The sequence below is a fragment of the Ictidomys tridecemlineatus genome, chromosome 9 (assembly GCF_052094955.1).
Source record: "Ictidomys tridecemlineatus isolate mIctTri1 chromosome 9, mIctTri1.hap1, whole genome shotgun sequence".
NCBI lineage: Eukaryota > Metazoa > Chordata > Mammalia > Rodentia > Sciuridae > Ictidomys > Ictidomys tridecemlineatus.
In genome coordinates, this window is record NC_135485.1 from 19708514 (window position 1) to 19996871 (window position 288358).

Sequence of the window (288358 nt, forward strand, 5' to 3'; positions counted from 1 at the left end):
AATTTATTACATGTAAATTATACCTCCATAATGTTTATTTTCAAGCTCAAAAAAGAGTGAGGTTGAAATAAGATAACTCAAACCTAGAAATAATACAAATATCCATGAACATTAGAATAGATTAAAAAACAATTATGGCATATACACTTGATGGAATTCTATAGATGAATCAGAGGTCAGCAAACTATAGTCAGAGGATCAAATCAGGCACAGGACCTGCTTTTATAGTTTTACTGGGACACAGCCTTGGCCATTTGCTTAAGGGTGTTATCTATGGGTGTTTTGTGGACTATAGCAACAGAGTTGAGGGATTGTGACCTAAGTTATAATTTTTGAAGGGAAAAGTGTTAACACGATACTTTTTAAAGCTTCATACTTATTTAGTTAAGGTGTACCCAGGGAGAAAAAAATAGCAGTGCTCTGTCCAAGCAAATCTGTCTCCCAAACTTTTCAGTTACCTCATACATTTGATTGAGACTCTTCTATGTTGACTTAATGCTTTCCCCAGTGCCTTACAAATAACCTAGGTTCCATGCATGTGTCAGATGTTGAAATTAAACTTCTCCAGGAGTCAGATAAGATGGTGCTGTAGCTCCCTGGTGAGAACACTCTGATATAATGTTGTGCTGGCATGATAGCATTTACTACATATATTTTTCAACAACATTAACTATGAAATCAAAGATAAAGTTGTTAACCTAAACATTATTTAAAATTGTACTAATAGCAGAGCAAGAGATCTTTAAAGTTAAAAACAGAATCATAGCAAACAGTATTGCGATTCCTCAAAACACCAGGGATAGAACCAGCATATGACCCAGCTATTCTACTCCTTGATATTTTCCCCCCGGAGATCTCAAATCAGCATACTACAGTGATACAGTCACCTCAATGTTTATAGCAGCACAATTCACAATAGCTGAACTATGGGATCAGCTCAGGTGCCTGTAAATAGATGAATAGGTTAAGAAATTATGATACACGTGCGCGCGCGCACACACACACACACACACACACACACACACACACACACACACAGGATTTCTACTCAGCCATAAAAATAAAGACTGAAATTATGGCATTTTCCAGTAAATGGATTTTCTAGTAAATGGAAATGGAGAATATCATGCTCAGTGAAATTAGCCAAACTCAGAAACTCAAAGTCTAATATTTTCTTTCTTAGGTGGTAGCTAGAGTAAAATAAAGGAAGGGGGGGTAGAATAATATAAAGAACTGATCAAACAGAAATAAACAGATAAGTGAAAGGAAGTCAAGAAAGTAGAGGAGGAGAATGGGAAAGGAGAGGGAAAAGGACGTGAGCAGAAATAGATGTCCATGCATGCATGATTTTTGTTGGGATGAACCCAACTACTATATATAAGACATTAATAAAACAAAAAAAAAAGGTAAAAAATAAAGGACCCAGAGTGGAAAATAAAGAAGGAGTTATTACTTAAAAACAAAACAAAAATTTAAAAAAAAAACAGGAATAAAACCAGAATCATCGAATTTTACTAAGGTCAGGACTGGTATGATTTCCAACTCTCCTGAAAGTGTGGTGACTTATTCCAGGTCAGCCGGTATTTGCCTTTATCTAAGAGGTGAGTCTGGCTCTCTAGACACTTGGTAAAGGGAGACCTCTCTAGCAATTCAGTTCCTAAATTAAGTCTTCATGGTTCCATTCGGCTTCAGAACAACTAGATCAATTCTGGGGTGTTTGTTAACCATGCCAAAGTTCTGGGGGTGTAGCTCATTGGCAGAATACCTGCCTGGGCTTGGCTTTGATCCCCAGCACGAGAAAAACAAAACACAATGGCAGTTCTTAAGTCCCATTCCAGACTGACTAAATGAAAATCTCTGGAAGTAGGGCTGAGGAAACTGCATCTCAAGTAAGCTCTGTACTCCCATCCAAGGTGATCTGCTCTGCATTCCAGAGCTTAGAAAATCCCTATTTTCAATATAAGTGCAATAATTTTAGATTTGCCAAATAAAATAACTTTTCATTTGTCTTTAACATTATTGAGAAAATGAGGAGTTTGTAGTTAAATGAATTTTCCAGAATTTCAGTTTACCCCCTAAGTCCTAAAGCTTAAATATTTTAAACCTTTTAATGAAAATCCTCCCAAAACTGTATTATATAATGTACCATCTATTTAAACAGAATATAACATAAACTGAGATTTTTTTTAATTTTGTGATACAGGATCATTATTATAAATACCCATTATTATAAGAAGAGCTTAAAAAGTCATTTAAGTATGTAAAACTGATTCTACACTAAATGATTCTGGGAAACTGTGTTTTATGGTGTTACATTTGCATTTTTGTATATTGTTTAAATAATTTTCCTGTTTTTTCCCCTGTTAGGTGGTTTTCATTAATGCTACCACTACTTTCCCCCGCCTTTTACTTTTCTGTCTTTTTCTCCTCACTAAGCTCTAGGATGGCACGAGATGTTCTTTATTAGGGAAGTTCTTGTGTGGGTGGAAGCCTCCATTAGGATGCTTTTCAGGTGCAATAAGCCACAATTCAGATTAGCTTAAACAATAGGGAATTCATTATTTTACCTAATGAGAACCTTTGTTTTATACAGTTGAAGTCAAATTGTATATACATGTTTTATCCTGTTTTTTTTTTTACTTATTGTATCAAACCATTTTTCTATGTAATTAAAATCCTTTATAAATATACATGTACATTGCATTTCACCATATCAATTAATTAATAAGTATCCGTTGAGAGTCTTCTAGGTGCCAGGCACAGGAAGGCGGTGGAGATAAAATAGAGAGCAAGAAGAAACAAGGTCCTGGTATCGTAGAGCTGCCAGTTCTGTGGGAGTGCACTATCTTTATTTGACCATTATTTTCTTTGCACAAGATGTTTTGCAATTATAAATAACATTTTGATAAACATCTTTGCTTAAATTTTGGCTTAATTCCACAGAGTAATTTCTGAAAGTAGAATTTTCAGGTCACTTAAAACCATATTTTTCTTTATTGTGCTAAAATATATAACATAGTTTTAACTCCATTTAAGTAAAAAATTAGCTATATTGGTGTTAGATACATTACAGATGTGACATCATCACTATTATCCATCTCCAGAACTTTTTCATCATCCCAAATGGAAATTCTACCCACTAAGAAGAACTACTCATTCTTCCCCACTCCAGATTTGGAGATTTAATTCTACTTTTTTGTCTAAAAAATGGACTGTTCTGGGTACCTCATGTAAATGGAATGGTAAAGTATTTGGCCTTTCACATCTAGGTATTTCCCTTAGCATAATGTTCTCAAAGTTCACCAGAATTTCATTCCTTTTTAAAGTTGAATAATATTCTATTGTATGTATACACTATATTTTGTTTATTCATTCATCTCTTGACAGCCATTTGGATGGTTTCTATCTTTTGGCCATTGTAAATGTCTATTTTTGAATAATTTTCTAAAATTCGATGTAGTTGTTTAGGTCTACTGATAGCATATGTAATTCTGCTTCATTCAGTTGTTGTATTTATATTTTTTAAACTTGCTAATTACTAGGAGGGGAAAATGTTACATTGCTTTAATTAGTATTCTTCATTTATTAATCAAGTAGATTATTTTTCAACTGTTGACATTTCTACTTTTGTAAAATGTTTCTATATTTTCATTATTTTATATATTAGAATCTTAAGACTTTTATTACTATAAGAATTTTTTAATATTAAAATTCTTTTCATTGTTAAATTTATTGCATATTTTTCTCCAGTTTATTTCAGTGTTTTAATTTTGGTTGAGGTTTATTTTATTCTGGGGGGAGTGGGGCACTGGGGATTGAACCCAGGGGCACTTTACCATTAAGCTACATCTCTAACCTTTTTTATTTCTCTATTTTGAGACAGAGTCTAAGTTGCTTAGTGTCATGCTAAGTAACTGAGGAAGTCCTTGAACTTATAATTCTCCTGCTTCAGCCTCCTGAGTTGCTGAGATGACAGGTTCACCACCATATCCAACTAAGCTTCTTTCTGATATAAAGAATACTTTTCCATTTAATGGAGTCAGATTTTTCAGTACTTTTGTAAATTATGTAATTTAAGCTTAGAAAAAAAATTCCCATAAAAGGATGTTTCTTTGCTGAATTTCTGCATTCAACACTGTACCCATCTGGAGTTGTATATGTGGTGTAGGGTGATTTACATTTATTTATTTATTTCCAACCAATTAAGCTATATCTATGGATACTTTTAAGTGCTAGTCTTAACCTTTCTGCTACATTTGACACTTCTACTTATTCCTTTTGAAAGTACAGCTGTACTTCAGTATTGATAGGGGATTGGTTCCATGATGGCCTTTGGAAGCCAAAATTTGCAGATGCTCAAGCCTCTTGTGTAAAATGGAACCTGCACACTGTATACTTTAAATCATCTCTGCACTACTTATAATAAATAATACAATGTAGATGCTATGTAAATAATTGTATTATTTAAGAGAATATTGACAAGAAAAAAAAAAGCCTGTACATGTTCATTACATATGCATTGCTTTCCCTGCATATTTTTGGTCTGCAGTTGGTTGAATGTGGAACCCATAGATCTGCCACTCACAGAGGTGGAAGGCTGACTCTCTGTCTACATTTTGTATTTTAAAAACTTATTCATTTTGGCTTTTGTTTGCTCATTCTCTCATGGCTCTTCTTCTACATTCTTGTTATTGATTTTCTGGCTCCTCCCTGTACTCTTTCTCTGCCTGCTCTTAAGATTGCTTTACATTCTCTCTCAGTAATCTGGCCCTTGATCACAGTTCAGCTTCTACCCACATTTGAATAGCAGCTGTCAGGAACTGGTATAATTAAATATTTGTCTGAATGCTTTAATATTTACACAGAGGTGTTCCAAAATGTGTCCATGATGGGGAAGTAGAATAATTAAAGTAGAGTTTGAGGCTAAGCCTTCTGACATAGAACGGAAGGAAAACAAAGCATACACGAATGAATGTTCAAATTTTGGAGGCATACATTGCCATAGCATTATTGCAAATCTAGAAGGAAAAATAATTTCGAATTTAAGGTTTTAAATTCTCTCCAATTGGGAAAAAGTGCTATTTAGTCAAATATTATTAGGCAACAGGGAAAGAAAACACTTGCTCTCATTGAATTTTCATCCTAGTCGGGGAAGCTGAAAATATATGGGATAAGTAAGTAAAGTAAGTTGCATATTAGATGGTGATAAGTGCTATGGGCTGGAGCAAGAAGATAAGAAGTTCTTTTTCTTTTTTTGAGGGAAAAGCTAAATAACTTGGGATAATCATACAGGTATCTAGGGAGAGAGGATTCCAGCAACCAGAGAGATTTTGGGGAAAGAGTGTGTGTGGCTTATTCAAGAATATCAGGGAGGTAATGCTAGAGCATTCAAGAGAGAAAATAATGGATGACATCAGAAAAGTAACAGGGTCCAGAACATGCAGGTTCTCAGGTAGTAGTCGGACTTTTAGTTTTTTCCTTTGAATGAGTTTGGAAACCATTGGAAGGTTTTGAATAGAGTGATGTGAAGTATTTAAATTGAATCACTCTAGTTGCTTCACAGCAGGAGCAGAAATGTCAGGAGACTACAAGACAATCCAGACAACAGATCGTGACAGTTGGACCAGATTAGTGGCAGAAAGGATGATGAAAAGTGGTACAATTCTTGGTGAATTTTGAAGAAAGAATTAACAAAGCATATAAATTCCACTGAATACAATATATGAAGAGGAAAGTAAAACACAACACTGAAATTCTTGCTTTAAGAAATTGGAAAAATGGAGTTACCATCAACTTAAGTGGGGAAGACTTTGAAAAGAAGAGGCTGGGAGCAGTGTTTGGGTGGTGGCAGAGAAACACTGGAAACTCAGTTTGGGATATGTGCAATTTGAGATGTTTAGTAGGCATCCAGGGGATGGGGGACACTAGTGAATTATTAAATCAATGGGCTTTATATTCAGAGGAAGAGCCCTGGCTGCAGATTTAAAATTAGGAATTTTAGCATATAACTTATATTTAAAGCCATGAGATTATTTATACTTACTCCAAACACATCCTTCATGTCTTGTTCTGTACTAAACAGGTGCAAATAAAACAAACGGTTCTTACCCTAGCAAGGAGCAAATTTATAGACTTCACTACTCATAGAAGTAGCATAAGATAAATATTTAAATAAACAGCAGAGAAAGTTTAGTTAATTTAATGGCAAAAAAAGTCCAGATTGAATTTACAAGGGACATTCAGTAGCTTGGATTTATATCCCTTGCACCCCCACCCCCATCCAAAGTGTGAGATGTTAAGGCAAAACATCTCACAATAAAAGGAAAAGTCTTTGGAATCAGACAACCCTGGGACGCAGTCCACTTTCTGACATTGAGAAAGTAAATTACATGCCTTTATTAGTTTGTTAGGGCTATCTATTAGTTAGAGTTTTCAAGGAAAAAGAAATACATGATAGCTAGATGAGATAGATGATAGATAGACCGACAAGAGGGGATTTATTAGAATTGTCTCACATAATTATGGGGGCTAAGAAGTCCCAGTGATGGGTCCTCTGCAAGACAGAGACCCAGGAAACCAGTAGTGTGGCCCAGTCCAAGCCTGATGCCTCAAAGCCAAGGAAGCTGATGGTATAAATGTCAATCTCAGGCCAAGTGCCCAAGAAACTGGGGGACCACTGGAGCAAGTCCTGGAGTCTGAAGTTTAGAGAACCTGGAGTTCTGATGTCTGAGGCATCCCAGACTCCAGAAGGGATAGCACAGGTTCTCCTTTCCTCTACCTTTTAGTCTGTCCATGTTCCAAATGGATGTGTCTCACCCACATGAAGTAAACCTTCCCCAATAGTACACTGAGTCACATGCCAGTCTCTTCCTGAAACACCCAGAAAAGATGGTTTACCAACTATCTAGTTATGCCTTAATCCAGTCAAGCCAACACCTAAAATTAACCATTAGAGGCTGCCATAAAAGTACCTCAGATTGGGTGGCTTTAACCACAGAAATGCTTAGTCTTACAGTTCTGGAAGCTACAAGCCCCAAATCAAAAAGTCAACAGAGTTGGTTCCTTCTGAGGGCTCTGATAGACAATCTGTCCCAGGCCTCTCACCTAGACTTGTAGATAAACATCTTCTCCCTGTATCTCTTCACATCATCTTCACCCTACACATGTCTGTCTCCAAATTTCCCCTTCCTATAATGACACCAATCATGTTGGATTAAGAGTCATTAGAATAACCTCATTTTAACTTAATAACCACTGAAAATAACCATCTCCAAATAAGGTCACATTCTGAGGTAGTGGGGTTAGGACTTCAACATATGAATCTGGAGGGAACACAGTTTAACCCATAACAATGCCCATGTAAAATAATAAACTCCCATTTCTTTATGTAGCAAATAGTAGGCAATAAAATTGTATAGTGACAGTGAATATGGTTTGACAAACAATAGTAATCTAGTATAAATCCTGAGAAAAAAAATTTACTAACATGAACTGGCTATAAAAACTAATGAAAATGTCACTCTCCCTAAAAGCTAACCAAATATTGCAGGTGTAAGTGTGAATGACTAAAACCCAGAAAATAATTTAATATTTAAAGTTGACACAACATGAATTTGTAAGTGGCAACAAAAGAATCTAAATTTGTCTGGATGGTAATCAAATCATTTTTGAAGAACATTAATTCTTTCACATATATCTATCAATGTGCTGCTTGCAGGGCATCAGAAGCTAAAGATCACCTGCTCCCAAGAAAATTTCCATCTAGTGATGGAGACAGATTAGCATGTATTTACTGTAAAAAGTGATAACAGTGGTAAAAATAGAATGAGACATTACCACAGTCCACTGGAGTGCTGAGGAAGACTTTTTAGAGGAGATAACAAGTTCACATGACTTAAAAGGACAAGAAATGGTTGCCAAATTAAAGGTTAAAGGGAAGGCATTTTAATTAGAAGTGATATCACCAGGTAAGAAGTTTCTTGTAAAATAACAAATATTCAGTTTTTGAAGAGCTATCATATTTTGCTCAACATTAGCATCTACATAATTGAATAATAGATCTTGGCATCACGAAGACCCCTTCTCACGAGGTGTGTGTATGTGTGTGTGTATGTGTGTGTGTGTGTGTGTGTGTTATAATTGACCCACTTGGAAAGTACTTGGTACACTGTATTATAATTTGAAATAGCTAAACCTAAAAAACTCATTTCCACTTAATGAGCAAATATGTCAATAAATGGAAGAAAACCACATTGAGGCATACTCATAGGAACAGAAATGAGTGGGAGAGAATCTTTGAGACAGTCAATGACTTCTTGATTTATTGTAAAGTAGAAGGTAAGAAATAATGATGGCAACAAGGCTTTTTGAGAAGTGGCATTCATTCTTTGGCTGCCAGGGAGCTCAAAACTAAATTTGCTGTGTATTTTTAATAATCATATAGTAAATTAAGCCCATGTAAGATTACTCTGTCCTCTCAGTTTTGATTCCTCTGTTATATAAAAATGGTGGTTCAATTCATACAAGAAAAAAGTAAAAGAAGAGAGACAATTGATTTTGGCACATGTTTAGTTTGACATGACTTTGAATTTGACAGGCAAATACAAAAGTAAAGTAAACATTTTAATATGTGATGGGGTCCCAGAACCCAAGTTGTATATCTCTTTTCTAGTTATATTTGTGCCTTGGCAATTTCATCCAATTCCATGGCATCTATTAATAAGGGTTTGCCAGAGACACAGAATCAATGAATATTTACAATAACCAATAGGCTACCTATGTCCAATAAACAACAGAATATACATCTATCTATGTGTATCTATAGAAGGAGGGTAGACTTGAGGTAAGAAATATTTAGTGTAAGGAACTGGTTCATGAGATTCTGGAAGCTAAGAATCCTAATGACCTACAGTCTGCAAGCTGGAGACCTAGGAGAGCCACTGACATAGTTCTTGTCTGGGGGAAGGAGAAGCCTAAAGTCTCATCTCAAGGATCATACGGAGAGAGCGATTTCTCCCTTTTTTTCAATTTTTGTTCTTTTTAGGCCCTCAACAGATTGGATTATGTCAATAAACTTTGGGGAGAACAATCTGTTTTACTCAAACTACCAATTTGAAAACTAAACTCATTCAGACATATCCATAAATGTTCAACCCAATATCTAGACATCCCAGTCAAGCTGACACAGAGTGAACCATTATAATACCACCTCTTAATGACTCCCAGATTCAAATCTCCAGCTTGAAGAAATCTTGTGAACTCCAGACGCATACTGATAGCTCTATTTAGGTTTCTAATTCACATCTGCAACAGTTTGGGATGATGACTGTCCCCCCCAAAATCCATGTGTTAAAGCTGGGTCCTACGGTTGGTGCTATTGGGAGTTGGTGGAACTCTGAGGTGGTGATTCCTAGTGGGAGGTCCTTAAGTCAAGGCTCCTTTCTCATCCTTTGCTTCCTGATCATGAGGTGAGTGGTTTTGCTCCACAATGTGCTCCTGCCATGATGTGCTACCTCAGCACAGGCCCAAAGAATTGGGACCAGCCAATTATGGACTGGAACCTCCAAAACTGGGAACCAAAATAACCTTTTTCTCTTTATAAGTTGGTTATCTCAGGTACTTGTTATAGTAATAGAAAGCTGATTAATACAACCTCCCAAATGCACGTGTTCAAAATTCATGCTCCCCGTATTCTCCCACAATCTACTTCTCTCTATAGTCCCCATCTCAGTCAATGAACACTTCATATTTCCTCACATTTCCACACCTAATCACCCAACAAATCCTGTGAGTCTGCCTTCAAAACAGAAGAATAATCTTGGCTTTACTTACTACCTTAGAGCTCCCACTCTGGCATAAGCAACCATTGTCTCTTGCCTGGATGATGGCTGTTTTCTCTTAATTAGTTTCCCTGTTTTCCAGTGCCCTCCAACGTTGATTCTTGACATCCCTGCCAGAGATCATGTCATTTCTCTCTGTAAAGCCTTCCAATAGCTTGGACTAAAAATAATAAACTGGTCCTTGGCTTCCCGCATGATCCAGCCCTCAATGACCTCACTACCTCCTGCTCCTCATTCTCCTCCTCATTCAGTCTGCTGGAGTCACTCAGTCTCCTCACGAGGCAAAACCTTGCTTCAGGGCCTTTTCACTTGCTTTCCCTTCTGGAATATTTGTCCAGAAAATCCACAAAGGTTGTTTCCTCATCCTTCTGGTTCAGTTCTTTACACAGATGCCTCCCTTCGGGGGGGGGGGTCTCTCTGATGGCACAATATACAATTGCAACCTTCACATCCACCCACACTCTTTAACTTCTTTGCCTGAATTCATTTTCTCACAACTCTTATCACCACCTGAAACATTACAGGTTCTCTATACTTACATTATTGTCATCTTAGCCACAGAATTTAAGTTCCAAGAGTGCAGGTATTGGATTCCTCGAACCTCAAAACATACCTAGGAGAGTAGGTGCTCAATTAATATTAAATGGACAATGAATTAATCAATGACCGAACATACAGGTCTGGAATGCAAGTACGAGTATCTACCCGAGATTTTTTTTTTAACTTTATTTTTAGAACTACAAACGCCAAACAAAACCGCTCCAGGGAAAAACCCTCAGAGCCCAACTGCCACCACCGGCTTCCACAAGCCTCTCTCTCCCACACCAGCCTCTCAACCTCCCCCAATCCTCCTCCTCTTGAGGCCGATTGGCTGGGTTGCGTGGGCAGAGCCAAAGAAGTCACCCAATGAGCAGCTTCGTGGAGGAGCCAATCAGCTAGATGTTGCTGGGGCAGCTGTGAGCCAATCATCAGCTGGCAGTCTGAAGGGCAGGGAAACAGCCCAATGAACATCACCGCAGAGGAGCCAATCAGCTAGATGTTGCTGGGGCAGTCTGAAGCTTGCTGGCAGCTGGAAGTTTGCTGGGGCCCCTTTGGCTGTGGCTCTCAACATCTCCCCCTCTCTGTTTAAACAACAAGCATGTGGCTTATGGACCGTGCCTGCCTTAGGTTGTCCAATACATATGGTCCTTACCCGTCTTCGGATGAGCTGACCTCAGGGCGTCAGCCTCCTGTCTTAGGTTGGTACCATTGTAATTGGATCTTACCCGTCATTGACTACCGGTCCAGTATACAGCCACACCTGTGGAGAGGTCTCAGCAGGGGGGGGGGTGAGGTTCTTTGCCTCAACTCTGTTGACCCTCAAATTTTAGCTGAATGATCATGACAAGCAGAAGGGAGGAAGATATACCAAGTCAATTGACGGCTCCTTTTGGGAAAATTGTACCACCGATGATATCATCAGCAAAAATACCCCAACACTACCACAAGTCGCTGCACCAACAGATAGTTCACAATGCATATAAGTGACACATAGTTCTGTAAGCAGTTCAGTGCAAGTCCTGTAAGCAGTTCAGTGATGGCTATTGCAGAAACTGTAGATTAGTTTTATCTTTGTCTTCACTGGCACAGGGATGAAGATAGGAATTCTGGCAATAATGACTAAAGAAAAAATTAGGTAACATTCCAGAAGATACTAAAAGAAAACAATTTTCTTAACAATTTATATTATCTTCATCTGAAGATAGAAATTCTGGCAATAATGGCTAAAGAAAAAATTAGGTAACATTTCAGAAGGCACTAAAAGAAAACAATTTTCTTAACAATTTACATTATAGTGAAGAGAATTATTAAATATAATGAAAATGAAAGGTGACAGTAAACAAACAGATCTGTTAACCTCCTTTTTTGTTTACATATTAAAACAATTCTTAACAGTTATTTACCCAATTTAAATTAAACCATTTAAATCACGTGAATAAAAAAAAAATATTTGGATCCATCTTTTCATGAGCGCTCATCATATATGATATATGGAAATACGTACATTGGACATACGTACATTCAAACATATAACACAAAACACAAGTGTGCACACATAATATAATACATACAACACATAACATAATAGTAAAGGCCTTATAACTTTTTACAGGTAAAATCTCTATTGCAATGTTTAAAAACTCTATAGTCAAAAAAAAATAGAACTGATCAGCAAAACATTAACCTAGGTCTGTATGAGCTCAAAAAAATAAAATAGAACTTCATGATATGGGAAAGGGCAATAATAAAATAGATATTGAAAAAAGCATCCTGGTTCTGTTGCAGATGTAAGGATAGCCAAATTGGAGTTTTGGATATCAGCTATTATGGATTTGAGCTAAATCATCTTCTTTTTGGTCTGTAGAAATCGCTTTAGTTAATCTCTCTGGAATCCAAATCAGCTGCTGTTCTCCCTGTGGAAACACAAAAACAGACCCCCGACTCCAGACAATCACTGGGTCAGGATTTTAGTTAATCTCTCCGGAATCCAAATCAGCTGCTGTTCTGGGTCAGAACCTTGGTTAATCTCTCTGGAATCCAAATCGGCTGCTGTTCTTCCTGTGGAAACACACAAACAGACCCCCGATTCCAGACAATTACTGGGTCAGGACCTTTCCATTGACCTGTTAGAATATCTTTCCAAAGTACCTTGGGCTTATGTACATTTTTTGGACACATATGCCTTTCTGCAGCACTAAGTCCTGATGAATCCAAATTTAAAAAGTTTAGAGTAAAAAGGGTTATTTTAAGTTTATCTTTGGGGAATATATACCCCTTCCCAATTCCATCTTTTTGCTTTAATAAGTACATTTTAATAGTTTGATGAGCTCTTTCAACTATGCCTTGTCCCTGTGGATTGTATGGGATTCCTGTTATATGAGTAATGCCAAATGATGAGCAAAATTGTTTAAAAGAAGTAGACGTATAACCAGGGGCATTATCTGTTTTTAACTGTTTTGGAATGCCCACAGTGGCAAAATTTTGTAAGCAATGAGCTATAACATCTTTAGTTTTTTCGCCGGCATGAAGGGAGCCCATCAAAAATCCAGAAGAAGTATCAACTGTAACATGCAAATATTTTAATTTTCCAAATTCTGGCAAGTGTGTGACGTCCATCTGCCAAATATGGTTAGGCATCAATCCTCTAGGATTGACTCCAAGATTAACTTGTGGTAAAAAGGTCACACAATTTTGACATTGTTTTATTATTTGTCTAGCTTGTTCCTTAGTTATTTTAAAACGCTTTTGTAAAGTATTAGCATTGACATGGAATCTTTCATGAAAATTTATAGCTTCTTCTAGTACAGAGAAAATATGTATGTCACGTGTAGTTTTATCTGCTAAATCATTGCCTAAACTAAGGGCTCCAGGCAATCCTGTATGTGCCCTGATATGTCCTATAAAGAATGGATCTTTTCTGTCCCAGATTAAACTTTGTATAGTGGAAAACAAAGAGAAAACAGTAGAAGAAGGGGAAATTCTACCAGCATCTTCAAGGGATACTATAGCATTAACTATATACTGGCTATCAGAAAATAAATTAAATACAGAATCTTTAAACATCACAAAAGTTTGTAATACTGCATTAAGCTCTACCTTTTGAGCTGATTGTTTGGGTACTAAAAATGTAAAAGTTTGATCAGGTGTAACTATTGCTGCTGTACCATTATTTGACCCATCAGTGAATATATTTGGAGCATTCATGATAGGTGTTTTTCTTGTCATTTTTGGAAAAATTACAGGATGCAATGACCAAAAAGACAATAAAGGATTAGATGGTAAGTGGTTATCAAATGAAACATTAGATTTGCACATTATTATTGCCCAAGTATTTAACTCATTAGCTAATTCATCAATTTGATTCATAGTATATGGAGTAATAATTTTATGGGGAGAAATTCCAAACACTGCCTTTGCTGTTTTTATTCCTTTGAGTATTAATTGTCCTACAGCCTCAGGATATCTAGTAAGAATAGTGTTAGGAGAATAAGATAAATGTATCCATAATAATGGACCTTCTTGCCAAAATACTCCTGTAGGAATATTTTTTGTTGGTAGTACAATAAATAATAAAGGCAAACTTATATCAATTCTATCCAAATGCATATTTTCCATATATGTTTCAATGATTTTTAATGCCTTTCTTGCTTCAGGCGTTAACATTCGGGGTGAATTTGGATCTGATGGACCTTTTAGGATATCAAATAAAGGTCCCAATTCTCCTGTTGGAATACCTAGATAAGGCCTTATCCAATTTATGTCTCCTAATAACTTTTGAAAGTCATTAAGTGATTTGAGTTGATCTACTCGTATTTGAATTTTTGGTGGACGGACCATGGTTGAGGATAATAGAACTCCTAAATAATTAATTGGAAAATTTAATTGTACTTTATCTATTGCTATCTCTAGATTATAATTTTTTAATAAGTTTGTAAGTGTGGCATAACATTCTAGCAATGTGTTTTTAGCTTTGTGTGCCAATAACACATCATCCATATAGTGAAATATTTGTAGTTCAGGATTTTGATTTCTAAGTGGCTGGATTACTTTGTTAACATAAATTTGACACATAGTTGGGCTGTTAGCCATCCCTTGAGGGAGTACTTTCCATTCATATCTCTGATCAGGACCTTCATGATTTAGTGCAGGGATAGTAAATGCAAAACGTGGACTATCCTCAGGATGAATTGGAATTGAAAAAAAACAATCTTTAATATCTATAACTAAAACATACCAAGTTTTTGGCAAAGCAGACAATTGAGGAATCCCCGATTGAGCAGGTCCCATAATGACCATTTCATTGTTAATGGCTCTTAAATCTTGCAGTAGTCTCCATTTACCAGATTTCTTTTTGATGACAAAAATGGGAGTATTATGGGGAGATACAGAAGGTTGTATATGTCCTTCCGCTAATTGTTGTTTGACCAGATCATGGGCTACTTGTGTCTTTTCTTTAGTCAAGGGCCACTGAGGAACCCATACTGGTCTTTCTGATTTCCATGTAATTTTTATTGTCTCAGTGGCCCTTTGTGAAAATCCAACCCATGTCTGTCTGTTCTTTGATCTATTTGTATTGGTGCTGCTATACATTGTTCTTGTCTTTCTAATCTTTTTCCTTTCCTAAAACCTTGTCTAGCCATAATAGTGGGTGCATTTTGATTGATATTATTTGTTAATGTCAAACCTAATTGATCTAAGACATCTCGTCCCCATAAATTTACGGGAAGATGATCCAATACATATGGCTGTATAGTTCCTTCACATCCTTCAGGATCCTTCCAATCTAATAGCATTGCACTTCTATCGGGATTAGTCGCCACTCCTAGGCCTCGAAGCGATTGAGTGGCTTGTTGTAATGGCCAATGTTTTGGCCATTCTTGACGAGAGATGATGCTAAGATCTGCACCTGTATCCAGTAGCCCATTAAATTCATGTCCTTGAATATTTAGTTTTAGCATGGGGCGAGAATCTAAATTTAAAGAAAGCATAGCCCAATCTACACCTGTGGAGCCTAATCCCTTGGAACCTCTTTCTACAACATGACTGGAAAATTTATCATGTAGGCTTGGTATTATTAGTAACTGTGCTATTCTATCTCCTGGTGAAATTACTGATATACCCTTTGGAGAACTGGCTATAATTTTTATTTCACCTTCATAATTGGAATCAATTACCCCAGGACTTATCAAAAGTCCTTTTAGAGTAGAAGAGCTGCGTCCCAATAATAAGCCTACTGTTCCTTTGGGAAGAGGTCCTTTTACCCCTGTGGGAATGATTTGAACTCCCATCTCTGGAGTTAGTACTGATTTGGTGGAGGCGCAGATGTCCAACCCTGCGCTCCCTCTGGTTTGTCTGATGAGGGATCTGATGTGCTGGGCACTACCCTGATGGGGTTGCTGGGGTTGCTGGGTTCCTCCAGTGCTCCGTATATTTGTGGTTTGGGGCCCCGGAGCATTGGGGCCCCCTGTCCATTTTTTGGCAACGGAGCCCGAATTTATTTTTATAATTTATAACTGAATTATACCAGTTCCTGACAGAATGTTATATGCTAAGTTATATGCTAAAATTCCTAATTTTAAATCTGCAGCCAGGGCTCTTCCTCTGAATATAAAGCCCATTGATTTAATAATTCACTAGTGTCCCCCATCCCCTGGATGCCTACTAAACATCTCAAATTGCACATATCCCAAACTGAGTTTCCAGTGTTTCTCTGCCACCACCCAAACACTGCTCCCAGCCTCTTCTTTTCAAAGTCTTCCCCACTTAAGTTGATGGTAACTCCATTTTTCCAATTTCTTAAAGCAAGAATTTCAGTGTTGTGTTTTACTTTCCTCTTCATATATTGTATTCAGTGGAATTTATATGCTTTGTTAATTCTTTCTTCAAAATTCACCAAGAATTGTACCACTTTTCATCATCCTTTCTGCCACTAATCTGGTCCAACTGTCACGATCTGTTGTCTGGATTGTCTTGTAGTCTCCTGACATTTCTGCTCCTGCTGTGAAGCAACTAGAGTGATTCAATTTAAATACTTCACATCACTCTATTCAAAACCTTCCAATGGTTTCCAAACTCATTCAAAGGAAAAAACTAAAAGTCCGACTACTACCTGAGAACCTGCATGTTCTGGACCCTGTTACTTTTCTGATGTCATCCATTATTTTCTCTCTTGAATGCTCTAGCATTACCTCCCTGATATTCTTGAATAAGCCACACACACTCTTTCCCCAAAATCTCTCTGGTTGCTGGAATCCTCTCTCCCTAGATACCTGTATGATTATCCCAAGTTATTTAGCTTTTCCCTCAAAAAAAGAAAAAGAACTTCTTATCTTCTTGCTCCAGCCCATAGCACTTATCACCATCTAATATGCAACTTACTTTACTTACTTATCCCATATATTTTCAGCTTCCCCGACTAGGATGAAAATTCAATGAGAGCAAGTGTTTTCTTTCCCTGTTGCCTAATAATATTTGACTAAATAGCACTTTTTCCCAATTGGAGAGAATTTAAAACCTTAAATTCGAAATTATTTTTCCTTCTAGATTTGCAATAATGCTATGGCAATGTATGCCTCCAAAATTTGAACATTCATCAGAAGGCTTAGCCTCAAACTCTACTTTAATTATTCTACTTCCCCATCATGGACACATTTTGGAACACCTCTGTGTAAATATTAAAGCATTCAGACAAATATTTAATTATACCAGTTCCTGACAGCTGCATTATGTGAGATATGAGATTGTCTTGGTCCATTTTCTGTGGCTAATAATATAATACTACAGACTGGGTAAGTTGTAAAAAAGAGAAGTTTATTTTGACTCATGGTTCTGGTCCAAGATTGAAGGGCCACATATGGTAATTGCCTTCTTGCTGGCAAAGTTCTGAGGGTGAGAGGGAGAACTAGAGAGAGCTATCAACTTGGCTTTTATAAGAGACCACTGTGTTAGTGACCAGAATACCTGACAAGAACAACTTAGAGGAAAAAAATACTTTGGCTCAGTCCATGGTACGTTGACTCCAATTATCTGGGTGCCAGTGGGCTGAACATCATGGTAGAAGGGGAGGGAGGAGAAAAACTGCTAACCTCACGGTAACTGGGAAGGAGGGAGAAGGAGAGAGGGAGAAGAGAGAGAAAGAAAGAGAGACAGGAGGAATAAATAAAATCACCAAAGGCATGCTTGCAGTGACCTAACCTCCTCCAGCTATGCCCCACCTGCCTACAGCTACCACCCAGTTAATATATTCAAATTATTAATTAATCAAATGGACTAATTAATTCCCTTATTAGATGTAGCCCTCATAATCTAGTCATTGACAGAAACTTTGGAGGACACCACATATCCAGACCATAACACCCACTCTCAAGATAACCCATTAATTCATTAATTACAGAATGGATTATTCCATCCATGAGGGCAGAGCCTTAATCACCTCTTAAAAGTCACACCTGGTTTTTCCTGCTTAATGTCTCATAGTGGGAATTAAATTTCCATCTGAGTTTGAGGAAGGAAATCTTACTTAAATCCTAGCTGAGATCATTCATAAATTCTCTTGATATCCATTTTTTTTAGGAAAGAACGTTTTGAAGTTGGTTTCTTGTAATGATTTCACCATACCAGGATTGTAGAACTAGTATCTAAGAGTGACAAATATATATTGTTATTGACAAAACATGTATAAATGAATGAAATAAATACTTTTGAATTGCTATTATGTGACCGTGACTCCTTAGATCTTGAACTAGGTATTATTTTATTCACCCTTGAGCTTACCACCTAATATAGTTCCTGATCTCTAAAACACATACAGTATTTGATGCATGAATCACAAAGAGCTTCTTTTAGTTCCCAAGGTCTTTTAAGCCTTAGTTCTCCTATTTTCCTGCAATTATCATTATGTTCAGTCCAGATTATGTGACTCCCTGATTTGCTTGGTCATAGTATTCTGATAATACTATTGTTCAGGAACATTAGACCACAATAACATCCTTACAGGGGGCATAAGGGATGTTTTAATCTTCCTCAGAGAGAAACTGTTGAGCCTGTGGCTGCCCTGACAGTAGCAGCCAAGATGTCGTGCTGTTCCACTTGTTCCAGGTCCCCCATGCTGCTGTTGGGCATCACTTAGTAATGCCTTTCCTAGTGTCTTGAATCTCTACCCTTTTTATCCCCTTGGACTTTCCTGTTGTTACAGAGGTGGTGACTCTGCTGGGAAGCTGCAGGCTGCAGGTTGGGGAGTGCAACTGGCTTTCATTCACGTGCTGGCTCAGCCTGTGCATTGATAATGCCTCTGCTGTTCAGGGATCTGGCTTCCCTAGCAGCTGCCTGGAGAGGCAGGTGGCATGATTAAAAAATGTGGGGGAGTTCATGTCTCCTGGAGGAACCTTTGGCTGATGCGAGCCAAGAGCTCCATTTCTCTCCCTTCTCCTCATAACACAGTGGTCCCCCAAGTTCTCTCTGAGGACATAGTGTGAGATGCAGCAGCCAGCTATCTTTGTTGCAAAGTTGCGGATAGCTCAGTGATTCATCTCCTTGATTTTCTTCCTCCTTCCCTGCCTCATATCTCTTTTCTCTTTTCTTTTGCTTCTCTGGGGTTGTATTCTCTAAGGAATTGTTCTTATATAAGTGTTTGCATTAGGTCCCATTTTCCAGGGAACCTAGACTAAAATATCATCTTTGTCCCTTTAGGGAAGTTGCTAATGATTTGGATTTTAAATGTGCCCCCAAAGGCCCATGTGCTAAAATTGTGGTTGCCAGTCTATGGCACTATTGGGAGGAGATGGAAACCTCAGGACGTGGGGTCTCATGGAATTAAGGTAAGTGACGGGGGGGTTGTGCCCTTGAAAGGGTTATTAGGACCCAGTCCCCACCTCTACTTCCTAGCTGCCATGAGATGAACAATCTTTTGCTATGTGTTCCTGACACCATGATGCACTCTGCTGCCATCAGCCCAAATCAATTGGGTCAGTGACCAGGGACTGAAACCTCTGAAACCACAAGACAAAATAAACCTTTCCTCCTTTAAATGTTAGTCAGCATTTTGTTACTATGACCAAGATAACTGAGACGACAAATAAAAGGAGGAAAGACTCATTTTGGCTCATGATTTCAGAGCTTTCAGTTATATGGTCGGCTGGCTCCTTTGCTCTGGGTCTGAGGTGAGGCAGAATATCATGGCAGAAAGGTGTGATAAGGAAACTTCAGCTCATGGCAGCTGGGCAACATCAGAGGGGTGTGGAAGGGACTTGGGATAAGATATAATCTCAAGGGTACACACCCAGCAAACACTGCTATACTGGGGACCAAGCCTTCAAAACATGAGTCTTTGAGGCCACTTCATATCCAAACCCTAACATTGATTTTCTCAGGCAATTTGTCATATTAATGTACAACCAACACACTGCCTTGAAAAGATTTTTATGTACTTTGGTTGCATGTGCTCTCATATGTTTTCTTGTGTTCTTTCTTTCCACTTTTCTCTTTTGCACAATTTAACTTAAACCCTTAAAGGACTTCGATAATAATAGCTCACTGTGTTCTAGGTACCTTACATAATTTTCACCTCACAACAACCCTATGTGCTGCTGTTCTTACCTTTTTACTGAAGGGGAAACTGAGGTTAAGATTTTTAACATCTTGACCTTACAGTTAACAAATGACTGTTTAAACTCCAAAATTCATGTTCTTAAAGACAGCATGCTTTAAACAGGCCCCAGCAAGAACATGGCTTCCCTGGAATTAAAAGGTTAAGAGCTCCTCTCTTTATGAAAGGTATGGGTTCCAAATGACTTTACTTATGACCATTTTAAAAAATATATCCAAACTCAACAAGAATGGGTTTAAATTTGTAGCTTCGGAGTGGATTTTCTACAAAAGAAGAGGGAGGTGGGCAGCCATTTGACATTTTAAAACAGACTCACTTTTCTCCTCCCTGCTGATGTTATATTCTATGGCATTTCCCCCCCCCCCTAAAATAGATGTTTTGTATACTTCAAGACTGAAAGTAGGTAACTGCCTTTAAGATAGCCTCTCAAGAGTTTCAGGAAACCCCTTAGTGTCTCCCTGTCTCATAATTCATAGATGTTATGGACATCCTTAAAATGAAGATTAATTGGGAAACAATAATTGTGTGTACTTGTAGGGTTCAATGTTTTCATTTATGTAAACAATGCAGATACATTCAGATGAGCTAATTAACATATCCATCACCTTACTATCATTTTTTTTTTGTGTGTAATGTGAATGTTAAAAATACTCATTTTTAGGTTTGGAGGTGCAGTTTACTGGTAGAGCACTTGTCTATGATTGAGGATTGGATTCCTAGCACTGACAAAAAAATCTATAATACAATATTAGCAAATCATATACAACAATATATTAAGAAGATTGTATGTACATCATGACCAAGTTGGTTTCATTCCAGAGATGCAAGGAATAGTTTAACATAACTAATCAATAAAGGTAATTCATCACAAAAATAAAATTAAGGATAAAAATCACATACTCATCTCAATAGATGCAGAGAAAGTCTTCTACAAAATTCAGCATTTTTCATGAAAAGACTAAGGATAGAAGGAATTTACAACAATTCCATTCACAATAGGAAAAAAAAAACCTCTCAGCTTAGGGAAGACCTTTCATGTTCATGCATAGGCAGAATTAATATTGTTAAAATGGCCATATTACCAAAAATGATGTATAGGTTCAGTGCAATCCCCATCAAAATGCCAATACCAATGACATTCTTCACAGAATTAAGAAAAAAGGTCCTAAAATTCATTTATAAGAATAAATAAAAGACCCAAAATAGCCAAAGCAATTTTAAGCACCCCCCCCCCAAAAAAAAGAAAAAGGAAAAAAAGCAATGCTGGAGACATCATGATACTTGACTTTAAATTATACTGTGGAGATATACTAACAAAATCTGCACTGTACTGGCAGAAAAACAGACATATAGACCAATGGAACAGAATAGAAAACACAAAGACAATTGCACATAGACACAGTCATATGATATTTGATAAAGGCACCAAAAATATTCTTGGAGGAAAAGATAGCCTTTTAAACAAATGATGCTAGGAAAACTGGTTATCCATAGGTAGAAGAATGAGACTAGATCCCTCCCTCTAACCTGCACAAAAGTCAACTCAAAATGGATCAAAGACACAGGAATTAGAACAGAAATTTTGCAATTTGTAGAAGAAAGTGTAAGGACAACAACCCAACACATAGGCATAGGCAATGACTTCCCCAACAGAACCTAAAGCTCAAGAAATAATACCAGGAATTAATAAATGGGATGGCATCAAATTAAAATCTTCTGCACAGAAAACAATTAGTAGGAACAGAGAGCCTACAGAATATAAGAAAATCTTAGCTAGCTCCCCTTCTGACAGAGGATTAATACCCAGAATATATAAAGATCTCAAAAATATTACCAGAAAAGACCCAACTAATCAATAGATGGGTAAATGAACTAAAGAGACACTTCTCTAAAGAAGAAATATATATGGCCAACAATATACGAAAAAGTGTTCAACATCTTTAGCAATTATGGAAACGCAACCACAGTGAGATTCCATCTCATTCCAGTTAGAATGGCAGCCATTAAGAAGGTAATAAATGCTTGAAAGAATTTAGTGTAAAAAGGATAGTTTTTAATTTTGTGGTTGAACATTCATTTATGAAAAGATGTGAATGTCCAACAGATTAAAAAATGCCGACTGAGCAACACCCTCATTCCTTTTAACTTTGAGAAAGGGTCTACCTAAGTTGCTGAGATCTCACCAAATTTCTGAGGCTGACCTTGAACATGGAAACCCCACCCTCACTAAACCCCTTTTGAAGAGTGTCTTGCTAATGAGCTACCTAAACCATCACTTTTTAGTTCATTCCACAATTTCAGGAACATTTATACGCGGAAGCATCATCGTTTGAACACGGGAACCATCATATTAGCAGCATCACTTTAGAAAGTGATACAGCTTCTCAGGACCTCAATTCTCTTTGCAAACTTGTGTAAGGAATGGGCAGGAAAGCAGAATACGTGGCCTGTGCACAACAGAATTTCCAGAGGCAAAGACTGCTCTTTTGATTTCCCCAAGGGGCTGAACCAAGAAGAGCAAGTGGACTTTTCGATGGTGCTCGATCCGCACCTACATTCCAGGGACACTCAGTTGACGCCCAGAAATTTTAGTCGCAACCCGCCCCCGGTGTCAAAGCGTGGTGGGAGAAGCTCCGAAGGAGGAGGAGACGCCTGAGGAAGCCCCTCCCGGTGAACCTCCAGCCGGAATTCCCCGCGGCTCATCTCCACCCAGAGTGGGGCTCCACGCCCACTGTACTCCCCACGGACCGCTGCCTCACCGCCCACGCGGTGACGTCATCGCGCGGCGGCTGGGCGTCCGGACCCGCCGCCCCAGGAGTGGGAGCGGAAACCCGGGGATCGGCCGCGCGCACAGCCCCGGGAGCTCGAGCTCGCGCACCTGGGAAAAGCCGGCCCGAGGCAGTGGGCATGCGCAAGGCTGCCGGGTGGCGCAGGCGCCCTGCCTCACTCACTCGCGGAGATCCGGTTCTTCAAGGTGGAGCCTGCGGCGAGTCTTGGGCTGTCCTGGCCGCTTGGGATCTTCGGGACCAGAAGATGCGGAGCCAGCCCGACTCTGGCTAAGGGCGGGTTTGCCTCCTGTGTAGGGAGAGGACGGGTGCTCGGATCCTGCTGTGCATCTATGCTGGGCACGCCCCAAGAGTTTGGGGGTTATTTACAGGAAGGTGAAATCAGACAGCATCGGTGTATTGCAATTCGTTTATCCTAAACCAAGAGCACTCTTAGGACACACGGCCAGGGCCCGGGGGCCAGTTCTCCCGGAAAATGACAAGATAACTGTGTGTGGACACCGAGCAAAAGCTTTCCCTATTCTCTCTTCTTCCGCCAGCCAGTGTGTCGGGTACTCCTGGGTCCCCAACTTACAGTGGGAGAGACTGTAACAATTTACAGTTTAAGTGGGGAAACTGAGGATCTAACAGCTGAAAAGTGTTGGAGTTGCGTTTTCTACCAGTTTTTCTATCGACTAGAAAAAAATCAGGGCTGACCATCAGAATACTGAAGTCACGAGTGGGTGAAAATGAAACAGTAATGAATAGTAAATCTTAAGTTTGGACGTTAAGAAGTAGAAGCAGTCGACAAGGCAAAGGGTCTCCAGATATATTTCGAGTGGGATTTGTCAAGAGGAAGGGAGAGAAGAAAGCTTTTGGGTGGCAAGAAAAGGGAAAGGTAAAGGAAACCTGAGAAGAAAGGGAAGCTATTGCTGCAGCTGGAGCCTTGTGTTTATGTTTGGCTTGCAAATAGAAACGTCTATAATTCTAAGGATGGGCTTTTATTCCAAAGCAATGAACTTTCTCTTTTCTGTACCTAGGTTTATTCTTTGATGCACAGTGACACTACACCTCTGTTCAACAATAAGTCACATTATGGTTATTCATTTAATAGTCAGAAACTTCTGTATCTATGAAAAAGATAGTATATAGATAGGTTTATTCCTGGCCCATGCTAGGCTAACAGGTCTTTTCAGTGATTGCTGGTTCCCTATCCTGGCTCCAGTCATGCGAATAATAAACATTTCTAATTCCAAATCCAGTAGCTTTTCAATGCCAATACCTTGTCCCTATCTTTAAAAGAAGAAGAAAAAATGCTACATCATCTTTGTTTAAAGAATCTTGGCCCCAGTGATTTGCTAATTGTTCGTGGTTTTATACTGTTATTACTATAACACAGTCTGCACTGCCCAATTTAGAAACTGATTACTACCTTGTGTTAGCCTCTAATTGTTTAATGGTTGTAAATTTTATCTGCTAGGCAAGACCAAAATTCCCTAGTCAGGGACTGCAGCTATCTCATATCTGAAAGCTCATCTAATTGACTTTCCAAGTCTCTCTCTCTCTTAATTCTCTGTGGAATTCCCAATGCCCAGTTCCTTGCCTGCCACATACTAGGTGCTTGGTAAATCCTAAATAAATGAAATGATGCTTTTTGAAGAAGAGGTAACAAGTCTGTTATTTTCTCTTTTCCTGTTCTCCTAACCAAAGTATCTCTTTGTTGGCAGTCAGCAAATGTATGATTTCATTTCTGTGCCTTAATCTTTCTGTTGCTCTATAAAGAATTGCCATTGAACACCATGCTTGCAAGAAGTCTCTCATAAAATGATTGTTGATAGATTAACCTCAAAGATATTCCTGATTCTTTCTTTTTGAGTGGGCCTTGGTCTGCCCACAATGAACAATATTCATGGTTATTTTAGGCTGCCTAAGAAATTCTTCAGAAGATTGTGCAATGTGAGTATCTTCTTGACTTTGGGAAGTAACCAAACCAATAGAAGAAGCCCAAAGCCAATAGCAAAAACCAATAATAAATGGGACCTATGTGCTTAAGAGTGCTGTTTTCAAAGTCTTAGATAACCTTGTGCTCCTGGGATAGAGAAAGCCTCTATGTGTATTGACATCTTATATTTTGGGGTCTATAGGTGTAGCTTAGCAATAGGGTGTTTAGCATGCTTAAGCTTTGGGTTCCATTCTGAGAGTTATCACCACTACCCCTCGCACAACCCATCCCATACATATTCTGGTTCTTTTTTCGTGAAACCATTCAAGTCCATTATGAACAGAATCTACTAGAGAAACCTGATCTTGGATGCATAAGAACGTAGTTGCATTCCAGGTTTACTCTACTCTATAGTTGTTCTGGCAACCAATTCAATTGACAGGGAAGACTGGGACTGGGTCAGGTTCAGGTAGCGTCTAAAATGGGCAAGTAAGAAGCTAGAGTGAATTCTTTTAGTATTTCCATTCAGTAGCTGGGATCTTGGGAGAAAGCTATTTAACATTTCCGGGCCTTAGTTACCTCATTTGCAGTATGGCGATGATAATTAAAGTTACTATATGCAATTTGTACAGGCTTAGAGCAATGCCCCGCAAGCTGGCACCTGGCATTTCTTTTTTTTTGCTCAATGTTTGACAAGTAAATATAAAACTAGCATATAATAACTTCCACTCTACACAACTGGTCACTTGTAAACCCCACCTACATTGAAGTCAGGGGGACTCCGCTGTTTTTCAGATATGAGCGTTTCTTGAGCCATGCAATTATTTTTTCTGCCTTCCAATCTGCTGTAACTCATCCAAGCGACTTTGGACGTCGGTACTCTTCTCTAGGTTTGCGGCCGCCCCAACTTTGAATCGTGGAGGAGGTGTGGATGGGGGAGGGGGACAGACCGCCTCCTTCCCCGCCCCCTATCCTTTTGCCTAGCTGCGGAGTTAGGAACCACCCAGCCTCACTCACAGCTGTCCGGGAACGCCTCTAGGGGCCGGGCTGGGCACTGCGCACGCGCAATACAGTAGCACCGCGCCTGCGCTGTGGAAGGGCTGAGGGAGGCGGGGGATTGGTATGCGAGCTAATGTGTGAGGGGAGGGAGGCGTCCCGGCCGAGCGTGGTACTACGACGAGCGCGGGCCGGAGGGGGCGGGGGGATGCGCCGCGGCGGCGGCGCGGGCACTGGGGCTGGTGTTTGGCCGCGCCAGAGCAGCGGATCCCGGTGTCGCCGCGGCAGCAGCGCTGGTTCCGCACCGGGCCCCAAGACGCCGTACCTTTCAGCCCCCTACTTTTTTTTTTTTTTTTTAAATAACCGGAACCAATGAACACAGCTGGCACCCGAGCTCTGGAGGCCGCCGGTGCCGAGGGGACCAGGCTGGCGCCCGGCGGGAACCCAAGTCTGAGGCGGCGGGGGCGGCCCGCGGTGTCACCCGCGGCGGCGGCGCCTTGCGAAGCGGGCGGGTGGCCGGCGGCCGGGTCGCCGCCGCGCTTTCCCTTCGCTTCTCATCCCGCCGCGACTCTCGGCCCGGCCTCGGGCTGGTTGCAGCGGCAGCGCTGGGCTGCAGTGCTGGTGTTCGGGCTGCTGGTAGCCGGAGCGGCGGACGGATGCGAGCTTGTGCCAAGGCACCTCCGCGCGCGGCGGGCGGCGGGTTCTGCCGGGGCAGCCGCCTCTTCTCCCGCTGCGGCGGCGGGCGGCAGCTCGGCGCTTCTGACAGGTGAGGGCCAGGGGGCGACTGGCGGGGCGCGGCGGGCTGCGGCGGGACCCCCATCCTCTGGAGCGTCCCGCGTCCCGGCGGGCGCCGGTTACTCGACGGTCCGGGCCATTGGGTGATGCCGAGCTGGGCGCTCAGACGCTGGCTCCCTGGCGGCTGCTCCGTCGCGGTCCCTTACACTTCGGTCGCCTTCCTTTTCTCACCCCGCCCTCGACTGAGCCTCTCGACGGCATTCGCTTCCCCGCCCTTCTTTTGGGTTCCCTGCTCTCCCAAGCTAAGCAATGCGGTAGTTTCTCTTTCGTGCTACAAAAGAGCCACCAGGGTCTGCAGGGTACTGGGCTATTTTTTTTTTTTTTAAAGCTGCTAGAAAATAAGTCGGCAGCAGCAGCAATGCGGTATGATTCCGTGCTGCTGCTTTTGCAAAGGCAGCTGGCAGGGAGACTCACCAGTTGAAACCCCGTTGAGCACAGCGTCCCAGGGGAAGCTGCTAAAGAGGATTCTTTGAGAGCCATAATACCTAGTGGTATTAGTGGTTCCGTATTAGTCATAAAGAAACGTCTAAGTCGAATGCATATTTTTTGAGGGGGGGGAAGGTGGCCCTTTTAAAGGATGGAAAGTTATTTGCTAGTGGTGGTAGCATCGCTGGGTAACAGAGGGTGCAGAAATCTCAGCAGGTTACCAGAAAGACACCTGAAAATTTACTAAGTGCCGGATATTTGGGACTTGTATTTGAGAAGCACAGTTCTGGTAGGTTGCAGCAGCATCTTTTTAATTGGAATGTTCTAGCAGTTATTGACAACTTTGAAATATGTTTGGTAAGGCTAAGTCGAAATTTGTATCACTTTAAAGCCTTTCATTGTCTTGTGTAACTAATCTGTGGTGGTTTAAGTAATAATATAAAGATCCTGAAATGATTTCTTTAGGAAAAGTAGTGGCGCAAAAGAGTAATGTTTATATTTATTAATACTTTATTTATTTTAATAGCTCTGTATAGGTTTTCTGCACTAATTGCCAGGTTAAAGAGGAAAAAGTAAACTGGAACAATATGACCCATTAGTATTTAACCGAAGTGATAGTCCAACAGGTATCTAGAAGTTACTAACAGCTGCTCTGAGAAGTACTCATGAGCTATATTCTTTAGAAGTAAGCAGCTATTTTCTGGGATATATGACAGGATATTTACTCTTTGAGTGAGAAAAAGGATGTTGGTAAACTTTGTTAAGCACTTTAAAAATTGTAGGGCATAGAACATAATGATCAGCTTATTTAATTTACTCGAAACATGTCAAGCTCTATTAAATGAAACTTGAAACAGCAAATCTATCAGTGATTTATTTGGATGAAAGATTACAGATAATAATATGAGGAGCAACGTGTCTTTGAGTTAGAGGATAGATTGATAGTTATATGCTTCAATAGTTTTTACTCTTCAAATAAAAACATGGTAAGTATCATAGTGAAGAACAGTGATTCCCAAAAAAGTGGCTAGATAAGACTGTAATTTGAAGATTTAATGCTTCATGTGGGAAGGGGAGGATAATTTTTTGGCTTCTAGAAGGTATAGGAGTGTGATTCTTGCTTTCTCAAGCAGAAAAATTTGATCAATAAATAATTGAATAATACTTTATTAAAAAGTAATTGGCAGAAAGATGACCAATTCACAATTTGAGCATTTACTGACTACTAGTAAGTATATATGTCCATCATATCAAGAAAATTACTTCAGATGGAATTTTATTTTAATAAGCTGTTTATAATCCTTCTTTGTAAGATTTATGTTTCTGTAGTTGTTTATGACATTTTGAAAAAGGCAGTTCTTATTGGGAAAAAATGTGACAATAACAAAAAGAATTTGTGCTGTAGTGTTTTAAAGTAAATTTACTAAAATAATGTCAACCTAGGAATTATTTCTAATGTTCTTAATCTTTCCTTTTGTTGCAATATTGATTTTAACAAGTTAATAATTTCCATTTAAAGTTTAAGGTTATAAAACTACACAGTATACAAGATGAATTGTGGTAATTTTATTAAGTTTATGTAAATATAGTCAGTAGCATTTGTATCTTGGAAAAGGTAAATTGAAAAACTGATGAAATCAGAACATATGGAAAATTGCCTTGAACCCTGTGGACTCTCTAGAACTCCTTTCCATTCTTAAGAGTGTATGAGAAGTGCTTTCATCTCGGGTTCCATTTGTAAATGTTGTGCTAAGCCCAGAGTATAATTTATTAGTGCTATTGTACACTTCAGGAAGTAGAGCTATAGACCAAACTTATAAAATACTGCTATGTCACACTCTAGGCAGTGTTGATGGATAGAAATGGAGTAGAATATCTATAATAAATCTAAATTTCATTTTGAAAATTGAAAATTCTTGAAAGAATTGTGAAAGAATTGTTCTCTCTGGCTCCTGATTAAAAACTGTCAATATTCTTAATATCTCTGTAAAATGACAGCCAGAGTCACTTTTCTGTTTTCCTCTCCAGATTGATACTTCTTAGGAGCTGCTGATAACATGTAGAAAATATTCTTTTCCACTGAAGTTTGCCTCCCTAGGGTTTTACTTTAGTGTATTTTAAGAAGAAATTGCCTTTATGTCATCTGTTTTGTGCTTAATTTTGAGCAAAGTGTTTTTTGTAAAGAGACAGGTGATAACACATCATCAAAATAAATATCCATTAGCATAATTAGAAAAGGTTCATATCTTTTCCTTTTTTATATTACAATGTCAGAGTTCAGTGTGGAAATGTTTGATAATGTGGGACCACTATTTATAATGTTACATAGTAAATATTTTAAATCTTATGTGTTTGTATATTTGTCATTTGTTATTTTTATTTTTATTTTTTTTAGGGCTCTTACTTTGAAAGAGTGATTGAAACATAAAGGGAGTTAGGGACTGGTGACTTTTAGCTTGGTGATTATATTCTAAAGCAGTACTTTAATAACTTAAAACATTACTTTTCTATCTTTTTGCCTAACAGACATAGAATCAGGTAGTGATCTCCTTGGAAAGTGATTGATCTTATCCAGATATGGTTCCTGAGACATAGTTTATGAAAGAATAAAAACTGTATATGTATAAACCACATTATTATTATTATTATTATTATTATTATTATTATTATTATATACATTTTTTGGTTTGTGGTGGTAGGGATTGAATCTAAGGGATCCTGCATGCCAGGCAAGTGCTTTAGCACTGAGCTACATCCCCAGTGCCACATTCTTTATTCTGTCAAAATATATAGAATAATTAAAACATTAATTTTTTCTTATGCATAGTTGTTTCAGAGTTATTTAAACAAAACTTAACTTTAAGATATTTTATTCTATACTTCTTTCCTAATGAATTAAAGTAAAATTTTTTGGTACTTATGTAAAGGTTTTATCCTAACTCATACCATTTCACTAATTTGATATTGTATTTAAAATTTCAGTGAAAATTTAAAATAGTCGTAGTTCAAAGTCTTTAGAAGAGCTACTCTAACCAGACAACTATGTTGTGGGATAACACAGCTGTGTTGTGGGGCCTTCATTGATTTAGATGGAAATATCTCAAGCTAGCATGCCTTTGGAAAAATCTTAAGCCAAACTTTTAGTTATTTCACCTGCATTTTTAATAATTCCCAAGTAAATGTTGTTCCCTTATTTATTTTCTTTATTTAGTAGTTGACTCAAGTGTGGTATATGTATTTTGCCTTGAGTGATATTTATGGTAGACATGTTAATGTTCATATTATGGCATAGTTAAACTTGAGTATAGCTTGCATAGTACTAGTTATTAGAAACCTTTCTTTCTGAATTGAGCTTATGATTTCCTAAAGCCTTCTTCTCCTTCTCCTTCTTCCCTTTCTTTCTTTTTTTTTTTTTTCCAGTGCTAGGGGGTCCAACTCAGGGCTTGTCAATGTGAGGCAAAAACTCTACTATTGACTGAGCTACATCCCTAGCCCTGAAGCTTTTTTTTTTGATGTCCTTCTCCTGTATCCTTTCCCCCCTTCCCCTTCCTTATCATTACCTGTCCTTTTATTTACTAGTCTTTGGAGGGTCATTACTATACTTGTATTGCTAACTGCAGAATTGAAGAATCGGCTTTTATCCATTTGATCTAGTCTATTCTGAATACTTAAGAATAGTAGTAGTTATTGGTTTGGAAACATTGCATCCCTTGATATTCTCCTTGAGAATACCAAGAATCTTTGTTCTCTGTTGGGGATTTCATAGCACAGGAATAACTCAAAGGCCCAGTTGGAAACTTGCCTTTTTTTTTTTGCTTAATTTTATGCAAAAGAAGGTCCCACAAGGGAATTCTTTAATTTGCTAAGGTCTTGATTTGTGATTGCATACATAACAATTTTTCTAGATTAATTTTCTTTTGAGTAGCTATCAAGCATTTTGGATATTGGTTTAGTCATTGGTAGTGGTGTGAAATCTTTCAAAATAATTCTTGGAGATTTACATTTATGTACGTGATGAGTAAAGTATAAACTGACTAAAGTTAAAATTAACAACTAGTATGATGAATAGAACATTTTTGATATTCTCTAGAGTTTGGACCTTGTTATGAACTAACTATGAGATTATTTTTGAATCAATCAAGTTTCATCAATCAAGCGATTATTAAAACATAGACTAACACTAGGAATGAAAAAGAATACAAAAAAGTGCAAGGCATAGGTTGCCCATTGGGAACTCAGGCTAATATGGATTAGGTAACAACAGGTACATTTATTAAACTATTACTTGGTGTCAGTGTTGTGCTGAGTGCTTAATATACATCATTTTTTAAAAATTCTTAGTCTAATCTTGTTAGATAACTGCTCTTATTGTCATACAAGAGATGATCCCGCACTTGTCACACCTAGTAAGTAACAGAATTAGCTGTTGACCTAGGTTCTTCTTTGATTTTTAACTGGTATGTGGTATGACGCTTTACACACACACACACACACACACACACACACACACACACACACAGCTAAACATTATACAAGACAAACTTTGTTTAGCACAATAATGGACTGCAAACTGTTGGGAAAAGGAATACTACAAAGGAATACTACAATCAAATACTACACTTGGATTGTAGTATTTGAGGTTGACCTTGGAAGATAAGACTTCAGGTAGAGGTGAATGAAAGGGCTTTCTAAGAGGAGACATATATAAGAATAAGTAGTAAGTTAATAATATTCTTTACTTTTGCATAGGATGTATGTAGAACAGTGCGAAAGGAGAAGGAAGGTTGGGGTCCAGATTGTCAAGTGCTTTAATATTCTCAAGCATATTCAACATGTGTGGAAATCTCAGTAGATCTAAAATTGGGGTACCTAGCCATGTCCTGGGGAGTATGGCAAACCATAGGAAAAACATTGTGCCTTTTCTTGACATACCTATTTTACTAGATTATTTGGGAAACATCAAATATTTAATTACTAGTAACTTAAAAATTAAAAAATATACCAAACATATATGTTAAGGGGAATATAAATTTACTTTTAATATTTAAGATAAAACAAAAGACATTTTGAATGTCCAGAGAGTTCTATTCATAAACTTGGCATTGTGATCTATTGTTCTATCATTAGGGATTGAGAGACTTGGTAGTGTTTAAACATGAGGGATCTCCATGTTTGAGAACACTAACTCTCTTTGATAGAAGTGAGGAGATGATAGAGACGCGGAGGCCAGCCAGGGAACAGTATAGGAGTGCAGGTCTTAAGCATTTATGCATTGTCCTTGAAACTGTTTAGAGGAAGTTTTTAGAAAATTGCTTTATTTTTAGCTTAATAAAGAAATCTGGCCTTTAATGGAAGTCTAAGAAATAAAAAATTACCTTTTAATTTTAAACACTTTGACTTTCTAGAATTATTTAAGTTAGTATATGCCCTTGAAAAATCCAAGGAACACATCATCATCTTATTTCAAATGTGCCTATTTATTAATATGAAAATTAGTTACATTAGTATGTGATTGTACTTGTGCTGATTTCTAAAATTAATAATTATATTTGCCAGTTCTTTAGCAGATAAAATAAAAAACTTGATAGCCAAAGATAATATATTTGTATGTGATGCTTATATAAAGCCTTTAGTAATCCATATTTAAAAATATGTGTTTTATTCCTTCATATAGAATAACTATGGGTCTGGGTTCAATCCCCAGTACTAGAAAAAAAAAAAAAAAGAAACCCAAACAAACAAACAAACAAAAAACAAAAAAACCTGTTTCCAGTTTGAACTAAAGTTATATTAATTAGAGTTGGCCTCCCTCTTCCATGAATAATTGTGAGTACTAAATACTAGCATATTATTTCTTTCAGAATTAACTTTTGAATTAATTATTTGAATTCTTTCAGAATTTTGAAATTTTGAATTTAGAATGTGTGAATTTTAAGCTTGATCTGTAGATGATGATTTGTAATGCCAAATCTAAATGGTTTCATCTTTTCCTTATCCTCCTGCATCTTTATATTAGTAGGTATTGTGTATTTAATCTTTCTTGATAATTTCTAATCCTACCTTTAGTAACCATTTCCTTGACTGGTTTCTTTGTTGCTGATTTTAAGGGTAGATCTATCCAAAGTCTCTGTTCTTGGTCTTGTGTTGCTTTAGCTGAACATTTCCTCCTCAGAGAACTTCATTACTAGGAAAATTCTAAATTGGGGTGGGGAACCTTAAGCCAATGATTGATTGGACTTTTGGCGTTACTTCATTTGGCCCTTGAAGTGATACTGCACAACCATGGCTACAGTCCTGAGAGTCATTTCCTTTCTGCTAGGCTATGCAAACCTTATCATTTAAAGTGAAACAACTTTAAGATTAAGGCTAATAGCAGTTCTAGGATGTTTAATTGTGGCCATTCAGTGTTTTTTAAAGATAGTGGTAACTGTTAGTTCCACTTTTATCCCAGCTTCCCCCATGGGCTCAGGGAACTTCCAACCTTGGTAAGAACCGTTTACTTGGAATAACATTCAAAGAACTCAAGTGCTTGGATCTGAGTGTTTCTTCTTGCATTCAAGTTTATGTGTCCTTATGAATCTTGCCCTCTGTGCATCCTACTGTTTTTACTTTAGTTGTTTTCACTTTTTTTCGCTCTCTTCATGGTCTTCCTCAACTTGCTATTATATGGAAGTGAAACTTCTGAAACTTCAGAAACTATTTTACCCAGTTAATGCTGAGTTTTTAATTTTGAAAATACTTGTTTTGAATATTCTATTTATATGATTACAAAATACTAAACAACCTCATCAAAAATACCTAGAGTAATGAAAGTGTTTATAGTTGTTTATTAAATGATTCTCAGTAAGTAAAAATGTTTTTAAAATAACCCTTACTTGATTTTTTTATGTGCTTCTTGACACATTACACATTTCAGAGCCATGTTTTATTTCTACAGCTTTTTCTCTCTTTTTTTAAAATCTAATGTTGCATAACTAGATAATCTTTTTCTTCTCTATTCCTATTCTTCAGCAAAAAACTTCTGACGTGTACATTAATGACATACATAATTTTTCTTCCATTTCCCCACTTTTTTTGAAACATTGTCATCTTAAGTTCTTTCTAATCTGCCACATGTATTCAGACTGAGTTAATCCTTGCTGTGTCTTTATTGTGGGTTCCAGCTTAAAAACAACAACAACAATAACAACAACAACAAAAACAAAACCAAAACCCCAAAATCCAAAAACCAGAACACTGGCCAGACAAGATGGCACATGCCTGTTATCCCAATGGCTTGGGAGGCTGAGGTGGGAGGATTACAAGTTCAAGACCAGCCTCAGCAGTTTAGTGAGGCCCTATGTAATTTAGTGAGACCCTGCCTCAAAATAAAAATAAAAAAGGCTGGGGATGTGGCTCAGTGATAAAGCACCCCTGAGTTCAATCCCCGGTACCCAAACCAAGCAGAACAAACCAACTGAAAAACCCAAACCTTTGTACAACTGCAAAAATAGCACAAGATACTATAGGTATAGATACTTTGTGCTATTTTTGAATTTGTTATTTTAAATTTATTCTCTGATGTGCATTTATGTTTGGTTCTAGGACTGTTAAAAAGGGATTCAAAAAAGAACTAAAGGTTAGAGTGAGAAGGTCAGTTATTGACTGTATGTGCATAAAATATAAAACATATATTTTTTAAATCAGGTCCATTTTTTTATTAAAAACTTTATTTTATTTATTTATTTATTTATTTTATGTGGTGCTGAGGATGTAACCCAGGGCCTTGTACATGCGAGGCGAGTGATCTACCGCTGAGCCATAATCCCAGCCCCTAAAACATATATTTAATTAGTGTTTTCTGCCAACCATGATGTAATTGGGGACATAAAGATGCCGCAGTTGATCAGTTTTATCATTGCAGGGACAATGTAAATCTGAAAATTGCCTGAGAGTAGATGTGCATAGTGCTAAAAAGCTACAGAAATATTTTGTAGCTCAACTATTTGTATTGTTATATTTACTGAAAATATCTTTAAGAGCTATCTGCACTTTCATGTACTTTTCAGCATTATTCACAGTAGCCAAGATGTGGAAGCAACTTAAATGTCTGTCAGTGAATGAATGGATAGAGAAAATGTGACACACATACATACATACACACACACACACACAGAGAGAGAGAGTGAGAGAGAGAGAGAGAGAGAGAGAGAGAGAGAGAGAGAGAGAGAGAGAGTGTGTGTGTGTGTGTAGGGAATGATATTCAGTCTCAAAGGAACTCTTGCCATTTGTGAGAACGTAGTGAACCTGGAGGACATTATATTAAGTGAAATAACCCATAACCCATACATATACTGGATTAAAGAAAATACTGCATAATCTCACTTTTATGTAGGATCTAAAAGTGTCAAACTTAGAGTAGAATGGTGATTACCAGGGGCAGGGAAGAGGGGAGTATGAAGAAATGTTGATAAAGGGGTGCATGTTTCAGTTATGCAAGAAAAATAAACTCTGGAGTTGTAATATACAACACTATGACTATATTTGTCAGTATTATATAGTTGAAATTTGCTAAGAGACTAGATCTTAAGTGTTTTCACCACCAAAAAAAAAAGAAAAAAAGAATAATTAATGTTTAATTATAGTGACTATTTCACAGTGTGTGTATGTATGTGTATATATAATATATATCAGATTGTGAAATTGTACATCTTAAATACTTTTTTTAAATTTTTTTTTAATATGGACACAATATCTTTTCTTTGTTTTTATGTATTGCTGAGGATCGAACCCAGTACCTCACACGTGCAAGGCAAGCACACTACCGCTGAGCTCTAACCCCAGCCCCGTTAAATATATTCTTTTTAATTGTCAATTATACCTCACTGAAATTAGAAAAATTGAATATTTATTAAAAGTTTTTTTGTTACACATATGAAGTATTAAAATGTCTCTCTCCTCCTCCTTTGAAACAAAGTGTGATATAAATAAATGGAGTTCTTTTTTTTAACTATTAATCTTCTTCAGTAAGCGTTCTTAGCTGTTTTGCTGCTGTGTCTAAAAGATCTGATTAGAACAAGAGGAAAAGCTTATTTAGGGGCTCACAGTTTCAGGGGTCTCAATCTATAGAAGGCTGGCTTCATTCCTTGGGACTCAAGATGAGGCAGGACATCATGGCAGAAAAATGTGGCAGACGGAAGTGGCTCATATGATGGTCTAGAAGCAAAGAGAGAGACTCCACTTGCCAGATACAAATATGTACCCTAAAGCTGCTCCTCCAATTCCTACCTCATCCAGCCACACCCTACCACTTCAGTTATTACTCAGTTAATCCCTATCAGAGTATTAGTTCACTGATTGGGTTTAGGCTCTCACAATAATTTCTCTTCTGAATCTACTTGCATTGTCTCACACATGAGCTTTTGGGGGGAAGCTTGCATCCAAACCATAACATTAAGTGAACAAAAACTTCAGTGGGTGCTGTGTGCTAGAGACCAGTTGGGTGTTTGGAATTTCAAGATCAGTAAGATATTCAGCCTGCCCTTGGTCTACTGGAAGCTGTGCCCTCTTAAAGGTTGATGATACATTCTGATGAGGGTATAAGGGCATAAGGGTATGTGCTGTGTTTTCCTGAATTACAAAGATGAGGTCTCTTCAGTTCCCTGTCCCAGAGTGGAGGTGTTTGCTAAGAAGGTATAAGAGTTTGTTAGATAGGGAAGGGCATAGTGTGAAAGTAGGAAGCATAGGGGATGACATTTATCATAGATACTAACATTTGAGAATATTAGATGTGATTGAGAATGGCAAATACTGGATGACAGAGTCAATGGTGAGCCTGCTTACAGTGTACCAGCAACCATATTTGTATGTGGGGTTCAAATTATGCCAGAAAATTTTATCTTTTTTATTCCGTAGAAGATTCCTTTTACCACATAATAAGTTTTTAGATATAATGGAAATTTAGGTTTGTTGTCAAGTAGTTTGTACATTAAAAATCCTTTAGTGCCATAGATCTGTATATTAAAGTATAGTGTATGATTAAAGTTCTATCAGGAACTGAGAAGCAGAAGAATTAGAAATTCTTTGTAGTGTAAGTTTCGCAGTCTATACATACGTCAGATCATGCAGTGTATTTTTAAATATGTACACTTTTAAATTCTCAAGTAAACCTCACTAAAATTAGAAAAAATAGACTATTTTTGAGATCTTTATTGCTCAAGGGTAGTATGAATGTGTTCTTTATCACTGGTAAATAACTACATTTTGCTATTAAATATTCTGACACTTAAAAACTACGACAAAATATGTGATTTCTGAGGCCCAGTGATTTATGTTAAAGTATGATTTTAAAAAACAATCAGTGTCCTCAATAATTATTTTATATTTGCCTTTATGTTCATGAATATTTCTTAAGGATGGAATGTGGTTTTTAAATGCATAGTATCTTATATCTAGAAATTTAATCTGAGCCCTAAGCGTGTTTCCACTTTTGTATAGTTGATTAAGAACATAGTCTCTAGATTACAGTGGGATTTCCTGGATTTGAATACCAGAGTGGTTTGTAATTATGGGTAACTGATTTAATCTGTTAGTGCCTAGATTCTCATTCTCTAAAAGGTGGTTTGAAGAACAAATGAGTTAATATATAGAGTACTTCAAATTGAGCCTGGCAAGTATAAGTGTTCAGTTATTATTAACTGTTTTTCTTTTTATCCATAGTTACAGGTGTAGTATAGTTATAGAAATGTGCTGTGATCTAGAAAGCATTAAGATGTTTTCTCTGGCATTAATTTTTCAATTCTGAGTTTGGAACTCAGGGCCTCACAACATGCTAGGCAAATGCAGTACCACTGAGCTATACTCACAGTCCTTTCTATCATACTTAAAAAAGTATGGCGATATCATTTGTGGCACTAAACTGTGATTAAATAAACAGATCATTAATTTTCTGAGATTCATAAATCATCATAGAAATACGAAGCTAAATGGGGCTGGAGTTGTAGCTCAGTGGTAGAGCATTTTCCTAGCATGTTTGAGGCCCTGGGTTTGATTCTCAGCACTGCATATAAATAAATGAATAAAATAAAGGTCCATCAACATCTAAAAAAATATTAGAAAATATATAGACAGTGATGGTTAAGGAGTATTATAGTACTTTTAAAAAAGTTGATTATATTATTTGTGTAAGTCATGTTGTATCTTTGCCAACTGAGAAATTTAAAGCATTTGGAATTGATGTGAGGCTTAAAGACTTTAATTTCTGTTTAAAGTTTATAATAGAAAATACAGAAAATTCAGAAAGGTAAAAGTAGAAAATACATCTACTTCAACAACTAGTGATAATAATTGTACTGTCAAAATTTTCTTTGTTTTTTTAACCCTTTACTTCATTTATTTATATGTGGTGCTGAGGACTGAACCCAGTGCCCCACACATGCTAGGCAAGTGCTGTACCACTGAGCTACGACCCCACTCCCCAAACTTTATTTCTTGTATAGTTTTTTAAAGATGTGCATATAATATTCACATGTACTTCATAGGCTCATAATCTTCCCTCCCCCATGCTTGTCTATGCTAAAGCACAGTCTTATAAAGTAATATTTAAATGTGAAATCAGTAAATATTTGAATGCCAAATATTATTACAGGTGTATGATAAGTATTGAGAACATTGATGAATAAGACCAATGAGGCCGTTGTTCTCATGGAGCTTGCATTTCATTTGGGAAGATAGAAAACCAGTGTTTTAGAGTTTGCGAGAAATACTATTAAGGAACAAAATATAAAATAGTGTGAATGATGGGGGGTACTACTAATTAAGGTAGGGTGCTTAGGAAAGGCTTCTGAGAAGGTCACATTTTAGGTGGCTTCTAGTAAGATACAAGGATCTAAGTCCCTGAAGAGTTGGGGAATAGCGTTCTACACAGGGAATAGCTTGGATGAAGTCCTTTAAGCAAGAAGGGATTTGAATTATCTGGAGAAGTAAAAGAGTGTCATTTAAATGAGCATCTTGAGAGAGGGGAAGAGTGGGTCTGGCTGAGAAGAGGGTAAGGCCAGATGGCACAGAGCCTCCTGGACCTTGTTACCTTGTTTGGTGTATTCAGAGAGTGATAGCAAGCAATTGAAGCATTTTAAGAAGGGAGGTGAAATGATATGATTTATGGCTTTTTAATTAGTTTGACTTGCATGATTTTCTAAAACAAAACTAATTTTAAGTGTACAGTTCAGTAGTGTTAACTATATTGACATTGTTGAGAAACAGACCTCAAGAATTTTTTTGTCTTGTAAAACTGAAACTACTCATACAAATCCATTTCTCCTGGTGAGCACCATTTTATTTTTTTTGTTTCTATGAATTTGACTACTTTAGATACTCTGAATAAGTGGAATCATGAAGTATTTGTTTTATTGTGACTAGCTTATTTTAGCTAGCATAATATCCCCAAGATTCTTCCGTGTTGTAGCTTGCAGCAGGATTTCCTTCCTAAGACTGAATAACTTTCGATTTTATGTGTGTATGCTATTTTTTCTTTACCCATTCATTTATCACTATACGCGCTTGGGTTACTTCTGCTTTTTGTCTAGTTGTGAATAATCATTAATGTTGCTGTGAATATACATGTGTAAGATTCTTTCTGAGACACTGCTTTCAGTTCTATTGGTTGGAATGAGATTGCTGTAGTGCATACTGGTTCAATTTTTCATTTTTGAGGTACCTCCATAGTGTTTTTTAATAGTGTTTATGCCATTTTACAATCTCACTAACAGTGTACAATAGTTCCAATTTCTACATGATTTACATTTTAAAGATCGCTTGCTTGCTGTTTTTGGGGAATGAATTGTTGGGATCAAGAGTAGTTGGAGGGAGATTTGTCTAGGAGGGTGGTTATGAGGCCACTTGAGAGCTGATGATGGCTTGGATTCGATGGTAGCTGTAGAGTTTGAGTGAAGAGGAAGAGTTTATCAAGATACAGAAGACAATTAGAAATTATTTTGAAAACCTATATTCCAATAAAATAGAAGATAGTGAAGACATCGATAAATTTCTTAAGACATATGATTTGCCCAGACTGAGTCAGGAGGACACACACGATTTGAACAGACCAATATCAATGGATGAAATTGAAGAGGTAATTAAAAGACTACCAACCAAGAAAAGCCCAGGACCGGATGGGTATACAGCGGAGTTTTACAAAACCTTTAAAGAAGAATTAATACCAATACTTTTCAAGTTATTCCAGGAAATAGAAAAAGAGGGAGTCCTTCCAAATTCATTCTATGAGGCCAACATCACATTGATTCCGAAACCAGACAAAGACACATCAAAGAAAGAAAACTACAGACCAATAGCTCTGATGAACCTAGATGCAAAAATCCTCAATAAAATTCTGGCGAATCGGATACAAAGACACATCAAAAAAATTGTGCACCATGATCAAGTAGGATTCATCCCTGGGATGCAGGGATGGTTCAATATACGGAAATCAATAAATGTTATTCACCATATCAGTAGACTTAAAGATAAGAACCATATGATCATCTTGATAGACGCAGAAAAAGCATTCGACAAAGTACAGCATCCCTTTATGTTCAAAACATTAGAAAAACTAGGGATAACAGGAACTTACCTTGATATTGTAAAAGCTATCTACGCTAAGCCCCAGGCTAGCATCATTCTGAATGGAGAAAAATTGAAGGCATTCCCCTTAAAATCAGGAACAAGACAGGGATGCCCTCTATCACCGCTTCTATTCAATATAGTTCTCGAAACACTGGCCAGAGCAATTAGACAAACGAAAGAAATTAAAGGCATAAAAATTGGAAAGGAAGAACTTAAATTATCACTATTTGCAGATGACATGATTCTATACCTAGAAGACCCAAAAGGGTCTACAAAGAAACTACTGGAACTAATAAATGAATTCAGCAAAGTGGCAGGATATAAAATCAACACGCACAAATCAAAGGCATTTCTGTATATCAGCAACAAAACCTCTGAAATGGAAATAAGGAAACCACTCCATTCACAATATCCTCAAAAAAAATAAAATACTTGGGAATCAACCTAACAAAAGAGGTGAAAGATTTATACAATGAAAACTACAGAACCCTAAAAAGAGAAGTAGAATAAGATCTTAGAAGATGGAAAGATATACCCTGTTCATGGATAGGCAGAACTAACATCACCAAAATGGCGATATTACCAAAAGTCCTCTATAGGTTTAATGCAATGCCAATCAAAATTCCAATGGCATTGCTTGTAGAAATAGATAAAGCAATCATGAAATTCATATGGAAAAATAAAAGACCCAGAATAGCAAAAGCAATTCTAAGCAGGAAGTGTGAATCAGGTGGTATAGCAATACCAGATTTCAAACTATACTACAGAGCAATAGTAACAAAAACAGCATGGTACTGGTACCAAAACAGGTGGGTGGACCAATGGTACAGAATAGAGGATACAGAGACTAATCCACAAAGTTACAACTATCTTATATTCGATAAAGGGGCTAAAAGCATGCAATGGAGGAAGGATAGCATCTTCAACAAATGGTGTTGGGAAAACTGGAAATCCATATGCAACAAAATGAAACTGAATCCCCTCCTCTCACCATGCACAAAAATTAGCTCAAAATGGATCAAGGACCTTGATATCAAATCAGAGACTCTGCGTATGATAGAATAAAAAGTTGGCTATGATCTACATATTGTGGGATCAGGCTCCAAATTCCTTAACAGGACACCCATAGCACAAGAGTTAATAGCAAGAATCAACAACTGGGACTTACTTAAACTAAAAAGTTTTTTCACAGCAAGAGAAACAATAAGAGAAGTAAATCGGGAGCCTACATCATGGGAACAAATTTTTACCCCTCACACTTCAGATAGAGCCTTAATATCCAGAGTTTACAAAGAACTCAAAAAATTAGACAATAAGACAACAAATAACCCAATCAACAAATGGGCCAAGGACCTGAACAGACACTTCTCAGAGGAGGACATACAATCAATCAACAAGTACATGAAAAAATGCTCACCATCTCTAGCAGTCAGAGAAATGCAAATCAAAACTACCCTAAGATACCATCTCACTCCAGTAAGATTGGCAGCCATTATGAAGTCAAACAATAACAAGTGCTGGAGAGGATGTGGGGAAAAGGGTACTCTTGTACATTGCTGGTGGGACTGCAAATTGGTTCGGCCAATTTGGAAAGCAGTATGGAGATTCCTGGGAAAACTAGGAGTGGAACCACCATTTGACCCAGTTATTGCCCTTCTTGGTCTATTCCCTGAAGACCTTAAAAGAGCATACTACAGGGATACTGCCACATCGATATTCACAGCAGCACAATTCACAATAGCTAGACTGTGGAACCAACCTAGATGCCCTTCAATGGATGAATGGATTAAAAAAATGTGGCATTTATACACTATGGAGTATTACGCAGCACTAAAAAATGACAAAATCATGGAATTTGCAGGGAAATGGATGGCACTAGAGCGGATTATGCTTAGTGAAGCTAGCCAATCCCTAAAAAACAAATACCAAATGTCTTCTTTGATATAATGAGAGCAACTAAGAATAGAGCATGGAGGAAGAGCAGGAAGAAAAGATTGACATTAAACAGAGGCACGAGATGGGAGGGAAAGAGAGAGAAAAGGGGAATTGTATGGAAATGGAAAGAGACCCTCATTGTTATAAAAAGACTACATAAAAGAGGTTGTGAGGGGAATTGGAAGAAAAAATAAGGAGAGAAATGAATTACAGTAGATGGGATAGAAAGAGAAGATGGGGGGAGGGGGGATAGTAGAGGATAGGAAAGGTAGCAGAATGCAACAGTTACTAGTATGGCATTATGTAAAAATGTGAATGTGTAACCGATGTGATTCTGCAATCTGTATTTGGGGTAAAAATGGGAGTTCATAACTCACTTGAAACTAATGTTTGAAATATGATATGTCAAGAGCTTTGTAAGGTTTTGAACAACCAATAAAAAAAAAACTAAAAAAAAAAGATACTTTGGAATTAGAATTGGTTTGTCTTTCTGTTAGTTTTGGAAATAGGAATGAAAGTAGGAAGGAATCAAGGACTACTCCTAAATTGCTCTCTTAAGGGTAGGGTAGGGGTGGGTTCTTAATGACTTAATTACAAAGGTGATGCTGGTAGGAAAATCTTTCTCTAGTCTCCAGCCTATTCTTTTCATGTCCTTTGGGTCATGCCAATGGACATAGTTCCAGTTTTTTAGAACAAAGATGTTTCAACCCTTAGGACTGGGGAAAGGGGCTCACCTTTCAGAGCACTTTGCTGCCTCATATTTGAATTACTTGGAGTTTCTTTTGGAAGGAAAAAGGGAGGAAATAATGCTTTTGTAATTAGTTTTGTGAGGTTAGGGAGAGTATACTGATCTTTTTTTTGCTTCATGTTTAAAATAGGAGTATAACTGTATCATAGGGTTGTTGTGAAGATCATTTAAGATAATGTTATTTGAAGTACTTAGCAAAGAATGCTCAATAAACATCATTTTCTTTACCTGACTTCTTCACTGAACTATCAGTTTTTTTTGACTTTGTTTCTTTTAAAGTTACTGATTTTTCCCCCCAATTTGTAAACCCAAATTCTTGGTGTTCCATTTAACCCTTTCCTCAGTTCTTTGCATTCTCCTTGCTACTGTATTAGTTCTGAACTAAATCATTTGGGTTAGATGAGGCAGTGATTTTATAATCTACCTTGTACTTTTGTATACACTACTTTCATTTACTAATGAAACCTATAGTGTTTCCTGCAAATACCAATTAACTCTAAATGTGTTAACTTCATAGTGGAGACAAACTCCTGCTTATATTCTGTATATCATATAATATACTCTAGCAAAATTAGGCTACTTTTTGTCCTGCTTTTCTCCTTCATTCCTTTCTTTCATGTTTCTTTCATTCTAGAATGTCTTCTGTCTTTCAGGGTTTGTTTCAAAAGTTTTTTCATTCAGTAAATAGTTATTGAGAATGTTCTGTGTTTATTGCCCTGTTGTTCAAGTTGGAGATATACTGATGGTCACATTTAACGTGGCTTCTTGCACCTTGGAGTTTTCTTAACACATACTGTATACCCTTTTTAATGCAATTCTAACTGGCAATAACTGTCTACTTAGTAGAAACACACTATTTCTTTTTTCTTTTTTTACCCACTTAAGATATCTATTATAACATTTTTCTTTTAAAAGTTGTCATGTAGCTTTATAAATGCTTTTTGACCTGAAAGGTTTGTCTTTTTAATCTGTTGTCATTTTTGGTAACTTTCATCTTATAATGATTATTGGTTGACAAATATTACTTTGACACAGTGTCCAACATTTAAAAATAGATAGTCTGCAATATAATATGATTTTATTATTGACATCTGTTGTTATTTAATGTCTTTATTGGCACATGAAAAAAATTTTTGTGTTACTTTTAGGAATAACTGTGGCCCGTCTTTCTTTGTGACTACTAAGTTCTAAGGCAAAAATGATATATGGTCATCTTTCAGTTATTTATTTACGTATACTGAGGATTAATATAGTATTCATGTGGCTTAAATCATGAATTTTCTACTTAGATAATTTCACATCTTTTAATGAGTTTAGAGTAATTTAAATGATGTTATTATTTAAAACTCTGGAATTTTATTCAGCTTGTAGTCTCAGACTTTAAAATAATTTTTAAAAGTGAAATTAGGAGTTGTATTAGACATCAATGGTGAGATTACAAAATGCTTCTTTGTTTGGGAATATGTTTATTTAACAAATGTTTGAATGCCTACTATGTCCTGGATACTTTCTAGGTGATGGAAAGATGGTACAAAACTAATGGTGTCTGTTTTTAAATTTTTACTTTTAATACTCTGGTTATTTGTTGTTCAGTTGTGGTTGTACTATCTCCAGTGATGTGATCTTGGAACAAATTGGCAACTTCCTCATTTATGAGTGCCTCAGATCTCAGTTCACTAATTTCCAAACTCCTTTAATTGAAGCTGAATGGCATATTGGTTTTATATATTAATCTTTTTACTTATAATATCAGCCGTACAGGTCATGATGATAAATCCGTGAGTTTTCTGTAAAGTATATAAATTTAAACTGAAAAAGCATGTTAAAATGTTTTTCATCAATTGGTAACAAAGAAAACCAATATCAAAAACTGTAAATATAGGTAAATCAGTACCTAGAGGAAAATTTTTAGCATTAAGTATTTGTTCCACACTAAAGATCAATTTCAACTATAATAAACCTGGAATTAGAGTCTCAATTTATTAACTATTAGTCTCACATTATTTTTGCCATTTATTTGCAATTCTTTTAAAATTTAAAAAGAATTTTAATTAATTTTTTGAGATAAGGTTTTGTTATGTGACCCAGGTTGGCCTCACATTTCTGGGCTTAAATGATTTTGCTGCCCCAGCCTTTTAAGTAGCAGTGTGTGCCATTCTGCCCAGCTACAATATTATTTAATGGGATGTATGTTAAAATCTTGTAGGAACATGCAAATATGTTGGTCATCTGAATTTATTTAATTGTACTTTGAATAATGTATGGTAGCTTGTTTATGTCTGTTTATAAAGTTATCTGATAGCTTTGATAGTATACTGAAATTTTAGTTTTACACACTAAGTCTTTAAAAGTTTATTTTCAGGCAGGTGGGTGGTTGTCATGATAAGAATCATCACAAAACCTGACTATTGAACTGTAATAATTAAGATTTTTTCCTTCATTTTCTAGATTAGTAAAGGAGTAGACATTATGATGTTCTAGAACCTCTAATTTACAATGAAAATAGACTCTGCTCAAGAATGAACAACTTGTAAGTCTTTGTCTTCAGTCAGTCTCCAAGATTTCTAGATAAATAGCAGCTGTTTTTAGTTAAATACAAAGTTTAAAGCAAGTCATGATAGTTTCTTTCTAATCATGATGGAAGTATTCCTGAGTAATTTTATTCTAGCACAATTTGAAATTGAAAAACTAGGATATTTTGGAAAAAGGCTTCAGTGTGAGGATTTATAGTCCCTTTGTTAAAATATCTAGTAAAAATCATTTACATGTTCTGAATAAGTAATTCAGGAGAGTTTACTACTAATTTATTATCTTTTTATAACAAGGAAAATTTTAGAATTTCTTTTTGTAGGTTTATGATATGCTTTAAAACTATTTTTAAGTTGTGCATAGTGTGTACACTAAGGAGTACATTACTATGCCACTTAGCATCTAATCTATTGAAACGTCAGGTTGTCTTTTCAGATAGTTCTTTTGTCCTGTTTTCTCTCTTCTCCCTTTGGGACTCTCTTTAAGTGTATGTTAGAATATTTGATATTGCCCCACAACTGTGTTCTCCTCATTTTGTTTTAACTCTTTTTTTGCGGGGGGCGGGTAGTGGTGGTGTTGACTGTTAAACCTAGGGCCTCATGCATGCTAAGCAAGTGCTCTACCAATGAGCCACACTCCAAGCCCAGCACACATTTTATTTCATCTTTGCATCCGTTCTGATACAAGAGGTATAAATTGTGTAAAGACTTTAAGAGTTTGAAAGTTCTAATTTATTCTGTGTATTGTTTTGTGAATTTGACTTCTCAAAAGTGTATTCTTACAATCTTGTCTTTGTTGTCATCACAGTTGCTATTCCAGTGTTGTACCTGTCCTAAAAATGTTGAAAATCCCTCAGTCTATGTAGAGATGTCCTTTTTGTACGTCTTCATTTGTCAAAGATAAAAAAGTTTTGAGATCTTGCTCTGGGCTACTATATATGTAGTGGTGACCCATCGTGGCTTTTGATAGGTCTTGTCAAAACAGACTATTTGTCATGCTATTTTAGATGATAGCAGTTATAAAGCTGGTCACACACATTTACCAACCATAGATATGTATTTATACATTTTGCTTTTTGAGTATTTTTTAATATAAGTAGTTTTCTTGTAACTGTTACACTTGTGCAACTGTTGACAGTATACCTGAGTACTTATGCTTGCAAAATGTATATATTTTATTGTATAAAGTGGCTAATGAGCTGTACTGTCATGTTTTTATAGGTTTCTTAAACAAATTCCCTTTTTAAAGTATAAATGTCTTTGAAAGTATTAAAACAATTTTTTTCCAGAATTATATTTTTGGGGTTTTGATCTTCTAGCATTTTAGATGTTAAGGATTTTAGACTTTAGGAATTATGGTCTTTTGGAATTTCAGCATTTGGGAATATGACATTTGGGGTTATGTCTTTCATGATTATGGTTCAAAACAAAGTTTCTTACTCCTACATCAGAGTTGTTAATTACCTACTTCTCTTGGTCTGTGCTTCTCTTGCACACTGACTAATCCTGGTTTTTGGAATATGTCCTTGTGTACTGGTTTAAGATTCTGTTCACTTACTGTGGCACTTACTTGTCTTTCCCATCTAGCTCTTGACTTCCTTTCTTCTTGGTCTCTTTTGGTTGTTTCTCTTCTAGTCATATGCTTTCTTTGCATTCATTCAGGTTGACTCATCAACCTCTGAGTAGGTCAATAAGCTCTTCCAATTATTTTTACAAGTCAGAAATTATTCTAGATAATGTACTTGACTCTCTATACTCTCTATACTGGACCCTCTATACTTTTTATTGCTGTGTTAATTTGTATCAAAAGTCTATTACTTTTTCTTAGTTGATTTAATTATCTGTTAAAAAACACTTTTTAATCAAAAAACTTTTTTTTTTAATCTTTGCTTATCTGTGATGAAGAGTGCATAGTTTTGAGGAAGAATTATAGAAAGACATGGCCTGCTGTACCATTTCTTTTATCTGCCTATTTGTTCATCCACAAAACATTTATTGAATATTTTATTCTGAATGCTGAGATATTATTACTAGGACTTTTGGCAACTTTAATTTATTGAGTGCAGTCACTATGTTGTTTGTAGGATCACTTTTAATCCTCTAAGTAACTCTGTGAGAGCAGTAGGTATTACCTGTAGTAATTATTTGAGTAAACTGAAGGCCTAAATAGTTAAGTAGCTCTGCCCATTACCTCTCAGATGGGTGGGAGAAACAATGTTCTACAGACATTAGTAATATTCCACCTGAGGGCTACTTCATAATATACTTAACCTTTCTTCTATTATTAGAAAAAGAGTTTAACTTTTAGCTGGTAAACAGTAGTGATTCAGCCAGAATCATAAGGTCTATACTTGATTATTCTCGGTTCTCATGTCCCACATTTTGACCATCTGTCAGTAAATACTGTGATTTCTAACCACCACATAAATTTTGTGTTTCTCTACCTGCTTCTATTGCCATTACTGTAATCCAGGACATCATTACCTCTTCCCACAGGGATTCTTGCAGTAGCTTCCTCTTTGTTACCACTTAACCTTCTACAGTCCAGTCTTTCAAAAGCCTGTAAAAATGTGCCGAAGATAATTTACTTCCCCTTTTTAGTAGCTTCCTTGTGTAATTATGACAGTTTAGAAATGTAATACCCTGTGCTGCAAATTCCCTATGATCTGGCCCCCTGTCTCCATCTCTACTTTCATTCCTTTTTATGTTCTTCACCCATTTGGCTTGACATACTGCTGCTAGAATATGTCAAATTCTTCCATTTCTGAGTCTTGGTACCTGAGGTTTCCTATGTGTGTCTTGATTTTTTTTCTTCAGCTTTTTATATGGCTGGCTATCATTATTTTCATTTTGTTTTTTTATTTTCTCAGGATGTTTTTTGGAGTCCTTCTGTAGGAGCAAGCTCATTCCTTGTGGCCATTAGTAAATACACCAAGCATTTTGTTACTTTCCTTTATAATACTTAAAACCAGAAATTATATTTCAATTTATTTATTAAACTCTTATCCCTACTTATTCACAGAAATGTAAGCTGTGAAAGAATTGGGCCCTTGTCTGGCTTGCTCATGAAGTACTTTTATAGTGCCCAGTTTATCATAGGTCTTCCAGAAGCAACTTATAAACATCTATGTTTATAAATCTTTTTGGCCTTTTGGATTTTAAGAGTATATTCCCTTTTGGCTAATAAATGTCTTGATTCATACTTTTGTGCATAAGCTTTTTTCTTAATATTTTCTCTTAAGGATAGAATGTCAATGTAGAATTAAAGAATATTTAATGCATTTTAATCACATATAAATTTAAACATTTTAGAAATGATTTTTTAAATAGTTCTGATGATTCTTAAAATGAGTGGTATATTTTCTCAATTTTCATTCTGCTTTGATATAAATAGACTTTTAAAATTATGAGCTTGAAAAGTATAGACCAGTGTAGTAAAGAGAATAAAATGAATTGTACTTTTCAGGAAGAACATTTTGTATTATCTTTTTTATATATATACAGTGAATATTTTTTTGTAATTATGCTATGGTCTGAATGTACAAATTTCCCCAGAATTAATATTTGAAACCTACCCCACCAGATGATGCTATTAAAAGGTGCTTGTTTGGGAGGTGGTTAGGACTTCCTCATAAATGAAATGGGTTCCTTTATTAAAACGGTGCTCTAGGGAGCTTTTTAGCCTTTTTGCTCCTTCCTTCCTCTATGTGAGGACATAGCAACAGGGTGTTATCTCTAAGACACAAAAATCCTCAGCAGACATTAAATCTATTGGCATCTGATTTTGGATTTCCCAATCTCTAAATGGTGACCAAAAATTTATATTGTGTATAAATAACTCAGTCTAAGGTATTTTGTTATAGCAGCCTGAATGTGCTAAGACAAGTTAAAGTCCTCTTGGATACAATTTTGAGTCTTTTAAAAATCTAACATATCCCATACTCTTTTTTTTCTTTATATATGACAGCAGAATGTATTACAATTCTTATTACACAATTTTTTATATCTCTGGTTGTATACACAGTATATTCACATCAATTAGTGTCTTCATACCTGTACTTTGAACAATAATGATCATCACATTCCACCATCATTAATAACAACATGCCCCCTCTCTTCCCCTCCAACCCCTCTGCCCAATCTAGAATTCATCTATTCTTCCCATGCTCCTTCTCCCATCCCACTATGAATCAGCCTCCTTATATCAAAGAAAACATTTGGCATTTGTTTTTTAGGGATTGGCTAACTTCACTTAGCATTATCTTCTCTAACTCCACCCATTTACCTGCTAATGCCACGATTTTATTCTCTTTTATTGCTGAGTAATATTCCATTGTGTATATATGCCACATTTTTAAATCCATTCATCTGTTGAAGGGCATCTAGGTTGGTTATTGTGAATTGTGCTGCTGTAAACATTGATGTGGCTGTGTTCCTGTAGTATGCTGTTTTTAAGTCCTTTGGTTATAGACCGAGGAGATAGCTGGGTTAGTTGGTTCTATTCCCAATTTTTCAAGAAATCTCCATACTGCTTTCTATATTGACCACACCAATTTGCAGTCCCACCAGCAGTGTATGAATGTACGTGTTTCCCCACATCCTCGCCAACACTTATTATTGTTTGTCTTCATAACAGCTGCCATTCTGACTGGAGTGAGATGAAACCTTAGAGTGGTTTTGATTTGCATTTCTCCAATTGCTAGTGATGATGAACATTTTTACCTGTAGTTGTTGATTGATTGTACATCATCTTCTGAGAAGTGTCTCTTTAGGTTCTTGGCCCACTTATTGATTGGGTTATTTGTGTTTTTGGTGTTTAGCTTTTTGAGTTCTTTATATACTCTAGATGTGTAAGGGGTAAAGGTTTGCTCCCAAGATGTAGGCTCTCTATTCCCCTTACAGATTGTTTCTTTTGTTGAGAAGAAACTTTGTAGTTTGAGTCTATCCCATTCATTGATTCTTGATTTTAATTCTTGTGCCACAGAAATCTTATTAAGAAAGTAGGGCCTAATCCCACATGATGGAGATTAGGGCCTACTTTTTCTTCTATTAGATGCAGGGTCTCTGGTTGTATTCCTAAGTCCTTGATCCATTTTGAGTTGAGTTTTGTGTATGGTGAGAGGGGTTTAATTTCATTTTGTTGCATATGGATTTCCAGTTTTCCCAGCACCACTTGTTGAAGAGGCTTTTTTCCTCCAATGCATGTTCTTGGCACCTTTGTCTAATATGAGATAATTGTAGTTTTGTAGGTTAGTCTCTGTGTCCTCTATTCTGTAACATTGGTCCATACTGTTTCTTAACTATTAAATGGAATGGAACATATAAATTGTTTATTCATTCTTACTGCTGGACAGATTGTTATTGTCAGATAGATTGTTTCCAGTTTTTCTTTAAAAAATATTGTTATAAACATCTGTGTTTATAAATCTTTTCGGCCTTTTGGATTTTAAGGGCACATTCCCAGAAACATACTATTAGGTAAGTATGTTTTAAGACGTAAGAAATATACATTTTTATTTTTTTCTTTACTGCCAGATTACTTTCTGGAAGGATTGTGTTTGAATGGCCAATGGTATTTTCATTGAAAAAGAATGTTTGCTATTTTTTGTGTCATATGTTTTCATTTCTTTGATGTTAAGAGAGTTAGAATGCCTTCTCCTTTGTCTTATTAAACACACTCTCCTTTGTGGTTTTTTAATATTATTTTAAAAATTTGTTTTAATTAGATATACATGACAGTACAATGATCTTGATATATCATACATTTGAATCAGATGGGTATAATTTGCCTTTATGATTAAGAGGTAAGTTTGAGCACAAAATTTCTTCTTTTAAGAAACTAATGAGAGGATGAAGGCCTGATTTTTTTCCTGACATTCTTTGAAAATATGATTTCATTAAAAATGTTGACCTTTCCAGTAGGTTAATTGTGCTTCATTTCTTCCAGTTTTGTTTAAAGCGATTGGTAGTTTTTTCCCCCCCCCTTTTTGTAATTCTAGTGTTATTCTAGTGTAAGTCTAGTGTTATTCAGAAACCTAGTTTCTTGAATTTATTAATTTTGCAACTCAGATTTCTGAGGAGTAACTGTAAGTTTCCACAAATATTATAAATGTTGGTTGCTTTTGTTTTCTGTTGCCAGTTCTTGACTGTGACCCTTTTCTCAACATGATGAGGTCTGTCATGTCTAGTTGCATGGTTGGTCTGCAGTTTGCCCTTACTCTCTTCTTATGACTTGAATATGCAAACCCAGGGATTACCCCTGTGTCTTATACCATAGAGGCTGGCAAGCACAGAAAACTGCTGTGTGGAATGAGAAGGGAGGGTGGGGATAGAAATAGATGTGGAATAAAGGATTGAACCAGGCTTTACAGTAACAAAACCCCTGCATTTAAATTCTGTATTGGTTACCAACTCCAGGTGTCTATGCTGCAGTTTCTCCTCAGTGTGGGGGATCATCCTCTCTTTCAAGTCATAGTAAAGATTAAGTTGCACACACACACACAACCAACACACACACATACATGTGTACCTGTACTATATGGTATATAATTTGGTATTCAGTAAGTTAACTGTTCTTTTTCTTTGGAAAATAGAGGAATCTTCCCAGTATTTGGGAAGACTGTATTACATAACCACAGAAATGAAGTGTGCTGTTGTATGTCAGGACATTGCCTGAGGTGCTGAAAATATACAGTAAGTTATACTGTGGTGGGCAAAGCAGTTTTCACAGATTTATTCTCTGTGGTGGAAGTAGAATTGTACAGTTAAAATGTAAGATATGAAAAGACTTTGATAGTTTTAAAATGCGAATTTCCTGATACATTTATTGATTTCTTTGAAGGAAAGTTAATGCTGTATCAAATAATGTTCCTTTTCTAGTGGATAGGAGAAAAGCAGCATGTAAGGTATGTGTGTTGGTGCAATGCTGAGTGAATCATGTAAACCTGCAGGGTTGTGTGTTTGGAATCCATTGATGATTTCATGCAACATAGCTGTCAAATTGATCCTTAGTATTTATTCTCTGAAAAGTTGCCGTTAACAATAGGATTATTAAATTGTTACCTGTATTAACATCTAGTGTTTTAGTCAGCTTTTTTGCTGCTATGGTTAAAAGACCCAACCAGAACAACTTTAGAGTAGGGAAAGTTTATTTGAGGGCTCACTGTTTCAGAGGTCTCAGTCCATTGACAGCCGGCTTTATTTTTCAAGTCTCCAGGTAAGGCAGAACAATATTGTGGAAGAATTTGGCAGAGGGAAGCAACTCATATGATAATCAGAAAGCAGAGAGAGATTTCATTGCCAGGGAGAAAATATGTACCCGAAATCTATTCCTCCAAAGTCCCAACTCGTCCAGCTACACCTTACCTGCCTCCAATTACCACTCAGTCCTACCAGGGGATTAATTCACTGATTGGGTTAAGACTCTCACAACCCAATGATTTCCCCTCTGAACCCTCTTGCACTGTCTCACATGTGAGCTTTTGGGGAACACCTCACACCCAAATCATAACGTTCTGCCCCTTGCCCCCAAAAGCTCATACTCGTCTCACAATGCAAATACATTTTGTCCATTCCCAAGAGTCCTCATAGTCTCAACAGTTCAAGATTGCTCAAAAGTTCAGTCCAAAGTCTTCTCTGTGGTTCAAGGCGATCTTGCATTGTGAACTCCTATAAACTTAAAAACACTTTGCAAGTGTCTAGTATGTAACAGTGGTACAGAGTAAACATTTCCATTCACAAAATTAGGGGCATAGAAAGACAGGATAGGACCAAAGCAAGACTGAAATCCAACTGGGCAAACAAATCCTGTAGTTCCACATCTGACATCTGGAGCATATGGCATGGTGACGGTCTCTTCAAAGGCTTGTATAACTCTACTTCTGTGGTCTTATTGGTTGCAGCCCAAGTGGCCTTTCTGTTTGCTTGTCAATTTTTTTTTTTTTTTTTTTGTGGTGCCAGAGACTGAAGCCAGGGCCTTGTGCATATGAGGCAAGCACTCTACCAACTGAGCTATGTCCCCAGCCCTGTTTGCTGGTCTATGTTCAATTCTTGCAGCTTTCTTCAGCAAATATTCCTTAATCTCAGGGTCTCCATTGTGCTTTGGCTTCCTCCCCTAATCTCCACACATCACCCTCTCAAAGGGGAGCCCTTAGGGATTCTGACCCTGTTGCACTTTGCCTGGCTTCCCAGGCCTTCCTTTGAAATCTTGGTGGAAGCCCCAATAATCTCCTAACTTCAGTGTCCTGCAGTATTGTAGAATTGGCACCATGTGGTTGATGCCAAGGTCTGCTACCATCTCAGGCACTAACCCCCAAGCCTCCAGGGACCCTGGCTTCACCGGCTTCTGAGTGTCAAAGGCTAAGCATATTGGAAAAACTTCCTAGGCCCCCTTGTGCAAGAAGGATTCCCCACTGGTCTCTTTTCAAGAGAATTTTCACTTTTACTCCCTGGAGTCTGAGATGAATGTGGTCTTGGCAATTCCTGAGATGCCTACAAGCCACCTTTCTTACTGTCTTTGGGGGCAAAGTCTTCAGCATTTCTTTAGTGGCAGTAATGTTTTTAACAATTGCAACTTCTTTGACCTCATTTTTACTGCCTTCATGTCCAAGTTTTTCAAATCTTTCTGCTCTGCTTTCTGCTCCTGAATATCACAATAATTTGACTGAAAGCTACCAGCAATATCCATGACACCACCTGAATGCTGTGCTGTCTAGAAATTTCTTTGGCCACTTTAAGAAGTCAGTCATTTTTAAAATCAGCCTCACAGAAAGTCTCGGGATATGGGCAAAATGCAGACAACTTCTCAGTCAGATCATAACATGAATGGTTTCCAATTAATGATAATGTCTTCCTTTTCCTCTAAATCCTCTTGAGCCCTGTGTTTGCTGTTCACAGTTCTGTTGGCATTCTGATCTTCTGGGCTCCCACCAGATTAGTCATTAGGCTCTGCTTACAAGAGTCTAAAGCATTTCCAGCTTAACCTGCTAAATATCTCAAAATTTCTCCAGCCAATTCCAAAATGCTCCAAAAACTTCTGAACAATGTGGTCAGGTTATTCATAGCAACAACTCCACTTCTTGGTTCAATTTTTGTTTTAGTCAGCTTCCCCCCCCCCACACTGCTATGACTGTAAGATCTGACCAGAACAACTGTAGAGGAGGAAAAGTTTGAGGGCTCATGCTTTCAGAGGTCTCAGTCCAAGTAAGACAGAACAGTATGGCAGAGGTAAGCAGCTCACTTGATGGTCAGGAAGCAAAGAAAGAGACTCCACTTTCCAGATAAAAAATAAATACTCCAAAGCCAAATCCCCAGTACTCTACCTGTTATGGCCACACCCCACCTGCTTCCAGTTACCACTCTGTTAATCCCATTAGGGGATTAATTCACTGATTGGGTTAAGGCTCTTACAACCCAATCATTTCCCCCCTGAATCCTCTTGTGTTGTCTCACATGTGAGTTTTTGGGGGATACTCACACTCAAACCATAACACCCGTCAAATGGGTAAAAAGTCTAGAAAGTTTTTCCTCAAGTGGGATTGAAATAATGGGTTTAGTAGCTGAGTTCTCTGTTCTCTGGAAGGGAATGTATTTTCTCTAGAATGCCCTAAAATGGGAGTTAGTCTGAGGACTTACAACCTGCCATCTTTATCAGAACTTGTTTCTGCAAATGGTCCCTATCCCCTCTTGTGTGGGAGATTCTTTGAAGGAAATTAAAATAAATAAAATGTGATCTCCAGTAAAATAGATTTATGCCATTTGTGTTAAGATGAACCTTTATATCTACCTAATAGGGTTGATGTAAACAACAGATGAGATTAGTATAGGAAGAACATTCAGCATTGTGTTTACCATATATTAACTCTTATAAAGTGTTAGCTGTTAAAATTATTTTAAAATCCTATAGTTCCTTTCTGTGGTGCTGCAGTGCTCTAAATGATTACTTAATTCTTAAAGCTATTTGTAATAAAGAATGAACAATGAACCAGGATGGGGCTGGAGTATGATTATTATTTTTTACTATGGCAGCTGCTTTGAGAAATTCAAACACAAAATTAACAGTTAATGATATTTCTTTATAGATACGGTAAGGTGCAAGTTATTTTAAGAAGAGGCACTTTGTTGAATTTCAGTGTTCTTCTGTCAGTTGGCTATAATAGAATCACTATGAAATTTAGCATTATTGGGGAATTGAATATCCCATATTGAGTGAAGAGCCAATGTACAGTTATCATCCTATGATTTGAGTACAGTTATCAGCCTATGATTATATCAGTGTTTATTGGACAGTGTATATTTTTAAATTTTTTTGGAGTCTTCACATGGCTGGAAAATATGTATGAAGGTTTCATATTGGCAGTATGAAAGAAAGAGACTCCACTTTCCAGATAAAAAATAAATACTCCAAAATGTAAAATGTAGGGTTTTAGCATATGATGTTTGTGACGTAGTTTTCATTTATGAAGGTTTATTTTTTTTCATATTTATCTGTCTTCATTAGGTGAAGTCAGAAGGTAATATTCAGATAAATAAATTGTATACTCTGCTTATCAGATCCAGGAGTTTAGGAGCAGTGAAACTGGGGTCCAGTGCTATTTGTATTATGAAATGAAGCTAAAATTAACACGTAAGATTATAGTATAGGTAGGGTGTGTATTTTTTTCACATACTCATATGCTCATGTATATACAAGGTTGATTTAATCTAGGTACTGTGAAATACTATGGTGATTTATTGGAAGTTTTATATAATTTGCTTCATACCTGATTTTTAGAAGATTTTTAAGAAGCTGATCACCATGAACAGTTCTTTTTATTTGACAAACAAGGAAGTTGGGAGTATGCAGGTCATAATTTGTGGTTAAGTGAAAAAGAATAGATAGGGGACATTTACTTTCCTTTTATATTTACTATAAAACCAAATCAGACAAATGGAAGCAGAACTGGGTAATATGTGAAAATTTCCTGCTTAAAGTTTTTGCTATTTAATAGCATACTTATATTATTGGAAAGATGGTTTGAAATTTTAATATAAGGCCAACATGTTTTTCCATACATGCTTGTTGGGCACATTTAGACATTAGTCATTGGAACAGTGAATGAAAGAAAACAATAAGCTTACACTTAAGTGATGCTACAACAGTAAGCAGGTAACTGGGTGTGTATATATGTCAGAGAAGGTCAGTGTTATGGAGGAAAATTATCAATGATGTGGGGAGGTGGATAGAGCATGCCAGTGAAAAGTGTATGTGTATATGTGCTATTTCATATACAGCAGTGTAGGAGTGTTTCAGAGGTGACATTTGAGAAGAGAGAAGGGAGGGACAGTGATGTGGGTACCCTTTAGTGGGGGTAATGAAAAGTGCATGGGCCCTGACAGCATAGTTGAATTTTGGAGAAACTCTGGAGACCCCTAGGCTGGTGGGGAGAAGCAAAGGAGAGAGGAGTAGAACAGGTTAGAGAAGTAGTTAAGACCAGAACATGCAGGGTCTTGTTGATTGATGGAATGACACTGGCATTTACTCTGAATGAGAAGCCACTACAGGGTTTTTGAGAAGAGATGATATGATCTGTGTTTTAAAAGGATCATTTTTGCTATTTTATTGAACTTAGACTTTAGAAGGGCTAGTCTCCAGGAGTAGGGAGACTGCTCTCTCCAGGAAGGAGAGAGCAGTGGAGCATCCTTGCTGGCTGTGGCCTTGATACTGGTGATGCTGTATGTAGATACCAGATACAATAAAAAGTGAAAGCCTTTCTCCTCTATTGTCCTGACAATCAAGTACTTTGTAATATGGACTTCATTGTAATGTAGAAACATAAAAGCTTATGCTATGTTAATGATTTAAAGAGTTAAGATAAACTTATTGTAGTATCCAAATGCAGAATATTATAGGATTGCACAACATCAAACCAAATAGTTAAACCTTTTATGTCTCTCCCTAATGTCCCTGATTCCTTTAAAGTATAGAATTTATTTTAAATTTTTTTCCTTTGGCTGATATTGCTTTCATTTCTTTTAACTTCTTTTGTTCTCTCTTTTTAAAAAAATATTTATTTTTTTTTAGTTGCAGTTGGACACAATACCTTTATTTATTTCTTTTTATGTGGTGATGAGGTTCGAACCCAGGGTCTTCCGTGTGTGAGACAAGCATGCAAGCACTCTACCACTGAGCCATAACCCCAGCCCCTTCTTTTGTTCTCTTTAATCTTCTTAATATGGTGATCAATTACAAATAAATAATTGGTCTGCTTTGTTCATATGTTAAAAAGTTTTCCTTAAGTAATTTATTTTGACTTTTCTTTCCTTATTATAAGGCATTCTTTATAATGCCTTAAATTCTCTTAAACATTTCATTGTTTGCTATGTAAATTCAATTTCATTTGCTTGATTACATATCTAGAGCTTATTTCCTTTTAAATGCTGAGAATGAATTATTACATTTCCACATAAATTTACTTAGTAAATACTTAATTTCTTTTGCTGTATTCACTTTAGGTTAATTTTTTTAAACTATCAGAGACACAATATATAGAAGTATTTCTTTGAATTTTCTTTTTTCTTTGCCTTCTTTACCTTCCTCTTCTCTTTGGAAAAAAAGAGAGAGAACCAAATGTAGACTTATTTGGACCTGTGACGCACCAAATAATGAAATTTAGGAACTTTTGCAAAGTGAGCAAAAGCTTATCTTTGTTTTAATAAATGAAACTAGGGAAGACAGTTAATTTACAATCTTGGAATAGTACTTCTTAAAGTAATAAGAAATCTTTGTAGGATGAATTATATACTAGAAAATTTGTGGTGTGAGGAAAAATGGGGCTGAAAATGTGTTTACTTTATATGTTCATACAGAATAGGAATGTTTAAAATGTCTAAAACACAGAGAGATGCAATAGGCAGGTGGTCTCTGCATCCTCTTCTGGGGGATGATCTGTACAGTTGTCCCTTGGTATTCATGAGGGATTGATTCCAGGACCCTTGCAGATGCTAAACTCTGCAGATACTGAGGTTCCTCCTATAAAATGGCATAGTTATTTACATAGAACCTAAGCATACCCTCTGTACACCTTAAATCATTTTCTAGTATTTATTATACCTAATGCAATTTAAATAGCTGCTAAAAAATGTTGTTTTGCGAATAATGACAAAAAAAGGTCTGTATATGTTCAATACAGATATAGGGCCTCCCCCCCAATATTTTCTGTTGAAAGTTGGTTGATTCCAAGAATGCAGAACCTGGGGGATATGGAGTACTGACTAGTTTCTGCTTGGGTTAGATTTGTTTATCTTGATAAATCAAAACCAGAGCTTGTGGTTCTGGTATTATAGACTCTGAATGGGAAGAGATGGACAAAGCTTCCAAAGCTTCAAGCTTAAACTGCGCTTGTTTCTGTGCAGCTTTCTTCATTAGTAGATGACTGTGTTTTATACACAGATCTGGCTTGTAAAAAGTTCTTTGTGATGTTGAACTATATAATCTTTCAGTACATTTTATGTGTTCTAACTCTGTCTTTGAAGCAAAAAAAGTGACTGCTTTTTCTCTTCAATATTTTGAAAGATCCTATATTAGTCATGATTATCCACAGAAACTAAAATTAGCTTGACTAGGATATAGAAGGGTCCTGGGTTTAATCCCTAGCAGTGCAAAAAAAAAAAAAAAAAGAAAGAAAGGAGAAAAATGTAATTTTTATTTATTACATGTACATAATATATTAATATATAATTATAACTTACATTTAAAATATTTACACATGTAACTTAATTATTGTTAATTGATATATAATTATAACATAATTGATACGTAATAATAGCTCTCAATCTATATAGCTAGTATAAAGAGATTTATTTCAAGGAGATGGCTTAGATGATTGTAGGGACTGGCAAATCCAAAAAACTGTAGGAAAGCTGGCAGATTAGAAACTCTTGGGTGGGATATGATGCTACAGTCTTGAGGAAGAACTTTTCTCAGAGCAACCTCAGTTTTGCTTTTAAGGTCCTCTGACTAAATAGATTAGGCCCTTGCACATTATCAAAAATAATTTTCTTTGCTCAGAGTAAACTGACTGAGATGTCTATAAATCCTACCACAGTAACATCTATGTTTGAATAGCCCACTGTAGACAAGTTGACATAAAAAACTAACCATCGCAATCTACCCTTGTCAACTTTGCAACCATGCATCTCTCTTTGAACACACTTAATCTGGAAATAAAGATAATAATAAATACATACTTATACTAAAAATGATATAAGAATTCCGTGAATAACCAAAAATATGCCAAAACTTTTCTTGGTGGAGGATGTAAAGTCCTTAGGTAATGTTCGCTTTTCTTCTTCATAACCTGTAACTTAAAAGCTATGATGTGTATTTAACTATTTTTAATATATCTTACATTAGATGATGAGATAACTTGCTTATTATGTAAGTGTATACATGCTTGGGTCAAAGTAGTATGGGTCAAAGTAGTCCTTCTTTAATTGGATGCTTGATGTTTTCCTCTAACTTTTACGGATCTTCTGAATTTTATAATTATTCTTCCTTACTTGTATGGTATACTAGCAATTCCCTTGGAATCAGAATCAACAACCCCAATTAGTATAGGAGCTCCCTTTGCCTGTTGATTAACAAGCATAAAGAGTCCAAAGTGGCCAGGAGGCAGTCTTTACCTTCACTTTATTGGAATCATGTCTCCCAGTAGAAGCATTCCTTACACTACATCTAAAACCTCTAGACCAGCAGAGCATAAAGCTGTTAGGGACAGAGCAAACATTTTTTTCTAGTGGATCACTAGGAGTAAGAGTGAGTGGTACAACTCTTGTTCCTACCCCTTCATGAAACTTGGCTATGGGAGAAATAGTTCCATGTATTGGATGCTGATATAGAGTATACATAGCCTCATGGATATTATTACCTTAGACTTACAAAGTGTTGTTGCTTAGCTGATGGTATAACTGAGTCTTCCAAAGTCCATTCCACTATTTAAGCCAGTTGCTTAAGGATGATGGGAGGACATGGTTAAGATAGTAAATTCCATGAGCCTGGGTCAGTTGTCACACTTCATGTACTGTGAAGTGCATTTCTTTTCTTTTTTTTTTTTTTTAAATATGTTCTAGTTGTTTATGGACCTTTAATTAATTTATTTATATGTGGTGCTGAGAATCATCCAGTGCCTCACAAACATGTGCTCTACCATTGAGCTACAATCCCAGTCCTGAAGTGCATTTCTTGATCAGAAGCAATGCTGTATAAAATAACTAGATGGTAGAAGAAGCGTTTTACAAGTCTATGGATGGAAGATTTGATAGAAGCATTGCATGTAGGGAAGGCAAGTCATATCCAGAGTGTTCTAATAAGAACAAAATGCTGTCCCTTTCACCATGGAAGTGGTCTAGTATAATTTCATGGGACCTTAGTGGCAAAATTTGAAGCATTCAGCATCTGAGAAAGCTCAGTTGAGTGGGCCAAAATCTGTTTCTCAAAAGAAGAGTCATTTTCCACAGAGTTTGACAGTGAAACTTAATGAAACTTGCAGAACATCAAAGTCTTGGGTTCAGACAAATTTTGAATTAGTTTGAAAAATTAAGTGGACATATTTTTTGTCATATTCACTACCCTAAAGTCATTCTTATTGTAAGCATGTTTCAGGAATAATGATCAAACTTGGTATATTAGTTTTCTAGCAGCATAGTATATTACCACACAACATCTTAAAACAACATGTATTTATTATCTTAGAGTTGCTGCTAGTATGGTTTCACTGGGCTGAAATTAAAGTGTTGGATGAGCTGTGTTTTCATCTTGACTGGAGACATCTTTCCAAGCTCATTCAGATTCAGATTGCTGGTGTAATTCAGTTTTTGTTTTTTTTTTTTTTTTTGTGATTGTAGTACTGAGGTCTTCAATTTCTTGACACTTTTGACCAATTGTTTTTAATGGTAATGGCCTGCTTGTTTCTTGCCATGGGACTCTCAATAACATGGCAGTTTGTTCTCTCCAGGCCAGCTTATGAATCTTTGTCACGCTCATCTTTTGACTTCTTTTAGATACTGATACAGGATAAATCTCCTTTAAAGTGAACTCAGAGCCACCTGATTAGGACCTTCAATTATGTTATAAAATCCTTTTTACCTTGTAATGTAACAATTATAGTGGTCTCATTATGTTTACAAGTCTTGCTCACTTAAAGAGAAATGAATTACATAAGGGTGTATGCAACAGGGGATAGGAACCTTTGGAACAGACCTAAATTTCTACTTTCTCCACTCTGATCCATGCATTTAAATTTTAGTACCTCAGATGGAATGCTGCTTTGACTTTTTTTTTAATCTGTATTTTAAAATTGACTTTTAAGAAAATGTTTTTATTTTGTAGTAACTATAGAATCACAATAATTTATAAAAATTTTACAAAGAGGTCCTGTGAACCCATCATGATATTGAGTCTTCCAACTAAAAATTGAATGTTTTCTCTAGAGGTGACATCTTACATAAATAGAGTTTATTATCAAAACTGGAGAAAATTGATATTAGCATATTAAAACTAAATAGATTATATTTTACTTCAGTCTCATATTTGCATGCATTAATATATAAATTTTGATATGTCTCTGTAATTCTCCATGTAGATTTTTATAAACATCACCACATTCAAGACATAGATTGCTTCATCACCACAAAGGAGTTCTACAGTGCTCCCTTTTATAATCACACTCTGCTCTTGAATCCCTATTCTCTAATACTGTTGTCTCTGAAAATGCTTTATAAGTGGATATTGATATTGACCTTTTTCAGTCACCATAGTACCCTTAAGGTCTGTTCAAATTATTGAGTGCATTAATAATATTTTTTTCTTTTTTTATTGCAAAGTAGTATTTCATTATATGAATGTACCACAGTTTGTTTATTCATTGAAGGCCATTGGATTGTTTTCAGCTTGGATATATTACCAATGAGATTCCTATAAACACTTAGAATCAGGATCTTGTGTGAATATACTTCTATTTCTCTAGAACAATTGTCTAAGAATGCATTTAGTGGGTCGTACAGTAAGTGTATGTAAGTGTATGTTTAATAAATTGCCAGAGTAGCTGTGCCATTTTACACTCTCAACAGAAAAATATGGGAGATGGTTTCTCTGGGTCTTCACCAGCATTTGATACTATTTATATTTTTACTTATCTGTTTTATAGATGTGTAATGTTATCTCATTGTGGTGTTTTTTTTTTTTTTTTGCTACTGGGGATTGAACCTAGGGCACTTAATCACTGAACCACATCCCCAGCCCTTTTTTTATATTTTATTTAGAGACAGGGTCTCAACTCAGTTACTTAGGGCCTCATTAAATTGCTGAGAGCTGTCTTTGAACTAGCAATCCTCCTGCCTCAGTCTCTCAAGCTTTTGGGATTATAGGTGTGTACCACTGTGCCCGGCTCATTGTTATTTTAATTTATGTTTCTCTAATGACTAGCAATGTTGAACATTTTTTCTTGTATTTGTCATCTCTTTGTATTCTCCTTCATATCTTTTGTTCATTTTTAATTGAGTTTTGATTGGCTTTACCATAAACATTTTCAAGTAAATATAAAAGTCGATATTTTCAAGTTTCAACAGTTACCATATTTGCCTCTTTTTCAAGTTTCAACAGTTACCATATTTGCCCTTTTATTTGACTGTTCAAAGAAGATCAGATACAAGGATATCCTAACAGTTTTCCTGGAAATACTTCACTATTCATTGCCGCCTTTCTAAGGGCTTTTGAAAAATATAACCATCAAGGATATCATCATATATAATTCAACAATATTTCTTTTAAATAAAAATCATTTTAATTTGTATGAAGAACAAATATAGTATTAATCTGACTCTTATTATAAGCATGTAATCTTTAATCCCTCTTAAATTCAAATCTTTTAAAAAAATTTTTAAAAAATTTATTCTAATTTGTTATGTGACAGCAGAATGCATTACAGTTCATATTACACATATAGAGCACATTTTTTCATGTCTCTATACACAAAGTAGAGTCACACTATTTGTGTCTTTATACATATACATAGGGTAATGATGTACATTCCACCATCTTTCCTACCCTCATACCCCCCCCTTCCTTCCCACCCTTTTGCCCTATTAGTCTAATTCTTCAATGCTCTCCCCACCCTCAAACCCCATCATGAATCAACATCCTTATATCAAGAGAAAACATTCATTGTTTGGTTTTTTGGAATTGGCTAACTTAGCATTATATTTTCCAACTCCATCCATTTACTTCGAAAGGCCATGATTTTATTCTTTTTTAATGCTGAATAATATTCCATTGTGTATATATATATATATCCACATTTTCTTTATCCATTCATCTATTTATCCATTCATCTAGGTTGGTTCTTCAGTTTAGCTATTGTGAATTGTGCTGCTATAAACATTGATGTGGCTGTGTCCCTGTAGTATGCTGTTTTTAAGTCCTTTGGGTATAGACCAAGGAGTGGGATAGCTGGGTCAAATGGTAGTTCCATTCCCAATTTGCCAAGGAATCTCCATACTGCTTTCCATATTGGCTGCACCAATTTGCAGTCTCACCAGCAATGTATCAGTGTATCTTTTTCCCCACATCTTCACCAACACTTATTGTTTCTTTTTTTTTTTAACATTTATTTGCTTATTTGTTTTTAGTTGTAGTTAGACACAATACCTTTTTATTTTATTTTTGAGGTTAGGCTGAGGATCTAACCCAGTTCTTCATGCATGCTAGGTGAGAGCTCTACCCTTGAGCCACAACCTCAGCCCAATAATTATTGTTGTTTGTATTTTTGATAGCTGCCATTCGGATTAGAGTGAGATGAAATCTTAGAGTAGTTTTGATTTGCATTGCTCTAATTGCTAGAGATGTTGAACATTTTCTCATATATTTGTTGATTGATTATATCATCTTCTGAAAAGTGTCTGTTTAGTTTCTTGACCCATTTATTGATTGGGTTATTTGTTGTTTTTGGTGTTAAGATTTTTGAATTCTTTATGTATCCTAGAGATTAGTGCTCTATCTGATGTACATGTGGTAAAAATTTGCTCCCATTCTATGGGCTCTCTATTTACCTCATTGATTGTTTCTTTTGCCAAGAAAAAGCTTTTTAGTTTGAATCCATCCCATTTATTGTTTCTTGATTTTAATTCTTGCACTATAGGAATCTTATTAAGGAAGTCGGGTCCTAATCTGACATGGTGGAGATTTGGGCCTACTTTTTTTTTTTTTCTATTAGACGCAGGGTCTCTGGTTGTATTCCTAAGTCCTTGATCCATTTTGAGTTGAGTTTTGTGTATGGTGAGAGATAGGGGTTCAGTTTCATTTTGTTGCATATGGATTTCCAGTTTTCCCAGCACCATTTTTTGAAGAGGCTATCTTTTCTCCAGTGTATGTTTTTGGTGCCTTTGTCTAATATAAGATAACTGTAATTATGTGGGTTTGTCTCTGTGCCCTCTATCTGTACCATTGGTTTACCTGTCTGTTTTGGTGTCAATACCATGCTGTTTTTGTTACTCTTGCTCAGTAGTACAGTTTAAGGTATGGCATAGTGATGCCACCTTGCTGAGGATTGCTTTAGCTATTCTGGGTCTCATTTTTCCAGATGAATTTCATTGACTGCTTTTCTGTTTCTATGAGGAATGCCTTTGGGATTTTGATTGGAATTGCATTAAAACTGTATAGTGCTTTTGGGAGTATAGTCTTTTTGACAATATTAATCTTTTCTATCTAAGGGCAAGGTAGATCTTTCCATCTTCTAAGGTCTTCTTTGATTTCTTTCTTTAGCATTCCATAGTTTTTGTTGTAGAGGTCTTTTACCTCTTATGTTAAATTGATTCTCAAGTATTTTATTTTTTTTTGGAGGCTATTGTAAATGGAGTAGTTATCCTCATTTCCTTTTCAGAAGATTTGTCACTGATGTATAGGATTGTCTGATTTATGGGTATTGATTTTATATCCTACTACTTTGCTGAATTCATTTACTAGTTCTAGAAGTTTCTGGTGGAATGTTTTGGGTCTTCTAGGCATCGAATCATATTGTCAGCAAATAATGCTAATTTGAGTTCTTCTTTTCCTATCCATATCCCTTTAATTTCTTTCATCTGTCTAATTGGCCAATGTTTCAAGAACTATGTTAAATAGAAGTGGTGAAAGAGGGCATCCTGTCTTGTTTATAAGATATTCTTGAGCTTGTCTTGTTCTAGTTTTTAAAGGAAATGCTTTCAGTTTTTCACCATTTAGAATGATGTTGGCCTGGGGCTTAACATACATAGTTTCTACGTTGTTGAGAAATGTTTTTGTTATACCTAGTTTTTCTAGTGATTTGAACATTAAGCGGTGCTGTATTTTGTTGAATGCCTTGTGATGAATTAGATTTATTGATTTCTGTATGTTGAATCAATCTTGCATCCCTGGGATGGATCCCACTTGACCGTGGTGTACTACCTTTTTGATATGTTTTTGTATTCGATTTGCCAGATTTTATTTAATTTTTTTTGCATTCATCTTCATTAGAGAGATTGGTCTGAAGTTTTCTTTCTTTGATTTGTCTTTGCCTGGTTTTGGAATCAGGGTAATTTTGGCCTCATAGAATGAGTTTGGAAGTGCTTCCTCTTTTTCTATTTCCTGAAATAAATTGAAGAGTATTGGTATTAGTTTTTATTGGAGTGAAAGTTTTCAAAATAATTTCTAATTATCTTCTGTATTTCTGTAATGTCTGTTTTGATATTTCCTTTTTTATCACATATGTTAGTAATTTGAGTTTTCTCTATTCTTCTCTTTGTTAGCATGGCTAAGGGTTTGTCAATTTTATTTATTTTTTCAAAGAACTGACTTTTTGTTTTGTCAATTTTTTCAGTTGTTTCTTTTGTTTCAATTTTATGGCTTCAGGTCTGATTTTAATTATTTCCTATCTTCTACTGCTTTTGGTGTTGGTTTGTTCTTTTCCTAGGGATTCGAGATGTAATGTTAGGTCATTTGTTGACTTTTTCTTCTTGTAAGGAAAGAACTGCATGCTATGAACTTTCCTCTTGGAACTGCCTTCAGAGTATCCCAGAGATTTCGATATGTTGTATCAGTGTTCTCATTTATGCCTAGGAATTTTTAAATCTCCTCCTTGATGTCTTTTGCAATCCATTGTTCATTCAGTAGGGTATTATTTAGTCTCCAGGTGTTGGAGTAGCTTTTATTTTTTATTTTATCATTGATTTCTAATTTCATTCCATTATGATCTGGTACAATTCATGGTCGTATCATTACATTTTGTATATACCAAGAGCTGTTTTGTGACATAACATATGGTCTGTTTTATAGAAGAATCCATTGCTGGTGAGAAGAAAGTGTATTCGCTTGTTGAAGGATAAAATATTCTATATATGTCAGTTAAGTCTAAGTTATTGATTGTATTATTGAATTCTATAGTTTTTTTTGCTCGCCTTTTGTTTGGAAGATCTATGCAGCAGTGAAAGAGGTTTGTTAAAATCACCTAGAATTATTGTGTTATGGTATATTTGACTCTTGAACTTAAGAAGAGTTTGGTTGATAAACATAGATGCTCCATTGTTTGGGGCATATATATTTAATTATTATATCTTCTTTGGATGGTTTCCTTGAGTAGTATGAAATCTCTTTTGATTAACTTTAGCTTGAAATCTACTTTATTTGATATGAGGAGGGACTTGCTTCCACAGTCAATGTGAGTGGTGTGATTTTTCCTAACCTTTCACCTTCAGTTTTTAGCAGTCTTTTCCTGTGAGATGAGTCTCTTGGAGGCAACATATTGTTGGATCTTTTTTTTTTTTTTAATTTAATCTGCTAGTCTTTGTCTTTTGATTATTGAGTTTAGGCCATTAACTTTCAGGTTTATTATTGAGACATGATTTGTATTCCTAGCCATTTTTGTTTGTTTTTGGTATTTAACTTGACTTGGTTTTTCCTTTGATTAGTTTTTCCTTTAGTGTAACACCTCCCTCTGCTGATTTTCATTGTTGTTTTTCATTTCCTCTTTGTGGAATATTTTGCTGAGGATATTCTGTACTGTGTGCTTTCAAGTTGTAAATTCTTTTAATTTTTGTTTATCATGGCAGATTTTTATTTTGTCATCAAATCAAAGCTTAATTTTTCTGGATATAAGATTCTTGGTTGACATTCATTTTCTTTCAGAGCTTGGTATATGTTGTTCCAGCTTTCAGGGTCTGTGTTGAAAAATCTGCACATGACCTGATTGGTTTCCCCCTATATATAATCTGATTCCTTTCTCTCGTGGCTTTTAAAATTCTCTTCTTATTGTCTGTGCTAGGCATTTTTCATTATAATGTGGATCTGTGGTGATTTTGTACATTTGGTGTCTTGTAAGCCTCTTGTATTTAGTTTTCCAGTTTATTCTTCATGTTTGGGAAATTTTCTGATATTATTTCATTGAATAGATTGTTCATTCCTTTGGTTTAGAACTCTGTTCCTTCCTGTATCCCAATAAGTCTTAAATTTGGTCTTTTTATGCTGTCCCATATTTCTTGAATGTTCTGCTCAGGGTTTCTTACCATCTTCACTGTGTGTCTATATTCTTTTCAAGATTATTATTATTTTTAAAGAGAGAGAGAGAGAGTTTTTAATATTTATTTTTTAGTTTTCAGTGGACACAACATCTTTATTTTATTTGTATGTGGTCCTGAGGATTGAACACAGCGTCCCGTGCCTGCCAGGCGAGCGTGCTACTGCTTGAGCCACATCCCCAGCCCAACATTATTTGTTTTGTCTTCATTGTCTCAGGTTCTATCTTTCAGGTGGTCTAATCTGTTGGTGATGCTTTCAGTTGAACTTTTAATTTGTTCATTGGTTTTTCTTTCATTTCAAAGATTTCCGTTTTTTTTTTTAAGAACCCTGTCTCCTTATTGAAGTAATCTTTTGCTTCCTGTATTTGCTTATGTAGCTCATTCTTTTGCGGCCTGTATTTGCTCTCTTATATCATCCTTTAAATCACAGAACATATTAAATATGTACATCCTGAACTCTTTCTCTATTATTTCTTCTGCTGTGCTGGCCATGGATTCTAATAATGTAGTATCTTGATTTGTTTTGGTTACTTTCTTCCCTTGTCTTTTCATGTTGTTTGTGTGTCTTCTCTTCTAGCACTGTGGATCCAGGGTGTTACTGTTTTACCTGATAGGCTTATAGGGCCCCTGTAGGGTTCTGATACCTCTCCTGGCAATTTGGTGTTCCAAACTGGTAGTTGCCCTTACTAAAGATGGTGATGGAGGTAACCCAAGATGGAGGCAGCTGCTTTCAGCATTGGGGTGTTGGGTCAGGTTGGGGGAGCCTGGCGATGGCATTGTTGTTCAATGTGTTCAGAGTTGAGCTCTATAGTGGCAGTGTTGCAGTTGTTGGCTGTCTTCACAGCCTGTGGGATGTCCTCAGGTGCGTATAGGGGACTCAACGGTAATTCTTAATATCACCTAATAACTCAGTCTAGGTTTATATTTCTCTTGTTCTCAAGTATGTGTATTTTAAAAAAAATGGTTGGTCTGAGTCAGAATTTGCACAAAAACTATTTAATTTTGTCCCCTTCCCCCCACAACCTAATCCCCCTGTGTTGCATGGTAGGCAAATGCTCTACTACTGAGCTACAATCCAGCCTCTATGTCTGCTGTTTTGAAAGCACTTGTTTCTCTCTTCCCTCAGGCAGTTGACCTGTTGGAGAAATTGGATCATTTGTCTCTGGACTAAATTAGATTTGGCTGGTTCTTTCCTTACTTGTTTTTCTTTCTTCATTTACTTGTTTTTCTAATTCTAGTTCTTCTAAATTTGTTGTTAAACTTATAGGCTTGGTTAGATTTAGTTTTCAGTTTTTACACAAGAAACCTTCAGAGTATACTTTCAAGTTGTATCACATCATAAATCCCTTTAGGCATTCCACTTTTCTAGTACTCAGTTTGATGAATGGTTTGTGTATTGTCAGCCCCATCCATACCTTGCAGAATTTTTCATTAATCTTTCACCTAATCATAACCATTGATAATTGTTACTTAGATCTACTATTACATTTGGGATTGTAAAATATTGATTTTCTAATTTAGTTATTCTGTGTCTATCAGCTGGACTATCAAGAACTTTCATTATTTTTGGTTCTCATGAAATACAATTCATACCAGAGGGGTAGGAAAATGTTCATTCTTTTTCTCCCGTATTTACCCATTTTTTTTCTCCCTTATTTACTAATTTTTGAGAGTAATGACTTGGTAATCTATATTTACAGGACAACAGTGAGAGAGGTATTTTGTTTTGTTTTGTTTTCCTTCATCGTTTTTGTTTATAATTTTGAATTTTAAAAAGTATCTGATCCTTTATTTTTTATTTTTTTATTGATGGATATATTGTTACATATTTTTATCTGCACACAATATAATATAATTTGGTTGATATCATTCCCCAATATTTCCGTGTTTGATATTTTTCAATGACATTTTCTTTAATGTTTTATTTTTTTTATTTGTGAGTATTTAGAAATATAATTGATTTTTATACATTTAAAAAAATCTTACTAATCTTGCTAAATCCTTGGTTAGTTTTTTTAAGATTATCATCTATAAATGGAATTTTATTCTGCTATTCAGCTGTGTTTTTCTTTCCTTAATGTATGTAGTAATACAGGATTCCAATACTATTTGAGTAGAAATGAAGGTAATGCTTCTCTTGTTCCTCACCAGTAAGAATGTGGTTTGCTATAGATTTTATGTCAGATTAAGGATATTCCCTTATAGTCCTATACTTTTTAACTTTCGTTAATGCTTAGTTTTATGGAATATTTTTCTGTATCTGTTTCCATAATCTTATGTATTTTCTACCTTTAACGTCTTAGTGTGTATTATATTGATTGATTTTTCTAATGAACTTAACTTTGTCATGAAGTAGCATTATCCTTTTTGTTGTTCAGTTTAATTTACTAATATTTTTTAGAATTTTACATTTATGTATGAATGAGACTGGCTTAATAGTTTTCTTTTCTAGTATTGTTTTCTTGGTTTTGACTCAGTGTTTCTCTTATCCTCGTGAGGAAGTTTCTTTTTTCACTTGTATGAAAAAGTTAGTCTGAAGAATAGACTTCCTTTCCTTCTGATTATAGATAGAACTCATTCATGAAACCATCTGTGCTTGGAAACTTTGTGGGAAGAATTTTCACATGGTTTATTATTTAGTTGCTTGACAAATATAGGTAAGTGAATCTTCTCACTATAACTAGTTGTTGTAAGTGAAAATTCAATCATTGATTTAATACTTTTTACTGAATAGTTTGAATACATCTATTTTGTTTTTATTTGTTGAGATACATACTACTTTGTAAACAATTATGTAGCATATTGAATACATTTACATTTAAAAAATAGGCTATGTACTATATTACTTTGATATAGTTATTCATATTGTATTTTAAACTTTAAATTTTATAAGATTTTTAAGTAATGTATCTTTTGAGAGTCATTGAAGGACTTTGAACTAGGTTCTACTTCCGACTCTTTTCAGTTAACTATTTTGGATATATCTTTATTTTCTGGCTTCACATTACTCATTAGTAATACAAATATCTATTTTAGTTTTCATAAGGACAAAATGAGAAATGCTTATAAAGCTACTCTAAGCTAATGAACATAGGTAAAATGCTTAAAAAAAAAAAGAGAGAGAAGGCACCTTTGGAATCTGTTTGAGTCTCTGGTTATAGAAAATAGAAACTTAAGAAGCCAGAGAAATGCTTGAGGTTATCTGTGAGTATCAAGTGTACAGAGCTGACTGTATAACCTGGGCTTCCTGCTTCCCAAATCATTAGATGTTTCCTATTTTTGCCTTTCTTTAAGTGGACTATTAAGAAATAGAGGCTTTGACTTCTTCAGTTACATAGTTGAATGTATCATTTCCATGAGTTTAATAGAAAAGTACATGTGACGTTAGGGGGGAAAAGGAATTTTAAGACTTTAGTTTCTTAAGTTACCAGTAATTAAAACTGCTGTCAAAGTAGTTATTGAATTTCTCTCCACCCCCAGAATCTACACAAAGAGAGCCTTGTTAAATTTTTCAGGGATTAACATTGATCTAATACAGTAAAAAGTAAGGTCCTGTGGGTCTGATGCATAACTTTGTGCTAGAAACTCAGCTGAAATTTTATTTTAAAAATCACTACTTCAGTGTAATTTTAGTAAAATATTAATTTGTAACTGGCATGAAAACTTAAGAGACTAATCGTTTGGGAAAGGTAGTTCCTTGAAATTCATTTTTTTAAATACTTAATTCTTTATCCTGTCTAAATATACTCTGGAAAATTAATGTTTCCTTCAGTTTCTTAAAGGTGAAAAGTTTGTTATTATTTGAGCTATGAAGATTCAATATGTTACCCTATATTTGTGGATTCTTATCCCCCAGAGAACCTGCTCCCACCCTGCTCTGTTCTACTATATTATATACTGAAGTGAGGTACAGGGCAAGGAAATCACAGCCTGCATTCTTTCCTTGCCTCCAGCACATCCCCTCTTGATAAAGAACAGCACATATTTCAGTTGGTAATCCTTACCACAGTTGTGTTCTCTGATCTCAGTTAAAAATTTTTTCTTTCCTGTCTTTTTTACCCTTTTCCTCCCAGGAAGTTTGCTGTCTATGAAATGATGAGATAACTAGGGTCATGTTTAAAGGTTTGCTGTGGCAATTTTGAAATCTCAGACATTCTTGGCTATGTGGCTTTGTAGAAAATATGTGTAACATACTTCAAATAAGTTCTTAAAAATTTTACTTGTCATTTTGATCACATGTACCTTTTTTTAAAATAGATAAAGCCATCATATGCTGGATTTGTTAATAACTTGAATAAAGTTTCTAGGAATTGAGGCTGCGTCCTTTATGTTTAAATACTGATTTCTATCAGGAGTCAGTCAGCATTTGTGAAAAATTATTTATCATTTTATTGCCTTAAAAGTTGAAGGACAGATTGCTAGTTTAGTTGTTGTATAGGCTGTGTCTATTTTATTCCTCTGAAAATTAAAACATTTTCTTTTGAAAAATGGGTTATATACGTCTTCAACACAAAGTTGTAATTTGTGATTGCCATAAAGAAGAGTTAGTCCTTTGGATTTTTATGAATGTTAGTTTCATTACAATTCTACAGGTTTTCTAGAGCTAGCTGTTGTTATACACACACACACACACATATACATATTTTCATTGTTCATAGGAACCCATCAACGTGAATATTTTATTCTAATTTTTCAGTTGAGAAGATTAAGATCTAAAGATGTTAGGAGGTTTGATGATTATATTCTTAGTAAATTGAGATTTGAGCTCAGTTCTGACAGAGTTGGTAGACTTCATTGTGAAATTTTGCTTATTTCTTTGAGAAATGGTTTTAAAATCCTACACATCTTGTCTATGCAACTTTGTAGAAAATACATGTGGCATATTTTAAGTAAGTTTTTAAAAAATTCAATTAATGGAGGATGCGGATTGGTAGGTAAAAAGTTATTTGAGTTACTCGCAACTATAGTAGTTATGTATAAATGCTGTAAGAGTGGAGAAGAGGGAATATCTATTAGGAAGGTCAGTACAGTTTTATGGGTGAATCACTGGTGAAATGAAATGATTCATTTCAGGGATCTGCTTGTGCTTTGTATTTCATGCTGTGGAGTTTAGATTTTATCCTTTTGGGCACTGGAAGGTGGTGAAGGATTTCAAGTGAAGTGACTAGATTCATATTCTAAAAAGGGGGCTGCGTTTGTAGTGTGGTGGTGCTAGAGCCAGGGAGGGAGTCCATTTCAGGAAGGCTGTGGGAGAGGCCATGAGGTTGTCTCTCAGAGGAATGGTGGAGAAATGGAGAGGATAGAATTAGAGTTGAACTTGCGATAATCAGACAGTATACAAACACTTATGTTAATTTATTCCACTTTCTGTCAGAAAATAGTGGGAACTAAATGTTTTAGAAAACAGATGCATATTCCATTCATCTTCAGACTGCTGATTCTTACAAAGAACTTTGCTTTTAATTTTCTAAGAGGATAGATACATTTAGGATAGAAATCATATCGTTTAGTAAGAAAGTTGTTTATTTAGTTGGAAGCTAAATTTGTGCTTGGATTATGGTAATAATGGAAGTAAGATTTTCAATATAGGACTCAGTAACAGCTGTTGAGGAAGCAGAGCTACTATTACTTAAAATGGTCAGCACTGCTTTATGAATTACTTCTTTCACCTCATTCTGAATCAATTCAAAATCATTTCTTAGAAACTTCTGAGTTCTGCAGGCAGGAAGAATGCAGTAATTGTCAGTCTTTTGACAACATGTCCTCCTAGGCCAACTTCTACCTATTTGATGCCACCTTGCATCTTGTCCTTTTCTCACATCCTGAGCTGGAAAGGAGTTGTTTCAGTGTTCCAATCTGTTATATGGTAAGTGTTTCTCAGATTATCTGTAAGCAAAGTCTTCCTTGTTAATGGGGCCCAAAATAAACGTTTATGATAGTATGAGTATTAGTTTTTAGTATCTTATCATTTGAAAATTTAGAAAAATTGAGATGTGTATTTTTCTAAAATTAGAAAATAAAATAGTAGTTATCTGTATACTTGATAATGAATAAGGTGTTTTCTTGGTGGCATCTTCATATTGTGAAGGTTGCATATTGTCATGAAACTGTAGAGAGTTCTATGACTTAGTAAAATTTGCCTAAAATTTTTTTCTGTCTCATTCTGTTAGCACAGCCTTTAGTTTAGGCTTTCTTGCTTGAGATAATGAGACAACATTTTTTTCCTGCTTGTAATTTTTTACCTTCAAATTCCCATTTTGAAACTGCCTGAATATTATATACAAAACAGAAACTGACACTGTCTCACATATTTCTCCACGAGTCTCTTATTTCTCATGAATTCTGTTAAGTGCTTAGAGTTGTGGCATAAGCAGAGGGGGGGGGTCCTTGTATGATTGATTTCCATGAAGTCTGCTACCTCAGCAATTTTGTGTATAAACGTGTGCCCCCCACACTAAGTAAGCTTGGTTTTTATAAAGTGTTTTAATAAAATATTTCTTATATGCTTTAAGTACTATTTTATTTATTTCCTTATTTCTGAATAGTATTTATTGAAAGAGCTGATACAAGTGGATGTTAATTGAGACAGGGCATAAATTATAAAAAGAGAAAATAGGATACATAACTGATAATAAATTAGATAGTGGCATATATTTCTGACAATTTTCTTTATGATAGTGAAGGCCAAACTTAGCTGAGGCTTACAGAGTGCTAAGAATTATAAAAGGCATTTTCATATGTTAGGTTTGGAGGAAAAGCAAAGAAGCACAGGTTATTTCTGATACTGTAATGATGGGTACATGTCAAAAAGAATGTCAAATTCTACACCACCCATTTGATTCTTTTTTGTTAGGGAAGTAATTGTTTAATTGAAATGGTAGATCCAAGTTATTGTGAGAGAATTGAATGGGAAAGGAACTAATTGTTCTCAGTCAGGACTTTTTTCATTCTAAGGTTTTAAAACAACTTCCTATTTATTCTTGTTTTCCTGATCTCTGAGTAGTCTTGGAGAGTAGGAATTGTATGTGAAGATTGACAGTTTTTTTTTTTAATTTTGAAGCATAATTGGCATATCACAAATGGTTCATATTTAAAATGCACAGTTTGATAAATACTGTGTATACCTATGAAACTATCACCATAGTCAACAAGATGGTGAACTTAACCATTATTCTAGACGTTTCCTCATGCCTTTTGTAAGAGGAGACTGAGAAGGAGAATAAAGATGTTGTGTTGTCCAGGAAACTAATCAAAGAAGAAAATAATCATATAGATAGGCAAAGTAACATGAGAAATGAGATGGCCTTCAGATTTAGTAATGCAGAGGTAACCGGATTTTGATCAAGGCAGTTTGGGTGGAGTGCTGACTAAAAACCTGATGGGAGTGTATATTAAAAAAGAAAGGGAGGAGAGAAATTGGGAGATTGTCAGGAATGGTTTCAGTATATTTTCTGCCAACGGGAGCAAAGAAGTGGAACAGTATTAAAGTGGGATTAAGAGTCTTTCCTCTGGAGCTGTAAGGTCAGTAGCAGAGCACTTGCCTAGCTTGTATGAGGCACTGGATTTCATCCTTAGCACCGCATATAAAAACAAAGAAAGAAAGAAACAAATAAATAAAGGAGCCCCCCCCCCTTTTGGTAAGAAGTGAGAAAATAGAGCATGTTTGTATGCTAATATCAATGATTTTTTTTTCAGATAAATTAATCTATTTTTTTTTTAATTTTTTATTTTTTTATTGGTTGTTCACAACATTACAAAGCTCTTGACATATCATATTTCATACATTAGATTCAACTGGGTTATGAACTCCCAATTTTACCCCAAATGCAGATTGCAGAATCACGTCGGTTATACATCCACAATTTTACATAATGCCCAATTAGTAATTGTTGTATTCTGCTACCTTTCCTATCCCCTACTATCCCCCCTCCCCTCCCCTCCCTTCTTCTCTCTCTACCCCATCTACTGTAATTCATTACTCTCCTTGTTTATTTTCCCATTCCCCTCACAACCTCTTATATGTAATTTTGTATAGCAATGAGGGTCTCCCTTCATTTCCATGCAATTTCCCTTTTCTCTCCCTTTCCCTCCCATCTCATGACTCTGTTAAATGTTAGTCTTTTCTTCCTGCTCTTCCTCCTTGCTCTGTTCATAGTTGCTGTCATTATATCAAAGAAGACATTTGGTATTTGTTTTTTAGGGATTGACTAGCTTCACTAAGCATAATCTGCTCTAGTGCCATCCATTTCCCTGCAAATTCTATGATTTTGTCATATTGAGAGCAATATGTTAAGGATAAATTTCTCTAGTGATGCTGTTGAAGGGATAAATGGGATGAGATTTAGTTTACAAATGTAGGAATTTGTATTATATAAAAACTTGGATAATTCATCTGTGGCAGTAGGACAGAGACAAAGTATGAAGATGCAGACCCTGGGATGTGGTTTGATATATTGTGGGAGCTTAAGGATAATCTCTTCAGCTAGCTTCACTGAATTTCTTTTTCTTTTCCTTTCAGCAAAGTGTAGGAAACAATATCATGCTCTCAATAAGGATGAGAAGGAGGCTTTTGGGGTTGAGGATCAAGAAGGTGTGAAATAGAGTGGGAGTGTGAATAAACCAGGAGTTATAATACGCTTTGCTGGTAGCATTAAGGGTGCAGTTGAGGCCTGTGGTTACGAGTTGAAAGTGTGATCATTATGTTTACATGCATGGTTTAAGTGCAGAGTTGGTGGAGAATTATACTGAACAAGGATATAACTTTGCTAAGTATGATGAAATGAGAGAAGGACAAGGAAGTTGAGGGTGTTTGTAGGGAAGTGACTATATGAGTGCATCTGTGTAAGGAGGGCAGGAGGACTGCAAAGGCTGAGGAACAGTAATCTGTGTGAGTGATGATGGTGGCAGAAAGGGCAGAGTAGAGCCTACAGATTTCCTAATGTTGGAAGGGATTGTCTGTGAGGAGTGACTTCATAGTTTCTGGCCTGAGGAAAATTGTAAGGTTGGGGTTGCTGTCAGTTGAAGTGTTTGGTACTTTGTCATAGTCTATGGTTTGGTTATGTTTTATTGATTGTTACATATAAAATAGTATTTCTAGTACAGTTAATCCAGCCAAATATAAATATAAAACCTAGATCTATGAGCACATATTAAATTTTTATATTGATTCATTAATTCAGTAAATGCTCGTTTAGTGCTTGCTATTTTCTAGGTGGTATTATAGGCGATGGAAATGTAATGCTGAATAAAATATATCAATCAATAATTTGCATTGGTTTTAGTTTATATTGAGAAAACAATATTTTAGAAAATGTATACATAAAAGTTTACTGTATCAAGTAGTTGTTTCAATTTGGCTGTGTATGTGTGCACGTGTGTGTATAAATGAATTTATGTCAGTTTTATGTCTTTAAAACTGTTTCTCTAGAAACTAACATTGTTGTTTTTTACAGCATAGTTAAATATTTAAGGCTTTAGTAAATTTAATTTAGTAAATTCAAAAAATATAAAACAAAAATATTGAGGACTGAAGAAATAGAATTTATATTATACTTTATAGACAATGTGAACTTTTTTTAAAAAAACTAGAACCTAATTCCTCTTTGGACTAGAAATGATATTCTGCAGACTGATTACCTGAGCAGTCTCCAAAGCTTATATCCTAAATGGAAGAAATTATGCTTTTACTAAGAATACTCAGAAAACATTATACATCCTTTGGGGTAATTCTTTTGGGTTATACATTAACATCCTGAGTTTTGGACAGTGTCTGAGTTGTTGGAATAATATGTACCTTCTTAAGGAGAATTTGAATACGAAGGGCAATATTATATGCCTATATATTGATTAAATCATTTTATAACCTTTAGTGTTATTTTTCATAAAACTTGTGATAGCATGAGTCAGAGCACTACCACCCCTAAATCATTACCATGAGAGTTGAAATCAACACTTTCAGAGAAAAATGTTAGTTTACATGCTGGTTATGAATAAAGTTTACTATATATGTGCAATCTCATAAAATGTCTACCTACTATTTTAGAACAAAAATGGATGCTAGAATTATATTCTATAAAAATTATGTGAAAAAGTGTAAGTAGAAAAAATTGCTTTGGAGAATGAAGTTAATCTTGAGTTAGGTGTGAATTCTCTCAAACTATTAAACAGATGCTTTGATACGATGTTCAGGCTGCTAACTATATGGACGTCTTCCATTTCTCTCTGTTGCTTTTGGATGTCTTAAAGAGGCAATTTAAGAAAAATCCTAGGAATGCATTTTTAAAATTCACACATACCATCATAATATTTCTACTTTGGTGCTTTTAATTATCAATAAGAATTTCAATAAACTTTGTAACTATATGTTACTTTAGAGTCCTGTATGATGGAAGCTTAATTTGCCAACCTTCAGTGTGGAGGGTCTTGTGAGACTTTCCTCTCACATTACGACAGGACAGGACAGGACAAGACAAAACAAAAACAGTGGCTGTTTTTTGAGGTCTTTTTCATGAGAAAAGGGATTGATTGGTTTTTAAAATATACATTATATAAGCATTTCCAACTTGGAGGTATGTGATTTACAAATATCATTGTAAACACCAAGTGTCTAGCCAATAGCACATTGTAAGTATGGCTGACCCTTTCCTCTTTGATTATGATGGTACTGTAGCTTCTGTATGGAACACTAAGAGGAATGGCCACCCATTTTTATTGCTGAGACCAAATTAGTGCTGTATTGGACTGTTTCTGGGTTGGAAATTTGGATTTGTTTTCATTTCAAAATGTAAGAACTTCCTAAAATAATCACTTGAACAAGCAAAAATCTAAAGAGCACATAGTGATACTTTTATATAGATGAGCACTGTATTTTTTTTTGTTTCTATTAAGTGATACTTTCAATGAGTGTGCGTTTAGAATCCCTGTTTTAGAATTTGCTTCGAGAATATTCCTTTTGAGATTTTTAAATTGAGAAACTTTTTTTTTTTTGATTGGTTGTGGGATATAAGGAAAGATAAAGTTCTTTGAATTTGGACAGATGTGGGTTGAATAGCAACAAAACAAGTTAACTAGCTGTTTGACCTTGGGGAAATTACTTTAAAAATCTTGCTTTATTCATCATGAGAAGTATGATACTGGCAGTGTTATTGAGAATATTTGAATTAGATGGTCAAGTCAACTCCCAGTTAAAAATCACATAATAAATACTGTATTCTCTCTGTATCTTCTCTCTTTGTAGTAGTTTAGGGTATATTTGGGTTTGAAATGAGCTGGAAGGTATTTAGAATCAAGTCTACTTAAGAAAATTTGGGCTGGGGACATAGCTTAGTGGTGGAGCACTTGCCTGAATGTGTGACTCTGGGTTTGATCCTCTGCACAGGAAAAAAAAAATTGGTAATTGTAATGGCAGTATAACAGAAAGACTAGACCGGTTTCAGGAGATTTAGCATGGTGCCATTTATGAGCTACTCACTGCAATACCTTGTCATTCTAGATGGTAGTAATACCTTTTGAGTACTGTTTGTTTTTTCCATGCCAAGGTGGAGCCTATGGTCTTCCCTGGGATAGGCCATCCCTCTACTACTGAGTTACAATCCCAGCTCTTGAGTGTTGTTTATCAAATTCCAAATACGTACCACACACTGTTAAGTGTATTTTATATCTATTTTAATTCTAACAGCTGCCTTATAAGGTTGCTGTTATTGTCATTCTGCACTTGAGGAAATTAAGGCAAAGAGGTTAGATAACTTTCCTGAAGATATAAAGTAAGTGGCAGTGTGAGAGTGGATTGAATGTTTCTTTTTCACCTTAGAGTGTCCAACCTTCACCTTCTGTAAAGTTCTGGTGCTAATTTTATTTTACCTGAAGTTAAATTTGTGTACTAAGAGAAGTAAATGTTTTGCTCTTGAATCTGTGCTTGGCGGTAACAACAGTGTTCTCTTTATTTCTCTAGTGGTGATATTGGTAGGCTAGTATTAATGGTCTTTGTTCACTATGGCTTGTATTTTGGTTACAGATCTTAAAAATTACTATTGAGGTAAAATATGTATAAAATAAATTTCACCATTTTAACCATTTTTAAATGTAGAATTTATTGGCACTGAGTTAATTCATAGTGGTGTTGTAGCTGTGAATTATCCTTACCTCTCAAACAACACAAAATAAATAAAAATATTTAAAGTTCTACACCGTATATAACATTGTTAATCAAAATGTTCATGGCCTGAGATATGGTCTTGAAGGAGCCCATACTTACTGTAATCCTAATGCCCAGCTATTTTGGTTATGTTGCTTTCAGTCAATGAGATTTTTCTGATTTTTGGAGAGAAGTTTTGAATTTAATTCTATGATTCTGTGTGTTTGTACCCAAGCCCTCTTTTGCTTAAAATGTTTTGGCTAAAGTTTTTATAGTATCCTGGGAAATCAGGATTCAATAAATAAGGATATGCATGCACCTCATCAACATTGTTTTCCCACGACAGATGCTACAGTACTATAGACAAATGTTTTATTGCTTTCTAGGAGTGTATGGCATTATAGAAAAATGGAAAATCTAGGTAGCTTTCAGTGCACATATAGACAAATAGAGTTGTGAAGCTTCTTGCTCCTTTATTTACATACACTGAAGGAAGATGTAATTAGCCATTAGTATAAGCATAGATACATTTTTTTTTTTGATAGAAGAGAGCTTTGGGAAATGAGTATATTAGAAAGGTTTGATGCAGATGCATTTCTTCTGACCTCTACCTCTACATAGGCTCTAAAAAAGATGAGCAGGAACTTAAGTTGCTTTGTGATGGTGGTGGGCAGTTAGGGGAATAAATGGATGTGAAATAAATAATCAGGAGATCAGAAATGGTAAAATTTAAAATGCCTCTGGAAAGGGGGAAGGAACCTAAGAAACAGAGTCTATCCAAGATAACTCTATTTAAAAGCAGTAGGGAGATACAGCAATTGAATTTAGCAATTTTTAGGGGATTTTATTATTATTTTTTCTTTTTGATAATAGGAAACTTCTTTCTTTTTGCTGGGGTTCAGGTTAATTAACAGGCACTTTTTATACATAGTGATTGTAGAGATTCTGAGTTCTAAGAAGCAGTAATCAGTGAGAAGAAGTTTTCAGCAAATGGCCATTAATTTTCTGTTTTTTTTTTTTAACTTAATGCATCTGCAGTGGATTCTTAGTCCTCCATTGGTAAGATTTGTCTCCTTCAATTGTTGAACTTTTCAGAAGTCTGAGTACATATTAGAGATTCTGAAATCCTCTGTGTTTTTTGTAGCATCCTGGTGTAGCATCGGATGCACTTAACCATTTACAACTTTCCTTTTCTTATTTGTTGTTCTGGCATGTAATATGCTTTCAATAAATGCTAGCAGATTTATTTTTTATTTTTTTTTTTGGGGGGGACTGGGGCTATTACCCAGGGGAACTGTACCACAAAGCCATCTCCAGTCTTTTTATTTTTTGAGACATGGTCCTACTAAGTTGCTTTAGGGTCTTGCTAAATTGATAAGGTCAACCTCAAACTTGCAATCCTTCTTTCTCAGGCTCCTGAGTTGCTGGGATAATAGGCATGTGCTACCACAGTTGGCTAAATGCTAGTATACTTTGGATGCTTATCATATGCCAGATAATAGACTAATAGATTGAAATTTGCTTCTTTCTAAAAAATAGTATGCAGCAGCCTTTATTATTTTATTTTTTGAGAAATATCTATTAATTCTACTATTTGCTAGGAATTTGTAGTATGATAGATAACTCTCATGTAGTAAGAGAGTAATGGGGATATTAGACACACTATGCCTTAAGAGGGGTATTTCAAAGAGAAGTAAGATATCATTCACACTCTTTTGACTTTGAATCAGGTGTTTGGTATATTGAAAAATTACACTTAATAATTGTCCCTGAAGAGAACATTTGTTTTAAAAGTATTCAGATTGAATATTTGATTTGATAAATGCTTAAAGTGGTAGTAATAAATACAGACTTTGTTGTTGTTGTTGTTGGGGGTGGGTACTGGGTATTGAAACCAGGGATGCTTAATCACTGAGCCACATCCCCAGCCCTTATTTAAAATATTTATTTAGGAACAGGGTCTTGCTGAGAATACAAACTATTTCTTTAAAATATTTCTTTCAGTGGTAGTAATTAAAATAATCTGAATCATGAGATTTGTAAGTAGTTGCCAAGACAGTAAGCCAAGTTCTTGGCAGCCGATGATTTGTATGCAGTAATCGGCCATAGTTATTGGTTTGTGCCTAAGGGTCACCTGGCTCCACTTCTTAGTTTTTTTTTCTGCATGAAACATACCAACTTAAAGAAAATTATAGGAGAGAAATTAGCTCTAGGGACTACGTTTACTTTTTTCAGCTTCACTTTTTTTTTCTTTTTGGTAGAGTTATTATTAGGTTTCTAAACTGTATTCCCTACATATATTAAAAAGACAAAATAGAAAATATGGCATATTTATTCCTATAGTGGAGGCTTCATGGAATTACATTTGCTGTATTTTGCAACTCTTGTGTTGTTTGGATTGGCTCCATCAAATAGAAGAGAAATATGCCTTTCTTTTACCTAGATGGCTGTTAGGCCTGAAATGTCAGTTTCCTTTCTGTCACTACATTCAGTTATTTTACTGTTACATTTTCTTTTTGTTCTTACTGCCATCGCTGTAATTTGTATTTTATAATTTCCTGCTTGACTATTGTAATAGACATTCTTTGATAGCAAACGTATATCTCCAAATTAAATTAAAATTGACACATTTTACCAAAAGAGATATGCTAATAGCAAATAATCATATGAGGAAATGCTGCACATCATATATTATCAGGGAAATGCAAACTAAAAAATGAGATACATACATCTATTAGTATGGCTAAAATTCAGAACACTGATAATACCAAATACTGGAGCGGCTGTGGAGCAATGGAAACTTATTTGTTGCTGACTGGAATACAAAATGATACGGCTACTTTAAAAGACAGTTACAGTTTCTTGTAGAACTGAACATAGCCTACTTATACAATCCAGCTATTAACTTTTTTGGGTATTTATGCAGAGGAGCTGGAAAATTGTATTCGCACAACACCTGCACATAGATGTGTATACCAGGTTTATTTTAATTGCAAAACTCAGAAGCAACCAAGATGTCCTTCAGTAGGTGAATGTAGAAATGAACTCTTGTGTATTCAGACAATGAAATATTATTTAGTGTAAAAAGAAATAAGTTGTCAAGCCATGAAAAAATGTGGAGGAATGTTGATGTCTTTTGTGAATTGAAAGAAGCCAAAATGAAAAGACTCCATACGACAATTCAAATATCCTGGAGAAGTCATAGCTAAGGAGGCAAGGGAAAGATAAAAGAATACCAAGTGCCAGAGCTTAGTGGAGAGCAAGGGGAGAATAAGTGGACCGCAGAGGATTTGGTGGGTAAAACTGATGTGTATGTTGCTATAAAGGGTAGATACACATTATTATAAATTTGCCTAAACTCATAAAATATATAATATTAAGAATGATTCTTAATGTAAAGTGAAGCTTTTGGGTGATAAAGATGTATCAATATAATTTCAATAATTATAAAAAATTTGTAAAACATAAGTAAAACAATACATACTAAACCATTTGCACACACAAAATATAAGTTGTGACTTTAAAATTTTTTGTGACATCTTTTATTATGGGTCATTCCTATGTTTTTTAAGTCAGCTTTTTTTTTTTTTTTTTTTTTTGCCACTGTGACTAAAGGACCCAACCAGCACAATTGTATAAAAGGAAAAGTTTATTTGGGGGCTCATGGTTTCAAGGGTCTCAGTCCATAGACAGCTGGCTCCATTCCTTGGGACTCCAGATGAGGCAGAACATCATAGTGGAAGAGTATGGTAGAGGGAAGCAGTTCACATGGTAGAGAGACAGACAGATCTCCACTTGCCAAATACAAATGTATACCACAAACCATGTCCCCTGTGCCCTACTTCTTCCACCCACACCTGCCTTCAATTACCACTCAATCCCATCAGGTGATTAATTCTCTGATTGGGTTAAGGCTCTCATAACCCAATAATTTCTCCTCTAAACCTTACATTGTCTTACACATGAGCTTTTAGGGGGCACCTCACATCCAAACCGTAACACCTACTTAACCATTCATTGATGACTTTTAGAATCCTCTTACTGATGTTCATTGTGTTTTACTGATAGCCTGATTATCTTTACAGATGCACATCCTATTACTACAGTGCACACACTTACTAGTGTTTTCTTTCTTTCCTTGAGGAGTGCTGTTGGCACAGCAGAGGACAATTCTTTGTTGTGTGAGACTGTCCTGTGTGTTGTAGTTACTTAACATCCTTGCCGCACTCCTCGTCCACTGTCTGCCAGTAGCAGTTGAGATGGGGAAGAAGAAAGGAGGAGGTTGGAGCATTCTTAGTTGAGAATCAGACTATAAGCCAAATGGTACTATTTGTGGGTTCCAGAGCTCATCTTATTACCTGTTTGATTGTGGTGCTAGGGATTGAACCTACGACCTCAAAGCATGCTAGGCAAACACTCTACCACTGATCCCTCCTATTTGAGTTTGTTTTTAGTGAACTTACTAAAATCCAGTTGCTCTTTCATAAGGCCATGAGATATAAATTGGTTACACGTAAAAATCAGGCTAAGTATTTATTAGATATAATGATAATATATAATACATATGTTAATAATAATGTATGTGTAGTGATATCACATAGAATATATAATAATCAGTAAAACAGGCATAGTTATTGACCTTGTGGAGTTTCATTATTAGAACTTCATTACTGGAGTTTAAGAGCCTTGATGATGACTATTTTAAAGTTTATGTTTATATTTGCAGAATGTGCTGAATATTTCAGTCAATAAGTTTTTAAACAATAATATTTAAAAATGAATAGATTTTATACATTAGAGGGGAACATCAAATAGTTGAAGCAGAAGTGTAATGTTACTAAATTTATACTAACTAATTAGATTTAACTTTAGCATTGTAAAGAGGTGAGAATTTTTATTGTCAGTTTCTACATTTTAGTTTTCTAATTAGCCAAGTAATTTCTTGAAAGCCTTTTCAAATATTTACATTTAAAAACCAATTTGGTAAGTAATTCAGTAAACAAATATTTTTTGAGTACTTACTGTGTGCCAGATACTGCTCTAGGTACTGGGGAAAGAGGAATGGTTAAAACAAAGCCTGTGATTGCATGCTTGCATTGTGGTGTGGGAGTTAGTAAGCACATCAAGAAATAAACAATGTTATGTACCATGTTAAAGTTATTTGAGGAATAGAAAGCAAGCAGAGAGTAAAGGGGAGGGCTCTTTTAGGTAGGGAAATAAGGCGGTCTCTGAGGAACATTTGAATTGGAATGAAAGTAGTTAATTAACCATGGATATATTTGGGAGAAAAAGTTCTTTTTCTTTTTCTTTCTTTCTTTTTTTTTTTTAAGGAAGAGTAAACTGCAAGTAGGCGTATTCAGTCAGTGAGTAACCTATTAATATTTTTCCCTTTATTGTTACTTTAGAATATTCTGTAGAGTCCTCCTTAATCTAGCCTTCCTTGTTGTTTCTCTTAATTATCTAACTAAATGAGAATAATGCATATTTTTTAGGAAACATGAAATGTGTAATATTTAATTTTTTATATAAATGTGTGTTAGCTTTTCATTGCTGTGACAAGTACTTGAGGCAAGCAACTTAGAAGAGGAGAGATTTTTTTTTTTTTTCTGTTTCAGAAGTTTCTGGCTCCAAATCTCAAACATCATAGTGATAGGGTATGGCAGAGGAAAGCTATTCAGTCATGGCAGCCAAGAAGCAGAGAGACAGGGGAAGGGGCCAGGGAGAAGATATAGACCCCAAGGGCATGCCCTCACTTATCTCCTTCTCCAGTCATGCTCCAACTCCCTACAGTTTTCTACTGCCTCACAATAATCCATTCAGATTAGTAGCCCACCAAATAGATTAATCTCCAATGAGATTAAAGCCCTCATGATCCAATCTTTTCCCAAAAATCTCCACCTCTGGAGATTGCTGAATTGGGGACCAAGCATTCAATACATGAGTTTTTCGGGGCTATTTTCAGATCTAACCTATAGCTATATTATCATGATATATAATTGATGGTCCATAGTTGGTAGTCATTATAAACCTAGTAGAAGCTTATGGTCTTCCCTGTACATCTTCCCAAAGAAGACTTGTTCATCTTTTAAACACCAATGTAAAGGGCATTTTCTTCCTGATCCTTCTTACTGTGCATGTAATCATGTCTTCCTTTGTTTTGTTATCCTTGAATATTTATTACATTGCTATTGTATCTGCCAGAGTTAGCTTTATTTATTTGTTTATTTTTGCCTTTTGTATACTTAGCTTCTAACCTAGATTGTAATATATATTTGCTAAGCAAATGACTTGTAGTTAGGAATTAATTTATTTGGCTTCTAGTATTTATATGTATTTGAACCATTCAACAAACATGTCAGTCATTGTGATGAGCATTGAGAATAAAAAAAATGTTAACAGTAAAAATTAAGGTAAAATTATGATGTAATGTGTGTATCATAATGTTCAGGGGAAGTGTGAATTGAAGTGGAGATACGTTTTCAAAAGGAAAAGAGGTAGAAAGTACAGGTATGAATTCTAGATTGTGAATGTTATTCAAAGTATCTAGTGATCTCCTTCCATGGGATACATTTATGATTCTTGTTGCCACTGACACATAAGCATAGATTTGGTGTCTTAAAGAGTTGGTTAGAATCCTACTGTCATCTCTATGGATGTGATTGTAAGCAGGTTACTCATGAGTCTCATTTCTTCATCTGAAAAATGGAGAGAAAACGTGCCTTCCTTAAGGTTGTAGGGATTAAATTATGTGCATAAAATAGCATTGGTTTCTAGAATGTAGTTGATATTACTTATTAGGTAAAATCATTTTAATTTATTTAACTTTATTTCTTCAGAGTTAGATTGAGAGTTTGTTAGGCTTTTGAATATACAAAAATGAGCTGGAATTTAGTAATGTTGCTGGTGGCAGACTTTGGCTATGTGCCATTCTGTTGCAGATGATTTGTTTTCCTCAGTACAAAGTGCTGCTATCAATCTAGAGTAAAGAAAAGAGTGCTCATCAGATAAAACTTATAACCTAGTAAAAGGGGATGAAATCTGTCTTAGTTGTTGTGCCCAGCACCAAGCATGAGCCTGGCATATTACAGGCACTTCAGATCATGTTTAAATGAGTGAATTCTGTTTAAATGAGAAACATGCAGTAGGTATGGAGTACATGATGTGTAATAGCACATTTTGGGTAACTAAATGAGGTGTTTATGAAATATTGGCAAAGGAGAACAATTTTTTTTTGTTTTAGCAGTTGTCTTTGAAACAATTATAATTGATTCAGTGTAGGCATGAATCTTTTCTTACAGGATGCATATTTTAAAAGAAAGGTAGGCCAGCTAAGTTGAGCTAAAAGAACCACTTTTACTGAATTAATCAAGAAGGGAAACAGCTGATGATAATAAAAAAAAAGAGACAATAGAGATCACAATTTACAACTATTGTGTTAGATTTCTATGCCTTAAGTTATTATACTTTAAAGGAAATAGAGTTCCCTGTGGAAAGATGGACCAGTCTTGTTGATCTTCAGCTTCTGTCTTTCCTTTTGCTGATTCAGTTTGGGCATACAGCCAATCCCTTGAGCAGTATTCGTTGCCTACTTTCTCTCTTCCTTGGAGGCATGGACTGGTGAGGCTACCAAAATGATTGTGGCAGTTTCTCACCGTTGTCTCTTTCAGTTATGTCTCCAGGCCATCTACTTCTCATGGTTACTGGAGTGATCTTTGTATAATAATTTGATTGTTGGTCCCTGCCTTGAAATCTTTTAATGGGTTCCCATAGTTATTAGGATAAAATTGCATATTCTGTAGTATAGAAAACAGATTCAGAACTAGCCTTTTACCAATATTCTACCCATTTTTTTTTTTTTTGTTCCAGTGCTGAGCATGGGAAACCATGGTCTTGCATATGCTAGGCAAGTGCGGCAAGTGCTTGACCACTGAGCTATATCTTCAGTCCCTACTTATCTGTCCCACCTCTCTTTTTTAATATGTATATTTTCTATATTCCAGACAAATTAAACCACTTGTAGTTCACTGAGTTTTATATTTTTTTTCATGAAGATATGCTGTTCTTTCAGGCATGTTCTTCTTGTCTTCTCAAGGTCATTAGCTACAGGTCATTTAAAAAATCTCTAAATTTATCTTACGAAAACTTTTACTGACTTCTCTTTCCCATTCTGGATTAGGTAATTTTTCTTCATGTTCCCATAGCAGTCTGTTTCTTGACTGGATTCATGCTGTTGTAATAAAATGTCACAGACTGGGTAATTTTAAACGATAGAAATTCTTTTCTCACAGGTCTGGAGGCTGGGAAGTCTATAATCAGGGAGCAGGCATCTGGGGAGGACTTTCATACTGCATTATCCTATGGCAGAAGGGCAAACTGAAGGGAGAGACTAAAAGATCAAACTCATAACCACAAGCTTTTTTATAATCATATTTAATCTATTCAAGAGGATGGATCCTTCATAACCTAAACAGCTCTTACCTCCCTGCAATGATGTATTTAGGGTTAAGTTCACAACACATGCTTTTTGAACAATACATTCACCTTAGCAACATGGAATAAGTGTTCTCAGGTGTATCTAACAATGTATCCTAGAAGTCTACATGTCTTTTCTTGCTAGACTGAAAGCTTTTTCACAGTGTGGGATATTTGATTATCTCTTTAATTCCTAATGCCTATCATTGTCTTATACAGTACAGAAGCTGGAAGTTTGTGATTGGGTTAATATATGAAGAAATAGAATTTATCAGAGATCTAAAATATGCCCAACCAACCCTGGGTTTCAAGAACATGTGAGAAATCGAAGAATGTGGTACCTGCCCTGTTCATAAGCTTAGTTATATGGACAAAATGTTGTGTAAAGCAATTAAAGATTAATAAAGTATAGCATTAAGTGAGGGCTTAGGTAGAATGATTTGAAAATGAAGATAAAATAAAACAATTCAAATTTTTTGAGTATCTGTTTCCTACTTTGTTTTTCTCCTTTCTACCACTACTAACATCCTTATATCTTTTAATATTTATCTTGTTATGCCCATGTTCCTCAGTAGAATGTAAATTTTATGAGGATTTTGTCTTTTTTTTTTTTTAAATTATGGTATTTTTGGTGTCTGGCACACGATAGCTGCTCAGTATAGCTGGGTGAATGGTTGGAATAGTTTGGAGAAGGAAGTGATCAGTAAGAGACAGTATTTATGAAACATTTTATGGAGAAATTACATCATAAAGTCAGCCTTGGGAGTATTTTATTTAATGAGTTGATAAGTGTTTATGTAATATTTAAGTGAATAATTACCAACTTTATTTTTATGTGAATTTTTTTTAGGTTATATGTTGCTCTTAATTTTCTCTTAAAGCTTTCTAAAGGTTATACAGCCTCATTATTGACTCAGAGTTTAACAACAAAACTTATTTGATCAGAATGAGTGATGTTGGCCCTTTCCTTACAATCAGTAGCAATAAACATATTTACTTTATATGTTTATTAGAAAATAAGATACAATTGTAAATATGAGATATTATAGAGGCAATTATGTTTTATTCAGATCTTTCCACTATTCTTGTAGTACTTGAGCACTTATCTTTTACTTTGCAACCATCGAAATGATAATGAATAGATATGAACTCATAGCTATATCAGGTTTCTTCTGGTTGTTTTGCAAATTAGGGACCATAATTGACCATTCTTAGGTTTTATCAATTTCTTTTTTTTTTTTAATTTGGCACCAGGGATTGAACTCAAGGTCATTGAACTCAGCTTTTTTTTGTATTTTATTTAGAGTCAGGGTCTCACTGAGTTGCTTAGAGTCTCACTTTTGCTGAGGCTGGCTTTGAACCCTGGATACTTCTGCCTTGGCCTCCCGATCCACTGGGATTACAGGCACATACCACTGTACCTGACTGGTTTTATCAAATCTTAATCAGGTTTTAAATGTTTGTGTGTGCATACATATGTGCTGCACATAATTTATAATTGCATCATATATATATATATATATATATATATATATATATATATATATATATATATATAATTTATTTTTGTGGTATTGGGGATCAAACCTAGAGCCCTGTGTGAGATAAGCGCTCTACCACTGAATTATATCTCTAGCCCATTGTCTACTTTTATAAAATTTCCTTTTTGCTTCCATTTTCTTCCCCTTCATAACTGAAGAAACTAAAATCAGATTTTGAATTTAAACTATAAAAATGTTAAATTGCCAAAATGTTTTTTTCTGGACTATTACCTGGAACACATAGATACAATGGGTTTGAATAGTCTTTTATTTTATTTTTTTTATTATTATTTTTTTATTGGTTGTTCAAAACATTACATAGCTCATGACATATCATCTTTCATACATTTGATTCAAGTGGGTTATGAACTCCATTTTTACCCCAAATACAAGTTGCAGAATCACATCGGTTACACATCCACATTTTTACATAATGCCATATTAGTGACTGTTGTATTCTGCTACCTTTCCTATCCCTACTATCCCCCCTCCCCTTCCCTCCCATCTTCCCTCTCTACCCCATCTCCTGTTATTCAATTCTCTTCCTTGTTTTTTTTCCCCTTTCCCCTCACCCTCTCTTATATGTAATTTTGTGTAACAATGAGGGTCTCCTTCCATTTCCATATAGTTTCCCTTCTCTCTCCCTTTCCCTCCCACCACTCGTCTCTGTTTAATGTTAGTCTTTTCCTCATGCTCTTCCTCCCTGCTCTGTTCTTAGTTGCTCTCCTTATATCAAAAAAGACATTTGGCATTTGTTTTTTAAGGATTGGCTAGCTTCACTTAGCATAATCTGCTCTAATGCCATCCATTTCCCTGCAAATTCCATGATTTTGTCGTTTTTTAGTGCTGCGTAATACTCCATTGTGTATAAATGCCACATTTTTTTTTTATCCATTCATCTATTGAAGGGCAACTAGGTTGATTCCAGAGTCTAGCTATTGTGAATTGTGCTGCTATGATCATTGATGTGGCAGTATCCCTATAGTATACTCTTTTAAGGTCCTCAGGGAATAGTCCGAGAAGGGCAATAGCTGGGTCAAATGGTGGTTCTATTCCCAGCTTTCCCAGGAATCTCTATACTGCTTTCCATATTGGCCGCACCAATTTGCAGTCCCACCAGCAATGTACAAGTGTACCCTTTTCCCCACATCCTCGCCAGAACTTATTGTTGTTTGACTTCATAATGGCTGCCAATCTTACTGGAGTGAGATGGTATCTTAGGGTGGTTTTGATTTGCATTTCTCTGACTGCTAGAGATGGTGAGCATTTTTTCATGTACTTATTGATTGATTGTATGTCCTCCTCTGAGAAGTGTCTGTTCAGGTCCTTGGCCCATTTGTTGATTGGGTTATTTGTTATCTTATTGTTTAATTTTTTGAGTTCTTTGTATATTCTGGATATTAGGGCTCTGTCTGAAGTGTGAGGAGTAAAAATTTGTTCCCATGATGTAGGCTCCCTATTTACCTCTCTTATTGTTTCTCTTGCTGAGAAAAAACTTTTTAGTTTAAGTAAGTCCCATTTGTTTATTCTTGTATTTAACTCTTGGGCTATGGGTGTCCTATTAAGGAATTTGGAGCCCGACCCCACAATATGTAGATTAGAGCCACTTTTTCTTCTATCAGGCGCAGAGTCTCTGATTTGATATCAAGCTCTTTGATCCATTTTGAGTTAACTTTTGTGCATGGCGAGAGAAAGGGGTTCAGCTTCATTTTGTTGCATATGGATTTTCAGTTTTCCCAGCACCATTTGTTGAAGATGCTATCCTTCCTCCATTGCATGCTTTTAGCCCCTTTATCAAATATAAGAAAGTTGTAATTTTGTGGATTGGTTTCTGTGTCCTCTATTCTGTACCATTGGTCCATCTGCCTGTTTTGGTACCAGTACCACGCTATTTTTGTTACTATTGCTTTGTAGTAGAGTTTGAACTCTGGTATCGCTATACCTCCAGATTCACACTTCCTGCTTAGAATTGCTTTTGCTATTCTGGGTCTTTTGTTTTTCCATATGAATTTCATGATTGCTTTATCTATTTCTACAAGAAATGCCGTTGGGATTTTGATTGGCATTGCGTTGAACCTGTAGAGAACTTTGGGTAATATCGCCATTTTGATGATGTTGGTTCTGCCTATCCATGAACTGGGTACATTTTTTCATCTTCTAAGATCTTCTTCTATCTCTCTCTTTAGGGTTCTGTAGTTTTCATTGTATAAATCTTTCACCTCTTTTGTTAGGTTAATTCCCAAGTATTTTATTTTTTATGAGGATATTGTGAATGGGTTGGTTTTCCTCATTTCCATTTCAGAAGTTTTGTTGCTGATATACAGGAATGCCTTTGATTTGTGCGTGTTGATTTTATATCCTGCCACTTTGCTGAATTCATTTATTAGTTCCAGTAGTTTCTTTGTAGACCCTTTTGGGTCTTCTAGGTATAGGATCATGTTGCCCACAAATAGTGATATTTTAAGTTCTTCTTTTCCTATTTTTATGTCTTTAATTTCTTTTGTCTGTCTAATTGCTCTGGCTAGTACTTCAAGGACTATCTTATATTCTAATAAAATAGAAGACAGTGAAGATATCGATAAATTTCTTAAGTCATATGATCTGCCCAGATTGAGTCAGGAAGACACACACAATTTAAAGAGACCAATAACAAAGGAAGAAATAGAAAAAGCCATCAAAAGACTACCAACCAAGAAAAGCCCTGGACCGGATGGGTATACAGCGTAGTTTTACAAAACCTTCAAAGAAGAATTAATACCAATACTTTTCAAGCTATTTCAAGAAATAGAAAAAGAAGGAGCTCTTCCAAATTCATTCTATGAGGCCAACATCACCCTGAACCTGAAACCAGACAAAGACACTGCAAAGAAAGAAAACTACAGACCAATATCTCTAATGAACATAGATGCAAAAATTCTCAATAAAATCCTGGCAAATTGAATACAAAAGCATATCAAAAAAAGTGTGCACCATGATCAAGTAGGATTTATCCCTGAGATGCAAGGCTGGTTCAATATATGGAAATCAATAAATGTTATTCACCACATCAATAGACTTAAAGATAAGAACCATATGATCGTCTCGATAGATGCAGAAAAAGCATTCAACAAAGTACAGCATCCCTTTATGTTCAAAACACTAGAAAAACTAGGAATAACAGAAACTTACCTCAACATTGTAAAAGCTATATATGCTAAGCCTCAGGCTAGCATCATTCTAAATGGAGGAAAAACTGAAGGCATTCCCTCTAAAATCTGGAACAAGACAGGGATTCCCTCTCTCACCACTTCTATTCAATTTAGTCCTTGAATAGTCTTTTAGATAATAAAATTATTTGTGTGTCTCAAGGGCTGGCCTCTCACCATTTTCTTCTTTTTCTAAGTTTCAAATTAGATATTCTTAGGCTGTCATCACTGCAGTAGACTTTAATAGCATCTGATCTGCTTGCTTTATTTTAGAGATGAGGTAAGTAAGACCGAATGACAACTGATTTGGCCATTTTACTGGTGGCAATTCATAACAAGGACAGAATGATATAATAGGTTTTAAATTGTTGATGAGGAAATTAACCAGGCTGTGACAATCTTTTTTATGTTAACCACATTAAACTTTAAGCCCAGTACTGTTTCTAGAAATACATATGGTTTTGATGACATTTTAAAATGATGTTATTTTAATGACGTAATAGAATAGTAGCGGAAAGTTGCTAGAATTTGTCAGTCCACCAGTCTGCCATATAAGGTCTGAGTGAAGTTCGGCAATACTTGTTTTGGTATATTTATTACTATTGTATCAACAGAAGGACTTTTCATCACTCTGATTTTAAGCCTTTGAAAAACCTTATATGATCCCTAACTTGTTAGTTTTTGACAACTTGAATATGAGGATTCACACATATTTTATAGGAAGAGGTTTAACAAATAAATGCATATTAATGAAAATATGAGCATGATTTAAATAATTCAGTCATTTTCTTTCTTTTTTCTTATTTAACCTAAGAGGTTATATATATTTGTAGAAAGTCATTGTAGTATCTTAAATAGAAAAATGAAAAAAAAATCTTGTGAATGTTCTACATTTCTTTTTTGTTTGTTTTGTAATCATTCCTTTCCTAGGACTTATATTTCAGTTAAACTGGTACACAAAAATAGCACCTTGTATTCTCTCTCTTTTTTTAAGTGTGAGTTTTTTTTTTTTTTTTGGTGTGTGTGTGTGGGGATGAATAATTAGTGAATATAATGGATGAGAAGAGATAGTTATAGAAGACTTTAGACAATTTGAATTTTGTACTGGTATAATTTTTTATTACACTGATAACTAATTTGAAGTTCAGAAAAAGAAGAAAATGGTGAGAGGCCAGACTAATATTAGTTGCCTAATATTAATGCAATTGGATTGTTAAATTTTGGTGAGATGTGTTCACATATTATATTTTTTTATGTGAAGAATACTGTGACATTTTTAAAGGTTCTTAGTCTGACTTCCTATGAAGTTTAAACAATTTTTCTTTTTTTCCAGAACTATAGCCTGTGTTTTGGTGTGACACGTTAGTAATTGTCCTTTGTTGTATTTCAGATCCCTGTATGTCACTGACTCCACCATGCTTCACAGAAGAAGATAGATTTAGTCTGGAAGCTCTTCAAACAATACATAAACAAATGGATGATGACAAAGATGGTGGAATTGAAGTAGATGAAAGCGATGAAGTAGGTGGAAAGGTTTCTGCCGTACCCTTCTATGACAGAGTGACTGTGTTTCTAGTCTAAAAATTTCCTCTCATTTCTCATGTGACTCAACTCCTTCATCTTTAACATTTTTAGCTTTTCTGTTTTCACATTGTAATTTTACTCTATAGATTTATGCAGTTTTTCTTTTTTTCCTGCCCACTTGTATACAAGTCTTCCCAGTTTTAAAAATATTTGTCTTATATTCTTGGGTTTTTCAAACTTATAGTCTGTTCTCACTGGATATTGCTGCTTTACAAACCACCTCAAAATATAGTGTCTTAAAATGATATTATTTTTCCCAGTTCTATGGGTTTACTGAGCTCAGCTGGGTAGCTTTTCTGTTCTCGTAATTCTAGACTGAGGTCCAATGGCAGTTGGCATTCATTTGAGAGCCCCTGGTGATGGAATGTCTAAGATGCCTTCTTATCTGCTGTCATTAGTTTTAAGTATTACCATCTTGCTCTTGACCTAGTTTCCCTCAGATTCTCCATAGAAGTTGTTTCTTTGACTGTGGTCTCATTCTAACCAAATCCACTGTTTTCAGGTCTCTTCAGCCTCTGTGTTGTATTTTTCAGTGTTGAGATGCTTCCTTTTTAGTTTACATAATAGTAAATTACATTATTTCCTACCTTACTGTCTCATGTTCCATAAATGTGATATCCTCTAATAATATTGTTATCTAGTAATTACATTCTCTAAAAATCAGTTGACTTGTTTGGCCTGCGGTTCAAAACAAATTTACTTTGAAACAGGTCCTCTGTTTTCAGGTCATTTCTGATTCAATCCATATTCCTGATCTTCCTGTATTGCTTTCTGCCAGACATTTTTACAGGTCTCTTATTTTTGCTTTACATAAAAGTAAGAGACCTCTAAAAAAAGTCTCTTACTTTTGCTTTATACAATTAGTATATTTAAAGCAAAATTCTGCTCTCCTATTTTGAATTTTTCACTCCTTAGTGGCGTTTCTGGACCTACCTCATCTCAATTTTTATTCTTCCAAATTAGAAGTTGGCAGATTTTTTTCTTCCATAAAGGGCCAATTCACAGATTGTACTGTGTCCTCCAAATACATATGTTGAATACCTCAGAATGTGACCTTACTTAAAAATCATATGATTGAAGTAGTTAGGATGAGGACATACTGGAGTAGAGTAGCCCCTTAACTCAGTATGACTGGTGTCCTTGTAGGAGAGGAGAATACCTGTAGATACACACAGGAGAGAAGACAGCCAGGTGACAGTGGAGACAAAGATTGGAGTTATGCAGCTGTAAGTCAAGGAATGCCAAGGATTATTGGTAAGAAAGTAATCCAGCAGCTAAGAAAGATTCATGGAATAGAGTCTGCTATAGAGACTTGGAGTGAGCATGGCCCCAATGATACTTTGATTTTTAGTCTCCAAATCTGTGAGAAAATGTATTTGTTATTTTTAAGCCATCTAGTGGTACTTTGTTATAGCAGTTCTAAGGAGACTAATAAAGGTAGTAAATATTTTATGCTTTGTGGGTCTTATGGTCTCTAATGTAAGTACTCAGTCTGCCACTGTATGGAAGCAGCCATAGACCATACAAGAACCCAATGGGCATGGGAGGGCATTCCAGTAGAATTTCATATGCAAAAGCAGACAGCAGGCTAGATTTTGTTTGTATTCCAACCCCTGTTAGAAGATGTTATGTCCTTAAAGCTTATGGCTTTTTCTATTTTTGCTACTAACTCTTATCTGCTTTAGTTATTTGCTTGTTCTGCTTTTTAAAAAATGACTTTAATTGTTGATGGACCTTTATTTTATTCATTTGCTTATGTGCTGTGCTGAGAATTGAACCCAGTGTCTCACACATGGTAGGCAAGTGCTCTACCACTGAGCCACAACACCAGCCCTGCTTGTTCTGTTTTAATCTAGGTATTTATTATCTTGTGCCTAGATTACTGTCTCCAAATTATTTCTCTTTGATCCATCATGATTATCACTTTGAGAGTGTTTTCTCAGTTAACAAATTTACAACAATTTTTAAATAGTCTATTAGATCAGATTTTAGCTCTTCAGTCTTACATTTAATGCCTCTGCACTAGTCAATTCCTGCTTCCTGAGATACTCCTTTCTTATTATGGTTAAGTCATTTTGGTTAGAGCTCAGTTTCATTGATGCCAAAATCATGGCTTTCACTTTTATTTATTTTTTTGATGGGTTTCTAACTCATTTACTCCTCAAAAAAACCCAAAAAACCCTCTTTGAAGCAAATATCATTATTGCCTTTATTTTTGAGATGAGGAAACTGAGACACAGAGAAGATAAGTAACTTGTTCAAAGTCACAAAGATACCAAGAAGTAAAGCTAGAATCTGAATCCAGGAATTGAAGCCTCTGAGGCCATGAGCTTATTAATCTTTGGCTGTCACTTTTAAATAGACCAATTCATTTAATTTGTTTCTAGAACTACAGACTGTATGTAATCCTATCTTGCAATGCTTTCACTTTTGGAAGTATATGAAACATATAAATATGTTTTGTTGTCGATGGATTTTCGAAAGTATTACTCTTACTACCATTTTATCATATTGAGTTGATAATTCATCATGTTAACATTATTATCGTTTTCCTTTCTCTCTCCCTTCTCCTCACAGAATAAAATTACTACTTTTTAGTAATGATAATTGAATTATTATCATTTATTCTTCATAATCTTCCCAAGATTGTCTAAATTGTTTACTTAGTTAAAGGTAATTTAGATGGTTAATAATTTGAGCATTAAATATGTTAGATTTTTATAGGGCTAAATTATTTTCTGAGCTAAGTAGATTTTGTGAAATTGTTGTGTATTTTCTTAGTCATTTCCAGTATGAAGGGATTAGCTTTGTCAAACAAATTCACTGTCATTTCTTTGTATGGTAGAAAGAGGAAGGGCTATTGGTGGGAGGCATCCGTTTACTACCCTTTGGGTCTTTTCATAGGGTATCTCATAAAATGGCAATGGACTTTCCTTGGAGCTAATGATAGTACTGAGAGAAAGAGTAGGGAACAGGAAAAGGACTAGCAATATGGAAGTTACTTTGTTTGAAACTAATCTTGAAGCGGTGTCCCATCACTTTTGTGGTATCCTGCTTATAAGTTTTGAAACAAAGCTTACTTCACCAATCTTTTACTGATCACCTATTGGTTGCTAGAGAGTGTGTGAGGTAATGGCTTTGTAAAGATGAACAAAGACAAGTGGTGTGTCTTTACCAGTCATTTTATGGAAAAAACACATTGATTTGTCCTGGAAGAACTGAGGCATGGTTAAGATCAGTAGTGCTAAGAGATAAGACCTGAGAAAAGGCATGAGAAAGCAGTAAATTAAGACTGGGGTGATTCATGGATATCAAGTAAGTAAGGCACCAGGGGAGACCACTGAAGAGCTGGTGAGACAGTGAATCAGCCGTGGTAGAGTTCCGAACCCCAGGTGTATCAGTACATGGTGCAAAGGGCAGGTGAGTCACAGGGCAGCTCCCCTGCTTTTCAGAGTTTCTTGAAAGCTAAAAACAGTCTCTGGAGTTCTTCATTTTTTAAAATATCTTTAAAAAGTCATTTTGTCTTTGCTAAATGTACATATTAAGGGGCACTTAGACACTTATCAGAAATGTTATTCCATCTTGATGAAATTTATGGATTCTTAGGTAATTATTTTAGTCACCTTTTTTTTGCTGCTGTTACCAAAAGACCTGACAAGAACAATTTTTTTTTAAAGAATTTTAAAAAAAATATTTATTCTTTAGTTTTTGGCAGACACAGCATCTTTGTTTGTATGTGGTACTGAGGATCGAACCCGGGCCACACGCATGCCAGGTGAGCGCGCTACCGCTTGAGCCACATCCCTAGCCCAAGACCTGACAAGGACAATTTTAAGGAGGAAAAGTTTATTTGGGGTGGTCATAGTTTCAGAGGGCTCAGTCCATAGATGACTGATGCCATTACTCAGGATCTGAGGCAAAGGCAGAAAGAACTTCCTGGCTGACCTTGTGGTGAAGGAAAGTGACTGGGAACTTGGCGTCCGGAAGTGGAGAGAACTCTATTCAATAAGGACAAAATATATACCTTAAAGGTACTCCCAGGGACTCACCTCCTCCAGCCACACCTAGCCTGCCTTCAGTTACCACCCAGTTAATCCCCACCCAGGGGATTAATGCACCTATTAGCTTAATGCTCTCTTAACCCAATCCTTTCAGCTCTAAACTTTCTTGCATTGTCTCACACATGGGCTTTTCCTGGAAACCTCACATCTAAACCATAACAGTAATGAGGTAAATCTTCAATCAAACAGATTAATATAAGTTGAGGGAAAAATGAAATACAAGTAGATTTGATGCAAATGTAGAAATGTATATGGTTCAAATACAGTCCTTCAAATAGTATTGTTAAATCACTTGACATTTCTTTTTTCTTTTTTTTTTTTAGCACTTCAGATTGAACCACTGAGCTACATCCCCAGTCTTTTAGTTTTTTGAGTCAAGGTTTCACAGAGTTGCTTAGGACCTTGCTAAAGTTGCTGAGGCTTGCCTCTGAACTTGTGATTCTCCTACCTTAGTCTCTTGAGCTTGCTGGGATTATAGGTGTGTGCCATTGTGCCCAGTTATACTTTTTAAAATGAAAAAAAATCAAAGGCCTTTTTAGAAGCCTAAAGTAGCTCTCATATACTGTATTTCTCCAAACTATTTTTTAAAATTTATTAGTTGTAGATGAACAATACCTTTATTTATTTATCTTTATGTGGTACTGAGGCTCGAACCCAGTGCCTCACATATGCTAGGTGAGCACTCTACCACTGAGCCATAACCCCAGCCCCCTATTTTTTTTTTAAATCATGCTATCAAGCTATTAGGAAAAAGGTTTTGTGTAGGCTCTCTCTGATCAAAATTTTAAATAAATACTTGTATTTAATTGTATAGATATGTATTATAGATTTTATATTTATACACATACAAACTCTTATACCAGTGTTATATCTTTTTAAAATGTTCACAAACATATAAATTTAAAGATATGAGATAAAATTAAATATAAGGATAAATTTAAATATTTTCTCCCTCTCTACTGGATTAGATTGTGTATCTCTCTCAGGTCTGGAAATCTAGTTTGGAAGCCACTGCACTAATGAATTGTAAAGCAAGGTCATGTTGTAAATCACTTAGACTATATTCCATTTTAATAAAAACAAGGACTTTTGAGAGTTTTTTGAGAAAACAATTTCCAGAGACACTGCTAATATTAGTATATATTTTCTAGTTTCTACCATTACCATGTATGTTTGTTAATCATATAGCATATAAATTACAGATATTCTTATGATGAGCACTCTCCTTTTCATGACTGAAGTTAGCTCTGATACTTGTAATACCTGCAAAAAATGACAAACCCCACTTATTTATACTAATTTAGAATAAACTACTGGAATGAATGAGGCAGGAAATTTAGATATTTTGATAAGGAAAGACACGATTAAATTCTGTATTTTTTTGAAAAATAGCCTTTCTTATTTATAAATATGTTCCAATGACTTATTTTAGCTACAACTTTTATGAGTTTTTGAGTTTAATTTGTATTTGGATTATGTTTAATTATTGTTCTGAAGACACCTTAGAAGTAATCCTTATAACACCTTTAAACAGAAGTCTGTGGAAGAAAAACTTATGTAGAAGGAAATAATATATTGGGGAATACTCAAAAGTATTTTAATATTTGACAACTCACCAAAAATATATTAAGCGCCACATATTTGTCATTTTGGTTACCTCTTATTTGTTTACTTGTAGTTAACTGCAGTTTAAACTATTCAAATGATAATGGGGCTATTATATACATGTTTTGGAAGCAAAGTAGAAAAATTATTGGTCCACTCTAGTAGTTTGTCTTTATCCTACAAAATAAGGAAGGACAGGCATCCTGGGAGCCAAGTCCTTGGGCCTCAAGGGAGAAGAGAAGTGGATGAAAAGAGAGTTGACATAATTTGGAGAAATTGTTCTAATGAATAAATCAATGTTTGTTCCCTAGAAAAGCAGCATAAATGTCACGTGAAAAAAATGCAAATTCTCGGGTACTACTGTGGCCCTGCTTGAATTAGAAACTTGGAGGTGGAATCCAGCAATCTTTTTCTATAAATCCTTTGAATGATTCTTGTATTTGATGAAGTTTGAGGGCTACCTGATTTAAATTTCAGGACGTTGATAGTAGCCAGAACCTCTTTATGAACCTTTTATGAGTACATAGTATATTTATAAATCTTATTTTATTATGATTGGATTCATGAAAAAATGATTTATAACTTATCCTTTGCACCTTAATAAATCTTATTCTCCTCTTCCTCCTCCCTCCCTTTCTCCTCCTTCTCCTCCTCCTTCTCCTCTTCTTCTTCTTCTCCTTTTTGCTTTTATAACAGTTTTTTATAATCTAAGGCACAGTATTTATATTTGGCCACTGTGATGGTCTTGGAAAAGACGATGTTTTTTGCCCTTCTATTTTGTGATTTTACTTTTGTTAAGTTCCACCTTAAAAATGTCTTCCAGTAGTTTCTGTTGAATGATGTGCTTCAAATGGTAAATAAATATCTCTTAAATGCAACTTACTGATAAACTGGGGAAGTGTGACCTATAGTATGAGATCTGTATATGAGGAATTAAAAACTTCTGAAATCATTTTATGGCTTCACAGAACATTGAAACATTCAATTCAGTACTATTTGTCTCTTTCTGGGAGTTACCACAATCCCTGCTTCAACCAGTAAATCTTTTAGCCTACTCACTCAAATTCTTTTGGCTTTGTTTAATCAGACCTCATAGTAATTATGTATTTTCATTAAAAAATATTTTCTCTTCCTGTTCCATCAGTTTTTTTTTTTCCTTTCAGTGTTTGGGATGGAAACCAGAGTCTTGCACTTGCTAGGCAAATGCTCTACCACTGAGCATGCCCTCCAACCTCCATTAATTTTTTATTTACCTCAATAAGCATTCATAGTTAGTATAGTACAGACTGAAAGGGGGCAGAAGAGTAGGAGTGTGAATCAGGACTGTGCATCTGGACTTCTCTTCTTTAGTTCTAGCCTAATTGTACTGCCAGTCCTGCTCTTTTCCTCCCCCTCCTTCTCTGAGCATTTTTAGAGGATCACAGCATGGCATTGTATTTATGTAATACATTTATTTGATAGTTTAGCACACTTTCACTTATTGTCTCAGCTTCTAAAAGATGTCTGAATTTGGGTAGGTATAGAACCTATCTATTCCCATTAACACTATTACCCTTATATTATTGTTGTTTCAGGTCAAGTGACCTATATAATTCATCATTCAAACTGGGTTACCCTTGAGAGTGAAAAGGGGTGCTGTTAATAATGACATCAAGGCAATGGGTGTAAATGAGGCCTGTTCCAGGCCAACAGGCCATATAATTACTCTCACTATATGACTTATCATAGTCTGTTTCTGTTGTATTTAACCTTTATCTGTGTCTTATCCCTCACAAGTTATTAAATTGGAAACTATTGTGCCAAGATTCATGTTAATAGTAAAGCTTGTATCTATTTTAGTTTATTATTCTGAATATTTTCATATAATATACTTTATTTTCTATTAACATGACAGAAACATATAGAAATTTTTTAATTTCTGTTTTTGCTTAGAAGTTTTAGAAATTTCTTTATTGTTTAGAAATAATACAACTGGAAAATATTTCTTATATTAAAATAATGTTGATTCTCCTTCATTGATGTTAGAATTTTTTTCTTTTAGTAGTATATGTTTTGGCTTTCCCAAATTTTCTTACTTTTAAAAAATGTACTCCTCAGCTTTATTGAGGTGTAATTGACAATAAAAATTATATATGGTATACAATATGATGATTTGATGCATGTGTATATTGTGAAATGATTACCACAGCCAAACTAATTAACACATTTATTACTTCACGTATCAAAGAGTACAAATTTCACTTATAAGATGAATAAGTTTGGGAATCTAAGTAAAACTGGTAACTAGTTAATGACACTGTATAAAAAACATGATATTTGCTATAATTAAGTATTCTCATCACAAAAGTAAAAAAAGGTAACCAAATTTTAATATCTGAAGAATTTTACATAGTAGTGTAAGCTTTTTATGAGCCTATCCAGAATTTATCCTGCTGGAATTTCTCCAAGAGTTTAGAGCTATAGTCACTAACCATATAGGCTTTAGGAGACTTTTTTTCTCTAGAAAACTGTTTGGGTGTTCTTTTTGTTTTTTAATTTTTTTTAATTGTATATGGACACAATACCTTTATTTTATTTTTATATGGTGCTGAGGATCGAACCCAGTGCCTTCCACATGTGAGGTGATTACTCTACCACTGAGCTACAACCCCAGCCCTATTTGGATGTTCTTTAAAGGTATACAGTACTGTGAAGTTGTTCTTATCCTCAGATAATCCCAGCATATGTGATGTAACCTCATGGTTTATGAAAAATTTATGTTGTCTCACATTATCTCAGCAGTGCATTTTTAGAGATGCTGGTCTCATTTGTGTGTGTGTGTGTGTGTGTGTGTGTGTGTGGATGAAGAGACTGAGGCTTAAGGAGTTGATACTCTTACCCAGTGTGTGTAAGGACTGGAATTTGAGTCCAATTATCCCAGCTCTTATTCACTCTGTAACATGTTTAGACATAGTTCCAAATTACTGTTGTTTTTGTTTGTTTGCTTTTAACTCTCCAATTTTGAGCTCTGAAAACCGAAAGAACTTCTCTGCATATATTAAACTGTATTCATTATTGACCTCAGTTTTAGTTTGAGACTTCTGGTTATTGTTATCATCAGCTCCTTTACTAAGACCTCATTCCTTGTTTGACTACTATACTTTGGTTTGAATTTTGCTATAGTGACTTATGTTTTGAGTATTATCTTGAGGTTGGCTGGAAAGTCCACCTTACCTATTTTTAAAGATAACCTTTTCCTCTACTTATTTAAAACTGTGATGTATATTTTGGGTCTGGAATGTCCTTCAAAGGCTCATGTGTTAAAGATTTGACACTTAGCATTGGGAGTTGGTGGGACCTTTAGAAGGTGGGGCCTAGTGGAAGGAAGTTAGGTAATTGGGGGCATGACCTTGAAGGAGATATTTGAACCCTAGCCCTTCTGTCTCTCTGCTTCCTGGACACTATGAGAATATCAGATCTACTCACAACATACTTCTGCAATGATGTACTGTGCTACCACAGTCCTTAAGCAATAGGACCAAGCAGCCATAAAGTGTAAACTCTGAAACCATGAGTCAAAATAAACCTTTCCTTTTTTTTTTAAGTTGATTGACTTTAGGTGCTTGTTATAATAACAGAAGGCTGACTAACCCTGTGTTAAACTTTCTATCCTGGTCTTTATGGGTCTGGTTTGGCTTGAACTGCTCACAGTCTACCATTGGTACTACTAAGTATTAAAAATTTACTATATACTGTCCCATTGGCCTTGTAATAATCTTAATGGGTCTGTAGGGCTGAAACTGATAAGGAAATACTCCTTTAAAATGAAAGGATCTGAAGTTTACCTTAATCTGAAGTTTTTTTTTTTTAATTAAAATTTGTTTTTGGTTGTTGATGGACCTTTATTTTTATTATTTATTTATATGCAGTGCTGAGAATCAAACCCAGTGCCTCATACATGCTAGGCAAGTGCTCTGCCACTGAGCTACAACCCCAGCCCCTGAAGATGTTTAAAGGAATTGAAATAGAATATTTGAGAGTCTTTCACTTTCTTTACAAATCCTTTTAAATTGACTTTATGGATTTATTACTTTTGTATTCATAGAAAAAAATTCAATTTCTGATTAGGTATAGGAATTTTTATGTTTTGATTTTTGTTTTATTCTCATTTTCTCTTTATTTTATTTTCTCCTGGTCTCCTTCAGGGCCTGGGAAATATGCCTGACATTGTTGATCATTCAGTTAAACATAAAACACCTAATGTTTTAAAATACCTGTTTAAATTCAGTACTGTACTAAATGTGGGGCAGACTGAAAATATGAGTATAAACCCCCATGAACTTATTATCTAGTAGGACATATAATATCACATATATATAAAACAAGGCACATTATGACAAATTATGTACTAGAGATATGAATGAATTGTGAAAATCTCTTGTGTTTTAAGGAGAGAGTACACATCTGTTTAAGGAATATTATGAAAAGTCTGATGGAGAGTCCTTTAGCTGAAATTTGTGAAAATAGGTACAGTTTTCACAGATTCAGATGATTCTACGATGTGGGTTCAGGATGGGGAAAAAGCAGCAGAGCCAGAATGCGGAACACTAATTACACAGTGAAATCACTGTCAGACTGGAGTGTTAGTTAGTGTTACTTTGTTGGGGATAAAACTGAGAAGAACTTGTTTGGTCTTATTCCTTCTTCCTGTTTTGTCTGCTTCTCTGATTGATTAGTTGTTTTTTATTTTCTTACCCTCTAAGCATTTGTATTTGACTTTGGTCTCCTCCTCTCACTTTCTAGAAGTTGTTTTTCAGGCTCATGATTATTACATCTGCATGTTTTCAGTTCTGACTTCTGTCCAAATCCTACTCACATGTTTGGTCAGCTAGGATCTCCAACTCTGTTTTAAATGCAAACAAACTACATTATTTTCTATCTAGAAATTTTCATGCTGAACCAATCACTGTCTTCCTTAAAAAACTGTACCTGTTTTTCTTTAAATATGTTGTCATTTTTATTGTTGGCATCACTGTTTTACGTACAACTCGGGCTTAGTGCTGCAGTCTCATCTTTGTCTGCATTCTTGTCTTATTCTCTTGAGTTCTTGAGTTTTATTAGTATTTGACTTCAGACTGTTCTTGTGAGTCTTTTCCTCCTTAAATCCATTGTGATGGTTATTATTTGATAGAAACATTTTAGAATATGTTGTATTGTGTTTCTCTCCCCTACATCCCCATAGTTCAGTGGTTTCAAACCACTTTTTACAATGCAGATGGCTGAGCCCATCCTCAGATTTTCTGATTGAATAGGTCTGGGATGAAACCCAATAATTTGTCATTTTAACAAGTTCTTTGTGATGCTGATATTGCTTGTCTAGTGGCCAACTCTGAGAACCACTGTCATAGAGTACCAAATATAGTCTAAACTTCTTAGTTTGTCATTTATAACCTTTCATAGTAGAGTCACATTCTACCTCTGCAGCCATGATCATTTACTATGTAGCTTTTTCAGCAAAAGTGTAGAGAGAGATTTACAGCCATCTTGTAAGATTAATTTTCATTTTAAAATTTAGTTGAAATAGAACTTCCTTTTTTTATAATACAGTTGTCTCTTTTTAAAAATATTTATTTTTTAGCTGTAGTCAGACACAATACCTTTACTTTATTTATTTATTTTTATTTGGTGCTGAGGATCAAACCCAGGGCCTCACATGTGCTGAGCGAATGCTCTACTGCTGAGCCACAACCCCAGCCCTATCTCTGGTTTTTTTTTTTTTTTTTTTGTATTTTCTTCCATCGTTATTCTTCTAAGCCAAAATAATCTTTTGTTTTGTACTGTTTTCCGTTATGTATTTGGTTTTTTGTAGTTTATCTTGACTCTTATTCCCATTTTATTTTCTTTATCCAATTCCATGCTTGGGGTTTACCTGTTCCACATTAGTTACATAGTATGTATGTCTTGATAAAGGGAATGAAACTGTTTTTATAAATTGTAACTAGGAGAATTAGAAGCCTTCATTCACTAAATATTCATGAAGGATTTTCATGTTCAAAGAAGTGGATTATAGTTACTACCCCCATTATAGTCACTACCCCCATTATAGTCACTACCCCCATTATAGTCACTACCCCTTAAACACAACAAAATAAAATTTCACTATTCCCTTATCGATAGGAGTATTTTAAACTCTTCTAAAATTTTTTGTATACCTTCCTGAAAAAAAAAAAAACCAGCAAATGGTAAAGACATTTGAAATCATACAGTGTGTCAAATTAATGGGATTTCTTAATGATTGGCTTTCCTAAAGTTCCTAGGAGAGGAACAGTATATTTGGAAGTAAATAGTATCTTTTTAAATGGATACAGTTGTGCCTTTGTAAGATAATGAATTTCTTGAAACTTTCGATTACTTAAGTTTTTTTTTTTTTTCTTAAAGTTTCATACAGTTTAATGCAGGGATTTGGGTGTACAGTTGGGTGAATTTTAAAAATGTGCATACCCATGTTTGTATCATGCAAATTGGGATACAAAATATTGGGATCCTCACATTTTAATGATGTTATTTTCTTTTGTACATGAAGTAAAGAGAAATCGTTTTGGGTTGCTGTATTATCTAAGTATAATTGGTCAGTAATTTTTCTTTAACTCTCCATTGCTAGTTTACTTCCCATGCTTTGTAGTATGTTTAAAATCTTATGCCAGTTATTTGATCCTAACCAAGGATCCTAATTTGGTGTGGGGAAAATTTTCTCTCTCCTGTCAGAGATCATGTAATCACTGGGAGCTCACAATCTGCATTTGTGTCTGTAAACTCTTGTTGTTTTTTTTTCTCTTATTACTACGGCTTCAGTTTGTGTTCCTTGCAAAGTGAATTCCTTTACTTGTGTACCTTGATCTCATCTCATTTTCCTAGAGTCAGGCTTTAGAAATTTTCTTCTTTCCAACAACTGTATTTTCCTTTTTTTTTTGCTGGAACTTTCCCATATGTCTGAAACTTATTATTTTTCTTACTCTTAAACACAACAAAATAAAAACTTGTCCTGACTCTACTTTTTCTTTTGCCTTTATTATTTTCTCCTTTGATTCCAACAGACCCCCTCAGAAGTACTTGTGTATTATTTCTCTCATTTTTTTTCTTGAACTCACTTAGGCTTTTGCAATTGTTAGTCCATAAAAACTGTTTTTTTTTTTATAACTCACTAGTGATATCCATGTTGCTGTGCAGTTGAACATGCTTTCATTTAAAAATACTTATAATATTTTATATATAATAATTATAATACTTTAACCATACTCTCCCTATTTTACCTCTAGTGTGTTGATGGTTCTTATTAGTTTCTTGGCTGGTTTTGTCTTTAATACTCTGTCCTTATGCCTCTTTTCCTATTTATGTCCTTTGATGATCTTGCCTAATTTCAGGCTTTAAAATACTCTTTTTTCTTTGTTTTCCAGAAATATATCTGGATTCATATATTGTACTGCATAAACATCTCCATTTGAACATCTAATACTCATTTTAAATTTAACTGTTCAAAATTAAGTCCTCATTTTCTGCTTTTCTCAGATCTCTTCTCTGTTTTTGCTTTTTTCACTGGAGTTACTGTTTAAATAGCTGCATCATAATAATCTTTGAGTGGGCAGAAAACTGGCATCATTGTGGTTGTTTTGTGATCTCATCTGCTATGGTTATTGCCAGATTTATTAATTTATTAAAAGTTGTAAAATGCCAATATTTTAATTCTGTTTTTTTTATTAGCATACTTCTTCAAAGAGAAATTTTCATATATCAGTTATTTGTATATTTATGTAGCTAAGACAGACTAAATGATTGATTTTTTTCCCTTCCATATATACTTTTAAATCAATCAAGTAGTTTTTAACATTCCTCCAAAGCAAACAATAGAGTTTTGTTTGTGTGTGTGTGTGTGTGTGTGTGTGTGTGTATGTGTGTTTATGCATGTGTGTATTAGTATCCTGAACTTATGGATTTAAATGAGCCTCAAACTACTATTATTATCTCTTGTTGCTTTAATTGTCCCATTTTGGGATTTGGAAACTTACTTAGGCTTGTATATTTATCCTTAGTAAGTAATCTTTGATAAGTTTGTTTTCTACTGTGACAAAAGATGTTTCAGGTTCAGTTTAAGCCTTTTTCTTCAGTTCTTATTTTGTTTAGAAGGTATATCCCATTAGGCACATATGATCAAAACACCCATAAATCAAACTCATTCTTACACATCAGCAATGAATCCACTAACAGAGAAATTAGGAAAACTACCCTATACACGATAGTTTAAAAAAAAAAAAACACCAACAAAACAAAATCTGGGAATCAATCTTAAAAAGTTATAGTGATGTCAGTTAGATTGATGCTAACTGATGCTAATTGATGCTAACTTACATGTACAACTGTTGTATTTGTTTATAATGTCATTATATAAGCTCCACATGCAAAAATCATTATTTTTCTTCCGTTAGTATTAAGATAAAGCAGTACAGGTGGTTTATGACTTATGATAGTTTTGGATTACATATCTTTACAAAGCAGTGAAAGTGGTCCATATTTGGTAGAAACTGTATTTTGAATTTTGAATATTTGATTTTTTTCCTAGGCCAGGAAAATGCAGTATAATAGTCTCTTACAATGCTCTACATTGGGAAATGGCAACTACAGCTCCTAAACTCTGCTATTATGAGACTAAACAAGAAGTAACTCTACAGTGTTCTGTGTTGCTAAGCTGTGATTTGTGGTAGATATATTAAATTTTTTTCTACCTTATGATATTTTCAGCTTATGATGGGCTTAGTGGGATAGTACTTCAGTTTGAGAAGCATCTGTAAATTCAATTAATAGAATGAATATGCCAGAAATAGAATTATGTATTATTAGATTGAACCTTGGGAAAATATTGATACAATACCACACTTTATTTATTTATTTATTTAGATACTGGGAATTGAAGCCAGGGGCACTTAACCAGTGAGCCATATCCCCAGCCCTTTTTTATATTTAATTTAGAGACAGAGTCTTACTGAGTTACTTAGGGCATTGCTAAGTTGATGAGGCTGGCTTTGAACTTGTGATCCTCCTACCTCAGCCTCCTGAGCCACTGGGATTATAGGTGTGCGTCACCATTCTTGGCCCATATTTTAAATTATAGTGTGATAACATTGCAGATATTGGGGATATTAAAGTATTTCCATAAATAATGCTTAGGTAATTTTTAAAGAAAATAAAACTAGATCCCTGCATTTTTATCTTACATCAAATATAAATCAATTAAACTTTAAATGATAAAAGTGAAACTACACAAATTAGAAGAAAATATAAGTGAAAACCTATTAGAATTTCTGATAAGAACCATTTAGTTTGCTTAAGGTGGTCTGATCAAACCTTGGTATTGAAAGTTGGTAATGAGGGGAAGATTCCCAGATGGAAGGAACTGTTGAATATAGCTCTGGGGTGCTCCCTCACCTATGTTCCCCACCCTCTGGTAGTGCTAGGGCTAGATCCCATAGGCCCACACCTACTAGGCAAACAGTCTGCCACTGAGCTATACCCAGCCTGTGATTCTGGTTTTTACCTTTAGATATTTTTTTCTTTCTGAAGGAGGGATCTCATTATTTGCTGCCACAGTTTTTTTTTTTTTTCTGCTGTGTGTGTATGTATGCATATGCTTACATGTCCTTCTGAGGGCTTACATTTTTGTGCACTCTTTTCTTCCCATTTATCTGACTTCAGTGTAGCATATGCCTTTCCTTTTGATTCACATAAAGTGGAAACAAAATTTGGATGGCTTCATATCCCTTAGTTTTCAGTGAAAGCATATGTTTTAGTCAGCGTTTTCTTTGCTGTGACCAAAATACCTGAAGAGCAATGTAGAAGAGGAAAATTTATTTTGGCTTATGGTTTCAGAGGTTCAGTTCACGGCTAGCTGACTCCATACCTTTGGGCCTGGGGTGAGGCAAAACATTATAGCAGAAGAATGTGACAGGGGAAGCAGCTCAGAATGTAGCAACCAGGAAGGAGACAGAGGGAGAAGGGACTGGGGAGAGGTTTCTCTTTACCAGCAGCAAAATACAAAGTCCAAATTGACGCCCCCCAGTGACCTGCTTCCTCTAGTCATACCCTCCCTGCCTACAGTTATTCCCTGTTTAATCCATCAGTGGATTAATCCACTGATTAGGGCATACCTCTCATTTCACCTCTCTAATCTATTTTACCTCTGAAAATTCTTGCATTGTTCTACATGTTAGCTTTGGAGGACACTGTATTTTATATGTAGTCATAATAATGTATAGTTAGATAGTCTGCTTTATAAAAGCAGTTTGCCAGTTGGATTTTGAGGTTCCTTATGTTTACAATTCCCCATTTGTTTCTAAAACATTCCATAATAAGGCTATGATACATGAAAGGAATTCCATTATAATTGGCCAAAGTAGAAGAGGAAATGATTGAGTCACAGGACTAGTCAGGTATGGTTAGATTCATGTGCTCAAACATCTCTCATCTGTTTTCTTTATTGGCCCTATTCTCAGGCTGTCTCCCTTTATGGTGCCCAAATAATTATTAACAGCCCTAAGTCAAATCCTGTTAGTTTTATAGCCTCAGTTAATAAAATTTATTTTTTTTAGTCATTCCAGCAAAAGTGAAATTCATTTTGGGTCTAATTGATCTGACATGATTACATACTGTAAGCACAGGAATAGGGATATTCTAGTTGGCTAGGCTTCCTGACATACACCTCCACAGAGGTATATGTAGACTGGTAGACTATGAGTGTCATAGTTATAGATTGCAATAATATTCATAATAATGATCATGATTATTGTTAAGATTGTTAACACATTTAAAAGTACTTCTTTTGTTAATACTTCATTTAAAAATTCTTTCATTTCAGAAAGTTTTCATTACAGTTGCTTAAAATTAGAATGTTTTTGCTCTGAAAGAGGCAATCTTCAGTAGTGTAGATGTACTTTCTTTTTCTGATGTTGGATACATTAAGTATTACTATACATACTCTATAATCTTTTTAAAAAATAGGAAATAGTAATTACTATCTGTATGGTGCACATGACTAGTTTCAAGCTTAATGAGTGAGAAGGGTAGTGGCTTCTAAGAAGTGGAGTCTTTGATAAACAGAAAATGCTTGTTACCTTTTTTAAAAAATATTTTTATTAGGACATTTAAGTTACTCATAATAGTAGGGTTTGTTTTGCTATAATTATGCATACATGAAATATAATTTTCTCAGTTTCAGTCCCTAGTACTTCCTCTTTTCCCTCCGCTACTTCCTCTCTCTGTTTCTTTACTGTGCTGATCTTTCCTTTATTTATTGTTTTTTAAATTGTTAGCTTTTTGAGGAGTGAAGGTGAGGAAATCTGTACAATAATTAATATAGAATGGTGAGGATAGATAAGCCATGGCTTAGTGAATCAACACTATACTACAATGTGTTCATTTTGTTGCTTGGTAGAATATATTTTTTTTTACTTATACTGTAATCTCCCTGTAACACTTTGTACTTATTTAGGATGAAATTGGTTTTGTTTTTGTTTGGATATTCTTACTATCCTTTATTCTATTACACAGTGAATCCTGACAAATTAATTTTTTGATACATTATCCATAATCTGAATTTTGGTATCCAGATTTATAGTTAAAGGAATTCCCTGAAAACCAGGTGTCACTAAACTTTCTCAGAGTTATCAGTGTCTATATTTATTTAAGATACTTCGAAGCATAGTAATTACAGAATTTACTTTGATATGTTGAATTTTATGGTTTAAATGATGGAGTTTTATTTTATCTCACAGTTCCATATGTATTTTAAGGCAGTTATGTACCAATGTTCTTCTGTTGGTAACTAAATAAATTAATTAAAGAGATAGGACCTAAATTAAGGTGATAAGTACTAATTAATACAATTTAATATAATTTAGAGTTTCTTTTCAATGAGAACTGTGTAGTTTATTAATAAATATATATGAAATAAAGGCTGTGTAGTAGTTATGAAATTAGTGTCCAGTTTCTGTTTTCAAAAAAACTGATGGTAACCTTTAATCATTATGCGCAAGGAATTGTTCTGAGATAGTTTTAAGTCTGTTTCCATGTGCCCTACTCTGAGATACCTCCATCTCACTTGAGGGTCTTTATTGTATGCAGGGGCTCACAGTTTAATCTGTAAGTATTGTCTCTCTTGGCTGCTTATCTAATCTTCTGATGACCTCCTGCATTTCCCATTCACTAATCAATGTTACCTTTATGTATTTTTCCCTTAGAATATTCTTTTTCATTATGTTCATAACATCATATACAAACATAGTACTTAATATATTTATTTGTCAGCTTTCTGTAGCTATAACAAAATATCTGAGCTTATCAACTTTAAAAAAGAAAGATTTATTTTGGCTTACAGTTTTGTGGATTTCAGTCCATTGGTGGTTGACTGCATTGCTTCTGGCCTGTGATGAAGTACTATATTATGAAGCGAACATGGGGCAGAGGAAGCCTGATCATCTCATGACCAGAATGAAGGAAAGAGAGAAAGGTTCCACAGTCTTCTTTGAGAGTAAGCCCCTAATAGCCAAAGACCTACCACCACCAGGCCTGATCTCTTAAAGGTCTCTACACCTTTCAAAAGGCCAAGCTGGGGACTATGCTTTTAACACATGGACCTTGGGGTACATTTAAGATTCAAATTATAGCAAAAAGTTTTAACATTTTTATTTTACAAATATTACATCAATCTAATTGACTAATTAAGGTATTTTAATGAAGAGTAGTTCTAAATGATTATATCGTATAAATATAGCATTGCTTTCTTTTAAGTACTTGCCAACTACTTGCTAAGCAGTAGTAGCATATAAACATAAAACACACTACTATTCTCTGTGATAGATACTATAAATAACCAATAGGACCTTGTTATAATGCATAATTGAATACACTTTCACTGCTAGTACTCTACTTAATTATATCCCCAGTATCAAAAAGAATCAATGATAGCTACTTCATAATTTAAGTGTTCAGACTGAATGTAGTCTTTACATTTCTATGACATGAAACAAATTCGTTAGTTCTGCAGAAAGTAAAAACTTCTAAAATATAGTATTCATGTCTTATTGATATTCTCATATCTACAAATACTATATACCTGTATTATAATTTAAAGAATCCCTTGCTAAAATTGCCCTCCAAAAATTATACTACTCTGGGTTTCCAATGATTTATGAATATGTCATTTCCTATACATTATTTAAAAGAGTACATCTTTTCCCCCAACAGCTTTATTGAAATAGCATTGACCTATACCATAGTTGCATGTATTTCCCTGCATAGTTACATTGCCAGTAATCTTAATGCTTTTATGAAGATTCACATTTCCATCTGGTATTGTTTTTTCTTCTGCTCATAAGACATTTGAAAATAATTTAAACATTTCTAGTAGTACAGGAATCCTGATGCTGAATTATTTTAGTGTTTGACTATCCAAAGAATTTTGTTTTTCACTTTTATAAGTAGTTGCTAAGCAGTAGTAGTGTATAAACACACACTTCTCAGTGATAGAAACTAGACATAACTAATAGGACCTTGTAATAACACATAATAATATGCTACCACTGCTAGTATTCTACAACGTAATTAGAGCTCCAGTATCAAAAAAGAACCAGTATCTGGGTGTGGTGGCTCACATCTATAATCCCAGCTACTTGAAAGTCTGAGGAGGATTTTCAGGGCAACTCAGCAAGAGTGTATCTTAAAATAAAAAGGGATGGGGATGTGACTCAGTGGTAAAGCCCCCTTGGGTTCAATCCCTAGTACTACAAACAAAGTAAGAACAAAAACAATAACCAGAGGTAGCTACTTTATATATATGTGTTCATATACCCATATATGTATATGTATACAATGCTTAAGTGTTTTCTGCATTGCATTGCATTGCATCTGATAAAACAATATGGTCTTCTCTTAATCTGTCTCCTTCCCATCTTTTTGCTTTAAGATATTTTCATTATCCCTGGGTTTGAGTATTATGTCTCATTGTGTATGTGTGTGTGTGTGCGCGCACACGTGCATCCCACCTATCTATCTATCTATCTATCTATCTATCTATCTATCTATCTATCTATCTATCTATCTATCTATTGTGGGGGTGGTGTGATGCTGTCATTGAGCCACATCCTCAATCCTTTAGTGATTTTTTTTATTATCTGTGGGTTCATAGTTTTATTAATAAGATTTAGAAAAACTTTGGCCTGTATTTCTTCAGATACATTTTTTGTCACCCTCTTTCCTCTACTCAGGACCTACAGTTATATATGTTAGGCTGTTGAGGTTGTTCCACAGCTCACTAGATTTTACTTGAGTTTGCTAGTATTTTCATCTTCCATGTTTTTCCATTAATCTCAATATATATTATGGTTTAGATACGAGGTGTCCCCCAAAGCTTATGTGTGAGACAATGCAAGAATGTTCAGAGGTGGTATGATTAGATTATGAGAGGTCTGACTTAATCAGTGTGTTAATCCAACTCTAGGCAGAATAGGGTATGGTTGGAGAAGTGGATCAGTGGGGGCTTGTTCTTGAGGTTTATATTTTGTCCCTGGTGAGTGGAGCTGCCTCTGCTTCCTGGTTGCCATGTCCTGAGCCACTTTCCTCCATCATACCCTTCTGCCACGATGTTCTGCCTCACCTTGAACCCAGAACTAAAGAATTAGCTGACTTTGGTAGAACCCACAAAACCATGAGACAAAATAAACTTTTTCTCCTCTAAATTGTTCTTGTAGGTCTTTTGGTCACAGCAGTGTAAAAATTGGCTAAAACTATTTTTTATCCTATAAATTGCAGTTTTCTTGTCTAAAATTTTGATTTTTTTAAACTTTAGATTTACATGTCTCACCTTATCATGTTCAATATTTATCCTAGTTTTTAGCATATAGACCGTAGCTATTTGAATGTATTTCTTTTTGTACCAATTCTCTCATATGTGCCATTTTCGGATTGGCTTTGATTGATTGATTTTTCTTCTAATTTTAGGTTGTATCTTCCTGTATCTTAGCATGTATGATAATTTTTTACCAAATGCCAGGCATTGTAAGTTTTACCATTTGCAGTGTAAGGTGTATATGTTCTATAAATGGTTTCAAGCTTTGTTCTGAACTAGGCTATACTTACTGAGAAACAGTTTAATAATGTACCAATTTTTTTTTACACTGTATAAAAAAATCACTTAATACAAGATGGTAACCTTCAAAGGCTTACCATCTTGCAGACAAGGAAACTAAAGCACAGAAAAGAAGTAACTTATGAAGGTCATAAGTTCTTATGGAGTTTTCTGAATGGTCCTGTAAGTGTGGACATACCAACCATCCTGTTTGAGTTAACAATTTTAGGATGAAGAGAAAAACATTCGTAATTCATGCTTTATTAGTGTGTTCTTGTGTGTGTGTGTGTTTCCTTTCTATTAAGAGTTTTGGAATTAGTGCCTTTTTACATAACATCCACGTTAGCACAGTGGTGAAAAACTTTTTGAAATTCTTCAAAATTTACCTTCAGTATTGGATTTTCCTTTTAAGTAGCTCCATGAGATAGAGTAAATGGCTAATCTTTCCTTCCTTAGTCTTAGTTTTCTTGTTTGTAAAATTGGGGACTATAGTAGTACGTTTTTGGTTGTATAGTCTTTCCTCTGAGATCTTATGCAAGCTATTTGAGAATTATTTTCAAGTAAGAATGCTGCAGTTGTTTATAAGGAATCCATCTGCTTTAACTGACTCACATATCAGACCTTGGACATTGTGTTGTTTTGATGACAGGTGTCCTTGGAACTTGCTTACATTGTCAGCAGAGAGGCTGTGATTTCCTTCTCCATCTCAGTGTTATTTGGTTTGTTTCAGAATATCCAAGAGTACTGGTAATCTTACCCTAATAAGTGTCTGGTCATCTCTAGAATATGTATTAATCCCACCAGTTTAGTCAGGGTAAAATTAATTATTCATGTTATATTTATTTACTTAGGCTTATAAAATATTTTTCTATGCACACCATCTAGGGATTTTAAATGTAATCTTCAAAACCATACAGAATAGAAATAGAAGGCTAAAGAGAGGTTAAATAACTTGTAAGTAAGTATCTAATAATATGACTAGTGGAGTCAGATTTTGAATATATGTCTGTCACACTGCAAAGTCTGAGTACTTAACTGTGATGATAAGTCACATCTCCTGGGTGTTGAGTTCTCTTAAAATTACGGTTTAAATTTTTTTTAAATTATATATAACATTAGGATATATTTTGAAATAATCCTAAAAATATGAAGTATAATTTTCTTGAATTTAGTCCCCAGCACTTCTCCCTGTTCCCCAATGCCTGCTCCCTACTCTCCTCCTTTATTTATCTTTCTGAAATTTATTTATAGTTTTTAAAATGAATATCTTGTGGATGTACTTAATGTTGGGATTCACTGTGCTACATCCATGTGTATACAAAGAAAAGTTTGTTCAGATTCATTCCAATGTTTCCTCTTTTCTTGTTCCTATTTCCTCCTGCTGCTCAATCCCCTTCATCTACTCTACTAATCTTTAATTTTTTGAAATTCCCTCTCTTTTTTTTCCCTTTCTCTTTCTTGCTTTCTCTCTTTTTATCCCCTCCTGGTACCCCATTTTGGTTTAGCTTCCACATATTAGAGAAAACATTTGACCTCTGACTTTTTGGGACTAGCTTATTTCACTTACCATGATAGTCTCCACTTACATCCATGTACCAGCAAATGCCATAATGTCATACTTCTTTATGGCCGAGTAATATTGTGTTGTGTATATATACCGTATTTTCTTTATCCATTCATGTGTTGAAGGGTACCTAGGTTGGTTCCATAGCTTGGATCTTATGGATTGTGCTGCCACCAACATTGATGTGCCTGTGTCACTGTAGTATGCTGATTTTAAATCTTTCAGATACATACTTCGGAGTAGGATAGCTAGTTCCATTCCTAGTTTTTTGAGGAATCTCCATATTGCTTTTCGCATGTGCTAGGTGAGCACTCTGCCGCTGAGCCACACCTCCAGCCCCTGGGTCTCTTATTTTACCAAATGAATTTGAGAACTACTTTTACTTGTTCTGTGAAGAATGTCGCTAGAATTTTCATGGGAATTACATTGAATCTGTATTTCGTTTTTGGTAGTATGGCCATTTAAATGATGTTAATTCTGCCTATTCAAGTGCCTGTTGCACTAATTTGCAGTCCTACCAATAATGTATGAGTAAGTGTACTTTTCCCTCTACATTCTCACTAGCATTTATTATTATTTGTACTCTTGATAATTGCCATTGTGACGGAAGGGAGAAGAAATCGCAATGTAGTTTGAATTTGCATGTACCTAATTGCTGGAGATGTTGAACAGTTTTTTCATATTTTTATTGACCATTTTTATTTGTTCTTTTATTTGTTCTTTAGTTCTTTTGCCCAATTATTGATTGGGTTATTTGTTTTTTTGGTGTTAATTTTTTTGAGTTCTTAAGGACCAGGTGGCAAAGACCTTCTCCCATTTTGTAGGCTCTCTCTTCACACTCTTAATCATTTCCTTTGCTGTTCAGAAGCTTTTAAATTTTATGTCATCCCACTTAATGATTTTTATTTTATTTCTTGTGCTTTGGGAATCTTGTTAAGGAAGTAAATTTCTGTGACATGCTAGAGTGTTGGGCCTACATTTTCTTCTAGAGGTTGTAGGCTCTCTTATCTAATTCCTTGGTCTTTGATCCACTTTGAGTTGACTTTTGTGCAGGGTGAGAGATAGGGGTCAAATTTCATTCTTTTTTTTTCTGAAGAGAGAGAGAGAGATAGAGGAGAGAGAGGGAGAAATTTTAATATATATTTTTTAGTTTTCGGCGGACACAAACATCTTTGCTTGTATGTGGTGCTGAGGATCGAACCCGGGCCGCATGCATGCCAGGCAAGCGCGCTACCACTTGAGCCACATCCCCAGCCCCAAATTTCATTCTTATAGATAGGGATTTCCAGTTTCCCTACCACCATTTGTTGAGAAGACTATCTTTTCTCCGAAGTGTATTTTTGGCATGTTTGTCTAGTGTCAGATAACTGTAATTATGTAGGTTTTTCTCTGTGTCTTTTGTTCTGTTCCACTAGTCTTCATGCCAGTACCACACTGTTTTTGTTACTATAACTCTGTAGTATATATAATTTGAGGTCTGGTATTATGATGCCTCCAGCTTTGCTCTTCTGGGTCTCTTAGTCTTTTTTTTTTTTTTTAATATTTTTTTAGTTGGACACAACACTTTCATTTTATTTATTTATTTTTATGTGACACTGAGTATCAAACCCAGCACCTTGCATGTACTAGGCGAGCACTCTACCTCTGAGCCACAATTCCAGTTCCTGGGTTTCTTATTTTGCCAAATGAATTTGAGAACTACTTTTACCGGTTCTGTGAAGAGTATTGCTGGAATTTTCATGGGAATTACATTGAATCTGAATAGCGTTTTTGGTAGTATGGTCATTTTAACAATATTAATTCTGCCTATTCAAGAACATGAGAGGTCTTACCATCTTTTAAGACCTTGAGTTCCTTCACCTTGAGACCTTGTTAGATTTATTCCCAAGTATTTTATTTAAATTTTTAAAGGCTATTGTGACTGGGATAGTTTTCCTAATTTTTTTTCCAGCAGATTCATTATTGGAGTACAGGAATATGATTAATTTATGAGTGTTGGTCTTGTATTCTGCTATTTTGCTGAATTTATTTATGAGTTCTAGAAGTCTTCTGGTGGAGTTTTTTGTGTCTTCTAAATATATGGAGTGTTGTCAGCAAACAGAGATAGTTTAATTACTTCTTTTCCTATTTGTGTCCCTTTAATTCCTTCCATTGCCTTATTGCTCTAGTTTGAGTTTTAAGGACTATGTCGATAAGAGTGGTGAAAGTGAACATCCTTGCCTTGTCCCTGTTTTTAGAGGAAGTGCTTTTCAATTTTTCTTCATTCAGAATAATGTTGGCCTTGGGTTTGTCATATATAGCTTTACAATGTTGAGGTAAGTTCCTTCTGTCCCAAGTTTTTCTAGGGTTGTAAACAAGAATGGGTCAAATGCTTTTCCTGCATCTATTGAGGTAATTAATTATATGATTCTTGACCTTGATGCTATTTTTGTGGTGAATTACATTTATTGACTTCCATATATTGAATAAACCTTGTATCCTTGGGATCAAACTCCTTGTTCATGGTGCCTTGTCTTTTAAATATGTTTTTTATATGGTTTGCTAATATTTTATTAAGAATTTTTCATGTATATTTATCGAGTATATTGGCTTATAATTTTCTTTCCTTGATTTGTCTTTGATTTTGGTATTAGTGTGCTACTGACTTTGTAGAATGAATTTGGCAGTATTCTCTCCTTTTCTATTTTATGGAATAATTTGAGGAGGCTTGGTATTAGTTCTTCAATGGTTGGGTACTACTTTTCTGAGAATCTTTCTGGTCCTGGACTTTTCTTTGTTGGAAGACTTTTGATAGCTGCTTCAATTTCATTACTTGATCTGTTTAAGTTTTCCACATCCTCATGATTCAATTTGGTTTGGTCATATGTCTCTAGGAATTTGTCAGTATCTTCAAGATTTCCTAGCTTAATGAAATATAAATTTTCAAAACAATTTTTGATGATCCTCTGAATTTCAGTAGTGTTTGTTTTGACATTTCCTTTTTCTTCTGAATTTTGTTAATTTTAGTGTTTTCTCACTTTCTTTAGTTTGTCTAAGGGTTTATTGATCTTTATAAACTCATTGTGGTCCTTTTAAAATGTTAAGTAGCTAGAATACAATATCTGTTGTATGTGGAAGTTATCTTATTTCTGAACTGTAATAATTCTGAAGCACCAGAATTATACTCTGGGCTCCTAAGTGTTCATATGATGAAGAGGATTTCCTAGTTGTTTTTAATATGTATCATATAAATGAAACACTTGCCATTTGTTCTAAGTGACTGGATCATTTCCAGGACATACTTCCTCTCTGCTTTGTCCATCATCATGATTTTTACTCTAGGTTTTTCTAGATCAAAGCCAGTTATCTCTACTAGATCGGTCAGGAAGAATGGGAGGGATGAAAGGAGGAGTTGGAGCAATTAGACGCCTTTTAGTATAATTTTAAAAAGAAGCAGTTAGAAAAAAGGAGTAGGGCAATATTTAGAGCAACAGATATATAAATGCTAAAGTAATGTTTTGGATTAGTGCTATGGAAACCAATAGTGATGAAGGACCAGATGTTGAATTTCAATCTCTTATGGAGAGGTATTATGAAATGCATGATTCAGGTGCTTTGAAAACATTGCCTGATTGCTATAAAGGTAAGTGTGGCCACAGCCAGTTTCAGTATCTAGTGTAGACCAGAATCAGTACGATTGACACTAGTCTCTTGTTCACATGTTAAATAGTTTGTTGATCTTAAAATCTTGTTTCTGTATTTGGCATTCAAGCACACTGAAGATCAGAAAAGTGAAATATTTGGTTGATATTATATTATTGCTAAATAGTTTAGTATAGAGCAACTCTAGTAAAAAGCAAAATCTCATCTTTTGTCAGTGTAAAGTCAGAAATATATGCCTCTGAAATGGGGCTGTGGGGGATTTTCACTTTCTGCATTTTAGATTTCTGAAATAATCCTTATGTTTTTGGAATCAGAAAAAAATCAATTTAAGTGCTAATAAAACAATAATGAAACAAGAATATCAGAAATATTGAGGTTGAAAGAACATGGAAAAAATATCAGTTTTATATAATTAAAGGCTTTTTAGGGAGGAGTATCAGGATATAAGCCTTAAAGATTGTCAGGGAAAAGATTTATAAATGATATGTAAGCCATAAAAAAAGAATTTGCTTTTGATTTGTTAGACAGTGGGAAACAATTAAAGAAGTAACGTAGAACTGGTTAGTTCTTTAAGGATAATTTTATTACTTTCTCTGTGTATACACACACCCACATACTTTTTATTTTTATTTTTTGGTGGTGGTGGGGTACCAGGGATTGAACTCAGGGTCACTTAACTACTGAGCCACATCCCCAGCTCTATTTTGTATTTTATTTAGATACAGGGTCTCACTGAGTTCCTTAGGAACTCACTGAATTGCTACAGCTGTCTTTGAACTTGTAATCCTCCTGCCTAAGCCTCCTGAGGTGCTGGGATTACAGGCGTGGGTCACTGTCTGGCTCTGTATATATTTTAAAGTAAGACTAATAGAGGGTATACTTCAGTTTTGTAAAATACGTTAGTTTTGCACATTGTAACCAAATGCCCTTAAGTTATAAGCAATATTTTAAAAGGAAAACAGAAATATGATGCAGTAATTGAAAGATTGGTATTATGTTTTAAAACATTCTCTTGTAAAAATGTATTATGCTCTTGAGTATAACTACTACTTGGGTTGGAATCTGAACTCTGCTGTTCATTATTTCAACTGTATTATTTAATCTCTCAAATTATTTAATTTGGGCATATTATTTACTCCCTTTCAACCTTGGTTTCTCATCTGTGTCTTAAAGAAAAATAATATTTTTCTTATAAGATTGTCATAAAGCTTAATGACCCTATGTATATGTATGTGTGTTTTAGGTGTATAGACATACTTGTTATGTAATTTCTACTTGGTAAATAATGAATGTTCAATACGTACTTAACACTGATTTTTTTTTATTTTTATTTTTTTTATTGTTGGTTGTTCAAAACATTACATAGTTCTTGATATATCATATTTCACATTTTGATTCAAGTGGGTTATGAACTCCCATTTTACCCCGTATACAGCTTGCAGAATCACATCAGTTACACTTCCATTGATTTACATATTGATATACTCATGTCTGTTGTATTCTGCTGCCTTTCCTATCCTCTACTATCCCCCCTCTCCTCCCCTCCTCTCCCCTCCCCTCCCCTCCCGTCCCCTCCCCTCCCCTCCCGTCCCCTCTTCTCTCTCTACCCCTACTACTGTAATTCATTCCTCCCCCTTGTATTATTTTTCCCTTTCCCCTTACTTCCTCTTGTATGTAATTTTGTATAACCCTGAGGGTCTCCTTCCATTTCCATGCAATTTCCCTTCTCTCTCCCTTTCCCTCCCACCTCTCCTCCTTGTTTAATGATGGTCTTCTTCTCGTGCTCTTCTTCCCTAGTCTGTTCTTGGTTACTCTCCTTATATCAAAGAAGACATTTGGCATTTGTTTTTTAGGGCTTGGCTAGCTTCGCTTAGCATAATCTGCTCTAATGCCATCCATTTCCCTCCAAATTCTATGATTTTGTCATTTCTTAATGCAGGGTAATACTCCATTGTGTATAAATGCCACATTTTTTTTATCCATTCGTCTATTGAAGGGCATCTAGGTTGGTTCCACAGTCTTGCTATTGTGAATTGTGCTGCTATGAACATCGATGAGCAGTGTCTCTGTAGCATGCTCTTTTTAGGTCTTTAGGGAATAGATCGAGAAGGGGGATAGCTGGGTCAAATGGTGGTTTCATTCCCAGCTTTCCAAGAAATCTCCATACTGCTTTCCAAATTGGCTGCACCAATTTGCAGTCCCACCAACAATGTACAAGTGTACCCTTTTCCCCATATCCTCGCCAGCACTTATTGTTGTTTGATTTCATAATGGCTGCCAATCTTACTGGAGTGAGATGGTATCTTAGGGTGGTTTTGATTTGCATTTCTCTGACTGCTAGAGATGGTGATCATTTTTTCATGTACTTGTTGATTGATTGTATGTCCTCCTCTGAGAAGTGTCTGTTCAAGTCCTTGGCCCATTTGTTGATTGGGTTATTTGTTATCTTATTGTCTAATTTTCTGAGTTCTTTATATACTCTGGATATTAGGGCTCTATCTGAAGTGTGAGGAGTAAAGATTTGTTCCCATGATGTAGGCTCCCTATTTACCTCTCTTATTGTTTCTTTTACTGAGAAAAAACTTTTTAGTTTAAGTAAGTCCCATTTGTTGATTCTAGATGTTAACTATTGTGCTATGGGTGTCCTATTGAGGAATTTGGAGCCCGACCCCACAGCATGTAGGTCGTAGCTAACTTTCTCTTCTATCAGATGCCGTGTCTCTGATTTGATATCAAGCTCCTTGATCCATTTTGAGTTCACTTTTGTGCATGGCGAGAGAAAGGGATTCAGTTTCATTTTGTTGCATATGGATTTCCAGTTTTCCCAGCACCATTTGTTGAAGATGCTATCCTTCCTCCATTGCATGCTTTTAGCCCCTTTATCAAATATAAGAAAGTTGTAGTTTTGTGGGTTGGTTTCTGTGTCCTCTATTCTGTACCATTGGTCCACCCACCTGTTTTGGTACCAGTACCATGCTGTTTTTGTTACTATTGCTCTGTAGTATAGTTTGAAATCTGGAATCGATATACCACCTGATTCACACTTCCTGCTTAGTATTGTTTTTGCTATTCTGGGTCTTTTATTCTTCCATATGAATTTTATGATTGCTTTCTCTATTTCTACAAGAAATGCCATTGGGATTTTGATTGGCATTGCATTAAACCTATAGAGAACTTTTGGTAATATCTCCATTTTAATGATGTTAGTTCTGCCTATCCATGAACAGGGTATATTTTTCCATCTTCTAAGATCTTCTTCAATTTCTCTCTTTAGGGTTCTGTAGTTTTCATTGTATAAGTCTTTCACCTCTTTTGTTAGGTTGATTCCCAAGTATTTTATTCTTTTTGAGGATATTGTGAACGGAGTGGTTGTCCTCGTTTCCATTTCAGAGGATTTGTCGCTGATATACAGGAATGCCTTTGATTTATGCGTGTTGATTTTATATCCTGCCACTTTGCTGAATTCATTTATTAGCTCTAATAGTTTCTTTGTAGACCCTTTTGGGTCTGCTAGGTATAGAATCATGTCATCTGCAAATAGTGATAATTTAAGTTCTTCTTTTCCTATTTTTATGCCTTTAATTTCTTTCATCTGTCTAATTGCTCTGGCCAGTGTTTCGAGAACTATGTTGAACAGAAGTGGTGAGAGAGGGCATCCCTGTCTTGTTCCAGATTTTAGAGGGAATGCCTTCAATTTTTCTCCATTCAGAATGATGCTAGCCTGAGGCTTAGCATAAATTGCTTTTACAATGTTGAGGTATGTTCCTGTTATCCCTAGTTTTTCTAGAGTTTTGAACATAAAGGGATGCTGTACTTTGTCGAATGCTTTTTCCGCATCTATCGAGATGATCATTTGGTTCTTATTTTTAAGTCTATTGATGTGGTGAATAACATTTATTGATTTCCGTATATTGAACCATCCCTGCATCCCAGGGATGAATCCTACTTGATCATGGTGCACAATTTTTTTGATATGTTTTTGTATCCGATTCGCCAGAATTTTATTGAGGATTTTTGCATCTAGGTTCATTAGAGATATTGGTCTGTAGTTTTCTTTCTTTGAGGTGTCTTTGTCTGGTTTCGGAATCAGGGTGATGTTGGCCTCGTAGAATGAATTTGGAAGTTCTCCCTCTTTTTCTATTTCCTGAAATAGCTTGAAAAGCATTGGTATTAGTTCCTCTTTAAAGGTTTTGTAAAACTCTTCTGTATACCCATCCGGTCCAGGGCTTTTCTTAGATGGTAATCTTTTGATGGTTTCTTCTATTTCCTCAAATGATATTTGTCTGTTTAGGTTGTCTGTATCCTCCTGACTCAATCTGGGCAGATTATATGACTTAAGAAATTTATCGATGCCTTCACTATCTTCTATTTTATTGGAGTATAAGGATTCAAAATAATTTCTGATTAACTTCTGTATTTCTCAAGTGTCTGTCGTGATCTTGCCTTTCTCATCCCGTATGCTAGTAATTTGAGTTCTCTCTCTTCTTCTCTTCGCTAGCATGGCTAAGGGTCTGTCAATTTATTTATCTTTTCAAAGAACCAACTTTTCGTTTTGTCAATTTTTTCAATTGTTTCTTTTGTTTCAATTTCATTAATTTCAGCTCTGATTTTAATTATTTCTTGCCTTCTACTTCTTTTGCTGTTGTTTTGCTCTTCTTTTTCTAGGATTTTGAGATGAAGTATGAGATCATTTATTTGTTGGTTTTTTTCTTTTTTTAAGGAATGAACTCCAAGCAATGAACTTTCCTCTTAGAACTGCTTTCAATGTGTCCCATAGATTCCGATATGTTGTGTCTGTGTTTTCATTAAACTCTAAGAATTTTTTAATTTCCTCCTTGATGTCTTCTAAAACCCATTGATCATTCAGTAACCTATTGTTCATTCTCCAAGTGATGCATGATTTTTCCTTTCTTCTTTTATCGTTGATTTTTAGTTTCATTCCATTATGATCAGATAAGATGCATGGTATTATCTCTGCTCCTTTATATTGTCTAAGAGTTGCCCTGTGACATAATATCTGATCTATTTTTGAGAAGGATCCATGTGCTGCTGAGAAAAAAGTGTAGCTGCTTGATGTTGGGTGGTATATTCTATATATGTCAATTAAGTCTAGGTTGTTAATTGTGTTATTGAGTTCTATAGTTTCCTTATTCAACTTTTGTTTGGAAGATCTGTCCAGTGGTGAGAGAGGTGTGTTGAAGTCTCCTATGATTATTGTACGGTGGTCTATTAGACTCTTGAACTTGAGAAGAGTTTGCTTGATGAACATAGCAGCACCGTTGTTTGGGGCATATATATTTATGATTGTTGTGTCTTGTTGGTGTATGGTTCCCTTGAGCAGTATGTAGTGTCCCTCTTTATCCCTTTTGATTAACTTTGGTTTGAAATCTATTTTATTTGATATGAGTATGGACACTCCTGCTTGTTTCTGCAGTCCATATGAGTGATATGATTTTTCCCAACCTTTCACCTTCAGTCTATGTATATTTTTTTCCTATCAAATGTGTCTCCTGTAGGCAGCATATTGTTGGGTCTTGTTTTGTGATCCATTCTACTAGCCTGTGTCTCTTAATTGGTGAGTTTAAGCCATTAACATTTAGAGTTATTATTGAGATATGGTTTGTTCTTCCAGCCATATTTGTTTATTAATGCTGCTAAACCTGATTTGTTTTCCTCTTTGATTATTTTTCCCCCTTTACTGTCCTACCTCCCACTGTTGGCTTTCATTGTTATTTTCCATTTCCTCTTCCTGTAGTGTTTTGCCAAGGATTTTTTTTGAAGAGATGGTTTTCTAGCTGCAAATTCTTTTAACTTTTGTTTATCATGGAATGTTTTAATTTCATCTTCCATCCTGAAGCTTAATTTCGCCGGATACACGATTCTTGGTTGGAATCCATTTTCTTTTAGCATTTGAAATATGTTATTTCAGGATCTTCTAGCTTTTAGAGTCTGTGTTGAGAGATCAGCTATTATCCTGATTGGTTTACCCCTAAATGTAATCTGCTTCCTTTCTCTTGTAGCTTTTAAAATTCTCTCCTTATTCTGTATGTTGGACATCTTCATTATAATGTGTTTAGGAGTGGATCTCTTAAGATTTTGCACATTCGGCGTTCTGTAGGCTTCTAGGATTTGGGATTCTGTCTCATTCTTCAAGTCTGGGAAGTTTTCTCGTATTATTTCACTGAATAGATTGTTTATTCCTTTGGTTTAGAGCTCTGTGCCTTCCTGTATCCCAAGGACTCTTAAGTTTGGTCTTTTGATATTATCCCATATTTCTTGGATGTTCTGCTCATGGTTTCTTAGCAGACTTGCTGAGCTGTCTATGTTCTTTTCAAGTTGAAATACTCTGTCTTCATTGTCTGATGTTCTATATTCTAGGTGATCCACTCTGCTGGTAGTATTCTCAATTGAGTTTTTAAGTTGGTTTATTGCTTCCTGCATTTCTAGGATTTCTATTTGTTTGTTTTTTATTTCCTCTATCTCCCTGTGAAATTGATCTTTTACTTCCTGGATTTGTTTATGTAGTTCCTTGTCAATGTGATCTTTCATTATCTGATTTTGCTGTCTCATGTCTTCCTTGAGACTCCAGATCATCTGAAGCATGTATATCCTGACCTCTCTGTCTGACATTCCATCTGTTGCAGCTATTACCTCTTCTAAAGTTGAGTTGACCTGCATTGCCTGTGGTCCTTTCTTTCCTTGTCTTTTCATACTGCTTGCGTTTCTTTCTGCTTGGTGAAACTGTTGTGTTTTTGAAATTTTCCCTCTATTTATTTATATTGCTCTTGTATAGTTGAAAAGTCTCCCTTGCAGGGCAGGTAGTGGCTGTGATCCTCCTCCAATTGGTGTGATCCGTCTACCACGCTGGCGGGCCCTAGGTCTGCTCTGCTGGCCGGTCGAAGATCCGCCTACCCAGCAGGCACGAGGGGCACCTCTGTCACTCTGCAGGTTGCTGGGCCTAACCTACCGATGGGTCGCAGGTCTGCCTACCTTGCAGGTGCGGGGGGAGGGGCCGGCTCCGCCCCTCAGCAGGCTGCTGGGCCTGATCTGCCGGTGGTCACAGTCCCGCCTGCCTTGCAGGCACTGGGGGAGGGGATGGGCCTTTCCCTCAGCAGGCCACTGGACCTGTCCTGCTGGTGGGTTGCAGGACCGAGTTCCCTGCAGGCGCGTGTGTCAGCTCTGTCACTCGGCAGGTTGCTGGGCCTGACCTGCCCGTGGGTCGCCGGTTCGCCTCAACACTGATATTTTTATTGGATAATTAGTAAGAGGCACTTCACAAAATATATGTAACAAATAGGTATCAAAAATATACCAGTTATTATCTGAGAAATAGCCATATAAGATTTTTTAAATAAAAACTAAATTAGTTAATTTTAGTCTATTTAACAGTGTTTTCTTTTCTCTAGTTTATCAGAGAAGATATGAAATATAAAGATGCTACTAATAAACACAGTCATCTGCACAGAGAAGATAAGCATATAACTGTTGAGGATTTATGGAAACGATGGAAAACATCAGAAGGTAAGATTGTTGTAGTGATTGTGATCTCTTATCTTCTGCACTTCTGCCCTGCTTAGCTGTTGATAATTCACTAATTGCATATGGTTTTACAAAAATTTAAAGTAATATTTATGTGAAAACACTTACATTTTAGTAACTATTCCAGTTTTTATTCTGAAAAGTGACTTTTATCTTAGATTTATTAAGCATCAGGCTGTTTTCAGATAATTTGTTACTTTATAACAAAATGAATAAGATAGATAATATATGCCCAGGAGCTTAAAGTTCTGAAACATTGTTTCAACTAGTAGATTGCATTATTTAAAAGTTGTATCAAATAAACATAGTATAACTGTTAGCTTTTTTTTTATCACTGACTAAAATGCCCAAGAGGAACAACTTAGAGCAGGAATAGTTTATTTTGGTTCATGGTCTCAGAGGTTTACTCCATGATAGGCCAACTCCATTGATCTGCACTCAAGATGAGGCAGAACATCATGGTAGAAGGGTGTGCTAGAGCCCTGTTCACCTTGTGGCAGCAGGGAAGCAGGGTGAGGGAAGGGGCTGCAGTAAGATGAACCCTTTCGGTGTATTTCCCAGGGACCCACCTCCTTGGGCTCTCCAAAGGGCTTGGACTGTCCTGCACTTTTAATCTTGCCTCTTGTGCTCTTGCCCCACCTGCCTACTGCTACCATCCAGTCAGCCCATTCAAACTATTATGGACTGATTAGGTTATAGCTCTCGTAATATGATCTTTTACCATTCCTGCATTTACAGAGGAGCTTTTGTGTGATACCTCATATCCAAACCATCACACACTTTCCCTGATCTTTAAGAGCTCATGTTCATCTTACAATGTGAAATGCATTTATTTATCTCCAGGAGTCCCATAATCTTAAGAGTTTTAGCATTGCCCAAAAGTCCAAGTTACATATATCCAATATACAGTGGTACAGAGTACATATTTCCATTTTAAAAGGGAGGAATAGGGACAGAGAGAGAAGGGATGGATCAAAACAAAACTAAAACAGAACTAGGCAAACGGGTCCTTTTATTCCATCTATAGTTTCTAGGACAAAAGGCAAATAAATGTGCTCCCCAAATGGAGCACCTTTAATCTTGCCTGTTGTGCTCTTGGCCTCTCCCTTAGCCTGATTCTCTCTTAATCCAGCAGCTTTTCTTCAGCAAACAGTCCACTTTACTGGTACCTCTTATTCTAGGATCTCCATTCCAGCTTTGGCTTTACCTTCACAGCTTTACATATCATCCTCTCACATTAAGATTCCGACCTTGCTATACTTTGTCTGGCTTCCTAAGCCTTTCTTTGAAATTTTGGTGGAAACCTCCATGATCCCTTAGCTCCATATACCTACATTCCTGCAGAATGAGCACCATGGGGACGATGCCAAGGTCTGCTGACAGCTTGAAGACTAAATAGCCAGGCCTCCTTGGACAAATGCTGCAGTGGCCTCTGAGTACGTAGGTGGCTGAGCATAGTGAAACAACTTCCTAGGTTCCCCTATGCAGGCATGGGGGCCCCCCAGCATCTTTTTTACAGGAATTTTCCCTTCTATATTCTGAGCCTATAATAGGTGTGGTCTTATAAATTCCTGAGATGCCCTAAACCAGCTCTCCTATTGTCTCTGCATGAAGCACTCACTTAGCACCTCTTAGTGGCTATAATCTCTTTAAAAATCACACTCTTCTTGACCACAGTTTTACATTCACTCTTCTGGTCAAACTATAAGTTTTTAAAATCCTTTAGCTCTGCTTTTTTTTTTTTTAATTTTTTTTTAATTTATTTTATTTTTATTTTTTTTTATTGGTTGTTCACAACATTACAAAGCTCTTGACATATCATATTTCATACATTAGAATCAAGTGGGTTATGAACTCCCTTTAGCTCTGGTTTTTGATCATGATTCTCACAGTAAACCTAGCTAAAAGCTACCAGCAAAACCCATGCCACTGACTCAATTCTGTGCTGCCTGGATATTTTTCTGCCAGATTAATTAGTCCAAATTTAGTCTCATACGAAGTCTCAGGACATGAGCAAAACAGATCTAAGTTCTTTATCAGAATGTAGTATGAATGGCCTGTAGCCCAATTCCAAGTAGAGTCATATTCAATTGTAGGGCTGTAGTATTTACTGATCCCAAAGAAAGAACTTGTAGGACTCAATAGAGAGATTTGAGAAATTTTATTACTCATGCATTCCTCTATGGTGGCAGCCAGAATTACAGTGGAGGGTCCTACCATCCTATAAGCAGAAGGAATATAAGGGATAGGTTGCATGCTCACTGTGCAGGTGGAGTTCTTTAGATGTCTTATGAGGATAGTCTTTTACTTTATAACCGTAGTCTCTCTGCTTTGATTCTCACCTAAAGATTGGAGATAAAGGAAGTGGGCAACTCTCCCTTTCCATTTTCTTCTTCATTCTTTAGAGTCCTCCTTATTTCACATCAATCTTTCCTAGACACTGATTAGTATTTAACCCAACACCTGTTCCCTTCCCCTATTTCCTTAGTTATCATATTCTTTAGAGTCATTCTTATCTCAGCACAAGCTTTCCTAGACTCTGATTAATGTTTCTCTAAAATTCCATTCCTTTAGTGTCTTAAAAGTCCCTTAAGGGTCCTCACAGTCACATACTGCCGCTTGTCTTCTGTGAAGCCCTTGTGGTAGGGATTTGAAGGCACATTGCATTCATATTCTACAGTACAAACAGCATGAACCCATCAGCAGCCATGCTAAGGTTATGAAGATAACATATAAGGTATAGTAGTTCTATGCTGAGGGAAAGGAGGATAACCACTTAGGAGTATATCAATTGAAACAGCATCAATAGCATTAATTTGTTGAGGCACTTGGTTTAAAGCATTAGTAATATTGTATTCATTATTAGTTGTATGTACTTTTTTTTTTTTTTGAGAAAAAGGGAAAAAATTAATTGCTTTGCTAGCAAAGGAGAAACACAGGGACTCCTGTCCCAAAGGCTGTAAGTCTGTCCATCATCAGGAACTAGGTGCTTTTATAAAAGGTGACTCAAAGGCTACCAGTTATATATACTTAACATTCTGTTCCTAAGACTGTATGTACTACACATTGTGCAGCCATAATCATATATAGTGCCATTTTGTTTTAAAAACCATCTTTCTTTTGTGAGTAGTTTTTCCTCATTTAACAAGGCTATGCTATGTTTCATCTGATGAAGAGCTGTTGAGCAGTGTGGGAGGTTAGAGCCAGTACCTGAGATTCCACATCAATCACTGCATCTGGTAGGAAAAGAACAGCTTATGAGTAGACTCACCAGTAGGCACGGTGCTGCATTGTGTGACATATCTTTATGCTCTCCCAGTTCCTACGTGTATATGGTAGAAGAATGAGAACTTAGACTAGGACACAAGACAGGTACATTGTCCTTTCCAGTGGTAAGGTAGGTAAGGCCATCCATAGGGCCCACATAACTACAGTACACACCATGATTGTATTGGTGACATAAAGGAAAGCTGTCTTTTTAACTGTAATTTGAATTGCTACCTTCCATGAAGGCCCATTCCATTTACTCAGGTACTGAAGAGATATGTAATGTTTCTCTAATTAAAGCAAAAGTTTTATTTAGTAGCCATTTGGTGGGTGACTGTCTTTAGTCTGGTTTTGTGTTATTCAAGTTCATTCCATTGCATTTACAAGTTGGGCTACCCAGGGAAGTCTGTGTGCTGTTATCACAGGGAATTCTGAGCTGATCCAACATTTGGTCTGGGTAGCATGATAGGTAACTTCTATTGCCCAGTTCAGGAATAGGTTACTTGTTGATGACCTATGGAGAATATGACAGGGGTATAATAGGCACCAGTAATGATAAATCAGCTCTGTGAAACAGTATACAATGTTAGAATGTTGCCTACACTGTAGGCTTGCCTGGACAGCTGTACCATACCAACCTGTGCACTGCAGGGATAGAGAAAGAATAAGACACCTCTAGAGTACAAAACTGCCATAAGCTGATAGAAAGTGTTCCTTGGGTGCTGACACCCAAGAGTAGCATTACATGTAATTGTGAGGGCCAGGTTCCCAACAGAGTAGGCTTTACTTGTAAATTTTGACATCCTTTCTCCCCTCAAGTGGTCAGTAAGGCAAATCACTGGGGTCTACTTATACATCCCCCATGGGGTCAACTCATGCTTCTTGTCTCCAAAGTGATGTTTTGAAGAGCTGGTAACAGTAGGTAGTTACTTTTGTCCTAAACTGGTTTAAGTGTTCTTTATCTGTAAGCTTAATGCTATTGGACATGGGCAAGATAACAGAAATGTCCATGGTTGGCCTTTCCAAGTGAAGGCAAATGGGTCTTGACTCTTAGCAGCTGTATCTATGCTAAAGAAGGTATTAGCAAAGGTCTAGCACATAGTTCTAGTTGCCAGTTGAGTGCTAAGTTCATTTAGAATGATGGCTATATTGGGAATGGCTGCATAAAGTGGAGGGATCACCTTATTTAATGCCCTGTAGTCCACTGTCAAGTTCTGCTTGTCTTTCTTATTGTTCACACAGAGAGTTAAAAGTACTGTAGATTAAGCAAATTTTATTTACTTTAGCTAGTTTATATATGGTCTCCATTAATTCTTGATGGCTACTGAGGAGCTGATATTGTTTGGTGGCAATAATTCAGGGATATAGGCAAAATGGCAGGGCGGTAGCTGAGTGTGGTGGCATACACCTGTAATCCCAGTGGCTCAGGAGGCTGAACCAGGAGGATCACACATTCAAAGCCAGCCTCAGCAACATAACAAGGTCCTTAGCAACTCAGTGAGACCCTATCTCAAAATAAAAAATAAAAAGGGCTATGGATGTGGTTCAGTGGTTAAGCCTCCCTGGGTTCAATTTCTGGTTTCAAAAAAAAAAAAAAAAACCCAAACAGAAATAGCAGGGGGGTGTTCAGCATGTCTTTTAATATTGGCTTTACAGCTGACACATGCTTATTCTCCTAATAACACAAACAGAACTCCCCCATAAGACATCAGCACCTATTATATATTAAGGAGCTGCAGTTGGTAGTGGGTGGATGGAAGGTATCCATCCATGCTGTAATGTTAACATTATGTCTTGAACTCTAACTGTCCCTTAAACCCCATATCCAACAACAGCAGTTAACTTGCCTGAGAGTTTATTAGATTTGCCATATATCAGTGTACATTCAGCTCCTTTGTCCACCAGTGCTTGCTCTGAATATTTCTTGAAAACCAATGTGTTGCCAGTTTTGTGAATGCTCTCTGATCCAGAGATGGGGAGCTCTGAAACTTGACCTACTCCCTAATTGTCGCACAACCATAGGCTCAAAGATTTCTCAAGGGGAGCTATGGACTCTGCTTCCATTACATCTTCTAATAGGAGAGGCTTGTCTTTGTCTCTTTTTGAAGAAGTCCAAGTCTACCTTTTCCTTATTGACAGGTAATGGATGAAACCTCTTGGGCTTTAGCAATTGCTTTTTATACCTACCAATGGTAGTGAGGCATTAGGTTGTTTATCTATTTTCCTTTCATTCATTCCTTCTGCAATCAAGTCTCCCCACTTCAGTCTATGATAGACTCAAAGAGGTCCTTCCGCTTTGGGCTTTTTTTCAGACTCCCATTTTCTCCTATAATCTTTCTGTCTCTGCTAGATCTGCTGTCACATTGCACTGCTTGCTGGAGTGACTGCCCTGTTAATAGGGATAATATTGATTACCTGGCACCATAAATAGATGGAGGGGCCACATGTAATACTGCATTCCTAATCCTGACAGTAAAAATAGTCTGTTTCTGGGAAAGGCTACATATAAATAGTTTGTTTTATTTCCATTTCCCACAAATAGCTCTATAGTTCTTCCATACCATAGGTGTCCAGGTGCCTTTAGGCACCTGGAACATCTCCCAAATTTGGCCATATATTGTGAGTGGTGAAAAGCTTCCAAGCTAGTAATGACCCTGCAGTATCATCAGCAGTACTGGTGTAAAGCCGCTGACGTAAAGCAAGGTGAGCAGTTTCTGAAGCCACTTTAGAACTGTAGTTCTATATCATCTTCTCTGTTCCATCATCCTGCAAGTGCAGCAACCATGCCAGTATATGTTCTTTCATTTTCTGCTTAAACTTGGACTCCAGTTTCACCATCTCTGTGAGAAGATAGGGTCTTCTGGCAGTATGTATATCTCTCTCTGGAGTGGGGAACAGGTCTGGATCTGCCCACTCAGGCCACTCCTGCTGGGTCTTTAACTTTTGTATCATTGCTGATCTTGTTTCCATTATATCATCACCCTCCACCTCAACTTCTGAGTCACTAGAAATAATAGACTCTGTGAGTGGATCCCGTCTGAAAGTCCTAGTTTTCACTGACTCCCTAATATGGACTATGCACTTGTGGTGATCCTTCAGTTTAGCAAAGCAGCATGTCATAACCTGCAGACACACATCTGTTAATTTTAAGTCAAACAGCACATCCCTGCTTCAACCTGCTCTAAACAGGCTCCTCTTTCTAGTGTCCACTCTTCCTGTACTCTAGGAATTTAGCCTGAGTTACTAACTCCCTTTATCTGGCTAACTTTAATGCACAAAGCAGTGGCCATGCCAGTGCTGCCATGAATTCTCCGTTTCCTTTTACTTTGCATGGCTACTTTGGATGCTGTTTCCAATACTCTCAGCAATCCCTCTGGGGTTTTCAGGGTGTTCTCGTACTCATGTGGTAGTCCCCATCCCTCTAATAGGGAATCCCTCTCGAACCATATCAAGGCTTATGGCCAGCTTGGGATTTCCCCATGTTCTTTCCCAACTCCACAGTAAACTCAACATGTTCCTCTTTGGGATCCTGCCAGCTACACCAGTTGTTCAATCCCAGGGCTGCAAATACCCCAGCATACTATCTACTGATCCCACAGAAAGAACTTTAAGAACTCAACAGAGAAGTTTTGGACATTTTATTTTTCATGCAGTCCTGCAGTGGCAGACTGGATTACAAGTGAGGGCTGCACTGCTTCTATAAGCAGAGGAAATATATGAGCTAGGTTGCATGCTCGCTGCATAGGTGCAATTCTTCAAATGTTTTATGAGTAGTCTTTTACTTTTCATTTTATGAGTAGTCTTTCACTTTTCAACCATGCTGCTTTCATCCTTACCTAAAGATTGGAGATAAGGGAAGGGTCCAACTTCACCTCTCCATTTCCTTCATTATTACATTCTTTAGAGTCCTACTTATCTCATTGCAAACTTTCCTACTATTTCTACTACTAGAAATAGGAAACTGAAATGTCCAGTAAGCTTAGATTTTTTTTTAGTATCAGAGTCAACCAAGATATCCTGCTAGTGCTCTTTAGGATTTGGGAATATGATGCATTGAATGGAATCTGCTTAACTCTGCTTTGAAAAGGAATACGGATTTGACAGTTTGACTCTTCTCCTATGGCCTGGTTCAGTTACCATCATCTGTGGCCTGGATAATTGTAGTAGCTGCCTAATTGGTCTTCCTGTGTATGGTTGGGAAGGTTTAAATGTACTCTTTTCTCTTCATATTTTCAATAATTTTAGTCACTAAAATGAACTGACAATGTATAGATTAACAGGGAAAAAAGAAAAGAGATCTTTTAATATGCTTAAGCACAGTAGCCATATTTAAGATATGGGACTCATAGAGGGGTAAGATGGCTGAATTTTATTTAGAGCTAAATGAAAGGATAGAGTAGTGGGCTTCTTGGAAAAAATGAGGTAGACCAAACTGGTAGCACAGGAGAATATTTGTCTTGTTGTACAGATGAATTCTTCCAGGTAACAGACTTTCTCTGGGCCACCTGTCTGATACCTCATCTCTTATTTCTCCAAAAACAGTATTTCTGGTACCCACCTCCTGCCCCACATGAAAAAGTATTTCCTAGAGAGAAAGGTAGATGTCAGATAGAAATGCCTCTTTCTGCATGTGTTATTTATTTTACTGATGTGGGCTTCGTTTTACAAAAAGACAGCTTTTCACAGCCATTCCTGTGTCTGAAGAAGTTTTTAGTTTCTAAGAATAACCAACTTGAAATTTGTCAAGGAAATGTATTTAAGGTGTTATACTTGTGCTGTGCTGTAGCCTGTTCTTCACCAGGAAAGGTATTCTACTCGAAATAGAAATATGATCTGTTCAAACCCATGTAGCATCACAGGTCTTTACAAAGACCTGCCACATGCTCTGTCTTCTCCTCCCAGCTCTCTCATCTTTCTCTTCTCTTCTCTTTATCCATCTCCTTCGTTCACTGCTTCATCCAAGCTGGATTTCTTGCTGCTCTACAAATGTTGGAATGGTGGTGTCCTCATCTGCATAAAATCTATATCAAGGAAGTTCTTTCTGTAAAGTCTACCCTGATTACTCTTTTTAAAATAAGCAAACCACACCCCATTTTTAATCTTTTTTTTCTCCTTAGCACTTATGACCCTTCTTACTCAGCTTTATACTCGCCTTCTAAGATACTATAGAACTGACCTATTCGTCACATTTGTCTTCTTTCTGCCCACTTCTTATGTAAACCTTAGAGAGCAGGGTCGTTTTAAAACAATTTTTAAATGTATTCTTTTTAGTTATACATGTTAGTAGAATGCATTTTAACATATCATACACACATGGAGTATAACTTCCCATTTTTGTGATTATATATGACGTGGAGTTACACTGCTCATGTATTCATATATGAACATAGGAAAGTTATGTCCAATTTATTATACTGTCTTTCCCATTCCCATCCCCTCTTTCTTCCCTCCAGTCCTTTCTGTCCAATCTGGTGAACAGCCCCTCCACCCCCTTGTTGTGAGTCAGCATTTGCATATCAGGGAAAGCATTTGGCCTTTGGGCTTTTGGATTTTGGGGATGAGCTTATTTCATATAGCATGATACTCTCCAGTTCCATCCATTTACCAGCAAATGCCATAATCTTATTCTTCTTTGTGGTTGAGTAATATTCCACTGTGTGTATGTATCACATTTTCTTTATTCATTCATCTGTTGAAGGACACCTAGCCTGGTTCCATAGCTTAGCTATTGTGAATCAAGCTGCTGTAAACACTGATGTGGCTGCATCAGTATAGCAGGCTGATTTTGAGTCCTTTGGGTATATACTGAGGAGTGGGATAACTAGGTCAGATGGTGTGGTTCCATTCCAAGTTTTCTGAGAAAACTCCATACTTCTTTACCGAGTAGTTGCATCAATTTGTAGTCCCACCAGCAATATTTGAGAGTAACTTCCCCCATATCCTCATCAACATTTATTGTTACTTGTAGTGTTGATAATTGCCATACTGACTGGAGTGAGATGAAATATCAATGTAGTTTTAATTTGCATATCTCTAATTGCTAGTGATATTAAACATTTTTCATATATTTGTTGACCGATTATATTTCTTCTTCTTTGAAGTGTCTGTTCAGTTCCTTTGCACATTTATTAATTGCATTTTGTTTCTTTGTTTTTTTGGTGTTAACTTTTTTGAGTTGTTTATGTATCCTGGGGATTAATGCTCTTTCTGTGGTGCTGGTGGCAAAGATTTTCTCTCATTCTGTAGGCTCTCTCTCTTCACATTATTGTTTTTTTTTTTTTTTTTTTTTGCTGTGGAGAAACTTTTTAGTTTGATACCACCCCTTTTTTGATTCTTGATTTTATTTCTTGCATTTTAGGAATTCGTTTCCTGAGCCTACATGATGGAGATTTGATCCTACTTTTTCTTCTAGTAGGTGCAGGTGTCTGGAGTAATGACTAGGTCCTTGATCCACTTTGAGTTGAGTTTTGTTCAGGGTGAGAGATAGGGATCTAATTTCATCTTATTATATACAGATTTCTAGTTTTCCCAACACCATTTGTTGAAAAGGCTATTTTTTCTCCAATGTATGTTTATGGTGCCTTTATCTAGTATGAGATAACTGTATGCATGTGGGTTTGTCTCTGTGTCTTCTATTCTGTACCATTGGTCTTCATGTCTGTTTTGGTGCCAATACCATGCTATTTTTGTTATTGTAGCTCTAGTATAATTTAAGGTCTGGTATTGTGATGCCTCCTGAGAGCAGGGATCTTTGTTTATTTTGTTTATTACTATATCATCACATAAGGGAACTCTGACCTTCAAGTTTTTGGTCTTACTGTTGAGATCTCTTGTGATCCTGGAGAACGTTTGTAGGTTGGTTTTTAAGCTTAAGAGCTTTTCAAGCGAATAGCCTCTTCTACTTCTTTTTCCCTAGATATTCTTCTTAATTTAAGATATTACTTGTGATAGCAAGATGTCCCCCCAAGTCCATCTGTGGGCCTAAGTTATCTACTCCTTTTCTCCTAGTTCCAGTCTCCCACCTATCCTAAGTGGTCTGGGACTGGGAGTAGCAGAGGCAGGGCTTTTACTAGCACAGTTGCATGGAAGGGAAGGAAAAAGATTCAAGCAGCATAAACCTCCCTAAGAAGCTTTATAGTGACAACTGATTTTCCCAACCCATTTCAGACTTTGTTTATTAAAGGGGTCATTTTAGGTGGGGCACTGTTGCTAGAGCAGTGGTGGGACACAGCATGCAAAATGTCCAGGGCTCTGCTCTATGTTTTGTTTCTGTTTAAGATGTGTCTTGGAAAACAAGTGATTCTTCTGAAAAAGTTTGAGATTACTAAAGAGGAGATTTGAATGAACCTTGAATAATGATCTATAACTCAAGGTTGTTTAGTTGAATGTATACCAAAACATATGTGTACAACACATATACATACATACACATTCATTCTTTGCCCCAAAATGCTTTTTCTCCAGTGGCAATTCATAACTTTTTTATTCTGATATTCAGTAAATATTTGTTGAATTAATGAAATTATAATTCCTTTTGAACATTGAATGCTCTGTAATCCAATACATTAAATATTTTGACTGTAGTCATCTCTGTTATAATGTAATACATGTATTCCTAAACAACTTTTGCAAAATTATGAATTTAATATGACAAGAGTTTAGGGAAGAATATGGATGAAACAGACTACTCAAAACCTATGCATCTTTGTAACCAGTGTACTAACAGTACTAATGAAAATACTAGTACATGTAAAAAGATATTTTAAATTCCTAACCAATAAATAGTACAGTAGATATAGGAATTTACATTAGAAATAATAAATGAAGATAACTTACTGGAAAGGGGGTACTATGTTAGGTAGAGTTAAAATTGTTAAGAAAATAAATCAATAAAAGGAAGAGAAGGACAAAGTGCATGAAGATGAGAACTGAGCAAAAAGCATTTCCAAGACAGAGGCTGTGACTGAATTGATCTAAGAGAATGGAGAGGAGAATGGTCTCATCTTGCCAGGTTGATGGTTAGTATACTTTGTATCAATATGCTGTTTCTGACTCCCTAATATGGACTATGCACTTGTGGTGCTCTTTAATAATATTGTATAAGTAAAAATGTTCAGCCATATTTAAAAATTTATAATATTTTTATTTGGTCTCATAATATTCGTATTTACCATCATAGTGTGCAAATGATGGTGAAATGTACTTAGGTTTTTTTTTTTAGAATGTTGTACACTGTGAAAAAGAAAAATTGTGTTATGCAGAAGTTGATTCTGACTTCAACTAGAAAAATTTCAACAGTGAAATCCTGTCTATTTTAAAAACATTAGTACTGAGTACATTTAAAAATTTACTTAAGCTGGGCCTGCGGGCACTTGCCTGTAATCCCAGCAGCTTGGGACACATATTTTGTGCGTGCAGAGAAAGTTTGATCAAGTTGTACATGGGGACAGTCTAACACTAATGAAAGCCATTTAATAAACTACTATTAGATTTCATAAAGATTGTGATAAATTCTTCAAGTTGCAAGAATTACTAGATATAATTAAATTGTAGTCAGGTATCTAATGAAGAAAAATGTAGATAGAAAATTATTGATTGTATACAAAATTTGGGGAGTAGAAATAGATAAATTGATTAAATAATGTTTCAACACCAGAAACTCACTGAGTTAGTTATAGAATATGGTTCTATACCTTGAGATAATCTTTCTATCCTGCTCAGCACAGATCTTATTCTACCTAAAGACACTGTGTAATTTGAGACTTTACAAATTGAATAGCTATTTGAAGGTATAGGAAAGTGATTTTTTTTCTTCTAAAGGATTAGAATTCTAAAGGAACTGAAATAATCTGAGAGAAGAGAAGATATAGGTATTTAGTAATGGTTGTTTTTAAGTGTATACAAAACCTAGCCAGAGAGAAAATAAGCAAATACATTTTAAACATGACATAAAAGGAAATGTAAAGGAAAATAAATTCCTGACCATGGATATTAAATTCCTAAAAGTAAGGAGGAATCACAAATATTTTCTTTATATAGCATATTTATAAGGTTTTTCTTCTGTGGGTGAAATATAGGTAGATTTCGAAATGTTGATAAAATCTACCAACTTATTGTTGGTTTTTATGTAGAATTAAAAAAGGTAAGTGAATCAGGTTATATTGTTTAGTATTATCCATAGAGTAACTCAGAACAGAAGCTTTACAGATTATCAGGTAACATTATGTTTATGGATCCACCAACGAAGTTTTTATTTGTGGATATAATATGCATAACCAGTCACTAGAGGAATATAAGAAAGTGTAAGATAACATCTTTCTCCTGAAGGAGTTTAACAGTATTTTGCTCATATACAGATGAAAAGTTAAGTGGAAATCCAATATGGTTTGATTAAATACTCTGTAAGTAGTACTATTTTAGGATTTAAGAGAATGGGCAGGTTTATTATGTGGAAGACTTCATTGGGGGAGATGGCTTCTTAATGAGATTTTCAAAAATATAAAATTTTCTTAGAAATGAGAAAGGGATATATACAAGTTAGGAATTAACACAAGTAAGTGAGTAAGTGTATTTTCTAAATTCTTCAAATAAGCATAATTTACAAATCAAAAATGTAATAATTTTTTAGTATATGTGAGATGATAAATGCTGTTTTTATATCTGTCTTTTGCTATTAACATATAGTGCTAGGCTGGGGTTGTGGCTCAGTGGTAGAGCACTTGTCTAGCATGTGCGAGGCACTGGGTTCGATTCTCAGTGTTACATATAAATAAGTAAATAAAATAAAGGCCCAAGAACAACTAATAAAAATATTTTAAAAAAACATATAGTTCTTAATCTTTCTGGATCTTAGTTCTGTCATCTTTTAAATGGGAGTGAAAATTGTCTATCACTTAAGATTGTTGAGATGAAAATGAATGTGTTCATGTAAAATGTTTGAAACAGTGCCTAGCACAAAGCAAACGAATACGTGTTTTATTGTATTTTTTGTAAGAAAAATGTGATCCATAGTGCTGAAAAGAGGTCTCCAAGTTGGGCATTAATGATGGGTCAGAGATGGGGGAACAAGACTGTGTTTTAACCTGATGTGCTGCTCCAAGGATGGCAAGTAAGATTCCACTCAATCCATGGTGGTTGCCTAGAGCACTCTATTAAAAGAAGCTTGGTTTGTGTCTGTCTCAGAAGGAAAGAACGATATCATTGTCGCAGTTACTGATTAGCAGTATTTACTGTGTATGTGTGTGTGGGGAGGTTGTAGGATGCTTAGCATTTTAATCATCATTGTCGTAAATATTGGGATCTATTGCATTTCCTGTTGTAGAAAGCCTTGCAATACAGAATTGTTATAGGAAGATGCATTTATTTTATGCAGGAAGATTAGCATTTAGCTTAATGTGATGTGGACTTGAATGGAAAGAGCAAAACATTCTGAATTTTGAGAAATATTTAAAAGGAACTGTTGGATTAACTTTTCCTCTGTTTAGAATAAATTCCAGTTTTTATTTTTTCTCTTTGTGATTTTTGGACCCATTGAATTTGAAAGGGTTTGTTTAACTTGTCCATACAGTTAACATTTTTTTATTGTTATTAATTGCTTATGAGCAAGACATTGTTCTAGATGCTCAGGATACAGAATGTGTCCCCTATCTTTGACCTGTCCACTATCTGATAATGGAGAAAGATCTATTAACAAGTAATCAAGGAATATGCTATGATCTGTAATTGAGATTATATAGAAGGAACTGGAATAATAAAAGGGAAGCACATCTGTCTGTCTTGAGAATTAAAAGAGAATTGCATTTATCTTACCATGGGACATTTATTTTCATCTCCTGTCACCCCTTTAGTGGGAAACAATCTGTTAGATTAATAGCTCTGAGAGTATTTGTAAAATAATACAACACATTTAAAACACAAAAGTACTTACTATGCTACAAATGCCGATGCTACAAATTTTAACACTTGTCACCTTCCATAGAAGAACTTAACAGTTTTAAGAGAAGCTCCTGTTATGCTAAGAGCCAGTAAATAGAAATATTGGGTTTTCATTATTCACAGAAGCAGTTTATACACAAGGGGAGGCATGTTCTTGAGGTGGAGTCTAGTGTTTAGAATGACAAATGTCATCATATGCACCACTACCAAAAGTCTTTTGTAGTTGAAGTTTCTTCTATGTTAAAAATAGGTGTCACAAACATGTGGTTCATTTACTCTATCAAGCAACGTTTAAGGGAGCTTGGGGCGCGGGTTGCTAAAAATGTATTATAAATCTTTTTTGATTTATTTGTACATGAGGTAACCACTGTTCTACATTAATCAGAATTGCTTTTTGTACCTCGTACTAAGTGTGTACTTGATTCCTTTATAATCAAACAGCTCTCATTATATTACAAATTTATTTACATGAGTTCAGAGCATTCACAGTAAGTTTCTGATCTGTGTTAATCATGATCCCATGTTAGTATTTCAATGTCTTTATCCTTTTCATTTCATATGTACCCAGGACTGTTTTGGTTTTATGTTTTCTTCTTTCCTTTTTCTTAAAATGTTGATATTATTTCTTTTACTTGAGGACACATGAATTTTGGGTTATTTGCACTACTGATGTGCCAGTATTAACAATACTTTTTTAATTTGTTGAAGACATTTAACTTTTTTTTTAATAGTGATGATTGAGCCTAGGAGCACTCTACCACTGAACTACATCTGTACTCTTTTTAATTTTTTATTAATTTAAATTTTGAGATGACAGGGTCTTGCTAAGTTATTGAGCCTGGCCTTAAACTTGTGATCTTCCTGTCTGAAACTCCTGAGTAGTAAGGTAGTATAGTAGTCATAGTACAGTAGTAGGTCTATACTATGACACCAGCCCAAGTGCCTTTTTAAATAGATCATTCTTTGTTTTATTTTGAAGTAGAGAATACCTCTCAGAAGAGGATGGAGAGATCATCTGCTTCTCATATACATCTCTTTGTGCTTTAGAAAATTTGACCATTTCTATTCTGTAGGCACATATGAAGTAAACATGTTTTGAACCTCATTTTTCTCATATAAGAAGTTTACCAGTATATTAGTCATCATATGAGGATTTCTTATGATTTAAGGAAGCACTATTTTAAGATTGATTGTGAATTTGCCTTATTATTATTTGCCTAATACACCTGAATTATTCTACATTTCTCCTCTGCTGTGTTCACAGACTCAAGGGATACCTCAAGTTTGGAGTACAATAACAGAACCTTCTGCAGAAGGTAAAAATGAGGACTGTCCTTTCACTGTTTGTGATGGACTATCTAGAAAACAGCAGGCTTTTTTGAACATCACGTTGTTCTTTCCTTCCTTTCCTTAATTTCCCCAACAGTTGAGAATCAGTTGCATATGGATGTATGTTCAATTTTGCCTTATCAGCTCTTGGTTTGGAAAAGGGATAAGTAGAAGGAACTCTAGATACAGTCCTGGATGTTCAAATGTATGTTTTTGTAGGAGATTCCATATATCAAATTCTGTTTTACATGGGACATACATTTACTTCGACAAATCCTCTGAGAGGGAAATGAGGAAAACCACCCCATTTACAATAGCCTCAAAAAAAAGGTTTCCTTTTTTTTTTTTTTTTTTTTAGTCTTCTCTTTTCAAATAGCTCTTAGGGTTACTTAGGTTCCACTAAATGTTACTTAGCATTTTGGATTCAACTGTAATAGAAATAAAATAAATAATAATAAAAATAAAAATTTAAAGGTACTAGATAGGTTCTTCAGTTTGAATACAGCCTTGGCTTGTTTCTAAAAATTAACATTTTAATTATTCTGAAATGTATATTTATATACACATATTATATATAAATATATGGTTCAGAGGAAATGAATGATGAAAAAGTAAGATAAATCACATAGCAGTTTTGTATACTTTATATTTTAAAATCTTTTTTTAACTCTATGGATGGTTAGTCTGGATGGAATAAAACACATGAAACTTAGATTGTTTAATTTTCTCATCTAGTTTTATATTTTAAAGGTAAGATTATCTAAAATAGGAGGTCCTCGGCAACCAGTTCTCTAACACTTGTATAGTCCTTTGTTTCGCTCTTCGCTTCAGAATGAATTCTTTCAGAATGTTGGAAATAATGAACCATTTAGATACTTTTTATTTTGTAATGTTTGTAAGTAGACACTTAAATTACTAGTTTGAATTTTGAATCTAGATTAGTCTGAAAAAGTGAAATAGCAAGTATCCATATCTCATGGAAAGAAATTTAGTGTTTACTTCCATCATGAAATTTCTTTACCATGTAATTGCATAAAAATGAAGTATAAAACAGGTGTTTATCACTATAGTTAAGAGCTATTCAAGGGCATATTCTAAAATAAAATGAACAATGTAGAGTTTGTGATTCACTCACATAAAGTTATAATAGTTAAAGTCATGAATTTATAATAATGTCCATCATATTCCAAAGTACATGTATGAAGACATGAATTGGTATGAATATACTTTGTATACAACCAGAGATATGAAAAATTGTGCTCTATATGTGGAATAAGAATTGTAATGCATTCTGCTGTCATATATAAATAAAAAACTAATTTAAAAAAGTCATGAATTGAAAGTTTATTAAAAGAAAGGGAAAGAGACCAGCCTTGGGAAATGTTGGCATAAGGCAAAGGCAAAAGATTGACAATGAAATCAGTAATGGCTATTAGAGACATGGAAGGAAAATCAAGAAGGTGATACCACCAAAGTCTAGAGGAGAGTTTTTAGGCAAGGATAGATGATTGCATAGTTGAGGGCATAGTGTGTCATTTTGCAAACTATCTACCAAGAGTCCTCAGAAAGAATATTCATTTTAGATCTCACTAATAACAATGTATGTGAGTACAAGTATTCCTGAGAAGAAACTTTGTGTTTATGTTGTGAATTCCATGACTAACTTTGTTTCCTTCTTTGCTTACAGTTTTTAGCTATGATTAAGGATCTCCTATATTTTGTACCTGGTCTTAACTCAGCTTCCATTTGTTTTCCTTGTCTATCAACATCTTTCATCATTTTTCTCTTTAGAATGTATAAATCTTTGTAAGGAATTTCTTTTCTTCTCCCTATCCACAACTTCCCTCCTTCCCAATAGTGGAGGAAATGGAGAGGAAAGACAAAAAGTGGTTAGTAATTGGATATTGAGAAATAGGATATGTGGGGGTAAAAACACATCAAGATTGGACAAGAAGGTCACTGATTAAACTTTAAGAAATTAATTTAAACATTGGTATGGGGAATGAAGTCATACACACACATATACACACAGAAAACCTTAAGAATGATCTAAGTGTAAGTAGTGCAGGTGCCCATCAATAGATGCATGGATAAGCAAAATGTGGAATATAGTACAATGAAAATATTAAGTTCTATGAATCTTAAAAAGGAAGAATATTTTGACATGTGCAACATGGATGAACAAATACTGCATGATTCTGCTTGTGTGAGGTACTTAGAGTAGTTAAAATCATAGCCATAGGAAATAGAATGGTGGTTGTTAGGGATGGAGGGAAGGGAGAATTAGAGTTATGTAATGGGTAAATCATAAATTTCACTTTTTCAAGATGAAAAAAGGTGAATCATGGTGAAAGTTGCATAGCAATATGGATATACTTAATATCACTAGATTATACACTTAAAAGAGTGAAGGTGGAAAATTTTATATTATGTGTATTTTTATCATAATGAAACAGATTTAAAAGAGAGTATATAAAGTAGCAACAATGGGTAATATCCTACTTAAGAAATAGACAAGAAAATGAAAGGAAATCAAATAGTAGTTACAAATAGGTAATATGATCAAGTAAAACATTTTCTTAGAAACTGGTAGATATGACTGTGCTTATAAGAAAAAGGAAGGCATTTGACATGTGTTTTAAGTTGAACATATTAAAAAAATTTCAACAAGTACATTTTGAACATCTACTCTGTTTTTTTGAACATCTACTATAAGAGGTGGTCTTAATACTTCTTTCCATTTCACATCAGCATCAATTTCTTCATGGGTAATTGTCTTGGTTCATAAATTGACAGAATTTTTTGTTAGGTTAATAAAAAATGAATTTAAATTGCTCAGATAGTCAAGAAACATTAAAAAATAATTTTTCATTGATGAATGGAGAGTGGTGGCAGTGACTCACTGACCATTTTCAAATCCTTTTTAGAATCCATTTCCAATGAAAAATTCCAATGACAGTCCTTGTCAAATACCTTGAACTTTCTGGAAGGTGATGTAGGTGTGATGGGAAAAGAGGAATGGAGGGGTAAGTATTTAGAGAGGAGGTCAAAGAAATTCTTAACTTATAAATTGGCTTATGCATTTGTTTGGTTTTTGAATTATGTGTTGTAAGCATGTAGTATTCTAATGTTATTATTTTCCATGTTTTGACCAGTAGTACCAAATATTTTGTGTCAGAGTTTTAATGATAGTGCTACAGTTCTCCTACAGTGAATGATAGTAGGTTTTTATCTACTAACTGTATATGCACTGATCCAGACACTGTGACCTTAGCAAAGGTAAGCATATCCCAGATTGCAGTGTGAGATAGTTAAAGATTGATCTGCTTTGGTAGTTGTCTGAATTGCTTTCATCTCTTTTTTAACAAGCATGCATAATTGCATGAATCTGACCATGACACTAGACTATATTCTCTCTTAGATGCGTAACTGGAAGCTTTGAAAGAGAGAAGGTTAAGTTTTAAGTTAGTGTATTTTAGGACTAGGTCTAGATTCTTTGAATGGTTTTTAAAAATTCCTAAAGAAATAATCACACTGGTTTCCAACAGAATCTGTACTGAGTTAAGTACTGGAAGCTGTATATATCACAAAACTGAATGCTTAATAAGCTATTCAGCACACTTTGTTGAGTAGCTAGGAATTATAGATTTATATGTCTTCTTTTTTACTATAGAACTTTATTTTAAAATTTATGTGATTGTACATTTTAATAAGTGTCATTCCCCTGACCTCCCTGCCCCAGGACACTAGGGGTGCTTTTCCACTAACTGGGTGTGATTCCTTTTTATTTTTAATTTTGAGACAGGGTCTTGCTAAATTGCTCAGGCTAGCTTTAAACTTGTATTCTTAGAGCCTCCCAAGTTACTGGGATTACAGGCATGTGCCACCACACCTGGCAAACTTTTTTTTTTAAAGTGGCAAAAGATAGTGGTTCAAATTACCTCAAGTGATGAGAAATTTTAAGAATACTGATCACCAGTGATTTGATTTATTGCAAGTGACAAAAATCAGAATCACTTGCTCCATTCATTCATTAAGAATTTATTTAGTTCTTTCTGTGAGATAAGCATTATTCTACATTTGATGTATGATATATCAAACAAAATATACATTTTGTCCTCATGGAGTTAATATCTTTCAGGGAGACAGTAAAAAGTTTGCACATGTGTGAAGTACAAACACACAAAACTGCTGGTAAGTTATAAGGACAGTTAGTGACCAGTTAGGGCAAGAGCTATTTAAATTATATATATGATCAAGGAAGTACTCCCAAAGAAGTTATTTGTGGTTGTAGACATGCTTGATAATAGAAAGTGAACCAGGGGAAATCTGGGTGAAGTATATTCTATATGTAGTGACCAGCTAGGTTAAGGCTGGAATGATCTCAGAAGTATTTTGGAGACTGCAAGAAGGCTAGAATAGGTAGAAGGTCGTGAGGGATGGGGAGATTGGTGGGAGATAAATAAGATCAGGAAGATAGATAGGATCAGATCTCATAGAAACCTGTAGGGCACAATGAGAATGGGACTTATTTTAAGTATAATGTAAGTATATTCTAAGTAAAACTGCATTTAGGAGTTTTGAGAAAAGTAGTAAAGTCATTTATTTTTTTGAAAAAAGTACTATAGTTACTATAGTTACCATGTGCACACTTAGGGAATGGCTGTAGAGTAGAAGGGGGAGACTTGTTGAAGTTCTTGCAGTGAACTGGAGAGAGGTGATGTGATCTGGTGAAGGGGAGGTGCCAGAGGGTATGATTCATGATGTATTTTGAAGGAACCTTTGGCAGAATTTGCTGTAGGATTGCATTTAGGATATTGTGGGGAGCAGGGACAGTAATAAAGGATGATTCCTAGGTTTTATCTACCTTTGGTATTAGAATTTGGGGGGCTGATTAAGGATAAAAATTCTGAATAGGCTCATGGGAGATTGTTTGATGATGCAAAGAGGTAAAGACTGAGGGCTATGAACTCAAGAAACAGAGAAGGATCCAGGAGAGAAGACCAAGAAGAAATGACCAGGGAGAACCAAGAGGACTTGGGGGCCTAGAAGCTTAGTGAAGAAAATGTTTTAAGAAAGAGAGCACACCTGTGTCAAATGCTCTGGAAAGAAGTTCAGATGAGTTGATGACAGTGACCTCATCATTGGATAGGTAGAGTAGAGGTAAAGGTTGTTGGTAGTCTTGACAAAAACAGTTTTAGTGTACTCATGAAGTGAAGGTCTGATTGGATTGGATTCAAGGGGAAGTAAAGACAGTACATGTTGTTGACTTTCAAAAGGAGTATTCATTTTCAAAAGTGAATTTTAATACCTGCAGGTAGATGTGATGTGAAGAAAGCTATTTTATATTTTAAAAATAGGAGGTTTTACAATGTGTTTATATATTAATAGAATAATCCAGTAAAGAAATAATTGATCAAGTAGCAGATCAAGCTATCCTTATTTAATAGGAAAGTGCTGGTATCTGGTCAGTGACTTAATCCACACTGGCTGGTCTCTCTCTCTCTCTCTCTCTCTCTCTCTCTCTCTCTCTCTCTCTCTCTCTCTCTCTCTTTCTCTTTCTCTCTCTCTCTCTCTCTCTCTTCTCTCTCTCTCTCTCTCTCTCTCTCTCTCTCTCTCTCTCTCTCTCTCTCTCTCTCTCTCTCAGAATTTTTTTGTCTCCTGCTATTTCCTAGAGGCTAGCTCTGTGGCTGTTGGCAGTTGTAGGCTCTCCTTTTTCTGGGATCATGACCAAAAACAAATAGGAGTCTTACCTACTTGTTCTAGTTAGAAAAAATGCCAGAAAGTAACTGGCTTAGATCCCATGTGGTCAAAACTAGTTTTATCACTCTGACCTTTATGATAAGGTAATTCTTGTAATTAAGAAGCTTGTCTCAGAAGAAGGCAAAAAGATAAGGGTACCTAGTAGTCAGTCAGCCACCACAGGTTGATGAGCAAGAGAAACTAGACTGTGAGAAGAGCAGATAGAGGAAAACTTTGGTTATTCCAGATTCAGGCATGTGTGGGTCTGGCAGCATACATAGTACACATGATATAAAATACAGTTATTCTTTCAGAATAATCTGATACGTTCCTGACACTTACAATTCAAAACTTTTGGACTATAAATAGATTTTTTTTCTTCTGGACTTCTCTTAGACCCACTCTGAATTTTATGATAATTGAGTATATCATTTCCCAAATTGATGTATTATTAAATCCCATTTTGGTAGTTTACTGAAGTGAGCTAAGATAACTCCTCACAGCTGAAAACTCAAAAATTTCCTGACTAGTATATTCATATTTTCACTCCTGCCTGGTACTTTCTACTTTGACCAAGTGAAAGCTTGACTGAGTTCACTTAGAATCAATATACATATCTGTACTGAGAAAAATGAACTATTGGTATTTTTGAAAGCATCATTGGAAGAAAAGTGAATTTGAGGTGGCAAAACTTACTTGCTGACTTAGTGTGGTAATCTTGAGAAAGAGATGCCTTCCAAATATCTACAAATCCAGGGAATGAGTGTTTCTCGGCATATGATCTCTATACAGTCCTCAAAAGCAAATATTTATTAATTTGTCACATTAGTAATCAGCAAGAATATCAACTATTTTTATACTTTGAAGCATAAGAATGTAGAAGATTTGTGTAGTACTGTGTTTTCATGCTGTACTAGATTGGCATTTGGGTTATTGGTGAATTTTTGCTACAAGAGGCTTTCTCTCAAGAGGGAAAAGGTACAATTGTAAAATTAGAGAGTCAGTAATAATAATAATTAAGGTTTATAAAGGCATCCAGAGAATTATCTAGGAAAGTTTTCTATAATGAAATTATAAAAAATTTTATTAAATTATAAATAGGTATAGGTAATTCCTTGCTATTATCAAATCTAGGAAAAACAACACCTTTGTGTGTCTTAGATTATACTTGTATAGTTGATAGTACTGTTTTCATGTTTTATATTTGTTAATAGAAGTTTTGATTAGAATTTTCTCAAAAACTAATTCATTGTCTCTGAACATTTTTTCACTTTTCTTTTTATTAATAGGAAGGCAGGATCAGAATTCTAAAAAATCAAGTTGGTTCAATATTGATATTAGTTTAGACTGAAGGCATGTGTAAACTGAAAATAATAACTTTTGTGTTTATCTTATGTAATATAAAATTTTGTTTACTTTACAAGTGAATTGGTTAGGCAGGATTCAGAGATAATTTTTATTATTTTTAGTTTATTGACACTTTCATTACAAGTATTTTGCATGGAATATCAAATACAAGAAGGTCAATTCTCAATTTATAATTAAGAAGGATTCTGAATTCAATTATTTGATAAAAACTTTTGATTTGTCTTCTACACTATTTAACTAGAGTAAACAGAATTACTTTCTTTTACATTGGTACAGCTGAGAGCCTGAGAAAAAATTAAAATTGAGTATTTCTGGTTCTGGGAAGTACATAAGTTGTAAGACAACAAACATAAAAGAACAGAACTGGGAATTATTGAGTAAATATTTTAAAAGGCAGAAATAATCTGAAACAGGTTGAAAGGACATTGTTTTCAACTCCAACTCATAAAAAAGTTGAGTAATAATAAAGATCACCATGTTCCTAAAAAGGCTTCTAAAATTTCCGATTATTTCCAATTGCAAAGTCAAGAAAATAATCAGTTTTCTTTAATGTTAGTTTTTTAAAATATCAAGTATTTTTATAGTCTTTTGCTAGATTAACTTTATAACTCCATACTAGAAATTTTCTAATATTGTGTATCTTTTCAACTTTTTACTGCATGTCAAGCAAGAAGTAAACATAATATGGATTCTGAGGCCTCTCATCTTTTTAATTATTGATATCTAGTGACCCTTTCCTAAGTAGACCAATATCTCAGAGTGAGTGAGAGCATGAAGTTTGTCTGCCTGTATTCAAGCCTTTGTGTAACACCTACAAAACTTGTAACCTTGGGCAAGTAACTCTTTGTCCTCAACTTTCCCCATTTGTAAAATGCAGCTAGTAACAGCATTCATCTTAGAGGATTGTATTAAGGATTAAATGAGTAAGTAAGTAGATAGAGCTTAGAATAGTGCTTGATAGCTAATAACTAAGAAGGCTGAAAATTTTGTGTTCTAAATTATAATTTCTTAACTGAAAGGGAGTTCAAATTTAGACAAAAGTTGCAGAACCAGAACAAAGAACTTCCATATCCACTTTTTTCAGATCCTAACCCCACCTATTTCATTTTTGATATATGCGCATGCTTAGACCCAGGTTATGTATTTTGAGATGGATGGACAGTCACAGAAATGATTATTTTCATTACATCTTTTTTTGTGACGTGTAGTGTGAATTTGTTTTGATACCAGCTGTGTTACCTTGGTAACCTGGTGAAGATATGTCTATTATGTTTCAGTAACTCTAAAGTTACTTTTATCCCCTTTTGTAATTAATTCATATATTACATATATTAATTTATATATGTATATATATATGTATAGTTTTTTTAGAGAGATATTTGAAGACTGTATAAAAAAGTCACATTCTTCATATTACTTTCACCCACTAACTTTAGCATCCATAGATCTTTCTTGCTTCAATTAATTATTATTTTGGGGGCTGGGATTGTAGTTCAGTGTTAAAGCACTTGCCTAGCATGTTTGAGGCACTGGGTTTGATTCTTAGCACCGCAGATAAAGAAATAAAAATAAAGGTCCATCATTTAAAAAAATTCTTATTTTGGTGATTGCCAATAATAGTTTTTTGAATTCCATCATTCCTTCTGTTTATTAATTGCCATTCTACTGTAAGAGATTTAACAGACTTATTTTTAACATTCTTTCTTATGAAAGTAGTAGGAGATAACTGACGTAACTTAGAAATTGAAGAAATAAGTCTCAGCTTTAAGACTTTTATGAAGATTGGCCTTATTCATGCATATTACTGTAGACTTCTAGTTTCCTATTTCATTTTGTCGATTTTAATTTGTTACTGTCATTGTTATTTTTTTGTTAAAGTTATGCCAAATTTGATTAATGAGACACCTTCCAAGCTGGTTTCTGTATCCTTTTAGATGTCTCCATCAGTTTTTGAGCCTTTTTTACTTTCTGGTGTACAAGGACTTTACAGGTTCATTGTATTATTTGCTAGTCTTGGTCCTGGAAACAACCATTTCTTCAAGGAGTCTGAGTACTTTTACTTGAAGTGCTATTTAGAAACCAAGTTTGGGTTGTATTGAGAAACCAGAATTTTAGCAAGCATCTCTACAGAGAGATTGTTCACAGGCCTTCTCAGTGGACAGAGATAAGAAATACACACACACACACATACACCCTCTCTCTCACTATATATTAAAAATTATGAATTCAAACTGATAATGCATACCTTCAGTTTGAATTTCAGTCCAACACTGCTGGGTTGATTCTACTTTAATCTCTTTCTCTATTTGTCCTTTCAACGACAATGAAAGAATTGGATGTGTCCACATTTTGCAAATTCTGGTTCCTACATTAGCTTGTCTCCTCATCCTTATATGGGATTTGGCTACTTCTAGGGAATTGAAAGATTGTTCAAATGAATTTGAGAATTGGAAAAAGCTCTGGAAAAATGTGAGTGAATACCATTAAGTGACTTGCGTAAATGATGCCATCTTGGTGAATTTACTTTTATTACTGAAACTTCTCATTCAGATTTTGGCCTTCTTGCATAACTCCCTAGTCATTGACAAAGGTTTTCTGTGAATGAGGATCCCATTTGGTAACTTAATATTTTAACCATTGTATTATCGCTCATAATTAAGTGAATTTTTCCCAAAAGTTGTTTTGCCACTAATAATATTAAATCACCAGTGTATATACCAGTATATATACCAACTGAAGCTTTAGTTGGAAAATGGTATATACCAAGTAAATGTACTTAATATTATTTATGAATTGTTATATTTTAAAATGCTAATAGCACCAGGAAAAATCATATGTAGTAGAGATCAAATAGAGTTTTCTGAGTAAAATTACCATGAAAATATTTCTGCTTTTGGAATTGGTAAATTTTTCTATTCTTCAAGAAATTTATATGTTTTGAGTATGTCTCCTTTACCCTGCATTATGTCACAACTAGCAATGATAGCTCTATTTATAGCTGTTATTTAATTTAGTACCCTTTAGAGGAAGGGATTTATTAACTGGTGAAATTTATATTCATTTTCTACTGAACTCCCTCTAAAAATTAATGTATTTAATTACATCATGCTTTCTGCTAGTTTTGGTCATAATTCCTTGATGCTGATTTTTATTATTTTACCCAGTGTCCAATAGTAATTATTGTGGACTCGGTAAATATTTGCTACATGAATGAGTTTCAAATTGCATGTATAGAATGCCTTTTTAAAAAATGTTCAGATTCCAAGAGATAACAAATTTAATGGCAGAAAATTAAAGCAAACATTTTAAAGCTATATTTTTAAAGTATAATTTATTATTGTTGTTAAAGTATGTTCTTTGGAAAATAGCATGTTCATCATCTTACGAAGCTTAGTCAGAAATTTAAAAAAGCTCCTGTTTTACCTAGAAATGCCACTGAAAGAATCAGTGAAGGACACCATTTTCCTGAGAGCTTTGGTTAACAGTATCATTTTGTTGTCTGTTTATTCATTGGCAAATACTGAGTTCTTTCTATATGCCTTCCAGACAGTACAATTTTTAAAATCATATGGTGTTACTGTATCTTTGACATATTGAGAAAATAGAAATGAATAGGAAACATTTTCTTATAGAATTTAACTTCATTTTTTTTTTCTTGTACTGGGGGTTAAACCCAAGACCTCAAACATGCTAGGCAAGTACTCTATCATGAACTATACCCCAGCTATTTTTATTTTTTTATTTTGAGATAGTCTCATTAAGTTTCCAGGTTGGCTCTTGAACTTGTGATCCTTCTGCCTCAGACTTTCAAGTAACTGTGATTACAGGAATGCAACACCCAATGAAATACTCCTTTTATTCTCAGTTCTGCATTTTAAGAAGTGTCAGCGGGGAGGAGGAAAGAAAAGGGGAAAAAAAGAAAAAAAAAAGCTGGGTGCAAAATGGAAGAATGAATAACCAGAGATTAGCCACTTTATACCTAAGGTGATAAATTTCTTCAGTGACACCCCTATATCAGATGTCAAGAAAAAAACTTGATTTAAACATTTTGTTCCTTTTTAGCCATTAGATACATTGCCTTTACTAAATCCTTTAAAATAAAGTACATTCCTGGAATTTCCTTAGTTACACCATGTTTTTGTTCTATAATAAATCACATTTGTAGGTCACATTTATAAGTCATAGATTTTAATCTTCAAAATAATTTTGGGACTCAGTATTTCTCTAATATCTATTTTTAAGATGTTTTTGTTATCTCTCATTATCTTCATGGAACTAGATGTTGATGACACATTTAAACAAACTGATGATAAGATTGTGGTTTTTAATAGAAAAGGATGTAAAGCCTTCCGATGGTGAACTATTGGGAACAGAACACCTTGATAATGTTTAAGTGCTATATATTTGAACATTTGCCAACATTTGCCTAGTGTCTTTAAAAAAAAATTACATACGATTCTTTCATGATACAAGGTAAGGAGATTGTGAGCAAAAGCACTGGTACAACTACTAACATCTAAACTTCCCAAGTTCTGGGTGTGGCTTTAGGTATCCAAATATAGCATGTTGCAGGAATTTAGTCCATGTTACAAAGACTTTTCTCTGCTGACCAGTGTGCAGATGAGAAGCTCACATTCTGGCACTGTTCTAAAGATAAGTCTGTCTTGACTATGCTGAGCAGCTGATGATCTGAAGTATCACTCAGGAATGACCCAACAAGGTCTATGAAACTGACTGAGTTATGATGAAATGTGGAGGTCTGAACTTCTTCAGCTTTTATATTTAAAAAGCTATTTTTATGTTACATTTAATTAAAAATTTATTATCTGAGCCTTGGCTATATTGCATCTTAGGTTAGTTGACTTTTTCTGTGAGAAGTATGTCATCTGTCAGTGTAAAGAGAACCTCTTGAGGCTTTATTTTTTAACCTTTAATTTCTCAGTTTGAAAGTCAATTTAACTGGTGAATTCTAAAATATAGTATTTTATATAAACACACCAAAATTTCATTTGATTTTCAAAATACTAAGTTTTTAGATTATATATCAGAGAAGCCTCAAAACAGAATTGCTTTCCCTGAACATTTCATATGGGAAACTTTAAATATAGTTAGTTTTATTAATAGTGATTATTATTTATTTCTCCTCCTTTATCTACTCACCAGACATTTTGATATTTATAAAAATGTTTTCAAGCTTTAATATAAAGCAGTGTGTTTAACTGTCCTGTGTTTCCTCTACTGTTAATATCTTGTGATATCAGAAGTTGGTTTATTTAAAATAACTATTGTGCCCTTTGCATTTTTAGCATTAAGCATACAGTACAAATGTTTTTTTAAGTCTTAAATGTAGAATATAGTATTTAGCTCCCCTAAATACTAGGGGAGCTGTTTAAAATGAAATGCAGAATAAAGGTAATGTATGTGTCTGTTATATAATCTCTGTACCATAGCTAGATAGTAAGTTTGACTGTATTTTGAAATTTTCTCAGAATGCAGTATAGGTTCAGAAGGCAAAGAGTGAAGAAGAGGAACATGTTAGTATAAGAGTAATGGTTTTGAATCCCATTTCTATTCCTTATTTGATGTGTGAATTTGGATCTTCTTGTGAATTGGACACAACTTCCTCATCTGTAAACCAAAAACTAATATTACTTCTGATATTTACTTCATAGTGTTGTTCAGAGAATTTCGTGAAATAATTCATGAAATGCTTTTAGGACAGTTAACTGGAAATTGCTAAGAGCTCATAAAACATTAGTTACTACTATTAGTAATGTCTGTACATGTTCCAAAATGCTTTGTCATTAGAAGTGATTTTTTTTAATAGAATTTGAATGATTTCAAAAATCTCTTTAAGAGATTTTTTTGGAGTAGCATATGGTTTTATTCAGTATAACAGTTGAGAATTTATATGGTGATACTTAACTAAGCTGTTTTATATTTTTATGCCTGTAAATTAATAGAAGTATATGGTTAAGTACACTGAGTACAATTGTTTTATAAGATTGCCTTTTATATAAATAAAAAGAACAGGTAAATTCATATATTTTAGTCTTTAAAGGTTTCTTTTATACTGATTTGTGTATATCAGGTTTGCTCAAGTCAGGGAATGGACCAGGAGCACAAAATTCCCCTCTGCTACAGTCAATCACATAGCTATAAATTGTACCTCTGTATGTTATTGGTCTCTGTGGTCCTGGTGTAGAACCAAGGATTCTCCAGTGCTGCTGAGACACCCTGAAAATATGAGTAGCAAGTGAACAATTAAAAACAAAAGAATTCTGGTTATTTTTTAAGTAGGAAAAAGGTCATTTACACGTTCAACTAATATATAAATGGCAACTTTATGCTAGGTTCAATATTGCTTGTCTTATGGAAGCTCAGAATATAGAAACACTAGGAACATAAGATGTTAGCAAATGGTTAACAAACAAACAAAATAAGGCAGCACATATCATGTGCCAATGTGCCGTTTCATAGAAAGAGTAAATACTAGTTGTTCAGGGAAGGGAGAGATCACTTTGAGCTAGAGCATTTCATCTAGTTAATAACCTAGTTGTATAACTGAGTGTGTCCCTAGGCATGACTTATGTTTGTTTGTTTCTTTTTTCTTCAGCTGGATGGCCATGGGAACACCAGCTTCCTTATTTGTCTGTTGGTGTTTGTAGCTAGTCCTTCTATACCTCCATTCTCCTCATTATTAACACCTCACTGCTTTCCAAAGCTTTTACTTCTTAGGCCTCGTTTTTATCTTTTTCAACTGTTGTTCCAAAATACTTAGATGGTGGTGAGAATGACAGGAGAGGAAGAAAGGGACATGTTTTGGTACAGAATCAGGAACCTCATTCCCTATTACAGAAATTTCCCTGTTACCAGCAAGAGGTAGGGATGATGCAAAGGAGCACCCTCATCTTGTGAAAATCTATAAGTGTGTGTCCCCCCACATCCTAATCCTTATACCCATGCATCTCCTGAAGTTTTGATTCTATTCACTATCTTGTCTCCACTCTTTCCTGCCTCATTAGCCTCCTTAGCTCTAGAGCCCTTCTCCATAAATTCACTCATTCTTTGAAATCTTGTCTTTCAGACTGTTAAAGCACCTTGTTCATTTCATAGCCATCTCCTTTTTGGTGAAAAAACTGATACAGCTCTGTAGATCTCCAGGCCTTAAGTAGTTCCCAGTGTGTACCCAGTGTGTTTGGGAGATTCCTAAGTCCATTAATGTGATTGTAGGTGACAGATTGCTCATTTATAACATTTCACTCTCATATTATTAGTACTACATGTCTGGAAGGTTTGTTTTGAAGAGAAAATATTTCAAATTTTAGTGTAAGTGAGCTGTTCTAAACCAGAAGCCATCTATATTAGTATTTGCCAGAAGATCAGGGTTTGAATTCCAGCTCACTCAGTTATTAAATGTGTGTGGCCATATGTGTGATCACTTGGCCTCTTTTAGCCAAGGTTGTATGTATAGAAAGTAGAGTTAACAGTTATATTTCAAAGGTGGCTATAGGGGTTCAGTGAAAATATATGTGAAAGCATATAGTAAAATGTAAAGCCTATTAAAGGAATGAAGCATTAGTGTTAATGGTTAGTGTTTGTTAAAAGAGTAAGTTTCTGCCCTCCAGGAACTCGTCATCATCCAGAGAGCAAGTCAGGCACGAACAATTACAGTATAGCATGTGGCGTTCTATAGCAGACATATGTGCTGAGAACACAAACAAGAGCAATTATAATCTGGAAGTGGCTGGATCAGGAAAACTTACTAGAAAAAGGAGTTCCCAGTCTGAGATATAAAGACTAAGGAAAAGCAAACTGGCAAAGAAGGAAGAAAGGAGAGCCATTCCAAGTTGAAGAGTGCTGTGTGAACAGGGGAATGTCATATTCAGAAAGCTGTAGATAAAGCTCCAAGTGTGAATGGACCATTAACTGTCTATTGAACCTGCCTAATCTGATTATCAAGACCAGAGGCAAAGTTATTTATTGCACATTGGTCAGTGACTCTAGAAACATTTTGTCTGATACCTGGATTGGTAATTTATTATTTTTCCATATTTTTATTGGTGCATTATAATTATGTATAATAGTGGGATTCATTGTTACATATTCATATGTGTACAACATAAAACAATATAATTTGATTAACATTGTGGCCACTTATTAATCTGCTATATCTAATAAAGAATTTCACCTCCATAAAATTTTAAAGTCAATAAGTTGATTAAAGTGCCTTTTTCAAAGAGTTGTTGCAATATTTGAAATAATGTTTACAAATCTGGTATTTCATAAATGTTTAATAAATTTTAGCAATAGTTTTTATTGCCGTACTGAAAGTTCTTAGAGTCATTTTTTCCCTTGCAGTTTTCTTTAATCTACTGTTCTGGATTAATTATTTAGTTAGCAATGTTTTAAATACTAACTTAAAAAAATGAAATCATAGAAGCAGAATTTGAATGAATTTTAAAGATATTCTAGCTCAAGTTCATTATTTCATGTGTTAAGAAATTTAGCCAGTGTTAAATAACCTGCTGTGATTTCACCATGAACCAGTGGCACAGGCTGGAACCTGAATCAGGTCTCTTCGATTCCTTAGTTCATTCTATTAATTATAGAATAAATTGCCAAAAATCTCCCTGAGATACCAACCTTATAGCACTGGCTACAACTTTGAAGGGGGGGGGGAAGACAGAAATTGTCATTTCTGTAGCCTTTTAATTGCAAGGTGCATTTTAAAAGGTAATACCATGTCCTTTTGTGTCTGCCCTCTGATGCTACTAAGCAATTGCACATGTAAAAGACTAACAGAAGGTGCACAAGGAAAAAAAAAACTGGGTAATTCTTAAATGAATAACTACTTTGCCATCAAGAATTTTTAATGCAGACAAATCTGTTTATTTGCATCTCCTCACTAAAATGTAAAAATAGATTTTCACAATACTTATCAATTAAACATGTTCTACTTCATTATTCAGTAGCATCTAACAAATGATTTGTTGAGTCCCTTCTGTATAACAAATACTAGGTATTTGTTTAAATCCAAGTACTGTGGATAGAACACCAACAAGCAACTCATACTTCCTTTATGGGAGAAACAGATGCTGAAAGAATAGTCCTACAAATAAATTAATAATAATTAGTTAAAATCTGTATAAGAAGTTCAGAATGATTTACAATCATATTAACAGTATTTGGAAAGGCTCACCTGAGAAACTGAAGTTTTAGCTGAGGTTTTATGGGAGGTTCAATAAAATAAGTAGGCAGTGATAGGGTGGAGGGGCAGAAAGGGTTTCATACTGAGGAAATAGCAGGAGTATTATCTGCCGTGAGAGTTGAAAGATAGCCAGAGTATTCAGGGAAGAGAACACTAATATAAACTGCAAAGTCTTGTCATGAGAAAAGAGATGAAGGTGTTTACTAGGCATTATCAAGGAAGCCAGACAGTGGAAGTTACAGTAAACCTCCTCACAAATTAATGTTCTGTGTTAGAATTTTGCTGTTTTAAAGATTCATTTTAAATTATTTTTTAAATTTAAAATTTTTTTTTAGAGAGAGAAAGAGAGAATTTTTTAATATTTATTTTTTAGTTTTTGGCGGACACGACATCTTTATTTGTATGTGGTGCTGAGGATCAAACCCAGGGCCGTGCTCATTCCAGGCGCGTGTGCTACCGCTTGAGCCACGTCCCCAGCCCCAAAGATTCATTTTAAAAATGAAAATGCAACCACTATAATTTTCTGCTTATTAGATAGAGAAATACTAGGATTTAGGTATTTGTTTTATCATTTTTCTTCTTTTCTATACTGACTCATTGGGAATTGAGGGAATGTTTTGATGTACTAAATGTTTATATTAGGAACTTTTACTATGGAATAATCACAGAAATGAAAGAGACTCTTTTCCTTAGCTTTGTGGTTGAGGATTTTGTGTGGGTGTGTGAGGTGCAGCTGTGCTGTGGTTTTCTTGGCAGTCAACAGGGCAGATCTCAATGCAGTTAACCTTGAATAGGCAAAAACCTTCAGAGTGAAAAGGCTACTTTGAATGTTTTAAATTCAGTGGAAATCACTAAGGCTTGGACCTTTGGTTGATGTCTTCATTTATTTGGCTAAATGAATATAGCAGCTTAGACCCATAGCCAGACTTTATGGCAGGAATACATGAAGAAGAGAACATTAAAAAACAGTCAAAGCTTTATCTCATAATAAAATTATCACTTACCACACAGTTTTTAAATGAGATTTTGTTAGCTATTTTGATTTACTAAAGTTTTTTCTCAAAAGAACACTTAAAGAAAAAGGCAAATTGCAAAAACCTAGCTTTGCGTGCAAATGCAAATTTAAATTTTCAGCAGTTTTTTCAGAAAGATCTTTTCTCAGTTCTATTTATACACGATGGATTTCCAGATTGACTTTTATTGCTCACTTGTTTTCTTCACTCTTCTTCATCCTCTTGTGTGGTCTATAAGCAATTTGCTTTCCCAAATCCTCAAACTCGGACACTATGGAACTCTGCTTTTATCAAGTATATTTGCATTCTTTATTCTGGATAAGCTTTATACTCTACAGGCAAGCAGAAATCTTGGACCAGTAGTTAACTGCTTGTTTACATCTTCACTGACATTTAATGGTATTGCTTTCAGAGTGGTGTAGAGTTAGGTTCCATGGTCATTTTGCCTGAGTTCAAATCCAATCCTGCTGTTTAATGTCTTGGTCTCCTCAGTTTCTCTTCTCTAAAATGAAGATAATCATGTTAGCACCTTTTTTTTAAAAAAAAAAAAAAAGTTTAAAGGAAAGAGTGTGTATAAGATGGACTTAATGCAAAATAAGTGTCCAGAGAAGATGTGATAGGTTTCTTTTTAATCTTGGTTTTTGTCTAGTCTTCTAAAATCTACTAATAGGTATTTTTACCCTTTTGAGTGAGCTCATTCTAAGATTATCTGGTTTCTGCTGATTTCTCATTTATATCTCTTTCCAAAAACTCACTTTTCCTCTAAGCTCTGCGCTTGTAATATGTCCACTATTATATTATCTACATTTAAATATCTAATATATACTTAAAGTATAACATGGCTAAAACCAGACCTTTTGATAGCCATCACCTGTTTCTACTCAGTTTTCCAATTGGTATCTCATGGGTTTTTCCCATCTCAGTTAAGGGGACCCTCTGTGTTAGTCATCTCTCTATTACTTTAACAAATACCTGAAGATAAGTCAGCATATAAGACAAAAAGTGTGTCTCATAGATAATGGGGGTTTAGTTCATGATCAGGTGGACACATTGCTTTTAGGTCTCTGATGGGGCAACACGTATGGTAGGAGTTCATGGTGGAGCAAAAGCATTCACCTCATGACCAGAAGGTGAAAAAGAGGAAGAGACCATGATTCCACAATGACCTAAATATTCCCATTCATTCTCACCTCCTCTGACAACTCCACCACCTCGTAATAGCGCCATGGGGTGGGGGGACCAAGATTTTAATACATAGACCTTTGTGGAACATTTTAGATCTAAACTATAGCATACCTGCTGCACTTTTGGCTTTCCTCTAGCCACCAATCTCTGTCCACTGGATCAAACGTCATATTTGCATTATACCCACAAGATATCATGAATCTGACCACTTGTTACCAACTTCTCTTTTGCCATCATTGTTTAAGGCATTGACCTCTTTTGCCTGGACAATGTGTAAGAAATGGTCTCCTTAGTTCACCCTGTTTCCCATACAATCCATTCTTTGTATCGAACAGTGCTATTTAAAAACCAGATTATTTTAATCCCCTTTTTCTTACTGAAGTTAGAAATATATCCAAAGTTCTTGATAGTCTTTCACAACCTGGTCTCTCTTTGACTTTTGTCTCTCAAACACAGCTGGTTTACTCATATCCAAAGGCTTTCACACTGACTTTCCCCACTGATTGAGATATTTTTCTCTCAGATCTTCAGACTGTGTCTTCCTGTAACTTTTAGGTCCCAGTTCAGATGTCAACTCCCTGGAGAGGCTTACTCCAGCATACTTCCTTTCCTTCTTAGTAACTCATCAGTGTCCGAAATTTTCTTCTATCTTCTTCCTTCTTGATAAGTTGCTCCATCTAAACCCCTGAGAAACTTACTGCCATATGCCCAAAGCTTAGATGGAAACATAGTACTCAGAAGATTATCACCCTATTGTGTAAATGAATGACTAGGTGAAGAATGAACAAGCATATACCTGGTATGTTTTCAACAACTAGGAAAATGACAGATTATTTCATCCTGTAAAAATTTGGATAGGTGCTTACAGTTGGTTAAGCTAATATTTGTCCTGATTTCTTTTGTGTCTTTTTTCTGTTTTAGATTCTAAGCCTTTAAAGATAAGAGGTTTGCATCTCATTGTTTTTAGCTTCTCCTCATAAAGTGCTAGATACCATTTTAGTGTTTACTATTGATGAATTTAAATTGAAAATTTAATCTAACATCTTTATTTCCTCTAAAGTTATATCATTTGTATATATTTTAATTCTGATGGAGGTTTGTTTGAAATATCTTCCTTGTTTGTCACTTGCAGTTCATAATTGGACCCTTGAGGACACTCTTCAGTGGTTGATAGAATTTGTTGAACTTCCTCAATATGAGAAGAATTTTAGAGACAATAATGTCAAAGGAACTACACTTCCCAGGTGAGTCTTAATTATCTAATTGTGTTTTTCATGGAGAATTATATACTAGATGTCATTTTGCATTACTGAATCTACAAATTGCATTATGGCTGAGGACACAAAGGAAATATTATAATGTATCCATTCTTTAATCTTTTCTAAGATATGCATTTACAAATTATATTTAATTTTTCTTATCTAGATAATGAAGCTCTTAAAAAGTTTATTCCTAAGGAAAGTAATTTTAAGAGAAGATGGATCAACTATATCATTTTAGATAGCACCAAAGGGTCAACCTGGTAAAGCAAGAAAAAATTTAGTCATTAGATAACAACTCATTTTCATGAAGATACCTATTTGAATGGATTAATGTACAGATTTTTCTTAATTGGTATTCTTTTAATGACAATAACCAGTTAATCATGGTGGTCATAGTCATATCTTAATTTAAAAATGATTTTAGGAAACAAGAAATAGTAACAACCATTTTAAATGTATGTTATGTAGAAGTACTTTATGTTATCTCATTTAAGCCTCATGATTAAAATAAGGTATTATCATCCCCATTTTAGAGACCAAAAAAACCCCAACAAGTGAGAGACAAGTTAAATATTTTACCTAAAGTAATATTTAAATCCAGATAGCTCTGATACTAAAGTCCAGGATATCTATTTATCTCTTAGATATCTGGAACCCGTTGTTAGTTTTCTCAATTGTATATTCTCAATCTCCATTAGCTAACTAATAATCTTTTAAGGTATAAATGTTAAAATTTGCCGTGAGTTTATCAGAATATTACTCTTAGAAGTTTCTTTTTATGTTTCATTTCTTTCTGAATTGTTTTCTTTATTAAAAAAGATTCTAATCAATTATAATATAATTATTATATGTAGTGAAATATACCAAGGCCTACATGCCCAATTTAAATCAGCAGCTTTTGATTCTTTGAGATTAGTATTTTGGATCAAGTTGAAAAGTGTCAAATTTTCTTAAATATATTCTAAACATAAACATCAATGCTTCTGACTTTATTATACATATGACTAGAATGATGGTGAAATTGTGGGGATAAAAGTCAATTCAACAAATATTGTATCTTTGATGTTCATGGTACAACTAGATGATAGAAGACAAAAAGTACATAAAATGTAATTTTTGCTTGAATCAAGTTTCTAAGTGAAAAGCAGCTGAAACATTAAAATAACACTAGGGTGTTTTCACTTACATATTTTTACCCTGGTTATGAGGAATTCATAGTATTTTTCTTATGTTGTCTTTTGGAAATTTATTTATTTAACAGTAACATGAAATAAAATAGGCGGATGCAGAGTTTATTAATAAGTATAATAACTACTTTATTATTTGGCTAAGTAAAGTTTATCAGAGGTGAGTCAAATTCTGGTGAATTTGTGGAGACAATATCACAAGTGTGTTAAGATCAATGTTTTAAAATAGTAATCATGTTACTTTGAAAAGAATAAATATAGAAGTTTAGATTTCAAGTCAGCCCTTTGAAACATTTTTGTGGGAAAGAAAAAGGAAAGCAGTGATATTCCTGCTCAAGCCTCTTTTATATGGTAATAACATCTACATGAATTTAAAGGTGCAATACGAACTCACCTCAATTACTACTTAAGTTCTAAAACTTTGTGTAGGGCATCTGTAGACATAAGAGCTAGTAATAAGAATGTGTAAGAAAATGTTTTACACATTCCAGATAGTTGTCCTGCAGTAATGCATTACAGGTTGAGCCTGACTAATCCAAAAACTAAAATCTAAAATGCTCTGTAATCTTTTGAGCACTGCCATGGGACCAGAAATGGGCAGTACCACTTCTGACCTCATGTGACAGGTTACAGTTAAAATAAAGGTGCATAACACACACACACACACACACACACACACACACACACACACACACACACACACAAATTACCTCTGGTTTTTGTGTATTGGGTATGTTTGAAACAAATGGGTTTTGTGTTTAGATTTGGGTCTTTTCCCAAAGACACTTCATTATGTGTATGCAAACATACTAAAATCTGAGAAAATCCAAAATTCAAAACACTTTAGGTCTTAAGTATTTTAGATTCTTTCTGGACATTAAAATCTGCCATTGGTAGTTCAAATTTCATAAGTAGTTTTATGTTAGCCATAATGGTTATCTTAGGCCTTTCACTGTTTTTTCTGTAGTGTAATTCTTATTGAAACTGGAGTTTCTCTACTTCTGCTGAAGGGTGGGGTCTGCATAAGCCTGAGGCCTCTGCAGTGGAGAAACACTGTTGTAGTGTTAGCAACTAACCAAGGGAGAGGATGTCTGCCCTCCTTAGCCCCGAGGGTCATAAGGGGCAAAATTGGAGAGTGGTGTGTTGCAGCTCTTAATGGTGGGTTATGCCTTCCAGTGTTGTAGCAGCCCCCAGCCACTCACTTCCAGTTTACTTTGGGTTTCTTATTTGGTGAATTCAAACAATGAAACTCATCATCTGGGGAAGAGTGATTGTTAGGATTTATTGACAAGGGAAGAAAAGAAACATAGGTCTTACAGTGCTATGGGGGCCCTTCAGGGATTGCCACTTGAGTGTGCTAGGGCAGGGGTTAATGTAGCACTTGGGTCAGCGCTGTGGATCTGAATTTATGCTAATCAGGGTTTGGAAAAGTACCAACTCTCTTCTGCAATCCCCATTCGTTTCTGCCCCACTTCTCTTTCCCGCCACTTACTGGGAAGCGGGAGGTTGGGATGTTGGCGGACGCTCTGCTGTTGGGGCCTTGGTGTTGTGTTACCAGGTGGCTAGGCTAGGGTGGCCCCAGTGTAGTGGCAGGTGGGCAAATCTGGCTCCAGGGCTAGCATGTTAGCCTCTGTGTAACTAAGGCTGTGCTTACCACCTATGCTCCAGCCCACCAGGCTGCTGCTCCAGGACAAGGGCTTGGCTTTATATTGCTAGAGTTTATAGCAGGGCTTTCTTCACCTGGCACAGCCTCCTCATTCCTTTTCAACATCTGTGGTTTTCTCTGACTTCTTCCCCGCCTTAGGTTGAATCACTTCCACCTGTGAGCTCATATCGAACGTTTCATAAATTCTGTGATATAGTTACTTTCTACTCTGTCATTGTCTTTCTTAAATTTAGTTTGTTGACAGTATTGCTATTAATTCATTATTCATTCAGCTGTTATACAAACATTTATCAAACTTCTGATTTTGCCATATGCCATTCAGGCTTTGGGGACAAATAGGTGAGACATAGTTTTTGTCTCAAGGAGTTCAGTTGATGTGGTAGTAAGAGTATAGGGGAAGCATACAGGAAAGGTATATGTGGGAAAGATGAAGGAAGGCATTTTGAAAAGGGAAAGTAAGAATACTTTACACTGTAACATTTTATACAAGCATCATAGGAAGGAGTTCCTGTAATTTTCTACACTCAGAGGTTCTGATTCTTCCTAAATAAAATGTAGCAGTTCAGAAACATCTTTGGGCTCATACATATTTGGATTTGAGTCTCTACCTTACCTACTAATTATGTAACCTTGGGCAAGTTACATAACCTCCTAAAAATATCTTCATCCATAAAATGGAGATATTATATACATTATAGAGTTTTCTTGAGTATTAAGCCATATTAAGTATTGGCTTATTTTTATCATTACTGTTAATTACATTAATATTATTATTGGACATAGTGTTATAAGCTCTTTATTGGCATCATATTTGGTTGTTAGGAAATCTTAGTTGAGTATTGGGCTGCTTGAATTTGCATTCCCAAAGTGATTTTACTTCCTTACTTCAGCCATGCCTTTAGACTCCTCCCTACATACTTTCTTCACTGCTAATAATATGGTTCAGAACTGCTTTTTTTACATAAATCCCTCTACCCATTTATCCCAATCAAAAAGAACTTTTACTTTCCGGTTATGACTTTGGTGAACTTGGTTCAATTTTTAAATAGGTTAAACATTGTTATAGATTTTGTTTTAGATAATTTTAAACAAAGAAACATGACCTAAATTGAGGACTGTTTTAAAGTCTACTAATGATGTTAAGAAAGTTACTTTCAATGTTATTGTTCTTTGTGGAATGATTAATAAAAAGCCAGAATTAATAAGTAAAATACTATCAACTTTACAGATTTCTAAATCATAGTTACGGTAGAAAGTAACTGTAGTAAACAACAATTTGTCAATATAGCAACTGAATTATTAATAAGCAGGAGTCTTTGAGTAGCTGAGTTTGTAATGAAATGGTTTTGAAATGTGATAAAGTATTAAGGCGCATTGATAAGCTTTTAATGGTAGTCATCACTAATGAGTAAAGTATTAAATATGCTGCTCAAATATTTAAATTCATGTACTAGAAAAGTTTCATTTTATGTATATGTATTTTTTAAATGAACAGGATAGCAGTTCATGAACCTTCATTTATGATTTCCCAATTGAAAATCAGCGACCGAAGTCATAGACAAAAACTTCAGCTCAAGGCCCTGGATGTGGTTCTGTTTGGACCTCTGACACGTGGGTATTCTTTCTCACTCAGGATGATATAACAGCATAGTCTCATCATCACTGTTATTTAAGGAAGGAGAAAATAAGCAAAGTAGTAGACCACTAAGAATCATCTATTAACTGGGAAATAAATATAATATTATCTTAAAAAATACTATAGTCTTAGAGGAGGAGATTTCCTGCCATTGAAACATAGAATATCAGTTTTCAAAGGTGGCTACTAATGTAAAAAACATGATTGGGTGTTAATTTGGAATTTCTAGATTTGAAGTTTTTGATCATTGTATGGGTTTTAATATTGATGTTATTATCGTTGCATATTCACTGGAGAACCTTTTAAAAATACTTTAATTTGGCTTCAAAACTTATGGCATGAAGTAATAGATTGTAATGATTTCATTAATTATATAATAAAAGATATTTTAAGATATAGATTGAAAACAAAGTGCCACTTCAACTTTATAAAACAAGAAGACTATCCTGGCTGAAGCATAAGGTGGTAATGTTATTTGCTTGTTTTGAAGAGGAACATTTAAGAAAGTTTTAAATCTGTTTGTAAAGAAAATAAATCTAGTGTTTTTTCACTTTGAAAGGGGCTTTTTTTTTTTTCCAGAAGAGAAGTTTGCTATGTTTATTTCATTAAATTTTAGATTTCAAAGAACTTTGGAAAAAAGTGTTTTGAAGAGCACCTTTTAGAGGAATTACGTTTTATTTTTAGAAGGCAAAAATGAATAACAAAATTAACACAAGAAAAATCGCCTTTACAAATAATAAATCAGAAAATTAATGTTTATCCTACTTGAATTTTTGGAATTAGGAGAGTTTCTTGGTGATGGCCCTCCTAAGAAGGGTTACTATAGTGATTGAACAGGTTTCTTGACTTTCCTGGTGGTTCTTTTCTGGCTTAGGCTCAGAGACCAACTGGCAAAACAGCTGGAGCTCCTATTTGCGAGAGTTGGTAGAAATCACAAACACTAGGAAATAGAACACTGTTGAAATGCCATGTGTTCCACAGATGCAGTCCCCTTACCAATATTTCCCTTGTCCTGAGTTCTCAACTGAATCCCTTGGGGGATTGTGTTCTGTGAGAGTCTGATTTTTTTCAAATGAATGGTGAAAATAGAAATTAAAGTGTAGAATTGTATCTATATGCAATTTGGTCAGGAATATTTATATTCCCTTTCTTAATCTGGAAGTAAGCCACTTTCTGAGTGAGGGAATACTGCATTATCCAGTTATCTGAAAAGAAATCAAACTGGTCTCAAAGAATGTTGTAAACAAATATTTTAATAAGAAAACCAGTTAGGAAGTTAATGATGCATTACCTTTTAAATGTGTTTGTTTTAGAATTATTATGTAAGTGAGTATCAGAGTCAGAACACTCTTGCTAGATTCATAAAAATTTAGCAATGTCAGATGACCAGAAATACATTTGAAAGGAGTTCCCACTTAAATCCTTTCTGATCTGTAGTGGTTATTATAGAGTGTAAGACTTGACCACCTTTTAATTTTTATTCCTGGTGATTATATTTTGGCCAGAGTCAGAGAATAGGACTCTTAGTTGGAATTGAACCTGAGCTGAACCTCTGAGGTAGAAGCAGAAATAGAAACGAATCCTTTTGAGTATGTAGCCCTCTGCAGTGCATTATAGGTGAGGATGTATGCTCTTGAAATACGGAAATGAAGGATCTCTGGCCTAAAACTTGCTATTTATCACACTGTTGCAAACATATCAAACCCTGGGCTCATCAACATAGGGACTTGGAATTTCTGTGGAGCTCTTCATTTAACCAAACATGCCAAATGTTGTCCTGCTGGAGGCCTGGACATTTAGGCAGGTTTCTACTATAAACTATATATCTTTGGAACATTAAAATAATACATTATATTGTGTTAACTGTCATTGTGTATCTCCCTTGCTGAGGGTCCTTGAAAATCAGTGTGTATTAAGCAGTCAGGAATTAATTAAAAAATTACTTGACCTAGTGGCTTTTGTATTCTGTGTCACTGAAGACAGTGGCTCTGGCAACTTCCTCTTTATTTTAGACATAGTGCTAGGGTTATGTCATGCCTGGCAGGTCAGGGTTGGATAACCTGATTCTTCTCTCCAGTAAACCCTGTATCTTGGACAAATAACTACCTAAAATGCAATACTTGACATGACCCTTTGGCATAGGATTTCTCAGCCTTAGTACTATTCATATTTTGGGTTGGATAATTCTTTATTACTAGCAGAGGGGATATGGGGAGGAAGTTCTCTTGTGCATTGTAGGGTGTTCAGCAACACCCCTGTCTCCTACTCACTAGATGGCAAAGATGGCAATCACAATCCCCCAACCCAGTTTTGACAACCAGAAATTGTCAGATGTCTTCTTGGGAGCAACATCACCCACTATTGGGGACCATTGATGAACAGTTACATAGCTATATGCTTGTGGAAAATGCTTTTTGGTGAATCAATGATTGGGTTTCCAGTTTGTGACAGCTGCATAACTTGACTGAACAAAAGGTTTTGAATGATAAAGATGATACTTCTTATGAATCCCTTCATCCCATAGGGTCCCATTCTCACAGCACATGATTGGGGATACTGTTGGTCCCCATAACTTTGATGACTGCTTCCTCTACCACCATCAGGGACATGATGTGTCCCTGTGCATTTGTATCTGCTCTTCTGTAGGTCTAGTATATCAGATACTGTTAATAAGCACTTAGATTATTCAAAGAAAGAATTTATAAAGTGCTAGAATTTGCATATGGGAAGGAGATCTTCAATTTTGTTTTTTGGTTTTAGTTACATAGTACTTTTTTTTTTTTTTAAAGTACCTCTGTGTATTGAGGTTCTGTTATACTCAAAGATTAATCTTAACGATCTGTGGTTCTCTTCATAGGACCACCTCATAACTGGATGAAGGACTTCATCCTCATAGTTTCTATAGTGATTGGTGTTGGTGGATGCTGGTTTGCTTATACACAGAATAAGACCTCCAAAGAGCATGTCGCAAAAATGATGAAAGACTTAGAGAGCCTCCAGACTGCAGAGCAGAGTTTAATGGATTTACAGGAGAGGTGAGTTATCTATGCAGAGAAGTACAGTTTGTAAAAATGTATGAGCATGAATGTAAACATGTTCAGGTTAGTACATGCATCAGGATTATATGCCTATTTTATTTCTTAGTATTAGAAAATATTGTCATAATTACAAAATTTATTATAAATGATACTTGGGAATAAATAGGTTGAAGATCAGTGGTAGTAAATCAAAGATAAATGGAACTATATAGTTAAATTTTATTTTTAACTTGACATATATAATTACAAATTTTTAAAAAGTCTCTTTGCAGAAGAGTATTTCCCTGCTGTCCCTGTCTTTTGAGCTCAAGAAACTAAAATAGCTGAATAGTAGGTTGTCCAGTAGGTTTTTTATCCAAATTAAAGATTAATAGAAAATGCTGTGAATTTATTAAAATATGTATCAAATTGCATGACACAGTATTTTTTTTCTTTCATAAAAGTGAAAGTTTTGAAATGTTTGTGAGGAATTTTTATTTTTATTATTCTCTAAGGCTTGAAAAAGCACAGGAAGAGAACAGAAATGTTGCTGTAGAAAAGCAAAATCTAGAGCGCAAAATGATGGATGAAATCAATTATGCAAAGGAGGAAGCTTGTCGACTGAGAGAGCTAAGGGAGGGAGCTGAATGTGAATTAAGCAGACGCCAATATGCAGAGCAGGAATTGGAACAGGTACTTATATTTTTTTGTATAGTCCTCTACCTTTACTCCCATTGTATACTGTTCCTCAGTTAATGAAAGAAAAAAAAATTATTCATATTGTTACTATTGATCCATGTCTAAATAGTAAAGTAACAGAGTAGCTGCTGAAAGATAAAGTTACCATCATATTTATTCTTTCATAAAATCTTATGTCATGTTGTGTTAATTGTCTTGAGTGTGTTTAAGGTGTTTGTTAACATCCGTAATATGTCTGGGTTGTCTCTTGGTAAAATCTATCCAATTTTGAACTTCTCTATTAGGCATCCCTTTGAGTTGTGTTAAATGGTTTTAAAACATATCTGCTAAAAGTTTCAGTCACCTGTAAGACATCCTTCCTGATGTTAGTTTCCCCATTGAGTTACTCAGATTAGAATGCAGTCGTTCAAGCATTTCACAGGGTCCTTTGGACAAGGTTGGATTCTGGGGGAATTTAATTATGTGCATATGTGTTGGTTTCCTGTTCCTGCTGTAAAAAATTACTATAAACTCACCAGCATAAACAAACATAGATTCATTAGTTCAGGAGGTCAGAGTTTAAAATGGGTCCACAGTGTTGGGATCCTACTGCATGTCACCAGCAAGGGTCTGTTTTCCTTTTCTAGAGCCTGCCTGCAGCAGGAGGCTTGTGGCCCCTTCATCTTTGAAGCATGTCACTCTGGTTCTGTTAACTCATCTCCTTGTACATTGAGCCTTTCTCTACTGAAAAAAACCATGAACAGAATGAGGATTGGGAGACTTTTTCCAGATTTAAAATGGGTCAGTTGTAAAACAGGTACAGGAACCTCAATCTTCTGCCTCCCACTTGGTTATATGCACTCTAGCCTTCCCTTGATCATTAAAGGAGAAATGAGAATTATGTGATAAGTGAGCTTTGATTTTAGTTTATGGGAAAATGCGTGCTATGCATTACAATTTCCTTCCAGATTGTTGTTTCAGGAGAATTTGTCTGACTGGTCTCAGGCTCAGTCTTTTCTTACTGTTAACTACACTTCCCCTCACATCCCAGATATCTATTCTTTTGTGTCTCTTCCCTGTAGGGAGTTTGTTCTTTTCAATTGCCTCTTAGACATATTTTGTAGCCATGCCTGATTTACCTGGCAAATCTAATTTGTATAGACTTCAGTAAAGAATCAGGGAGTTAACAAAAAAAGGCCTAGCCAAAATTATGTTGTGTTCAATAATTAGATATTATGCCTTTATACTCTTGTAAGAACTCCCTGCCTATTCCCACTGAGTTGTCTAGCTCTTGATTTGTTCCCAGGACTAAAAAGTTTGTTGACTTTTTTCTGAACTTTGCAGATAAGAAAGAACAAATCAGAAAGAACTTGTAGTAGTATTTCACAGGTGACTGCCTCATGGTGGGAGAGAAGACACAATATAAAAAAAGGGGGGCAAACATTATGAGCATTCTAATAAATAAGTGATAGTTTAAAGGGGGAAGTGGGTATTTTAGGAGAAACTCTGTCTAACATGATTATACGTATAAAAAACAAATTCTCTGAGTGCTTATTGTTTGCCAGAGTGTATGCTACACACATTGCCAATGATTTGCTCATAAGTTTTAATCCTTAAAATACATAAATATGTGTAGATGAAGTATGTAGGGAGGTAAATAAATAACTTGGCTTAGGTTACACAGCTATACTTTGTGTTTTCCCACACTGCTCTCAAAAGCTTTATTGATAGAAATTAGATTTTAACTCGGAAATTAATTTACATATAATGTAACATTATGTACAATTCCATATAATTAGAAGCATTACTGTATTTTTTGGGTGGGGGTTAATTGACTTCTCAAAAGTAGAAGGCAGAAAAATCTGGTATATATTTTATATAGCGTTATTTTCCCCTAAAATAAAGACTTTTGGTTGACTAATAGTACTGTACCGTTTATTTATTTATTTATTTTTGCATTACAATTCTTAATACACCATTATGCCATAATTTATCATATCAGTACTGTATCATATTTTATTTGATTTTTAAAAAATTCTTTTTTAAGTAGTTGTACACAGTACTTTTATTTTGTTTATTTTTATGTGATACTGAGATTGAACTCAGGGTCTCGAATGTGCTAGACAAGCGCTCTACTGATGAGCCACAACCCCAACACTATTTTATTTGATTTAAACAGTTTTCATAGTAGTTATTTTGTTCTTTAAAAAAATTTTGTTCTTAAAAAATATATATATTAGTTGTCAGTGGACCTTTATTTTATATATATAAAAATATATTTTTATACATACATATATAAATCTTATGCATATATTTATAAATCTTGTTTATAGATCATATATATTTATAAATCACATATATAAAAATCACTTTTCACATACATATAAATCACTTAAGAAGCTTATAGCCAGGATAAATAATCACACCCACAGTCAGTCTTAAGAGGGAAGGAATTTGCCCAAGATTTCAGAGGTAATAAATAATAATATTGGGCCAAGAAGCCAGGTTCTCAGATATTGAGGCTGTTTCTTTTTGTGGCATATTGTTACTTGTGACTGTTTTATTTCTAACATACAAAAATTATGTGAATAATTATCCTGTTTTTAAACAGTAATTCCTCATGTGCAAAAGCTACTAATTATTCAGTTTCACTTTGTCCATTCTCATAACTAACAAAACAAGTCAAACTAAGGATTAGGATTTAGGTCATTTGATAAATTTATGAATAATTGCAGAGAAAACAGTTGAATAGTTGCAGTTATTGTCAGTTCATAATTTCTACAAGTTTGAGACATTATTTAATTGTCAGTGTGAAACATTTTTCATCCTCAGTTCATCCTAAAAATACATAGATTCTCTGTTAAATGAGTTTCTTTTTTTAATTTTTATTTTGTTTATTTTTAAAGGGGAAATTTATGGAAATAACATTAAATAAAACACGGGTATAAAGAATAACTTCAGAGGAATGTGTCAAGATATTCCATATATTTCCTTAGAAATGAAAATTGTATGGAAATTTTAGCTTTAAAATCTTGTGAAAAAGGGCTTGCTTATGTACACTTTGGTGATAGTGCAGAGAACAGCATGTCACAGGACTTGAGCTCAAATTTTCTCTTCCTGAGAGATTAGCAGGGACACCACACAGCTTACCCAACCATCTTATTAAACATATTGTCCCAGGCACATTGCATAGTGAATCATGCCAGGCAAATGCTAACTAGAATTTGCTTTCTGTGAATAAGTCTGTCTTATCCTCACTTTTAATATCTTTTTTTAAAAATAATCTATTTAGTGTCACTGTGAAGTTTTCAAAAAAATTTAAAAAAATATTTTTTACATAATTCTTTTTTCGTCAGTGTCCAACAGCTGTTCTTTTTCTTTATCAGGACTTTGTGTATAGTCCTCCTCTTAGTTTATTCTGGCACACAATGAAGTTTATTTAAATAAACTGGGTTTGTTCAGATCAAACATTTATTCCTCTGCACTTCAGTTGGGAGTGGAGTCACGGTTACCTTGGTTAGCTTCGGGGTAGATGATCTGTAGTTGTGAGGCACCAGAAGGAAGGCCTTCCTGGTTCACTTGTTGCTTCATCTGAAGGTCTTAAGTTCTGCGTATATAGTTCTATAAATGCTATCATGTCTTCACACATTATTAGTTTGCGCTCTCCCTAGTTTTAAAATAAATCATTGCAAGAATAGATTATCTCTTTCTTCCATGTCATTTTCTCAGTGAAGCTTTCCTTCATCTATTTTCCCTTAACCAGTATTACTACCTCGCACACTAAGCATTGTGTTTTCTTCTGTTTATTATTGCCTGGCTTCCTTAAAGGGAAAGTCAGAGAACTATCACAATATACTTCCCTGAAGGATACTCACAGTTTCTTAAGGAAAATCAGTCTTATTCAGATTGTATTTTCTCAGAATTTACACATGATCAATACCTACTTTCAAGTAGATTAGCCGCAGTGGGTGGAGTAGAAGTAGTAAAATGGACAGTAGTAGGAAATACACATGTAGCAGTAAGAAATAAGTGGCCATAAAGAAGATGTTGTGAAAAACTAAAGAAAAAAGTATAACTTTAAAAAGAATTAGAAGCAGTAATAGGTACCCCTCTGATTTTGGAAATTTTGTCATATTCCTACTTTATAAATAAAAATTGCATTATAGGAAAAGTGTGATCAGTTTTAAGTTGCTTATGCCCTGGGTTTTTTCTTTCAGTGATCTTGACTGACTACTATAAAATATAAAAACTAAATATTGCAGCATAAGTTAAGCCCTGTCTGGCTTTACAAATTTGCTTAGTGAATGTAAGATACACTTAAAACTTCAGCTTTAGTTTTAATATGAGAAATATATTGTATTTCTACTTGTTGAGTTAAAAAGATGTTTGTAAAGAGCAAAATTGCTTTCTCGTTTAGTCTTTGTACTAAAAATATTCTAATCCTCCTTTCTCCATGCCTCCCTCCTTCATTCTTCCAGGTTCGAATGGCTCTCAAAAAGGCTGAAAAGGAATTTGAACTGAGAAGCAGCTGGTCTGTTCCAGATGCACTTCAAAAATGGCTTCAATTAACACATGAAGTAGAAGTACAATACTACAATATTAAAAGACAAAACGCTGAAATGCAGTTAGCTATTGCTAAGGATGAGGTACCTTTATTTCATTATTAACAAAACATGTTTCTTAGGCTGAATTCTAGAAGGTTTAGTCAACTGAATATAAAGATCTGAATGAAAGTTTTATTGTTGGAGATTCTTTTCTTGAATTAGAATTTATTTTGTAAATTGACTCTTCCAGTTATAGGCTATAAAGTAAGATTGCTGTATTTAGAGAAGTGTATAGCTTTCACAGTGACCTTAGTATCCTTAAAAAATTGTCACTATTATCATAATCATAAATGTTTTATACAGAGCTTTTCTCCTCTAGGTTGCTGCTTCATATCTGATTCAGGTTAGTAGATACTAGAAATGAATGTTTGCCACTTAATAAATTGTGTGGAATAAGAATCAGTCTTAATGTGAATTCTAGCAAAAAAAAAAATGCTCAGTTTACTTACTAACACCTCCATTGCAATAGGATATAGTTAATGTTTTTCTGTTAGTTTTAATAAAAAATTCAGGTCTTTCTCAGCCATAGAAATAAGAAAAAAAAATTCTCCAGAACACAGTTTTGAATTATATTGATTGGCTTAGGAAAGCATGCTTTTTCTTGTTTTCTTTCTTTCTTTTTTTTGAAAACAACTGTATCTTGGCTAATATTCTCCACTAGTGTTATAATTATTAATATATTCTAAACCAACATAAAATTTATTAGTATATGTGTATTCCTTTTTCCCCCAAACATAGTCTTATTTTTCTCCTCTTGGATTTCTAGGCAGAAAAAATAAAAAAGAAGAGAAGCACTGTCTTTGGGACTCTGCATGTTGCACATAGCTCCTCTCTAGATGAGGTAGATCACAAAATTCTGGAAGCAAAGTAAGAATTTTTTTTAAACCTATCTGCTTATTTGCTATTATTTTGAAATGCATACATTTACATTTATCATTGAGCCATACACAATTACAAAATTTACACTGAGATTAGATAATTTCTTCTTGAAATTGCTATGGTCTGTTTGTGTTTCTGCCTTTACAGTGTCCTATTAAAAATTCTTTGCAGCAAGTAATTCTTATATTGATGTTTCAGGAAAGCTCTTTCTGAGTTGACAACTTGTTTACGAGAACGACTCTTTCGCTGGCAACAGATTGAGAAGATCTGTGGCTTTCAGATAGCCCATAACTCTGGACTCCCCAGTCTGACATCCTCCCTATATTCTGATCACAGCTGGGTAGTAATGCCCAGAGTCTCCATTCCACCCTATCCAATTGCTGGAGGAGTTGATGACTTAGATGAGGATACACCTCCAATTGTGTCGCAATTTCCTGGTAAGTAATTAGTTCAACAAAAAGAGTTGGTACATTTTTTTAAAGTAACTTTGTCTACTGTGTCCTTTTAGGAATCATATAATTTGAAACTTCTGACAAAAATTCAGTTCATCCTTCATTTTCTTTTTTTTGTTGTTACTAATTTAAGTGTTTACTATTTGAGAATACTATATGACGTACACATATATTCTTTCTGTATGTATATTACATTTTATATACATGTACTATTAAAAGTATGGATGCTTGATTAATTTGCATAATTGATCAACATATTTATTTGAACAACAGTTTTATATAACTCATTATATTAAATGTTGACTGTGGGACTTTGCTTTTATTTGTGGTACTGGGGATTTGAAGCCAGGGGTGCTTTACTAATGAGCTACATCCCCAGCTCTTTTTAGTTTTTATTTTGAAATAGGATCTTGCTGAGCGTTTGAGGTTGGCCTGGAATTTTCGATCCTTGTGCCTCAGCTTCCTGAGATGTTGGAATTACAGACAGAACAGTGGTGTTCCCAGCTAGGACTTTGTTTTTAAAATATTGCTTATAATTAAATTGAAATGAGGGGGTCATACTAAAAACATAATTGACATAAGGTCAGCATAGTATAAATGCTAAATCAATGTCTGAATTAAGTGCTTAATTTTGAGGGGAAACTTTTTTTTCAAATGACAGCTTAATCTAAAATAGAAATATAAATTTTGGGGCTGGGGTTGTAGCTCAGTGGTAGAGTGCTTGCCTCCCACGCATGAGCCACTGGGTTTGATCCTCAGCACCACATAAAAACAAATAAATAAAAATAAAGATATTGTGTCCAACTACAACTAAAAATATATAAATAAAGAAAGAAATATAAGTTTGGGGAAGATCTTGGAAACCTGAGCTTCATCCTGGGTCTGTATCTAGCCAACTATAGATTTTAAGTCAGTCTTTGATTTGTTTTCAGTGGAGTTACCATTTTCAATATTTGTGGTTTTTAGCATTATATTTTGCTTTTAAAGTTCTGTGGAGCTCCTTCCAAAGATAGTTTTTTTGTTTTTGGCATGTGAAGTTTTCACTATATTGCTTAGATGGCTATGCTTTGAAATGACTTCATTGTAAGAATACATTTCAGTAGGAAAGGTGAAATTTAATTTCACTTTGACTTTTTTACATATGTTCTGAATGTATAGTTGTGTCTTCACTTCAAAATCCCCTTTTTCTTGTTTTTTTGCCTGCCTGATTCATTTTTCCAATATTTGTGACTTTTTAGAAACAGTGTAGACAGAGCAAGGTTCTGAAGAATAGATGACAGAATCTGTTGATTGGTTGAAGACTTATATGGAAAATTTTAGTTTTTGAAACAAATCAAATTATGATATGAGTTATTTTTTAGTTTGAATTTTCTGACTATGATAACTTTCCTGAAGTTGGGATTTAGAAGCGGTTCTAATTTTATAAAATTTGCACATTAATTCTCAATAACTATGTGCTTTGTCATTGCTCTGGTTTTATGGCTCACCTATAAAGCTAGAACACTGAGGCAGTTAACACTTAAAGCAGGTAGGAGGAGTGGGCAGATGGTAAGCTCAGTGAACAATAGAAATGTGTGAGCTCATTCATTTCATTTGCTCCATACTGCAAGTTAGTGGTGGTTACAAAGATATATCTAGATCCAAGCTAGCTCTACAGTTTGAATTATGTTTGTTTATTTGAATTATATGCCCTTAAGCTTATCAAATATAGCAACAATTCATAAGTACATTTATTTGTTTACTGTTAACTGTTTAAAGTTGCAAATTTTCCTGAAAATATGTAATTACTCAGTATCAGAATTGCGCTTGGAGGTACATTCCCTAAATTAATGAGTTTTTTTTCCTTTTTCCTTTTCTAAAAACATTCTTGGGCTGAGATCGTGGCTCAGCAGTAGAGCTCTTACCTAGCACAAAAATAAAGGCATTGTGTTGTGTCCATCTACAAAAAAAAAAAAAAAAAAAAAAGATTCTCTCTCTCTCTTTAAAAACACAGACACACACACACACTCTTTATTGTGTGTGAGTGAGGGGCAAAATAGACATCCGCCCATTAAAAGAAAAAAACACTAAATGTGAATAATTGGTCTAAGTTTCTAAATGATTGTGGTAAACAGAAATTTGAAATTTTTTGAATATGAAAATGTACAAGAGTTGATTTGAATTGTATTATGATATTTTAGAAATGCTGCGATCAAATTCATTATATCTAAGAATTAACTAAAGTTACATCTTACAGTTTGAGAACTCTGCTTCCACCCAGGGGCACTTCAGTGGTACTGCATTCTGCTTAGTTATAAAAGCATAATTATTGGACCTGATAAATGGGAAGCTGTTAACCATAGAATAGAGTTCATGGTAGAATGAAGCTGCTTCATTTATATACACCTCCTCAGCAATTTATTTTTTAACCACAGGGATGTATAAATTTTATGTTTGAAATAATAACATTCTCTTAAGAACAAAGTGAAAAATTCTAGCACATTAATATTGTCTGTTTAATTATATGTGAAAAGATATCAACAGTTAGCTCTGTGTGAGTAGGAGAATGGAGGATAGTTCTTTTCCTATTTCCTAGTATCTGCTAAATGCTTTCATAGTGGAAATGTAGTAGCAAATTATTTAAAATTTCTTATGAAGCCCTTCACACTTACTTAAAACTAGTGAAAATAATATGCCCATCTGCAACAAAGAGAAACAGATTTTAACATTTTACTAATTCATCTTTCTCTCTAAATGAACCACTACAGATATTGCTAAACCACATCATCTCACTCTTCTAAACTATGTATTATTTTAAAGCCTGCTGTACTTACTTGTATTACTTACATGTATGTCCATAGCAGTATACACCATTGTTGTATGTTTTAAGGATTTACATAAATGTTATCATATTTCACATATTATTTTTGTAATTTTTTTCTCCAAAGTACATTTCAAATAATTCCCATGTTTATATGTATCAATGTATTCAGTTCACTGTAACTATTTAACTAATGTCAAACTAAGAGGATCTTTGTGCTTTTTTGCCTTTTCAAACAGTACTACAACAAGCATTCTTATTTGCATCTCCTTGTACAGAACTCTCAAGTTTCTCTAAATAGGCACCTACAAACGGATCACTGATTACCTCTTATTAGTCATTGCTGACTTGCTCACATACCCACTGTTTATGAGTGCTTGTGTACCTCTGTCTTCACCCTTACTTGAAATGATTTGATTTACTTGCCTTGCAAATTCAATGAGTGTGAAATGATACCTCGCCATTCCTAAAATGGTTATTTCCTATAGGGCTGGGGATGTGGCTCAAGCGGTAGTGCGCTCGCCTGGCATGCATGCGGCCTGAGTTCGATCCTCAGCACCACATACAAACAAAGATGTTGTGTCTGCCGAAAAAACTAAAAAAATAAATAAATATTTTAAAAAATTCTCTCTCTCTCTCTCTCTCTCTCTCTCTCTCTCTCTCTCTCTTAAAAAAAATGGTTATTTCCTTAATGTCTGCTAAAGTTGAGTGCCATTTTATCTTTCAGCATTTGTCATTTGACTTGCTTCTTCTCTAAGTTACTTGTGACGTTCATGGAATCCCTTCAAGATTTCTTGCTGATTTGGAAGTATTCTTTATGTTTTCTGGTTATTTGAGGGTTGTAGATATTTTCTCTTAGGTTTTGACTTTTTTAATGACAAACTTTTGAGTCCAGTTTTGTCTTTTTACATTGTTTTCAGAAGATAATAGATTGTAGTTTGCTGTCCCATAACTTTTAGGTTTTCATGTAATCCCTCAATCCTTTAATCTACCTGGAGGTTATTTTGTTTGCAGTATGAGGTTGGACTCTAGATCTCTGTTGATGTGGACCTAAACGGTTGTTGCTGTTGACTTCTTTAACGCCTCTTCTCTCTGTAGACATAGGAATGCTTCTAGCTCTAGCCCCATTGGCTCTACTGTAGTTGTTATAGCTTTATAGTAAGCATTGATAAGGCAGTATCTTCCTGCATTATTCAGATTCAGAACAATTTATTCCTATTCCTGATCAGTTATTCTTATATATTTTAAGATCAGCTTATGAAATTCCATGAAAAGTTCCACTGGAGATTATTAAGAAGAATTAATACTAATAAACTCTACTAAGTTCCTCTATATTTCTAAATAAAATTAGTAATTTATTTTCTCTGTGCTGGTCTTGCATGTTCTTTTTAAAAAGATTAATTTCTAATAATCTTATAAAAAGGGTTTTTTTGTAGTTACACGTATTACTTTTCTTTTAAAAATAATGTCAAATTGCTTATTGCTGATAAAGAAATACTGTTGATTTTAATATACTGATCCTGCATCCAGAAACATTCAGTTTCTTCTCTAGATTTTTTTTTGTGGACAATAAGAAGTTACTTTTTCCTTTCCCATCCTTATGCCACATACCCCCTGTCCAAACTTAGATTTCCGTTGTTTTAAGAGTGGTGACTACAGGCAATAGTGATCCTGATTTCTTATTTTGAAAAGGATGTTTGCAGCAGAGCATAGTAGCGCACGCCTGTAATCCCAGCTGCTAGGGGGACTGAGGCAGGAGGATCACAAGTTCAAAGCCAGCCTCAGCAAAAAGGTGCTAAGGAACTCAGTGAGACCCTGTCTCTAAATAAAATACAAAATAGGACTGGGGATGTGGCTTTAGTATTTTAGTGCCCTGGAGTTCAATTCCTGATACCAAAAAAAAAAGGATGTTTGTAATATTTCAGGTTGCATGATTTTTTGGCTGTTTTTCTTAGATTACTTTTGAAATTAAGGAAACTGATTTCTATTCCTATTTTGCTAAGAAATGTTCTTTGTCTTTTAAATCAATGAGTGCTAAAATTTAACATTTTTTTCTGCATAATTTTAGGTTATCACTCTTTTCCTTTATTCTGTTGAATGTTCATCCATTTAAATAATTTCCAATAAATGTTAGTGAAAGTATAGTTGTTTCAGTGTTGTCTTTTTCTTTTTAAAATTTATTCAGCAGTGCTGAGGATTGAATCCAGGGCCTTGTGCATGCTATCATTAAGCTACCTCCAGCTTTCAATATATTATGTTTATTAAAAAGTTGGATTTGATTTGGTATATTATTTTATAGAGAGTTTTTGCATCTTTAATCATACATTGTATTAGCCCTCAATTTTTCTTCCCAATAGTGTATTTGTTTGATTTTGGTTATATAAACATCATACAGTAATTCAGAGAATACTCCTTATTCTTCTATTCCATTCTTGTGTACCTTACAGAGGTAAATAGTGATGTTGTAGTTAAGAATTGGAACTCTGGAACAAGACTGCTTGAGTTTGGATCTTTATTTCCCCATATTTTAATGGTGTAACCTTGTAGGAGGTACTCTTTAAATGAAGTAATACCTGTAAAACACTTAGAATAGCCCTGCCCTAGAGTAATCACCCAGTTAATGTTATGAAATTTTGTTCTAATATAATAATAGTATGAGATACAGATTATTTGTTCTTTGAAGGATTTAAAGAAATTTCTTGTGAATTGAACTTCGTGTCAGTGTATTTTGATGGGAATAGAGGAAAAGACAGATTTTTAAACTACTGATGAAAGTTCTTATTAAAAATATAAATCTGTTATATGTTTCTAGAATATTGTCTGGTTTAATCTAAGCTTTAAAATTTTGTTAGCAAAAAGTTGTTTACAATATTTTATGGCTTTCAAAATGTCAATTGTATCTGTAAATATTTTTGATCCTTTTAGACTTATTTATACTCCCTAGAAACATTATTAATTCATAATTTATTTGATTTCATTTTTTTACTCCTGAAAAAAACTGTTGGTTTTCTTGATATTCTCCATCTATTTCCACTCTTAACTTTTCTTTCTTTCTTGGAGTTTCTGTTTGTTCATCTTAATATTTATATACTTTAGCTCATAAATTTTTAGTCTTCTTTTTTCCCCTAATATATGATTCTAAGGCTATCATATTCCTGCTAAGACTCCCTGAGCCACATCCACAAATTGTGATATGTATTATTTGATTATCATCTAGATTTAAAAGGTTTCTAATTTCTAATGTGACCCTTCCTTGAAATGTGAATCATTGGAAAGTATGTGTTTTGGTTTCTAAATGTATTTATGTTTTGTTTGGTAATTTTTTTTAAATAAAAACACCTTTATTTATTGATTTCTAGTTGCCAATGTGGTTAGAGAATGGTGCCCTGAAATTTGCTTTGTGACTTAGATGTTTTTGTATATATATCAGAAATCTTGTCTTATGGTTTCTGTTTCTCATACCTCTTTTTAGCTTCTCTATTATCCTCCCGAACAATTAAGGACCTTTAAATGCTTTCATTTTTGTGTAAACTTCTCTTCTCACCTTATATGTTCATATTATGTAGTATTTTCTTTTGTGTGGAATATCCTTCAACACAGTTATGGTTTGTTGTTGCTTCAGTCATTGTTCAGCTATATGTATGTGCTTATTCCTGTTAGTCATTACATTTTGCTTTTTGCTCCCCCCACTTCTTGAAAATACATCCTTTATCAAATTTCTTTAATTGACCTAGAGTGCTTTTGGTCTTTGCCAGAAAATGCCTTGAGAGAGTAATAGTTTAATTAGATATTGAATTCTAGAATAACAGTTTGACTATATTTACCAGAGTATCTTAAAATTATCATTATAGTGGTTGAGAAGTTTGTAGTCAGTCAAGCTGTTCTAATTTCTTTTATTAAGTATTTTGTTACTTTTCTCTGATTTCTGGAAAAATTTTGTTTCATTGTCTTTTCTGTTTTGTGGTTTCACCGCAAGCTGATCAAGTGTGGATAGTTTTTAAAGTTTTCTTTTTTTTGCTAGTATTTGAATATGTTTCTTGAATCTGAAGATACATGTCTTTTGTCACTCTGAAAAAAATTATTAGGCATTATCTTTTGAACATTTTTTTTCTTTAGGCACTCCTTCTAGAGTATTAACTATTTAGAAATTTGTCTAATATTAGCCTGTTACTTACATGTTGTATCTTTACTTTATTTTCGGTATCTGTTAACTTGTCTTTTTATAGTCTTTATCTAGCTATGCTGCATTCAGAGAAGTTTCCTTAGATTTCTCTTCTAGTTTACCAACCTTTCTTCAGCTTTGTTTAATCTATCTTTCATTCTTAAGTACAGTGATTGTGGTTTTCATTTCTCTTAGTTTGTCATTTACCAAATCTCTCTTTTAATGCTTGATTCTTGTCTCATCGAAATTTACTATTTGGGGGATGATTTAAAATTCTTATATTTTTAGCTTTTATTTGATAATCCTATTATATATTGTTCTTGATTAATTATTACAGCTTTTTGCATAGTAAACTGCCTTCTCTATCCTGTTGTATATTTTTTTAACTGAGCTATTTCTAAGTTAAGGCTTGGCATTTTTTCCCCCATAAAACACTTTGTGATATATTGGAGTACCCCTCAAAATGATTTTCTTTGCTTCTGGAAGTAGTTTTAAGGCTATCACCAAATCATTGTCAATTTTTACATTAACATTTTTAGGTTAGGATTTCACATATCCTCTGGTAGTCTTAACTTTTACTCCAAACTAATAGGACATACAGATCCAGATTATTAAATTTTTCACAGAACTCTTTAAATCCCTATATCTAGAGATGATATAGTGAAAAAAATTCCTTATTCATTGGTAATATTTTTTTTCCTAACACACCATTTTACTCAGGAATGTAGCCATACTAGTTGATCTCTTACAACTCTTAATTCCTTACCTTATGTGGACCCCAGTTCAATTTTATATCCCCATGTTAAGAAGCCCTAAACCCTTAGATTAACAAGACTGATAACCTCCCATCAATTGTAGCATCACTCAGAGACCTATTAGTCTCATTGTTTTGGCATCTGAGAATTTGCTTTTATTGCTTACAAGCTAGCTGTGCATTTAAACAATTGCTAAATTTTTTGTAGTGTATTGAAATATTTCAAAGTATTTAAACTGTGTCTGTGTGGGGTGGGGTTCAAGATATTGTGGTCAGATTACCTTTGATTGCCATATTGCTAGAACCAGAAAGTATATTCTTGGGTTGGGATTGTGACTCAGCGGTGGAGCGCTCGCCTAGCACTGGCGGGACCCGGGTTCAATCTTCAGCACCACATAAAAATAAAGGCATTGTGTTGTGTCCATCTACACCTAAAAAATAAATATAAAAAAGTAAAGTATTTCTTATTATTTTAGGTTGTGGATGAAGGAATTCCTTATTGAAAACAAAGTTTTTTTTTCCTCTGTGATAAGAAATACATCACAAAGAAGTTTGTAAATATATGATCATCATATAAATTACTGTGTTTCTTTAGGTAATTCCAAAAATCTTTAAAAAAATATTAAAACTCCTAGGTATGAATGGATGTCTGTCTTCATTAGGAATTAATAATGACTTGAAGGTACCATAAAACATGCATATTTACATGTAAAGCAAAGCTTGTTACAAGGTCAAAGTGTACCACTTTTTAATTTTCCATAAATTTTATGATACAACTGTAGTCATCCCTGTTTAGGACTCTTCAAACAACAAGAGGAAAGACCCCAAGTATATGACTTAATTCCAAATGTATGTGACTGTAATACAAGGATAATTCAAGACAAAAGAGATAGCAATATATTTAAGAAATTTTTAGAAAAAGTTATTGAGTTGTAATAAATAATTTATAGATGTATCCAATTTACTGATTCTCATTTTTGTTATACTCATTAGTAAATTACTTAGAATTTTCTTTACATAAACTATTCAACTCTTTTTATTTATTTATTTATTTTTTTGGAGTGGGGGAACCAGGGATTGAACTTGGGCATTTGACCACCGAGCCACATCCCCAGCCCTATTTTGTATTTTATTTAAAGATAGGGTCTCACTGAGTTGCTTAGCTCTTCGCTTATGCTGAGGCTGGCTTTGAACTTGTAATCCTCCTGCCTTGGCCTCCATAGCCACTGGGATTATAGGCATGCACCATTGCTCCCAGCCTTAACTCATTCTTACTACTTTTTTATGCAGTATTTTTCATCTTTGTGGATAGCACTCATTTTTCCAAGCAATGGAGTGTGATTCCTTTCAGACTTTTCTGTCAGTCTTAACTGAATATTGCTTTTGTTGCATATTTCAAATAACCAGTGATTGCTGGGAATCACTGCAGTACCTACCGAGAATTGTAGAATTAAGTTATCTGTATAACAATGAACACAGTTTTTTTTTTTTTTTTTACTACTCACAAGACATGGTTTCTTTGGCAAAATGAGAATATCAGACTAAAGATTTGCAACATCTTTCATGCTTGAATCTATGAGTCATAAATTATAGGTGAAATAAATGCTAATGTTTGTGAAATTATAAATATTTTCATGTTATGTCATTTGTGTTTAGAAAAAGCCTTGCATGGTATTAAGGAAGGTAGTAAAAATTTAAAAATGTTTTTTAAAATTTTACCTTATTTTCCCGTCAGGCTATTTCTGTGATTATTTCTGATTCATCCATTGTTTTATTCTTTAAGCGTCCCTTTTTCCCGAGTACTGGGCTAGGTGTTATGATACAGTGTTGCATACAAAACACCATTATTGCCTTCCTGGAATTTATAGTGTAGTGGAGGACAGATGAGAGCCATGCACTGAGATGAGTTATGCGATGGATAACTATGCCATGGCTCCTCCTTCTTGAGGGAGAATTATAGGGCAGACCTTGATCTCAAACTTGAAGGGGCTGAAGGAACTGCCATTTAAGCAAATACCTACGATGGGAGGACAAGGGAGAGTTGGGAAAAGGAGTTCTCGAAGCAAGAAAATATGATACTTCTAAGGAGCCAAGTATATCCCACTGTTCCTATAACAAAAGAGAGGCACACTAACTTCAAAATAGAAGCTAGTTAGAACAATCTAATCCATAGTAAAGAGTTTGGTTTTTTTAAGGTAGAATGTCATTTTCCTTTTCCTTTTTAGAGTGATCACACAGGTTCAGTGCGGAGAAAACATTGGAGGGAAAAGATCAGTTAGGAGGTGGATAGAATAGTCCAGTATAGTCCATCAGCATGGAAATATAGGGGAGGGAACAGATCTGTGAGATGCCAAAGAGGTAGAATTAGACACTTGAAAGTTAACTTGACATGGATTATAATGGAGGAAGAAGGGTCAAAATTATATAGTCAAAAATATAGTTTACAATTCAGATAACCGGTTGGGTGGTAGTGTTATTTACTGGACATGGGACACAGAAGATGAAGTGAGTTTGGAGAGGCATATGTTGAATTCAGCTGGATATCTGTGGGATACCCAAGTGTCTGGTAGGCAGTTGGAAGTGAGTCTCTAAGTTCAGGAAAAAGACTGAACCTGGAGTGACAGATCTGGCCTAGGACTACAAATGAGAATTGAAATCATAAGAGTTACATTAAAAATTCATATGTTTATGTTCACTTCTGTTTAATTTTTAGACCTATTTTCATTTTTGTTCCTTTTATTATTTTTTAACTTTATTAATGTAGGTGGTAGAGAATGGTATGATTATATAATTACTTACTTCAATAAAGAAAGATTAAACAGTGAAATATCAGTGACATCAATTCTCTTGTGTATCTGTAGGACCATAAAGAGAGATTGGATGTTAAGAGTGTTCTTGTTTATCTGTTCTTCAGGGACCATGCCTAAACCTGTTGGGTCACTAGCCAGAAGCAGTAGTTTGTGTCGCTCGCGTCGCAGCATCGTGCCCTCCTCGCCACAGTCTCAGCGAGCTCAGCTTCCTCCACATGCTGCCCTTGCCTCACACCCTCGGCATTCCCACCAGCCTCAGCACACCCAGCACTCGTTGCCTTCCCCTGATCCAGATATCCTCTCAGTGTCAAGTTGCCCTGCGCTTTATCGGAATGAAGAGGAAGAAGAGGCCATTTACTTCACTGCTGAGAAGCAATGGTATTGGCAATGGGTAGATTGCAGCACATACTGCTTCTGGGCAGAATAGGGATGGGGCTGGGGGTGGGAGTGGTGCATTCTGTTCATGCTGTTGCATAGCAAGTTACCATACACTGTGGCTTCAAACAACACCCATTTGTGCACACTCAGCCAGCAAGTCAGAAGTGCAAGCCTGGTGCATCTACATTTTCTGTTTAGGGTCCCACAAGGCTAAAATCAACTGTTGGCAGGGCTGTGTTCTCATTTGGAAATCAGGGTCCCCTTCAAAGCTCATGTACTTGGGTAGAATTTAGTTCCTTTAGATTATAGGACTGAAGTCGTCTTCCTGTGCTGATCTCAGCAAGGGGCCAAGACCAGTGGCCAGTGAAGTGGAGCTACTCTCAGGCGCTAAGGGCTGCCCTCCATTCCTTGCCTGTGACTTCCATCTTCAAAGACAGTTACAGTGATTTCCCTTTTGTAAACTCTTTTGCTTGAATCTCCAACTTACTCCATCTCTGATTTCAAGACTCAAATTTACTTAGCTAGATAATAATCTCTCTGTATTAAGAGTCACTTGTTTGAGGCCTTAATTTCATCTGTAAAATCCCTTTACCACAGCATTTACATTTGTGTTTATTTGAATAATTAGGAGAAGGTGTGTGTACATCAGGAACTGGGAATTTGGAAGCCAACTCAGAATTCTGCCTCCTGTGGAGATGTAGGTAGATACTCCATCACTGCAATTTATTCTGAAAGAATAATTTAGGGTTTGTATTCCCATTGCAATTGGAGAGTTCAGTGCAACTTCTCTTGGTTAGCACTTCACTCTTAGCCTTTTGTATATCTTTGCAGTGTAACTGTAGTCTCCAACAGAATGTCTGTACTGACTGAACTGTGTGGCTTTTGTGTGGCTTCTGAAAACTGGTAGGAAGACTCTAGAGCTGTACTGTCCAGTAGGATTTCTTGCATTGATAAAAATGTTCAATCCTCATTTTAGATAGCAATGTCAAAAATTCACAGCTAGATCATAAATGTAAGAAAAATTTGATCCAAAAAATATTTCTTCCTCTTTATTTTTAGACTCTAAACTGTTGAATCTCCAGAATCCCTATAAAATAATAATATAGTTAATATTTGCTTATCTTTTATGTTCTATATATTATGTACATATCTACTCTTTTAAACCTTACCTTAGGTTATCTTTTCATACATGTGCTAAATTTTAATGAATTTAACTATATTTTACTCTGGGCGAAAAATAAATAGAAAAATAAAATAAATGGGGACTGGGGCATAGCTCAGTGGTAAAGTTCTTGCCTAGTATGCATGAGGCCCTGGGTTTGATCCTCAGTACTGCTAAAAATAAAAATAAAAAAAATTAAAGCTGTTAAAAATATAAATAGTACACATGATTAAGTTCAACCTTCAAAGAAAATATGCTGTAGAAAGAATGTAAATTTTAAGCTATACTATTCCTACACTCTTAAGTTTGACTATGTGGGAGAAGCAACAGTACATTAGATTATTATTTGTTTTGGAATTCAAATATTAAGATGAGAAATGACATTAGAAATCAATCACATTTTCTTCCTTGAACATAGAAAATTGAGACCTAGAGAAACTAGGTGATTTATCCAAGGTTTTATGGTTGTAAGGGCAGGACCAGTATGGGAATCCAGGTGTCTTAACTTAGATCAGTATTCTCTTCACTCATTATTTAGAGACTACTTTTTGGAATATTTTTAACCTAGCTTAGAATTTCACACACAAAGTGGAAAAGAAAGTAAATTTATAAGATTATAAATAAATCAGCTTTTGACTTTGGAAGCTGAACAGCTTCAGGGACTAGTGAGTTCAATTAATGGGCATTCACCCCATACAGATGCTTCATGGAAATGTTCCTACTAATGATTTATTTCTGAGAGTAGTCCTTTCTTCATATTTCAACTGCCTGATGCTTTCTGTAGTTCTACTCATTATCAAATTGTTGAAGCGCTTGAAAATTATGCAGCATATGTAGATGTGTTATATGAAAATGTTATTTAAGTCTTTATTAGCCCAGGGGATTTTGAACCTTCTGGGAGCTTATAGTAAAAATAATCTTTCCATATATGTAGGAATAAAGTAAATGGACATGAGCAATTAAATTCAGCAATATAATGTATATCTAAAATGATATTAACAGAAAATACTTGTCAAAGCTAAATGCCAGAGTAAACATGAATGTAAATATTATGCAAAGTGATAGTAATTATAGACCATCCAAAGACAGAGAGTGTTCATTCATTCATTCATTCTATAAATATGAATTTATTCCATGCTATGTGCAGGACACTGGTTAATAACTTAAGTTGCCAAAGCAAGTGAGATGATCCTGGCTTACTTCAGCTGTAGATCATAATCATAAAGGCTCTTGCCTTTCTGTCCCGTCCTTATCTCGCTTTATTTCTTTGACCAGTTACTTTTTGCCTAGACTCTACCTTTCATTTTATAAGCATTTTTTTTTTCATGAAGTGAACAGTATTCAGATTGGGCTCAATGCATTCCAAAAGTAAATAAGACATGGTTCCTGATTTTCAAGATCTCATTCTATGCATTCATCAATCCATCTGTTCCTTTGTTCAATGTATTTGTATTCATTACTCACTGTGAGCTGGCCACTATTCCAGTGCAGAGATTACAGAAGTTAAGAAGACCATCCCTCCTTATAGTTCCTTTCTTCTGGGTAGACTGACTATAAACTGGTTAATATAAAATATCTGTTACTGTTACATGCTAGGATGGTAAAATATGTAAAAGAAAAAAGAAAGCTGCTTCACATAGGGTACCTAGGGGAGTCGTCTCTGGGGAGAGAGTAGTAACCCGTATGACTTGGAGAAGTAAGCCATGTGGAAATAGACAGATGATACCAGGCAGAAACAAGTACAAAGCTGTGGAGATGTTCCAAGATGGGCATATTGGAAGAATAAGAAAGAGGCTGGGGTGGAGTGAGGTAGAGGAAGGGCATGTGACTGGAAAGAACCGGGGGCAGATGTAAAGGGACTCATATAGGCTTAGACAAGACTTTTACAATTTTACTCTGAGAGAGAAAGCATTGGAAAGCCTTGAACAAGTGAATAGTATGCTAACTTGAGTTTTGAAAAACCACTTTAATGGCTTGTAAAGAAGTAACAGAGGGAAGAACAAGCATGGAAGCAGAGAGACCAATTAGGAATCTGTTGTAATCATTTATGTGAGTTCATGATGGTTCTGGAAGATGGATGGCAGCAGAGGGGCTAATAAGGAGCAGTGAATTTGAAGGAATGACTGCTGCTGGGCTATGAACTTTAGTTTTTTATTTCTCTTTCCCTTGTGGAGAAAGGTTGGGGAGACATGCACAAAGGAATTAATCTTTGAAAATTTATTGAATATCTGCTTTTTAAAAAAAACTATAGAATTGCCTTTCACCCCCTATCCATTCCACTTCGCCACATCTCAACTCCTCGTCCTCCTCTTAGATCATAGAAATTACATATTTGTATAGTATATTCCTTTACCTCCTTAGGGAGCTATTATTTCATCAAGTTAAGATTAAAAAATTAAGAGACTAAAGCAGTGACTAAAATTCCATTTTTTTCATAAATAAGTACCAATTCTGTGGTTCAGAAAGAAAAGTACTGAAAAAAAACCCAGAAATTTTTATGTTAAAAAAATATATGATGGGCTGGAGCCAAAGCTCAGTGATAGAGCACTTGCCTAGCATGTGTGGGGCGCTGGGTTTGGTCTTCAGCACTACATAAAAATAAATAGAATAAAGTTCCATTGACAACTAAAAAAATAAAAAAATGATATCTTAAAATTTTCATTTCTCTGACAATTGTAAAAGGCATAGCTTATGTTATAAAGTTTCTTAGGTTGTAAGGTTTATGTGAAAAACAAAACATAACTCCTGAGTTTTAATAAGCTATGTTATTATATAAAGTTTAATTTTCTAATTTTTTAGAAATGTATATAGAATTGTAGCATTTCTTCTATGAAATTTTGAAAGAGAATTAATGAAAGTCATTTTCATTAGAATGCCTGCCGGGACTCTGAACAATATGCTCATTTAAACTTTTTACTGCTATCTCATTCAGGGAAGTGCCAGACACAGCTTCTGAATGTGACTCCTTAAACTCTTCCATTGGAAGGAAACAGTCTCCTCCTTCAAGCCTTGAGATATATCAAACATTGTCTCCTCGAAAGATATCAAGAGATGAGCTCTCCCTAGAGGATTCCTCCAGAGGAGATTCACCCATAACTGCAGATCTTTCCCGGGGCTCTCCCGATTGTGTAGGTCTGACAGAAACAAAGAGTATGATCTTCAGTCCTGCAAGCAAAGTATACAATGGCATCTTAGAGAAATCCTGTAGCATGAACCAGCTTTCTAGTGGCATCCCAGTGCCCAAACCTCGCCACACATCATGTTCTTCTGCTGGCAACGACAGTAAACCAGTTCAGGAAGCCCCAAATGTTACTAGGATAAGCAGCATCCCACATGACCTGTGTCATAATGGAGAGAAAAGCAAAAAGCCATCAAAAATCAAAAGCCTTTTTAAGAAGAAATCCAAGTGACCTGGCTGACTTGATGGAATTCTGTCCAGTGGCATCTGTAAACTTCTCCTACCCTCACTCCCTGCTTTTTGTTTTAATTTTAGGAATGTAACTCCATTGGGGCTTTCCAGACAGGATGCCATAGTGGAACGTCCTTAAGGGCAACTGTCTACTGTCTGCTTATTTAAGTGACTATATAATCAATTCGTCAAGCCAGTTATTACTGAAAAATCTTAAGAGATGAGACAGTTTACAGTAATTTCTGCCTATTTATTTCTGCTTTGTTGTTAGTGATGTGTATACAACATTTTGTTGAAAGCCACTATGGACTTACAAGCTTTAATGGACTAGTAAGCCAGCATGGGCTTGCAAAAATTTCTTGTTTACCAGAGCATCTTCTTATCTTTCCACAGAGCTATTTACATCATGGACTAAATAACTTAAAAGACCTAAAACTAATTGCACTACTCTTTTCCAGACTGGGAAAAAAAAAAATGTCTGCAAGTGAAACTGTATAGAGTTTATAAAATGACTATGGATAGGGGACTATTTTCACTTTTAGATCAAAATGGGTTTTTAAGTAGAAACTAGAGTTTCTAATTGACTTGATTTCTGGAAATGAAAACCCACGCTTTTATTATGGGATGCTTCTTTAAATGCATTTATTATTATAAAGTTTCAAGTCCTGCTGTAAAGATCATGTTGTTTTGTTTTCCCCAGGGCTTTCACTGTGATTTACTGCATTGCAGGCTGTATGATAAATTAGAAATAATTTAAAGAGAGAAGGCTCTTGATTCCTTATGCAAGTAAAAGAGTTGAAACTTGATTGAAGGACTTAAAACATTCACAAGCTGAAACTGATGTCGGGATGTGGGGGTTTCGGCACTTGTTTACAGACTTTGAATAACGACAAAGGATTTATGGCTTGTGAAAAATTTGTACTGTGGAAAAGATAATAAATTGGAGACATTATTGTGTGGGATTGTGTTGATCTTTGTTGATAACACTCCTCAAAAAACATTTATCTGTTTTCTGGAGAGCTTTGTAAGCTGTCTTGTTGCTTAATTGCAATTTAAGAAATAGTGATGTTTGGAAGTAAGTTGTCAACAAATGTCTTTCTATTTTATATTGTTTGTCATATTTTTATGTAGTTTGAAATGTTTAAATGTTCTAATATCAAGATTAACAAATATAAATTTATGGTGCATTTAGATTGTGTTGTATTAATTTGTAAAGTTCGGTGTTTATTAAATCAGTAGATTGTTATAGGCTAGCTTTATTGTGAGAAATGTCTCATACAGCAACAGAGAACATTAACATTTGGGTTTCTGCTTATTACATCTTAAAAAATTAGTCAAAAATGATCGGGTTAATGCAATGTGGAGGGTGTTTGGGTGAGCAATTCAATAAGTATTAGTTAGAGTAGTTTTTCAGCATTATAAGTAACATACATAATGTTTAACCCAGTGCTGTTTAGGTGAAGATGCTGATTGATAAGCAAGAGGTTACTTTGACATTTGCCCCAAAGAAATGCTTTAATTACTAAGAATGTGAAGAATTTCAGGAAATCTCCTGTAAACTGGGATTGTTTGTTTTCCTTGGTCCTATTGTCAAAAACTGTTAATTAAGGTCTTAAATGATGTTTACATAGGCTGATACTTACATTTTTAACAGACCAAGTCCTGTTAAGGGCAGAAATTGATTGAAATGAATTCATGATTTTTACTAATAATAAGGTTAAGTAATCTGAAAGGTAGAGTTTAGGAACTCAGATCTAAAGTTGTTTAAGAAGAGGAAAAATTGTACATAAGTAATTTAAAAGTGTCCTGGAAAGTTTATTTAGAGAAGAAATACCTTTTTTTTTTTCCTTACAAAACGGAAGGAGTTCTTCCCTTTGAAACTTGCAGAAGGAATGGGAGCTTTGTAGTCTGATGATGGGGAGGTCAAAGCCACTGGAGCCTGGAGTGAAGCTGGGAGAAGAGCTGCCACCCAGGGCTCTGCCTTTCCAAGCTGGAGCGGTGCCCTGGGTCAGGCTGCCCTTCTGCTTAGGCTTCAGGGAGTCCTTGTTTAAGTGCTGCTTTTCATACACTTGTTTATAAACAGATTCAGTCAAGGGGTATTTACTGCTTTGTGGTGTTTGTAATATTTATTTTGCATTAATACAATATTCTATATTTGTAAACGTAACAGAAAATAATTGAGCTTTGGAAAGCCACAATAATTTCTGTATTATTTATATGTGAAAAGTTGGGCATTTCTATAAATTTTTAAAGTTACCCACTTGTTGCCTTATTTTAACCTTTCAAAATTATGGTGTTTTCCTGGTTTGAAAAGTAATACCTTCCATACTATTAAAAAAAACCCAAAACTTCAGTGATAGAAAAGTATAAAGAAGAGAATAACAGCAAGCAGACCAAATTCTACTACCTAAAACAAAATTTTTTAGTATTTTGGTCTGTTTTCTGTTATTTCACATAATTGAAATCATACTATACATTTACTATAGCTATGCTTTTTCACTTAATAAAAACATTTCTCCAATATCATTAACAACTCTTCATGAACATTTTAATGACTGCATGATAATCTGCCATTGTATGGATTTGCCGTACTCTTTTTTTTTTTTAATACCTTTATTTTACTTATTTATTTTTATGTGGTGCTGAGGATCAAACTCAGGGCCTCACATGTGCTTGACGAGCACTCTACCGCTGAGCCAAAACCCCAGCCCATGCCATACTCTTTTTTTAACATTTGTCTGCCATGAAACATTACGCCATACCAAATTTATGTGAAGTATTAGCATTTAATGTTTATTGAGCACTCTTTGCATGCAGTATTTGAAACTCCAATATGTATTCTGATTTAATCTTTACACCAACCCTGTAAGGTAGGTGTTTTTTAAAATATTTTTAAATCATCATTTTACTGATGCAAACAGTCCACAGAATGAATAATTTGCTGACGGTCACATATCTAGTAAGTGGTAGAGCTGAATGCTTACCTCCTAAGTCATACTGCATTCATTCTAATCAATATGTTGATTTTTTAGGATATCTTTAAAAAGAAATATGTAGAAAAGTATAAAGATAACTGTAGTTCATATGTTTATATATATTGTACTTCTGTATGCACACACACACGACAGACAGTTTGATGGATAGAGGAGGTAGGAGCTGGGCACACACACACAACATCTCACATGCATATGTTGGGTGTAACAAGTTTTAGGGTTTCTTATCCGCATAGCTATGTGAATATCCATTTCCCACGATACAAGGGTGTATAAATACTCTTTTCCACACCATCATTTGGTTAAAACTTTGCTAATCCAATAGGTAAATAATGTCTAATGAGTTTGGAAATTTTTTAAATGTTTTATTATCTTTGTATATGTTTCATTTCAATGACTTGTCCATGTTTTTTGCCCATTAAGTTCTCGGGGTCCTAGTGTATTCCTAAATCTTGTATACAGTCTTTCATATGTAGTTGTTGTGTTCTCCATTTACCATCTAAGTTAGTGATTTTTTTATTGTGTATGCATTTTTCATACTTGTTTAAAAGTAAGTGAAAGCAAAACTAGGTTTAATTTAGGTTTATTGATTTCTGCTTTTAGGTCTTGAAGAGTTTCATCTTGTTTATATGGACAAGGTAGATTTTTCCCAAAAAATTATGTGTAGGACACAATACAGGTTCTTCTTAATCCATTAAAAAATGTTTAATAGTCTATTATGTACAGAGTAATAAGCTCTGAAAGTTTACAGGTAATGTGGTAGGCAGGTGCTTACTTTAAAGGAGCTTGGTATCTAATAAGGGACACAGATACTTTTATGTGGTAGAAATGTAAAATGAATGTTGGAAGTTGGGGGTTCATGGAGAGAGAGATTATATAGGTAAAAAGTATTTATTAAAGGTAATTTAACTTAATGGTCATCTTTTATTGAGGACATGGAAAGCTTGGCCATGGTAGGAACAAAGGACTGAGAGCAAGTTCATTTTAGGGCTTCTTCTGATTAGTAGTATGATTTCAGCAAGTGAGCTTGCAGTTACTAGTTTCAGCAAACTGTACCATAATAGCAGTTTAGGCATTATTTAGGGGTAAGTTGTTTGCCAAAAACACAGCATCTGAGCAATCCCATAGAAGCCTGGACTGTGATGAGTGAACACTGTTGCCTTGCCACTTCCCCAGCCCTCACACAGGCAGTTTTTGTTGAAAGACACTTATCTGGGCAGGCTTGAGTCTTATCTTGAATCAATTGATGTCAAGTGGGCTTCAGGCCATGTTGTAGGATTTCACCTGAGTCCCAAAATCTAGTTTATTGGAGTTCCTGGTAAGTCTCCCAAGTGGCTCTCAAAGGGTTCTCTCTGCGCCCATGTTTGTTTGTAGGCCCAGACAGAAAAGAGAGAGAGGCCTCCATCCAGATCTTGATGTATTAACGGTGTGCTGGGATTGAGACAAATTCCTAAGTTAGAGTTCTGACTGCCAGAGCTCCCAGCATTCTCGTGATCCAGTTTTTACTGAGTCTGCTGCAATGTTCATCAGCCTCCAGAAGTGGGGGCAGGGAGCAGTAAGCTGTAGGCATGCTCCAGGGAATCACCCTGGCTCAGCCTGTCCAGATTTCCAGTCCTTTAAGCAGTAGCTAAGCTTCTGCCTCCTGTGGACATGCCATTTGGCCTGGACAGGTTCTAACTTCCTATAAATCTAGTCTCTAGGAAATCTTATGTGGGCCAAAACAGTTCTTGATCAGTTGCTTCAGATTGTGTTGTTAGTTTCAAATAATTTTGTTATGTAGCAGACATCCAGTGTTGCAGTTTTCTTAATAATACCTTGTATTTATTCCAAAACACAACCTCTTTAATTGAAGCATCTTAACTTTAAAACCTTCACAGAGGTTAATTTTTCCACCTGTGAGAATGTTAGCTGAATCCCTCTTACCCTCTGGCCCCAGGGGTTGGTGGCACCAGTGTGTAGGGAGATTGAAGGTCAGCACTACAGGGCTGGGAAAAGGTTTCCAAAACAAGAATGTGGCTTTTTAATTTTATTTTTCTTCATAGAAACTATTAATGTGCAAGATGTGCATCTGTAGCCCAAAAGTACATGACAAGAAATTAAAGCAGGTTTGAATAGGGATAAAATGAAGACCAGTGCAATGCCAGAAATTGCCTTTGAACTTTAACAGTGAAAAACGGAAATTGGAAGTTAGAGTGGACCTGGGATCATGAGAAATCAGGGATGGAAAGAAAAGGGGAAGGGTGCACTGAGTGGCAAATCACCAAAGCTTGTCCATTAATTTTTGAATATTTCAGTCAATGCCTCTTCTGTATCTATTCTGGGGCCTTCCCTTCTTCAATTTTTATTTTATTAACTTCAAAAAGCTAAGTGAATTCAGCCTCACACCATCATCCTTTTGTTGGTAAATTTTCTAAGTGGCACAGTGGATTTTCTCTGAATAAAATATAAACTGAACAGAGACTACCAGGACCTTAATGTCCTGAGCCCTGCCTACTGCTCTGGCCTCGAGGTCTGCTGTTGATGGACATGCCCTAACAGAACTTCATGCAGTTACAGAATGCACCGGGCTGCTTCTCACCCACCTCCTTGACTATGCTGGCTGCTGCTTTTGCTTGCAGTGTTCTCTCCCATCTTGGATAACCTTTAGCTCAGCACGGGGATATCCAGGAAGCTTGACATACAGGCCTCTAGTCTGAGTAAGATTTCACTTTTGTGAATGTCCAGAATTTTTATTACAGCACTTGTCACAGCACATTACAATGACCTATTTACTTGTTTGTCCTTCGAACCTTACCTTAGCTTTGAACTCTGAAGGGATGGCATTTTCAGCACTGAATACCTTACATGCCTGATGAATAAATAAATGAATGAATAATGCACTATTGCTGCATTCAAGTTCCAGGTTGTTGAGGGCCTTGACAAATTTAACAATTAGAAAACAGTTCAAGACTATTTATAATATAGGTGAGCATTATACACTGTATTTTCTCTTAGCATCTGTTACTAAGCTAGATAGTTGGATTTAAGCTATTTAGTGACTAGTTTCCAAATGGAGGGGATCAAGTGTCAGGGTGAGGATGAGTAGCGGTTTCAGGGAGTTAGTGAGCACCCTAAGGAGACTATGGGTGCAGTGGGATGTCAAAGGCTTGGTACCAGCTCAGGCTGCCACTGCAAAATAGTGTCTGCTGCAGGTCTTTGCTGCATGCTCATGTGGCAGAGAAGATCAAGATCGATCTCTCTCTGTGTCTCTTCTCTTCTCTTCTCTTCTCTTCTCTTCTCTCTCTCTCTCTCTCTCTCTCTCTCTCTCTCTCTCTCTCTCTCTCTCTCTCCAGCTTACAAGACTACTATTCTTACTGGATTAGGACCCTACTTTTAATCACCTTGTAGGCCCTGTCTCCAGGTAAAGTCCCTTGGGTTTAAGGGCTTCCATGTGTATCTGGGCTGGCAGCAAAATTCAGTCCACAGCAGTTTCCATAATGTGGTCATGCTTCTCAAATCAGTGGCACAAGTGGGAACTTTCTCAAAATTGATGTGCAGGGAGTCTATCTTGCATGTTTCTGTTTTGATTTATTCTGGGCTGGGGACTCAGAATTACATTTTCTAAAAATCTCCTTGGAATGATTTTGTTTGTACCAGGAGCATTTACTACATCTATGCATTTTGTTCTTGCCCTGTGAGCTAGAGGCTCTCTTCCCTTCCCCTCCACTCCTCTTCCCATCTGGGAAATATTTCCTCCCCTCTTTGCAACATCCTCTGGGATCTATTTTTCCCATAGGAGGAATCTGGGGGAACCCAGCATGTTCTGGAGCTACATGGGAAGACCAGCTGACCTGCTTTTCCCTGCACTCACTCTGTGTCATCTGTCCTGCTTGGCTGACTGTGGAACAAACTGAACTCTCCCATGCATGGCTGTGTAGGCATGGAGCGTGCCATTTTATCAGATAGGTCACAGGGTCTAGACTTAGAGGAGGAAGAGAAAGGGCAAAGGAAAAGTGACATGTGCCTGTTGGTGCTACTCCTTTGTAAAATGCTGTCTAGGAACCCTCCTAGACAATGACCTCTCTTTCAAACTAATGGGCCAGAACTCTGTCATACAGCCATCCTCAGCCAGAGAAGCTGTGAAGCACAGTGGGCTGGCATTGATTGATGATTGATTGACTTACACACTGCTGACATCAAACACAATTTCTACTGATAAAGAAAAGGGAAATGGGTTTGAGTGAAGAAATAGGCCCAGGGACAAGCTGTGTTCTCATGTCTAACTTCACCTGGGAATGCTGTTCTCTAGAGCTGTGTTTGGCACATGCAGGTTCATTCAGGTGAATATAGGGAGCGTCACTGGACATGTGCATGGACTTGAGATAAATTTTAAAGTTCTAGTGGACCATTGTATTCATGAGTTTCACAAATGTGGGACCAATTATCAATTTACCAACTATGGACTGAAGATATGTTTTAACAAATTGCTTCGGAACACATACATATTTTCCCCAAGTCATTCCCCCCCAGTATAACAATTATTTATATAGCATTCATATTGTATTGGTTGCTATAAGTAATCTAGAAATAATTTAAAATATACAGAGGACATGCATAGGCTATATGCAAATACTATTGCAGTTTTATATAAGGAACTTGAACATCTATGGATTTTGTCATCTGTGGGGGTCCTGAAACCAATTTCCTGAAGATACTGAGGGACCACTGTATGTGAGTTTCCACCATGGGCCAGGAACCATTCTATATACTGGGAGTATATCAGTAAAGAAAGAAGACAAAATCGCCCACACTTGTGGGGCTTGCATTCTAGTGGGGGAGAAAAGAAACAACTGAAATGTGATATGTCAGATGAGGCAATGTGACATGTCAGATGAGGCTGGGGGGATGGGTTGCAATTTTAAGCTGGGTAGTCAGAGAAGATCTACATTAAGATTTTGGCATTTGAGTCATGACATGAAGGCTCTGAGGGGCAGAGTCATGCAAATGCCTGGGAAAGTGCATCCCAGGACGAGCAAACAGGGATGGCAGGCACCAAGGCCCTGGGCGGTTCTCTGTATTCCCAATTTATGTTTATTTGATGGATTTGTGACAGTTTCTATGTTACCTTTTCCCATGGACATTGGTACATTTGAATGAGCAGCTCTGCAGTGGCACCTGCTACTTTCTTCCCCCTTTGGAAAAAAATGTGCCTCAGGGCACATGTTGACAAATTGTTCTAAGTGCCTTTTCCCATCCCTCCCCCAAGTCCATTTCCTTGTTCTTCAGGGCTACTTGCTGTAGTAATTATGAACATGGATTTGAGAACCTGATGGGTCCGCCTGTGATGCTGATCAATTCCCTATCTCCCTCTCAGAACCCGTGTCCCCATCCTGGAAGCAGGGATTCAGAGCCACTTCACTGTTGAAGAATGTCACATGTGATGAGGAACACAAAGGGCCAACCAGTTCTAGGTTTCTCACAGGCTACTTGACTATACCCTTCGGCTCTTCCTTGTGACCTGTAGCCCCTGGGTCACAGAGATTATCTGTTCTAGTGCTGTCCCTGTGGGGGCAAACAAACAAACAAACAAACAAACAAAAAACCCAAAACAAAAAACTTTTTACTCCTTACTGATGTGTGAGAGCCCCATGTCACATCGATGCTCTTCAGTGAAGTCATGTTTGCCAGCCTGTCACACCTCACCTCAAAGTTTTCTGAGAGTCTAAAATGAGACCTTTACCATATGATTGGCAGCTGTCAGTGTGTTCATGCTGACAGCTTGTCATCGTCTGGCTCTGTTCACTTGTGCACTTGTCCCTGCCTCCCACCAGGCTGAGGCCCCCCTGTCGCTCGCTCAGCTCCTGTCTTCCCAGTCTGTCATGGATCTGACCCTCTTGTTTCCACCCACGCTGTGTGTCCTCAGACACACCTGGCCTTCCTGCCTCCCTTTCCTACCTGAATTCCACAATTCCTTTTGGCAATCCCCCGTAGCTCCCTCCTCCTCATTCTTGACTTCTGCTAGTGAAGGAAGTTAGTGAAGCAAACTCTGTCATTAGCTCTGGCCTTTATTTGTCCCATCATCTTGCTTTCTGATTTCTATCAGTGATATTGTATCCTTACTATATCTTCACATCACCTTCCTCATGCTGAGTAACTGGTAGCTTTTTTGGTGGGCATATCTACAAATTCTTGTCCTTAACTTATAAAGTTTTACACACATACACACACACACACACACACACACACACACACACACACACACACATACAGAGCCATCCTTCTCTCTTTCTTTACCATCCGAGGAAAAGTTATTTTTCTAACCAAGAGTCATTCAGCCAGTTATGTTTTGAATTTTGTGTTCTGTTTCCTTTTCTGAGCAATCTCAGAAAATGGTCTCATAATCTCACTAATGGTTTCATCTTTACTGTATTTTTAAAAGTATATACAAAGCAAACCCTTCAAACCCTAACCTTCAGGTTATAATACCTTGATTTGTATCTCACTAAGAATGGATTTTACCTTAATTCCTTTCAAACAAGAATAATCTACACTTTACTATCATTTTTCTACTCTTAACATCTACACTTACAAAGTTGAAAAATATCCAAAATCATAAGTCCAATATGGCACACACACTCCCTGAGCATGAGAAGAACCTGGGAAGGCCTGCTAGACAATGTCCACACAGCATGGAGGCCTGTTTCCAGACTTTGGACACTTTTTTTTTTAACCATCCCATGTGATCATAAATGATTCATGAAGATTAGTTTTGATCTCTCTTATGGTTTAGATCTGTATTGTCCCCAAAGTCCCATATATTAAAGGCTTGGTCTCCAATCCAGCAAAGTTCATAGATGGGGCTTTTAGAGTAGTTGGATCATGAGGGCTCTGTCCTCATCAGTGGATCAATCCACTAACTGCTGTGTGGACTCTAAGAGGTGGGGCCTAGCTGGAGAAGCTAAGTCCCTGGGGATATGCCCTGGAAGAGTGTTATTGTGCCCGTCCCCTTCCTCTTCTTTATCTCTTTCCTTCCTGGCTGCCATGAGCAGAGCAACTGTCCTTCACCACGCCCTTCTGCCATGATATTGTGCCTCACCTCAGGCCTAAAGCCATAGATCAAGCTAATCATAGACTATGCCATGAGTCAAAATAACTCTTTCCTCCTTTATATTCTTTATGCCAGATCAATTTGTCACAGCAATAAGAAGGTGACTAACACAATCACAAATGCTGGTTTCACTTTACTTTGTTGTGATTAATTTAGTGAAACAAGAAGTATTTATTAATATACCTATATTTCCTTGAAATAAATGGTCAGCAAATCCAGTGTTATGTGGTGTTAAGCAACTATTAAGGCAAAAAAATCTAAACTTTGTCATGAGAACTCACAGGGAATTGAGTATATTTTCAATAGACTCTATTATTTCAGAGAAATTCTTATTGCTCTTATTGTGGTCAGGTTCTGAGGCTAGAAAACTGAACACAAGAAATTAATTTCCAGCAGTTTTGCCTGGAGTACCTATAAATGTGGATGGGTTTCTGTCTCCTTGAGCTTCTCTCCCCAGCCCATCTGCTGCAGGACTTGGTCTGCTAGGAAGTGATTCTCTCCACTACCTGAAAGTTCAGGACCACAAAAGCTTCAAGATAGACTCGTCTTCTGGGATAGTTCTGTGGCCTTGGTTTCAACTACAAAGCACAGCTCTTGTTCCCATTAATTCTTCTGACTATATCCTGGTTAACAAAGATAACAAGAACCTTTTCTCAACAACTACCTTGCTTTTAAGTGCTAAGGGATTTAGTAAAATGTATTTAATTCTAAATTTTGAGATGTCAGTGAAAACAAAACACTATTTAAATGATATTTCATTGCAGTATGAAAAAGCATAGTCTAAAACAGGGAGTCAGCAAACTTTTCTTACAACAGGCCATATGGAAAATGTTTCTAGTGTTATGGACTGTGGGTCTTCAATGTAAGATCTGAGCTCAGATCTGCCATGGTAACTTGAGAACAGCCACAGACAACATGTAGACAATAAGCATGCTGGAGTTGCCTCCTGTGGGCTACATTTGACCCGTTTAGTCATGGACCATGGTTTGATGATCCCTGGTTTAAACAAAGGTTAACTATAAGTCAAAAAAGGAAGATATAGGACTTCATTATATGCCAAAGAAAATAGAACATCAAAAATAATACCAATACACAGTAAATGAATAATATCCCAAACCAAATAACTATAATTACATTCATTTTATCAGTTCACTCAGTTCTGTGTAGTTACAGGTTGAGCATAGCTGGGATTACATAGGACTGAATGCTAAAATCTAAAATCCAAAATGCTCCAAAATCCAAAACTTTTTGAGTGGTGACCTCATGTGAAAATTCCACACCTGGCCTCCTGTGATGAGTTACAGTCAAAATGCAGCTACCACACTAAACATATTGTGTCGAATGGTATATGTGAAACATAAATGCAGCTTTGTGTTAAACCTGGGCTCCATCTCAAAGATATTTCAGGATGGGTATGCAAATACAAAAATTTGTGTATTCCCAAATTAAAAGAAAAAAAAATCTGAAGTCTGAAACACTTGTGGCCCCGAACATTTCAGAGAAGGGCTAATCCACCTGTATTTCTTGCTTCACTTTATCTTGGGTTTGCATTCTGCTTTTTCAAAGTCACTGCTTCTGTATAGGAAAAGAAAAAAGAAAAAAAAAAAAAGATTTCTAGAAGTTGGGAGTCACTCCCAAGCTATCTCAGTGGCATGAACTTGGAAGCCTGCACCCATGAGTGCCTGACTTAACACATCACCAGGTTAAAAGACCTGTCTCTTTCATTGTGGTGAAACTCAGTCCTCATTTGGAGGATGTTGGCTTTTGTTAAAAGTCTGCTTTTAGCTTGTTGTTCTAGTGGAACCCTCAGGTAAATAAGAGAGGGAAGCCAGAAGCAGAAGTTGATTACAGACTGAATGGTGGAGGCACAATTTTTTTTTAAAATTTCCCCAACATAACCAACAATAGAAAAAAGGAGGAGGAGCCAATCATCTATACAGATATAAGGAACAACTGTTTTTGACAGTTTTGGGTGAATGTTTCATGAACAGGTCAGAACACATGGCAGGAAGGACACTCTTTAAATGCACACTCTTAGAGAAACATATCACCTAGAGAAAGCTTGAGCTTCTCCTTTGTTTGACAACTTTTCCAATTAGCTCTCAGGTATCTCTTACCTTCATTTCCCCCCATGAACGAATCCCTTGCTCTTTTATTAACTGTGTGTTTTCTCTGAGAAATTATATTCCCCTTGGTGTAATGTCAAGTGCCATATACTGACAATTCATATTTGTATACATCTCACCTCATAATCCACCTCCTGCACATCTCCTCCTGTAGGTCCAGCCACTAAAATTTAACCTGTTCAAAGTGGAACTTGTTGGGCCGTACATTTCTGCCCAAATAGTGTAACCAGTCTTCCACAAGTAGATGGAACATATAGAGCAATATGTATGAGGAAATTAGTTTACTTTGAAACCAGACTATGTTCTTTGCAAGAGGAGAAACAGACCATGTGAACCATATTGTGGGAGCATTTTTTTTTTGAACTTGAGCGCAGTTGGCAGAGGATAAGATTTCCCATGGCTTTGCTGAGAGCTAACCAGCATATATACAAAGTGCAACTTCCAAAGGCCTGGAAGAGACTGGCTTTGGGTTGGCTAGAAGTGATGTGCTTGCTGAGAGACATTCGAGTTTTGGCCAATCCAGAACGACGTGTTGGCATTGAATACTTCAGGCATTTAGTTGAGACTGCGTAAAGGCCTCTGGCTGGGAGGAAGGACCACATCCTAGAGCTGAGGTTAGGAAATATGGCCAACTCAGGCTGCGGCTTTGCTTTTGTGCATACCACAGGCTAATCATGGTTTTTACATTTTAGAAATAGCAGGAGCATCAGGAGAGGGTAGAGCATGAAGAGAAAGAAGAGGAGGAGAAGAAGGAGGAAAAGGAGATAGAGGAGGAAGAGGAGACCATATTTGGCTCACAAAGGCTAAATAAAACATGAACTGCCTGGTCCTGTAAGGCAGGGTCTAGCAAACAAGAAGACAGCAGGGAACCAAAAAGGAAAGACTGGGAAAATAGGGAAAAAATAGCAATATAATACAAACCCAATCATATTAATAATTTACTTAAGGTAAACTGACTAAATCAACTTTTAAGAGGTTGAAACTGTTTGACTAGATAAAAAAACGTATGTTCTTTGAAACATAAGCTGCTCATGATTGATGCAAAATTACAAAGGAGGGGAAGCGATGTACTGTGACATTGTAGGGTAAGGACACTTGTGCCCTTGAACCAACCGGTTTCACAAAGAGTGGACTTCAGGACCAAGATTATTCATTCCAACATTTGAACAAGGGAAGCTTCATAATGAGGAAAGGGTTATTTACCAGGAAATTACACACATCCTAAATATGTATGTATGTAAATGATAACAGAACTTTGAAAATACATGTAAGGAAAACTCACAGAATTAACAAAGCCACAGTTATAATGGAAGATTTTAACACCCTTCCTTCACAAATTGATGGAACAAAAAGCTTTAAAAAAAGATCTCAGAAAAAGAAGAGAAAGTTGGAGGGATGGGGTGAGTTGCCATCGCTACCCAGGACTCTCCCTTCTGGTCTCTCCCCCTACACGGGTGCGGACTGTTCTTCCTTAACCCTTCTGCTCATCAGCAGTGGGAGGAACCAGCTCAATGCACATGGCCTTGTTCTCTTTGTTCTGTGGTGGGATAAGCCTTGCAACTATTTGGTCAAGAAGGAAAACAGAACTGAGAGAGCAACATCCCTCCTGGCCTGGGGTTTGGATCGTGACCTGCAACAATTTATTTGCTTAATAGAGACACACACCAAGCCTGGCATCACTGTGTACACACATTTGTTTTTCTCTGATTTCCTTTGACTATTTGATATTTTAATCATTGTTATGATTTTTTTCCCCTCGCTCATTGTGATGATTTAAAATCAGTAATACAACAAAAGCCCTTGTTTTCCTCTGACAGTTCCTGTCTTTGGCTATTATTTTATTTATCTATCATTTATTTCTGGTGCTTCCTTCTTTCTATTCCTCCATTGCGTCTTCTTGGGGGAATTTCTCAGGTGTTGATTCAGTTTGTGGTGAGTGGGGAAATAGCATTTGCATGCAGATGCTTGTGCACTTGTTCATTAGGTCCTAGGCCACAGAGGCCTATGAATTACAAAAGGCAGGATCACTAAAGCTAATGTTGTGTTAAAGTCTTGTCGCCTCACTTGACTAGGCTGGTATTTCAGTGGGTGGCACGAAATCTCACTTAATAAATTTTTAAGCAGGTAACAACCTTCTAGGTTACTTCTTTTCTCATTTGCCAATATTCACCCACAATATTTTTTTTTCTTTCATTTTCAAAGTCATAGACTGGCTGCCCTTGGAGCCAAAAGCTAGCCTTAGGCATATTTCATTCTGATGCTACAGTTCAATTTTTGAAAAATTTGCTCCATTAAAATAACTGGAGGTCTCACACACATGTACAAAATTTCAGTTTTTCTTAAATAAACAAAACAAAATAATATAAAAAAAAAATAGAAGATCAGGCAATATTAAGACTTGGCCTGCTGATTTCATTTGGGTTCCTGATGAGTGGATGTTGAGTTTGTGATGATTCAAATCTGATTTTCTTCCTGCACACTTCAGCACCTTACAGTTCAGAGAAGTGAAGAAAAATTTGGAGATCTTTGATCTAGGAATTGCATTATTTAGACATCCGAGTCTCCTTTCTTATCATTATCACGTATACCAGGCATCCCCTTATTATGGCTGTTTTACACATTTGTAAGAAAGCAAAGAGAAATAAGGAGCGGGCTGTGGGTCCTCACAACATCCTCTAGATGGCAGTATTGCACTAGTGTTATCTCAGCTATTCCTCATTCCAGCAGCCTTCAAATTGCTAATTATATAATTTTTCAGGGGGAATAATTTTTGTTTCTAAATTTATTAAAGTATTTTTTCAATAATGCCAATTTTTTTTCAGTAATCAGGTAGAGTCTATAAAGTTGCAATTTTCAAAAGAACAAATGACGAATCCTTTTACCCCCTCTTTGGAGCTTCCTGGGTTGATAGTAGAAACAGAGCATATTGCAACGTAAAATTGTCATGATTATGCGGGCTGTTCATTTAGAGCTTGCCTTTGCACATGCATTCAGCTGCTACATCTGTTGTGCACATTGGAAAAATAGCCCCTTCCCTGTACAGTTCGAAACATCAAATGTTTCACATTTGGAGCAATTTCTTTATTTTGTTTTGTTCATAATGAATGTTATTCACAAATATGGGAAGCAAGGGAGCAGGCAACAGTCTGTGTGACAAGAGGAAGGCTCTTAGAGATGTCCATCCACACAAGCAGACAAATGTGAGCTCTGTGCCGGCCTCATGCATAACCAAGGCAAGTGCTGTGAAGGGAAAGTTGTGTGTGTTAATTAGATTAATGGTTTGCGAACAAATCCATTTTGGAGTAGCTAATTAAATATTTCAATTTGAGTTATTTTGTGTAATTTGCTTTGGTAGGCGACAGATAAATATTGAGTATTCAATTTTATCTTCCAGCACAACCCACTAATATTTCTCTGATTTAATTCTTGGGTTTGGGTGCTTTGGGCTTTGAAAGCACCCTCTTTGAGTACTGGTTGATACACTTGACAGCTGAGAGTCAAGCACTTCTCATTGATAAAAGCCCGGTCAGTTAAATCTTGGAACAATCCAAGGATTTGGAGCTTTCTTCTTTTTAGTGTCTGCTTACACCCTAAAATGTTAAAGTTGGAAAAATCCATGAAGGTCTCTCCTTTTCAATGTTCAAGTGTCAGGGTGTCCCCGAAGACTGGCTCTTCTGCTTCTGTCTTGCGGGAGCTTGCTCAGGTGTGGGAACATTGATAGTAACATTGTGTCCACATGCAGAAGGGCCCACTGAGGGACAGAGCTAAGGGTGGGATGTTTTTCCTCCAGGTGGGTCAAGGGGAGTGCAGTGTTGGGAAATGCAGCCAGACAGGTGGGCAGGACCATCTGCAGATGGAGGTCTGTCCTCTCAGGTGAGAAGTGTGAATCCTTCTCAACAGCCCTTGGTGCAGGTGCTATGATTCCATCAGAAATGGCACAGGTGCCCACACCTGTATGCCTCTGAGGCTTCTCCAAATCACTTAACCCAGTGGGCAAAGTCCTCCCTGACCTGGCTCCTTTGTTATGAGGACAATAGTCTTGCTTGTCCTGGGTCCTGACTCTTCCCCACCTCTCATTTTGAGTTTTGGATCCAAGGGACAGGTTTACCTCCATTCCACCACTGCCTCACCCTGTTTCCACAGCCTGCTGTGAGTGTGGTTGAAGCTGTGTGTTGGCCGTGTCAGCTGCACCCTTGACTCTCGGGGGCCTCCTCTGCAGTGTGAGCTGGGGGACCCTGAAGAGTCGGACAAGCAGTCTCCCTCTCAGTCGGGCTCTCCAGGCCCGACTACTCCCTTGCCCTTCACTCCCACCATGTCTTCTCTCTTCTGTGTCCGTCAGGACCCAAGGCAAGTCTGCGGGTATTTGACCAAGGCTTCCTGGACCACCTCTGTCTCCATAGAATTCTCTGAAGATCTCCAGCTCCTAGTTCCACCCCATTTGAAGTAGAAAGATTCCCCAACATTAGTGAGATCTGGGTTCAATTCCCAGAATTACAAAAAGAAAAAAATATTTTAAGACCCCCCCCCCCCAACCCCTGCACCCATGGACATCAGTGAGGCCTTGTCCAGGATTTCAGAAGCTTTACCTCTGGGCAAATGGAATCTGAGTCACAGCAAATAAACATCCACTTTCTCTAGAGCTTTTAAAATTCTGACAACCTCTCCAGTTTCAAGAAAAATTCCAAGATAAGTCACTTTTTATACCTACATTTATGTTCCACACAATTGCTTTGGCTGGCTGATGGGACCTCGGTGTGGGAGGCACCAGGTCTGATTTTCCACCTTAGGACAATCTCCTCTCACCTCAGGTCTGTAGGTCCCAGGTCAGACCCAGCTTCCCTGTCAAATGCTCGGGGTATAATTGACAGCATTTGCAAAGGTTGAATGACTTGAGAGAACAGGAAGAAAAGAACAAGATAGGAAGACTGAGAGATTGTTGAGGGAGAGCAAGCGTTTTCTGAGGAGAGGAAATGGAGGATGGCATTCAGGTAGAGGAAGTAAAATATGCCAAGATACGCAAGTCGAGAATTGTCTCCATAGGCCTCCTTCGTCCCAGGGCTCCGACCTTCTGCCTTCTTTAGAAGGTGCTCACTATCATCTCAGGCCCCAGTGACTTTCACTCTTGTTGCTTCTCTTTCTTTTCTTTCATTTATTTTGGGGGTGCTGGGAATTAAACCCAGGGCCTCCCACATGCTAGGTGAGTGCTCTACTGCTGAGCTACATCCCCAGTCTCCATCTGTGGCATCCCTACAGGGTGCACCTGCAGGCCTCTGGAGAACAGCGCATCCCTTTCCATGTCCCGCCCAGGCCCAGGACAGAGCTCAGTAACCACAGAGACACAACCCTGTCGGGGGGATCCAGAAGGGAATCAATTACAGCTTCCAAGTTACCAGCTTCTTTCTGATTCTGCAATAAAGGAAAAGATACTCCTTCCTAACATGTAAAAGGTGGGGGAAAAAAAAAAGATAAAACAGCTTCTGTCTCTTCTAGTGGAAAACAAAGGGAAGTTTGCTTAAATATTACTCTGCCTTTTCAGCATGTAAAGTGTTGTTTTTCTGCAAAATGGGGTTTTTAATATTTGATAAGTTTTTGAGAACACCGCACAGTATCAACTCTGAATTGTTGAGCTCAGTTCAAAAGCTTGTGTAAATATTTCTAAAGGAGAGCCACATTAAAGAGTCCAGTTCCCCGCTCTGCACCTTAACTTTATTTACACATAGACCTTGGGACCAGTCCCGCTTCTCGGCTTCGGGCTCCTTCAGACTCTGATGCTGGAATTTTTATGGACCTCAAATCTGGGGGTTTTGTTCCTTCAGGATCTTCAACAATGAAGCCACCCTCATTGCTGAATAAAATTTAAAACCGTCTCCCAATTGTGTAGTTGATTTGAAAGAGTTCTATTATGTCTGCCTTACTACATTGTGATCAGTGATAGACGGCAAGGGGAGCTGAGCACTCTGGGGACTTTGGCTCTCGGCGTGCTAAGTGGAAGTGCGACATGCAGCTATCCATCATTATGGAACACGGGAGGCCTGCTGCAGGGTGGCTGGCACACACCCTGCAGTGATGAGGCTCCTTTTGCTCAGATTCGAACCTCCCTGACATTCTGTACTGAAGGCCTCTGGCTTGTCTCCCTCGTTCTCTGTCTTTCCTGATTCTTGCTGGGTTAGGAACACGTTAAGCTAGGACTGGCTTAGAATTCTAACGTGTTTTCTGTCCCCAGAGTCATTACTGTCCTTAATTAAGCCACAAGACATTGCTGGGGTGGGAGCAGTTAATAATCATCTCTTTTTGGATTGCCTGAAGTATATTTGGCTCAAAATAAAATATGGATCAGGGTTACATTTCTTTCCCTAAGAGCTTGGAATTACAGAGAGATTGTTGTGCTGAGCAGGGCTCAAAGCAGCAGGGTATTTGAAGATTGGCTTCTGGTTTTTCTCCAGCCAGTCACAGGGAAGAGCGGGGGGATGATTTAGGCACTGGTGAGTCCTTTTCTGAAACATTTGTGGCTTCAAGTTCCTGGTGATGTGAACCAGGCAACCTCCTGCCGAAGATGCAAAAACATTCCTGACAGAGCAAAAGGTGGGTATCTAACATGATCTTACTTTTTTAACTCTCATTTTTCCCCAAATAGTCTTATTAGCTTGCAAAGGAAAGATGTTTTCCAACTTGTTTCAGGAAATAGTCCTTTCCAAAGAAGTCAGAAAAAATAGAGTTGTATTTGTGAACTCAAGAGCCACTAGTTTGTATTTCTCAAATGTCTGTGAAATGTGCACTCCATGCAGTACATATTTTAATGATTTATATATAAACCGGCATTGGCAATCACCTGGGGATCTATGCAAGGTGGGTAAATCCTTTACCAATATCCCACGTTTATTCTGTTGTGGATTCTTTTGTATCATATTTATAACCCCATTCAGGGGATACCTTATTATTTATTACCAATCATTTCTCTTTGTGTCTCTCTAAAGAAGTGCATTTCTTATGTGACAAATTCCTGGAAGATAGTCTTTTAAAATATTGTTGATTTGACAAATGCTTTGTAAATATTGAAAGTATAAGACTTGATTATAAATAAATGACTGTTTCTAACCCCTTGTGAATGCACATTTGAAAGTCCACGACTCCTGTTCACCCCCATCTCCGCCCAGTCTGTGCCTCTTATTTCTGTCTCTGTTACCTTACAGACAATAGAGAATTTACTTCTTTTTAAAAATTTTCACCAGCAATTGAAAGGGCTTGTTGTCACTAACTTCCAAACAGCAGCCTCTAACCTAAGTCAAGTAGAGTTGGCTGAGCATCTTGCCATAGGACTGCAGAGGAAGAGGTAGGAAGGCGGGTAAAAAGAATTAGCATCTACTGACTGCTGCCCCGTGCCAAGCCCTCTGCATAGTTACTTAATGTCTCTTTCACAATGACCCTGTAAAGCAGATGATGGCGTTGAGACTCAAGCTCAGTTTGCCTTTAACACAGGACTAAATCGTGGCAGAGATGAGATTTGAGCCTGTCAAATATGGCTTTGGAATGTAATCGAAAGGATTTAGTAGGTGTGGGCAGATAGGAGGGACAATGGTGGGTTAAAGGCCATAAATTTTGCTGAGTAATGAGCAATTAGTTGGGGATGTGGCTCAAGCGGTAGCGCGCTCGCCTAGCATGCGTGCGGCCCAGGTTCGATCCTCAGCAGCACCACATACCAACAAAGATGTTGTGTCCGCCAAGAACTAAGAAAAAAATAAATAAATGTTAAAAAATTCTCTCTCTCTCTCTCTCTCTCTCTCTCTCTCTCTCTCTCTGTCCCCCTCTGTCTCTCACTCTCTCTTTAAAAAAAAAAAAAAAAACAAAACAAAAAAAAAAAACACGTGTTAGGACATACATCCTACATTCCCCTGTCATCCACAGATACACGAGATTAATCTCCGGACCCAGAAACAAAGAAGCAGTGTTGTAGCTTACAGGGAGAGAAAGCAGGAAGTGTGCGGCTCTGATCCCCAGGGAACCTCACCATGTGCGCCAACAGCTGTGAGCTGCAGGCCCATCCCCCTGCACAGTGACACACTTGTCCCCTGCCCTCCAGAGCCCCACTCTGCCTGCCATCCTCTCTGAAGAGCTCCTACACAGGCCATGACTTGACCTCGTGGGTAGCACTGCTTCTCCCCGGCAAGGCCAGCCTTCCCAATGGCTACCCACCCTCACCATCCCCTTCCTCCGAGACCCAGAGCATCTGGCTCTTCCAGGAAGCCTTGTCCAGTGTTTTCCGAGACAAAGTTCTGATTTGTATCCTAATCTGCTAGGAATGTGACGGATACCTTCCCAGGCAGGGCCTAAGTGACACACAGGCCTGAAGGGAGAAAGCAGGAGTAAAGAAGTCCAAGGAAATTAGTTCCTGAATGTTTTATTGCAGCTTGCCCGGGTTGGATGCGCCCCTCTAGAGCCCCAGAACAGCTCCTTCAACAATGTAAGTGCTCAATAAACACCTGATGAAAGAGCTCTAAACATTACAGAGCCGTCCTCCAGGGTGCTCACCCAGGAAGTCAATCGAGGCCTGCTGACTGGCTCCTGGTCTTATTATGTCACCCTTAGTGTTTGTGGGGGTGGCTGCAGCTAGTTCTGTGCAGCTCTACAGGCTGCCTGTGGTTCTCAGTACCTGGGCACAGGGATATTTGCCTTGCAGTCTCTGAGTTTTCAGTGAATTGGGTAGTTCAGTAGCTTTCTCTGAGAATTTGTTCAGCTGCCAAGGGAAATGGACTCCAGTTTCGCTGAGTGTTGGTGGAAGTGTTTTCTGTTTGGAAAAGCAAATCTGCGTTCACCTCCTAATTGGACGTTGCTGTGAAAATACAAGGCCCTGGCTGAGACAGCACATGAGTGCCTCCTCCTCTCTCGGTCCCTCCCTCTCACTTGGTGAGCTGTTCTGACGTCCCCATTTGGGCTCGAGGGTTGCACATGCTCCCTGAGGAAGTGGCACCTCTGTGAACAAAGTGCAAAATAAATGCAATTAGAACTGGCTCTTCTTGAACACCTGAAAGCTATTTTTAAAAACTGTCCATGGTTACCCACAGCAAATGCAGAACAGTAAAGATGAAAAACTTCCAAGAAGCAGAGCTGCAAATTCCTCATGCTTGATCCAGATGCCTCGGACTTTTCTGAAGTGGTAGGAACACAGTTCTGAGCAATTCCACAGCCACTGTAGGCCAGGAAACCTGCATGGCTGGGGAGGTCCACAGAGCTGGGAATGTGTCCAGTGAGTGTGACAGCTGAGTGACCTTGGGCAGAAGCTTAATGTCACTTTATATCCCTTTGCCCACTTTACACATCTGTCAAAGAGGCATAATAACCCGTCCTCATCTCATGTGGGGGCTGAGGATTAATTAATAAGTGATTGTAAATTGCTTGGCGCTCCTTGGAGGAAATGCATTCTAGAAGTGCAAAGAATTGTTATTATCCAGCAATTCAGCTGGCCCAGAAGCAGTAATGACTTCTGGGAGGCTGTTGGAACATGCGCTGTGATCTCTGCAGGTTGGAAACCAAAGGCTGGGGATCTATAGAGTGCTGTATTCCCCCTCAACCCTGCTATAAAACCAGGCATCCCCTCCCCCCCAGAAAAATGACTGCCCCATTGATGGCATTTTCTCCCGTAAATTATGAAAATATCGTCCTTGACCCAGACAGAAATCCACAAAGGGCCAGAGTGGTGTTTTACAGAGACGATTCCTCGATCATCAGGCCCACAAGATGCACAAAACCAAAAGGACTTTGTGGCTCCTGAGTCGTGGGGATGCCACACACTTTGCCTCCCTCATGGCCATCAGCAACCCACTTTGGTGCATTCAAGTCATCAGGAGCTAAAAAACAGCTGACCTCTCTTTGCAGTACCCTTCCCTGGCATTACTTGATACACTTGTCAATGTGTGCAGAGGTTGCAATTGTTCCTTATGGGTAGGTGGCTTCTGTTTCTATTACCCTTTCGATCTGGGCAAACTTGGGACTCGTTTGGCCAGTAGGATATGTTGGAAATGACGGGACACTGGATTTCAGCCTGGGCCTCAAGAAGTTTTTGCAGCTTCCCTTCACACACTTTGAACCCTGCAGTCTTCCGTGGGAAGGAGCCTGGCCAATCTGCTGGAGAATGAGAGGGACGTGGCCCAGCTTCTCAGCACCCCAGAGGGCTAGCCAAGCCCCAGCCTGACTTACTGGAAGTTGACCATGGCACGTGAGAGGGACCTGCTGGCCCAGAGGACTGGGAGCCAAATAACCCTTTTTTGGCTTGTTTTCAGCTATTGAGTTTTGAGTGGTTTGCTATGCAGCCATAGATTAATTATTGAATAGTGACATTGTTTTTAAAATTAAAGTTCTGTTTAATAGTCCCAATTCTACAAATTGGGTTTACAAGTGGGTGATACATCTACTCTTGACCTTTTTGGCTGGATTGGCTGGGGTCAGCTGGATGCCATCACTGCCTCTCTTCATTCTCTTCTGCATTAACAGGAGGAAGGCCATTTGCATGCCCCGTGATCCCCCACCCCCATCACCCATGGGTCCAAGTTCTGTTCAGCCAATCAGAGGCTCTTGAGAGCAATGCAGAAAGTAGAAGGGAAGGTGAAGCTACTGTCCTCCATGTTAACTATGGGCAGGAGCTTGGGCAGTGGATTTCAGCCACTTGGGGTACTCTCCTGGGAATCCCTCACAGTAGGGCACCCTACTGCTTTCCCATAGCGCTGGCACTTGGTGGGGTCAGGAGCTCACATGGCAGCTTCATTGACCTCTGCTTCCCTAGTCCTTCTAAGGGCTGGGAAAGCCTCTGGTAGGAGAGACTTTTAATGAGATCATTTCATGATAGTGTCATGACTGTTCTAGTAAGGGAACTTCTAGGGTCTTGCACACAACAACTGTGACCAATGCTCCTGCAGAACCAGACTCCAGTCAGCTAATCAGCCTTGCTACCTTTTAGCTCAATGACCTACAGAAGTTCCCGGATCTCTTGTATCATTTTACACAAGGTTTTCCTCCTGTGTAAGGTGGGGATAGCAATCCTTACCCCACAGATGTTATAGAGAGGACTAGACAGGATCCACGTCTGAAGTGTTTCTAAGTGCCACTTTCTAAGTGGCAGTTGTGTATTAGTTTTGGCTGTGCCTGAATTTCCAATGGATGGGGTCTAAATTGTTGAGCTGCTCTCTTTCAAAGTCTCACTTCGCTCCCTTTTTTCCCCCTGTAGATATGAGACGACTCTAGCCCCTGTCGCCTCTGATCTCCACGTCTTCTGCACCGCTTGCTCCTGTTGCAGAGATTGTTTTCTAATATGCAAAAGCATTTTACTCAGGTGAATTTGAACTCAATTGCTATGGTATTTCCAGGGACTTGCCTTTGAAATGAACAAACAAATCAAAACGTTTCATTCCCCTGCAAGGATCTCAGTAGGATTGCATTAGAACTCCGAGGCGAGGCTGGGCCGGATGAGCACGAAGAGAACAACTATCTTTTCTACTTGAATGGAAGCTGCCGCTGCTGTATTGGGAGAATCCCAGATGGAGTCACGAATGTATTAAGAACAAAAAGGTTAAAAATTTTTTCTAGTGTTTTGATGGTTTCTGTTTGTTGATTGCTTACCTAAGAGCAAGAATGAAATGCTAGAATTGAATATATATATATTTTTTTTTTAATGGAGGAAAAGTCAACTGAAACCAAGAGGAAACCCATCCTCAGAGATTGCCATGTATTTTCCAAATCCACTGGCCAAGAGCATGACATTCATGTGATCTTAAAGCACACTAATTTTTTTCTATACATAACATGCTCATTTTATTTTAATAAGGAAATAATATTTACCTCTAAATCCTTATAGATAGAAGACACACATATCAGGTTTCTTCTTTGTGTAGTAATACTGTAAAGACAAGGGTCTCAGGACTCAGGGAGATAGGGGTCTCAATTCTGGCTCCATTTTAGAGCTGTGTGACTTGGGGAAAATAAATTAATTTCTCTGCTCTCGCTTTCTATTTCAAAACCAAACAAAACAAACCAATCAAAGCCCCATAACCCAAAATAACAATACCAACATTTTTCTAATAGGGTTGTTGTGAGGATAAGAATTAAGCGAGATAATGTATGCAAAGTGCTTAACAAAGTAAGGTACAAGCAAGAAAGCAAAAAAATAATGATTTTAATCTTCTTGATAAGTCTTAATCAATGCTGAGATGTTAGAGTCAGGTAAGAAAATGTTAATGGGTAGAGAGGGGACTCCCCTTGAGCAGTCACTGCGACCTTCACCTCCTACTTGACACGGACCTGCTCCTGAAAGCCTTACTGGTGTCTTCATGTGGCTCCAAATGTTTACTCGGACAGCTGTAGGCTCAGGTCTGCAGAGGATTTACAGGCCTGGCCCTGGCTCTCCCTATTCACTTATTTTGTCTTACTAGATACACTTTAGACGTCCAAGATGCTTCCTCAAGTATTCGTTTCTTCCAGGGGAGCAGTGAGAGACAGAGATCGTTAAGACATCACCAAATAGATTTCTATCCCCCCCCCACATTTTTGTTTGGTGCATAATAGTTGTACATACTGATGTCGTTACATATTTGGACATGCACATGCTCTAACGGTATAATTTGACCAAATCACTCCCAGCACTTCCCCGCTCCCTCATGTCTCTCACCCTTGGTCCCTTTCCTCAACTGATCTCCCTTTGATTTTCATGAGATTCCCCCCACTTCTTTTCCTTTTTCCTCCGTAACTTTCACATAAAAAAAAAAAAGTATGACCTTAACCTTCTGAGTTTGACTTATTTCTCTTAACATGATGGTCTCTAGTTCTATCCATTTTCCTGCAAATGCCATAATTTTATTTTTCTTTATGGCTGAATAAAACTCCACTGGGTATGGGTACCACATTTTCTTTATCCATCCATCTGTTGAAGGCCACCGGGGCTGGTTCCATAGTTTGGCTGTTGTAAATTGTGCTGCTATAAACCTAGGTATGCATGTGTCACTGTAGGTAAAATGACTTTGATTCTTCCCTGTAAATCCCGAGAAGTGGTATAGCTGGGCCATATGGTGGTTTCATGCCTGGTCTTTTGGGGAGCTTCCATACAGATTTCCATAGTGCTTGTACTAATTTACCGTTCCACCAACAGAGTAAAAGTGTTCCTTTTCCTCCACTTCCTCTCCAGCATTTATTATCCTTTGTATTCTTGATGACTGCCATTCTGATTGTGTGAGATAAAATTTCAGTGTGGTTTTGATTTGCATTTCCCTAATTACTAATGATGTGGAACATTTTTTCATGCATTTGTGGGTCATTTGTATTTCTTTTTTTGATAAGTGTCTGTTTAGTCTATTTTGCCTATTTATTTATTTACTTATTGGTACCAGGGATTTAACCACTGAGTCACATCTCCAGCCTTTTTTTTTTTTTTTTTTTTAAATTTTAAGACACGATCTTGCTAAGTCATTTAGGGTCTTGCTAAGCTGCTGAATCTGGTCTTGAACTTGCGATCCTCTTGCCTCAGCCTCCCAAGCTGCTGGGATTACAGGAGCGCACCACTATAGCTGGCTCATTTGCCCATTTATCAGTTGGGTTATTTGATGTTTTGGTGGAAAGATTTTTGAGCTCTTCATATATTCTAGATATTAATCCTTTGTCAGAGAGTAGCTAACAAATGTTTTCTCCCAGTCTGTGGGTTCCCTCTTCACATTTCTAATTTTTTCTTTGCTGTACAGAAGCTTTTTAATTGATGCCATCCCATTTATTAATTCTTGGCATTATTTCCTAAAGATTTAGTGTCCTATTGAGAAAGTCATTGCCTATGCCTAAAAGTATTAACCCTCTGTTTTCTTCTAGGAGTTGCATAATTCTGATCTAATTCTGAGGTCTTTGATCCATTTTTAGTTAATTTTTGTGTACGGTGAGAGATAAGGGTCTAGTTTCATTTTTCTACATGTGGATAACCAGTTATTCCAATGCCATTTGTTAAGAAGACTGTCTTTTCTCCAAAGTATATTTTTGGCATCTTTGTCAAGGATCAGATAACTAGACATGGAGGTTTGTTTCTGTATCTTCTGTTCTGTACCATTGGTGCACATGTCTGGTTTTATTTCAGTACCATGCAGTTTCTATTACTATAGCTCTGTAGTGTAATTTTAAGTCAGGTATTGTGATGCCTCCAGAATTTCTTTTTTTAGTTTAAAATTGCTTTGGCTATTCTGGGTCGTTTATTCTCCCAAATACATTTTAGGACTTTAAAATTTTTTTTTTTCTATGAAGAATGTCATTGGTATTTTGAGAGGATTGCATTGAATCTGTATATTGCTTTTGGTAGTAAGGCTATATTAACAATATTAATTTGCCTATCCACGAACATGGGAGGTCTTTCCATCTCTGAGGTCTTCTTCATTTTTTTTTCTTCCATGTTCTATAGTTTTCATTGTAGAGGCCTTTCACCTCCTTGGTTAGATTTATTCCTAGGTGTTTTTATTTTTAGGTATTGTGAATGGAATTGTTTTCCTGATTTCTTTCTCAGGAGATTCATTGGTGGTATATAGAAAAACTATTGATTTTTGTATGTTGATTTTGTAATCTGTTACTTTGCCAAATTTGTGTATTTGCTCTAGCAAACGTATGGTGGAGTTTTGCTCTGGCTAGAATTTCTAGCTCTATATTAATAGGAGTGGTGACAGTGGACATCCTTGTCTTGTCCAAGATTTTAAAGGAAATGCTCTCATTTTTTCCCCATTTGCTATGAGGTTGGCTTTGGGTTTTTCATAATATAGCCTTTATAATGTTGAGGTAGGTTCCTATGTCCCTTGTTTCTTCAGGGTTTTTGTAATCAATGGGTGCTGAGTTTTGTCAAAGGACTTCTCTGTATCTACTGAGATTACTAATGATTTTTGTTTGTCAAAGTGATGAATTACATTTATTGATTTGCATATATCAAACCATTCTTGCATCTCTGGAATAAAACCAACTTGATTTTGGTATACAATCTTCTTAATATGTTATTGAACCATGATTTGATAATACTTTATTTACTTATTTTTTGCATCTAAGTTCACCAGGGATATTGGCCTATAGTATTCTTTGCTTGATGTGTCCTTATCTTGTTTTGCTATGATACTGGTTTCACAGAATAAATTTGGATGTCTTCCATTACTTTCTATTTCATGGAATAATTGGGGGAACGTTGGCTTTAGTTCTTCTTTAAAGGTAGAATCAACTGAGAATCCATCTGGTCCTGGGCTTTTCTTTTGAAAGGTTTTTATTACTGCTTGTATCTCATTACAGATTATAGGCTGTTTAGGTTTGGTTGTCCTCTTGATTCAGTTTTGGCAGATTGTCTAGAAATGTATCCATTTCTTCTAGGTTTTACAATTTTTTGGACTATAAGTTTTGAAATAATCCCTAATGATCTACTAGATTTCTGAGATGTCCTTGGTGATTTCTCCTTTTTTATCTGTAATTTGGTTAATTTATTTTTTCTCCCTTTCTCTTTTGATTAGTTTGGGCCTATCAATCTTGTATATCTTTTCAAAAAATCAACTCCTTGTTTCATGGATCCTATATCTTCTTTTTTTATTCTCCAGTTCATTGATTTTGACTCTGATATTAATTATTTCCTTCCTTCTACTGGTTTTGGAATTAATTTTTTCTTCTTTTTCAAATGCCTTAAGATGTGTCATTAGGTTGTTTATATAATCTTTCTGATTTTCTTATGCAAGCACTCATAGTTACAAACTTTCCTCTTGGAAATGCCTTCATAGTGTCCCAGAGGTTCTGCTGTGTTTTTATCACTATTTCAGTCTAAGAAATTTAAATATCTCCCTTAGTTTCTTCTATCAACAATTCATCATTTAAAAGAGTATTGTTCAACTTCCATGTTTATATATTTTCTGTAGAATTTGGTCATGTTATTTGTAATTTGATTCCATTATGATCTGATAAGATGTAAGAAATTATATCAGGGTTTTTTTTATTTTCTAAGAGTTGCTTTGTAGCTTAAAATATGCACTAATTTGGAGAAGATTCCTTGAGCCACTGAAAAGAAAGTGTATTCAACTGTTGTTGGATGAAATATTCTACAGATGTCTGTTAGGTCCATTTGATTTATAATATTTTTCAGGTTCAAAGAGTCTTTACTGAGTTTGTATCTGGATGAACTATCTAATGTTGAAAGAGATGTGTTGAAGTCACCCAGTATTATTGTACTGGGGTGTCTCTGGGGCTTCAATTTAAATTGTGCCTCGATTATGTAATTAGTTGCACCTATGTTTGGGGCATAAATATTTATTATTATCATATCTTCTTGTTGGATTATTTCCTTTACCAATATAACATGACCTTCATTGTCTCTTCTGATTAATTTTGGTGTGAAATCTGCTTTTCCAGATGTAAGAGTAGCTACTCCTACTTGCCTTGGGGCTCCATTCACATAGTATATTAATTTTTATCCTTTCACTTCTATCCTGCAGCTGTCTTTGCTTGTAAGGTATGTCTATTACAAATAACATATAGTTGGGTCTTGTTTTTTAATCCATTCTGCCAACCTATGTCTTTTAATTAGAAAGTTGAGACAATGTATATTCGATGTTATTATAGAGAGATGTCTATTAATTCCTGTCTTTTTGATTTACTTGTCATATTTCATTCTATTCTGTTTCCCATTTGCTTAGCTGCTCTTCAAATGAGATTTGTTCTTTTGTGAGCTCTCATGTTTGTTATTTTATATCTTCTGTGTACAGTATTTCTTTGAATAATTTTTGTAGTGTTGGTTTAGTATTCATGAATTATTTTAGTTTCTGCCTATTTTGGAAGGTTTTAATTTTGAATGAGAGCTTTGCTGGATATAGCAGTCTTCGTGGAATTTGTGCTAAGAAATCAGAAGTGATTCTGATTGGTTTGCCTCTAAATGCGACCTGATGTTTTTCTTTTGAGGGTTTTAAAATTCTATCCTTGTTCTGTATGTTATACATTTTAACTATAGTGTGTTGTGAAGAGTTTCTTATATACTTTTGGAATACTGAATGCCTCCTGTGTGTGGATGGTCATCTCATTCTGAGAATTCAGACATTTTTCTGTTATTATTTCCTTCAAGAGTTTATCCATTCTATTAGCCCATAGCTCACAGCCCTCTTCAATTCCAGTGATTCTTAAATTTGGTCTCTTCCTGTTGTTACAGAGTTCTTGTATATTCTGATCATGGTTGCTTATTATTATTTTTCTTTAACACTGTCTGAATGTTCAAAGCTGAATTCCTTGTCTTCCAGCTCTTGAAATTCTGTCTTAAGTATGGTCTCCTCTATTAGAGAGACTTTCAATGGAACATTTTATTTCACTTATTGTCTTTCATTTCCAAGGTTTCTATTGTTTCTTTTTTAATATTTCTATCTCCTTATTGAAGTTCTCATTCATATTCTCTACTGACTTCTTTAATTTATTTAGTTGTTTTTCTGTGTTCTCTTAGAGTTCATTAATCAGTTTTATAAAGATTCTTAGGAATTCCTTATCTGACATTGCATTTATTTCAATGTTTGGGGGGTGATTTTCTGGTGAATTATGAACTTTATAAGGTATTGTGTTAGATTTCTTTTTCATATTTCTTGTATTCGTGTATTGGGTTTTGTGCTTCTTTTGGGAGGGATTCTCTTCCACTTTTATGTGTGGGCTTTTCTACGGCACAGTCTTCACTTGCCAAAGTGTCTTAGAGTGATCTGGATTGAGACATCCTCATAGGTGTGGTGTCCTCAGACTTTGTGTTATTTCTCTATATTTCTAATATAGCAATGGATGTCTGTCTGTAGGTAGAACTGGGGGCCCACACCTAGCTGTTTCTATGTGTGACCTGGTTGTTAGTTTGGGGTTTTGTCTGTTCTAATCTTTGTAATAAGTACAGCTGAAAATCGAGTATCATTAATTTGTATGTGGAGCAAGTTATGCTGTCTTTTCATTGAATTTTAGTTCAGTCATAGAGTTTCTGCCCTGTGGACTTGTAGTGACTCTAATGGTTCCTAGTAACTCACAGAATAGGGGTAAACAAACAATAGCAATAGTCAATGCAAAGAATATACAGTATTAACCTAAATAGTTGGTTCCTACTACGACCTCTACAATGCTAATTGCCATAAAATCCAGAAATGCTAATTGCCATAAAATCCAGAAACAGTAGGGTCAGAAATTGCTAATAGCAAAAGCAACAATAACCATGAACAATACCTGTCATTAAAGCGAGCAACAGGTGTCAACTATGTCATCGACAGCAGTAACAATGCAACAACATTAATGGTGAGGGAAGGAGTTATACAAACCAATTAGTGCTAAAAGATGGTAGGAATACAGTTAAAAGAAAATGTGATAGGAAGATAGAAAAGAGTTTATAATTTTTAAAAATGAACAGAGGATGCAGAGAGATATAGCATGTGATAATTATAAGGAAGGAAGAAAAAAATAAAAAGAACAAAGTAATAGGAAAGTGAAAGAGAGAACAGAACTTGGTTGTTAGTAAAAGAAAAGAGAGAAAGAGAAACACAAAAAACAGACAAATGAAAAAAAAAAACAAAACCAAACCAAATATACTTACCAAAAAACCTTAACTTTCAAAAGGCAAGGCAAGGAAAAACAACTACATTTAAAAATGATAAAAATGAGAAAAAGGAAACAAATGTGTATCAGTATATATGTTCATGAACCAATAGCACAGCAGAAATACACACAAAAAGATAAAAATTCTTAATAAAATTTAATGAATCATTTCCACTGAGGTGGTCAAAATAGTCAATGAGAATAGATGGACATTGTATATGCCTGACTGTCTCTCTTTCTTTTTCTCCTTGGAGGCTATGTATTGAGAATGAAAGCAAGGGCTGGAGATTATTAATCTCTTCCTCTTCTCATCTTGCTCACCAAGCTGCCAGTTGGAGTGGCCTAAGACTGAAGCTGATTTAAATAATTCTCAGCTTCCCTTCTCCCAGGATTAGGTAGTGTAGGATGGGGCTTAGGTCTAATCAGGCTTCAGGGGATTTACTGGGTGGTTTTTGCTCTGGAGAGATTAGGAACTCTAGGGTTTAAGAGTCGACAAGGGGCTGGGATTGTGGCTCAGTGGTAGAGCGCTCGCCTAGCATAAGTGGGACCCAGGTTCGATCCTCAGCACCACATAGAAATAAAGGCATTGTGTTGTGTCCATCTACACCTAAAAAAAATAAGTAAATAAATAAAGAGTTGCCAATATTTGCTGAGAGTCTGGATTTCAGGATCCTCCCAAGGATTCTATTAACTGGATGGGGAAGTCAATCTTTCAGTCCCTCTATTGTCCATGAACATAGCCTTCCTAGACTTCCCAGGCTTAGTTCCTGAGTGTATTCACCTGGTCTGTTTAGATATCTGACCTGCTTTAGCTGGTAATGTGAGCTGTAGACTCCAAGTGGGAAGAGAGTTGGATTTCCTTTTGGTTTTCCAACTTGAATCCCTCTGGGTAAAATATTCTCTGTGTCTGTTTCCGTCCCATTCTGCTAGATACACTACAGGCTACACTGAAGGTACTTGTCAGGACAGTGTAGCCATGTTTACTCAGATCTCCCAGCTCCAACAGCAGCAGCTGCACTGTGGTCACCTCAAGATCTCTCCTGTCTCAGCTCTCCACAGCCAGTTGCAAAACATGGGACACTTTTCAAGCACCAGTGCATGGTGTAACCTCTGCATCAGCTAATGGCAGGCTGCTTTCCTGATTTCAGTTTTTTTCATACTATATCTGTTCATGGTGTTTTGCTCTGTGTTATTCCTCTTTCTGTGCTGAACCAGCACTACTACTGCTATTGCCTCAACTGAGTCTATAAAGTAATTTTTCTTCATTGTTTAATGAACCCTAATTTCTGAGTTTGGAAGACACTCGACTGTCCAATATTGAGTTTTAGTGGAATCTCTGTTTCACTAACCTCATAGAGAAGCAGCACTTTTGCTGCTGGAATCCCAAGCCATGGAGCAACTAGGAATGCAGCCTTCCTGTACTCCACCATCTTGAATTCCCTCACCAAATGGTTTTCAAGTAAATGGTTTGTAAGTATATTTTTGAAGACTGTGGTAGACACAACAGTCTCACTGGCCCAGATTTTCTAGTACAAGAACTTTGTTGTGGTGATTATTGCACTAAAGGTGTTTTGAGTCCAGTTGTCATAGCTTTGCAGTGATGAGATGCAGTGGTCTTAGACCATGCCCTTATATTCTCTGATACTCCTCCCTTGAGAAGTAGAGCTTAATTTACCTTATCTTAAATGTGGCCTTGACCTATTGACTTTTTTTCTCAGATAGAATATGCCAAAATTGATAGAATATCACTTCAAGAATAGAGTATGAAATAACTGTGGCTTTCATCTTGGGAATTCTCTCAGTTTCCCATGGCTTGCTCAATCTGGGGGAACTGGCCACCTCCTGAGATAGCCCTGGATGGAAACGTGTGAAGTGAGCTTGCAGAAGATCCCTTGAGGCCTGACAGTGGACTTGGAAGCAAACACTCCTCAAGATGCGCCTTGAGATGACAACAGATGGCCTGCAGCCTGATGAAAGGCATTGAGCCAGAGACACTATCCAAGTTGTGCAAGATTCCTGACTCAGAAAGCTGTGAGATAATGTGTGTTTTTAAAAAAATTGTAGTCATAGATGGACAGAATGCCTTTATTTAATTTATTTATTGTTATATGGTGCTAAGGATAGAACCCAGTGCCTCACACATGTTAGGTAAGCACCCTGCCACTGAGCTAAAGCCCCAGCCCAGTGTACACATTTTTGAAGGTCTAAGTTTTGAGATAATTTGTTAGATATCAATAGATAACCAATATAAGAAGCCAATGAACCATGTTGTAAAATCAATATGTTGTCCAAGGAGGCAATAAAGATCCAATGGCTTTTCAAAGGTAGCAGAATACAACAGTCACTAGTATGGCAATACGTAAAAATGTGGATGTGTAACCGATGTGATTCTGCAATCTGTATACGGGGTAAAAATGGGAGTTCATAACCTACTTGAATAAAATATATGAAATATGATATGTCAAGAGCTTTGTAATATTTTGAACAACCAATAAAACAAAACAAAACAAAAAAGATCCTATGGCTTGCTGGTGGTAGCGGATCAGCAGACACAATCTGACTTGGGTTAAGACAACAGAATGGTTCTCCATCTTGTGATATGGACTAACCTCCCTAGGGTAGACAGAAACCCTAGCAAGTTGAGAGATTCTGCAAAGTAGAGAGAACTTAGCCTTACTTCCTGTGGAGGCAGAAAACTTAAAGAAGAAAAGATTATCTACTGCACTGAAATAATAACAGGCAGAAGGAAGAGCCAGGGTTGTCTAAAACCAGAGGGTTGGCAAACTTTTTCTATAAAGAGCCAGATTATTACATATTTTAGATTTGAGGGACATACAGTCTCCATAGCAACTATGGAACTCTAGAGTAGACTGAAGACAGCTTTGGACAGAGTGTAAGGGAGTGTTCATAACTGTGTGCCAGTAAAGCTTTATTGACCAAAGCAGGCAGGGGCCAGATTTGACTCCTGGGCCATATTGAGTCTGTCAATCCCTAGATTGAGAGACTTAAGTCAAATCCCTGAGTTGTCAAGGAGAAGGGAGAAGACGCAGAGGCCTCTCAGTGCACATGAAGGGGAAACAGAGGGCGGTGTGCGCTGGGGCACTCAGGGGTCTCCCACTGTCCAGCTGCACGGGGGACTGTTGAGAAAAGACTAGTTGGGAGTTTTTGTCTCAAAATTAATCAGAGTGGGGAAATGTGGCAGCTGGGATCTCTCCTCAGGTCATAATCATCCCTGGGAGGTAAGGGGTGCAGGGAGAATGTGCAGAGATTATTGAATTTGAATCCTGAAGCCACTGGGTTTCCTTGAATTGGCAGAATTGTTTTCCTCCATCATAGTGGTAAATAGAGTCTTGAGGAAGAAGCATCAATTATGGAGAAATGAAAAATAAGGTGACATTTTTGCACACCAGAGCACTGTAATTGACTAACACAGTGTTTTGTACATAAACAGAAATAGTTGCAAGAAATACAATCAAGGCGATCCAAAATTTGGATACGAGGAAAAGCAAAGATTCAGGGCGTCTGAGAAGAAATAGCATTTCCTGCAGCTCTTGGCTACATAATCTGCAGGCCCTGTGCAAAATGCAAATGCAGATCCCTTTCCAAAAGCAGGGGGAAAAGTGCTACTAAAGGTAGTAAAATATAAAGCTTTTTTCCTTTCTTCAGTGGTCTCTTTTTCAGCTTGTCATGGTACTTTATATTTGCTCTTTTAATGTTGTTCTAGGGAAAAGAATAAAATTTTTATTATTAGCATGAATTTCACTATTCATCTTTTCATTATGCAGTGCCACTTTTAAATGCAAATATAAAAGCATTTAACTCACATGCAGAATCACCGATTATGTAACTCCTATTTCAGAGCTTGTAGATACATATATATTCTGTTCTTACCAGAACAGTAGAAATGCTGAACAAAACTAATTCAATTGCTTTTGTTTCTCTCCCTGATATGTGTGCATTCCAGCAACTCCCTCTCCCCTTGGCTTTCTGATGAGTAAAGAGAGACAGAAAGGAAAAGGACTTAGGAGTCACCTGAGTTCTCTTTCCTTCCATGTCATGGTTTTCAGCATTACTAGTTGACTGACCTGAGAAGGAACTTGAGGAAGAAAGGAAATGACAGACTTCTTTATTTGTTCTGTAAAGCTGTGGGAAATGTCACAGGCTTGGTGGCTTAAGCAAAATTTATTTTCTTGACATTGTAGAGGCTAGAACTCTGAGATGGAGGTGTTGACAGGGTCCTGCTCCCTCTGAAGGTGCAAGGGAAGGATCTTGCAAGCCTCTTCCCTGGCTTCTGATTCTTTCTGAGTTTGTGGCAACCTAGTTCCAATCTTCACACGGTGTTCTCCCTGTCTGTGTGACTATACCCCAACTTCCCCTTTTTATACGGAAAACAGTCATATTGGATTAGGGTTCACAGTACTCTAGTATGACACCATCCTAACTTAACTTGTCCCAACTAACATCTGCAAATGCCCTCTTTGCAAATGAAGTTACATTTAGAGGTACAAGGGTTAGGACTTCAACATAGGCATGGGGGCGGGTGGTCAATTCAACCTACAGATTCCTCGATTGTCCGTTTCCTAGAATGTCATTGCCTTCTTTCTGTATCTGAAGCAAGTTCAACAGAAAGCATGTTACTGACCCACTTAGTCACAGCCCTGAGTCTTGCTGAAGTCCTGCACACCTTGGCTCCACTGGATTTCTGTCTTCATGGGGAACCATGAATGCTCTGTGCAGATGTGACACCAAGGGACAGAGGCAGGCTCACATATTGCATGTATTTCTTCTGCTCCTGGGCAGCCTCCATTGTCCCCTTGGACTTTGCTTACAAAATCCAACTTAAAGACAAAAGTCTTAAGAATTTCAAGATGGCGACAGTTGAGCGTTAAATCAAGCACGGGCCCCTTCTGAGCCTGGGCCCTGTGTGTGTAACTGCACAGGTTGTGCATCCACAAGCCAGCTCTGTCCAGAGCTGTGGCCAAGATCTCCTGCCTCAGCTTCATGACCTTTTCTAAAGATACCTAGAAACATTTTGGTGATCAAATCCAACCACTGAAGACCAGAGGTCCAGGGAGATCAAGTCTCTGTCCCAAGATACCCAGGAGAACACGCTGCTAGCTCTCTGGCCAATTACTTACTCTCCCACATCATCTTGAGGGAATTCTTGAGGGTTCAGTTGTACATCAGCTGTTGCAGGACTCAGGACCCCCCTTGGATGTGTGGGTGGCAGAATGACTTACTAGACCTTCTTAAATGGAAACTAAAGCAAGTGGTGGATTGGTTGCTATTTCCTATCTACACTGAATCTTAGGACTGAGCTCAGGACAACAGAGCCATGAGCAAAGCTGCTGTGTTAAAAGGATCCAAGTTTTCTTATTTGTTAGTCTAAGAAAAGCTCAGCAGGACTGGTCCACTTGACCACAAGCATTTGTGGTCAGCGGCAGGAGGTTGCTGGTTTATGAAGGACCACAGTGGTTCCGGACTGAGGCTTCCCTGTGTGGCCTCATCTTCAGCAGGAAAGCTGGGGCTTGTTCCCAGGAGACAAAGCAGGGTTTCAGACACAGCAAATGGGAAACTCTCAAACCTGTTGAGGCCTAGGATTGGGACCTGCCCAATGTCCCTTCTGCCACATTCTTTTAGTCAAAGCTGATCACAAGCTGGGAACTGATAATAGCTGGGAACTAAAAGGGCTGATAAATTGTAAATCAACTCCACCTCCTTTGGGGAGGAGCTTCAAAGTGTTGTAGCCATTTTGTATTCTGTGTTCTGCTTCAGTACCTCTGCACCCGGCTCCTGCGGTGCCTCCTGCCTCCCTTCCAGGACCACTTTGGTTTTCCTCTATTTTAAAAAAACTCTTCTCCCTTGGGATTCCAGGGATCTTCATTCTGGATGCTTTATGGGAAGGAGCCAGCTTATTTTGGAAATATTTGTGTCTGACAGTGGATAATAGAGGGTGGAGCGCTGATGTATTCTTTAGAGTAGTTTCTTGTCGTAAAAGTTCTGGGGTTTGGGGAAAACCGTGTCTGTGTGTATGTCTCTCTCTTCTTTCCTTTTCTCTCTTTTTGGGTACTAGGGACCCATCTTAGGGGTGCTTTACCACGGAGCTATATCCCTAGCCCTTTTTATTTTTTATTTTGAGACAGTCTCACCAAGTTGCTGAGGCTGGACTCAAACTTGCCATCCTCTTGCCTCAGCTTCCCATTGAAGCCGGAATTAGATAGGCAGTCAGTATACAGGTAAATCGAGTCAGGTTGGATCAAGGAGGCCAATTTTGGTAGTTGCAGACTGTCCCCTGAGGGATTGAAATGTTAATTCCTTCGGAGCCCTTCCTCCACCCTTATCAAGAACCTGCCCCTGCTCCAACCTGTTGCTAAGGTAACCTGTCCCAGGAATTGCCCCTCCCTATGGGGAGATGTAAGGTTGTTAATTAATGTGTCCTGGGCTGCTCCATCCTGTCCTTCCCCCTTCAGTCCACCTGCCTCCCATTTTTTTGGAGCATTCCTGGGCCTAGTCATGTCTGCAGGAAGGAGAGAGGTAAGGGAAGAGACAGGAGAACAAAGGGAGCCCTGACATCTAAAAAGGGCAGAACACCTGGCTTCTGGGGTTACCAGGACACCAGCTATGGCCCCCTCCTCCCTCCCAGGAAAAGTCCATGTTCCCCCTTTTAAAAATAAACCCTGCTTTATGTGCTCGCCTCCGTGTGCTTCTCTAGTGTTCAAACTCCAACATGTGGGGAAGCAGGACTCGTCCCTGGTAACGGGCGGTGTCATGTCACTGGATCACAGGCTTGTACCACTGCGTCAGGCAGAACCACGTCTTCACTGAGGCCTGCCTAAGGCTCTCACAGTCCTAAAAACCACCAGAGGAGCTTGATGAATGCACAGATTCCTGCACCCCATCACAGATATACTGATTCTGATCTTCTGGAGGAACCCTAGGAATCTATATTTTCAGGCTTATGGGGTGACATTTTTTTTTTTTTTGATTAACTGGATTTGGGGAAACACAATCTTATCTGAGAAGTGCCTTGGCAGGCAGGCAGGTGTGGCCGTGGCCTCTAAGGCCCCTGGAGTGATAGACTGTGTCTTGCTTATTTTTCTGTCTCCACTGTATCTAGAACCTATGATGGTCCTTGGAGTGCTACCATGTTTCAGGGAATGAGTGGCAGCCGTGGTTCTCACAGTACAGCTCACGTTCCGGCAGCATCCGCTTCTTTGGAAACAGGTTAGAAGTGCAAATTCTTGGGCTTCCCCACAGGGGCTCCTGAATTTGATACTAGACATACCTGTGAGCGGGGAAGCCTGGGCTCTGCGAGCCATTTACGCATGTAAGTGAGGAGGGGCCCCCAGCCCTGCTGGAGTGGGTGTGATCCTCCTCTGCTTCACTTGCTGGCCCTGTGCTGGGGTCTCTCTGTCACAGTGCAGCTCTTTGACAGGGCCCAGCTGCTGCCCTCCTCACCTGCTAAGCCACTCACAATTTGTTGCAATTTTTTTCTCCCGAACTCTGGACGGGGCATCCGGCCCCACTCATCGGGCAAGGTCTCCACCCTGATAGCAAAATGATGGTTCCTGCTGGGTGGAAGGAGATTTGAAGTTGATGGCAAGTTTTTCTCCCCTTTCCTGAGGAGCTTTTAAGACTCCTTGTCTCAGGTGGAGTATGAAGGGCTTAAGAATAAAAAGCGAACTGGCACAAGGGGTCACCATTCCTGCAGAGCTTCAGATGCACACTTAGTTATTAAAGTGGATATAAACAGCATACACACACACACACACACACACACACACACACACACACACACATTCCTTGAAGCCAAGTTCTGTTTCACTGTGTTTTCCTGCAAGTCCTTAGCAAACAGGAGTGTGGCAAGTCCTTGTCAGCCAAATTGGCCATGAGATTTTAGTTGCCTGGGTCGAAGGTCCATGAGGGAGGAGGAAGGAGGACGATGCACAGAGTGAGAGTCACTGACCTGGGCCTCAGGACTCTGATTCAACAGCCCCAGATGCAACACAAATTCTTAAACAAGTTGCTTCATCTTCCTGATGCTCAGTCCCTTATCTGTGAGGGGGAAAATCCTTTAGAAAATAGTTTACTCTAAAGCATTTTTGAAGATGCTTGTTGGAATATATGTCCAACAGAAGATAGAAATATATAAACAGAAATTAGTAATTTCTTTGGAAACGTGAGGAGAGATTGGTGGAAGGAATGAGGATTGAGGAAATCTGAACATCAGACTGCGAGAGCTCAGCCAGCCGGACCCTGGAGTCCTTTCTTGCCCTGTTGGGTAAAAGGAGGAAGGGGAAGGGATGGGCAGGGGTATCAGCAGACCTGGGGTAACCTGCGAGAAAGGAAGGCAAAGTGGGGTACCTAGTTGAAACCCCTCACTCCAACCCCATCCCGTCTCTAGTCACCTGATACCTGAGCTCCTGAGTCCCTCCGCGTGCTGTGGTCTTCCTTGGCTTCTTCGTAGGGGACAAGCAGCAGTTAAGCAGATAGCCCTTCTCTCTGCCCCCCCACATGTGTGTGGCCAGGCTGGTTTTAGCCACCACACTGGAACTGCATTGGTAAATGCAATTTGGCTAATGGAGTATTCGTTTTCAGATGTGGCTTCAAATGGAAAATGAATCTCTCAGTTGGAAGAAGTACAAAAATCCCACCCTTCACTGAATGTGCAAATTAAAAAGCAATGGAAGGTACTGGCGGCTTAACAGTAGAGCAGGCAGCCTGTGTTGTGTAGACTTGCAGGAGGAAGCTGGATGGTAAAGGGCTTCCCCCACCGTTCATGATCTGCTGAGGGTCCAAATGGACAAGACAAGTCTGAGGGGGAAGAGCCACGTGGGAGCCTTTTCCTAACCAGCTGTCAAGAGCAATTGTGAAGCTAGAGTAAAGATAAAGTGCTATTGGTACATTTAAGTACATCACTGGGCAAGGACAGAGCTCACACATAGCTCCACACATGTGTGGGTGGCACTGCAGGTTGGCGGGAGAATTGGCATTCTTCAATACATTAAAAAAAATCATTGGCAGTTGCTATGAATGTGGGGAAAAATAAAATCACATCCCTAACATCATGTGGTCAAAAGATCTAATTGTGGAAAGACTTACATATGCAAGTGTAAGAACATTTACAAGAAAATAGAATACCTTTATGAACCAGATATAGAAGGGAATTTCATAATAATCTAAACTCATGAAATATAACAACGTTGAAAAAATTTGTTTTGAATTAAAACAAGTTTTGTTCATCAAAAGCTATTTTCCAGAAAATAAAATATAACCCCCAGTTGGGAAGACATGGATAATATCCAGAATATATAAATAACTTCTATTTAAAAGAAAAATAGAGATTAGTCAGATTTGGTAAAATGACAAAGAGGTAATTTACAGAAATAGAAACATTAATTGCTAATAAACATATAAAAGGATATTTAGCTTACTACTAATAAAGAAAATGTAAACTAAAACTAAAGCTAAAGGCTGTTTTACACCATCAGACTCACAGAAACTAACAAGTCTGCTGGTATTAAGTTTTGGTCAGGATGTGGGAAAAAAATCCAACACTGTTGGAAATGAAAAATCAGTAAAACTGCTTTGGGGAAATATTTAGCAACATCCAGTAAAGTTGAAGATATGTATTCTCTATCACTAGAATTAAACTTCTAGATATAGCTCCTAGCTGAATTCACATATATACATATATATGCATGCATGCATACATATATATCCATATACACATATATATGTATGCATGTGTACATAAATATTTGCCTCAACACAAATATGCACACACATGCATGATGGGAGACATGAAAAATAATCATAAAGTATTATCTATCATAGTAAAATACTAGAAATTTCCCAATATCCACTCAGAGGAAATATAAATTGCACTGTGCCTGTAATGGAATTCCACATAACAGTGAAAAGAAATGAACTAGAGCTACGTAAATCAATGTGGGTCAATTCCACAAAGTAATATTGATCAAAAGAAAGCAATTTGAAAATGAATATTTGGGTGTGATAGCCACATACAGAAATCCTATTAGTTTAGGGCTTATTTTTTCTCCTTCTTTTCCTCTGTGAATGTGTGTGTGTGTGTGTGTGTGTGTGTGTGTGTGTGAGAGAGAGAGAGAGGGGGGGGGGGTTGGGGAAAGTAATTCAAGTAAACCCATAAAATAGGAAGAGAGTTTCCTCTTGGGGGAAATTGGGGGAGAGCAGGACCTAGGAGGGCCCTGAGAGGGGGGCATAACCTAACCCTAACCCTAACCCTAACCCTAACCCTGATCCTAACCCTAATCTGCTGGCAATGAATGATTTCTTAAGCTGAGTGCTGAGTCCTGGAGTATTTGTTGCTGTCATTTATGTTGTTTGGGGTGTCATAACATTACCTAATAAATTCAGCAGTCACAGCTGTTGGTGGTTGACTCAATCACATGTCCTTCCTCGGAAACAACAGGGGAGAACTAACGTCCTTGGGGTAAATTTCCCTCTTCCTTTATATATAAGGGGCAGACAGTAACCTATATATATATTTTAATCTAAAAGAAAGTTATTTGGGGGAGGTGGGAATGGTACTGGAGAGTTTCTATTTTTTGTGAAAAGAATTCCATTGTCTTCTGCTTCTTCCTTCCTTCCTTCTTGGGACACTAGCCTGAATATGTGATGTCGGGCAACTGTGCAGTCACCTTGCAACCATGAGACAGTGGGCACGAGGACAGACAGCCAATACTCTGAAGATGGCAGAAGTAAAGGATGGTCATAGCCTTGGTATCTGATGACATAGTTGGAACCATCTAGACCCCTCAGATGGTTTATGAAGTAAACAGTAATTGTCTTAATGGTTCCATCTACTGGTGGAGTGGCTTTCTGTTACTTATGGTCAAAAATCTTCTTGATACAAAACTCAACAAATTACTTTTCCTTTTTGAACTTATTGTTGGGCTTGCCATTGTACAAAAAAAGCTGAGCCTTTTCTCTCCTCCATGTACAGGGCTCCTTTTCTTTCTGTTGAACGCCTCATCTCTGAAAGCTCCACGGAAAATGTGTTTTCTATGATGACTTCCTGGAGCTTCCAAGTCAACAGTCCTCCTCTCTGGCCACCAAACACTGTCTCTCTGTCTTAGTTCTCACCACCCACAGTGGCATGTTTACCCGCTGAGACCCCTGTTCTCATTTCTTGGTTTTCACTGGTTGGCCCAGTTGTGGCCACAACATAGAAGCCTAGAGTCTCGTTGAAATTAGTGGTGCCTCTATTAGGCATGTGTCCCAGAGGGAAAACAAATCAAATACTGAAGTACACGGTGAGGAGGAGAGCCCTGGGGAAAGGGATGATTGAATGGGCTTCCCATAAATGGGCACCGCAAGACGGATCCTTTTCTTAACAGCTTCTAATGCAACATTACAGCAGCGACATCCATATTTGCTAATGATTTTGTGTGTTCAATAGAATCACGTTTCAACTCAGTAGCCTATTAAATCCTGGTTTCCTTCCATTTCCCCATCCTAATCAGACTTAAATGACAATAGCTAAGCACCTATTTTGTGATGAGTTAAATGAATGCCTTGGTGATCCTGGGCTCCTTCAAACAGGTTGCTTTCCCAGGACTTGAACTACAGAAGTATGGGCAGCATTTATTATTGGACAGAGAGCCCTTTGTGCTGCCTCCGACAGACATCACAAATGCATCATTTCATTCAAATGGTCTGAAACGTTCACCCCCATGCACTCTCCTCTGTATCAGTACATCATGAGAACAGAACAGGATTACCTAAAATATTTTTCCTGTCTTCTGAAAGTCCCCCCACCCCACCTTTTTAATGTAGCTGGAGTATGCATGAGGGTGGAGGGTGTCGGAGAAGAGTAAAAGGCAAGAAGCATCAATATGCAGAATAACCTCCCTGTACCATGTATTGCAAAGTTTGCATTAATGTAGACTCTATGTAGCCAGGGTACTGGGGCCATTAATCAGCGCAAGTGGAGAGGAGCACAGTCTTTCGTTGAAGGAAGATTCTAGCTGCAACAGGAAGAGACTGAGACAGAAAGCCAGTTCCTATTCTGCAGAGCATCTTTTGAAAACCTTATTCATGCAAATGTAGGTGAATGATGATAGCGACATTTTATATAATACTTACTATTTATTGAGCATGTGCATGCTCACCACTCTACATGCATCATCTCATTTAAATTCACAAAAATCATAGGAGGTAGGTACCACCTCTATTATTTTCACTCTACAGAACAGAAAACAGGCTTACAAGACTTCCCTAGGGATCACAGAACCTGTAAGGAGAGGATTCTCCCCTCTTCCTGGGATGTGGACATAACTCTTGTTTACTGGGTTTGATAAACGTGGCCTCCCCATTCAGCACTCTGGGAGGGAGGGGCCAGGTGCCTGTTGGGCACAAAAGTCCCCATGCCCTAACCTCTGCTTCTTAGAAGGTGAAACTAGGGCAGGAACACTGCAATCAAGCCTCAGGGGCAGTGGAGGACAACAGAGTCCTTGAAGAATTTACCATCAGACTAGAGAGATGGGACTTCTCAGCTGGCCTGATGCATGGTCAGGAGGGAAAAAGTTGGCACGCAGTCCTGGATCTGAGATACTGTGGCTGCTGGAAACTGGCCTAGAATTTTTATGGGCACTTTAGTAGCATCTTCTGGCTTCCTATTGTGAATGGCAAGTAAGTGAGATGTCTCTCTTCATCCATGGATGGTCTACCCAGGGCCCACTGGATCGAATGTCACCACTTCCATCTTGCACACACCCAAGAGGACTCCTGACACCCAGACTCATCTGTCTGCTTCTCTGTTAGTCCAACTGTCTTGCTCTTTCTCTATTCTATGACCCCAGCATCCTGGATCTGTTTGTCCACATACTCTGGTCCTACTTCTCCTGACCCATCAAAATGCATTGACTTGTTTTATTTTCCTTGGGGTCCTAATATTTTCGGTGTTTAAAAACCTTGATTAAGTAAGATGTGATTAAAAGTCAGGTGTGAAAGGACCCAGGAATTTAGAAACAGGATATCAGAACAAGAATGCTCTTTCCAGAGCACCTGACATAACTGATGACAACTCCCTGTTCTATACACATAAGACCTGACCTCCCTGAGTGTCTTCCCAGGCCAGGGCTTGGTGGCATCTTCCCTTTGTCCTCTCTACATGGGCAGCCTTGACCCTCAGATAGGCAAAAATGTGGTGAGGGGACACGATCCCAGCTTGTGTCCTGTCTGGGATTGGGAGAGGAGCTGATTCCCTGTATCTTCCCCCAGGAAGTTAATTAATAGAGAAGGGAGGGAAGGCTGGTTTGGAAGGCTGTGGGGTCTGTGTGCACTAAATGAGTTTGGCAACTGGGGTTAACAGATCTCATTTTTCATTGATGAAAGGATATAATAATTTCCAGAGACACATTTTCAAGTTCATATCTAAATCTGGCTCATTCGGCTCATCAATTAGCCCAACTCCCCTGAGTAACCTGTGTTCCTAGAGGCAGTGACCAGCTGGGGCAAATTTGGCATATATTGCTGTGTATTCAATTAAAGTGGAGTGCCTCCCACACTTCAGACCTGCCTAGGATTCTCTAGGAAGGTTTTCAAGATTCAGTGTCCCAGTGGGTGACTTGGGTGCTCCATCAAAGAGCCCATCAGTGTGTGAAGAACTTTGAGGAGATCATCAATTTTATACCAGGGAAGTTTCCCCAAACCATGATAGATTCCAGAAATGTAAGGGGATTAGGATTAAAAATCTCTTGGGGCTGGGGATGTGGCTCAAGTGATAGCGTGCTTGCCTGGCATGCGTGGGGCCTTGGGTTCGATCCTCAGCACCACGTAAAAAGAAAAATAAAGATCTTGTGTCCACCGAAAACTAAAAACTAAAAATTAAAAAATTCTCTCTCTCTCTCTCTCTCTCTCTCTCTCTCTCTCTCTCTCTCTCTCTCTCAAAAACATATCTCTTCCCCCTCAAATGTGTTAATCTTTGTCAGAATATTCTGGCAAAGTAGCTATAGTTTTTTTAAGAGAAACTTCATTGTTTTTAAACAGTGAGGCTTATGCTATACCACAAATTAGCAATTAACGTTTTCACTGAATGCTTACTATAATATCTTGAGCTGGTTTCAGAGGGAATGACTATGTTATTATTATTATTTTCTTACTCCAACATTATAATTTGGATGTGTTTGTTTGTCTTTCCCTTCATTTTTTGTCTTTCCTTTGCCTTAGCTTTTCTTTTTCTTATATTTTTATTTATTTTAATTAGTTATATATGACAGTAGAATGCACTTTGATACATCATATATAACAGAGTATAATTTCTCATTCTTCTGGTTGTACATGATGTGAATCACACTGGTTGTATAGTTATATATGTGCATAGGGTAATAATGTCTGATTCCTTGTACTATCCTTCCTAACTCCATACCCACTCCCCTCCCTTCACTCCCCTCCCTTCACTCCCCTCTACCTAACTGAAAGTAACTCTATTCTTCCCTGTTCCCTGGGATTGCAAATTGGTGCAACCGTTATGGAAAGCAGTATGGAGATTCCTCAGAAAACTTGGAATGGAACCACCATTTGACTCAGCTATTCCACTTCTTGGTCTATACCCAAAGGACTTCAGGTCAGCATACTATAGTGATGCAGCCACATCAGTGTTTACAGCAGTGCCATTCACAACAGTGAAACCATGGAACCAAGGTGCCTTTCTTGACCACGCCCTCTCTTCCTTTCACCTACTGTTGCTTTAGGAGAGGGGTCAGTAATAACACCAACCGGGCATGAGGTGGCGCTGACCTTCAACCTCTGCTTTTTCACTAGTCGGCATCCCTTTGTCCCATATCTGTCAAGGAAGGCTATTGATTGGATTCCTGTAACTTTCCCTTTCTATGTTGACATTTCTGGTCCTCCTTGGCCGGTTTCTTATCTGTGGAAGTTCTTTCAAGAGGACATTTATGTGGGGTAATTTAATGTAGTTTCATTATGATAAGTGCTTCTAAGTAGATTGTTTTCTTATTGTGGGATCTTTAAAATGTGATTTGCCTTTATGGTATAATCATGTCCTCAAAAGCCCGAGTCTTCAGCACACACTGATGGTGACTGGTTTACTTCATCCTGAGTCTTTTGCAAAGGCTGCTGGGACTTCCATGTCTCTGAGTAGCATCATTTCCAACATGCTCTCTAATGTTTCTTGGATTGCAGGCTGACCTGACGTGCTGTGCATGAGGAAAGCTTCCTCCAGCTGGGGGGATGGCCTCCCGTTCCTCTTGGGCTCTTGCAGTTCCGGGCATAGCCTCCTTGAGGTTTGCTAGGAATCGTGGCCACACTGCATGTGCAGCTGGGGGTTGCAGTTAAAGGGAACACATACAAGTCTGGGAGTGTTAGGGCTGAGCACAGGCTCACTATAGAAGTCCAATCTCATGTACTGACTAGTTAACCATGAAGACTGGCAGCCCGTGAAGGATGTGGCAACTCCAAGCATCATTTAAATGCTGGAAAAATAGGTCAAGGTCAAGGTAGGTGGAGGAGATGCCTGTTAGATTGTATCTGCTCAATCCTACTGCTTTGAGAAGTAAAAACGTGGGTGTTTCTTTGACTTCTCCCTTGTCCCTGATTGACCAAAGGTGGACACTTGACCCAGGCTTGGCCAATCAGAGATTCTCCCATGAGAATTTAGAATTGGAATGAAGAAAGAGAGTCACTCCTCTGGATGTTTGGACCACACTAAAAGAGATACGACCTTGGTAATTTCCACCAGGTAGAAGAAACAAACAGAGAAACAAACTTATGTTTCAAGAAGGAAGAATGAGCAGGTATGTGTGTGTGTATGAGTGTGTATGAGAGAGAGGGTGCTGAGATGAGAGAGTGCCATGATACTGTTCCCAGTTCTTCTTCCTGGACTCTCTGAAGCCTGGTTACATTTCTGCCTCCAAGGTACCATCACATAGCTTGGGTTAGTGTCTATAAGTTTTAAACAAGAGCCCTTTCTACAAGGTACTCTATTAGTCTACTTGGAAAGGTATAAGCTGGAGGCCTATGTTGAATGAAAATGTTTCTTCTATGCTACTGTGCCTGTCATTCATTCATTCATTCATTCAACAAACATCGAGCTCTACCTTGTGCTGGGCACTGTGCTAAGCATGTTGGAGGCTGGTAAACAATCCAGGCACAGTGCCTGACTTTATGGAGCTTATGGTTTGGGGAAGAAAGGTGATATATTGATTTCCTGTGGTTGCCAAATTAATTACCCCAAACATAGATCCTTAAAATACTGAAATTTATCCTGTCACAGTTCTGGAGGCCAGAAGTCGAGGTGTCAGCAGGGCTGTTCTCCCTCCGAAGGCTCTCAGGGGCCTTCTCCTCACTGTTCCCCATTCTGGACTCTGGTTCCTTGGCTGTGACTGAGGCCCTCTGGTCTCTGCCTCCTAGGTCACACGGCCTCCCTTCCTTTCTGCGAGTCTCTTATAAGGACATTTTATTGAGTTTGTGGCCCAGAAGAGTTTTCCAGGATGATCTGGTCTCATTTAAGTTAAGGAACTTAAATGGCATGTACAAACCCTTCTTCCAAAGAAGGTCACATTCAAAGGTCCCAGAGGACACGGGCATCTCTCTTTGGGAGTTTCCACTCAACCCATTACAAATGGTCAACAATTGTTAGGAGGGTGGACTCACAGTGCTCAGGAAACAGGTGCAACAGTGTGCTCTCCGGGGCTCAGAGAAGGTGACAACAGTTGGGAGCAGAAGGCAGAGTAGGTATTAGCAAGATTGAGAGTTGGGGCAGGAGAGTGTTAGGAATGGGCAGATGAGCACAGAGAGGGAGGCCTGAGAAGGCAGGCTCCTCCCAGGGAAGGAGGAAGGGTGAGCTTGCTGGAACAGAGAGGGCCGGTGGGGAGCAAAGGGAGTGGAGCCCTGTACCAACCCAGAGAGGTGATTTCCAGGGCACAGCCCACGTCCCTGTGCAAAGAGCTTTGGACTCTGTGGTCTGGTTTTCAAGTGGAGGAATGCAGTGATCTGGTTTGCAATTTAAAACCATTTTCATGGCTATCCCTTTTACCCTCCCCAGTTTTTCCCAAGCCTGCAACACTGTCCCTGGGAAATCCCAGATAACACAGAGAAGCCTGGGCTAGGAGACACATAGATTAGAGCCATCAAAGGCCCCCTGGTTTACATAGCCTCTGCATTACCTGCACCCCCCACGACGCTCTCTTGACTTAATTTTGGTTTTGAAAATTGTAAATGAGTGAAATATCACCTCAAGGCCTAAGGTACCAAAGGCGATTTAATATTGTGAAAAAATAGGAGGCATCTTTGCTGTTCTGACATTTATTATTCCCGGGCTCGTTATTTTTCTTAATGATGCTTCTTTCTCCCCTGATGCTTATGGGTTTTAACATGTGCCATTTACCACCTCTGACCTGCTGATTAGGGGGCTGGGACCGGCTGACATCACTGCCAGGAAGGAGAGGAAAAACCGCACAGTAAACGCCAAGATGTTGCAGGGATAGCAGGCAGGAAAATCTGCAGCGTTTAGGAGAACCCGGGACTCAAATGAAATTCAGAGACTGGGGCGGCGACAGTGGGGGGCACCGGAGCCCGGCATGGTGCGGGCGCCACGTGGCTGATTATTCAAATGGGCCGATGATTAACTCGGTTTATATTGATGCAAATAATCCTGCCGGAGCCTGCAACGGGCTAATGCATTTTGGAACTGTGGTTTTCCATTGATAGCGCAAAAAAAAAAAAAAAAATAGTGTAGAGGAAAGCCATTTTCATAATATTAATAATGGGATTACAGAATCAGGTCACTTAAAAGAACAGCGCTGACTCAGCCAAAGCAGAGCCGAGCTGAATGCGGAGATTAGTGCGGAGCAGAACCAAGTACAGACCTTCTGCAGCTATCTAATTGCATAAAACACACGTCCCCTTACCTTTTCCTTTTCAAAAGAGAAAGAGCTTTAAGGATGACTCTAGCTAAGTACAATTCTCAGACGAATTCCTGGGGAGGCCAGGAGCTGTCCAGCGTGCTGGGGAGCCCTGCTCAAGCACTTCCCTCCCTCTCGGATTCTCTATCGGATTTACCTTCCTTGCCCATGGACTAGATTAATGTCCAAGTCCCAGAACAAAGTCAGTAAATGCTTTTTCTAAATGAATGATTAAAATTGCAAATGGAGATCAATAAACACCCCCCTGAGGCAAGGCATAGTGTTGCCAGTGAAGATCGGGGGCTGAGATGAAACTCGGTGGAGATCTCTCAGGGCCTTCTGTTGAACAGAGTGGGCCAAGGGAGCTCCTGGGATTCTTGTTGCATGAGAATTAGGGGAGACAGATCTGGAAGCCAAGGAGGCGGCTCTCTCAGTGGACTCTAAGAAAAGCCTTGGAAATAGCCAAGGAGGGCGGAGGCAATGAGGCAGACATGATGATGCTCCCTGCAATGTGTTTGTATAAAAGAGAACCAACCAGAGCATTGGGGGGATATTAAAGTCCACGCAGAAAAGGACTCTTATGCTGGTATTAAAGATCATTTTGAAGGGGCGGGAGAAAGTGTTTATGGCTGTTTAGTGAAGAAGTAGGTTATGAACAGTTTTTATTTGTTGTTGTTGTTTTCTTGTTAAGTGAACCGGCTCTCCTGGCTGCCCACTTATCCAGCCTGTTTTTTTCCAGTCTTCTGGGGATCTTGGTGACTACTTGGAATAGTGTGGGCGTCCACCTAATGAGAGGCCAACTGCTTTTCCTTCTCAGTTGAAGGGAGAAACAAGGGAAGGATTACAGGGCAAGGAGGGACCTGATAGGGGATCAATGGTGATTAGAAATTAATGCATACCATGATTTTAAAAAGGTGTGACAATACACATAACAGAAACGTTGCCATTTTACTATTTTAAAGTGCATCACTCAGTGGTATTTATACATTCATGCTGTGCAACCATCATCACTATCTAGCTTCACACACACTTTTCTTCACCCTCCATGGAAACCCCAGGCCCACTCAGCAGTCACTCCCACCCACCAGGGCCCCGGCGACCTCTAATCAGACTATGTTCTATTGCTTTTCTTCTCCTTCTCCCACTTTCCTTGACTATTAACCTTACTAGAATGTTTAGAATGATGGCAGTAGAGAACTTACCTAACTAGTTCCTTGGCACAAAGAAAGAGTGAAGGGACCACCACCAGTCAGTCTAGGCTCCAATTTTGACCCCATCTCCCCATGTATGGGTGGCTGTATTGTTTAGTGTCTGCGAATGAGGACTCTGGAGTTGAACAACCTTGGTTCAAATCATGGAACCACCTCTTATTTTTAAGTCACCTCTACTCTTAGCCTCAGTTTTCTCATCTGAAGATTGGAAAGAGCAAAAAACCATATCATTAAGTTTTTTTTTTTTTTGTGGGGGGTGCTAAGGATTGAACTCAGGGGCACTCAACCACCAAGCACATGCCCAGCCCTATTTTGTATTTTGTTTTGATACAGGTCTCACTGAGTTGCTTAGCACCTCGCTTTCTGCTGAGGCTGGCTTGGAACTCGTGATCCTCCTGCCTCAGCCTCCTGAGTCACTGGGATTACAGGCCTGTGTCACCCTGCCAGTTCACCTCATAATGTTTTAAGACTTGAATTATTTTGATCAATGCTTAGAACAGACTTAGCCATGGGGGACGTGCACAATGAATGTTTGCTGTTATGGTGATAGGACTTTCTGCAGGTATTTCATATCTTGGACATCAAGCTCCTGGACAGTGAGAGCATAAAACTGGCAGTTTTGCTGTGGGGACTGAATGAGTTACAGTTTGTAAGTTGGTCATCTGGTTGCTACTGTGTCGGGGATGTTCTATCTGGTATTGTCCAGACCCTGTTGCTTTTCAGTCTGAGCAGCCCCGGGTGCTTGGAAAGTGTCTCACCTGGCCTAACCTCTCAGGGCCGTCCCCATCACCCCAGCAGATTTCTTTGTCCATGTAATGATTTCTCCCTGTCCTTGTTCAATTTGGGACCAGGGCTGAACCCAAGTCTCCATATGGATCTGTTCCCATTTGTAGTTTCTTTTTCTAATTTGCATTTTGGCTAATGCAGACTTCTTTCTTCCTCCCCTATTCCAACTCTATTGGAGATGGAAGCCCCTGGAGGCTGAGGCCAGGGAGCGAGGCAAGGCAAGTCACTGAGACCTCACCCTGTGCCAGACCCTGAGGGCCATGTCAAAGTTCTGCCCTGGCCTTCAGGGCCTCAACTGGCAGCCTTGCCCAGCCCTTTGTTCTATCTGCCCCTCTTACCTCTCTGCTCCCTCAGCATCCTCCTCTGGGTACTTTGCTTGTCTCTAAACCTGCCAAGCTTGCTGCACACTGTGGGCCTTTGCCCTGGTTCATCCCACTGTTGGGAAGGCTTTCACCAATATCCTCATAGCTGGCTGCTTGTCTGCATTTTGGCTTTATCTAAATTCATCCTCTTAGAGAGATGTCCTCTGATCACCCTGCTTAAAACGATCCACCTCCCTCCTTAGCCCCTGCCCTGCTTGATCTGCCTTCCCAGCTCTTAGCTGATATGACTTTCTTCCTGTGTCCATGTTTGTTTCTTACTGTTAATGGTCTCCCTCTCCTATAAGATTGCATACTGCACAGGGCAGGGCATTGTTAGTCTTCTTTGTCCTGTACTCCTAGTTTCTGGAATAGTGCCTGACACATAGTAGATCCTCAATACATATTAAAAAACTAAGCACTAGTGTAGGGGCATGAGGAACCCCCTACCACTAATTTTTGCTGAAATGAATGCACCACTGGAGAAAAAGCATACAGGTAACATGCATGAGGCATCGCAGGAGATGAGTGCCAATAACCCAACAAGAAACTCACACTCTCATAGTGGAAAGAGAAATACAGGTACAGGCAATTTAGAGATGTAGAAAGTGATTTTTAGGCCCACAGGACAGATAATGGCCTGGGACAGAGTTCCTCTTTGCTCTGGGGGAGGTGGTGACAAATTATAGGACTGTGAGGGGCAGACTTCACAGCAAACATGTTGTCTTATTATTAAAGTTTCCCAAGTGAACTCTCAGAGCTGTCTCAGAAGAGTAGAGGAGAAATCTGGGCATGCGGAAGGCTTTTAGTCTCTTTTCTTCTCTGATGGCTAAACTTTCTTGGTTCTCTCATGATATTCTTAGAAAAGGGATTTAAAACAATTGCTTTCCTTCTGGAAAGGAAATTTCCCTTAGTCAGAAAAGAGAGCTTCGGAGAAATTCTCTCCCTGCCCTTCAGGAGAGAAAGAGGATCAGAGATGTCAAGAAAGGGAGAGTGGAGTAGGGGAGGCAGTGGGAAGGTTAGGAAGACCTTAGTTCTGAGACTCCGCACGTACAAGCCCCACAATTTGGGGTATTGATTTCTGAGTTCCAACAATGGTAACTGTATTAGTCAATTCTCTGTTGCTGTGACAAATGCCTGAGGTAAGCAACTTAAGAAGAAGGAAAAGTTTAGTTTGGCTCATGGTTTCCAAGGTTTCAGTTCAAGGTCAGTTGGCTCTGCTGTTTTGGGGCCTGTGGCGGCAAGCACTTGGTGGAGCAAAGCTGCTCATTTAATGGTGGTCGGAAAGCACAGACACAGAGGCGGGAAAGGGGCTGGAATCCCATTATTCTTTTTGGGGCATTTCCCCAATAACCTAACTTCTTTCCACCATTCCCCACCTTCTGAAAGTCCCACCACCTTCTATTTGCACCACAGGCTGGTGACTAAGCCTTTAGCATATGGGTTTTTGGAGGACATTGAAGATCCAAATCATAACAGCAGCTAATAATGTTAAGAAAGAGAAATGAAGTGCCTGACAGCCAGGAGCCAGCCCGGCATTCAAAACAGGGCCACGGTGTTCTCCTCTGAAACATAAACACTCGCAAGGAACATTAACAGCAGACAAGGCCATGCTGGGACCCTGAGGGGCCACTACCAAGACAAGATTGAGAGCACAGAAAATGAGGACATTGCCCAAGCCTCAGAAACGACCAGCCAACCCTCCCCTGTCAGGACAAATGATTGCTACTTCTTCAGGTCGCCCTGCTCTTCCAGCCTCCGCGGTGGGAACTATTTGAATACCTGATCACAGAAACACTCCCTGTTCCTGACACCCCAGAGTCTCCAGCCATGACCGGGGTGGTGTCAGGCAGAGGGAGAGGGAACATTCTATAATCAGGTCTCAATCTTTCAGTGAGCCTGTGCCCTGGGCTATGGCCTTCTCTGCTGCTTCTTGCAGCTGTCCCCAGACTAGAGCCTCATTTCTTGAACCCTCTCCATGAATCTCATAACAAGAATTTTCCATTACTGTCTGGCTGAGATGGCCCACAGTCTCCCCTGGTGTGTAGCAGTGACTCAATAAACTCAACCCTAAGTGCCTTCCCAGTGGTCTTTTGGCCACAGAATACAAGTGCAAAGCCAACAAGTGCAATCCAGAGAGGAAAGGACAAAAGAAGATTACCCTCAGCAAGTAAGGACAGCACTGGAATTACCTGAAAAAGTAATGCTGTCCTCAAAGAAGCAGGGATTTTATTCAGAGAGCGTGTACATATTCACATTGGAGAGCACACATAGGGGCAGGCACATTTCTGAGCATGCTCCGTTTAAGGTCATAGTTCAAAATGGGAAGGTGGCCAACACTACTTCTGGGCAAGCTCAGTTTAGGGTCATAGAGCCATGTTTACTCTAGGTGCTTAGAAGAACCAGTCAGAGTGGTTGGGGTCCCTTGACTGTTCTTAAAAGATTCTCTAAAAGATTTAGCTGAAACACAGAGAGGATAATTAGAAGGTGTGCTAGTGTAGGACTTTGCTCTTAAAGGTGCCTGTCTCATCAGCTGATTTTGGTACTAGTCAGAATTATTTTGTCATTATGGACTTGGACATTCAATAATCTCTCCCAATTTTGAGTTCTTAACAAATTTGAGATATTTCCCACAAATATATCCTATCCAACCAAAGAAATGGAACAGGACGGAAGGCCTCTTAAGCACACTGCTAGAGGTCACCTGCTAGTCCAGGAGGCAACTATTGATGGCCCATCAATCAGTAGCTGGGCCATCTCACCAGGAAGCCACCAGCCACAGCAGGCAGAGCCATGTGGCTCTGCCACAGAAGGACATAGGCTCACAAGCCAGATCTTTGTTCTTAGATGCACCTGGCATCTTCTGTCACTTTCCTGGGATGTCACGATGGCTGGATCACTTAAGGAGCAACCATTCTCTCCCTATTTGTGTAGGAGGCCCATGATGCCACCTCTTTCTGCTACATTTACCTGCCCAGTCAACAGACATCTCTTGAAGCCTCCTAAAGGACAGGCCTTGTGCACTGGGAGACATGGACAGGAGAGAGTGGTAGCGAGTGAATGGGGAGAGGAAGTAGCAGGGAAACCTTGCTGGAATTCTTTTGGTAAGAATTTGCCTTTGAGCAGAGACTGGAGAATTCCATTACTACCTAGAAGATCTGAGGGGCAGAGGGAAGGAGGCGAATGAGGAGAGGACACAAAGGCTTGAGAGGACCTGCAGTCTCCTGGGAACAGTTCTGTCTGGTGTCTTGTACAGAGGGGAAATGCACATTAGTGATGTTTTCACCTTGTTGAAACCACCAGGACCCTCCTTCTTCCATGATGGTGGCCTTGTGGTTGTGTTCATTTAGGCACCTGTTGGGGGCACTGTATAGACATTTCCCTTGGCTCTGCTCCTGGGACACACACACACACACACACACACACACACACACACGTGCACGCACTTGGGTGGCACAATTTCCCAATAGCTCAGCTAAGGCAAGCCTAGCCACCTTCAGGATACAGGGAACATTGGGCTCCTTATTTTTAGCAACCAAGGTGGAATACAGTTAGCAGAGGGTGATAAATATCCCTTTATTCTAAATGTTTCACAATAATGAAAAAGCAGCCTCTGTCCTAAAATCGGCCATTCTTTTCAATGTAATTTTTTTCCCTCTCGAGCAGACAAATTGGCTAAGTCAGGGCGGGCAGACGTGGCTTTCATCAGCCCTGGATAGATTTGGCGGTGGCTCGCCCAATGGGGCGTACAGACTTCCCGGCTGCGATCTCCTGTACACATTTATCAGGAAGCCTGCGCGGGGAAGCGCGGCTGCAGGGAAGCAGCCCAGAGAAAGTATTCACCTTTGTAAGTAAATAATTCCCAGCCCGGAGGGCTGCTGGGATGCGTACAGAGCCCCCACCAAAGGGCCTCCACCGGCTGCTTCATTTACTAGCAAATCGAAGCATTTAGCGAGGATCCTACCGCTCATTAAGGTTAAGGAGGTGGGGGCCTCTCTGACCGCAGGGGCGGAGCTGCGCTCCAGGACTTCAGCGCTTTCCAGCGCCTGTTACGTGGCCTGGGTATCAGGGCACCGCTGGCTGCCCAAGGCATAGAAGGGGCGGGCGCACAGGTGTACGTTTGCTCAGGTGCGCTTCTCCTGTCAAGCGTGATTATATTTGCCTGACTGATGTTTAAAGTGGTTCTTGCTCTGAGGTCCACCCAGTGGAGACTTGTCAGCTGCCAAGGACACAGGTTCCCTTGCAAGGGAAGCTCAGGGGGCTACCTGCTCTCCCCGCCAACTTTAAAAATGAATAGTTTTAGGTTTATAGAAAAATTGAAAAGAGTTCACCTTCCATTCCCCTGCAACCCTCCCACCCCGGTTTTCCCTGTTATTACCACGTTGCCTTGGTATGGTGCATTTGTTACAATTGATGAACCAATGATTGGTTCACCATTATTAACCAAGGTGGGTAGAGTATGTTAGGGTTCCTTCTTTGTCCTCCAGTTCTATAGGTTTGGCCAAATGCATGATGTTCTTGAACTGCCACTACAGCATCGTGTTCTACCCAGGAGCTAGTGTCCCCTTGGTAGCACCAGGCAGGGCACCTCTGCCAAGCAGTGCCCAGGCTGGAGCCTTGTCTGCAGTCTGTATGAGGCTACAGGTTGTTTGAGTACAATTACATTTGTCTTTGTAGGGTGGGAAAAGCAGAGCCTGTCTCAGACCAAAAGAGAGGCATCCTGGGGGCTAGGAATATGGCACAAGCGGTGGTATCGCGCTTGCATGGCATTGTGTGGCCTGGGTTTTATCCTCAGCACCACATACAAACAAAGATGTTGTGTCCACCAAAAACTGGAAAATAAATATTGAAATTCTCTCTCTCTCTCTTAAAAAAAAAATAGAGGCATCCTAACCCCTCCCTTGGCTAGGAGAGGTACTGAGTTCCCTCCCAAGATCTTTGCAGCCTGCTGTTTTTCAGCTTAATGTTCCTGGCATGGGTGTCTTGGGCTCTTTAGGGCAGTGTATGCATTTACACAGGGATTTGGATGATGCCAAGTCTCCCATGGTGTGGACAGGCATCATCCAATTGGACTAGTGGCCAAGGAGCTGGCCTGTCCTGCACAGCCCAGAATGCAGTGATGTGCATTAGTGGCGTTGAGGACTTGGCTCCCATGCGGCCACTGGGCTTTGAAGAGGTCTCTGCAGTGGTCCTGCTCTAGGGCATCTCAGTGTTTCCTGGGCGGGGGCCCCCTCTTTTTCCCAGGCAATCTCCTCTGCATACTCTTATCTCTACAGTATTCATTCCTCTTTTCTTTCTCAGTGGAGGCTCCCAGGAAGGGGCAAGGCTGGTGCACTTTGGTGAGGAAGCAGCTGGTAATTCTGTCTGCATCTTCTCCTTAAGTTGGAAACTTCTCAGTGCTTTCCTGAGGCTTGCAATCAAGACTTACCAAGCACCACAGGCTAATGTGGGAAAACCAGGAAGGGTGCTACCTGTGCTTGGGACACAGCAGAATGGAGAGTCCTGGCTTGAAGACGTGACTTCAAGAAAGCAAGTGTGAGCAGAAGAGGCACAGGCTCAGGGGTCCGAAGACCAGTTGGTAAACTGCAGCTGTGACTGCTTTTCAGAACAGGCAAATGCTCCCTAAAGGCCCCAGAAATGGGATGGAAAGAGAAACTCCTAAAAGACTCAGCATGGGTCTCAGACTACCTTGGATGGGTATGGAAGTATTATCCAAACTGGAGAACTCCATAGGCCCATTTTACTGATGAGAAAACTCTGTTTTTGAGATGAAAAGAAAACAATCAGGAATATAATATTGTGAAGTGCTGAGATTTGCACCCAGGATGATGGACTTCCCTAGCCTCTGTTTTCCCCACGGCATTTTGGTGGTGTCTTGCAGCTGGCTGGAGTTACCAGAGGAGGTGGAAGTTTCATTAAGTCTTTAAAAAGGATTCATAGAATGAGCACAGGTACAGAAGTTGAACATGATAAAAGCAGCCAACACTTGCTGAGCACCTACTATGTGCTAGGATAGTTCCAAGAGTGTTGTTCTCTGATAATTAACACATTCAATCCTCAAAACAACCACTTATTAGTATAATTATCTTCTTCATCTTCAGTTGAGAAAGCTGAGCTTCAGAGAAGTGATTTTTCCAGGATGAGTGGGTCCAGAGTCGTATTCTGAGTTGTTCCCAAGCCCATTAGTGTCTGTGGTGTCACTGCGACAGTTTCTATTGATTGAGCAGCACTGCACAAGGGAGGTTCCAGATACTTCCTGATGCTTCTCCTCACCCCGAACTCTGTGAGGCAAGATATGTTTATTTCAGTCTTACAGACAAGGAAGCTGAATCTCAGAGAAGTCAGACAATTTATCTCAGGCCACACAGCAAGTAGGCAGCACAGCTGAGGCTTGACCACAAGTCTATCCAAATTAAGAGCTTGTATTCTTCCTTATATGTTGGTGGCTTCTATGCCTGGAAGCAAATCTGAACTGCCCCTGGGAGCATTTCTGAAATACAAATTCCTGAGCCCACCCCTGGAGAATGATTTAGAAGCTTGGCACAGGCCTGGCTTTCAGCATTTTGTAGAAGTTTCCAGTAATGAAAACCCCTGTACCACATCACAGAGCAGTGAATGTGGGATCCTGAGACAGGATGAAGGCTGCAGCAGTCGATGCCGGGAGGGTGTTCCTGCGAGGGGGTGGGACCCAGTCTTCCTTGTTCTCATTTCCTCTGATGTTGGTTTGCTGGGCGACTGCTGAGGAGACAGTGATACCATCTGTTGCTTGGTTTCCATACATATAAGATCAGTGGCCAATGCAGGTGTCTTCTCTGTTCTAATTGGAGTGGTAGAGGATGAATCTAAACAGATGTATCCTCTACAGACTGTTTGGATGGCTTTAGAGAGAGTGTGCCCAAGAGGAGGGAGTTGATGTTTGCAGAACTGGGCCGCAGGCAGGAAGGAGAAAGGCCAGTTCCCTCCTCTTATAGCTCTCCGATTTCCCAGTCTGTAGCATGAGCATGTTGAATGATCAGTGTGTCTAAGAGCATGATCCAGAACTTTCTGCACCTGAAATACTTGAACAACTTGTTAAAAATGCAGATTCCATTCATATAGAAACCCCATGAGAGCCAGGGCCTATTTGTTTAATACCAAAACCCCAGGCCAGGAGCAGAGATTGGCATTGTTAAATATGTGCTGAATGAACGAACTGATTCTTGGACGCCACCCCAGACCTACTGAATAGCATCTTTAGATGGGGCTAGGGATCTTAATCTTGAATCAGAGCCACAGGTGATTCTTACTGGTAGATGAGTATTGAGAATTATTTGAGTCCCACAGTTATCCACCATTTTCCTGGTATTAGCTCAGCTTGTTTCCACATCAAATCTACAGCTGGGTCCTATGGTGATTTCCCTTCAAAAAGGGGGAAAAGAGAAAACAGCTGAGAAGTTCCCATTTTTATCAACAGTTGGGGAAGGTCTCCCACCAGTCTTTCCTCCTCTATCCTACTAATATGTTGGGGAGTGGCTGGGCCTTGAGACCTGTGCAGATAGAACAGTTAGAGCCAAGCTTGAGCTGGGGAGAGAGGCATGGCCGGGACGATGGCTTGCATGGTGCTGCTGTGGCTCTTTGACTGTCCCCTGCAGCCTCGTTGGGTGTATGATTTCATTTCCCAGTGGGCCACACTACCTTCCTTGTAGCTGGGGTGCAGGCTACATTGGAGCATTGCTCTGTGGCCCATTCCTGTTTATAAAATGACCCTGATAGTTCAAGTTCACATGGAGATCTAAATCCTTCTGTGAGCTGCTTTAGTGAAAACCAGATCCACAATCAGAAGCCACTTTGTTGACTTGTCACGAGAGGCCAGGGACAAGTCTGCATGTCTATCCCTTCTGCATGGCAAATCAGTCCTGCTCTCCTGTCTGTAGTAGGACCCCAAGGGAATGCGATCACCATCTAGAAGGTGGCTTGGTGAGGTCCTGGAGTCCCAGTAGGGGGCATTTTGGTGTTTTTCTCAACTCTGGCTGAACATCAGGCTGCTGGTGGTCCAGGGGGTAACTTCGGAAGGAAACAAATGCCTGCTCCACCCCAAACTGATTTAATGTGAACCCCTGGGGATGAGGGTAGGGAGCTTATATTTTTGAAAAGGTCTCTGCAGGACTCTGATGCACAGGCCATTGTGCAAACAGCCAGTTCCATGAAGCGGGTGTTCAGTTGCTTTTTAAGATCACTTCCTCTGGGTTTTCTTTGCTCTATCAAATGTCGTGTGTGTGTGTGTGTGTGTGTTTTAAAAATCTAATTAATAAACTTTATTTTTTTAGAGCAGCCTTAGATTTATAGAACAATCAAATGGAAAGCAGAGAGAATTCCCACCTACTCCAACCCCTGCCTCTCCTCCCTCAGCAAAGCCTGCTTTCAACACAAATCCCCATGACTTGCATTGATAAGAGGGCAAGCCTCAGATTTCATCTCTGTGAAGGATGCTTGCTAAACTCACTCTGCACTAACCTAGTGTTGGTGACCCTTTTGCTGCCTTGGCTTTCTTATGGTCAGTGTCAAAGGACACTCCCCTCTGCCTCGCTGCAAGTCAGCTTGCAGGATTTCTGGTGTGTGCTCATGGCAAGACCTTCCTGTGTCTGAGATGCATCTGCAGAGCAGTCTACATGAGTGTGCATAGAGAAGAGAGCTCAGTGATAGATTTTAAAGGAATCATGTTCAAATCCCCTTGAAGCAGAGGAGTCATCCCTCTACCACCCATTTTGCTTCCATTTTTTTTTTTTCCTAAAATTTTCTTCGGCTTCCTATAAGTCTTATTTTCAGGTGATTTCTCAGCTTCTTAAATATAACAACACTTCACTAGGGGGCACTTCAAGACTGAAAAAGAAAAAAAATAATAAATCCTAGCAACTAGGTGACAATAGATTCTACTTCACCATTAAGTAGGTAAACAGTCCTGCACAAAACAAAACATAAAAAATACATAGGGAATTAAATATGTATTTAGCTGAAACTGTGATTCAATTTCTGTGGGTTGTTTTTGTATGCCTGTTTTCTTGAAGGCTGGACATGGGAGGAAAGTGGCATTTTTGAACTTCCTGGCCATTTTGACTTGAGGATTGGAATAAAAATAATAACGATCATGATAATAATAACAGCCTCTTTATCTGGTTTAAGATGAATGCTTTGCTTAACACAATTCTCCCAATGCAGCTGAATGTTTGAGGCTTTTATTCAGAAACTACAGTTAAGAAATGTTTTCTTTCTCAATCTTAATGGAGATCTTAGTGAGGACCTACCACCTTCCTGTTGCAGGACTACTGGAAGATTTTCTCTGGAGAGGACATCTATAGGGACCTGACTACTAGACCTGGCCCCTTCCTCTCCAACTTTGGACACGTTACTGATCCTCTTTGGTCCGTAGTGTCCTCCTTTGTAAAATTAAAGTACTGGACTAGGAAATCATTTAGTATTTAGTATCTCTCTAGTGTTCAGTCTGACGTGGTATCTCCCAGGCAATCTCCTTGGGGTTGGATTGTTTGCAGTGCACTTTTCCTGGATTTTCACACGAAAAGTTTAACTAAATGTACCTATGAGGAGAAAGATGGACAGACAGAGGTAGGTTTGAGTCTTGGCTTTACGCTTGCTGGCCACCTTGGGAGCTTATGGGTTGAAGCGTGTCCCCTACAAGATGTTCAAGTCTCAGTAGTTGTGAGTATGACCTTATTTGGAAATAGAGGCTAACCAGATGATCAGCTTAAGTGAGATTGTTAGGATGGGCCCTAAACCAGTGTGATTGTGTCCCTGTAAAGAGGGGAAGTTTGGCCAGAGACAGACACACATGGGGAGAATGGAACGGGATGGTGAAGGCAGACATTGGGGTGGTGCATGTACAATCCAAAGAGCACCAAGGATGTCCAGCAACCCCAGAAGCTGGGAGGAAGCTTGGAACAGATCTCCCTCCCAGCCCTCAGAAGGAACCAACCCTGTGGCAGCGAATTGTCTACTGATTTCTGCAGTTCCACAGTCTTCCAGGTAATGCAGCCATCCTGGAAAGGTGAATCATGCCTTCTCGGAGCCACGTCTGTTGCTGCCTTACTGGAATGGACCCAGCTCCACCTCCTGTCTCTTAAGCAGATAAGTGAGTGAATGAATGAACGAATGAATGGGGCTATAGGACAGGTAAACAGCCCTTGGCCCTAAGCTGCAGGCATAACAGGGTAGAAGGAGCATAGGTTTTAGTGTACTAGTGGATTCCAGCCCCCAGGCCTAGAGGACAAGCAGTTTCTGTTATTTTTAAGCTGACTGCTTTGTGGCACTTGGTTACGACTGCCCTAGTGAACTAATGCAGGAGGGTATTTGACCTCAGCCTCCCCACTGTAGGATGAGAGTGATGGTTACCCCAGTTGATGTATGGGAAAGCCACTAGCCCCCAGGGCCTACCAGCTGGTGGGGGCTTCTCTGATGTTAGCTGTTGCTTAGAAGGGATAAAGGAATAAAGCTCAGAAGTCCAGGATGGAAAGGAGAAGGAACTCCTACATTAAGCACCCATTAGATGCTGGAAACTTTACATATTTATCTTTAGATCTGAATAGTCACCATTTTGCTGCCAAGGGAATAGGGACTCCATAAGGTAAGCCATTGCTGAAGGTCACAGAGCTAGGAAGTGGTGGACATCACACTGTCTGATACCAAAACCTGTGCTCCTGTTACCCTGTCACTCTTGCTCTTAGGGCCAAGTGCTGTTTACCCTGCCGGGACGTGATAGCTCCATCCGTTCATCAATCCATTCATTCATTCACTCACTCATCGGCTCAAGGGACAGGAGGTGGAGCTGGGTCCATTCCAGTATGACAATGACAGACTTGGCTCCCAGAAGACATGATCCACCTTTCTAGGATGGTCGAGCTGCCCAGAAGATGTGGAACTGCAGAAATCAGAGGACTATTTGCTGCCACAGACCAGAGTGAGTCTGCTTAAGGAAAGCAGATATCAGAAGCCAAACCGTGAGTAGTTTGTAGAACTGTGTCATTCACACTTGTCCTGCTTCCTCCCTGAATAAACGTGCTTGCACTGCTCTCAAACCTATTAGCAGATGACTCAAAAACCAGGCTCAGTCCTGGCAAAAATCTGTCTGCCCAAATTTTCTGCTGTTGTCCTGGTCTTGACACGGGGCTTTCCCTTTGTGAGTCTTCCCATCCCCATCCTTATCCTTCCACCCACCCACCCTCAGTTACCGTTGCCTGAACTTTTTGTTCTGAGGCTAGAGATGAGCTGGAGAGGAGGCCCTGTCAGGCACCCAGGCTGTTGCAGTACTGTGACATGTGGGTGAGATGGCAAAGAGCATTCATTAAGGCATTGGGTGGGGGCTATCCAGGAGGCTCCCTGGAGGAGGGGACACCAAAGAGTAGTAGGATGCCAAGTAGCAGCATTCAAGGCGCAGGGGACAGTCTGTGCAAAGTACTTATAAATAATTGGGAATAGCTTGGAATGATTGGACAGAATGTGTGAGGGGAGGAGGGAGTGAGAGAAGGCTGGAGTCCTCATGCATTTCAGAGCTACCCTAAAAGTAACCATGAAGCCCAGCTTTTAGAAGACCAGTTCCAGAGGTCTCCTCTGTTGTACTTCCTATAGCTCTCGATTCCCCTCAGTTAAACTTTCTGGGTTTATGGAGTCCTGGTTCCTCCATCCTCCCATCAACCATGTCTATGTGGTGCCTACTCTCTGCCTGGTCTGCGCTAGCCCCTGGTGGTGATCCATCACACCAACGACAGGGCTGATGATTCATGTGCTCCTTCTTAAGTAAAGCATTTTTAAAACAAGCCAAAGATTTTTACGGCCAGCTGCAGGAGAACTGCTTGGGGATAGTCAGCCATCCCTCCTTGAAGAAGACCGTGATGCGTCGTGGCTGCCTGGCATTCAGTGGTCTGGCCTCCTCCCTGATCCCAGCCTCTCATGGCCTGGGCGAGGCTGTTGGAGATTCGTCACCTCTGGGCCTTCCAGAAGCACAGGTGTACATTGGCTGCATCCTGCCCAGGTGGAGTGTTCTTGGCAGCTTGAGGGTGTCCCTGACAGGAAGTCTCTTTGGGGACAGTTGTGGACATCTCTATCCCCAATATGGTCTCATTTGAGCCACTGACTTAAAGGATTCTTTATATATATATATATATATATATATATATATATATATATATATATATATATATTCCTGAGCTGTCCCCATGTGTCCCCGGGTATATTAATTTCTTGGAACAGCCATAACAAACTACTGCAAATTGGGTAGCTTAAGGCAGCAGAAATGCATTGCCTTATGGAACTGGAGAGTCTAGGTGTTGGCAGGGCTGCAATTTCCTGGTAAGTTCTAGACTTGCCTCTTTCAGCTTCTCATGGTCACAACGTCCTAGGTGTTACTTGGCTTGTGTGAGTATAACTGCAGCCTCTGTCTTCCTGTAGCCTTCCCCTGTAGGCCTGAGTCCAGTCTATCTCCTTATAAGGAAAGACACAAGTCACTGGATTTGGGGCCCATTTTAAACTAGAATGTTCCTATCTTAACTTGATCACAGGCACAATGACCCAGTTTTCAGATGAGAGCACATTCACAAGTTCCAAGGGTTAAGATTTCAACAAGTCTTTTGGGGGGAACCCATTGAACCCACAATAGTGGACATGAGAAGCAAAGATTTGTTTTAGAGGGTCTCGAGGCAGATTTCCTTCCCTTGTACAAGAAGCACAGGCCCAGGATTCTCTCAGCACTTGGAAGGCTGGGAAGACTTGCTGTCTGTGCAGGAGCTTGATGCATGACTGCAGAGACCCTGTCAGTGGGTCCTGAAGTCTGGGCAGAAAGGCTCTGTTGAATTCCAGGTGTGAAAAGAGAAAAAGAGAGAGTCCATCTCTTAATGAATTTCCAGTCCTTTTTGCGGATCCCTACCACAATAAGCTCCTCCTTGGGCAGGGAGGGCCGCCTGATGGTTGTAAGTATGTGTTTCCATTCCTGAGTGTTGGCTCTGTTCTGCCTACCTGCCCTTTCTCGTTTTCCCGGTTAGTTCCAAGTGACACTTCCAGGCTGTCTTAAGGTTTGGTCAGTGGGTCTGGGAAGTGGCAGATGTGCCTCGACTACAAATCAGGTTGGGGGAAGCAGATATTTCTCTGCTCTGAGTTGGGACCAAAAGTAACCAGGGACCAACAGCTACCAAGTGGCGCATCCCTGATGTTCAGCCAGCTGCCATTGTGCCTAGGATGGTTCTCATCCATTGGTGTGAACCTTCTAGAAATATCTAGAATACAGCTGGAGTTGTATATGTGACCCGAAGCAAAAAAACTACTTTTGCTTCTCTGAGTCAGGTGCTTATTAGATCTTTTCCATAAAACAAACTTTATTATGGTGGGTTTCTTTTGAGTGTCTTCTCTAAGCACATTTCCTATCATTAGGTTTCAGTTTTGAAAACATTACCTCTTCTCAGTTCCCCTGAGCATGGAGAGCCAGCGGAAGGTGAAGGTGGGTGCAGGTTAGACTCCCCTGGCGTTGGCAGCGAGTTGAGTCGGGAGCGAGTTTCCTCTTAGCCCAGCAACTTTCCGACGTGGCTCCACAGACTAACTTGGCATTTCCCACCTGGGCTGGGCCGGCCTGCTCCCCACCAGAGCACTTAGGAGCCCTGCAGAGATGTTAAGTACTGAGGGGTACAGGACGTTCTTGTTGCTGTGCTCGGCAAAGCCGCCTGCTTTTTACAAACACATTAAACATTAATATCTACAGAATGGGCAGTTTTATAGTGCACAAGCGTGCGTTTCCTGGACACGGATTTATTTATTTTTTATTAATGTAACCTTAGCATGCCACATATTTCTCACTGAGCTCCAGATCTGAAAGGCCTTGGCTGGACCCGATGAATACTTTATGATTCCATTTAAGACCAAGGGAACCAATAAACTCACCCCCATTTACATTTCAGAGGAGTCTCATAAGTAATGCATGCGTGCATGCTGCTCGCCCCCAGCTGTCCCTGACTGCCTTTAATGCCTCATCACATGTGTGACCTTTTCAGGAGACAGAGAACAGAGAAGTGCTCCCTTCAAACTGTTTTCTTTTTCTTCCCTCTACTACTTGAAACTCACTCTGTGGCCATGAATAGATAATCCTGAAGAGCGAGGCCCCAGGCTCTGCGGAGCTCTCTCTTCTTGCTCCCTTGCTCCCTGGCTAAGTGGCTCAGGTCTGTGGCTTCGGCCCCATCTCTCAGCAGAATCTTCGAGAACTGTGGCCACAGCCCTGAGCTGGACAACTCGAGGTTGGAATTTCTTATATTCTGGAGGGCATTACAATTTTCCTATCAGACCTGACATTTCCAAACCAAGATCCCTAGGCTGACTCTCACGACATTTTCTTCATTTCTGTCCATGCCTGACTTTGTTGAGTTAGCTGTCATGGAAAGCTAGGAATGACTTACTGTCCCTCTCTGCCCCATCCTTCCTGATATTTTCAACTACAATAAGTTTATCAGGATATTACCCTATTGTAAGTCAAGGAGCATCCATATACCCGTATATGTATTTATATGTATGTGGATGTCCTACTTTATCTATAATGCATGTTAGGATGCTTGCTCTTACCACCATAGTGTAAGGAAGCCCAACTGTGTGGAGAGGCTGTGTGACATTGTTTCTCCAACTTCCTCAGCTAGCTAAGGTGCCACCTGCCAGCCAGCATCAGCTTCACCTTTGGTTGACTCTCCTTGCTTAAGAACAAGTTGTATCAGTTACCTTTGCATTGCTGTGAATAAAATTGACAAGAACAACTTACAGGAGGTAAGATTTATTTTAGCTTATGGTTTCAGAGGATTCAGTACACAGTCAACCAGTTCCAAGGAAGAAACATCATGGCGGAAGGATGTGGTGGAGGAAAACTGATCAGCTCATGGCTGTGTGGGAGTGGGGGGAGAAAACAGGGACAGATAAAATCCCCAAAGGTATGCTCCCAGTAACTCCTTCCTATAGCCACACCCCATCTGCCTAAAGTTGCCAACTAGTCATCTTTTCAATTCATCAGCCCTCACAATCATTTCACCTCTGATCATTGCTGAATTGTCTTTGGGGGACATCCTGATCCAAACCATGATACCAGCCTGGAGGGGATTCCAGCCTTCGACCTTTGAGCTGCCTCAGGGACATGAGTAGAGCAGAGGGGAGCTGTCCCCACGGAGCTCTGCCTGAACTGCAGAATCATCAGCCAAGCTAACCATTACTATTATTTAAAGCCACTGTTTGGTGATAGATTTTAATACAATAAGAGATACATGGAATGTTCTTTATCCCCTTATACTGTTGGCTTTTAAAAATGATCTATCACTATTTGGAATTAGTTATCTGCCTATTTGTCCACCTTTCATTTTCTCCATTAAATAACAATTCCAGGATGAGAAGGACTTTCCTTTTCTTATTTATTATTTTACCTTAGTGACTGCAGGAGCACTTGACATACAGTGGGCACTTGGAAAATATTTCCTTCCTGAATAGTAATCCCAAATTTACTGAATTATATTCTTCCTTATTTTCTTTTCCCCTCTCTACCTTAATCTTTCTTTTATTTCTTATGGTTTTCCTTGCCTCCTCCTTAAACATTTTTATTTTTAATCACTTAAATACTACATCAATAAATTTTTCTTATACAAAATTAAAATATTTCTGTTGAAGCTGAATTCTCCTTTGTGGACAATTGACCCCCAAGCCTGGCCCTCCTTCCCTCTACCCCAGCCACCCCCACTACTTTGCCCCCAGATGAGATGAGGACCTTTTTCTTCTTTCATCCTCAATACTATAGCTTCCTAGGTGGCTCCTCTGCCATCCCACTGTCTCTCTCTCTCTTCCAACACTTCCCTCACATTCCAGAATAACTGTTCCAAACTCCATTTGAGGGGAAATTGCCTCAGAGCTTTCAAGGGCTCCCTCTGACCTAGAACCCGCTGTCTAGACTCTTCCCATAGCAGTGTCTCGCTCCATCAGGATGCACCCTGTGATTGGCTCGTTGATGACACCATGGCTGCAGACTCTTCCTGCCTTTGATGGGGGCTGTGGAAGGCCCCGGGCAGAGGAGAGAGGACCCTTCTGGGATGATTCGGCTGCGAGTGGTTCCCCAGAGCCTCATCCATTTCATTATTTATTCGACATATTCAACCAGTATTTACTGAGCACCTGCTGTGGCAGGCACTGTACTTCTGGCTAAGGATGGGATGGTGACCAAAATGGACATATCATCCTTGTCCTCTGCAGTTTATAGTCTAGCAGGAGAGATGGGCAGACAAGTAAGTTTTAACTCACCATGATCAGGTTAAAACAAGCCAGGCGAGTAAGCAGTTTTAACTCACCATGATGAGGTTAAAACAAGCCAGGCTACCATGTTCACCTAAAAGGGACGTGGAGCTAGCTGTGGGGAGAGAGAGGTAGGGTCTCTGGAAAAAGGAATCTTGAAGGTGAGATCTGAAGGAGAAAGAGGAACTGGCCAGATGAATGTGGGAGAAAGGGAAAATCTGACAGAGTGCAGCACAACACAGAGTTGTGGAGGAGGGAAGGAGGAGAGAAGGAGAGGGAGGAGGGGGAGAGAAGGAGAAGGGAAGGGAGTGGGAGGGAAGTGGGGAGAGGAGAGGAGAGGAGGGGAGAGGATGGACCACCAGGAGCTTGGGACCTGTGTGCAAGGGCTGCACTTGGCAGATGGAATTCTTGTTAGAACTCTGACTTGTTCCCACCAGGAGCAGGGAGGGCAGGCCAGCTGTCCTCACCTCTGACACTTGCCATGGGCCCCAGCAGGTGCCGGCTGTGGCCTGGCAAGGGGGCCATTTTCACATCTGTGCACTGGGCCCTAAGCCAGATGTTGCTGCCTTTGCTCACATGGTCAGGCTGTTCATATGCCCCACTCTGACCTTGACGTAGAATCCACTCCCTTCTCAGCTTCTCCAGGATGGCTAGTCCCATGGGGCAGTGCTTGAGGTGGTGGGATGGCTTGCCTAGCAGAGCCCAAGCCCTTCGGGGCGTTAGACGCGCGTCTCTTTTCTTACGGGGACTTCTGGATGTGCCCTTGACTTGGAGCCTCCCTCCCCTCCCTCTGCTGTCCCCTGTCTCAGAAGGAGAGCAGCCACCTGTCCCCTGCAGAGCGGCCCCACCTGCTCTTCTGATCCCAAGACCCTGCTGACCCGAGTCCCTGAGTGGGTTTATCAAAGCATTCACTTGATAAAAGTGGGTCTCTCCCTGGGGGAAGGATTCACATACCAGCTGTTAACAGGAACAAAAAAAATTTTATTGCAGGGGAAGATAAAATAAGCCGGGGAACATTGGCAGCTGGCGAGCCTTTCTGGAGTGGCGAGAGAGTCTGCACCTGCCAGGAGCCAGAGGAGGGGAAAGACGTCCTCACTTCTAAACACCGACGTGGAACTGTCCCCTGCACTCCCAGAGCACTGTCGCAGGTAGTGAGCTTGCCTGCAGGGAAGAGATGTTACTTTGAACGTCCCAGGCTGACCCTGGGCTTTTGTCTCTTATTCCCTTTTTTCCTACTTCTATTTTTTTTTTTTTTTGCCCTTGACATTCAATAAATATTTACTGAAGACTTGCTGTGTTCCAGGAATGGAACTAGGCATTTGCCAAGGACAGAGATATTTTCTAGATGGGCAAAGGGGACTTTAAGGGGCCTCCTACCTGCTATCCCCTTTCTCCTAGAAATTGCTGGTCTCCCATTGCCGTGGCAACCACAGGCGTTAGGCATCCCTTGGTCATGAATCCTTATTTTTGTCATGTGACCCAGGCCTGGTCAGTGAGTCTTTTTTTTTTCTGAGATTTTTGGTCTCGAGATCAGAGACATTTGTTGGTCACTCTCCTGAAGCAGAAGCTGTCGGATGTCCATGGCAAGTGTTTGGGGAGGGCGGTGTTTTTCCCACCCCATTGCCAAGCCTGGAGAAAGACAGTGTGCCCTAGGGAGGAGCAAATCGCAAGCACCTAGAGATATAAGGGGAGGAATTTTAGGAAGCGTGTTCTGGTGACCTCCATCTCTAGGCCCCAGCAGTTAGGAAACTGGGTACCTCCCTGCCCTTCCCACGGGTTGGGTTTCATAATTTTTTCTTGGAGTTGATCCAACAAATCAGTTCCTTTCAAAATGGCTCTGAATTGAGACTCTGTCAAGTGGAACCCGACCAAGGCAAAGAGTAGTTTCAGTGACATACAGTCAGGCTCTCTGCAGCGAATGGGCTTCTCTGAACAGCAGAAAAAGGCAAAAGACGAATTTGGAGTCTTACTAATCTAGACCACGAGGATTTCGAGTCTTGCTGATCTAGACTATTGACAAGCTCCGGTGAAGCACCCAGCATGGACTTTGACCTTTAGGGAGTCCCCGTAGCCTGCCCTTTCACCACCTTTATTTTTCCAACTGGAGGGCAACATCGAGTTAGATGCTGGAAAGCTAAAGTTATTCTAAAAGAGGTTTCCTGTGCCCTTGTGGAGTCTAATCTAAGTGGTACAAAGTGGCTGAGTGATCTGAGACTTCTCTGATGTCCTACTTTGCCAAGGGTTCTGGCCAAATGTGTCCTTATTACAGAGCTAAAATCATATTGGAAGAATTTGAGTTTCAGTGGCACATAAATGGGGAGCTCTGTTACTGGAAATCAAGGCTTTTTCTTTTTCTAAAAAAAAAAAAAAAGAGAATAGATTTGCTATAGAACAGTAATTCTGGGTCTTATTTAATTGCTCACTATACTCAGAAACTATTGGTTTTAATATGTGTTAATTTCACAGGTCACTCCTGTGTTCTTAAAGCTTATCCCCCCCTGATTCATATGTTGAAATCTTCACCTCTCAGGGACATTCGAGATGATTGACGCTAATGGATGGGTTTAGTGCCCAGGAAGGCCCCGTTTAGAGAGCCCTATCCCTCCTACTCTGAGAGGACACAGCTGGAAGGTAACCATCTAGAAGCCAGGAAGTGAACTCCTGCCAGGCATTGAGTCAGTCTGTGCCTTCATCTTGGACTTCCAGCTTCCAGAACTGTGAGAAATGAATTTCTGTTGTTTATAAGCACTTAGTCCATGATATTTTATTATAGTGTATGGATAGATGAAGACAGTCACTTTATCTTTGTCCAAAATGATTTTTCTGAATCTAGAATACCCCAGCCTCCTACCTCTTAATATGTTTTATTTCTATGTGGTTTGCCCTTTGTTGATTCTTGACTTCTATTAACACTATGTATTTTGGATAAGTCATCATACTTCACTGAGGTTTGTCTTTAGATTTCCCGCTTTGTGGGATAGTTGCTAAGTTAATGACTGCACAAAATAACAATATATATTTGTAAAATAAATACATGTAACAGCACGATTAAGCATTAAAGGAATCAAGAACACTTTGGAATGACAAAGACAAACCTTAAAAAATATATGTATATATAGAGAAGGGGGGAAAAAGAAGTACAAAATCTTGTTGCCAACCCTGAGTGACAGCTGTCATCAGAAATTCAGGGACTGCGATGTCTACGTTGCAGTCCCACCAAGTGTTCCAGTTTAAGCTGTGCAGTGATTCTAATTACTATGCATAGCTTGCACATAACATAAATAGTTGTAACCTTTCTGCAAAGCGCAAAGTCAGGAAATGTTAATCCGTAGGGAAGCCATCCTTGGGCCACGGCTCCAACCTAATCGGTAATTCTTGTTCTTGTTCTCTGATTTGAAATAGAGAGAGAGATCCCCCCTTTTTTTCCGGCAGCCCAGCCTCTATTATGCTGTGTGTGCATTAGTAAAATTGATCTCCATAAGAGTTCTTCAAACTGAATTACTTAACAGCATCGTTTAGGTTGGTGCGAAGGGAGAGAAGTCAGCGGGACCAGGATTTAAGAAAGTCGCTAATATCGAGACGAACCAAGTCTTCCACGCTTTGCAAAACATGCCTGGCCATTGCTTGGAGGAAGCCTGCTGCACATTACACCCAGAAAACAGGCCCTTTGAGCAGAAGCTCTTGGCAAGAATTACATTAAGACCACTCACTTGGAGGTGAGGCGAATTTTATGTACTCGTTTCAATTCACTCCTCTGGTTCCTCAGGGTAATGACACAATTTAGGCTGATTTTCTTGTGGAGAGCTCTCAGCCTACCAGTTCTAAGGTTTTTATTTTATAAAACTTACAATAGGGCAAGGGAAAAAGAAAAAGAGAAACCAAACCAAGTCAGGCATTCCCAAACCTAAGAGCTGTTTGTTCAGAGTCCTGGGGCCCCAAGGGGCAGCCCTCAGCACAGGCAAAGGGCCCTAGGCAGGGGATCTTAAGCCAAAGTTGAGCCCCCAAACCTACCTCTGTGGGCTGCTTGGCACAGGGAACATCAGGGAATGGCCTGGTCCACCTTGGGCAAGACCAGGGCCAGGGTGAGGGCAGAGAAGCATGAGCCTTGGGTGCCAAAGTTAAGGAGGTGCTAAATAGCTCAACAGTAAATATAAATGTAAATCCGGTATTTTACAAATATCAAAATTAATGCCAAAAAAATTGATGATTAACAAAACCAAAAGACCCTAGTGCTCACACAATTCACCTTACCCTCCTCATCCAAGTGTGCCCTCACTTGGCTGCTACACTCAACTCCTGTGACACCTAGGCTAGGTGACAGGAGCAGGTCAGAGTGAACAAGGTGTCATCATTCTTGGCTCTGAGTTGTGCACTCACAGCCACTCCAGGTGCTGTGCTGAGCGATTCGATGAATTCCACCAGATGAGGTCACTGTCAGAGTCCACAGAGTAGAACCCAAGGCTCAGGCAAGTGAAGAGCCAAGGTTCCAATCGGGGCCTGATTGGAGGTGTGCCCTGACCTCGTCACCTATCCTACTCCAGAGAGGCTGAGCTGAGTGACCCACAGGAGCACCTAGGCACGTTGAGGAGTCGAAGCAGCATTCACGGTGATGTTCTTTTGTCAACCTGGGACTTGATTGCAAGTCAATTGGCCCTTTGCCTTTTCTATTTTTTTTTTGGATCATTCTTGTTTGGTTCTCATATTTCTTGTTATGGTTTGGATGTGAGGTGTCCCCCAAAAGCTCGCATGAGAGACAATGCAAGAAGGCTCAGAGGAGAAATGATTGGGTTGTGAGATTCCCAACCCAATCAGTAAATTAATCCACTGATAGGGATTAACCGAGTGGTAACTGAAGGTGGGGAGTGTGTGCTTTGGGGGCATGCATTTGGGTTATAGATTTGGTATCTGGCAAGTGGAGTCTCCTCTCTGCTTTCTGATCAACATGTGAGCTGCCTCCCTCTGCCATACTCTTCCGCCATGTTGTTCTGCTTCATCTCAAGCCCTGAGGAATGCAGCTGGCTGTCTATAGACTGGGACTTTTGAAACTATGAGCCCTCAAATACAATTTTCCTCCTCTAAAATTGTTCTGCTCAGATCTTTTAGTTTCTCTTAGGCCATAGTTGTTTCTTTGCTGTTAATATCTTTTCTTGTCATCATCACCAGTCTCAACTCTTAAATTATCCCACAAAAACCAGATCAAATATCCCCATCTCCCCCAGATTCTCTAGGTCAATTGCTACTTCCTTCATTGCTTATCCGATGGAATTTTAAATCTGTTTATGTTTTCGGGGTGTGTGGTTTTTTTTTTGTTGGTCCATTTACCTTTCTACTAGACTGTATATATATTCTCACTTTCTCCTCAAAAGTGAGAATATATATTTTTTAGATTCAAAACATCCAATCCAGTGTCTGGCACATACTAAAAATGCTTTTGTGCAAGTCGGTGGAGCTGAACAGACCACCTGGGAGCTCTTCTTAGGAGCATGTCCTCCATATGCTTAGAGACACCTGCAGTGATACCTCTCTAAGCCCGTTATAAAGGAAGGAAGATGGATTTTGTAGGCGGTAGAACAAGATTTGAATCAAAGCCCTGTTCCTTCTCCTTCCTAGATGGATGACCATAGGCCAATCATGTGAGTTCACATTTCATTTCTTTTTCTCTTTTTCCTCCTCACTGTGTCTGCCCTTTCCCAGTCCCATATTCTTGTTCTCCTTTTCTGATTTGCTTCCTACCCAGGCAGCCCCTAGCCGGGGACACCACAGGGCCCAGCATTTGCCCAGGGCCTCCAGACAGCTCTCCTCCAGCTCCGAGGTTGTTTTTAAAGCTCAAGGGCGAGTGAGTGACAGGGGAACTCTGGGATTATCAGGTACTGCTGCTTAATCTTTCAAGGGCACAGTGGCGCCTTTCAGAGGTTCTCACACAACACAGTGTGGATCTTTGATTTTAATGATGCCAGGAGCAGTAAACAAGTGATCCTTCAGTGCTGCTGAGATCCACAGGGAGAAGGATCCTTAATAGTGAAGGGGAATCCCAGCAGCAAATGACCACCCCTGAGTTCCTGGCACTTTGGAGATCAGATTTGTTCAGTGCAGCCTTTCACTGGGATGCAGGTCCTGAGGACAGGGACACTTTCATGCTCCAGCCCTTCCTAAGGTGCAGGATGCCCAGCCCAGCAAAGCCTTTGCCCCCTTAGACAAGAGGAAGTTTAAACTTAATTTTCCCCTCTCTACTTCTTTCCCTTGAGCTTCTATTATGTGAAGAAAACGACTCCTGAGTACTGGCTACATTTACAGATTTTCTTAGATGATGCTTGATTATGCCTGTGATATGAAGCCTGGAACAAAACACAGAATTAGATGCTTAAGAAACAGACACACAGAAAACCAGAGCAAATCTTTGGTCTCTGCATGCATGTCTGCAGGCTTTAACTCTGGCATTGGAGAAGCAGACACTCAAATCTGTGGGGAAAACAAAACAGCCCAAATCCTCCTGAAGATTCTGGGCATGAGCCTTGCCATTTCCAAGAGAGGCATTTTAAGAATTCTGCATTTTCAAAACGTGCAGCTCAGGTGATGGGAGGGCATGAAATTCAAATCTCTTGTTCTGCCCTCTCCTGCTGCTTCTGAGCTCAGGGAGAATTTCTGAATACTGTTGCTTTTTATGTCTCTAGTTTATTCTGCACCATGACCCGAGGCAGGACCAACACGTAAAGGATGATTCTACAGATTGCAGCCCCCATGCTGTTTCCCGTGTCTGACAAGCAAAGGGCAGAGGGGTGCTGTGGCAGGGGTGCCAGGAAGAAAGAGAAGGTGGGACTGCAGAGGGCCCAGAAGGAGGCAGTGGAAAATGAGACTGTTTTGTGAGCCTGTATACTCTGTGGAAATACAGATGGCCCCGATTTATGAAGGTTCTACTGAAAATGTTCTCTGACTTCAGGATGGATGGTGTGAAAGCCATATGCATTTAGTAGAAATTTTACCTTCAATTTATACAGAAAAAATATTCTGGTCTTTTTTTTTTTTTCTTTCAGTACCGATTTTAGTAAATTGCATGAGATCTTCTGCACTTTATTATAAAATAGGTTTTTGCCCAACTCTAGGCTAATGTATGTGCTCTCAGCATGTTTATGAGGTGAGGGGAGGCGAGGTGTTCAGTGAGTTAGGGGAATTAATTGCATTTCCTACTTAAGGTATTTTCAACATATGATGGGGTAATTGGGAGGTGATGCTGTCAGACTCCAGGAGCATTTGTGACGAGTGGCTTCCTCTCTGTTGTAGGTGGCTCTGAAAACCATGCCTAGGGGGTAGTTGAGACTCACCATGAGATATTGATCAATCAGACCTATTGTTTCTGGGATCCAAGTTGACTCTGAGCAAAGGAGATAGAAGCAAAATGGAGGAAGAGGTGCTGGTTTTTAAAATCTTACTTTTAGTTAACTGTTAGATATTTGCAGGCCCAAGTGAAAAATTAATGTTTTTAGCAGAAGCAGCTCCCAAATCCTTGTTCCAAGTACAGGTGGTTTGAAAAATCAGTGATAACCTCCAACCAGAAGGAAAAAAAAAATTCACAATGCTGTGTTCATAATACAAAGTTGATAAAAAATTATATCTGAAAGTCAAGTTTATGTTTTCAACACATAGTTTAAATGTCACCACCTTGGGAAGGCTTTCCTTAACCCTGGGTCAGATCATGTCTTCTTGTGCTGACCTTTCCATTTCATTATATATATATATATATATATATATATATATGATGTAATTATACATAGGCATGTCTATGCATGCGCACACAAATATATTTACAGATCTTCCAGTGTTTGGAAACTCCTTGATCTGGCCCTGTTTCTTGGATTTTTTTTCCTGTTATTCTTTTTATTTTCATCTGTCACCTCTTCAAGTTTAACTTTTTCTAACTATGTTTTGGGGGATATCTTTCAAGTAAAATACATCAGAGGGTTTGAACATAAAGTGCTTTGCATTCTCTTTGATTGGCCTTACCACTGAAGGCCCATCTGCCTCACTACAAATCTTTTCAGGCTCAAATTATCCAGGGAAATTGTATTGTCTCGAGCAACTAATAAAAAAATAAAAATTAAAAAAAAATTATCCAGGGAAGGTCTTATTGACAAGTGTTGCAATCGAAACACAAAAGATATGTTCCATGCTTGTGTAATTATAACAAAGTGGATTCTATTATCAGGTATAACTAAAAGAAATTTAAAAAAGAGCAAAATTATTTAACACTTTGCAAGTTGAAATGTCCTTAATTGCCTCCCTCAAACATACACACACGCACACACCCACACACACACACACACAAACGGAAACCAAAATCCAAAACAAAAACAAACCCATAGGAAAAAAAAAATCATGATTGATTCACAACAAGTCTGAAAAAGATATTTGAAAGCACCAGGTTTACATTTTCCATACATTGCTTCAAAAACTTCCCATAATTCTATCACCTTTCCTTGTTTCTACCACACCAATTTTTTTTCCTCCCTAAGAGATCTCTCTGCATATAGGGACAAAGGTAGATTTATGCAAGTGAGAAAAGGAATTTTTTTTTCTCATAAAACCATTTTCACACGTGCCTTCTGAAAACCCAGCCAAAGCCTCCACCCAGAATCCCAGGCAAAGTCCGTGGTCAGTGGCACGTGTTGTGCAAACCTGGAGAAGCCTGCAGTTTTGACCCCATTGCTGGGTTGACACCTTGACAGCCCTTGTGATGGAGTCAGGGATGTGGCCAGGTGGTCAAGAGGTATCTGGGGGGACCATTGGGGTAGGGGGGAAGCACCTGCTCTATCGCAGCCTAATCCCAGATTTACTCTTTCCATCCCAAGCTGAAGACATCAGAATTTGAGATAAAAAGAAAAATGAAACTTTTGAGAAAGGAAACAGCTCCATAGGACATTCAGGTTTGATTGTGATTTCCAAGGTATTCAGGCTTGGGGCTCTTTTCTGTGTTGTGTGTTCTGTCTCCATTTCTGACCTGTTTAAAACTATTGCTCTTGTGTCCTGATTACTCAAACCTAGCCTCCGTGCAGCTTAAATGGGCACTGATGGAACAGGCCAGGGCAACTTCACAGTCGCAGACAAGCTTGGCAGAGCAGAGAATGAATCCACTCCAGCTTCTATAGTTCCTTAGATCCAGTTTCCTTCTTTTCTTGTTCCCCTCACCCCCTCACATTTAAGAGCAAATAAGAACCTTCTTGTGACTCTGAGTGTTTGAGCTGCTGGTGCAGGTTAAGTTTTGGAAAAGCGTGGGCATACTTGATTTTGCAGTCAATCTGGAACAATTTTCAGGAGGCCAGGCCCTTTCTGCACTTTCACTCTCTTCCAAATGAAAATAGCATTATTGTTTTCTCTGATTTTAAAGGTAAGCAATCTGTCTGGCTTTACTGGCTTCGAATTCAAACTGGGGTCAAATCTCTTTTTTAAAATTTAAATAGCATGACTTGAGCACCAGCTTGCTCTTGCAGGAACATATTGAATTTCCTAGATTTTTTTCTTTTTTCCTTCTAGTAGCTAGTCTGAGAACTCCAAGGACCTTACTTAATCCAAGCAGTCAATCCTGGTTTCTTTAAGGAGCAGGGGGCAATCACTCAGCCAGTCTGTTAAATTGTGGCCAAAAGTACTATGGCTATAACTAGGGTATATCCCCAGCCACAGCAATGGCTAAGCACATTCAAAGTACCAGCATCTCTACTCTTGTGCTTTGTAGCCATTATAAAGTAAAATAAGGGTTACTTGAACACAAACAATGTGATACCAACTGGTGATTGGCAGTCTGATAGGTATGATGGCCACTAAGTGACTAATGAGTGGGTAGTGTATATAGCATGGATACTCTGGCAAAGGGATGACTCATGTCCCAAATGGGTTGGAGCAGGAATGTGTGAGATTTCATCACACTACTCAGGATGGTGCTCAATTTAAAACTTATAATTGTTTATTTCTGGAATTTTTCATTTAATATTTTTGGATCATGATTTATCTCTGATTATTGAAACTACAAAGAATGAACCAAGGATAAGGGAGTACAGTGTATCTTCTAATTCCAGAACTTGTCTCTTTCTCACTCATCTGATTCCTAATGAGTCTTTACTAATCCCTAGTGAAAAACAGGTTCACAAGTGCACACATGACACACATACACAAGTACATACATGCAAACAGCTATATGATCTTCCATAGCTTCTCAATTATTCCATACTTCCTATTCTGTATTCTACCTCCTTGTTCTTTAGTGTGGTCTGTGTGACTCGGCAGTGTCCTCCAAAAGTTCACATGTGAGATGATGCAAGAAGGTTCAGAGGAGTAATGATTGGGTTGTGAGAGTCTAAACCTAAGCAGTGATTAATTCTCCTGAAAGGGATTAGCTGAGTGGTAAATGAAATGATAGGGTGTGGCTGGAGGAATTGGGAATTGGGTCGTGGCTTTGGGGTATATATTTGTATCTGGCAAGTAGAGACTCCTCTCTGCTTCCTGATCATCGTGTGAGCTGGTTCCCTCTGCTACACTCTTCCATCATGATGTCCTGCCTCACCTTGAGCCCCAAGGAACTGAACCTACTGTCTGTGGATTGAGATCTCTGAAACTGTGAGCCCCTAAATAACGCTTTTCTCCTCTACTGGTGTTGTGGTTGGGTCTTTTAGTTGTAGCAGCAAAAGTTGACTAAAACAGAAATTGGTACTGAGAAGTGGGGTTGTTGCTGTGACTAACTTGACCATATGGTTCAGAAGTTTTTTGAGCTTTTTGGAATTGGTAAGAGGAATTTTGAGAAAGTTAACAGTGCAAGCTGGAAATGCTTTAGATTGTTGTAAGTGGAGCTTAATGGGAGATCCTGGTGGGAGCTCGGAAGATCAACAGGACTGTGAACAGTGAAGACAGGGCTCAAGAGAAAAAGGAGGACCTTGTTGGAATTTGGAGTAGAGGCCATTTGTGTTAGGTTCTATCTGGGATGTTGTCTGAGTTTTGCCTGTGTTTTGGGACTTTCTGTGAAGCTGATTTTAAAAGCAATAGACTCCTTAATCTGGTTAAAGGAATGTCTAGGCAGCAAAGCATTCAGATGGTGGCATGGATATTATTGGCAACTTTTAACCAAATTTATTATGACAATCAGGAGCAGAAAGCAGAGAAAAATATTGGAAAAACTTGGACCTGAAAGCTGGGAAAAACTGGGTCTAAGGAATTTGCAGTTCTTAAAGACAATTACTACCACTAAAGAAAAGTTAAAGACTTTGCCCAGAGACAATGAGAAAGATGCTTGAGGGCATCTCAGGATCGGGCAAGACCACACCAACCTCAAACTCAAGGAAGTAAAAGTAAAAATTCTCTTGAGAAGAGACCAGTGGGGCACACTTCTTGCACAAGGGGGCCTAGGAAGTTTTATCAATGTGCTCAGCCACCCAGACACTTGGAGGCTAACACAGCCAAGATCCCTGGAGGCTTGGCTACTGCTCAAGATGGAAGCAGACCTTGGGGTCAACCACACGGTGCTGGTTCTGCAGGAAGGCAGGATGCTGGAAATAGGGGGTCATGGAGCCTTCCGCCAAGATTTCAAAGGAAGGCCTAAGAGGTCAGGCAAAGTGTAGCAGGGTTAAAGTCCCTGTGGGCAGCCCCTCAGAGAGCCATGTGTAGAGATTTGAGGAGGAAGCTGAAGTTGCAGTAGAGACCCCCTAGATGAAGAAATGCTAGTAATGTGGGACATCAACCTAGGAAAGCTGCAGGAGCCAGAGCAGAGACATGCCAACAGAAAGGCCACTTGGGCTGCAATCAACATGGCCACAGGGGCAGAGCTATACAAGCTCTTTAGTGGGAACATCAGGATGCCACGTGCCCCACATATGAGACATAGAACTATAGGGCTTGGTTGTCCAGCTAGATTTCTGTCTTGCTTTGTTCCTATCCCTTTTTTTCTATGCCCCTAATGTTGTGAATTGAAGTGTTTACTCTGTATCATTATATATTGGATACTTATAAATTGCTTTTACTTTTACAGGAGCTCACAATGCTGTATTGCCTTGAATCTCAGAGAAGACTTTGGACTTGAACTTTGAGCATTCTCAGAAGTTTGGAGACTATGGGGATTATTGAGAATGGACTAAATGTATTTTGCATTGTCAGATGAGTTTGAGATTTTGGGGTCCAGGGGTGGAGCGTTATGATTTAAATTTGGTATCCCACAAAAGCTCATGTGTGAGACAATGTGAGAAGGTTCAGAGGGGAAATGATTAGGCTGTGAGCGCCTTAAAGTAATCAGTGAATTAATCCTCAATGGGATTAACTGAGCAATAATGGGGCAGGTGGGGTGTGGCTGGAAGAGGTGGGGCATTGGGGGCGTGGCTTTGGGGATATCTGTTGTATCTGGAGAGTGGAGTCTCTCTGCCTACTGATGATCATGTGATCTTTTTCCCCTGCCACACTTTTCCACCATGATGTCCTGTTTTACCTCGAGTCCTGAGGAGTGGAGTCTACTGTCTATGTATTGAGATCTCTGAAACTGTGAGCCCCCTAAATAAAGTTTTCCTCTCCTATAATTGTTCTGGTTGGGTCCTTTGAGTCACAGCAGTGAAAAAGCTGACTAAAACCCTGAGCTTGTTACAAATGCAGACGCTCTTCCTCATCCCACACCAGCTGACGTAGAATCTGTATTTTAACAAGATTCCTAGTGCAGCCTTCCCTTTTCTACCTGTCAGGCCTCTTGGATGTTGCCTGCCTTGTATTTGGATAAACACCCAAGACCTATATGATGGGCAGCTTCTGGCCCCACTTTGGGGTCATTTTTGGACCTTGGAAGGTGAGTCTTGTCTGTGTTCTAGGCCTCTCTGGCCTCTGACTCAGTAGTTGATGAAGGTGGCTGGTCTTTTGAAGACTGCTGGCATCTGAGGCCTGTCTGGATGCTCCAGATGCACTGAGTTGAACGGAAGGAATCCAGACACCCAGAAGGAAGCCCACTGGTGAGCTGAGTCACTGGGCTTTGGCACAGTTTTCTCCCATTAGCATGTCTGCCTCTGTGGAGACTGTGGGTCCCCACAAGTTAACTCATGGAGATCAAGAGTTTGTATTATTGGACACACACACATGTCAGTGACCCACCTGTCATTGGAGCCTGGCTCTTCCTTGGTTTGAAGAGAAGCTTTTGCAGGGCTAACAGCTTCTATTGCTGCAGTCACCCACTTCCCTGAGTTCCTTGCTCTGGTGAGGATAGGTAATTAATGGCTTTTAATAGGAGCTCTACTGTGGCTTAATTGAATGGAAGTTCATTTTCCTCAGCTAACACAGATTGCAGGAGCATACTATCCAGGAGCTCAAAGGTGCTGTCAGGAGCTAGTGCCTTCCAGCTTCCAGCCCCACCATCTGACACATGTGGCCCCTCCACCTCTAGCATGGCCTGTGCTCCCCAGGCAGAGACGGTGCCCAGGTCTTGCCATGACATCTGATATTGCTAATATCAGAGAAGCAATAACTTTCTGGGAAACTCTACCTTGCAATTCCCACATGTTTCTCATTAATCCAAACTGGGTCCCAGGGATATGGGATTAAGGGATCAGGGAGTCTGGGTTTCACAGACATGTAGCAGTGGTGACACAGCTGTGATTTAGGATGCATTCAGGCAGGGTGCTGAGAGCTGGTTTGGTGTGGGAGTGACTGGGGAAGAAGGATAATGATCCAGAGGTCACTGTTATAGTCTGCACAACAAGTGGGAAGGGTCTGAATGAGGATAAGTACAGACAATGTGGATGAATGACAGGAGAGACCACTGTCTCATGTGCTTTCCTTGGGACTTCTGGGCTGCCTCCTGTAGCCTCCACTCATGTCCTCTGCAGGACACCACAGTGATCTTTAAACATAAATCTCTATCAGGACAAACCACTCTCGCTTTCATCCTTTGATTGCCTCTTCATATCACTTATAATCAACAAGGGCCTCAAATATCCGGTGCTTAAGGGACTTCTCCGGTCTCGTTTCAACTCCCCACTCTTCCTCCGCTCCAGTCACACAAACTCCCTTTGCTTTTCCAAGATGACTCTGTCCTCCTCCAGTCTGTTCTCTCCAACTCTCCAGCTCTCTTCCTCACATCTCTGCATGGATGGCTCTTTTACATATTTAAGTATTACCTCCTCTGAGAGGTCTGCCTAGATCAACTGTGCTATGGTTTGGATATGAAGTGTCTCCCAAAGACTTACGGAGGATTTGGTTCCCAGTGCAGCGGCATTCAGAGGTGGGGCTTTGGGGAGTGATCAGATCGCGAGGGTTCTGACCTCACTAGTATATCCATCCTGTGATGGCGTCCTAATCTGAATGAACTACTGAGAGGAGGTGGAGGCTCTGGGAGGAGCTAGTTGGAGGAAGAAGGTCATGGAGGGCATGTCCTGAAAGGGCACTTCTCATTCCTGACCTCTTTTCCTCCCTTTCTCTCGGCTTCCTGGATGCAATAAATGGAGAAGCTTCCCTTTGCCTTGGCCTTCTGCCATAATCTGCCTTGCTTCAAGCCCAAAGGAATGGAGCCAGCTGACCATGGACCGAAACCTCTGAAGCCACGAGCCAAAATAGCCCACTTGAATCTAATGTATGAATTATGATATGTCAAGAGCTTTGTAATGTTTTGAACAACCAATAAAAAAAAAATTAAAAAAAAAAAAACCCAAAGAACAAAATAATCCTTTCCTTCTCCGAGTTATTTGTGTCAGGTATTTTGGTCACGGCCACCAAAAGTTGACTATCACAACCTGTCTTCAGTTGTCCAGACAAACCATCAGCTATTCCTGTCCTATTGACATCTGTGTGTTTACAGGGTAAGCTGTATACAGTAGGAATGCTATACCTGTTTGCAAATGGCATGAGACCAAATGATTAGAAGACCCAGCAGCCCCTGCACAGGCTGGGGCCTCTTCAACATGAGACATCTTGGGACTGAAAACAGAGGGTCAATGCCAGAAACGTACCAGGGGGGTTTGGTTCAGCTGAGAAGTCAAGGGTTGTTATGGTTTGGGTGTGAGGTATCCCCCAAAAGCTCACATGTGAGTTAGTGCAAGAAGGTTCAGAGAAGAAATGATTGGGTTGAGACAGCCTTAAACTAATCAGTGAATTAATTTCTGATGGGAATAACTGAGTGGTAACTGGAGGCAGGTGGGGTGTGGCTGGAGGAAGTGGTTAATTGGGGGGCGTGGCTATGGGGTATATATTTTGTATCTGGAGTCTCTCTCTCTGCTTCTTGATCATGGTGTGGGCTACTTTCTTCTGCCACCATGATGCTCAGCCTCCCCTCGAGCCCTGAGGAATGGAGCTGGCCTACTATGGACTAAGACCTCTGAAACTGAGCCCTCTGATAAACTTTTTTTCCTCTGCAATTGTTCCGGTCAGGACTTTCAGTCATAGCAGCTAAAAAGGCTGCCTAACACAAGGGAGAGAGCAGGCATGCACATCAGGGGGGTGGGGAGCCCAGGCCTGGAGCTGGAAATGGGATGAGACAGCTGGAGACAGGGCACACTCTGGGTGGGAAACTTCAGAAGGCTAGTTTTGACTACCTCATGGATAAGAGAGCCTGGTTTGCTGGTGAGGGGTCTCTTTAAAGCCTGGCTTCCTCTTTCCCAAACTTCCTTAGTCAGGAGGCAAAAGGGAGACTCAAGGATGACACCCCAGTTTTCAGCAGGACGGCAGAGACTCGGGTTCCATCAATGAGGCGCCAGAGTACAAGTACCGTTGGTCGGTCCTCTGTACCTCTGGCTTCCTCATCTTTGGATTCAACCAAGCTCAGATAGAAAATATTGGGAAAAAGTATTGCATCTATATTGAACAAGTATGGATTTTTTCCTTGTCACTATTCCCTAAACGATTAGTATATCAACTATTTACATAGCATTTATGTTGTACTAGCTATCATAAGTAATCTAGAGATAACTCATAGTATTGAGAGGATGCGCCTAGGGTATCTGCAAATACTAAGCCATTTTACACAAGGGCCTTGAGCATTTGGGGACTTTGATATCCAAGGGAAGGGTCCTGGAACCAAGCCCCCCCACCCTGAGGATCCTGAAGGGTGACTGGAGTTGGCTCGTGGGATGAGCTGATCAGCTGCTTGTTTTCATGGGCACCTTCTGTAGGCCCCGTTCCTGGGGACAAGTGAGGGATAAAGGGTGGCTGTCTACCTCTGCATCCTACTTCCTTTCCCTGCAACTCCTGCAGTCTGGCCTAATTACTTCTTTCTTTTAGTGCTGTTTCTGGTAGCACTTCCCCCTGCTGCGCTCCTTCTGCCTGGTGACGCTTCACCTGGCCCCTTCTGGCTTCCTGCGTGATAAATCCGTAGGCCATATGTTTCTGGATTATAGAGAAGTAAAATTGGGAATTTTTTTCCCCCTCCAGTTGTGAATTCTGGTGTGATGGAATTGCTTCTGCAGCAAAAAATAAAGAGCGCTGATGTAGAAGTGAAAACCGGTCCTCTGCCTGCCACTGGAGGCTTAATCTCTGATTTACATAAAGCTATGCTTGGAGGAATTCGCCAGGCTTTATAGCTGTGCTTGACGAACCTTGCTGGGCTCTGCAAAGCAGAAGAGGAGGGCACATATGATTGGTCCATGTATAACAGGTGGGGAAACTGAGGCAGTGCTTGTTGTTGCAAAAAGTCACTGAAGGGGAGCATTGCCCGAGCCCATTCCTGAGCGAATGTGCCCCAACGTGGGCAGCCATCCCTCAGGCTGCTGGGCATCTCCTCGGGATCTTGTAGCACAGGCAAAGTGTTTATTTTCCCCACCCCTTACCTCCTCTCAGGACCCTCTGACCATTCCAGGGTGTGCCAACGCCTTAACCATCATGGTGCCCAACTGGGAAGTTTTTACTAGAAGCTGCTGATCACAAGGGCTTTTCTTGGTTAGACACCTGCAGAGAAAGACCGCTCAAACTGAGCCAAAAGGAGGTAAAATGCTTGGCGTGTCCACAGGGCAGGAAGCTGGTAGAAGAACAACAGTGTTTGGTGGCCAGATATTTTTAATTACGTGGAGATTCGAAAAGAAGCCGTTCCTCTCTCCTGGCTTCCTGCTCCGCCTGCCTCTGCCCTTGGCCAGAACGCACTTTCTCCTTTTTCATCTGGCGACTCGTTCATTCTTCAGCTCACCTGTGCTTCGTCTTATTCATGAAGTTTTTCTTGGACTCTGGGTGGAAGAAATGCACATTCCCGTTGCGGGTTTGTCCACCTGACATTCCCTCTGCCTACACGCTTTTTGTTAAGTCTCAACTCTGCAGGTGCCTGCTCCAAGAGGCTTTCTCTGATCACTCTGTCGGTAGCAGGACTTGTGGCTTCATTTTTCTTAAGGGTCATTAATGTTACTCGACACACCCCCTCCCTCATCTTATTATCTGTCATTGATGTACTATTTTTGTTTCTTCCATGAAAAGACAAGCTGTGAGAGTAAAGGATCTTTAATGGCTATGTTCACCGAAGGCCTCCAGCACCCAGCCTAGGGTCTGGCTCATAGTTTGTTCAATGCTTGTTCCAATATTTGTTCATGGAGTGAATGAATGAAGCCTGCTCCTCGGTGGGCCTGGATCTCCCTCTTTCACCTGTGTCCACTGGGCTTTTTCTGTCTTCTCTCAAGACTGTACCCGTTAGAGGAGCGACCTCCCTTCTTTAACACGCGATTTAGTCCCTTAGCTCAGAGTCTGGCACAATGTCGTCTCCAAGTACAATGGGTTGGAAATGGCTGACTGAATTTCCTGATGAGAGAGGGTGGGGGGATCAGGGTCATGGTTGTGAAGACAGAGAAGGGGGCAGATTCTGGGGTAGAATTGCTAGCAACTGGTGGCAGCTGACACAGGAGAAGGAGCATGGAGAATTTCAATTCAGGGTGAATTTCAGCTTCAGGGTGTTGTGGGGGTGATGATGCTAATGGATCTATCAAACCCAGGAAGAGGTGCAGTTTGTTAGGAGGAGACAGGTGGTAACAGACCCTAAGCTGATTGTCATTTATGACCTAGATAGGTCACCCTCTTTCTGTGCCTGCTGTGGTTTGGGTAAGTGTCTCCCAAATGGCTGTGTGCTAAAGGGTTGGTTGCCAGCCTACAGTACTATTGGGAGGAGTGGGGAAATGTTAACAGTGGGGCTAGTGGGAGGAAGTTAGGTTCTTGTGGGCGTGTCTTTGGAGGGGACATGAGGTCCCTAGCTCCTCCTCTTCCTCTCTTCCTATTTCTTCCTACCTGTTAGGCCAGTAGTTTCCTTGGTCCTGTGTTCCCTGCCAGGAAGTGCTGCTTTGCCCCAGGCCTAGAGGCAATGGGGCCCAGCGACCATGAACCAAAATCCTTAAAATCGTGAGCCAAAATAAAACTTCCCTTACAAGTTCCCTTACAACTTCCTTACAAGTTGACTCAGATATTTTGTTACAGTGAGGTAAAGCTGACCAACACAATGTCCCTTTTGCCACCTGTGAAATAACAACCATCTTCCTTTGACCTATCTCATGAGGCTATTATTTTAAAAATCAATTAAATGAATTATTTTGCCAAACAAAGATCGAGTGCCTGTGATGTGCTGAACTTTCTGCAGGGGTGAAGCTTATGTTAGGAGAGAAGCTTCTGCTAGGAGGGAAGTTTATGGGCTGTGCATCCTCTATTGCTCTTTGCGGTTCATATCCCATCTCTCTTTTTTTTTTTTTGCGTCTTGCTTTATGAAAGATAGTTTCCATTTACCGCGGCTGAGCATGTTCTATAGCACACTAACTGGCCTGAGGGTATCCTTGACACCCCTATGGGGCTCACAGGAATTTGGGCTTGGTGAGTCTGACTCAGTAGATAAAACTTCACTTCTCTGAAGTGGGCTGCTCTGGAGTTGAATTGAAATGAAAAGATAATTTTTGTTTTCTCAGTGTGAGTTTCCCAAGAGGAAATGTGCACGGTTACTTTCTTTCCTGACCAACAACTTTGCAGTGAAGGTCCAATTTCCCTTTAGGGATCCTATTGGCTGAGTCAATCTTTTTCTTCCCTGGATGTATTTTTTAGCATAAGGTATATTCAGATTCAGAGGCCAAATGAGTGTCATTGGGTAACTGGCTCAGGTCAAACGCCATTAATCATTTTTCCTCAGAGTTCCTATCATCTAGGTTTCCTTTGCCAGTGATTTTTGCTCCACACAAATCTTCTTGGAGGAAGTTCATTATAGAAAATGTAAAGGAAAAGCTGTTTAGCTTGGGGCTTTGGTAACCTTTGGAAAATTTATTATTCCTTGTTCATACTCTAAACTTTGCTTTATTTCTTTTCCCTTGACTCTTTCAAAAAGGAAATACAAGTAGAATTGAAATGTTAGAGCACAAAAAAATGTGAGAATCTAATATGATATGAATGTTGGCCCAGTAGTTATATAGACTGAGCATTTTCATTTGTCTGAGAGCTTCCTGGTCACCAAGGCAAAAGGGAAACAAGAGCCAACCAGACCTCCCTTTGTCACAGAGAAATATCTTGACTCAGAGGGGATTTAATTTTTTCTGGCATAAAATTTTTAGAGAAAAGCAAATCTTGGGAGGGATTTTATATGAAGAATTTGCAAGTAGTTTTTGGTAGCTATTTTATTTATGTCGATCCAGAGTGCCACATAAAAGCATTTTTTCAGAAAAATGCTTGTGTTGGAGAGAAATCAGAATGAGGTGATCACGTGGACTGGTCTCAGGGGCAGCCCTTGGAGTCAGTGAAACAATCTGCCCTCCTGAGTGATTCAGGAGCCACCTGGGTTAGAATGATGTGGGGCAGGCAGAGGGGCGGGCGGCAGCTCTTTAAAACAGAACCCAAAGCTCCACCTCAGAACTGGACCTTAGTTTAGAAGTCCAGTAACAGAGCTTGAGACAAGGTTGGATAAGAGGGTGCTGAAGGGAAGGTTGGTAGGGGAGGGGGTGGGGTGCACAGAGGCAAGGCAGCCAGCCCATAATCAGTGCGTTAAGTCCCTGACCACTGGGGACAGCTGGAGGTCTCTGTGCTAGGGACCTCTTAGCACTCCTGAGAGGGGAGAGATGTGCAGTATTTACACAGCCTTCCGTCGCTCCTTCGTTCCCAGTGGTTTGGGGTACCTAAATGCCAGAACTTCTGCTCTGACACACAAAGGGTCAGAGCAAACTTTGGCAGCAAGGGCAAGTTCTCAGGCAAAGACATTTCAGGACCACTCACTGGACCTTTGGCAGCATTCTTTGTGGTGGGAAGAGGGAGAGCATCAGTTTTATAGGGTTGCTAAGCAAAGTACCACAAACTGGGTAGCCTGAAAACAGAAATGTATTGCTTCTAAGTTCTGAAAACTGCAAGTCTAATATCAAGGTATTGGCGGGTTGGTCCCTTCTGAAGGTTGTGAGAGAGGGTCTGTTCCGTGTCTCTTCCCTAACTTCTGGTGATCTCCTGGCAGTCTTGTATTCTTTGCCTTTTTGCTAGGTTACCAGATCTCTGTCTTCATCTTTGCGTGGCATTCTTCCCTGAGCTTCTGTGCCCAGATTTCTCCTCCAGGGTGTGCGGGCTGTGATATATATTGAAGCCCTACCCCTACCCCTTCATGCTTTAGGATATGATATTTAAAGAGGTGATTAAGTTAAAATGAGGTGGGCCCTGAACCGATATGACTGGTGTCCTTACACATGGAGAGGAAATCTGGAGATTAAAAAAACAAAACAAACAAACAAACAACAACAACAAAAACCACCAGAAATTAGTGTTTTCAGAGAAAAGAACACCTGTGAGAAGGAGCCCATCTGCAAACCAAGAAAAGAAGCGTCAGAAGAACCCAGACCTGTTGACACCATGATCTTAGACCCCCAGGACCCCAAAGTGTAAGAAAATAAATTTCTGTGGTTAGGCTACTCAAGTCTGTGGCACGTTGTAATGGTAACTGGAGCAGAGTCATATACGTGGACAACGTCAATCTTGGTTTAGAAGCTGTTATGGTTTGAATGTGAGGTGTCCCCCAAAAGCTCATGTGTGAGATAATGTGAGAGGGTTCAGAGGGAAATGTCTAAGTTGTGAGAGCCCAAACCTAATCAGCTAATCAATCCCTGATGGGATTAACTGAGTGGTAACTGGAGGGGGTGGGGTTTGGCTGGAGGAGGTGGGGTTGGGGGTGGGGCTTTGGGGTGTATATATCTGGCAAGTGGAGTCTCTCTCTCTCTCTCTCTCTCTCTCTCTCTCTCTCTCTCTCTCTCTCTCTCTCTCTCTCTCTCTCTCTCTCCCCCTCCCTCCCTCTCTCTCTCCTTACTGATTATCACGTGAGCTGCTTCTCTCCATCACACTCTTCTGCCACATTGTTCTGCCTCACCACGGAATGAAGCCTGCTGTCCATGGACTGAGATCTCTGAAACTGTGAACCTCCAAATAAACTTTTCCTGCTCTACAATGGTGCTGGTTGGGTCTTTTAGCCACAGCAGTGAAAAATCTGGCTAAAACAGAAGCCTATTCCTAAGCTTATTTCATTTAATGAATTACACCTGTAACAACTCTATTTCCAAACAACATCACAAACTAGGGCACTGGAGGTTAAAACTTCAGTGTATGACTTTTGGGAAAGAATCTGTAATAGGAAGAGTATTTGGGTAAGGCTCTGACAGTACGGTTTGCATCCACTGAATTTGAACATTTGAGATGGGTGCTGGACATCAGTGTTGTTAACGGTTTAAAAATAATTTGTCCATATATTAAAACTTGGGAAACAATGCCAATTGCTCTATCTTACCCAAATATTTATTTTTTCCACTGTATTTTGGTAGAAGTGGGAGGGCAGACAATAGGTCTGAGAATTTTCCTGGGCCTGGATAGCCAGTTTTCCTAGGAACACTCCTGCCTGTCAAACACCACAATGACAAGGTAGTAGGTCAATCACATAACCACTACCCTCCACTGGTCTGTGCACCTGTTTCAGGGCAGAGCCTGGATGGAACTTGTCTTTGCCTCCTTTATTCCTAGGACGTTGCCAGTGCTAACTTATGTTGGTAGGACTGCCTCTGTCAAACAATAAACTGCTACTGAATACTCGTTAAATGAGTGAAGTAAATTTGTATGCTCAGGAGAATAATTCTCTGTTGAGTGAAGGGATTGATATTAAGAATGATGTGAAGTCTCTGCCTCCTAACATTTTATTTAGCTAAATGATATTGTGAGGTATAATATTCCCAGAGTTATCACTGCCAACTCTACCTGGGAACTCGGAATTCTCCAAGTGGAATTTATTTTACCAGATTTCTCTAGGGAAATAAGCTTGAGTGGTAACTAGAATTTTAACACATTATCAGGCAGTTTTTCTGTGTTCACTTGTTAAGCAGACTTCGGAAGATTGACATACTATATATAATTGGCTCTAAATAGTTCTTATTAAATAAAAATGATTATGATCAAGAATCAAATGATTGGGCTGGGGATGTGGCTCAAGCGGTAGTGCGCTCGCCTGGCATCCGTGCGGCCCGGGTTTGATCCTCAGAACCACATACAAACAAAGATGTGTCCGCTGAAAACTAAAAAAAAAAAAAAAAAGATATTAAAAAAAGAATCAAATGATAAGACTCATTGCAGAAGACAATTTATAAATATTCCAACTCTTCTCTCCTTTCAGTAAGATGACTGAATTATACATTTCTGATCTATTTAGAGTTAGGTATGACCATGTGACTTATTTTGGCCAATGAAATATGACCTGAAATGATGTCCCTTCTGAGTTGGAGATTCACTTCTCCATATAGTGTTGGTCATGAAATCACCTCCATAATCCTGGGTTTTTTGAATGGTGATCAGAAGTTTCCTTGCCTCTCTCCATGATTAGATAAGTACTATGGGTGAGATGTAAAATTTGGGGATTAAACTATTTAGATTTTGTTTTTAATATGTTATTATAATAAAAATCTATTTTATTGATTGAATCATATTTACTCATATTTGAGAATCACAGAAGCAAGCAATATCTGTCAGTGATCTGTAGAATATGATGTTAGGTGCTACCTAATTATTTGATGTAACAGTATAAACCAACATTAGAAATAAGAAAATAGCGACAATTCTGTACTAATATTTATTTATCTCTATTGTATGTTATAATTTCAAATAGTTTTTTCTATTCAACATCTAACATCACATTTTACAGATTACTGACAGATATTGCTTCTGGGAAAACTGTCAGAATTAACTTTCTTGGAATTCTGGAAATCAACTAAAGTCTTGCAACAACCTAAGACATGTTTGTTCAAAAAATACAGCCGAGTCTTGTGAAAAACAACAAGTCTTAATGGGATTTAAACTTGCCCGAGTTCCATCCCTTCTCCCCAGCTTTGTGGTAGACTTGCAAACCAACAGCCTTGTAACTGTGAGGGTTGAGCAGCCAATAGGTTTGAACTTCCCCCCAAACCCTAACCCTAGAGAATCATCAGTATTTAACCTGTGCGGCAGTTTACAGAAATGCTCCATTCTCAGGCCACCATTTGACTGGACTCAGAATCAAGTCAGTGCAAGCAACCTTATCCTCAAGTCATTTGTTGAAAAACAATCAGGGACAATTATTTAACATCATAGCTGTCTCAGGTGGTGTCACCAGCCTAATAAAAGGCTGGCCACCAAACTTGAAAAGGAAAATGGGGGAATGAGATGCCCATGGTAGCTTTGAAAATCTCTGGAATCAGAAGGCATGCTCAAGAAAGTCCTGAGAGATTGTGAGCCGCTATCATCTTTGGCTGAAGTTGAAGCTCTAAACAGGAAGGAAACGAAGACTGAAGAACAGTCATATTCTGTCTATATGAGCATTGGATATACATCCCAACACACAGAGATACTTAGGCAAAGACTGGAGATGTACTGGTTCCAAATAACAAAGGAAACATGCCTAATAATCAGTTGATCACTAAGCTAACCAAGTGGAGACTTCATTGGATGCTCAGGACGAAAAAGACAGACTTTACAAAATTAGTTCAGGAAAGTCACTAAAACAAAAAGCAGTGGTAGCAGCAACAAAAACAATATAAACAACAAACTGTAGAGGAGGAATAAGTTTATTAGAGTTGATACATTTTTTTTACTATTTAAAATGTTCAGTTTTCAACAACAGCAACAAAAAAATATGAGACACATGAAGAAATAGGAACATCTGTCCCATACACAGGAAGAAAGCTGTATATAGAAACTTTCCCCAAGTTTTAAATTTATCATACAAAAACTTAATATCAGCTATTATCAATGTGCTCAAGGAAGGAAAGGGTATCATATATAAAGACTAAAGTATGAGAACAACACTTCAGAAATATAAATAGAGAAAGTATCAAAAAATAGAAATTCTGTAGTTAAGGAAGTATTATAACTGAAATGAAAATTTATTAGCAGGACTAGATTTGAACCGGGTAAATGATAAACAAATGAACCTGAAGATAAGTAAACTGAAATTATTCCATCTGAGGAACAACATAAGAAACTGGACAGAGTCTCAGACCTGTGGGACACCATCAAGTTTATCAACATTAATGGTAGTTCTAGGATAGAAGGGAGAGAAAGGGGAAGAAAGAGTATTTGAAGAAATAATATCCCAAACTTCCCAAAATTTGACAAAAGCATTGATCTATATATCCAATAATCTCAAAGGACTTCAAGAGAATAAAGTCAAAGAGATTCACACCAACCTGATATTCAAACTGTCTAAAGATAAAGACAAAAAAATTTAAAACATTAAGAGAAGTGACTCATCACATGAGATCCTCGGTAAAATTACCATGGAGGTCAAAAGATAGTGGGATGACACATTCAAGCTGCGGAAAGAAAAAGACCTGTGAACCAAGAATTTTATAGCCAGCAAAACTGTTCCTCAAAAATAGAGGAAGAATTAAGAAATATCCAAAAACCAAAAGCAGAGGACTGTTGCCATTAGTTGTCCTCCACAAGAAATACTGAAAGAAGTCCTTTGAATTGAAATGAAAGAACACTGTATATTAACCTGAATCCACATGATAAAGATAACTGTATAGGTAAATATAAAAGACAGTTTGAATGTATTTTTCTTTTAATTTAGTGTAACTATTTTATTATCTGACTTAAGGACAATTGGATAAGATCATATTTATAAAGCTGTATTGATGGGCTTATAGTGGACAAGATATATTTTTGTGATATTAGTATAAAGGAGAATACAGGGAATGAAACTATATTAAATTATTGTATACTATTAGAATTAAATTGATATGAATGTAATTAGATTGTTTTAATATATTAATTATAACTCTCATGGAAATTAATAAGGAAATAACTCATAAGATGGTAAAAGAGATAAGCAACTTAAAAAGGCATACAAAAATTTGCATTTATGGGGCTGGGGATGTGGCTCAAGCGGTAGCGTGCTCGCCTGGCAGGCGTCTGGCCCGGGTTCGATCCTCAGAACCACATACCAACAAAGATGTTGTGTCCACCAACTAAAAAAAATAAATAAATATTAAAAATTCTCTCTCTCTCTCTCTCTCTCTCTCTCTCCTCTCTCTCCTCTCTCACTCTCTCTTTAAAAAAAATTTGCATTTATCACAGAAGGTGGGAGTGATGAAGAGATCCAACATGGCGGCAGGCGCAGAGAGATCAAGTCTCTGACCTCTTCAGCTGTGCGGGCATAGGGAGTCGCAAACTGTCTAAATGCTGTTTGCTCAGGATCACTGGGCAATGCTGAGCTGATGTGGATCTGGGGCAAACAGTCTGGGCCTCTCAGAACACACGAGCCCGGATCAGCTGAATTCAAGCTCCCGTTCGTCTGCTTCTCGCGCACACAAACTGCTGTGACTCAGCACTAAAGGATCCCGCTGAAACAACTGGTCGGCCCTTTTGAACCTACGGAGGTAAATGCCAACCGACCCTTCATAGGTAGTGGCCACAGGATTGAAACGGGGCTTGGGAGAGCCAGTCAGGACCCACCCGTTGCATTGGTCACCTGGCAAAGGGAAACGAACTGTCGCCATTTGCATGGGATACCACCATGGCAGAGAACTGACGTCACCAGACTGCGGCGGAGGAGATAACTTCATTGAAACCAGTGGTGACAGGTGTGTAACCCCCTAGCCTTCTCTCTTCACACAGCGGGGAAACCTTAAGGGCCCCTCCCAGCTCTCCCGTAAGGGCCCCTCCCAGCACTCCTGTGAGTGCGCGACAGCCAGACGGAGGGAATCAGGAGTGGCGCGGGACCTGCGGCGCAGAACTCCCGGCTACCGCTCCCACCAGTGCTGACAACTGAGGTCTCTTGCACCAGCTACCGGGGCGTGGCTACCAGAGGGCAAGCAAAATTCACTGAAGGTTCTCAGCCCCAAGCTCTACAAACTTAGGGTCTGAGGGAATGGCAAACAGGGAGAGTGTGCCCAGTCATTCATAAAAACAGGGCTCCCAGGAGCAGCAGAGCTGGCGTGTAGCCAGTATTGTGGTGAGCATCACCGGTAAGCAGGGCCTGGCTTGAGGAAAAGTGGGGAAGTGACTAGACACAAAAGAAGGCCCTAGGCACTCAGGATTGGAGACCCGCCCAGTCTGGGAGGAGGAGCTGCTGCACAGTGATTGGTTCCCTCGTATTGACAGGAGAAGCTTGGCCCGGTGGGCACAGGTCCACCTACTGGAAGAGAAGTTAATCAAACTCTAAGACTGCATTTATTATTTTTTTTTTTAATTTGGGTTTTTTTTCATTTTCATTTTTTTGTTGTTGTTTTTTAAATTTTTAAAAAAAAAATTTTTAATTTTTTTTAAATTTAAATTTTTTGATTTTTTTTTCTATTTTTTTCTTTTGTCTTTTCATTTCTTTTCAATTTTCTTATTCCCTCTTCCTTGAATTCTACCTGCTTACTCTCATTCTCTTTAGTGACTTCTTCCCTTCCCTTCTAATACCTTTCCTCCCAAGCATCAAATAAATTTATAGGAGTAAACAGTAACTCAGCAGTCAAGCAGAACAAGAAGTAACATGAGCAGCATGAAAAAAGAAAGGAATAAAAGGAGTACAAACAATGTAAGACAGCCTAAATATTCAGGAGGACCTAGAGTCATCAGAAAAATGGTCAAATAAAGAACTCAAGGAATACCTTAGACAGATGGGATAGGAACCTTAAAGAGCATATGAGACAGCAAATTCAAACAGTGAAAGAACACATTGAAAATGAATTACATAAACAGATAAAAGAAGAAGTTAAGCATCTTTATCAGGAGATAGAGATTATAAAAAAATCAAACAATAATTCTAGAAATGAAGGAAACTATAAACCAAATTATAAACTCAAATGAGAGTATCACTAACAGAGTGGAGCAAGTTGAAGCCAGAACGTCAGATAATGAAGACAAAATATAACATCTTGAAAAAAGTCTAGCCAACTCAGAAAGGCTGGTAAAAAATCACGAGAAAACATCCAAGAGATATGGGATAACATTAAAAAAAAAAAACTTAAGA

The 288358-nt window shown here is 37.7% G+C and overlaps 1 protein-coding gene, 1 long non-coding RNA gene and 1 other non-coding gene across 8 annotated transcripts; 2 read left to right on the top strand and 1 right to left on the bottom strand.

The window, feature by feature from the left end:
- The first annotated feature begins 25835 nt into the window (after positions 1-25835).
- Stim2 (stromal interaction molecule 2) lies at positions 25836-194848 on the top strand. 5 transcript variants are annotated; one of them, XM_078021165.1, is made up of 14 exons: positions 25836-26452; positions 94999-95129; positions 128619-128733; positions 163934-164045; positions 168412-168527; positions 171410-171587; positions 172085-172262; positions 176726-176893; positions 177171-177194; positions 177618-177718; positions 177929-178167; positions 188813-189086; positions 189715-189783; positions 193181-194848. In XM_078021165.1, exons 1-14 carry the CDS (start codon positions 26059-26061, stop codon positions 193656-193658), a joined length of 2577 nt encoding a protein of 858 aa, XP_077877291.1. In that variant the 5' UTR covers positions 25836-26058; the 3' UTR covers positions 193659-194848. The 5 variants fall into 5 exon arrangements, with proteins under 5 accessions (XP_077877291.1, XP_077877292.1, XP_077877293.1 ...); XM_078021169.1 differs by lacking the exon at positions 25836-26452 and adding an exon at positions 27178-27196; XM_078021166.1 differs by lacking the exon at positions 177171-177194.
- A 16170-nt stretch (positions 194849-211018) lies between these two features.
- Trnaa-agc (transfer RNA alanine (anticodon AGC)) lies at positions 211019-211090 on the bottom strand. Its single transcript has one exon. It is a non-coding gene; the product is annotated as a tRNA-Ala (tRNA).
- Positions 211091-261645: 50555 nt separating this feature from the next.
- LOC120892389 (uncharacterized) lies at positions 261646-273650 on the top strand. 2 transcript variants are annotated; one of them, XR_013425748.1, is made up of 5 exons: positions 261646-261866; positions 261967-262124; positions 263507-263693; positions 264486-264692; positions 272981-273650. It is a non-coding gene; the product is annotated as an uncharacterized LOC120892389 (long non-coding RNA). The 2 variants fall into 2 exon arrangements; XR_013425747.1 differs by having other exon boundaries at positions 263507-264692.
- Positions 273651-288358: the final 14708 nt, after the last annotated feature.

Coding starts and splice junctions, on each gene's coding strand:
- Stim2 (XM_078021165.1), top strand. CDS start 26,059: ATGAACACAGCTGGCACCCGAGCTCTGGAGGCCGCCGGTGCCGAGGGG. Junction 189,087..189,714: donor TTCACTGCTGAGAAGCAATG/GTATTGGCAATG, acceptor TTGAATAATTAG/GAGAAGGTGTGTGTACATCA. Junction 189,784..193,180: donor ATTCTGCCTCCTGTGGAGAT/GTAGGTAGATAC, acceptor TATCTCATTCAG/GGAAGTGCCAGACACAGCTT.